The 288,358-nt window shown below is 40.3% G+C and overlaps 1 protein-coding gene across 2 annotated transcripts; it reads right to left on the bottom strand.

Moving 5' to 3' along the window:
- Positions 1-123,752: 123,752 nt before the first annotated feature.
- LOC124615535 lies at positions 123,753-271,018 on the bottom strand. Of its 2 annotated transcripts, XM_047143499.1 has the most exons (12): positions 269,448-271,018; positions 219,906-220,090; positions 219,716-219,805; positions 212,963-213,144; positions 203,546-203,741; positions 187,959-188,139; positions 158,198-158,380; positions 157,980-158,090; positions 145,572-145,670; positions 138,489-138,550; positions 127,162-127,482; positions 123,753-124,200 (listed from the first exon to the last, which is right to left on the bottom strand). In XM_047143499.1, exons 1-12 carry the CDS (start codon positions 270,958-270,960, stop codon positions 124,048-124,050), a joined length of 3,276 nt encoding a protein of 1,091 aa, XP_046999455.1. In that variant the 5' UTR covers positions 270,961-271,018; the 3' UTR covers positions 123,753-124,047. The 2 variants fall into 2 exon arrangements, with proteins under 2 accessions (XP_046999455.1, XP_046999456.1); XM_047143500.1 differs by lacking the exon at positions 127,162-127,482.
- Between the last annotated feature and the right edge of the window lie 17,340 nt (positions 271,019-288,358).

Raw genomic sequence — 288,358 nt, 5'->3', positions numbered from 1 at the left:
TCTTCGCCACAATAATGTGTTCACTATGATGTTTGTAGTAGCTTACCCGCACTCCTATTTTTTTTATTCACTATTAAACCTACTCCTGCATTACCCCCATTTGATTTTGTATTTATAACCCTGTATTCACCTGACCAGAAGTCTTGTTCCTCCTGCCACCGAACTTCACTAATTCCCACTATATCGAACTTTAACCTATTCATTTCCCTTTTTATATTTTCTAACCTACCTGCTCGATTAAGGGATCTGACATTCCACGCTCCGATCCATAGAATGCCAGTTTTCTTTCTCCTGATAACAACGTCCTCTTGAGTAGCTCCCACCCAGAGATCCGAATGGAGGACTATTTTACCTCCAGAATATTTTACCCAAGAGGACGCCATCATCATTTAATCCTACAGTAAAGCTACATGCCCTCGGGAAAAATAACGGCTGTAGGTTCCCATTGCTTTCAGCCGTTCGCAGTACCAGCACAGCAAGGCCGTTTTGGTTAGTGTTACAGATCAGTCAATCGTCCAGACTGTTGCCCCTGCAACTACTGAAAAGGCTGCTGCCCCTCTTCAGGAACCACACATTTGTCTGGCCTCTCAACAGATACCCCTCCATTGTGGTTGCAACTACGGTACGGCCATCTGTATCGTTGAGGCACACAAGCCTCCTCGCCAACGGCAAGATCCATGGTTCTTGGGAGGAGGCCTCAAAATTCAGCCATATCGATATCACTCCAAGGTGCATTTGTTTCACTAAATCCTAGCCCCTAGTCATGTCGCCGACAATAAACTCACACTGGTTTGGTGACGTCGACTCACCTACTGCCGCCATTACCCCTGTGTGGTGCAACTAGGCTCAGCTCGCAATCCCCTTATGTGTATTTTATTCTGACACATGCCACCAACCTTGAGGCTATGAGCATGCAACTGGTAATGCAATACTTCACGGCAGCTTTCTCAGTACTTCTTATCACCTTTTGATAAAAAGTTGGTAGTGGCATCACACGACCCTCCTCCATGGAGAATATCTGGCCTCTTGGGTCTTACTTTGACCAGGTTTCCAGCTACAGTTATTTCCCCCCTTAATCAATAAACAAATGCAATTAACACTAGACTTTTTACTCCTACTTACTATACAGTTACCATATTAATCCTGCTCCTAACGACCTATTTTCCATCCCTCAGTTTGGGAATCCAGCCTATGGACTTGAATCGTCTCTGAATGGCTCATTATCTCAAATATGTAAAGACTAAGCCTACCAAAACCAGAGTCACTGTGGCGCTAGGAATTTGGATACTCAAGGTCATGTTTACTTGCTGTCTGCTATTCCAATATTGTCTTATATGCTGCAACAATTGTTATGCTGTCATTCGCCCCTCCTGTGCAGCTATGATCTGACTCAATGAATGATTCGGGCTGGGTTCCCAGACATTGTTAAGGAAGGTAAGATTTTGTGTGGACAACACATCAAGAGGTTTGTCTGGCCAATATACAGTTGTGGCTGTGTTATATTCAACACAGTAACTCCTGTAATGGTGATTGATAAATGAAACACAAGTCATGTAACATCACACCTTCTGCTTCAACATCTGCAACACCACTATCAGTAACTTCTTTTTGCACTCCCTGTAGTACCTAAAACAACAACACTGACTACAGTTCTACTCTGCAAAATGCAGAAATCACTGGCGTACGCACACCCTGTACATCTGGTCCTGGCTCGCAGCCTTAACACTACATCCATTATAGCAGGAATGTGGATGGGCTGTACCAAAGAGTTTAAGAGTACAATTAGCAATGAAGGGCTTTAATTGCTGTAATAGCTACCCATTAGGGCAGGTATTACAGCAATTAAACCCATTCATTGCTAATCGTACACTTAAACTCTTTGGTACAGCTCATCCACATTCCTGCTACCTCAGACTCCAAAGCTCCAGTAGACATCGGAGAGGGTACTTCTACATCAGTCCCCTTAACTTTCAACATCAGTTATTTTATGCCTTGCCTAAATTCCCTGGAATTTGCATTTTGACACCATGCACAACTGATTCAACCTTCCCAGGACCAACAGGTTCAACTACATTAATAACAGGTTCAACTACATTAGTGGTACTCAGACATCCTGCAGGAACAGAGAAACTATCCACAAGCTTGCTCCTCTCCTTTTCGGGTTCCTCCTCCTCCTTCCTCTCTTTCCCTTCACTGCATAATAAACATATCTCCCACTTCTTGATAATTTTGATCACCTATTCATTCATCAAATGGGGACCTTAGGACAGGGACCATCATCACCTTTCCTCCCTCTGGCACCCCAGTCCAACAATTTGAACAGTCCACCAGAAGGCATGGACACAGATGACAGCCACTCGTGGCTGCCCCTATAACCTACGAGCACTGCTGAGGCTGCCACTGCTGTGAGCAGGCCACACCCGCCTACTGCCATTCACGGGGGCCCTATAAAGCCGGTGGTGCAGGGGCTCAGAAGTCAGTCGTGTCCCGACTGCACTCTTATGTTGTTTATGGTACACATAGTTGTCAGAAGCCGATCCCGCTATATCTAGGCTCTCTATCTGGTTTACTCTTCGGACTTATATAATGCCGTATCTGTTCATGGTGGTTGTTGTTGTCTACAGCTGTCTTTGTCTTTCTGTGGTTTTTGGTGACTCACTGTTGATGCCCCTGGCCATTTTTCCTGCATCTCCCGAGCGTGTCGAATTCTGGTTACTAGACCCCCCTCAGAAGCCTGCAGTCTCCATCAGCACATCTCAATGCACTACAGATTTCTCCTACCCTAATAAAACACATAACCTTATCTGAAACCTAAATTCACAACATCACAATACACATGAATTATTTCTTTGCCATCAATGCATGCTGAATATGAGGTATCTGGACCTCCTCCTCTTGGTCACCTCCTGATTTCTTCTTTCCCAGTTCTTTCCTCAATTTCATTCTCACCTCATGTGGAATCTCTTCTGGTGCATCTTTGAATGGGTGTAAATCGTCAACAAGCACAATTTTTTACCTGGTTGGCAATTGTAGCTTCACATTTACTTGTAAAGTGGTCTCCATCATTTGGTATGGGCTCTGTTAGTAATTTCTTCGTTTTCAGAGTGTATGGACTCAATAAGACCATCCATTGCCCTAACTTGTAAAAAAAAAAGGGTGGGCGGGGGGGGGGGGGGGGGGGGGGGGGCAGGCCAGGAACCAGGAAGGACCAACTGTGCCGACCAGCTGCCATGCTATCCTCATGCTACAGGCATCACTGGGTGCGGATATGGAGGGGCATGTGGTCAGCACAGCACTCTTCCAGCCATATGTCAGTTTACGTGACTGAAGCTGCTGCTTCTCAACCAAGTAGTTCCTCAGTTTGCCTCATGAGGGCTGAGTGCATCCCGCTTACCAACAGTGCTCGGCAGACCGGATGGTTACCCATACAAGTGCTTAAGTGCACTTCACGTAGGAAGGCAGCCCAATATTTAGCCATTCTGCGCACACCTTTCTATAAAGCGCTGGCAGTGAATAAGATTCATTCACCTACAACGTGCTGACATGAGGAAAGTTTCCAACCGATTCCTCATATGCAGACAGCAGTTGACCGGCGTTGCCTGGTGAAACGCTGTTGTGATGCCTCGTGTAAGGAGGAGAAATGTGTACCATCATGTTTCCGACTTTGATAAAGGTCGGATTGTAGCCTATCGTGATTGCAGTTTATCATATCGCGACATTGCTACTCGCGTTGGTCGAGATCCAATGACCGTTAGCAGAATATGGAATCGGTGGGTTCAGGAGGGTAATACGGAACGCCATGCTGGATCCCAATGGCCTCGTATCACTAGCAGTCGAGATGACAGGGATCTTATCCGCATGGCTCTAATGGATTGTGCAGCCACGTCTCGATCCCTGAGTCAACAGATTGGGATGTTTGCAAGACAACAACCATCTGCACGAACAGTTTGACGACGTTTGCAGCAGCGTGGACTATCAGCTTGGAGACCATGGCTGCGGTTACCCTTGACGCTGTATCACAGACAGGATCGCCTCCTGTGATGGTGTACTCAATGATGAACCTGGGTGCACGAATGGCAAAATGTCATTTTTTCGGATGAAACCAGGTTCTGTTTACAGCATCATGATGGTCGCATCCGTGTTTGGCGACAACGTAGTGAACGCACACTGGAAGCATGTATTCCTCAATCACCATACTGGCGTATCAGCCGGCGTGATGGTATGGGGTGCCATTGGTTACACGTCTCGGCCATCTCTTGTTGGCATTGACGGCACTTTGAACAGTGGACGTTACATTTCAGACGTGTTACGACCCGTGGCTCTACCTTTCATTCGATCTCTGTGAAACCCTACATTTCAGCAGGATAATGCACAATAGCATGTTGCAGATCCTGTACGGGCCTTTCTGGATACAGAAAATGTTCGACTGCTGCCCTGGCCAGCACATTCTCCAGATCTCTCACCAATTGAAACGTCTGGTCAATGGTGGCCGAGCTACTGGCTTGTCACAATACGCCAATCACTACTCTTGATGAACTGTGGTATCGTGTTGATGCTACATGGGCAGCTGTACCTGTACACGCCATCCAAGCTCTGTGTGACTCAATGCCCAGGTGTATAAAGACCGTTATTAAGGCCAGAGGTGGTTGTTCTGGGTACTGATTTCTCAGGACCTATGAACCCAAATAACGTGAAAATGTAATCGCATGTCAGTTGTAGTATAATATATTTGTATATGCTAGAAATGTAGGTTTGCCTTTCCTTAATCTTTCTTCTAAGATAAGTCGTAAGGTCAGTATTGCCTCACGTGCGCCAGCGTTTCTACGGAATCCAAACTTATCTTCCCCAAGGTTGGCTTCTACCAGCTTTTCCATTCGTCTGTAAAGAATTCGCGTTAGTATTTTGCAGCTGTGACTTATTAAACTGATAGTTCGGTAATTTTCACATCTGTCAGCACCTGCTTTCTTTGGGATTGGAATTATTATATTCTTCTTGAAGTCTGAGGGTATTTCGCCTGTCTCATACATCTTGCTCACCAGATGGTAGAGTTTTGTCATGACTGGCTCTCCCAAGGCCATCAGTAGTTCTAATGGAATGTTGTCTACTCCTGGGGCCTTGTTTCGACTCAGGTATTCCAGTGCTCTGTCAAACTCTTCATGCAGTATCATATCTCCCATTTCATTTTCATCTATGTCCTCTTCCATTTCCTTAGTATTGCCCTCAAGTACGTCACTCTTGTATAGATTCTCTATATACTCCTTCCACCTTTCTGCCTTCCCTTCTTTGCTTAGAACAGATCTTCCATCTGTGCTCTTGGTATTCATACAAGTGGTTCTCTTTTCTCCAAAGGTCTCTTTAATTTTCTTGTAGGCAGTATCTATCCTACCCCTAGTGTTATATGCCTCTACATCCTAATATTTTTGCTCTAGCCATCCCTGCTTGGCCATTTTGCACTTCCTGTTGACCTCATTTTTGACACATTTGTGTTCCTTTTTGCCTGCTTTATCAATTAAATTCAGTATCTCTTCTGTTACCCAAGGATTTCTACTAGCCCTCTTCTTTTTACCTACTTGATCCTCTACTGCCTTCACTATTTCATCTCTCAAAGCTATCGATTCTTCTTCTATTGTATTTCTTTCTCCTGTTCTTGTCAATCGTTCCCTAATGGCTCTCTCTGAAACTCTCTACAATCTCTGGTTCTTTCAGTTTATCCAGGTCCCATCTCCTTAAAGTCACACCTTTTTGCAGTTTCTTCAGTTTTAATCTACAGTTCATAACCAATTGTAATACGTGACTTATTGTGTGAAACATTTAACTTGTGATTACAGTTCTTAATGAGTAAATTGTGACAGTTTTTAAAATTTGGTCAGTAACTGTATGAAATATTGAAAATAAAATTTTTATTGCCCGTGGAAGCTGTTAGATAGGTAAACTGCAACAGGGTCTGTGCCCCATATGAGCCTTTTAGGAATATAGTTTTCTTTGCATTACATTCCAACGGCTGTATTTCTGTACCCAGTAAAAATTGAACACACATTCCCCGAGTCACACTGTGTGGATATACAGGGTAGAAACAAATTACATTTACAACATTTTAGAGTTTGGAAGAGATAAAAAAGAAACACTTTCTCATGTGACAAAAATGTAATGTGCACCATTTCCCCACTAGAGTTCCAAGCATGTTTTGAAGCTAGTGGTTTTCAGAGATGGTGTTCAAGCTGCTATGTGATGAATGTTGTCCACTGAAAATGTTGTTCTTTTAATTAGTTCTTTCGGTGTCTTGTTCACCAGGCACTTAATCTTCCCCCACAAAAAGAAATCTATGGGAATGACATGAAAAGAATGTGGTGGCCAAGGTACTGGCCCACCACTCCCAACCCCCGCTGTTGCTGGAGCCATAATGGTTACTTGACAGCTAGGACAGTGGCACTGCGGGTTTTTATGTCAATAGGGCCAAAACATTTTCCTCATACATGTGATTTAGAAATTTTGAGGGCATTGTTATCTGTTCATCATTTTCTCCTATCGCTTTCTAAGGCTCCTAGTCAATATTACAAGCATAAACAAGCTAACAGTGTGATTATAGAAAAGATTGTTTTTACATTCTTAGATTTTACATTCTGTCATAAGTCTACTTTGTCATTTAATTGTTTTCATACTAAGAAAAATTTAATATAGACAACATTATGCACTTTGAACCATTACCATAAGCTTCAACATTGGTTTTCAAATCAATTTATGTGGAAACTACATTGTTTTCTCAACTATGCTCTGCCTGTAGAATAACGCAAATATAAATCTGTATGATGTTTCAGAATCCAAACCATTTTAGTTTTGGAAAGAAATATTGAGGGGGCGGGGGGTTTGCCCTCTTAAAGGGAAGTTATGTAATGCAGGAAACAGTTTATTTCAACTTAGCATGATTAGTTTGTACTAATTTTACAAGATTCACACTGACAATTTCTTCTGCACTTCTAATTGTTTTGTTATAATATTGATGAAATTACTTGACTTTCCAACTGCATCTTTATGCATTTTGGCAGATTTGTGAAACTTTGAAAATGGTGAATGGATGGCTTATGAAGGTGGCATGATGACTGTTATGTGTTGTATGTGGCCAAGAAAGCACACATAATTTAAAAAGTGCACCATTAATTACTTAAGAATAAATCAACCATGGATATAATGGCAGCCAGTCAAATCAAAATGCCCTCACAGCCATTGAAATGAAAATGTTCTCATTATGCCATCTACAGGATTCCTGAAATTACAGTTTGTGCATATTACCATAGATTCAGTAAAACCTTATATTTTAGGGACTCATCAATCTCCTTGTCTTCAAAAGAATTTCCAACATTGGAAATAGCAATCAGGAGACTACAACCCTTTTCGACAAAGTACTTGAAGTTCTGGCTTGGTCTGAAATTTCTCTATCAGTGCAATCACTAGAATTTTTAATAGGTGTATTTGAGTTGGATTCATCCCTTTCTTATGATATTTCATTGCTTTCATGAAAGTACTTGATGCCAGAAGTTGGTTGATTAATTTGGGGGAGGGGGCCAAACAGTGAGGTCATCAGTCAAGCCATAAGTTCTGGCCAGGTCTAAATTTTCTCAGTCATTACAACTACTAGAATTTTTAATAGATATATTTGAGTTTGACTCATCCATTTCTTGTGATATTTCATTGTGGGTAGTATATTTTTCAATTCTTTCACTTTCATTTCCAGTTTTCGTTCGGTTATGAAGTATAAAACACTGAACAATATCGGTCATATTTCAGTCTGTTCAATAAGTTTTTACACCTCACAATGCTCCAGATTCTGAGTAAACCACATCTATGCACCATACTCATTTACAATGTATTGTTGACTATGAAAAAATTTAGGGATAACTTCATTAACTGTACTCATTGTTCTCACTCCATACCAATGAGATGAGTTTTGTGACATAGCATAATAGAGATATTCATGCCCAGTTATGGTGCTTATTTGCAGTAGTGGTTGCTCAGTGAGTGCCTCCTAGTGTTGAATTGCATATGTTGGGCTATAGTACCAATGACGACGACTTCCACCTCTAGCAGCAAGCATCAGTCACCAGCCACACAGTGTAAATGAAAGCCCCCCCTCAGCAAATGAAAAGAAATATGACACAATGTGCTACTTTAAAGTAGCATCTAACAGTTGTTAGCTATTATTTGAAGTTTGACAGAGTAGATTTATTTGAGTGTGATTTGATGTGCAGCTGATTTGTTACACTAATAGCCATTTGCAGTTTATGAAGATTGGCACAACTAGTGACATGGTAACTGGGAGGGCGAATTTTTAGGTTGCCTCTGAAGGCAACATTTATGAGAGGGAACGCTCGCCATGGATATCCTTCTAAATGGGAGAAGTAAGTACAGAGTAAATGGTTTAATGGTGGAAAACACCCGCTGTGATTTAATAACAAAATTCAGAAAATGCTCGCTTAAAAAAAAAAAAAAAGGAGTGCAAAAAAGCGACAGCCAAAAGATGGTAGAAGTTAGTGCATTCTCGGTTCAAAAAAAAAAAAAGAGTGCAAAAAAGCGACAGCCAAAAGATGTTAGAAATTAGTGCATCTGCGAAAGATTGATGCATGAAACATACTACTACTTCCACTTTCATTCATGCCGTGTTAATGAAATATCACACTGAGAACCCGGGAAAATTCTGGTCCTATGTAAAATCACTAAGCAGTTTAAAGGCTACTATTCAGACACTCACTGACTACTCTGGTGTGGCAATAGAAGAAAGCATAAGTAAAGATTAAGTTCTAAATTTCACATTCTTCTCATGAAGTACTATTTAGAAAATTTAGAAAAGTGGCACCTTTGGCCGACTGCAGAAAGATTCTACTGCTGTCGACATACGTTTGGCGTAAGGACCATAAGGGCAAGATATGAGAAATTAGGGTTCTCACAGTGACAAATAAATAGGTGTTTTTCTCTCTCTCCATTTGCAAATGGAACAGGACAAAGAATGACTAGGAGCAGTAAACCCCCCCCCCCCCCCCCCACACACACACACACACAAACACCTTATGGTAGCGTACGGAGTATGCACATAGATGTAGTCATGTACATGTGTAGTAGATTCATCACTCAGTCAGTCAGCTGCTTCTTTACATTTTATTATAGTTTACTTGCAACTCCAGGAGTTTGTTGAATGTAGTCTTCCCTTCCTCATGAGCTACGCATTGCTCACAGCTACTAAAACCCTGAATATTGAGGCTATAGAAATGTAATTCTAATTTTGCCTTTTATAGTTTACTTGCAACTCCAGGAGTTTGTTGAATGTAGTCTTCCCTTCCTCATGAGCTACGCATTGCTCACAGCCACTAAAACCCTGAATATTGAGGCTATAGAAATGTAATTCTAATTTTGCCTTTTTGTCATATGGGTACTGTACTTTGTCTAATTTTTCATGGATGACGTCATCTTTAAAGTTTTGCTTCATTTTTTAGATGTTTGTGTTTAACATGCATATATGACACAACAATTCACTTTTTTAATGTTGGCAAGATCAGACAATGCATGTGCCTCCAAGATGCATCAATGTTGCTCAAGAATGATGAAAATAAATTGATGGTTCTTCTGTTTATTGTCATTATCATGTCACTTACTGTTGTTAGCTTGTACCAGGTATGGTACTGAAATAAAAATATTGCTATTTCCTTTTGACATTGTGCCAGACATAATGACCTTTTGTGAAATTTTGATATTAGTTCTTTGATTTTTTAGATTCATTTTTGAATCTAAAGGAAACTATCAAGTGCATGCTACAGCTGTTTCAGCAGATGGTGAAAGATTTTTTAACTACAAGCACATGTTATCTGTCAACAGATGTTCCCTCACTTTTGAGACTTTACGCTGCGATAGTTCTAAGATGGAAGTTCAAGCTATTGTCAGTGATATACTGCTTCACATAGAAAACTGACCTTTGTGTACAAACATTTTATTTTATGTACATTTATAGGTGGCACTGATTGCATATTTGACTCACATAGGTAGTTTTGTACCTGCCACTAGTGCAACAATTGGATGCTTGAGTCATATTTTGACGAGGATACAAACAGTGGAGTCAATAGCTACAAGGTTATCAGCTTTCATGATTGATCTTAAGCAGGTAAGAAAAATACTGAGAATATTGTTTTTCATGGCAAAACTTAGTTGGATATTGCCTTTTTTGATATACTGAAATTACGCTGACCATTTCTATTTATACCATTGTGTAAATTTTTTGACTGCTGTTCATGCTAACTTCATTTCTGTTTGTTTGATAGATGTCAAAGGCACTTTACTGTTCTACACCTTCATCCCTTATCATCATTGATGAATTTGGTAAAGGGACAGTTGAATCAGATGGCTTAGGATTGTTAGTAGGTAGCTTGGAGCAATTTTTAAGTCGTGGTGACAATTGCCCTCATGTGTTTGTATCAACTCATTTTCACCGTGCTGTGCAGTTGCTACCAGAAACACAGTACTTGAATTTTCAGGTAATGTAACGTAATGGAAATCGATACTAAGTTATTGAAGATTTACCATGTAGCGCTATATTGTTGAAAGCTGACATATTGTGAACTGTGGTTGTAGTACAGTTATAATGTTTATAGTTTGAACAGCAAGCAGTCACAGGTATGGTTTAAAAAAAGTTTATTTAGATCAGACTATTGCCAGTACCAGATTTAGTACAAATCCTTCGTCAGATGGCTTTTACAGATTTCCTGCTGGGGCCTTTTTTGTACTCTTTACTAGTTTGATGCCCTAAAGTAAAAAAAAAAAAAAAGAAAAAAGTTTTTCATTGACGTTTAAGTAAAATTACAAAAGATTTGTTTTAAGCTATACAGAAACATTTACGAAATGATTTTGAAGATAGTAAAACATGAAATGAGGCAAAAACTTTCACAGTGCGTATTTCTGTGCAACGAATTTATTCTATATTTTTGCTATGCATTTTGAAGTTAACACATTCTTTACTTGTGCACTATGTGAGTGCTATAAAAATATAAACTTTAAAATGCATAACATAAACACAAGATGAATTCATCACACAGAAATGTACACCTTGTAAGTTTTTGCCAAATTTCATGTTTTATCAAATATAAAATCATGTCATGAATTTTCCAGTGTAAGTCAAAAAGAAAAGGAAAATCTCTTGTAAGTTGACCAAAATATGAACAAGTGCAAAATAAGACCCCTGCCAGGAAAGTAACGAAATCTGTTTGAACCAACTGAAGATGGATTTGTAACAAATCCAAAGAGGTAACAGTCTGATTTAAATAACCTTTTTTAAACCATACTTTTGTGTGGTTGCTGTTTATAAAGTTTATGATTTACAGACCTCTCTCAGTTATTATTATAATCATATAACAAATTTACTTACACAACAGTTTCTACATTTTATTTTGTTAATGTCTAGAATAATAAAGGTATTTGAAAGGTAATTTGTGTTTGTTATGTGTTGTTTTGTCCGCCTCTGTAGTTGAGTGGTCAGTGCGGTTGATTACCTTGCAGAGGACCTGAGTTTGATTCCTGTTACTGGCAGGGATTTTTCCTTGGTGGGAGGATTGGTACATGGTACATTCAGCTTCGTGAGGGTAACTGAGGAGCTGCTTGACCAATTAGGAGCAGTTCCAAGGTCAAGAAACCCAATAATGATGGGGAGAGCAATGTGCTGACCACACGGTCCTCCATACCACATGCAGTAAACCCATTGGAAGAGGATGACACAGCAGTTGGTTGGGCCCAATTGCACCATCTAGTGCCAGAATTTGGAGCTTTACCTAGATGGTATTTTGGTCATCAACCCAACAACTGGTTTTTGCAGCTTTTCATTCCTGTCACTTATCAGCTAATTGCAGCACAATCGTCTCATCTCAAATTATTGATGATATACCTTATGTACTCATATTTACGCTTGCCACTGTGATTCTTTCTGCCCAACATCCCTTCAGCTACTGTTTTCAGGAACTATCAGTGTCATAACATGTGCCCAACCATTCTATCTGTTCATCATATTCCTTAATAGGATATTGTATCTTTCCCCTCCTCATTGCAGAATTTCTTTGTCTTCTTCTTTCCTTACTCATTTAATCCCTCTAATCTGCTAGTGACTCTACATTTCAAATGCTTCTAACAATTTCATTTCTGTCTTTCCAGTTGTCCATGTTTTGCACCTATATAGAGCTGTGCTCCAGACATAACTCTTCATGTGTCTTTTTCTCATTGTAAGTTGTATATTTCTGAATGTTAGTAACTCTTAATTTTTATAGGTGACCCTTTTGCCTTGCACAGGCCTACTAATATGTTTTTCTTGCATCTGTCTATTGAACTTCTGAGGTAGTGAAATTTATTCACCTCGTCAGTTGTTGCCTGTCCAAGTTCAATAAGCAACTTCTAAAATTACCTGCCTTCTTCAAACCTAGTATTTTTTCTGCTCATTTACATAACCTTTTTTAAGACCATTTCATTTGTTTTCCATCCAGTAACTCATTGAAGTGTCATGTGCTTTGCAACATGTTCTTCAAGGTAATATGAATTTGTCGTTCTTTCAACTTGTGTAGATACCAATGCTTCAGTTGCTTTCTTTTTAATGTAATTAATTTAAACTGCCATATTATTAGTGCTAGAGGATGATGATTGACAGTGTCTGCACCTGCACAACTTGAGCAGTCTTCAACTTGATTCTTGAACTCTGTTTTACCAAAAATAGTTTGTTACCTGTAATCTGGTGGCTTCTTCCATATTCATTTCCTTCTCAAATGGTTCTTTGAATGTGCTTTTGCAATGGCTAGTTCATCTATACACATCAAAAAAATTTTTGCCTCACCCTGGGTCCCAGAACTCCTGAAGATAGATGTTGACTGTGGATATTGTACCGCAGACACAGTCCCTTTGACTCTTCAGAGATGTCACTAAACCCGCCCAAAGATGTCAACAACCATGCATGAGAAGTGCCTGTTAGACGGAGGGGGTCCAACAGCCAATCAATTTCACCAGGAAGGAGGTACACGGCTCACGTTGTCTGTAGTTCAACCATTCCTAGACAGTCAATACCGTGCTTCCATCGCATCCGCATTGTTACTTTGTGCCAGGAAGGGCTCTCAACAAGGACATCTTGGAGTGAACCAAAGCAATGTTGTCCAGACATGGAGGGGTTGCAGATAGACAGGAACTGTCAATGACGTGCCTCGCTCAGGCTGCCCAAGGGCTACTACTGCAGTGGATGACTGCTACCTTCGGATTATGACTCAGAGGAAGCCTGACTGCAATGCCACCATGTTGAATAATGCTTTTCGTGCAGCCACAGGACGTCTTGTTAGGACTCAAACTGTGCGCAATAGGCTGCATGATGCGGAACTTCACTCCCGATGTCCATGGCGAGGTCCAGCCACGACACCATGCAGTGCGGCACAGATGGGCCCAACAACATGCTGAATGGACCACTCAGGATTGGCATCATGTTCTCTTCACCGATGAGTGTCGCATATGCCTTCAACCAGACAATCGTCGGAGACATGTTTGGAGGCAACCTGGTCAGGCTGAACACCTTAGACACACTGTCCAGCGAGTGCAGCAAGGTGGAGGTTCCCTGCTGTTTTGGGATGGCATTATGTGGGGGCCGATGTACGCCGCTAGTGGTGACAGAAGGCACCATAATGGCTGTACAATATGTGAATACCATCCTCTGACCAACAGTGCAACCATATCAGCAGCATATTGGCGAGGCATTCGTCTTCACAGATGACAATTCGAACCCCCATTGTGCACATCTTGTGAATGACTTCCTTCATGATAACAACATCGCTTGGCTAGAGTGGCCAGCATGTTCTCCAGACATGAACCCTACCGAACATGCCTGAGATAGATTGAAAAGGGCTGATTATAAATGACATGACCCACCAACCACTCTGAGGAATCTACGCCGAATTGCCGTTGAGGAGTGGGACAATCTGGGCCAACAGTGCCTTGACGAACTTTTGGATAGTATGCAAAGATGAATACAGGCATGCATCAATGGAAGAAGACATGCTACTGGGTATTAGAGGTATCGGTGTGAACAGCAGTCTGGACCACCACCTCTGAAGGTCACAATGTATGGTGATACTACACACAGTATGTGGTTTTCATTAGCAATAAAAAGGGCAGAAATGATGTTTATGTTGATCTCTCGTCCAGTTTTCTGTACAAGTTTCGGAACTCTCAGAATCAGGGTGATGCAGAACTTTTTTTGATGTGTGTATAACAAAGAATTCCTTTAATCTTTGTTCCCTCTCACGTCACTTCCTGGGGCAAATTGTCTCATTATTTTTCATTCTCTAGCTTCACCAATGGCGGCATCCTAGTTTCCCATTATGAATAAACTCTAATTCCCTTTGACATATGTTACAAGTTCTTTAGTATTATCATATATTTATGTAACATTAGTGTAATCCACATCTGTGATTGTCATGTATGTTCATTATTACTGATACTCCTGCTCTACCATCATCTGACCCTGTATGAATAGCCTACAATATCGACAGCAAAAATCCTTTCCATTGCTGTCTTTTGATTTTATAGTTCTGCAGCCTTCACTGTATATATGACAAGAGGGTCTTAGGGGATACCACCTGGACCAGTGCGACCAAGATTTAATATGAAGGTGTTATGATTTGCTTCCTGACAAGGAAATGTAGAAGCATTGCATTTACCAATAATTAGGTGCCCAAGGTAAAGGTAGCAAGAAGCTGACAACAAGTTGAAAAATTCCGAGGGTATAGGAAAGCAGCCTACTTGCACACGTACCAGGGTAATACATTACACTGCAGTGGTCTAATCAACTAGAAAATGTACTCAACTTTTACTTTGTGAGAAGGTGTAGCACTGATGTAAAGTTCTGAAACTAACCTGACACCACACAGTAGATGATTACTAACAAGACTACCTGAAGTTCAGCAGGGACTGAAATTAGAGACGTTTTATAAGTTCAGTCTGCCAGTAGATGCACACTTTGACTAGCACTTCAACAAATCTTTCCACTCGATGTTAACTGTCCAACAACTGTAACTGGTCGGCAATTGATGACAGCACATGAGAGCTATCCAATCACTGCAGGCAACTGGAGCTGGCCAAGTGTTGTCTTGCAGCCATGTAAATATTGCCCGTGGTGTAATAGTGTCCCGCTGTGGTCTATTTGACAGATGTATCAAATAGATCCAGGTGCTCTCTCTGCCAGCAGTCATAACCATTGATGAATGAATGGACTATGGACTACTTGAGTGTCTTGTAGCAAAAGTGTAAAATAGTTCCTGATATGTACATCATCTGTGAGATGGCTAACCATACTTTTTGTGGCATCATGCTGAGACTGCCTGGTGTGTGGTGCACTCTGAAATCTGTTGCATCTGGTGGAAACACAGCAAAAAGCATTACTGTTGTGGCCATGGAAGCTCCAGTCATAGGTAGTCCCTTTCAACAATGGCAGACTTCAGTCAACAAAATTCTAATAGCAGCCAGTACACCTAATTGACTCACTGCTATAAGAGTGGATAAACTGCTGTTCAGCCAAACACTCATGTTTCTAACTCTATGAATGCCATCCAGGGAGTAAAGATCTCAATACAGGGTTTCTCCTGAGAATGCTTACACATTGGGTAAATTAATATAACTTGCACTCAAAGAGTAGAAGAATATTAAGAGTGTTACTTACATATTGGCAGTTTCTCTGTGTTGAATATGAGACTCTTAGCCAACAAGGTCTCATTTCTCTTGCTGGCAGCACTATGAATGAAGCAACAACACCCTGTGCTTTGCGTACACATAAATTTGAGTGCTCCTTGAATCTTGGTTTGTGAGAGCAGCCAGTAGAAAGTACATGGACAAAGAACAGATACAAATTGAGATTTGTGTATCTTGATCTGGTATCATAGACTTTTATAACTGTTTTCATGGAGTCTGTCAGATTACGACCACCAACTTTAAATCATGGCTTGTTTTCCTGTTCTTTTTGTTGTTTATAGAACTTATTTAGGTGAAATATATGTTTTAGAGAATATCATTGCCACAGCTACAAACAGAGATGAAAATACAAACAATACTAAATTGTAGCATCAAAATATTGGACATTCATATTTTTCTAAAAAAACTGAAATGAAATTTATTAAATTATTTCCAGACTACATCTCTCTTTTATAAAGAACCTGTAATCAGAAACAAAATTAATTAATAAATTGTGGGATATAGTTACTGGTCAGTATTTATCTTCTGGATGTGAAGTTTTTAGTACTGCTAGTAGAAACATAGAGAAAAAAATTTACGACATTATCCTAGCTTACAGAACTACAGGGTTGTCAAAGGAAAACTGTTACTTATATGTGTGGCATCTGTTCTTTCGGATACGTTCAAAGGGGCAGACACTACTTTTTGATTCAGCAATGTGGAAAGCATGCTCGGATAGCTGAACCACTAAAGGGAAAGTGGGAAATCCTGTTGTGAGTGTCAGCCCAGCACAAGTTTTAACTTGTCACCATTGGATTTATTTCAGTGCCCAATTGCAGCTGAGATCTGAATTTTTATTATATCATGAATATAAAACTAGCCCATAAAATATTTATTAGACTGACTAGAAATAGAGCCTTGTTACTGATCAGGTGAACTGCCCATCACAGAAAATTCTGCAGACTGTCATTTCAATGCATGAATCATTTGCTGTCACATGCCTGGGCATGCGCATATCCTGCATGATCTGTCCTGATTACTTTGTTGTACCCATAGGAGTGGTGTGTGTTCCTATTTTTTCTTGCTGACGAATGATACTCACGAATGAAAACTATGAAATAAGTTGCCATAGGTAAAAATCACAAATGCTGAGCAGGTTTGTTCTTTTGTGTTAGCAGAAGCCAACACCGTGTTACAAGTGGAGGCCGAAATGCACGTGTTTTAGCTCACGCAGGCTGGCATGAGGAGGGAAGAACTTTACTGATGTGAGGTCTGGAACGTGACAAGGAATGAGAATTCAGAAAGCGGACATAATTAGTTTGATACTTAACTTTAATCCATTAATGATGAACGTCGCTCTTGACGGTATATGATTCACAATATTATCTGTTCAGAATACATTCTTGAAGATAGTTCTTATAGTAACTGAATAGGGCACCTTGCTAGGTCGTAGCAAATGACGTAGCTGAAGGCTATGCTAAACTGCCATCTCTGCAGATGAGAGTGTATGTAGACAGTGAACCATCGCTAACAAATTCGGCTGTACAACCGCGGCGAGTGCTAGGGAGTCTCTCTAAACTAGACCTGCCGTGTGGCGGTGCTCGGTCTGCAATCACTGATAGTGGCGACATGCGGGTCCAACGTATACTAACGGGCCACGGCCGATTTAAAGGCTACCACCTAGCAAGTGTGGTGTCTGGCGGTGACACCACATGTTTTCTTTTATTTGCATGTGTTGAGTCATGCTGAAGGGTGAGACACACATCATCAAGATGGGACAGCAATCAAATCAACTTTTCAAGAGGAGATACTGCTTGGATGTGAACACAGAAGTTCTGGGGATCACCAGCCTGCTTTGGAAAAGCACAGAATTCCTAAGTTGATAAGAGTAATGTATTTGGATAGGTAAAAAATGTACTCACCAAATGGCAGCAGGAGAACACACATAAAAAAGTATTACAGTTTGCAACCTTTTGGAGCCAATGGTTCCTCCTTCTGGCAGAAAGATTGAAGGGGAAAGAAGAGGGGTGAAGGAAAAGGACTGGTGAGGTTTAGGAAAAGAGGTAGAGTTCAGAAAAGACGAGCAGCACCCCGGGGCATATGAGACTTACAGCACCAGAAGGAAAGACTGGCTGTGGAAGTTCCTCCTTGTAAAGGTAGGCCACATTTAGTCACTCTATAGAGACTTCCATGCCTGTCACTATGATCGATCTTGAAAGTGTTCTGTAAGGACCAGTATCTGGTGGGCATAACAATTTGTACATGGTATCATCTCTGAGCCAGACATGAGATCGTGTAAGCAGATCTTTATGATTGGAAACTTTTCTCTGTACATGCTTGACAGGTGGGCCTGCAAGCAAATGTCTCATCAGGGAGATGAACTGTCATGCAAGTTCTGTCATTGTTTCTGGAATGATTGGCTGAACTGGTACTGGTACAATGAGTTCACATGATACATGAAGCTGCTCACCATGGATCAGATGGGCTGGAAACATATTCAGATCCTCCTTTACTGATGTGTGCTGGCAAACAATACCAGCTGCAATGCGGCTGTCCACATTGATGAGTAACACATCCGCACCATCGTTAGTGTTTGCTGCAGCCTCCCCACCATTCCATTACTAGTGGGATGGTGGCTAGTGGAGGGCAAATAGTTGCATCCACGTAATTGAAGAAGCTCATTAAACACCTGTGACTCGAACTGGCATCCACGGTCCATCTTAACAGTTTTAGGAATGCCAAGTCTCAAAAACCATGTAGGCAACAGTACTTTTGCTACTGCCTCAGCAGAGATGTCTGGAATGGGAGTAGCTTTGGGCCACCTCATAAAATGATCCACTACAGTAACTAGATAGCAACAACCGTCTGAATCAGTCAAGGGTCCTCCTTTGTCCACATGAATACATGAAAATCTTGCTTTTAGCATTGGAGAATGTGCAAGTGGTGTGAAGGCACATCAGCCAACACTGCTGCAGTAGCAATGAGGCAGGAAAATACCCATTCTCGGCAGTCCTTCTGGATTCCTGGCCACTCCACCTTGCTTGCCACTAACCTTGCCAATGCCCAGATGAGCAGGGTTATGTAATGCTCAGTAAACTACGTGCCGAAATTCTTTGGGAATGTATGGGTGTCACTTGTCCAGGAATATTCGTGGCACATTATGGAACAGAAATATGATGCAGCTGATGGAACAGAAATATGATGCAGCTGCAGGGCCGTGTGTTCACTTTGGAAGAAGTCATGCAGCAGTGTCCTCTTGTTGCTTGGCTGCTATCCCAGCTCATGGCACTGCCTGTAGGCTGGCACAGTATCGCGACAGGCAGTCTGCGACAATGTTGTTCCTACCTGAAATGTGACATACATAGGTTGTAAATAGGGCTATATATTCTGCTTGTCTACACTGCCGCGGTGAGTCCTGATCCAATGTGCATTGGAAGAAACAAGTTAGTGGCTTGTGGTCAGTAAAAAGTGTAAAACGTCTTCCTCTGTCATCTTTTGACAGAGTTTTGGAGATGTTGTACCTGTCATGCACATTTCGGAGTAGATGCCCATCTGCCAGTTCATCCATGGTTTTACCAAGAAGTTACAGGTTTTTATGTGCACTTGCACCTTGGAAGTCATGGGACATGAAGTATTAGTTTTATACGAGCTGAAGATATACTTCCAGGGTACGAAACTGGTCGTCATACAGGGGAAAATACAATAAAGAGAAATTGCAGATTTGGACTTTCACTTTGTTTAATATAGACTATTTTACCATCTTTGATTTTAAATTGCTTGATTGTCCTCCACATTATGTACAGGTTCTTTAGCTGTATTTGCCCGACCTGAAAGGTTATTTGCATCCACACACTGTTGCAGCAAATTGCCAAGGTGCTCATGTCCACCAATAGAGCCAATGGAGCACTAACGTGCAGGTGAGCCAGCTGTGCCAATATTGCTCTATTTTATGAATCACCTCTTCACTCACTGAAATCCAGGGTATCTCTTGATTACCAGCTGTCAGAGGTAACTGGGCAAAATTGCAGTCTGAATGGCAGCCACGAAACTTCTACAAAGTTGGAAGACATTATTGAAACTGAAAAATAAAATTAAATGTCAAAAAGTTGTTAATATTTTTGTATCTGAGCTAGTGAGCAGATCACTAAAAACTTGTTCCTGTAAAAAATCTTCATCCTATGACTAGTAATGATTGGAGATGGTTATGAAGAGAAGAGATGGTTATGAAGAGAAATAATGTCGAAATGCAAAGCACTGAGTAGAATCTATTTGAGAGAAACTAACAAAGCTGATCAACAGTTTGAAATTTTAATCTAGGATTCTCTTACTGACATCTGACAGGAAATATCAACATACTTATGTGTGAGTTATTACAAACATGTAGGGTAAAACAAATGAGTTCAGATAATTTCAGCCTGGAAATCTCAGAGGTTAGATTCTACATTGCTTTGTTTCTGCTCTTGTGTTGACCACTAAGTTGGGTTGCAATTTTTTTAATCGTATCACTTTTAAATTTATGCTTTTTTAATGGTTGACACAACAGCTGTCTAAACAAGTATCTGGGACAGACTTTTCTTGCAGTGCCAGTAATATTTCTGTTTTGGAACCTCAAGTTTTTATTTCATAAGTCGCATCTGAAGAAAAAGGAAGCTTGTATGCCAATACGGTGGATGGCGGAGGGTACCTCGTACCGCAACTAGCATGTGCCCTCCCTGTTTCACTCCCAAACAGAACGAGGGAAAAATGACTGCCTATATGCCTCTGTACGAGCCCTAATCTCTCTTATCTTGTGGTCTTTCCGCGAAATATAAGTTGGCGACAGTAAAATTGTACTGCAGTCAGCCTCAAATGCTGGTTCTCTAAATTTCCTCAGTAGCAATTCACGAAAAGAACGCCTCCTTTCCTCCAGACTCTCCCACTTGAGTTCCTGAAGCATTTCCGTAATACTCGCGTGATGATCAAACCTACCAGTAATAAATCTAGCAGCCCGCCTCTGAATTGCTTCTATGTCCTCCCTCAATCCGACCTGATAGGGATCCCAAACGCTCGAGCAGTACTCAAGAATAGGTTGTATTAGTGTTTTATAAGTGGACTCCTTTACAGATGAACCACATTTTCCCAAAATTCTACCAATGAACTGAAGACAACCATCCGCCTCCCCCACAACTGCCATTACATGCTTCTCCCACTTCATATCGCTCTGCAATGTTACGCCCAAATATTTAATCGACGTGACTGTGTCAAGCCCTACACTACTAATGGAATATTCAAACATTATGGGGTTCTTTTTCCTATTCATCTGCATTAATTTACATTTATCTATATTTAGAGTTAGCTGCCATTCTTTACACCAATCACAAATCCTGTCCAAGTCATCTTGTATCCTCCTAACAGTCACTCAACCACGACACCTTCCCATAAACCACAGTATCATCAGCAAACAGCCGCACATTGCTATCCACCCTATCCAAAAGATCATTTATGTAGATAGAAAACAACAGCGGACCTACCACACTTCCCTGGAGCACTCCAGATGATACCCTCACCTCCGATGAACACTCACCATTGAGGACAACGTACTGGGTTCTATTGCTTAAGAACTCTTCAAGCCACTCACATATTTGGGAACCACTCCCATATGCTCATACCTTAGCTAGGAATCTGCAGTGGGGTACTGAGTCAAACACTCTCCGGAAGTCAAGGAATATGGCATACGTCTGATACCCTTCATCCATGGTTCGCAAGATATCGTAAAAAAAGGGCGAGTTGCGTTTCGCAGGAGCGATGCTTTCTAAAGCCATGCTGATGCATGGACAGCAACTTCTATGTCTCAAGGAAATTCATTATATTCTAACTAAGAATATGTTCGAGAATCCTGCGACAAACTAATGTTAAGAATATTGGTCTGTAATTTTGAGGATCCGTCCTTCTACCCTTCTTATATACAGGTGTCACCTGTGCTTTTTTCCAGTCGCTCGGGACTTTACGTTGGGCAAGAGATTCGCGATAAATGCAAGCTAAGTAAGGAGCCAATGCAGTAGAGTACTCTCTGTAAAACCGAATTGGAATCCCATCAGGACCTGGCAATTTATTGATTTTCAACCCATTCAGCTGCTTCACAACCCCAGAGATGTCTATCACTATGCCCTCCATATGGGAAACTGCACGAGACTCAAACGGCGGTATGTTTGTACAATCCTCCTGCGTGAAAGATTTCTCAAATGCTAAATTTAAAATTTCAGCTTTCATTTAGCTGCCTTCTGTTGCCAGGCCAGACTGATCAGTGAGTAACTGGATGGAAGCCTTCGACCCACTTACCGATTTTACGTACGACCAGAATTTCCTTGGGTTTTCAGCAAGATCTTTTGCTAAGGTATGACGGTGGTAGTGCTTGTATGCTTCGCGCATCACTATTCTTACAGCAGCACGAATCTCTACTAACTTTTGCCTGTCCTCATTCTCCCGATCTTTCTTGTACCGCGAGTGCAACTGTCTTTGCTTCCTGAGCAGTCTCCGAATTGCACTGTTAAACCACGGTGGGTCTTTTCTGTCCATAACCCACTTTTCCAGCACATACTTCTCCAATGTGTGATTTACAATGTGTTTAAAATTTGCCCATAGTTCTTCCACGTCCATCATACTGGAAGTAAATGAAGTCGATTCATTTACTAAGTGGGATGCTAACAACTGCTTATCTGCTCTTTCTAGTAAGAATACTCTCCTAGCCTTCTTGACTGACTTTTTAACTTTCGTAAACATAGTCATAATGACAACATCATGGTCTCTAATCCCTGTCTCAACACTGACACCGTCGATGAGGTCTGGTCTGTTCGTGGCTACCAGATCTAAAATATTTCCATCACGCATTGGCTGTCAATTTATCTGCTCAAGACAGTTTTCAGACAATGTGTTCAAAAGTAATTCACACGATGGCTTGTCTGTACCACCTGTAATGAATCCATAGACATCCCAGTCTATACTAGGTAGGTTGAAGTTGCCTCCGACTAATATAGCATGATCTGGGTACTTCTGCGATACAGAGTGTAGACTCCCTTTGAATGATTCTAGAACTATCACGGTGGAACCTGGTGGCCGGTAATAACACCCAACAATTACCTTTATTTCTCCTAGCCCTGTTAAACGTGTCCAGATAACTTCACAATCACACTCTACTTCGACCTCAGTAGACACAATATTTTTGTCAACTCCAATGAAGAGACCAACTCCTACGGTGTCTAAGCTGTCTTTCCAATACACGTTCCAACCCTCACTAAATATTTCAGAACGTCCTATCTCAGTGTTTGGGCAGTAAATTCAGGAACTTTATTCTGAACACTGAAAATTTACTGCTAATATCTTAATATCTGAAGTGTCTTTACACTGAGCACGTCCTGATTTCCCTGCCTGCATGTCGACTGGTGAGTGTTCATCAGGACACCTCTCACTACTGCCCAGCCTAAAAAAAACCCCATGTGCACGCCACAAGTACTCTGCTACCCGAGTAGCCGCTTCCTTTGTGTAGTGCACCCCTGACCTATCTAGGGGTGTCCTACAATTCCCCACCCAATAGCGCAAGTCTAGAAATCTGCGAGCAAGACCGTCACAGAGTCGATGAAGCCTCTGGTTGAGAGCCTCCACTCGGCTCCAAACCAAAGGACCTTGATCCACTATGGGAACAATGCTCCAAATAGAGAGCTCTGCTTGCACCCCGCATGCGAGGCCAGCGGTCTTCACCAAATCTGCCAGCCACCTGTACAAACTGAGGATCGCCTCAGAACCCAAGTGACAGGCATCATTGATGCCGAAGTGAGCAACTACTTGAAGACGACTGCACCCTGTATCTTCAATAGCCACAGGCAAGGCCGCCTCCACATCTTGGATGAGGTCCCCCGGCAGACTAACTGAGTGCACGTTGGAATTCTTTCCAGCCCTGTATGCTATTTCCCTAAGGGGCTCCATCACCCGCCTAACTTCAGACATTCTGGGTGATGATTTTTATGAATTATACTAAGATTTTCTTTTAAACAATGACAGTCCTTGTCAACATTTTCATACTAGTTTCCATTTGTTTCCTAAAGAGAATACTGGTCCCTCAAAACTTACTCATTTACTTAAGGATAAGATTTGTATGCAGTTGAGTATCAAAGCACAAAATGTGTCAGGAAGGGGAGTAAATAATTGCATGACTGTTTTTGACATGGCTAGCACAGAAAATATCATACTTATCTTGGTATGTATGGAGAGCCAGAACTCTACTGCAATATGTCTCTGTAAACAACACCCCAAAACTTCTTATTCTGTGTATATGAGGAGATCTCTGGCTGTCAATACAGGCGAGTAGCCGACATAGACCTTCCGAGCAAGAAACTTGTGATACCCAGATGAATATCTGCTACCTTTAATGTTTGTCCGTAACTCTTATTTATAGTGGTCAGGAAGGCCACATTCATTGAGAACTGCAAGCATTTAAACTGGAATGGTACGTTTGTTTGGATGATGGGAATTTGTGGTATGATACGGTCTGTTCCTTGTCTGTGCCAGTGATGATGGAGGCCCACATGATATGCCTTCTCAGGTCTATGACGCATAACCTGGTGCTATTGCACAATCATGGTGCATCCAGCTTATGCATTAGTAAGACAGGCACACCCACCTTCAGCTTCAACTTGTGGGACAGCACCTGAAACAGCTCTAATGAGTTAAGAAACTGTACAGGGTATGAAGTAGTGTCATCTCTTGTCATCACTGTATCAATTGACATACAGGTATCACCTCACCATGTACTTGAGCAATGTTCCCACCGATTCATTGTTCGATTCATTGTTAGGTGCCAAGATAACTCTTTCATAAAACCACTTCCCATTGCTCAAGTTTTCATATAAGCTCAGAAAAACCTTATTAATTAGGCTATCTTACAAGCTTGCAACATTGCATAAGCAGCTTTCAAAGTTTATTAGGTGTTCCGCATCCATTGTGATGCGGCCCTCGCCAATCTCAAGTGGTTATTGAGCAAAGAGCCCAAACTCTTGGTCATTGTGGAGTTGGACTCTCTTATTAGTTGTAAACTTTCTACATGTGCCCACAGTGGTGGGAATTTGAGGCATGCTTTGATTTCATCTGCCGTACTGCCTTGCTCAGTTACTGACAGTGTCTGTTGGAAGTCATCTGTGAGTAGGACAACTACTTCACCCATTAACATTCAGTTACCACTGATACCTTGCAAGCTTCGGTCAAGCGCCTCGATCATATGCTTGTATGAAATCGAGCATTCATCCCACACAAACAATTTGCACTGCTGCAACACAGCGGCACAGCCACTGCTCTTGCTTACATTGCTATTGGTCATTTCCTCACTCGCAAGGTTGAGAGGAAGCTTGAACACTGATTGGCCAATTTTCCTCTGCTGAGCAAGGTCGCATCTATCCCAGGGGATACAACAGCTAGCACAACATTCCCATCCTTGTATATGTGAGCCTGCAGCAAATTCAACAGGAAAGTCTTGCCAATGCCCTCAGATGTATCCAAGAAATGAAGTCTCCATTCCCCATGTGGTTCAAAATTTCATTGAAATGTGCTTTAGTTCTGGTACTAGCAGGGGCTCATTCTGGCCACCTTGGCTTCCAATGGCGCCATGTCGTAACTGAGTTCCCTGAGCAACTCAGTGGACAACCCTGCCACTCAGTGTGGGGTAGTTGTATCAAAGTCAGTCAGTCATTTTCCTACCATCAGGAAACTTTGTCCTCAATAAGCTTCAGCACTTCATTAAGATATATGTCACCACTGACCTGTGCTGTCTCTTGGTACTGATGTGTGATTTCTTCAGATAATGCTGTTCTATACTTATTCCAAAGTGCCATAGGGTTCAGGAGTCCACAGGTCTCAATAACTGCAAACAGCTCTCTCTACTTGATTAATGACTGGCACAGTATGGCATCCTCCATTGTAGCATCCCAGTGGCCATCATCTTCTAAAAGTCCCATTACTTCACATGCTTCCCAGAACATGCCTTTTTCTTCTCTGTCATCTGTTTTCAGGGCCTGAAAATTAATGAGGACCCCAGGCACAGGTCAGAAGCAACCATACACAGTAACACTCAAAGTCTGTGTGTAATATTTTGGCACACTGGTGTACAGCAAAGTTCTGGCAAAGTCATCTATCTGGCACAGACGGAAAAATGTGGTGAGGGTGGTGGTGGCAGTGTTACTATTCAATAATGCAAATTGGCCTCCTTGAAGTACATGCACTCACTGTTGGAAAATTGCAGTGCTAGATGTGTCACTATTGGATGCCTCTCGTGAAGTGGCAAGCCCAATATCCATCACACTGCTTCATTGTTTCTCACATATCAACATGCTTGAAACATCTGCACTTTGTCTTATTGAAAATGTTAGCATAGCCCTGCTGTTGCACAATAAATATCACCTGGTCATGCCTTTGTTTATGTATTTGCAAGTGTCGTACAGCTGTTTGTCTGCATTGGAGTCTGGCAACTCTGCTGATATCACTTCATCGTTTTGGTTAGGCCGCAATTTCTGTTTTAACCACAGCAGCAAGTGCTCATGGAGCAAGCCATCTTTGGCACTCAGTAGAGTACATGAAGCACTGTGCTTCACGAAAAACTTGCCCTTTCGTAAGGTGGGCCACCATCTTTTGCTCTGTAACCTTAAAAAGGCATGCAACAGTGTCATGGTAGTCTGTCAGTTTCTGCCTGACCATCAGTTCTTCCCTGACTTCGGTCCAGGTTGGGTTGCACATGAAGGTGATAAATAAATCTGGCCAACCGTAGTTCCAGATAAAGGAGAACGCATGGGAGGATGGCCATCTGACCTAAGTAATTTGGATTTACAATGCCATATTTTGCAATTGCGTCTTGCAAGTGGACATAATTCTCTGGCGGCAACTTAATTTGATTTAGTGCCATGAATCTTATATACTCACTCTTGAACTCAGTGTACATGTCTACCAAAAATTGTGACAGAAGTGTCCTGCACCACAATGGCAAGATGAAGTTGTGTTCATGACCATCGGGTGAAAGGCATAGAAATCCATGCCTGTCACTTTTTTGTTTGGCTTCAGTCACCAAGTCACCAAGTTTGTTTGAGGAGTACTAAAATGATATCTTTCTTCCCCTTTCCAAAACATAATGGGATACTCTAGAGCATCATAATAGCAGTGCATGTCTGTGATCCTGGTGACAGTCATCGTGCTTGCAGAGAACGATGTCCCTTGGGGTGGTGGCGTCAGTGCCCATGACCATGGCCATGGCCAGTTCATTGTAGCATGTGCTGCCCAGTCAGCAGATGATCTTTATCGATCACTATTTTCCAACTCTTGTCAGGCATGTTCTCCAGAGGCTTAAAGACTTCTGATGTTCTTTCTGGCGTTGATTCACAGTTTGTACTGTTTGTCCACTGTAGCAGCAGCCGCACTGACATGGTATTTTGTACACTCCAGGCATTCTAAGCCCAAGATCATCCTTCACGGGCCTCTTGAGCTGTTGTATTTTTGTTGGTGGCCTGAACAGTGTTGAGATGTCATGTCGCTTCAGGAGCTGGCTAAACTTTCCCAACACTGTGCCATGGAAACGCAAAAATGCAAGTCTCTTGTTCTCTTTTTCAGTGGTGTTTTTCCTGCATGTCTCACCAGAAACAGCCTCTGATACCTGGCAGTGATTGTAGCCATTTTCCTAGAAGACTTTTCAGTGGTGGATTAGTTCTAGTCATAGATTTTCAACATCTGAGATGACTTTGTCACAGTGGACGAGGATGTTCAGAACACCACATTTTTGTGCTGGATGGTGGTGGCTAAGAGCGTGCAGATACTGATTCGTGTGTGTAGGTTTCCTGTACATACTGTGGCTGAGGTATCCATTGGTTTTCCAGTGAATGAGGACATCAAGGAAGGGCAATGCACCACCTATATCCACTTCCACTGTAAACCTAGTGTGGTCATGAATGCTGTACAGGTGGTCTAAGAACTCTCCCAGTTTTTCAGATCCAAGGGGCCAGATGATAAAAGTGTCATCAATGTAATGATAAAAGTAACTTTGCTTATCTGGAGCCATGACCAAAGCAGTGTTTAAATTTCACCATAATGAGGTTGGCTATGGATTGAGCTAATGGACTTCTCATTGCCAGGTCGTCCAGCTGGTGGAAATACGATTATGTCAGTGTGTGCTTAAACAATCCCAAGTTGTACTATCGACTAACTGGGAGAGGAGATCAGTGCAGTCTTTAGCAGCAGCACATGTAAATAGGGAGACCACATCACTCGTGACCATCATATCACTTCACCCAAAACACAGATGTTTAATTCGGTTGATAAAATCATTAGTGTTCTTGATGCGACACACACAACGATCCAGGCTGGGCAGACATTTTCCCAGCACGGCTATGTACCAGCGACATAGCAGTGATTTATCTCTTCACAATGTCCGAAGAGAGCTCTGTCAAAAGCTTGTGAGATTTTGAGCACCTGATGTAGCTGGAAGCCCGAGAAGATTTTATTAATTCATTTCACCTTGAGACCATGCATTCATACACAACTGCTGTATAAGGCATCATCAGTGCATACAAAATTATGCAAATGGTAGACATATATAAATATTATTACATAAATATTGTACATAGATACTGCTTACCCTGTACCCATAATTAAAAAATAGAGAATCACCTTTTTTCATTTTATATAAATTCCTTTATGTTAAAAATGCCTTCTTTTTCAACCATACCTCAACCATTATTTTGAGTTTATTTTCATGTAATGCCCTTGTGCTATGTGGTATATTATTGAAAAATATTTTGCAAGCATGTAGAAAATTATTTTTTCAGGAAATTTCAAATCTGTCAGGGAAGTATTTTTTTTTTAAAAAAAAAAAAAAAAAAAGCTCCAGAAAAAGCTTGGTTTTGTCTCAGTAGATGAAATGGTTTGTTTACTGAGATGTCATGCATTGTTTGTGGCTGGGTGTTGCCACCACTTCTTGCTGCTAAACTGGTAGCTGCTGACAATGTGCGTGAGTTGTGTCTGAGTGATTGTGTTAATGTATGTGTGTTCTCATTTTCTGACAAAGGCTATGGCCGAAAATTTTGTTGTGAGAGTGTGATTGTCTTTCCTACATGCCTGTCTGTGGCTCTGTGATCATCTTTATAGTGAATTGCTACCTGTCCTCATTAATATTGATTCTCAGAGTATTTGCGCAGGCTGTCTGTTGCATGGATTGATCACCATGGTCTCATTTCATCAACATGGTGTGTATCTGTGACACGTGAATATCTGGCCACATGAGTGGATTACCATGATGAAGCTACAGGCCATTTCTGCATCTGAAGCCCATCATTTCTCACTAAATGCGCAGGCCATCGGATCTAGTCCCACTGATCTGCCCACAGGCTGGGTCTTTTTGCATGTGGCATAATGCAGTGGCTTTTCGTGATTTATCCATCACCCAGGACCGAGGTGCTCCTCGGCAGGCCAGAGGCCAAGGTTGATGGATTTCAGGAATTGTGACTCTCTCACCTCATGTACATTGTACAGTGTGACATTTTCTAGACATTTTATTTATTGCAGTACATTTTGGCACTTCAGAAGTAGTTTATATATGAGAAAGTATGGACAATAAGAAGAAAATTGTGGCAGTTGCTGTCAGTTTGTACGCTACATACTCATATATTTCTCCAAAGAAAAATCACACAATACCTGTAAAATAATAGACATAACACAGTGGGTCATAACTGACAATAATGAACATAGTAGAAACAACATTTTGTTGTCAGTCACCTGTAGCTTTGGTTTACACAACTCTTCCTGCCTTATACACTTCTTTCAAGAGGCCTACCTTTTTCTGACATTATTTGTAAAATGAGTGAATGTATTTTAAATCTGGCTTGCGGCTCCAAGGAAATGCGTATGTATGTCACCAGGTGTGTTTTGTATTATTGAAATAAAATAACAACAGTGGTCTTAATGAAACATATATACCATTTGGGTTGCTTTCTCCATCTAAAAGCAGTCCATTACAAAAGATGTTGATGTTAGTACTTAAGATTTTTGTTCACATGGGGGAAAATACAGAAGTCCCTACCATTTTTTGTCAACTTATACCTTTATTTACACTTGAAATCTCAAAATTTGTCAGGAAAAAATGCTAAAAGTTTTCTGGAAATAAGGGAAATATCAAATTTCATTTGGGGGAACTTGTGGCAAACCTGTTTGGATTCCACATGAACAAGTCTGCGGAATATCCGGTAAGTTCCTGTTTCTGGTTTCATATGGGTGCACATCTAATTTACTTTCATACATGTGGATGTTCTGTTTGGCATGCCTAAGTACTTTGAGTATGTATAGAGTGCATACTGTAAGTATTTTTGCTCAATAAATTACTGTCTGCAGGAAGTTTAGTTGCTGAAACCAAAACTGCATCTAATGACTTTTTCTGCTAGCGGAAACCTCTTTTGCTCCAGCTTAGTTTCCATAAAGAAGTGTTGCGTAATGCAAGTGTGTATGAAGAAAAGTATAGAATGCCATGAGCATGAATTCTGTACTCACACAATTTTTCAGTTACCCAAGGAGATGTAAAACCTTTGCCAACTTAAGTACAGAGCATTTCTGTTTGAATGTTCCAGCATAATTTACTATTGAGGTACATGTCTAACAATTTTACAGGGTTCTTTAATTCATTTGATCCATTATTAATGTTTCTAATGGAAAAGAGGACGTGTTACTTAATGTCAACTCATTTTCATAGAACTACTGAGCTTCCTTTTCCATCATGGAGTTGTTCATCTGTTTGACAACATTCACATCATTATGTGATGTGATAAAAGTTGTGTCATCCGTGTACATAATGGATTTATATGATAATAAGTTGGCCAGGTCATTCTCATAAACAATAAATAAAAAAGATTCCAACACAGATTCTTGTGGGACTCAATATTTTACCTTGGGAAGGTCAGATTGTTTTTTTGTTTTTTTGATTTACAACAATCATTTGGTTTCTGTTAGTCAAATACAATTTCAGTAGTGATAGTCTTATTTCAGTTCTTCCATATCTTTCAAGTTTCTTAATTAAAACATTGTGTGAGACAGTGCCAGATGCTATGGTTAGAAGTGTTAGACTGGTATAAGTGTGCTCCCTATTCTCAAAATCATGTAGAACTGATAATACAGCTTCTTGTCAGTTGTTGATTGTGCATTTTAGTAACCATATTGAGACCTCTTAAGTAAATTGTAACACACAAAGAGATCATTTAATTGGTCTTGCGGTAGAGTTTCAATAATATTATATTTAATTGGTAGTATTTTTACACTGCTGCCACGATGTACTCCGTAATGTATAAAAAACAAAAAGTCTACTGTCTTCTTTATCCTATGCTCAACCCACTGCCTAAAGATCTTACTAAAAGGTGCATAATCCCATATTTAGGAAAAGTCTCTCTGTATGTGGCCAGAAAGTTTGGATCCAAGAACCTCAAAACTTCATTTTGTGTGGACAAACTATTGGACACATGTTGCTCAATGGTGAAGACAGCACATCAGCTTTGCAAAAGAGTGGAATATACAGAATCACTGATAATTATGAAAACCTGTATAAGGGGCAGTCTGGCATGGCAATATCCACCCACTTGTAAAACACCATTGAAGAAGGAGAGGGAAAAGGAGACTCTACTTTTCTTCTACCTAAAGAATGCCACATTTACAATGTGCAACATGAATTCTTCCATAACATCCACTAAGGGAGGAAGATGAACTGCCTTGAAATAATGGAAACTGAAGAACATATATCTGCTTTCACAAACATAGCACTGAATGATCACAGTTACCTTACTTGCCACTTCTAATTGCAGAGACTGCTAACAATCACATCCTGACCATAGTGTAAATTGTCCCTCCTACTCATATGCCACATTTTCCTTTATTTTAGTTACTGTATGTACATTTACTATTAAAAGAATCATTTTGGATGATTGTAGATGTTTCACTGCCTTCTTAGTCACACTTGTAATATTTTACCTGTTTGTAATATTCGGCCTGTTGAGTTTATCTTGTTCAATCACCCAAAGTTTACTACATGTTGTTCAACTTATTTCCTTCTCAGGACAATTGTTTTAAATTGTTGTATAGTTCATTATTTAATGTGTCACATATTTTACATAAGCTAAATAGTTTCACACAGCAGCTAAATAGTTTCACGCATTCATCTTACTTTAGTCGTAAGTCAAACCTTAACAATTATCATCTTTAAAAACCAGCTGAGATTTTCTGTATATGCAACAGGTATAAAATCTTTGACACCACAAAAATTTTACAGTTTTGATGAAGGTGTAACTGCCAAAAACCAGTTTGTAAAATAATAAATATTGTGGTATATTACATCAATATTGTGTGGTTTTTTCATTCCTAAAGTACGTTCTATGGATTACTACTAGTTTTGGTTTCACATCATATTAAATTTGGTTAAAACTTTTGCAGAGCTGTCATAAAATTTTGCAGCCACTTCAGAAATGCTTGTTAAATCTTTGGTTATTTTGCTCATGAGCTCAAATTTTGCATGGTTTAGTTTTACTGTTGAGGAGCATCTTTGCAAAATTTCATTGAATTGGAGATGGTCAGGACGGGATCACTGGTCCACATGGTACACAATGACCCTTCAGTTAAATCTTTCTGATAGCAATCCTTCTCCTGGGCTTGTATCTATTATTGGGGTAGAAATCAATATTTATCAGTTTGTATATTTGGTAGCATTCTGTATGTACTGTGTACAAAATGTTTTGTCAATTGTGTCTGTGGAGTGGAACAATTTCTTTTAAAACTGTAAGTCTCTTATATATGTGATTAATACATCTTCCCTTCCTGTGACATTTATATCTAGTTTCACACTTAATTAATTACAAACACGTCTTTGCATAGGCTTTCAGGGTAATGAACTGTCTGGAAAAGCGAGAATTCTCAGGGAAATTAAGTGTACTGGAAGAGTTAGGGAATTTTGAAAAGCATGGAATTATGAGATACTGAACAGTATATGTTTACAAATCACTGCAAGATTCTGATTTGAAACATTGTTTGTGGAGTCGCATAACGTAAGGTGAAGAAGGGGGTTTGGTTACCTCTCGCTGATGTTAAGAATCTATCTTGTTCCAGAATGAAATTTTCACTCTGCAGCAGAGTTTGTGCTGATTTGAAACTTCCTGGCAGATTAAAACTGTGTGCTAGATCGAGACTTGAACTCGGGAGCTCTGTTTTTTGCAGCCAAGTGCTCTACTGACTGAGCTACCCAAGTACAACTATGACCCATCCTCACAACTTTACATTCACCAGTACCTGATCTTGTGCCTTCCAAACTCCACAAAAGTTCTGTGAAACTTGCAAGACTAGCACTGCTGGAAGAAAGGATATTGTGGAGACATAGCTTAGCCACAACCTGGGGGATGTTTTTGCAGAATGAAATTCTCTCTCTGCAATGGAGTGTGGGCTTATATGAAACTTCGTGGCAGATTAAAATTGTGAGGGCGGCGCATGAGTTGTACTTGTGTAGCTCAGTTGTTAGACCACCTGTCTGCGAAAGGCAAAGGTCCCAAGCTCAAGTCTCAGTCTGACATACAGTTTTAATCTGCCAAGAAGTTTCGTATAAGGGCAGACTCTGCTGCAGAGTGAAGATTTCATTTGAAAACTATCTCCAGGCTTTGGTAAATCCATGTTTCTGCAGTAACCTTTCTTCCAGGAGTGCAGGTTTCGCAGGAGAGCTTCTGTGAAGTTTGGAAGGTGGGAGATGGGGTCCTAGCAGAAGTAAAGCTGTGAGGGCGGGTCATGAATCGTGCTTGGGTATCTCAGTCAGTAGAGCGTGTGCCCGAGTTCAAGTCTTAGTCCATCACACAGCTTTAATCTGCAAAGAAGTTTCGTCTTCCTTATTGCCCATTGGTTCTCAGTCTCCAGGTCTGTTTCCCACATCAGGCTTTTTAGAAGTACAGAGTTTAATGTGCACATGAGAATTTTTCACGTAGCTGCGAATTTGTTACTCACCTCAAACCAAAGGCGAATTTTTAACTTTATAAAAAAAATAGATAAATATGGCCTTTATCAGAACATGCTTGTTTGTATATCAGAACTGAATATTCACAGTTAAGTTCTTTTCTACTAATTTCAATACAGAGTAGCAATTTACCAACTTCCTTGCAGTGTCTTGTTTTCAGTCAGTGATGGACATAGTGTGAACAGCATCCCATCCAATGATGACATAGTGCGAAATATTATGTGTTGTTGTTGTCAAAGTCTGCTGATCTAACATTCCAAAGACAACAGTTGTGAGCGTGATCCTTTCAAGGATTCACAATGAGACAACATGGCAGAGAATATTGTTGGATGAAAGTACTGCAGAACAGCTTACAGAACTGTTAATAAAACTGTAAATCCTAGTTGAACTTGCACTAATGAGTGACTCAGGAGCTCAAAAACTTTGATTTGTGGCCATTAAACTAGTAAAGCAAAACATGCTCTCACATAAGACAAATATTAGTTTGGGAATATTTTGAAATTTCAGCTGGTAAGGACCTTGAAATTTCAAGAAAATCTTTTTATTGAACAAATTTTCCAACCAAGGATTTACACATTGGTTTTACTTTTTTAGTTCTTTAAACCATATTCATGACCATAACTACATGTGATAAACTCATTGTGTTATTTTAAACTTTTGGCATCTAAATTTCAGGTGCTGGAGTACACTATTGATAGAGATGACAATATTATTTATTTATATAAATTGAAAGAAGGAAGCACAGAATCAAGTTTTACACTACGAGTTGCACTTTCTCTTGGAGTGAAAGAAACTACTGTAAAAAGGGCACAAAAGGTTTGTTAATATGTAATCAGGTATTCAGTTTAATATTTGTTTCCTTAGATTAAAAGAAATGAACAATTCCAGTTTAGTTTTTGTTCCCCCTTCTTCTGTGTTTTGTATAAATATTACACTATGCAAATGAGTTGTGTATTTCATTTTGACTGTGATACCTTTTATTACACCATCCCATATTTGCTATTAGCTTCTCAGACACACAGCAGAATGAACTCCGTTAAGTGCGCTTAATGAAATGAATGAATATAATAGAGGGAAACATTCCATGTGGGAAAAATATATCTAAAAGCAAAGGTGATGTGACTTACCAAACGAAAGTGCTGGCAGGTCGATAAACACACAAACAAACACAAACATACACACAAAATTCAAGCTTTCGCAACAAATGGTTGCTTCATCAGGAAAGAGGGAAGGAGAGGGAAAGACGAAAGGATGTGGGTTTTAAGGGAGGGGGTAAGGAGTCATTCCAATCCCGGGAGCGGAAAGACGTACCTTAGGGGGAAAAAAGGACAGGTATACACTCGCACACACACACACACATATCCATCCACACATACACAGACACAAGCAGATATGTGTGTGTGTGCGAGTGTATACCTGTCCTTTTTTCCCCCTAAGGTAAGTCTTTCCGCTCCCGGGATTGGAATGTATGAGGGAGTAAACAGGCTATGAGGTTATTGTCAGTATCCCTAACTGTTTGAAGAGCTGTCTACTTGATGTTGTAGAGTGAACACCACATATTATTACACCCTTCTGTGCAACAACTATGAGTTACCCCATAATATGATGTCTCAAGACATTAGTGGATGAAAAAGGAAAAGTAAGTTAAAATCTGATATTATCCCCTATGCAAAACTTGCAGAGCTAAGATGGTTAAGATGACCTGTAACATGTGATTTGCAGTTTATATTCTTAATAATGCAAGGGACATTCAATAATTAACCCACCAGCAGGTGGGCTGGCATATAAAGTACATCAAGCACAAAATAAATTTAATTTTTGCAAGTTTAGATTGATTGTTGGGCCTGGGAAAACAGCTGTTCCTTCACTGCTGCTTCAGCCATGTTGCTGATAAGGTTATGTCCATTGCTGAACACTTGTTGTACATCTGTGGGAAGTTAAAAAGTGAGTGCATCATGTTTGGCATGCAAAATACACTGCACGCTTACTCATGTGAGTAAAATTTCTCCTCTTTGTTTTCTCCCTTCTCTAATATAGTTGTTGTTTTGTGTCTGGTTTTGTATGCAAGTGGTCTACAAAGTACAAAAGACATTTTTGTTGTTCAGGTCACATAAAAAGTCACACTTGACAGTACTCTATGAGCTATCCATTATGAATTCAGATGATGAAATAAAGTATTCAGATGGGGATGATGACAGTTCTGATGAAGAAGAGGAAGTCATTGAAAATAACGAGTGTGAATCACGAAGTGAGCAGGAGTATGATCCAAAATACGATTGTAGTGAAGGTGTAGTAGGCTTGCAAATGAGATGTATTTCACAGGAAGGGGCAAATAGATTAAACAAAAGAAAATCTGGAATTTCAGTTGAAGCCAAAAAAATTGTGAAAATATTTGCTGGGCAAAAATCTGTCACCAAATGTATTACTATTGAATTATCTGCTCTCACAAGCATCATGTCTTTGGATGTCTTTGGTACTGTAATGAAATATACAAGTATTTATATTGAATATGAAAAGGAAACTGTGTAGTATTGGAGAGAAAGAGACATTCATGCGATCTCCAGAACTGAGAAATAACATTTCTAGGATTACTTTACTTCATAGATGTCAAGAAAGAAAACCATACAAATGTCATTCAGAGTTGTCTCTTTCTGCTTAAGTGTTTACAATTTAATTACATGAACACTAGGGATCAAAGAAAAGCAAATGACATACTAACACCCTTCTGTTTAGTTCTGGATGAATTGTGGTTAATTGAAAAAAAAAAGCAACACTCTCTGTGAAATTGTCACCATAGATGAAAAACTGTCAGCTTTCTGTGGGCATTGTAGTTTTATTCAGTATATACCTAACAAGCTGGAAAAATACATAAAAAAAATCATTTTAGCTGATTCCAAAATCTTCCATACTAGTAACATACTGTGGAAAGCAACCTTCAGGCCCAAATAATATTCCGGTGTGCCAACAGAAACTGTCAAGAGATCAGTTACTTGGATCGAGGGTTCCAAAAGAAATATGTCCTTCGGCAATTGATACACAATCTACCCTTTAGCTTTCTTACTAACGAAACAGCGATTGACATGCATAGACACTGAGAAAAAACAAAAATTTGGTTCTCCAAGAATTTCTACCTGCCAAGTCTCAAGGTATATCATCATCTCTCATTGGGTACCAAAAATATATCACTTTGGTCTCCTTTATTCCAGAGAAAAACAAAGCAGTTTTAATGTTACCTGTGATGCATAATGACGAAACAGTAGATGAAGCACTGGGAAACCAGTTATTGTAATGTACTGTAATTAGGGAGAGGAAAAATTCGTTTAAATGATAATGTGACGAATAATGCGAATTTGGTTGTTTTTAAGGAAATAACCCGAATTCAGCAGTTTTTAAGGAAGTAACATGAATTTGGCAGTTTCTCAACAAAATTTCTCAGTGTCCTTGTAACAAGTGACATAAATCTAATGATGTCAGTGATATATTTAATGTTGAAATGTTCCATGTTCAACTGTTGCACTACTTTTTGCAGTCGTGACATCACTAGTGGCCTTTCAACTATCGATCTTTGCGAGCGTGTACAAAGGACCACTGTGTGAATTTCGATTATTTATTTCTTTTGTAGTGTGTGTGTGTGTGTGTGTGTGTGTGTGTTTTTCAAAGCAATGACACAATGAAAATATATCCAGGGCAGGCGCGGCTCGTGGTTTCTATACGGGGGAAGGCTGTGGCATTTATTGATCAGAGCCAACATAGACCTCGGGTTACGCTACAGATTAGTCTGACGTAAACAACTAAGAATTCAGGGGGAGGGGGTGGGCAGATCACGCTCTACCCATAATTTTACGTACTGTATCTTCTATAATCAGGTATTAAATATCATTAGAAGCTAACTTCGTGTTAAAATCTTTGGTTAGTGTTTTTATACGTCATTATTGCATTTTCTGACACTTTGCAGCAAATCATATGAAAAGACGCGTTTCAGAGAGATCTTTAATGCGGGTCTGGAAGCACCAAGTTCTTTCACTTTCATCCTATGGCCGTGTTCCAAGTTTTTACCTATTAATTTGCACACTGAATTCATATTGCGCTTGTTTCACACTCGCGGTATGTTGCAGGTATTCACCAGCAAGTAAAACTCACTAAAATCCTGCAAAATATACTCCGAAAAAGAAACTTGCTAATATCACACGGTATCAACAAAAGCAGTCAGCATCAGTAAGCAAGGAAGGTAAAGTAACGGGACAAATTTCGCGCGTTTTGTCCTCTAACCACTTATGAAACTCTCGCTAGATGGCAGTACTGGTACGTTACTGTAGTGTAGTGCACTCTGGCGGGATATTTGCAAACTTATTCTAAATGTGGATAAAATAGCCAATAGCAGAAACAAAACAACTATGTAAAACATTATCAAAACAATAATACTAAATGTCGATTAATGACGCATCGAAGCGTAGTAGAGATATGCAGAGACAGAGATTGGATAGCGAAGTTTCGGCCACTCTACATTCCTTTATTACATAGATAGTGGAACCTGAAAAATATGTGGTGGTTGGTACGACACCCTTAGGCTGCAAGCTCTGAGCCTTCGGGTCGCCCATAAAGAGCAGTACTTTGTAGAAGCCACGCCCCCAAACCGCTACTACATGCAGCTTACGGACGTTTCAAGGCGCAGCCTAAACACTACTAACCATTCGGAAAACATCTATCGATAAAAACAGTTCCAAAAATGTTGACCGTCGTTATTTTAATCGGAACGGGAAATATGCGAAATTCGTCCTGATAATTTAAATTATGTAATACGTTCTTGCGAAATTTACTTTAACATATATTTTGGGGCGGCTCCGCCTCAGAGCCTTTAATTACGAGCCGCGCCTGATCCAGGGTGTGTACGGGAAAAACCCGGGAATTTTTTCATCCGGGAGAAAACCAGGAGAAACCCGGGAATTGTTTAGAATTCTGGGAATTTTTCATTGTTTTGGTTTTCAGTTAAATTTGTGTGATTTTTGACTGGTAAGAACCAATACTCTAACTAAGGATATTACTTCGTCCCGCGACTGCAGAATAATACTGTAGCAACGGGGGGGGGGGGGGGGGGGGATGGAAATAAAACTGTAGTTGCAAAGGAAGCACCGTATACAACAACAAAACACAGTGCTCATACAAGTGTCTGCCAACAGCACAGTGTGTCGAAGGCTTAGGAAGACTATGCAATGCTTCATAACAACAAATTGCCTCCGATGACGTTACAACTGTTTAAATTAGAGCCGTTTGAATAGTTGCGGGCAGGCTCTTGCACAGTTTAGTCGCGTATGCATAGTACCTTCACCCGCTTCTGGTTACTGAAGTGTGGCTGGGCGCCACTACCTAATATTGCCCCGGTTCGGGAATATAGTAAATCTGGGGCTGATGCACAGAGCAGTCAGAGTTGTGGTGGGGAGGTGGGTCGTTTACACGTGACCCGTCTTTACATTCAGTGACTTTGTCGTTTCGTCTTCGTTTATTGCTCTCACATTAAATGATGGTGAAACGGATTTTTGTCGCCGGAAGCTATCAAATGATTTAAAATACGTTCGCTTAGTAACGGAAGGCAAAAATATGTTATTACTTTCAGATTTTATTTGCACTTTTCTGACAGTCAAGCATTAATCACCTTGCAGAACAATGAAGTAATTTTTGTCGGTTTGCTAAAGAGATTTGACTTTTATTAATCTTTTCTGCTGAGGCAGTCAATTTATTTGAAACGAAGAGTTTAATTTCACACTCTTGGCTGGTTTCAACTGTTCGCTGCATTTCAAGTGCATAATGGCATTATACCATAGTAAAGAACCAAACATGAGATAATACAGCACTGGTACTTCAAGAAAATTTACATCCGAGTATGGACATATGAATATGCACTTTATGCCAAATTATGCATTTTAGTGTGGTTCACGAAATTCCGATGCTCTTGAAGTATCCTATGATGTCTTGTTTCTTTTATGACATAATACAAGATCTTTTATGGTAATGTTTTACACGTACGAACATATGGGCTTCCTGCGTCATCGTAGTTGCGCAAGCGCTGTGACGCCTGTTATCTGGCGCACTCTTGCAACTGCTGAAACGAACCTATTTCTAACAAGTCGCGGGAAAATATAGTGAATGGTGGTTTGAAAAGCATTACATTCAAAGCAAATTTCCTTTTGCGCAAGATGAACTGGGTGCGAGAATGTACGATGAATTTCTTAAATCACAAAGCGTTTGACTCTCATTTAAAAATGAACTCTTTGAGGACGACCATTTAGAAGAATTTCGAGCCCAGATCAGACATTTATGTCGTTATTAAAAATTTTACTGGCACATTTGTGTGATGTATCTTAATTTAAACCATGAACTTTTCTTATTTGTTGTTCGCGCTACTTAAAAGTGATCTTCCTATTGGCTGACTACATCATGTGTCCTATGCTGTCATCAACGGGCGAGATCAAGTCACATAAGCTATGACTCGCTTACAAAAGCGAATCACAATCTCGATTTCAATGCTTCAGAAAGTGGCATGCGGTGTTTGGTGGAATTCAAATTTATACCTTCATAATACGAAAATAATACCCCCTCCCGGGAGTTTCGTTTTCTGTAGTGCCGGGAAATTCTACATCGGTATATAAAACGATAAACATTGCGCTTCCTGTTTTGTCTGCCGCTACCCCGGTCATTTATCCCCCACAGTTTCTGCCTTACGATGAGTCTGTCAAAGATTGGGAAGCCTACAAAAAATGGCATTAGCATTATTTTCACGCATTTGGATTGACTGATTTTACTGTGCTTTCTTTTTGTTGTGGTTACCGCCTTGCATGTATCAGTCCTTTGCCAACTGGCCCCCCTGCAGGATCTGTCTTCACTCTCTTTTGATAACATTTGCGACCTTCTTTCGAAATACTGCTGTAAAAAGATGCACGTCATTGCTGCTTGAGTTGAGTTCTATTGGTGTTGCAAGAAACTGGAACATTCCTAAACGACTTGGGCATCTGAGCTTCACAGTTTGAGCCATCGTTTTCACTTTGTGACTGATGTATGTAAGGTGCCATATGCTGACCAAATGGTTTTGGCCCTTAGTCATGAGGTTCAGCTGTCAATGTGAAAACCAAACCCCTCCCTCTTCAGTGTTCTGACTATTGCACAATTGTTTGAGGTTTCAAGGGCTGTGGGTACTCAAATTCAATTGTGGTGTGAGGTTGCAGAAGTTCACTCTGCTTCCATCCACAGCTTGTCAGACAATTCACAGGGGGACGATATGGTGGCAGCAGAGCAAAATACCACAGTGGCTGGCTACGGCCGCAGGAGCAGCACAGCAAATGTAGGACTCAATGACAACGCAAGTACTCCATGCTTCCCTCTTCTCAATCATGTTTTGTTACTCATGATAGGCCAGATCATCATAAGCAATGGGCTGTTTGCTGTCAGTGCCACAAAATGGGCCTCATTGCTCCTATGTGTAACATAAAATTCCAACAGCCTATTGCAGACACTGACACGGATGCCAGTTGTTTTTCAGCAATATTCGTTGCACCCAGTAACCATTTTTATTGATGTCAAGGTTTATCAGAAGGTTTTCTACATGCAAGTCAGGACACTGGTGCTACCATATCATTACTCAACTTGCAAACATACATGGACTTGGGTTCTCCCCCTTTAGTGCCAGGGTCATGTACATTAGTCGCCTACAATAAACAAAGCATTCCAATATTAGATAATTTCTTGGCCCCAGTCATATATAAATATATGGTTCGCTGCTGACTTCTGGTGGTGATCAATGCACACACCGAAAATTTCTGTGGTGTGGATGTCTTTAACCTTCTCGGGTGTACTATTTCCAATGAAGCTAATCTCGCCTCTAATCAAGTGCCTTATACACAACTCAACTCTTTGTGCCGGAATTTTCCACCCTGTTTTTTGCGGGTTTGGATCGTTTCAATTATATCAGAGCCCACATCGCCATGAGACCTTTGGCCAGAACCCATTTCTTTCTGGCTCATGTGGTGCTGATGGTGCTCTGTGACTAAGTCAGGGTGGAGCTCAACAGTCTCACAGCTTCCGGCACCATCCAACTGATTGCATCCATCAAATTGGCTACCCCCTTAGCCATTGTCAAGACGCTGCCAGGACGGTTACGTCTTTGCAGTGATTTCAAAGTTTCTGTCAATGCTCAGCTTATCACTGACACATATTTCTTGCCATGCCGTGACAAATTTTTTTCTAAGCTTTCTGGCGGTCCATATTTTTCCAACATCGACCTTTACGATGCATATTTGCAACTACCCATTGATGCTGACTCTCAGCGGCTCATGGTCATTAACACGCCTTTTGGCTTGTACAAATGCTTTCAGTTACCATTTGGTGTGGTCATTGTCCCAGTGATTTTTAAGTAGTTTCTCAAACAACTCTGTGCCTGGCTGTGGCAACTATCATGATGGTATTGTGGTCTCCTGCCCCCCACTGCTGAGCATCTCAACAACTGTTCATTGTTACAGGCTGTCAGTTATAATCAAATGGCTCTGAGCACTATGGGACTTAACATCTGAGGTCATCAGTCCCCTAGAACTTAGAACTACTTAAACCTAACTAACCTAAGGACATCACACACATTCATGCCCGAGGCAGTATTTGAACCTGCAACCGTAGCAGTCATGCGGTTCCGGACTGAAGCGACTAGAACCGCTCGGCCACCGAGGCCAGCCGTTTATAATCAGTTTTTGCTGGTGGTGCTACATGCCTTGCTGCATAAGGGGTCATCTTTCCACTGGCCACAGGCACGTGAAATGGCGTTTTCCATTCTTGCCTCATAATCTACTGACCAGGTCAAAATTTAGTGTCAGCATCCCAACATGTGCTGGGGGCTGATTTAGCACATAAATATTCTGATGGCTCTGAGCAGCTTTTTGCATATGCATTGAAGATGCTTAATTTGACTGAGACTAGATATTCACAAAAATGGAAAGAAGCCATCACCATTATTTATGCTGTAAAGAAGTTTCATGTTTTCCTTTAAGATGTAAAATTCCATTTCATCACCGATCACGAGTCAGTAGTTTCACTGCTTAACCCCTCAGCGTTGGGCACTGTTCCTCTCTCGGTATAACTACGAGATTCAGTTTGGCCCAATGACTAAATGTGCAAATGCTGATGCTCTGTCCCATCTTCTGACTGGACTGGACCTAGTTTTTGATCAGGAGGAATTACTTTGCTTCCACGTTGATGAATGCACTCAACAAACTGTCGATGGTTTTCCAATCACTAGCACTTGGGTCGCACAGGCTTGTGCTACTGATTCAATTTTATGAAAAGTGATACATTGTGTACAACGTGACTGGCCTGGGGCACCTTCATGAAAGGCATCTGGCACCCTCTGTAACAACTATGTGTTTCAGCACCATTTCTATCATTAATGGTGTTCTACTCCTTGGTACAGACTATTCAGCTCCTCATGTAGTGGTTCCCTCAGCTCTCCATTTGGAGATCCTGCAATTACTGCATGCTGATCGGGGGAGGGAATGGGGGTGTCACGCATCAAAGTGTTAGCTCACCATAATGTTTTTTGGCCTGGTTTGGATGGCGACATCACTTGTTTGGTTATGGTATGTTCTCAGTGCTCATCGCAGCAAGCTGCCCCGCAGGCAACATTGTCTCCATGGCCACAATCTTTACAGGCCTGGGACTCTCTCCATATTGATTTTAGCAGCCCTTTCCTTAATGCATACTGGCTAATAGTAATTGATGCATTGTCTTCGTTCTCATATGTTATTTGTTGGCCATCAACTTCCGCCTGTGCCACCACAGCAGCCCTGTCAAAAAAATTTTCCTGTGAAAGACTTCTTCAACGTCTCTGATAATGGCCCTCAGTTTGTGTTTTGCCTCCTGCAATGCCACATTGTTACCCTGCCCTTCCATCCACAGTCCCAGCTGGAAATCGAACCTGGGCCCTTAGGATTGACATTCTATCGCGCTGACCAGTCAGCTACCGGGGGTGGACCCTTCAAACATGACCAGAATGTATCGTGTTGAGCTAGTGTATGGACAAATGGCAGTGAGCAGAATTAATTGATACCATTCGTAGTAGTGATATTGAAGCATGTTACATTGTCCAACTGTTTCACACAAGCCTGCAGCTTCCAACTTGCAATACCCAAAACATGATAGCAGTATCCACTCACTTACCAATACATGTGGTCTATTAAATATGTCTCTATGTTTCATGATGCAACCCAAAAGTCTTAGTAGCCACCATATGATGGCCCCTTCAAAGTCCTCACACTAATGATATGCATAGTGTACCTTCTGGTCTTGATCAATAGGTAAAAACCAACATTTAATTAAGAGGAAGCACAGAAAAGAGATTAAGGAGAACAGATAAGACATTGTGACATACAACTTGTGCTTGATCCTGTGAAGAGACCAGTACCACACATTTCTTCATCAGCAGCATCAGAGAATTCCAAAAACTTTCCAGTAAAGACACATTTTGGACATCATACACTTACAGGGTGGGGTGGGGATGAAACTTCATGAGCATTAATCAGTTATGTAAAGAGTCTATCGAATTTGATAGGTGATAGTGAAACGTAACAGTTAATGGTTTCACATTTTCCCCGCAGACCAAGTTCAAAGTAGGCAGAGCTGAACTTTCTGGTTAACTTATCCAAATTTCTGGTGTCACATCAATTTATTATGCATCACAGCTTTTCATGAGTTCTCCAATGCCCTGGATTTATTTCTGTAGCATCATTTGCTAATATGACCTTCTGTTTCCTAATGCTAAGGTGTGATTATCCATGCAAGGGAAGTAAGTTTAACACCATACATTTTAGTTTCTGTAGAAGAATTTTGTGTTCTATGCTATCAGAATCATAGGTAAATTCACAGAAAAGGGCAACAGGGAAACTTTTCCTGTCTAATTCTACCAGAACTGAAATTATGAGGTCATTCTTCTGTAGGGCAGACTTTACAGAAGTCAAACTGTTCTGTTTTAAAAGGTTTCTGTCAGAGAGGTTGCCCAATGTTCCGTTGTAAGCTACATTCTCAAATTGTTTTGGAAGGAGGGAGGTGGGGCTTTAATTAGAGGCTATTGCTTGCCTACATTTTTATAAAAAAACATAACTATTTCATATTTAACCATCCAGAAAATACGTTTAGACTTACCAAATGATTATAAAAGTAACTCAAAGGGGCTGTTACCAAGTCAGAGCAAGATTTTAGTCGTCTGACTGAAATAACATCATAACCAAAAACTTGTCAGTGCCCTAATGATTTTTGTGACCTCATTAACAAGTGATATTTCTGGTGGTGGAGTATGAGAAGTCTGTTTTAAGTAAATCTTATGGATTTGCTTTCAATAGTAAATTTTGTGTATCTGTGTTTTCAGTTACTGTTTGAAAGAATTCATTGAATTTAATGAGGGTTGATTTGAGTTTAACATAATCTGCATTGCTGCTGCTGTCGTCAGGATGTTGAATATCACTTGTATGGCAAGTTTATTTGTTTTGTGGTACACATTCCCTTTGATTTGTTACTGGAATTGTGAAAGGCTATGTGTAGTGTTCTTACATCTTGATTAGAGCTAGACCTCTGCATTAAATAATTTTCTCTCAGTATCATATAATCTATTTAAAAACAAACACTTAAATCAGATAGATCAAAGGGTAGAGTACAGAGCATTGTTTCTTACAAATCTTTTTAGGTTTCATCATTTTATTGTTATGCTTACATCACTAGTGAACAAAAACCTTACAATGAACAGGCATGACTGTTTTATTATCTCCATCTTGTGTCAGTTAATGAAGACAAAAAAAATGAAGCTTAAAATGTGACATCCTTTTCATGTAGCCTAATACAACTGCTAAGACTGATGGCAGCTAAGACTTTCATTCATTATCGTAATAACAATTTCAATGTTTGTGTTTTCCAGGTACTAAATACACTGAAGGCAACAGGTTCACCAAAAGCTGGTCTCATTGCAAGAAATAACTTTATTAAAAAGTAAGCACCTAAATAATACAGACATGTAATGTACACTCATGGTAGCAATTCTAGAAAGTAGTCTAATTCAGTGAAAGGATGCTGTGGAGAGCACTTAATTAATTATTTTTATTCAAAGATTTAATTAAATGTGTTGATATGACATACACTTCCAGGATAATGGGTATCATGTTGTTCTTTTTTGTTATTATCAACAAAGGAAACTTTATTTTTATTTAACTTCACAGTCAGCTAATGTCAGATCACTAGCATATTATCTTGGATCAGCTAATGACTTTCACTTTCTTGGTTTTCTGGGGTTTTGGCTAAGGTTTAAGGCAAATTTTTCTGCCAGACAGAATAGTCAAAACAATACTTATAACTTGAAGACATTCCTCAAAGAAATTCGTACAGCTCAATTTCATAATTTTTCAGGAATTAAAAATAATTGATGTTTTCCCTCATGCCGATGGCCTTGCCGTTATCAAACATTTCCTCTTACAAAGACTTTCTGACTCTCAACACAATGTGCTACCTTCCTGCCCAGATGTCACGTCCAGCTCTCTGATGATTCTGTCCATGCCTCTGTCCACATTAAGCCCACAAACCATCAGCAGCACTTACATTTTGATGGCTGTCACCTCTTCCACATCAAAAAATCACACCCCTATAGTCAGGCTACCTATGGATGACATAAGTGGTCAAAAGTATCCAGACACTTGGCTAAAAATGACTTACAGGTTCATGGTGCCCTCCATTGGTAATGCTGGAATTCAGTATGCTGTTGGCCCACCCTTAGCCTTGATGACAGCTTCCACTCTTGCAGGCATATGCTCAATCAGGTGCTGGAAGGTTTCTTTGGGAATGGCAGCCCATTCTTCATGGAGTGCTGCACTAAGGAGAGGTATCGATGTTGGTCGGTGAGGCCTGGTACAAAGTCGACGTTCCAAAACATACCCAAAGTGTTTTATGGGATTCTGTGCAGGCCAGTCCATTAAAGGGATGTTATTGTTGTGTAACCACTCCGCCACAGGCCGTGCATTATGAACAAGTGGTCGATCATGTTGAAAGATGCAATCGTCATCCTCGAATTGCCCTTCAACAATGGGAATCAAGAAGATGCTTAAAACATCAGTGTAGGCCTGTGCTGCGATAGTGCCATGCAAAATAACAAGGGCTGCAAGCCACCTCCATGAAAAACACGATCACACCATAACACCACTGAATCTAAATTTTACTGTTCTACACATGCTGGCCGATGACGTTCACCAGGCACTTGCCATACCCACATCCTGCCATCGGATTGCCACATTGTGTACCGTGATTCGTCACTCCGCACAAAGTTTTTTCCACTGTTCAGTAGCCCAATGTTTAGGCTCCTTACACCAAGCAAGCCTTTGTTTGGCATTTAACGGTGTGATGGGTGGCTTACGAGCAGCCGCTCGACTATGAAACCCAAGTATTCTCACCTCCCGCCTAACTGTCATAATACTTGCAATGGATCCTGATGCAGTTTGGAATTCCTGTGTGATGGTCTGGATAGATGTCTGCCTATTACACATGGCGACCCTCTTCGACTGTCGGCGGTCTCTGTCAGTCAAAAAATGGGGTTGGGCATGTATGCTTTTGTGCTGTTCGTGTCCCTTCCTTTTTCCACTTTATTATCACATTGGAGATAGTGGACCTAGGGATGTTTAGGAGTGTGGAAATCTCGCATACAGATGTGTGACGCAAGTGAGACCGAATCACATGACCATTTTCGTAGTCCATGAGTTCCACGGAGCACACCATTCTGTTCTCTCACAATGTCTAATGACTACTGAGGTTGCTGATATGGAGTACCTGGCAATAGTTGGCAGCTCAATGCACCTAATATGAAAAATGTATGTTTTTGGGGGTGTCCAGATACTTTTAATCACATAGTGTATCTGCATTGATGCAGATTCCCTTGCCCAATATGCTGAAGGTGTCACAAAGGCCTTCAGAGACAGGCACTATCCCCCAAACCTAGTCTGCAAACAATTTCCCATGCCATATCCTCACACACTCTTTATCCTCCCACATCACCCAAGAATGAGTTGAAAAGGAGCAGATCCTTCATCTCCCAATATTGCATCAAACAGAAGCAACTGAACCACATTCTTTTGCCAGAGCTTTGATTATCTTTTATCATGCCTGGAAATGAGGGACATCCTATTGACAATCCTTTCCATCCCTTCTAAAGTGGTATTTACTGTATTTACTCGAATTTAAGCCACACTCGAATCTAAGCCGCACCTGAAAAATGAGACTCAAAATCGAGAAAAAAATATTTTCCCGAATCTAAGCCGCACCTGAAATCTGAGACTCGAAATCCAAGGGGAGAGAAAAGTTTTAGGCCGCACCTCCAAATCGAAACAAAGTTGGTCCATTGTAATATGAGACACAATATAGGTCGAATGAATGACGATACAGCTGTAGTAGTTTGGTTCGAGTCATAAGTTTAGCAGTTAAGCTTTACCAGGTAGCCATTGCTATGTGTCAGGCGCTCTGTCAGTATTTATACGGGTACCCTTCCTTTTTCATGTGCTTCATCTGGTTTGAATTGATTGCTTATTTTTCTTTGATCTGATAAGTCCCGTTCTCTTTGTTATAGGTGTTTCCGTCACTCAAAGCTGAAAATGCATTACTGTACTGTGTCATGCATTGTTTGTCTCATTCTGATAATGAGGGTTTACGGCCTGTCGCCGCTCGCGGCATGGCTTGCTTTTGTGCACGCTACCGCCGCTTACAATTAAAAAAACAAAGAGAGGAATCATCTCATTAGCGAAACAATGGCAAGAGACTGCTATCTGTTGTTACTTACACTGCTGCTTTCTTCGATAATGATCAACAAGAACCAAATAATAGACTGTGTATGATAGAAGATGTTCTGAACGAGAGTTTAGCGAAAAATTTTTCCGTTTGAAAATCTTTGCAGACGCCTCTTTAGTACATTACATTCTGCACAGAAATTAGAGTCTTCTTAGATTTAAAAATCTAGTCAATTGCCGTGCTTCATTTCTAACTGTATCACTATTAGGCATAAGAATAATATGAATATATACAAGACATGATATGTATATTCTTCTGCGTCTGCTGTTGTCTCACTCTAGTTTCGTAGTTTATTAGGCGGACAGGAGTTAAATGAGATAGCAGCAAACACGAAAGAATACATGGCAAAATGTTTATATACGTATTATTCTTATGGTGAAGAGAATACTGCATGTGATTCACAATTCATAAAAGTTCCTATTAGCAACCATTTCTTCTCACAGGTAGGAAAAAATTCAGAACGTAGAGTTGGCCATGTTGACAAACATCCCAAACAGTCTTGCCAGTCAGATTTTCGTAGTACATTGAAATGCTGCTACATTCGAAGATGAACAATACGGAATTTGTATTTACTTCGTTGGATAATGTATGAAAATGTTGTGGTTGAAACTCGGGGCGGAGAAAAAAAGCTCGTCTTCAACCTCTTTTTTTTTTTTTTTTTTTTTTTTTTTTTTTACTGACGCAGAGGTTTTGGTGCCAGTATTTATCTTTGTGCCTGCGAAGCATGCCTGTGTAGCTACATATATTCGACGACATAAGTTAGTTGTGGCGGTACCTACCAACATTTTTAAGAACTTCTGCTTACTTTGCACTCGATTCTAAGCCACAGGCGGTTTCTTGGATTACAAAAACCGGAAAAAAAGTGCGGCTTAGATTCGAGTAAATACGGTAATTGCCCACCCAACCTACACAACATCATTGCCATCCCTATGCCACAGCCACTCCCTTACCACAAATACCCTATCCCTTTGAAATACCCATGTGCAAGACCCAATTCACCCCTGACCTCTTCTTCCTCCCTCCCACACATCCTACTCCAGTCATGTCAGAGGATTATCCTATCCCTTCAAAGGCAGGGCCGTGTGCAGCCGTGTCATATTCCAGCTCTGCTGCAAGTTCTCTACAGCTTTTATGTGGAAATGACCACCAATGAGCTGTCCACAGAATGAATGGTGACTGCCAAGTAAGAACAGAGTTGAACATCCAGTGGCACAAAATGCTGCTGAGCACAAAATGCCTGAGCTCAGTGGCTTTCTTCTGAAAGCTAGCAAAGTTTCCATTCTTTTTGGCCCCTGTCAATGACACAACACTTCTGATAGTCAGCAAATGGTCTCCTTTGGTCCTAAAAGTATTTACAGGGTGATATAATTAAATTTTTATTCATTTGCAGGCACATGTCTGCAGTTCTGATACACATCAGATTTCCTGCATGACTAAACCATAACACTACTCTTGAGGAGCTAAAACTAAATGGTGCAGCCCACTGATAAAGTGAAGATAGCTTCTCTAGTAGAAAGCAGAAAGTTGTATTATATTTATTAATAATTTACCTCTTTGATACAAAATATTGTGCATTTGCAGGGTGTATACGCCCTGGGACATCCACGAAAAAACCAGAAATTTTTCCATCCAGGAGAAAACTGGGAAAAACTCAGGATTTTTTTAGAATTTCAGGAAGTTTTCATTGTTTTAGTTTTCAGTTATTTTGTACTTTTGACCAGTGAGAACTGATACAGAATTTTACTGTACCCTGCTACATAGAATAATACTGCAGCAGTGAAAAATAAACAAGGGATAGAAAACCAGAATAAAACTTCAGTAATAAAGGAAATGTGCTATTTACTACAACAAAATACAACACACACACACACACACACACACACACACACACACACACACACACACACACAAACTACTGCCAACAGTAAAATGAGTCAAAGGCTTAGGACAAAGACCGTGAATGCTTTATAACAACAAACTGCTTCTGATGAGCATGACGTCACAACATTTTACATTAGGTTCGTTTGAGCAGTTGCCAGTGGGTTCGTGCGCATGCACAGTTGAGTCGCATATGAGCAGTACGTTCTCTCACTTCTTGCTACTAGAAGTACGGCTGTTAGCTGTATCAGCAGTAGCAACAAGCAGCCAGATGCTACCCAGAAAAATTTTTCTGCCATGCCCAAACTGCCGGATTCATGCGTGCCCAGAGCAGTCTGAGTTGTAGTGGGGGAATGGGGGTAGTCTCCATGTGACCCTTGTTTACTTTTAGTGTTTCACTGTTTTCTCTTCTTTTACAGCTCTCACATCTAATGAAAACAAAACAGACTTCTGTGGCTGGGAGCTATCAAGTGAATTAAAATGAATTCACATAATTATGTTATTAGTTTCAGTTTGCTGATTTTATTTTATTTCCAGGGTTTTAGCAGTCAGGCTTTAATTTCCGTGCAGAACAGTGAAGTTATGTTTGTAAGTTTGCCAAAGAAATTGGCTTATATTAATCTTTTCCACAGAGGCAGTCAATTTATTTGAAACACTATTGGCTAACGTCAACTATTTGCTGAATTCAAGTGCACAGTTTTATCTTCTGGCATGCGTGGCATTACGCCATAATAAAGAACCAAACATGAGATAATATGGTACTGGTACTCCAAGAAAATTTGCATCCCGAAAACCACACTGAAAAGCTTAATATCAGGTTGGGGACAATATGCTATGAAACAGTTTGATTTTGAAACGTAATAAAAATATATAATTTAATTTATAATAGATCACATTCAAGGAAGTCTTGTATACTGTAAAAGCGGTGCTTTGTTAGGAGTGCATTTAAGCCTTTTTTTATTTTATTGATTCTTGAATACTTTTTACTTCTTTCAGGAGATGGTTGTAGAGTTTGATTCCAGTACATCTAATGTGAGTCAATGGAAGCATCCAATTCCATTCGTCTGCTTTGACCTGTGACATAACGGTGTTGTGGTGGTTGACACCACTACAGCATGGTAGTTTTGAGTTGGTAGTGTTTGTAGAGATGTCGTGTTATTGTATTTGATGGTGCCCTCTGGTGGAGGATATGGACGTGCTGAGTTTAATGTGTGTTATTGGGTTCATTTGAGTTGCTTTTTAGTTTGGTATGGATGTGACAGTGAAGTTCATGAGCGTGCATTTCAGGAGATTTTTTTGTTCTAAGTTCTCGAGTGGGTGATTTTTTTGGTGTGTGTGTGTGTGTGTGTGTGTGTGTGTGTGTGTGTGTGTGTGTGTGTGTGTGTGGGCGCGTGCGCGCGCCACACGCATGCATGTGTGTGGTGACCAACCTTGGTGGTCTTGCCAGAGGCTTTTGTTGGTAAGCAATTTTTGTGTTGGTTTTATTCTACAGTAATTGTGATATTTTGTTTGTTGTATATTTATGGTAGGTCGGTTGTGTGTTAATTCATGTAGTGAATATGGAATATTTAGGTTTTTGAGTTGTTGAGGTTTTGGTTCTACATCTCGGAGTTGAAGGTGTTGGTTTTTTTGTATTGATAGCTGTGGTCGAACTTTATAGATCAAGGGAAATGTCTGATTCCTGTGGTTTTGTTGGTGTAGTGGATTGCTGTAATTTAAATTTTTTTGGATATTGTTTGTTCAAGGATGGTGCATATATAAACAAAGATGATGTAACTTACCCAACGAAAGCGTTGGTTTGTTGATAGAGGCACTAACAAACACAAACACACACACACAAAATTCAGGCTTTCGCAACCCTCAGTTGGTTCATCAGGAAAGAGGGAAGGAGAGGGAAAGACGAAAAGATGTGGGTTTTAAGGGAGAGGGTAAGGAGTCATTCCAATCCCGGGAGCGGGAAGACTTACCTTAGGGGGAAAAAGGGACAGGTATACACTCACACACACTCACACACCCACACACACACACACACACATATCCATCCACACATATACAGACACAAGCAGACATATGTAAAAGCAAAGAGTTTGGGCAGAGATGTCAGTTGAGGTGGAAGTACAGAGGCAAAAATGTTGTTGAATGACAGGTGAGGTATGAGTGGCGGCAACTTGAAATTAGCGGAGGTTGAGGCCCGGTGGGTAACGGGAAGAGAGGATAGCTTGGCCCCATCATTAACCCACAATTTTCCATGGTTATTCCATTAGTTTCATTTTATTTTTGGAGTGAGTTGTTATTGTGTAACTCTTATTTTTCTTCAAGTTTGTTGGTGTGTGTATGTAGTGACATCATTGTCGCCATATTGTATTCGCCTGAACTAGCTGTTTCTGCCGTATTGATGATGTCATGGGTCAAAGTAGACGAGTGGAATTGGATGCTTCTGTATTGCTATACAGTTTAATAGAAAGGGGAACTAGTCTTAACAATTTTCTGACCTTGTGTCATGTTAGTGACTGTCTAGTTTCATGTGCAACCTATTGAGGTTTCGTTAAATAAAACAGATAAGTCCACATATATATTGGCTAGGGAGAGGCAGTATGTTTGCACATTTCTCTTTGTTTTTAGTTCGTGAAAATTCTGATTGTCTTTTTGTAGTGCTATGATCCCAAAAAATAATTCCATAGTGTAGTACTGAATGGAAAAGAGCATAATATGTTGTTGTTGTTGTGGTCTTCAGTCCTGAGACTGGTTTGATGCAGCTGTCCATGCTACCCTATCCTGTGTAAGTTTCTTCATCTCCTAGTACCTACTGCAACCTACATCCTTCTGAATCTGCTTAGTGTATTCATCTCTTGGTCTCCCTCTACGATTTTTACCCTCCACGCTGCCCTCCAATGCTAAATTTGTGATCCCTTGATGCCTCAGAATATGTCCTACTAACCGGTTCCTTCTTCTCGTCAAGTTCTGCCACAAACTCGTCTTCTCCCCAATTCTATTCAATACTTCCTCATTAGTTATGTGATCTACCCATGTAATCTTCAGCATTCTTCTGTAGCACCACATTTCGAAAGCTTCTATTCTCTTCCTGTCCAAACTATTTATTGTCCATGTTTCACTTCCATACATGGCTACATTCCATACAAATACTTTCAGAAACGACTTCCTGACACTTAAATCTATACTCGATGTTAACAAATTTCTCTTCTTCAGAAACGCTTTCCTTGCCGTTGCCAGTCTACATTTTATATCCTCTCTACTTCGACCATCATCAGTTATTTTGCTCCCTAAATAGCAAAACTCCTTTACTACTTTAAGTGTCTCATTTCCTAATCTAATTCCCTCAGCATCACCCGACTTAATTCGACCACATTCCATTATCCTCGTTTTGCTTTTGTTGATGTTCATCTTATATCCTCCTTTCAAGACACTGTCCATTCCGTTCAACTGCTCTTCTAAGTCCTTTGCTGTCTCTGACAGAATTACAATGTCATCGGTGAACCTCAAAGTTTTTATTTCTTCTCCATGAATTTTAATACCTACTCCTAATTTTTCTTTTGTTTCCTTTACTGCTTGCTCACAATACAGATTGAATAACATTGGGGAGAGGCTACAACCGTGTCTCACTCCCTTCCCAGCCACTGCTTCCCTTTCATGCCCCTCGACTCTTATAACTGCCATCTGGTTTCTGTAAAAATTGTAAATAGCCTTTCGCTCCCTGTATTTTACCCCTTCCACCTTTAGAATTTGAAAGAGAGTATTCCAGTCAACATTGTCAAAAGCTTTCTCTAAGTCTACAAATGCTAGAAACGTAGGTTTGCCTTTCCTTAATCTTTCTTCTAAGATACGTCGTAAGGTCAGTATTGCCTCACGTGTTCCAATATTTCCACGGAATCCAAACTGATCTTCCCCGAGGTCAGCTTCTACCAGTTTTTACATTCGTCTGTAAAGAATTTGCGTTAGTATTTTGCAGCTGTGACTTATTAAACTGATAGTTCAGTAATTTTCACATCTGTCAACACCTGATTTCTTTGGGATTGGAATTATTATATTCTTTTTGAAGTCTGAGGGTACTTCGCCTGTCTCATACATCTTGCTCACCAGATGGCAGAGCCCTGCCAGGACTGGCTCTCCCAAGGCCATCAGTAGTTCTAATGGAATGTTTTCTACTCCCGGGGCCTTGTTGCGGCTCAGGTCTTTCTGTGTTCTGTCAAACTCTTCACGCAGTATTGTATCTCGCATTTCATCTTCATCTACATTCTCTTCCATTTCTATAATATTGTCCTCAAGTACATCCCCCTTGCATAGAGCCTCTATATACTCCTTCCACCTTTCTGCTTTCCCTTCTTTCGTTAGGACTGGGTTTCCATCTGAGCTCTTGATATTCATACAAGTGGTTCTCTTCTTCCCAAAGGTCTCTTTAATTTTTCTGTAGGCAGTATCTATCTTACCCCAAGTAAGATAAGCCTCTACATCCTTGCATTTGTCCTCTAGCCATCCCTGCTTAGCCATTTTGCACTTCCTGTCGATCTCATTTTTGAGACGTTTGTATTCCTTTTTGCTTGCTTCACTTACTGCATTTTTGTATTTTCTCCTTTTATCAATTAAATTCAGTATCTCTTCTGTTACCCAAGGATATCTACTAGCCCTCATCTTTTTACCTGCTTGATCCTCTGCTGCCTTTACTATTTCATTCCTCAAAGCTGCCCATTCTTCTTCTACTGTATTTCTTTCCCCCAGTCCTGTCAATTGTTGCCTTATGCTCTCCCTGAAACTCTGCACAACCTCTGGTTTAGTCAGTTTATCCAGGTCCCATCTCCTTAAGTTCCCACCTTTTTGCAGTTTCTTCAATTTTAATCTGCAGTTCATAACCAATAGATTGTGGTCAGAGTCCACATCTGCCCCTGGAAATGTCTTACAATTTAAAACCTGGTTCCTAAATCTCTGTCTTACCATTATATAATCTATCTGATACTTTTAGTATCTCCAGGGTTCTTCCATGTATATAACCTTCTTTTATGATTCTTGAACCAAGTGTTAGCTATGATTAAGTTATGCTCTGTGCAAAATTCTAACAGACGGCTTCCTCTTTCATTTCTTCCCCCCAATCCATATTCACCTACTATGTTTCCGTCTCTCCCTTTTCCTACACTATGATGTTTGTAGTAGCTTACTCGCACTCCTATTTTTTATTCACTATTAAACCTACTCCTGCATTACCCTCATTTTATTTTGTATTTATAACCCTGTATTCACCTGACCAGAAGTCTTGTTCCTCCTGCCACCGAACTTCACTAACTCCCACTATATCTAACTTTAACCTATTCATTTCCCTTTTTAAGTTTTCTAACCTACCTGCTCGATTAAGGGATCTGACATTCCACGCTCCGATCCGTAGAACGCCAGTTTTCTTTATCCTGATAATAACGTCCTCTTGAGTAGTCCCTGCCCGGAGATCCGAATGGGGGACTATTTTACCTCCAGAATATTGTACCCAAGAGGACGCCACCATCATTTAACCATATAGTAAAGCTGCATGCCCTCAGGAAAAATTATGGCTGTAGTTTCCCCTTGCTTTCAGCCGTTTGCAGTACCAGCACAGCAAGGCCGTTTTGGTTATTGTTACAAGGCCAGATCAGTCAATCATCCAAACTGTTGCCCCTGCAACTACTGAAACTGAAAAGGCTGCTGCCCCTATTCAGGAACCACACGTTTGTCTGGCCTCTCAACAGATACCCCTCCGTTGTGGTTGTACTTACGGTACGGCCGTCTGTATCACTGAGGCACGCAAGCCTCTCCACCAGCGGCAAGGTACATGGTTCATGGCGGGGGGTGGGGGGACATAATATACACACGTCAATGTGCTTGTGCTGGCATGTAGCTCATACCTCACTGATTGGAGCACAAAAAAAACTTTGCTTAGCCTGGAACTAACCATTTCAATGTGGTTTTTCCATCTGAATGTAACAGTGATGTCAATCCCTAAGAATTTTGTTTCATTTACAAATCTACGTTGGTACCACTTAGTGTTTCTGTTTGAACCTAGTTGGTTCTGTTCTGAATGGTGTGGAAGGTTAGTTATACTAACTTTTTTGCATTTAGGAGTAATTCTATGTTGCATGCCATGAGTCTAGTTGGGCTGTATTTCTCTTAACTGCTGATTGAGGAGATTCATCTGTAAGCGATGTAATCAATATAAAGATATTAGTATCATCAACAAAGAGAAATGCCTTACTGATGGGTGGGATGCAAGGGAAGTCATTTATATAAAATAGAAATAACAAGGGACCTAGAACAGAGCCCTGTGGCACACCATGACTTGTGTAGGTGAGTGAGCCCCATTTAGCATTCTTAATTGATTGAATTTATTTATATGAATGTACTGTGCACAGTCTTTGACATAGCTGCTTATGCAGCCATGGGTAGTGCCCCTTGTCTCATAAGAATCCAATTTTTGCAACAGTGTGTTGTCATTTACCCTGTCAAAAGCCTTTGTGAGGTCAATAAAGACACCTATAGCTGGGTATATCTTGTCAACAAGATGTAGAGTAGCATCAAGAAATGTGTGTATTGCATCAGTAGTGGTTTTATTTTCTTGGAAACCATAGTGAGCAGAAGAAAGAATTTTTTCCTAGTAAATGATTTTAATCTGGCAACCATTGCATATTCAAATATTTTGCTGAATGCAGACAGCACTGTGACTGGACGATAGTTGCTAGGATCTTCTTTGTATTTGTTTTTATGTATGGGTATGGCATTTGCTATTTTAAGTTTTCTTGGTAATACTGCATCTGAAAATGAAGCATTTATTACATGAAACAGTGGCTTATTAGTAAGTTTGCTGCAACAGTGGAGAAGGAAGCAAGGAATTATGTCTTCTCCTGCTGATGACTTTTTTCTTTATTTTACTATGAATTATCATTTCTGTCTATGACATGAGCTATGATTGGCTTACAAAAGCACTTTGCAAACTAATGTGCTGTGTTTGGTGTAATCTGAATATATACTTTTGTAATATGAAAATATGCAGTGTATCGTTGTACAAAAATTTGCAGTGCACGTGTTGCTGTACATCAAAGATCTTTCCAAAGCGCATTTGGTTCGTTTTCAAAAGTGCTGGGAAGTTGTACACCAGTGTATAAAACCTTAACTATTCAGTGAACTGAGTTTTACAGTTCCGAGGGAAAATATACTGACACTTAACATGGGAAAAGTGTATTTTCACCTGGGATAAAGTGGAATTTTAACCGGGAAATCTGGGGAAAAATCCAGGATTTCTTTTTTTTTTACTTGCCCACAAATACACTCCGATTTGTCATCTTTGCTGATGACACTATGATACCTATTGATCATATTCGTTAAACAGACTTGAAGTGCCAGTTAACAAGTTTAAGGGGCACTATGGACTGGTTTGACATCAGTGGTCTTTACAATAAAACAAACTTCATTCAGTTTCGCACAACCTCTAAAGGTTGAGAAATTTGATGGAAAACTAAACTGGTCAATCCATACCCTGGATTTGTGCAACAGGCGGATATGGGAATGGCTGAAACAGTTTATTATGGTTATTTTCAAGCCATTATAGCCTGTGGAATCATATTTTGGGAAAATCAGCCACTTGTTAGAAAAATCCTATATGACCAGGAAAGAGCCATAAGAATTGCGAGTGGAGTCCATGCTTAGAGCCACATAAAGAAATCTTTTTAAGGAACTTGAAATCCTCACATCCACTGCACAGTATATTTTTGGTTGTTTCAAAGAGAAAAAAATTCCTTCTTAATCCTAATAGTGTGTATCATAGCCATGGTACTAGAAGAAAAGACTATATACACCATAGGCATACAAATGTGAGTATGGTACAGGAGGAGGTCCATTTCAATGGCTGTAAGCTTTTTAATACCCTCTCTTCACAAATAAAGTGTTTAGTGGTTGATGAGGCACTTTCTACAGCAAGCATTAGTTTACATTACTGAAGAGCTCCTAAACCACAATTTATAGTATCCATGTACTTGTAACACTCAGATACATCCCCAGGTACTTATTTGTGTGAATGTCTTTTTATTATTGTAAATGTTTATTTTTATGTGATAGATTAATTTCTCTAATATTTACTTTCTTGCATACAACTTAAGTTATTTAATATGAAATTGTTTAGTACCATTTACATAACACCATAGAACGTAATCACATCCAACTTGTAAAACTGACACGTTCCATGTCCTGCAGTATATTCACAGCATGGATCACAAGAACACAAAATAAATAAATAGTCAGTCAGGCAGCAGCCACCAGCAGAGCAACTCCAGCAACAGGGTAGTAATGGATTTTGTGACATTTTTCGAGTTCATAACCAGGAGCGAATTACATAGTTTCATCTGTGTGCTTTGGTAGTTATGTTTTTGAATTTCTTTGTGATTATTTAATATTTACTACACACAGTTCTTGCATTTTCATTTAAAGTAACCAATTTTGTGATGTTTTACAAATTCCTAACTAGGAGCAAATTATTTAGTCTCACCTCTGTCTTTGATGGTTTAGTTTTTGAATCTCTGCTTATTAATCTAATGTACTAGCAACATTTCTTGAACTTTCATTAGTGTCTACAGTATATTTCCAGAGCATGTGTCGATAGTCATTTGGTTGTTTGTGTTGTGTAGTTTCCCACCATCTTATTTTGAGTTGATGACACTTCGCTCTCAGCTCCAGGCTGTGTTGGTTTCGGTTACACAGCTTGAGGCTGCAGTGGATGGCCATCACTAGTGGGGACCAGCTGTGGCACCAGACATCCAGCATGACCAACAAATCCACCAATTGGTCCGCATTGGTGGCCAGACCAGTTACTGCTCGCATGGAGTTTGACCCCTCACCTGTGGTCGAGTGGAAGATCACCTTGGGGCATGGCAGGCTGCAAAAGACTTCCTGTGGGGCTGAACATAAGGCTTTCCCAGTTAGTCTGACAAACAGGTTCCAGTTGCTACCTGTTGCTGACAATGTCCCTCAGCCAGATATACACTACTGGCCACTAAAATTGCTACACCAAGAAGAAATGCAGATGATAAACGGGTATTCATTGGACAAATATATTATACTAGAACTGACATGTGATTACATTTTCACTCTATTTGGGTGCATAGATCCTGAGAAATCAGTACCCAGAACAACCACCTCTGGCCATAGTAATGGCCTTGATATGTCTAGGCATTGAGTCAAACAGAGCTTGGATGGTGTGTACAGGTACAGCTGCCCATGCAGCTTCAACACGATACCACAGTTCATCAAGAGTAGTGACTGGCGTATTGTGACGAGCCAGTTGCTCGGCCACCATTGACCAGACGTTTTCAATTGGTGAGAGATCTGGAGAATGTGCTGGCCAGGGCAGCAGTCGAACATTTTCCGTATCCAGACAGGCCCGTACAGGACCTGCAACATGCGGTCGTGTACTATCCTGCTGAAATGAAGGGTTTCGCAGGGATCTAATGAAGGGTAGAGCCACGGGCCATAACACATCTGAAATGTAACATCCACAGTTCAAAGTGCCATAAATGCGAACAAGAGGTGATCGAGACATGTAACCAATGGCACCCCATACCATCACGCCAGGTGATACGACAGTATGGCGATGACGAATACACGCTTACAACGTGCATTTACTGCGATGTCGCCAAACATGGATGCGACCATCATGATGCTGTATGCAGAACCTGGATTCATCTGAAAAAATGACATTTTGCCATTCGTGCACCCAGATTCGTCGTTGAGTACACCATCACAGGCACTCCTGTGTGTGATGCAGCTTCAAGGGTAACCGCAGCTATGGTCTCCGAGCTGATAGTCCATGCTGCTGCAAACGTCGTCGAACTATTCGTGCAGATGGTTGTTGTCTTGCAAACATCCCCATCTGTTGACTCAGGGATCGAGACATGGCTGCACGATCTGTTACAGCCATGTGGATAAGATGCCTGTCATCTCAACTGCTAGTGATACGAGGCCGTTGGGATTCAGCACGGCACTCCGTATTACCCTCCTGAACCTACCGATTCCATATTCTGCTAACAGTTATTGGATCTTGGCCAACGCAAGCAGCAATGCCGCGATACGATAATCCGCAATTGCGATAGGCTAAAATCCGACCCTTATCAAAGTTGGAAACGTGATGGTACACATTTCTATTCCTTACACGAGGCATCACAACATTTCACCAGGCAATGCCGGTCAACTGCTGTTTGTGTATGACAAATCAGTTGGAAACTTTCCTCATGTCAGCACATTGTAGGTGTCGCCACCGGTGCCAACCTTTTGCGAATACTCTGAAAAGCTAATCATTTGCATATCACAGCATCTTCTTCCTGTCGGTTAAATTTCGCATCTGTAGCACGTCATCTTCATTGTGTAGCAATTTTAATGGCCAATAGTGCAGTTGCTTACTCTTTTTTAGCTCAGTGTACAAGATCCAGGCAGTCAGAGAGGGTGAGACTACTGATAGTTGGGAGCTTCAATATTAGGCACGTTATAGGGTCCCTTAGGGACATGGCTGCCAAGGAGGGGAAGGAAGCCAGTGTGTACTCTGTGCATACTAAGTGGAGACAATCCAGACATGGATTGGGTCCTTCTGGATGCCATGAAGAGCACAGGGCGCAGTCAACCATAGGTGGTCACTCACGTCAGTACCAATGACGTATGTCACTTTTAATCAGAAGAGATTCTCCCTACTTTTGAGTGACTATTTGAAGTGGTAAAGTCTGCCAGTCATGCTTGTGAGATGAAAGCAGAGCTCACCATTTGCAGCATAGTCAACAGGACTGATAGCGGACCTCTGGCACAGAGCTCAGTGGAGGGTCTGAAACAGAGGCTCAGATGGCTCTGTTTAGGTAGCAGATCACTTGGCATGTGCCATAGGGTGGTGGGGTTTTGGCTTTCGCTAAATAGGTCAGGAGTTCATTACGTGCAGGAAGCAGCTACGTGGGTAGCGAGGACTGTGTGGCATAGACTGGTCAGTATTTTATGTTAGAAGGTCTTGGGGAAACGCAAAAAGGGCTTCAGTCTCAAAGGTGCAAGTCAAACATAGAAAGACTGTAGATTCAGGAATCATCAGTGAAACGGGTGTAAATTGTTGTAGCTGTGTTGGGAAAGTACTAGTGCTCCAAACACTAATAGAAAGCACTGATGCTCAAATCAGTGAAGGCACTGAAGGCTGGCTAAAGCTGAAGATAAGTTAAGCAAATATTTTTGGGAAGGACCTAATGGTGTTAAGGAAAGGTAGGCTAAATACAGTGAGCTGTGGCATGTTTGCTACTGTTAGAAATAGTTTATCTTGTAGCAAAATTGAAGTAGATAGTTCCTGTGAGTTAGTGTGGGTAAAGGTCATTCTTGCCAACTGGAATAAAATAATAATTGGATCTTTTTATGAACCTCCCAACTCACATGAAAGAATTGCTGAAGGTTTCAAAGAAAACTTGAGTCTGATTTCAAATATATACCCGACTCGTGCAGTTATAGTTGGTGGTGACTTCAATTTACCTTCAGTATGTTAGCAAAAATACATGTTTAAATCCAGAGGTACACATAAATCATGTTCCAAAATTGTGCTAAAAACATTACCTGAAAATTATTTTGAGTAATTAGTTCATGAGCCCAGTAGAATAGTAAACAGTTGTGAAAACACACTTTACCACTTCATAACAAATAATCCGGAGCTAATAACGAGATATGGGGATTAGTGACCAAAGGGTGATCATAGAAAAACTGAATGCCATAACTCCCAAATCTACTAAAAATAAATGAAAAATACATCTATTCAAAAAATCATATAAAAATTCGCTTGACATCTCCCTGAGAGACAATCTCCATGCTTGCCAAATTAACAATGTAAGTGTAAACGAGATGTGGCTGGAATTCAAAGAAATAGTATCAAGAGCAATTGAGAGATTTATACCAAACAAATTAACAAAAGATGGAGCTGATCTTCCATGCTACACTAAAAAGGTCACAACACTGTTGCAGAAACAACGAAAAAGCATGCCAAATTTAAATGAAAGCAAAATCCCCAAGATTGGCGCTCTTTTACAGAAACTCAAAATTTAGCACGGACTTCAATATGAGATGCTTATAACAGTTTCTAAAATGAAACTTTGTCTCAAAACCTGGAGAAAAATCCACAAAGATTCTGGTTGTATGTAGAGTATGCTAGGGTAGGACACAATCAGTGTCTTCTCTGAGTGATAGCAATGGAAATACACATGTTACATTCACCTTGCAATTATAAATAGTACACCAAATGAAAGAGAAACGCAAACAGTTTTTTTTTGCAATTATTCAGTGTGAACACCAATCACATATTGAGTCGATAGGCGAGTTGTTCCAGTACCTTGATCAATGTGTCAGGAGTAACTGTTGCAATAATACTGTTTCTAGAGTTGGATAAATCAGCTGGTATCAGAGGCACATACATATGATCGTGTCAGATTGTGTGTGAATGTGGAGGTCATGCATAAAATGCTGTGTCAACCAGCCCCTTGCGCCCAATCCATCGGTCGGATACAACGTCAGTTAACCAGTTGTGTACTGAGTTATGCCAGTGAGACGGAGTGCCATCTTGCTCCCAAATAAAGATGTGTTGTTCAACTTCTTCCTATTGAGGCATGGGCCATAGCTGTAGTACACCAAGATAAGAAACATAAGTTACAGTTGATTCACCGAAAAAGAAAGGCCATAAATTTTCCATGGGGTTATTTCTTGGGGCTAAACAAGAAAGACTCACACTCATTCAACACACTTTTGAGTCATTCTTTGTCATTCCATACTCTTCCCATTGTGCACAGGTATACAAATGAAGCCATTTGGCCGGCCACGGTGGTCTCGCGGTTCTAGGCGCGCAGTCCGGAGCCACGCGACTGCTCCGGTCGCACGTTCGAATCCTGCCTCGGGCATGGATGTGTGTGATGTCCTTAGGTTTGTTAGGTTTAAGTAGTTCTAAGTTCTAGGGGACTGATGACCACAGCTGTTAAGTCCCATAGTGCTCAGAGCCATTTTAACCATTTGAAACTGTTTGAGTGCTCTTTCATTTGGTGTATTATTTACAATTGTAAGTTGAACTTATGCCACAACACCTTACAACCGGTATGTTCATTTTGAAACACTGTACTATATCGGTGTCAACGCTGTTAAAGCAGAATTACTAAGCACAGCCTTCCGAAATTTCTTCACCAAAGAAGACGAAGTGAATATTCCAGAATTTGAATCAGGGACAGCTGCCAACATGAGCAACTTAGAAGTAGATATCCTCGGAGTAGCAAAGGAACTTAAATCACTTAATAAGAGCAATACTTCTGGTCCAGATCATATACCAGTTAGGTTCCTATCAGAGTATGCTGATGCAATACCTAGATACTTCACAACCATCTAAAACAGCTCGGTTAACAAAAGATCTGTACCCAAAGACTGGAAAGTTGCCCAGGTCACACCAATATTCAAGAAAGGCAATAGAAGTAATCCACTAAACTACAAGCCCATGTCATTAACTTTAAAATGCAGCAGGATTTTGAGCATATCCTGTGTTCGAACATTATGAATTATCTTGAAGAGAACGATCTACTGACACAATGTCTTTACATGTTTAAAAAACATCATTCTCGTGAAACACAAATAGCTCTTTACTCACACAAATTGTTGAGTGCTATCAACAAGGGATTTCAAATTGATATCTGTATGATGCAAAAATTGGCAGTTGACCCTAAATAATGAAAAGTTTGGGGTCATCCTCATGAGTGCTAAAAGAAATCCGTTAAAACTTTGATGACACAATATATCTGAAGGCCATAAATAACTAGAGATTACAGTTATGCACAACTTAAATTGAAGAGAATGCAAAGGAAGTGTGTGAGAGGCGAACAGAAGATGTGTGTTATTGACAGAAGATGCAAAAGTTCTACTAATGAGACTGCCTGCACTGCGCTTGTAGGTGTTCTTTTGAAGTATTGCTCCACAGTTTGGGATCCTTACTAGATAGGATTAATGAAGTATATCAAGAAACTTCAGAGATGAGCAGCATGTTTTGTATTAATGAGAAATAGGGGAGAGAATGTCATGGACACAATAGAAGCTATTCACTGTGAACATGAGGAACCTAACCAGCTTGCTTACCAGTTCATGTCACATCTTAGATATTGCTGATAATTCACTACCACTGCCAAATAAAACAGTGATGTCACTGAGTTTCAGTAATTATCTTTAATGCATCCTGCATGATAAATTCTATATCTACATCTTACAAAGACACAAACTTTATGCTGTGACTACTACAAGTGTCACTACTACAACAGGTCATCTATATCTAAAGGCAAATCATCATTTAATGTTGTTACCAAAAATCTCAGAAAGTATGCGACCAATTTACTTCAGATATTTACCCGAGGTATTTACAGATTTGTTTGGAGGGGAAGGGGGAGGCTATGACTTACGTTTACAATAGCTCAAATTGGAGATTAATTTTATTGATCCATACTAATTTAATGTCCAAAATTATAAAAATAAAGTGTGTCATTGGTTTACATTTGTTTAATTCCAACCTTTATGACATTATGGAAACAATTTATTGAGGTTATGAATTACATCATGAAATCAGTTTTATAGAGTTATGAAGTCTGAACAATATTAATAAAACACAAACCAGTTGCTAACAGGATTTTCACCACCGATTGTATTAATTGCTTATTTTTTTAGTGTAGGTCCATGTTAATGTATTCTGACGTGAATAGAAACTACTTCTGTCTGATACTTTAATACACACAAATAGAACAAATGAATAAACCATTTACTAGAATTTTAAAGTGCAAAGGAAGATGGCAGTCTTGTTTTGCCATATAACTTATCACAGTTTGGACATTAATCCTTTCTTCTCGATGAAATGTCATCATTGTGAGCCCCTTCACACATGCCTTGCTAGGTGTATTGTGTAGATATTTCTTGACTCTCTTAAGGGTGGAGAAACTGTGCTCTTCCATGGCAGTTGTCACTGGTAGAGTTGCCAAGAGCAGTAGCAACTGAGCTACATAAGGACAGATCTGACGGTTGCAGACAGACAAAGCAACCATTGCATTTTGAGGCAACTGCTTCAGTCGACTCAGACATTGATGAAAGAGTTTCTACTCAGCCATTGTCATTGTTAAATCAGTGACTAATGGATCTGAAACATTAAATGAATGGAGTATCATAACTCCATTAATTATACCTATGTCTTCAGTTTTTTGTGATAGAAGACATTCAAAGCAGTTAAAAAGTTTGCAGTGTGTCAAGAACCGATCCTGCAGTGAACCAATGAAGGCATCCAGGAAGGGTATTAACACAGATACTTTGTAGTGACCCTCAACATCATCAATATTCTCATTTGCGCAGCGTGCTTGCTCGTTAGGAATGTGTGGTGGCTTTATTTCAACACCATTGGCTGAAACTAATTCCTTGGCTTCCAAGGAAAGCTGGCTGAAATTATCATCAACATTTTCTCTCATTGCCAGCAGTTTCCTAATGAGATCTGAGGCAGTTTTGATTAACACAGCAAAATCTGTATCTTGGTACTGGAGTTGACGGCAGATGGACTCACCCAGCACAAACAGTTCAGAAAGTATAACCGAGCAAGCGACAAAATCTCCCATGGTGATGGCTGCTAACGGAACCTGGCACCGTGCGATGTGGTCTTGTTGTCAAATTCTTGTATCTTCCCCAGAGCTGAAACAACACAGCCACATATTCCCTTGAAATCTTGTGCGCTGCAAAGATGGTCAATCCATGTAATGAGTATGATAGGTTTCAAACTCCTGACTCGAACACTGGTTAATGATCCAAGGGCATCATTTAAAATTTGCTTCGCTTTGGTGACCCCAAGAAGTTACGTACAATTTTCAGTGTTACCTGTGAATTACTGATAGGTGGAATATTGCATGTGTCGGTGACTGCCAAATTGAAATTATGAGCTGCATAATAAGAACATAAAGCTAAAGGGTAGTCCTGTTGTATGACTGCATGAGCCCCAGAGCCTTTTCCCGACATCGATATAGCACTGTCATAGCCTTGTCCTCATAAAAATGACAAATCAAGATAAAATTTTACCACGTTTTCTATTACAGATTCAGCTAATCCTTTGCCAATCAATCATATAAAAAACTGGAACAAACTGCATGAAATCTTCACGAATCTTGAGATCTGGGGAAACATACAGGGCACAAAAAGAGAGTCGCTCTATTCAGCACTGTTAGCAGTTTCATCCGTAAGAACCAGGAAACCATTGGCATCGTTAATGCTCTATACTATTCTGCCCAAGAGTTGGTTATTCACGCAACTGGTGGATTTTGAATTGGGGCACTAATGTACTTGTTGCATTTACCAGCTCCTTCCAAACTTGCTCGTAGGTTTTCATCAACTTTTGCACATTATTTTACAATAGTATGAAAATTTCCATGTCCTTTTCATCCCGTTTGTCAACTTAAATAAGCCCGAAGTCCCCATGTGTCCTTAATGCAATCTCCTGATGTCCACAGAGAATCACCGCCTTGATGATAGGGACTATGCATTTTCTGTTTTTTCTACATGCTCCATAAGCCTTGGTTCAGACAATGTTTTTTGCCTTTTGTCTTGTTCATCATCATGTGAACGAAATTGTAACCATCAATTGCAGCAGTCTTACATTATGTGTTGCTTCCATGGATGCTTAAATGTTCAGAAGCATGCTTTCACTTTGAAAACTTCAAGGCTAAGGTTACCATGGCTCCTACATTTTCATAACTACCTATAGCCAAACTTGTCTTAGCAAAAAATGCACTGTACTTACAGAAATCAAAAGGCTCTGTCCTCTTTGGGAGAATATACTAACCAAAAATATTTCTCGCTCTGACTTACGCTAAACTTGTGAGATGGGCCACTTCGCAAAGTGACGGAGAATTTGTAAGTTGTGTCGAACACAAAAAAAGTGTTTGAAATGTTGTAACATCATGTGGTTGTCAACTCTTGTGTTATTTGAGGCAAACAATCACTTACACTATGTGATCGAAAGTATCTGGACACCCCAAAAACATACCTTTTTCATATTAGGTGCATTGCGCTGCCACCTACTGCCAGATTCACCATATCAGCGACCTCAGTAGTCATTAGACATCGCAAGAGAGCAGAATGGGTTCACTCCGCAGAACTCACAGACTTTGAACATGGTCAGGTGATTGGGTGTCACTTGTGTCATAAGTATGTACGCGAGGTTTCCACTCTCCTAAACATCCCTAGGGCCACTGTTTTTGATGTGGTAGTGAAGGGGAAACATGAAGGGACACATACAGCACAAAAGCATACAGGCCAACCTTGTCTGTTGACTAACAGAGACTGCTGACTCTTGAAGAGGGTCATAATGTGTAATAGGCAGACATCTATCCAGACCATCACACAGGAATTCCAAACTGCATCAGGATCCACTGCAAGTACTATGACAGTTAGGTGAGAGGTGGGAAAACTTGGATATCGTGGTCGAGCGGCTGCTCATAAAGCACACATCATGCCGGTAAAAGCCAAATGATGGCTCGCTTACTGTAAAAAGCGTAAACATTGGATGAGTGAAGAGTGGAAATGCATTGTGTGGAGTGACGAATCACAGTACACAGTGTGATGATCCGATGGCAGGGTGTGAGTATGGCGAATGCCCGTCGAGCACCATCTGCCAGCGTGTGTGGTGCCAACAGTAAAATTCAGAGGTGGTGGTGTTATGGTGTGGTCGTGTTTTTAATGGAGGGGGCTTGCACCCCTTGTTGTTTGTGTGGCACTATCACAGCATAGGCCTACATTGATGTTTTAAGCACCTTCTTGCATCCTACTGTTGAAGAGCAATTCGGGGATGGTGATTGCACCTTTCAACACGATCAAGCACCTGTTCATAATGTATGGCCTGTGGTTACATGACAATAACATCCCTGTAATGGACTGGCCTGCACAGAGTCCTGACCTGAATCATATAGCACACCTTTGGGATATTTTGAAATGCCAACTTCATGCCAGACCTCACTGGCCGACATCAATACCTCTCCTCAGTGCAGCACTCCCTGAAGAATGGGCTGCCATTCGCCAAGAATCCTTTCAGTACTTGACTGAACCTAAGCCTGCGAGGGTGCAAGCTGTCATCAGGGATAAGGGTGGGCCAACACCATACTGAATTCCAGCATTACCAATGGAGGGCGCCACGAACTTTTAAGTCAATTTCAGCCAGGTATCCAGATACTTTTGATCACATAGTGTATGTCATACATACAGTCCAGTGGTGGATTATCAGAACTTAATATGTCAATGAAAGGTGCTGATTTTGCTTCAGGATACAACAGACGTGATTCTCAATTAGAAAAAGTGCTTCTGTTGTTTGAAAACAGCAGTAGGAGAGACTGTGGTGGACCATCCATTTTCCCACTCTTAAGACGACAGAGTTTCTTATGGGTTGTCTTAGCTCTGGAAATTATGATTTCACTTTCAGCATCAGTAACATTGGTTTTCGCAACACTGTTGTATCAACAATTAAATAACTGGTAATTCAGAGAATCATATACAATAAGAAAATAGAACACTTCCTGGTCAAGCGATTATTCGACAATGTGTCCACCGCCTCTATAATGCACGTTGTTGTTGTTGTTGTTGTTGTTGTGGTATTCAGTCCTGAGACTGGTTTGATGCAGATCTCCATGCTACTCTGTCCTGTGCAAGCTTCTTCATCTCCCAGTACCTACTGCAACCTACATCCTTCTGAATCTGCTCAGTGTATTCATCTCTTGGTCTCCCTCTACGATTTTTACCCTCCACGCTGCCCTCCAATACTAAATTTGTGATCCCTTGATGCCTCAGAACATGTCCTACCAACCGATCCCTTCTTCTAGTCAAGTTCTGCTACAAACTTCTCTTCTCCCCAATCCTATTCAATACCTCCTCATTAGTTATGTGATCTACCCATCTAATCTTCAGCATTCTTCTGTAGCACCACATTTTGAAAGCTTCTATTCTCTTCTTGTCAAAACTATTTATTGTCCATGTTTCACATCCATACATGGCTACACTCCATACAAATACTTTCAGAAACGACTTCCTGGCACTTAAATCTATACTTGATGCTAACAAATTTCTCTTCTTATGAAACGCTTTCCTTGCCATTGCCAGTTTACATTTTATATCCTCTCTACTTCGACCATCATCAGTTATTTTGCTCCCCAAATAGAAAAACTCCTTTACTACTTTAAGTGTCTCATTTCCTAATCTAATTCCCTCAGCATCACCCGACTTAATTTGACTACATTCCATTATCCTCGTTTTGCTTTTGTTGATGTTCATCTTATATCCTCCTTTCAAGACACTATCCATTCCATTCAACTGCTCTTCCAAGTCCTTTGCTGTCTCTGACAGAATTACAATGTCATCGGCGAACCTCAAAGTTTTTATTTCTTCTCCATGGATTTTAATACCTACTCCTAATTTTTCTTTTGTTTCCTTCACTGCTTGCTCAATATACAGATTGAATAACATCGGGGAGAGGCTACAACCGTGTCTCACTCCCTTTCCAACCACTGCTGTCCTTTCATGTCCCTCGACTCTTATAACTGCCATCTGGTTTCGGTACAAATTGTAAATAGCCTTTCGCTCCCTGTATTTTACCCCTGCCACCCTCAGAATTTGAAAGAGAGTATTCCAGTCAACATTGTCAAAAGCTTTCTCTAAGTCTACAAATGCTAGAAATGTAGGTTTGCCTTTCCTTAATCTAGCTTCTAAAATAAGTCATAGGGTCAGTATTGCCTCACGTGTTCCAATATTTCTATGGAATCCAAACTGATCTTCCCCGAGGTCGGCTTCTACTACTTTTTCCATTCGTCTGTAAAGAATTCGCGTTAGTATTTTGCAGCTGTGACTTATTAAACTGATAGTTCGGTAATTTTCACATCTGTCAACACCTGCTTTCTTTGGGATTTGAATTATTACATTCTTCTTGAAGTCTGAGGGTATTTCGCCTGTCTCATACATCTTGCCCACCAGATGGTAGAGTGTTGTCAGGACTGGCTCTCCCAAGGCTGTCAGTAGTTCTAATGCAATGTTGTCTACTCCCGGGGCCTTGTTTCGACTCAGGTCTTTCTGTGCTCTGTCAAACTCTTCACGCAGTATCATATCTCCCATTTCATCTTCATCTACACCCTCTTCCATTTCCATAATATTGTTCTCAAGTACATCGCCCTTGTATAGACCCTCTATATACTCCTTCCACGTTTCTGCTTTCCCTTCTTTGCTTAAAACTGGGTTTCCATCCGAGCTCTTGATATTCATACAAGTGGTTCTCTTCTCTCCAAAGGTCTCTTTAATTTTCCTGTAGGCAGCATCTTTCTTACCCCTAGTGAGATAAGCCTTTACATCCTTACATTTGTCCTTAGCCATTTTGCACTTCCTGTCAATCTCATTTTTGAGACGTTTGTATTCCTTTTTGCCTGTTTCATTTACTGCATTTTTATATTTTCTACTTTCATCAATCAAATTCAATATTTCTTCTGTTACCCAAGGATTTCTACTAGCCCTTGTCTTTTTACCTACTTGATCCTCTGGTGCCTTCACTACTTCATCCCTCAAAGCTACCCATTCTTCTTCTACTGTATTTCTTTCCCCCATTCCTGTCAACCATTCCCTAATGCTCTCCCTGAAGCTCTATATAACCTCTGGTTCTTTCAGTTTATCCAGGTCCCATCTCCTTAAATTGCTACCTTTTTGCAGTCTCTTCAGTTTTAGTCTACAGTTCATAACCAATAGATTGTGGTCAGAGTCCACATCTGCCCCTGGAAATGTCTTATAATTTAAAACCTGGTTCCTAAATCTCTGTCTTACCATTATCTAAGCTATCTGAAACCTGTCAGTATCTCCACGCTTCTTCTGTGTATACAACCTTCTTTTATGATTCTTGAACCAAGTGTTAGCTATGATTAAGTTGTGCTCTGTGCAAAATTCTACCAGGCGGCAATTCTACCAGGCGGTATCTACTTTCATTTCTTACCCCCAATCCATATTCACCTACTATGTTTCCTTCTCTGCCTTTTCCTACTACCGAATTCCAGTCACCCATGACTATTGAATTTTCGTCTCCCTTCACTATCTGGATAATTTCTTTTATTTCATCATACATTTCTTCAATTTCTTCATCATCTGCAGAGCTAGTTGGCATATAAACTTGTACTACTGTAGTAGGCATGGGCTTCGTGTCTATCTTGGCCACAATAATGCGTTCGCTATGCTGTTTGTAGTGGCTTACCGTGACTCCTATTTTTTTATTCATTATTAAACCTACTCCTGCATTACCCCTATTTGATTTTGTATTTATACCCTGTATTCGCCTGACCAAAAGTCTTGTTCCTCCTGCCACCGAACTTCACTAATTCCCACTATATCTAACTTTAACCTATCCATTTTCCTTTTTAAATTTTCTAACCTACCTGCCCGATTAAGGGATCTTATATTCTACGCTCCGATCTGTAGAAGCCAGTTTTCTTTCTCCTAATAACGACGTCCTCTTGAGTAGTCCCCGCCCGGAGATCCGAATGGGTGACTATTTTACCTCCAGAATATTTTACCCAAGAGGACGCCATCATCATTTAACCGTACAGTAAAGCTGCATGCCCTCGGAAAAAATTATGGCTGTAGTTTCCCCTTGCTTTCAGCCATTCGCAGTACCAGCACAGCAAGGCCATTTTGGTTAGTGTTAACAAGGCCATATCAGTCAATCATCCTGACTGTTGCCCCTGCAACTACTGATAAGGCTGCTGCCCCTCTTCAGGAACCACACGTTTGTCTGGCCTCTCAACAGATACCCCTCCATTGTGGTTGCACCTACAGTATGGCTATTTGTATCGCTGAGGCATGCAAGCCTCCACACCAATGGCAAGGTCCTTGGTTAATGGGGGGACTATAATGCACATTGTTTCTGTATTCATTAACACTCATTTATGGGCACTGTAGTACGCTGAGAAGAAGCCCATAATTATGTCTTTAATTCACCATTGATATGTGTTACTAAAACAAAACTGAAAAAATGCAATGCTACTATGTAATGGAGCATGTTGCTTAAGAAGATTAGCATAATGCTTTAAAAAACTTGTATTTGCTGTTAACGAATCACAACATACAGCCATCTCAGTTTTCAGCAACTCTCTTTTGTGCCAAGATTTGTTCGGAAATAGTCTATTGTTTTCCTATCATAGCACTGTACAGCCTTCTTCTTGACATATTGAAGCAGTGATGTTGTTAACCCTTGTTTTCTACTCATAGTATTATGATATTGGGTGCAGGTTTGTAAGAAAAACATGTATATAGTTTCGCATTTTGGGGGGAGGGGAGGGGGTCGCTTAAGCCCCACCCCCTTCCTTAAATATGCTACTGTAAATATACAGGTAATGTATAAAAGAGAAACATTGTTACCAGAAATCTCAAAAAGATAACAAACTGATTTACTTCAAATTTTTACGTGGTACCATAATGAATATTTGGAGAAGCAGGATATATATTTTCAATATAAGAGAGGTAGATGGTCTTAATAACACCATCAAGAAGTTCTTTCCCAATTTACCTCAAATTTTTACACACTGCACTAATAAACACACAAATGGACATACACTATCTATATATTTTTAAACAATAATGTACAGGTTTTTTGTTAAAACCAACTGCGAGATAGAAAATGTTACGTTGTGCCATGAAAACATGTGGTTTCATTTTCTTTCTTGCAATCAGTTTGAAATAGCAATGCCTGTAAACCATTATATAAATTGTATCTCAGATATGTCATCTTCCCCCTTATTTATAATTTCAAACAAAAAAATATATATCTAAAAACAAAGATGATGTGACTTACCAAATGAAAGTGCTGGCAGGTCGACAGACACACAAACAAACACAAACATACACACAAAATTCAAGCTTTCGCAACAAACTGTTGCCTCATCAGGAAAGAGGGAAGGAGAGGGAAAGACGAAAGGATGTGGGTTTTAAGGGAGAGGGTAAGGAGTCATTCCAATCCCGGGAGCGGAAAGACTTACCTTAGGGGGAAAAAAGGACGGGTATACACTCGCACACACACACACATATCCATCCACACATATACAGACACAAGCAGACATATGTGTGGATGGATATGTGTGTGTGTGTGCGAGTGTATACCCGTACTTTTTCCCCCCTAAGGTAAGTCTTTCCGCTCCCGGGATTGGAATGACTCCTTACCCTCTCCCTTAAAACCCACATCCTTTCGTCTTTCCCTCTCCTTCCCTCTTTCCTGATGAGGCAACAGTTTGTTGCGAAAGCTTGAATTTTGTGTGTATGTTTGTGTTTGTTTGTGTGTCTGTCGACCTGCCAGCACTTTCATTTGGTAAGTCACATCATCTTGGTTTTTTATATATATATATATATATATATATATATATATATATATATATATATATATATATATATATATTTTAGAGATGTATATATGTCATATTGGTTTATTATTAGAATACTGCTGTAGAATCTGAATTGTCTGAGTTTTTTGTTATCCTATCCATTTGTAGCTTAAAACTATGTAGGGTAGTGTCATTGAAGTTACTATGCTCACATGTCCTGCAGCTGGAGAGGTCTCTCTCATGCCCCATCTACAACTGATCCCAGCTGATTTACCAATTCATTTTAAGTGACTTCAGTTCCCAATGAAGGTTTCTTTTGTAATAATAATAAACAAGGTTTACGTGAGAGAGAAGAAAAAGGAGGAAGAAAATGGAGATAGAGAGAGGGGGAGGAGAAGATGTAGAGAGGAAGGAGGGATGAGATGATGCACAGAAAGGCAAAGGAGAGGGGCAGGGAGGGGGTGCGAGTTTAGGATGTATGTTAGGAGTTGTACAGTTTTGGGTTCTGAACAGTATGCTTATTTGATTTATTGTACTAAACGTCAAGTTTTTGTTTTACATTGTCAGTGTTTAGGTAATTGTGAAAATAATACGAACACAGAATGTGTTTTATACGATGTTACACCATGTCAACCTACTGTTTATTAATAGATGTGTATAAAGGCTAGCACCAGGTTGGTAGCCACAAAAGATATTTTCGGTGGACGCAGTCACCCATTAATGGTACTCATGAAATAAATTACCAATTACTATGCAATCCATGGTTCCATAATTTAATAATGTGCAACAGATTCTCTACTTTCACACCACCTCCAATGTTTGATAGTGTTCCAATTGGGTGATTAATTTCACATAATCATGAAACCCTGACAGATAGCTGTCTACTAGAACAATCATTATCTTTGAAAAACAGAACTCAATTGGTAGTTCTTATTTTTTACCAACAGTTACAGAATACTGGTTTATTTCAATTTCATGGGTGAATTTTTTCAGTTTGGTTTTCAAATTTGATGTTTCTGTCTGCAGGAAAAATTTATTTCTGTATATTGCTGCATTTAAAGTTGTGATGCAACACCCACTACTACTATAATCACTATCACTTCCTATGTTGTAATATTTTTCCTGAAAATGAAACTCCGCCTTATGCTCCACAAATACAATATTGTCGTCACTGTGCAGGAAATTGTGCACTTTTCCCATTTTCACACTCACCTCTGTCATTACCAGAATTGGGTGTGCAAATCCTCTTCCTTCTTCTGTTTGGAAGAATCCAGTTTTCCAGAAGCTGTATTATAAAAGCATTTTGATTTCAGTAAAATGATATTAAATTTTTTCTCAATTAATTAAGTGCAAAAATTATGATAAAATGTAAATAGAAAATTTATTTGTGTGTTCCTTCTAAGTCTGAAGCTACTTTTGACCTAAAACAAAACTTCATATAAACACAGTACTGTTCTTATTGGCCCTAACATTGAATGACTGCTGGTTCTGCATAATGGTGCAAAGTTCATTTGCTAAATCAGGTAAAGAAAAAATACCTACAGCACATGTGACTTCTCAGAACCCTGAATAACTCTTTTTAACTCTAAGAAAAATAGTGGGAACTATTGGAAGGAGAACCATATTTTCCTGTACTCATTCAAGATATTAGGAATAGCAAGCAACATTTCAAGTAAGAACTGAGAAACCAAGCTTTTAAGATTGTAGTAAGTGTAACAGGCTGAGTTTGAGGTCATTTGTTGAGAGGTGTGCAGTTCCAACTTCCTGTTGTGGTCAGGCATCAACTTCTGGGTTACGTGAAGTGTACAACACTACAATGTGTGGGTTGGGCAAGAGTATAGTGTCTTGGGATAGGTGGGTGCTGAGTTAGCTTGGCTGACACTTGTAGGTTCCAGATGCAGTACTTGGCAGCAGTGGGACAGCCCCTAACTCAAGAACTTTGCATACAAGTGACAGGTAAATGATAAAAGATGGCTGTCCAGCAGATGCTGCAGGGTCCAGCAGCATGGCAGCAGTCAGGTTAAAGCCCCTGTGGCTGAATGGGTGTGTGTAAGTAGTACCTCAGCAATAGTTTGTTTGGCTGTCACCAATGATAGCATCATATAGAGACACTGATGCAGTGCTGATTTGACGTCACACTACACGTCATGGTGCCGCAAGGCTGCCATGGTACAGGCAACCAGCTGCTTCCGTGATGTTGTCAGCTGTGAAGAAACACTTGTGGTAGGCACTGAAAGTGTGCCATATTTCAGTGTCCCAACACTCCTTCTCTGGTAGACTCCTTAACCTCCATCCGTGCTGTCACTGTATAATGCAGAGCATAAATAAATTGTACTTCAAAGTACACTGGGTCCTTACATCTTCATCAATTGAATGCCTTCTGGACAATGCTTTTCTTGTGTATGTCTCAACAGCATGGATATTGCCTAAATCAAAGGTACAACTTCATTGTGTATTTTGGTGGCTGCAGATTTTGTAAATTTATATTTTATGGAATTGCAGAACTATGCACAGACAGGAGAATTTTCCTGTTATGGGCTCCCATTTTGACATTAAACAGTGATTTTTTTTAAATGTCATCCATTGTTTGTGATTAGTATTGTAGTTACCAGAAAGTGTTTTTACATTTTTTTTTGAAATATGGTTCCTTTGATTTGTTACTAAAAAAGATTTTAATCCTTTCACACCCAGTAGCATTTCTGAGTAAGAATACTTTGAGGTGAATTTAATGTGTTTCTCTTCTAGCAATTTTGTCCTTTAAAGACAAGGGTCTTATTTGGGAGGACACTGAAAAAAAGACCAATTTCATTGATATTTAAGGTGTCTTTAGGCTCATATTGGTGCATAATTTCTTTTAATATACATCTGTACCATCCACAGTTTCTGTGTTTAATCTATTTTTTTCACCACAAACAGTTAAGTAAAACACACATTACCACTTATCAAACCCATCAATTGTCCCACCAAATGGGAAGAAATATAGGCTATTTCATGTAATGTCACACATTTGGCTGTCACCAATGATAGCATCATATAGACTAGGTTCTTTGTAATTTCTTCCAGCTCCGTACATTCAAGTAAATAGCAGCTTTCTTCCTTTTGGCATTTGGACCACTTTTCCATTTGGTGTGCAAGATGTATGGGACAAGCAAAACAGCCTTAGACTTCAATCTAATAATTCCACCAAAGAAGGCAGGTGCCAACAGGAGTGAACATTTGTCCTCTGAAACTTCTCAGTAACATGCTTCAATAAAATCTTCTTGATTTACAAACTGCAATACTTCATATAAACTACTGAGGCTTTCGCTAGCTGTCTCCACATTGTTATCAGAAGTTATTCGCTCACTGCTCCACTTATATAAGTGTGATTGCAGCTGAAGTGATTTACGCATGGAAGGCAGGTGGGCAGCTCATAGCACCCCTGTCCCACTATGGGACTGAACAACATCAGGTGGTACGAGTGGCCAGCCCCGTGTTCTAAACTGTCACTCCCACATCCCTACAAGTGTCAAGTATCCATGTTTGCTTTTGCCTGATATCCAAAGATGCCCTCGTCCCCTTCTAAGTATGTAATCTAGCCTCTGTTAAAAGTTGCTGTTTATTCTAATTTTGGCTGCCTCCTTTAAGACATAATCCCAATATGATTATGCATGAGCTAAGAGTCTCACCTTTTTAAATTCCATCTTTTGTCCATTTTCTAGTGTGGTGTGACATGTTGTCCATTCAAAACAACAAAAAAATGGTTCAAATGGCTCTGAGCACTAAGGGACTCAACTGCTGAGGTCATTAGTCCCCTAGAACGTAGAACTAGTTAAACCTAACTAACCTAAGGACATCACACACAGCCATGCCCAAGGCAGGATTCGAACCTGTGACCGTAGCGGTCTCGTGGCTCCAGACTGCAGCGCCAGAACCGCGCGGCCACTTCGGCCGGCCTCAAAACAACAAGTTACACTTTTTCCACTCAAGCTGATGAAAGATGTGCTTGTAAAAATTTTGTTTATATAGTATTTAAGTAGAGAAATTTCCAGTGTGGACAATGTGGTTTGTTCTATGTGCTGACATGGTGAGAGAAGCGTGTGCACAGAACATTGTCGTGGCACAACGGCGGTGGAGCATCTCCACCTTTGGTGGTGGGATCACTTATACTTTGGCACCGTGGATTGACGGTGTCTTGGAAGGCACAGAGCAAAAGATGTTGCTGATAATGATGATGGCTGGGAACAGTTGAAGAAAGCTTATCAAAGACGTTTCGAGATTGTTTGGAAATTATTATATGTAACAATTTACACAAGTTCCGAATTGAAAATAGATCTATCTATCCACAGTTTTAAATGATCTTATACAGTGGATATAAAATACAGTAGAGTTATTGAAAGACATTTACATCATTTAGTAGCTTGTGTAGTGTGGAGCTCTCTTACAGCCCTTGACCCTTTGTGGAAGGTGAAAAAGTAAAAAGGCAAGATTTTGTGGCACTGCACAGCAGCACCACTACATAAAAAAAAACTGTAAAAATATGTTACTCCAGCTACAGAACTTCGCTGTCACACTCCATTTTGTTGCCCTTAAGTGCAGGACTTGAATGAGAGAATGAAGAGAGCTTTATCAAAAATAGAAGCATGTTTAAGAAATAACGGAAGAAAATATGATGTTTCCCAGTAACCTAACAAACAGTGAAGAAGATATAGGCGAGTACACACTGTGCTGTTGCTCAATGTAGTTAAAATGTGTGAGAAGAAGTGATTTTAATTAGTGGAAGCCAAAGAATTTTGAATTCCTACAAGGAATTCAATAGAGGAAAATAGCTGACAGCAGGAATGAGGTCAACAACAAGATGTATTTACATGCAGGATTAAAAACTTCTGGCATCTGACTCAACAAGCATTAAGTTGACAATATAAATGAATTCCAAGTGCTGATTCCAAGGCTACAAGTGCAGCAACAACATTCAACAGAATCTTGGTCTCAGTCAACCAAGCAGCTGGTAAACTGTCTGTGCAACAATTGCACAGTAACTCTTCACTTTACCCATGCATGACACATCAGCAGTCTGGAGCATTTAGCAGTGTGACCTATTAGATGAGTTGTAAATAGCCCAGAACTTAATTTTTTTAGTGGTATAGTATGTAAAATGTTATTGAAAGATATTTCACTAGTTGTGGACAGTGGTGTTCAAACAAGCCATATTACTGAAATGCTATTAAGTGTAAATAATTTTTTCTATTTTTCATGCCAGTTACTACCCACAAAGTGGATAGCAGTATGTCAGAAGTATTAAAAGTAGTAAAGCTTAAGTGCAGAAATTAAATTGAAATGTCTAACAATATTCCTACATTTAAAATCCTAAGGAAGAAATTAAAAAGTAGCTTTTCAGATAGAGAGAACAAGAAAATAAGGTTTCTACAAAATTGGATGCAATTTCTAACATAGAAGAAACCTTAGCAAACTTATCTAAGAAGTTACAAACAGAAATACTTAAGCATTGTGACTTGATCTGGAAAGAAGTTGAAGATAAGTTTAGAGGTGTAAATGTTAAGATGAAACAAACAGAAGAATCTTCAACTAGTAATTGCGAAACTATTAATAATCAAATCTAGGACAGGTGAGGCCGAATAGAAGCATTAGAACACAATAAAGATTTGTTTGATGAAACTAGTGACCCAAATGCTTTGGCTAATTTGGGGAGACATCTACAGGCATCAGCTGAACAAAAGGTACAAGAGACAGTGGAATTTACTGGCGCTGTTGCTAATTCTTTGGACAATATAGTCAAACACCTTCATAAATTTCAGAGGTTACGGCATGTCTTAGAAAGTACCCAACAATAACTAAAAATAAAATGATTATAACTAGTTCTGGGGTGTCAGGTAGTTTAGTAGAGGAATTTCAAATTGGAAATAAAATGAATTTGTCAAAGAAGTTTCCTAAATTTGAGTCAAATGGTGATGTATACATACGACTTTTTTAAGTGTGCTCTCTCAGTATTTACCAAAGAGGGAGGAAGATTCTACACTTACACTTTGTTAACTAGCAGCTGCTGCAGTGGAATGGAGAACTGCTTCTTTAGAAGAATTAAAATTTTGGGATAATTTCCAGGAAAAATTCAAAAGAAAATACTGATCACCTAGTACACATCAGAAATTAACTCTAGAATGACTAACTCCGAAATACTGTAACAATACATGGGATAGTTTCAAGAAATACATTGAATGGCTCTCAACCAGATCGAAACATTTTCATAACCTGGTAAAGAAAACACATTTAATTAAGGTCATTGTTATATTGCCTTACTATGTAAGAGAGGGAATATGGTAAAGGAGGTGGATTACTGTTCACAGTGTGCTAATCTCTATAGAATACCTGGATATGCTTAATAAAGAAAGAGAGGGCTGCACACAGGGAGAAAACCGCAACACAGAGAACACTGAATTCAATTATTGGACATCAAAATTGCAGAAGAGAAAAGAAAATAACTTCCGTCGTGTAGGTAAAAGGCACAACAATAGTGGAAACAAAACCGGAAATGTTCAAAAGAATAATAACTCATTGGTATTTGTACCCATTAACATGAATGCTGTCAATGTTACAGGGTGATGTAGTATGTTTTTTACTAACCAAGTCAGGAGAAATAGTAACTACCCCATTATTACAGGAAATGGGAAACATGCTGGAACATGTAGCCAGCATTAAAGCGTTTAGATATTTACATTGACTAAGATGGTGAGATGTCTTATATTCCAGGATTTTTTGGAGACAATTGGAAGTAAGAGTGCTTGTCCTATGCTACCAGTGACTGTAAATTACACTGTTAGAGTAATAGGAAGTAAAGGAAAGTTAAAGAAGAAACAAGATTGCCCATAGACATAAATAATTTTAAGTTCATGTGAACATTATTAGTAATCTCAAATATAAATTTGCAAATACTACTAGGTATTGACTGGTTAGTGGCATATAAAGTGAAATTAGACTTTGATGCTAAAGTATTGTTGTGGAACAGTGGAGATTTATGTTATGTAGAACCATTTAAGATAAATAATATAGCAAACAGATCAAGTATATTACTAGATAAAATGTGTTTAGTTGCTATTGCTAAGGTAAGAAATTAAATGAACAGATATCGACTAAATCTCACAAATCTAACCATTTAACTGAAGAACAAAGGAATGATTTACATAATACCTTGCAAAAGTATAGTAGTGTATTCTCCAATAAACCTAGTGTGACTGGCAAGTATGTCTGTTAGTTTAAAATAAAAGATGATGTACCATTCTTTTGTAAACAGTATCCTTTTCCACTAAGTTTACAACCTGCAGTAAATGAAGAGGTAAATAAAATTGTAGAAAGTATACTGCTAGTGTCTATATCATCCCTTACTAGTAGCAAGGTGAGATACAAAGGGGGTGGGGAAGGTGCTTGGCATCAGATGCATGAATACTCGGTAAAAATATAAAAACAGAGAGAGATAGACCCATATCTATTGACAAGTTGCTAGCGAAGTTTGAACAAGGGAGATATTTTAGTGCAATAGATTTGACTGCATGGTACTGGCAGGTAAAAATGCATGAGAATTTGTGAAAGTATACTGCATTTTTGTTCAGTGGAAAGTCATATCAGTTTAGGGTATTACCATTTTGATTGAATATCTCAGTGTTCATATGAGCACTGGATGGAGCCATAGGTAAAGTTTTATTGCAAGAAATAATTACTTTTGTAGATGATCTTTTGCTAGTGTCATAGACATTGGAAGAACATTGCATATTGTAAACTAAAACATTACACAAGTTTTATGGAAAATTACCATGATGTTATGAAAACCACATTTTGGAAGAGAAAAACACAGGTTTTTAGGCCTTCTAGTAGGAATAGATGGAATAAGAGTAGATCTGGAAAGAACAATGAGCAGTTAAAAACTGTCTGCAACTGAAAGAATATACGTGAGCTATATACATTGTGAGAAGCATGGGAAAAGGAGCACAAAAGAAGGAGTCAGGAAACATACATTTAAAATAACTGGGTAAAGTTGATATACTACAGAGAAAATATGTCATTGGAAGATATAACGTTAAAATACAGATGCTGGGCACACAGTTAAATTTTGTATCAGAGAGAGGAAGGGTGGGTGAAGCCAAGCAAGGGATAGTCTAATCCGTGGGTAGGTGACTCTATAGAAGGAATGACTTGAACTGTTTTTCTATAGAAGAATTTTAAAAAAGGACACTCACACTGCAAAGGCAACAATGTATTTACACGGTCATTGTCTGGAGGATAAGGTATAAGCATGGCTCTCACAGAGACAGGAAGATAGAAATTGACTATGAGTCAAACTAATGAAGTATTCTCCAAAATAGTTAAAAGTAAATAGAATTATCTGGCAATGATGCATCTTTGAATCTTTGCTTCTGTACCTGTTTGACTAAACACAGGTCAGAGATGTGGAACCATAGAAAGTATAGTAGATTAAAATGTCAACATGTAACTCCTAATGGTAAATAAAGACAAAGTTTTTACATCTCAATAAATTTGATAATCACACTGTTGCAAGCTTTTCAAATGAGTTTACCTTTGAGTAAGAATACTGTAATCATCATACAGGCTGATCAAACAGGATAAATATCTCTGAAGGGTTTTTAAGGTACCGGTACAAGAAACAACCTCAGCTTAAATCAGTATTTGGTAGCAATTTGAACAAGTAATGATGAGAAAGAAATGTGGATATTAAAAAAGAGTGATACTTTTTCTCAAGGAAGTGATAATACTTATCTAAAATGGAAACGCATACTGTTGTATTTACTATTGGTAAACTAAATAATCATTAATTGAAAGAACTGAGATAAGAAGTATGCTTAGAAATGTTTTTTATTGTGGTAAGGGAAAGGAGTTCAGACTTAGGAGACCTTAAGTGTAACATTGATAACAATTTAACAAAAGTTAAAAGGTAACAAAATGATTGCAGTTAGTTAAGTAAGTTGTTTTGCGTAACATCTTTCAAAATGTTGGAAGAGACCAGTTCAACACTGGCCAAACTCAAATCCAGGTGACCAAAGTGATCAAGAACAGGCAAATCCCTGGAGACTGTAAATCGGTTTGTTCGTGACAATCCTGACCTCTTCATTCATAAGTGTACTTCTTTAAGTGTTCATAGATAATCATAGACAAGTTCTGCAAAAAGACATTAAACTGCAGTCTTACAAGATCTAGTTGGTGGAAGAAGTAAGTCTCAGGGTGCCAGACATAGGCTGCAGTTCATTAATTATGTGCCTGAATGACTTTTATTTAACATCTTGTTTTCTGACAAGGCTCATTATTTTCGCCTGAACAGTCACATCAATAAACAAATTTGCCATTACTGGAGAGCAACAAATCCTAAACAGAAGCATGAGATACCATTCTTTCACGAAAATTTGCTTTATGGACTGCAATGCCGGCTTGAGGAGTAATTGGCCAGTTCTTTTTCGAGGATGACAGCGATCATGCAGTTATAGTGAATTCAGAACGTTATGTGATTATGTTCAAAGACTTTTTGGTGCCTGGTTGTACACAAAGAACATGATTTCAGCAAGACGTAGCCATAGCACACACGTCTGATTCATCTACAAGGAGGTAAAAAAAATCAAATAAAAAACGGAATTATTTTTTGAAAGCTATATATTTTCAAATTGTTTATAAAACGACCTTATCCCCTTCAAAATACCCTCCATTACAACTAATACATTTGTCCCACTGGTGCTTCCACTGTTTGACTCATTTTTTGTAGTCATCTTTAGAAAGGGCTGACAGATCCTCCGTCATTTTCTTTCAGGACTTATTCAGTGTTGTCAAATCGGTGCCCTTTCATACCCCATTGCATGCATAGAAATACGAAAAAGTCGTTGCATAGAAATAAGAAAAAGTCGTACGGAGTCAGGTCAGGCGAGTAAGGTGTGTTGGACAGCAGAACCATGCCATTTTTAGCCAAAATCTGTCTAACAGAGATGGCTGTGTGTGTAGGTGCATTGTAGGTGCATCAGTCTCCTGTCTGTCACAAATCTTCTGTTAAAATTAACTCAACCGAGCTCCAAGAAAACCCACTAATCTCTGACAGTTGATACGTTGTCTGTTGACAGTCTGTGAGCACAAACTCTCAGATTTTTTCAATATTTTCATCGATTCAAGCAGTTGATGGATGTCCAGAACAAGGTTTGTCATCAATCGACATGTCGCCATCTTTAAATCAAGCAAACCACTCGTACACTTGAGTTTTTCCCATAGCTTCATCTTGGTAAACTGTTTACAACATAAAACAGTTTCAGCAGCATTTTTATGGAGTAGAAAACAAAATTCCACTGCATCACGTTCTTCATTTAAATTTGCCAATATCAAAAATGAAACGAGAACAAAACAACACTAGCATAAACAATCACTGCAGATGAACAGAAACCAGGCTGACATGCAGGCAGCATTGAACTGGCAATGAGTGGCACTATACACCTAGTGTCAGAAACGCACACTGCAAAAGCTCTACCAGTGGCAATGTTATTCCAGTTTTTTTGGGTACCCCCTTGTATACTGTGAGGCGTAAAATTCTCCCTGGTAAACTGATCGTGAGGAGAGGTGACATATATTTTCCCACAATCAGTACAGATTTTAGCCCCATGGATTTTTTTCTTATGGGGATATGTCATATCGAAAGTGTATGTCAATATCTGTAGCAAAGTGGCAGCCATCCCAGTGTCTACATACTGAGCCGTCATGCAAAATTTTGTTCATCATTTAAATGAGTGCTGTAGGCATGCTCCAATTACATTTAAATGACTTTATTGTTGTTGTTGTTGTTGTGGTCTTCAGTCCTGAGACTGGTTTGATGCAGCTCTCCATGCTACTCTATCCTGTGCAAGCTTCTTCATCTCCCAGTACCTACTGCAACCTACATCCTTCTGAATCTGCTTAGTGTATTCATCTCTTGGTCTCCCTCTACGATTTTTACCCTCCACGCTGCCCTCCAATACTAAATTTGTGATCCCTTGATGCCTCAGAACATGTCCTACCAACCGATCCCTTCTTCTGGTCAAGTTGTGCCACAAACTTCTCTCCTCCCCAATCCTATTCAATACCTCCTCATTAGTTACGTGATCTACCCACCTTATCTTCAGCATTCTTCTGTAGCACCACATTTCGAAAGCTTCTATTCTCTTCTTGTCCAGACTAGTTATCGTCCATGTTTCACTTCCATACATGGCTACACTCCATACAAATATTTTCAGAAACGACTTCCTGACACTTAAATCTATACTCGATGTTAACAAATTTCTCTTCTTCAGAAACGCTTTCCTTGCCATTGCCAGTCTACATTTTATATCCTCTCTACTTCGACCATCATCAGTTATTTTACTCCCTAAATAGCAAAACTCCTTTACTACTTTAAGTGTGTCATTTCCTAATCTAATTCCCTCAGCATCACCCAATTTAATTTGACTACATTCCATTATCCTCATTTTGCTTTTGTTGATGTTCATCTTATATCCTCCTTTCAAGACACTGTCCATTCCGTTCAACTGCTCTTCCAAGTCCTTTGCTGTCTCTGACAGAATTACAATGTCATCGGCGAACCTCAAAGTTTTTACTTCTTCTCCATGAATTTTAATACCTACTCCAAATTTTTCTTTTGTTTCCTTTACTGCTTGCTCAATATACAGATTGAATAACATCGGGGACAGGCTACAACCCTGTCTCACTCCTTTCCCAACCACTGCTTCCCTTTCATGCCCCTCGACTCTTATAACTGCCATCTGGTTTCTGTACAAATTGTAAATAGCCTTTCGCTCCCTGTATTTTACCCCTGCCACCTTCAGAATTTGAAAGAGAGTATTCCAGTTAACATTGTCAAAAGCTTTCTCTAAGTCTACAAATGCTAGAAACGTAGGTTTGCCTTTTCTTAATCTTTCTTCTAAGATAAGTCGTAAGGTTAGTATTGCCTCACATGTTCCAACATTTCTACGGAATCCAAACTGATCTTCCCCGAGGTCCGCTTCTACCAGTTTTTCCATTCGTCTGTAAAGAATTCGCGTTAGTATTTTGCAGCTGTGACTTATTAAACTGATAGTTTGGTAATTTTCACATCTATCAACACCTGCTTTCTTTGGGATTGGAATTATTATATTCTTCTTGAAGTCTGAGGGTATTTTGCCTGTCTCATACATCTTGCTCACCAGATGGTAGAGTTTTGTCATGACTGGCTCTCCCAAGGCCATCAGTAGTTCTAATGGAATGTTGTCTATTCCCGGGGCCTTGTTTCGACTCAGGTCTTTCAGTGCTCTGTCAAACTCTTCACGCAGTATCTTATCTCCCATTTCGTCTTCATCTACATCCTCTTCCATTTCCATAATATTGTCCTCAAGTACATCGCCCTTGTATAAACCCTCTATATACTCCTTCCACCTTTCTGCCTTCCCTTCTCTGCTTGGAACTGGGTTGCCATCTGAGCTCTTGATATTCATACAAGTGGTTCTCTTCTCTCCAAAGGTCTCTTTAATTTTCCTGTAGGCAGTATCTATCTTACCCCTAGTGAGACAAGCCTCTATATCCTTACATTTATCCTCTAGCCATCCCTGCTTAGCCATTTTGTACTTCCTGTCGATCTCATTTTTGAGACGTTTGTATTCCTTTTTGCCTGCTTCATTTACTGCATTTTTATATTTTCTCCTTTCATCAATTAAATTCAATATTTCTTCTGTTACCCAAGGATTTCTATTAGCCCTCGTCTTTTTACCTACTTGATCGTCTGCTGCCTTCACTACTTCATCCCTCAGAGCTACCCATTCTTCTTCTACTGTATTTCTTTCCCCCATTCCTGTCAATTGTTCCCTTATGCTCTCCCTGAAACTCTGTACAACCTCTAGTTCTTTCAGTTTATCCAGGTCCCATCTCCTTAAATTCCCACCTTTTTGCAGTTCCTTCAGTTTCAATCTGCAGTTCATAACCAGTAGATTGTGGTCAGAATCCACATCTGCCCCTGGAAATGTCTTACAATTTAAAACCTGGTTCCTAAATCTCTGTGTTACCATTATATAATCTATCTGATACCTTTTAGTATCTCCAGGATTCTTCCAGGTATACAACCTTCTTTTATGATTCTTGAACCAAGTGTTAGCTATGATTAAGTTATGCTCTGTGCAAAATTCTACAAGGCGGCTTCCTCTTTCATTTCTTCCCCCCAATCCATATTCACCTACTACGTTTCCTTCTCTCCCTTTTCCTACTGACGAATTCCAGTCACCCATGACTATTAAATTTTCGTCTCCCTTCACTACCTGAATAATTTCTTTTATCTCGTCATACATTTCATCTATTTCTTCATCATCTGCAGAGCTAGTTGGCATATAAACTTGTACTACTGTAGTAGGCATTGGCTTTGTGTCTATCTTGTCCACAATAATGCGTTCAGTATGCTGTTTGTAGTAGCTTACCCGCACTCCTATTTTTTTATTCATTATTAAACCTACTCCTGCATTACCCCTATCTGATTTTGTATTTATAACCCTGTAATCACCTGACCAAAAGTCTTGTTCCTCCTGCCACCGAATTTCACTAATTCCCACTATATCTAACTTTAACCTATCCATTTCCCTTTTTAAATTTTCTAACCTACCTGCCCGATTAAGGGATCTGACATTCCACGCTCCGATCCGTAGAACGCCAGTTTTCTTTCTCCTGATAACGACGTCCTCTTGAGTAGTCCCCGCCCGGAGATCCGAATGGGGGACTATTTTACCTCCGGAATATTTTACCCAAGAGGACGCCATCATAATTTAATCATACAGTAAAGCTGCATGTCCTCGGGAAAAATTACGGCTGTAGTTTCCCCTTGCTTTCAGCCGTTCGCAGTACCAGCACAGCAAAGCCGTTTCGGTTAATGTTACAAGGCCAGATCAGTCAATCATCCAGACTGTTGCCCCTGCAACTGCTGAAAAGGCTGCTGCCCCTCTTCAGGAACCACACGTTTGTCTGGCCTCTCAACAGATACCCCTCCGTTGTGGTTGCACTTACGGTACGGCCATCTGTATCACTGAGGCACGCAAGCCTCCCCACCAACGGCAAGGTCCATGGTTCATGGGGGGGACTTTATTGTTAAGAAACAAATTCTTATACCGTATATTTCAATAATAAATAAAGATTTTGTCAATAGAATTTAACCTCTCTATTTTTGTGACACATCAGATACAAACTTTCTCTTGAGAGATTGCCTAATATGTTTTGGAACTGCATGTATGCCCTAATCTTCCCCTCCACCTCCCTCTTTCTCTACACCCATCAACTCTTCCCCCGCCTTTCCTCTGCCCACCTCCTCCTTCCCCCTCTGTCTTTGTTCGTTTCTTCTTTCTCACTTGCCCTTTGTCCATTTCAGCCTTCCCTCACTCTTATGTTCATTTCCTCCCTGCTGTCCGTCATTTCTTTCCCCCTCCCTCTGACCTTGAGCCTTATTTATTGCTAATGCAAACAAAATTTTGATTGTGAATTATACTCGATTAAAATGAATGAGTAAATTGGTTGGGATCATTGGTATAGGGGTATGAGAAACACCTCTGGTTTGTGGGGATAGTAGCTTCAGTCACTGTATATGCATAGATTTAACCTGTTAACAGGTAGGATACGAAGTGACGGACAGTTCAGATGCCATAGCAGTATTCCAATCATAAGCTTATATGTATGTATGAGGGTTGACTGAAAAGTAAAGCCTCCACCTCCATTATTGGGTTATGTATGTATTAAACTGGGGACCTAGAAACGACAGAGAGGCTTGGTACCACCATAGGCCTCAGTGGTGCACAATCCCACAGCAATCCATCCACCCCACCACTGCCCCACACTGAACCCAGGGTTATCGTGCAGTTCGGCCGGGCCCGGATTTAGCGGGCGGGAGAAACCGGTGTATCTGCTCCGGGCGGTAATTTCAGGGGAAGCGCCAAATTCATATTCTTGAGGAAAAAAGCCTTGTTTCACAAATTATTAATATGATTTTGAAATGCATTCCTGTTGGTTTTTGAACATTTTTAACACATTCTAAGTTGATTTCTGAATGAATCGTAAGTTGATTTTTGAATGCGTGCTTAGTGTATGTGATGTTTCTGTCAGGGAAATTCCCGGCGCATCTAGAAATAAACTTCCCTGCAGACAAAAGGGGATTGGGCAATAGGAGCTGAGTGGAATAAAGCCGAACAGGTGAATGCCAATCGCTGTTTGTTTTATGTGGCTGACTGGGATTGGGAATGATCAGCTTTGTTATAATTGCTAGCGAAATCCATAGATTCAGAGTGCCAGAGTGGAAATAAATGACTAACAGGTAAGAGATATTACGTGTATCTTCTCGGTGTATCCAAGAAAATGAAATTTTGACTGAATTTTTGGCTAGACCGCTACACTAGTAAGGGCCAGTTGTACAGTCGACGGCAAGCAGCTGCTTCAGTTCTGTTCTGGGAGTAGCGCGGAACATGCGTTGTACGAACACGTAGTAACGTCTAACCAGAGAATAAATGTGGAATTTCTAAACTGGTGATTGTGGTGGGGTTAGTGAAGTGAACTGGAGAATAAGTTTTGACACCGGGAGGAATAGTTACAGAATTAGTGATGATGAGATTGTTAGAACAAGGAAGGCGAAGAAATGTGGACATCACACAAATTATGGAAGAATATAACGATTCCAAATTTATATAAAAATTTCATACTAGTACTTTTCGATATCATGCTGGAGCGTATGAATAAAATGTGAAAATATTTCCTAACAAAGATTTTTGCTTGTAGTAGGCCTAATAGGCATTTGATATTGGGTCTTTATGAATGATATTCTGTCGTGTTATAAAAACGACCATTTGTGCCAAAATAGTCTCGTTTCTTTGGTGTGTGTTGCAATTGCTGTAATATTAGACAAGTCTATTTCATTTTATCCAGCAGACAGTGACCAAATACACATAACCAGATCGAGAAGCCACACCAGTCTTGGGTACTATTTGTATTAGCTTTTTCAGTATTAGACAGCGACATTTCTTTTTTTTTTCCATGTAGCAAAACATTTGACGGTAATAGATTCTTTCGCAGAAAGGAAAGCACGCCAGGTAAACCTGTAGCAAGATTAGGGAGAAAAAAATGCTAAGACTTAAGGACTGAAGAAATGTATACTATCTTGCTTGTCTCTTTGTCTTTGCTGGTTTTATGTATCCTATATTTAATTTTATGTCAGACAGAACACCAAGTTATTAGCTGATAGCCAGTAAAGAATGGAAATTTTCTGAAGAGTTCTTGTTCTCCTGGTTACAAATAATCCCATCCAGTATTAATTGCAAGTTTATTTTATTTTATTAAGAGGGGCAGGATGTCAAACCGACTGACTGGGAGCAGGAGAGGCACCACGGGACATTTTAATTGCCATTGCTCTGAATATAGTTTGATGGCATCCATTATAAAATATACACGTTTGAATTCCACAGAGCGAAATACAGTGACATGTGATAGAAGAATGCGCGTGAAAAGGCATGGCACTGTACTTAGGCACGACCAAATAACATCTCTATCTAGTATTGCCCCGGTTCGGAAATATCGTAGATCCTGGACTGGTACACAGAGCAGTCTGAGTTGTAATGGGACCTGTGTTTATGTGTAGTGCTTCTGCTGTTTCCTCTTACCTTTTTTTTCCAAATAAAAACAAAATGGATTTGTGTGGCAGGGAGCTATCAAGTGAATTAAAATACATTCACATAATTATGGAAGGCTAAAATATTTTATTAGTTTCAGATTTTATTTTATTGCCACTTTTCTGATAGTTGAGCATTAATTGCCTTGCAGGACAATGAAGTTATTTCTGTTGGTTTGCTAAAGAAATTTGGCTTTTATTGATCTTTTCCACTGAGGTAGTCAATTTATTTGAAACGAAGTGTTTAATTTTACACTATTGGATAGTTTCAGCTGTTCACTGCATTTGAAGTGCATGTTTTCATCTTCTAGCACGTATGGCATTATGCAATAATAAAGAACCAAACATGAGATAATACAGTATTGGTATTCCAAGAAAATTTACATCCGAATCTGGACATACGACTGTGTACTTTAAGACGAATTGTGGATTTTAGTGTGGTTCACAAAATTCCGATGCTGTTGGAGTATCCTCTGATATTTTGTTTCTTTTATGATATAATGTAAGATATTTTAGTGTTTTACATCTACAGACATACAGGCTTCCTGCGTCATCGTAGCTGCGCAAGCGTGGTTACGCCTGTTATCTGGTGCTCTCTGGCAACTGCTGATAAGTACCTGTTTCCACAGTTCGCAGGGCAATATTGTGAATGGTGGTTTGAGGAGTGTTACTTTCAAAGCAAATTTCCTTTTACGCAAGATGAAGTATGCGCGAGAATGTACGATGGATTTCTTAAATCACAGAGTGCTTGACTCTCATCTAACAATCAACTGTTTGAGGACAACCATTTCGAACCCGGATAAGACATTTATATTGTTATTAAAAATTTTACTGGCACATTTGAGTTATGTATCTTAAAGTGTAACATACACAAAAAAGATCAACATTATACGTGAAAGCTTAGATTATCTTGCAGCTTTTTAATCTTAGAGACCAATAATATATGTGAAAGCTTTGCTTTAATTGAAGCAACACTTTTGTATACTAATTTAAACTGTTAACTTTCCCTCTTTGTGTGTTCGCACTACTCAACAGTGATGTTGCTATTGGCTGTACATCAGGTGTCCAATGCTCTGAATATCGGCTGGTGAGATCACGTGACTTGAGCTATGGCTTGCTTACAGAAGCACATCGAAATCTCGATTTCAGTGCTTCGGAAAGTAACGTGCGGTGTTTGGAGGAATTCGAATCTATACCCCCCTCCACGAGTTTCGTTTCCGAAAGTGTCAGGAAATTCTACGCCGGTTTATAAAACCATAATGATTCAAAGGACTGGTAAGTTTTACAGTTCCGGGGAAAAGTATACTGTTACTTAGTATGGAAAAAGTGTATTTTCATTCGGGAGAAAGTGTATTTTTAACCGGGAAAAATCCAGGATTTTTTCCCTTGTCCGCGTGTACACCCTGCCATCTTCTCTTCGGCGTAAAACCATGCTGGCACTATGCAACATCAAACGGTGTGCACGTGTCAGTCTCTCTACCGATAGATGGCGCTACCATACCCACAGTTACGTGGTGCCAGTTTACGTGTAAGGCAAAGGTAGACGCACTGACCGAGTTTCATTTGAAAGAACCTCATAGATAGTAGTTGTTGCATTGATGTGACCACCACCTGTGTTCAACATCAACATGCAGTAATGACTGACAAACAGCAAGTGGCAGCATTAGCAATGGAGGGTGTGTAAAGTGTTTCAGAAGGATGTGGAATATGGTGCAGTTGTCATTGTAATGCGCAAACAGAGCAATTTATCTGATTTCTGCAAGAGATCCGAAGGAATGAGAATACTGAGGTATATGCTTACTACAATCCACTATCCACTTTGTGTGTCCTTCACTGCTATTATGATCATATTCTTGTCACATAGCTGTACCACCTTAGTCGCAGTGAATTTCCTACAGAGACCGACTCATCATGGCCTGTACGTGTTAACATCCTCTGCAGGAAAATGTGGGAGCCTACTGCTCAGAGCACAATCTTGTGTACAGGGTTGTGAAAACTATTGGTATTCCAGTAATGGTCAGTGTGTAGGTTTCTTATGTACTGAATGATGAGGCTGCTTCCTGTTTTCCACTCAAGCATCCGAGAATGGAAGCCTGCCATCACTCTATATCTTTACAGTAATTATAATGTTGAGGTGGACACCATGCTTGTGGCCAATGAACTGCTACAGAGCATTCGCAGCATGAAGATATATCAGGAGGGTGTTGTCAATGTACTGCAAAAAGCAAGATGAACTAGGTCAGCTTGACTATTCAGTGCATGTGAGTGTGTGTGTTTTGTGCCAATGTTATCATATCAGTGCCCTTACAGATATTAAAAGAAACGAATGGATAAAATGTCTAAAATTTCTGTTATACAGTGAGAAGGAAACCTATAAAATGACAGTTATTCACTCACTCCCATCCCACTCACTTTGATCCATATAATCGCTCTATCTCACAGGTCTTAATACAACAGAGAAGGGTGAAAGGTGCTATGCCTGTGATTAGATAGAAGTAAAACCACAGAAGCGCTAAAAGAAAAGCCCAGGGAAATGTGACTGGCTGACCAATTACAAAAAAACATTGGTGAACCAGTCACCCTGTTAACACATTAAGAGCAACTCCCTAAAAATTTGGAGATAAGTTGGAGCCATCACAAAATCTTAAAAACTCTGACCACATTTGTTTTAGTACCACTTAAAAGCGAGGGCATATCTGCCACTGCCCATTGGTCTGAAAATAAAACATAGTCTACTAAAGTGTGGCATACAGTGATCTACACTCCTGGAAATTGAAATAAGAACACCGTGAATTCATTGTCTCAGGAAGGGGAAACTTTATTGACACATTCCTGGGGTCAGATACATCACATGATCACACTGACAGAACCACAGGCACATAGACACAGGCAACAGAGCATGCACAATGTCGGCACTAGTACAGTGTATATCCACCTTTCGCAGCAATGCAGGCTGCTATCCTCTCATGGAGACGATCGTAGAGATGCTGGATGTAGTCCTGTGGAACGGCTTGCCATGCCATTTCCACCTGGCGCCTCAGTTGGACCAGCGTTAGTGCTGGACGTGCAGACCGCGTGAGACGACGCTTCATCCAGTCCCAAACATGCTCAATGGGGGACAGATCCGGAGATCTTGCTGGCCAGGGTAGTTGACTTACACCTTCTAGAGCACGTTGGGTGGCACGGGATACATGCGGACGTGCATTGTCCTGTTGGAACAGCAAGTTCCCTTGCCGGTCTAGGAATGGTAGAACGATGGGTTCGATGACGGTTTGGATGTACCGTGCACTATTCAATGTCCCCTCGATGATCACCAGTGGTGTACGGCCAGTGTAGGAGATCGCTCCCCACACCATGATGCCAGGTGTTGGCCCTGTGTGCCTCGGTCGTATGCAGTCCTGATTGTCTCGCTCACCTGCACGGCGCCAAACACGCATACGACCATCATTGGCACCAAGGCAGAAGCGACTCTCATCGCTGAAGACGACACATCTCCATTCGTCCCTCCATTCACGCCTGTCGCGACACCACTGGAGGCGGGCTGCACGATGTTGGGGCGTGAGCGGAAGACGGCCTAACGGTGTGCGGGACCGTAGCCCAGCTTCATGGAGACGGTTGCGAATGGTCCTCGCCGATACCCCAGGAGCAACAGTGTCCCTAATTTGCTGGGAAGTGGCGGTGCGGTCCCCTACGGCACTGCGTAGGATCCTACGGTCTTGGCGTGCATCCGTGCGTCGCTGCGGTCTGGCCCCAGGTCGCCGGGCACGTGCACCTTCCGCCGACCACTGGCGACAACATCGATGTACTGTGGAGACCTCACGCCCCACGTGTTGAGCAATTCGGCGGTACGTCCACCCGGCCTCCCGCATGCCCACTATACACCCTCGCTCAAAGTCCGTCAACTGCACATACGGTTCACGTCCACGCTGTCGCGGCATGCTACCAGTGTTAAAGACTGCGATGGAGCTCCGTATGCCACGGCAAACTGGCTGACACTGACGGCGGCGGTGCACAAATGCTGCGCAGCTAGCACCATTCGACGGCCAACACCGCGGTTCCTGGTGTGTGCGCTGTGCCGTGCGTGTGATCATTGCTTGTACAGCCCTCTCGCAGTGTCCGGAGCAAGTATGGTGGGTCTGACACACCGGTGTCAATGTGTTCTTTTTTCCATTTCCAGGAGTGTATATGCCACAAGCACCAAACATTGGAGGATCCTCTAACCAGAGCAAGAAGCCACGCATCATAGGACTGTAGCCTAGATGGAGACAAGGAAGTAGGACCTCATCCTGACTTTGGCCGAAAGGAGGCATGCCACAGTCACATAGTGGGCTTTACTAGATGCAGCTGACTATCAGTTGCTTCCAGCCACTTGTCTTCCCATTGGCACATAACTGTGTACCTCAGGAGCAGAAGACTGCGTCCAGGAGGGCATGTTGAACTAACCAAGGATCAAAACACAGCTCCTTGGCTTCTGCATCTGCTTTTTCATTCCCTGGAATACCCATTTACTGTGGCACCTAGCGGAAAGACACCTCCTTTCCCAGCCATTGAAGCCGGAGAAGGGCATCCTGGATATCCTATTTTATCAGTCTGGTACTAGCATTGCGTAGACCAAAGGGCACTCGAGGAAGTCAGAACAGATGAGGAATTTAGCAGGCGTGGCACATCTCATGCTCTCCACCGCCCTCAAGATCACAGATAGTTTGGCCTTAAATACAGTGAACTCAGGAGGCTATCAAATCTTGAGGACACAACCTGGGAAAACAACAAAGCAACCAACAGAGTCTCCCTGTTTCAAACCAGATGTAAAGACATCTATGGAGTTGTGGTGCTCATTTAAAACTTATGCGTGATTGCAATTTCTCCTGTACTGCATCAAATCTAGAATTGTCCTGGACCTCTGCAGTACCCAGGGCGGCAGGTGGTTAAAACCCCGGATTTTGGTTTGTACTTGCTCCACTCCATGACTCCAGAACATGCCACATGCAGATCCCAAGTGCCCTTTCTCTCTTTGGAGAAAATGCATCCCAGAGGCAGAGGAGCAACAATAAGATACACAGGTGAATTCAGATCTGAGAGGAACTTGCACACCTGACACACAATGAGGAATTGCTGTTGGACTGTAAGTGGCGGTTCACCGGTTGCAGTACAGAGACTGGGTATGGGGCTGGTCCTATAAGCACCAAGAGTCAGCTTATTCGCCTCATATAAGAAGGCCTCAGTGATCCATAAACTGAGCATCCGTAGTCCAGCCACGAATGCATGAAAGCTCTATAAAACTGAAGCAGATGTGCTCTGTCCGCGTCCCAAGATCTGTGGCTAAGGCATTTTATAATGTTAAGTGCCATCAGGATTCTGGCTTTCAAACCTTGCAGCTGTGGCAACCACGGAAATCTGGAGTAAAAAATGAGGCCCAGAAACCTCACTGAGTCTCTAAAATGTAGAATGGTGTCCCTCATATGCAAATCATGTAACTTAAAAATACTGTGAGAATGATCAAAATGAATACACACACACACACACACACACACACACACACACACACACACACACACAAATTACCTGCAGAAAACTGAAAACCCCTCCATGCAGCACTCTTCTCTAAACTCCACACTGTAACTTGCAACTGACAGGTTGCTGTTGCAACACTCGAGGAGGAACAGAAAACAGCAAAACCGTCCACAAATAAGGAGCACTTACAGGATTCCATACCATGGACGTGATACTGTGTAAGGTTATGACAAAGACAGTAACACTTAAAACACTGCCCTGAGGAATACAATTCTCCTGCTCAAAATGATCCAACAGCACATCAACAACTCGGAACTTAAAAAAGCACTTAGACGGGAAGGACTGATGGATTTGCTCGAGAATACTGTGTCTCCAAATACTGTAGTACACCTCGCTGGAGTCAAAGAATGTAGTGAACAATTAAGAAAGCCTGCTGAATAGTTACTTCTATGAGGGTAATCTCAAAAGTAAGGCCTCTTATTTTTGTATAAGTACATAGTCCCGTTTATTTCTACAATGGTTTACATCAGTTTACAGCTTGAACATTTAGCTATTTTTCGACATAATCACCATTTCTCTCACTGCATTTTTGTAGATGCTGTGGCAGTTTTTGTATGCCCATGTCATACCAGCTCACCGCTACGCTGTTCAGAAAGCTATGAATCTGTCCTTTCACCTCGTCGTCAGAGCTGAATCGCTTTCCGGCCAAATGTTCTTTTAAGCTAGGGAACAGGCAATAGTCACTGGGCGCCAAGTCAGGACTGCAGGGTGGGTGGGTGGGTGGGTCATTATGTTCCACTGAAACTGTGCAGGAGAGCAACGGTTTGCCGAACAATGTGTGGGCGAGTGTTGTCATAGAGAATGTGTACGCCCTTGCACAATATTGCCCTTCTCCTGTTCTGAATTGTCCGTTTGAGTTTTTTCAGAGTCTCAAAGTACCTGTCAGCGTTAATAGTGGTCCCAGCGATTCAGCTCCGATGACGATGTGAAAGAAGAGGTTCATAACTTTCTGAACAGCATGGCAGAAAGCTGCTATGATATGGGCATACAAAAACTGCCACAGTGTCTACAAAAATGCATCAAGAGAAATGGTGATTGTGTCAAAAAATAGCTAAATGTTCAAGCTGTACCTATATTAAAAAAAAAAGAGATCTTACTTTTGGGATTACCCTCATAGCAGAGTCAGGTTGTTGATACAGTGGACCAAAATCTCCAGGATCCACACTGGGAGCAGCTAAGGAGTTGCTGCTCTCTAACAGCCAGACCAGATGATGGTTAACCATTCACTCCAGGGCCTTTCCTACACAGCTTATTAAGGCCACGCTCTGGTAATTGTTGGGAAACGTGTGATTCTTTCCTAGTTTGAGGAGAGGTATCAGAATAGCCTCTCCATACAAGTTTGGAAACTGGCCTGTCTGCCATATCAAATTAAAACATTCAAGGAGGACTTCTTTTGATGCTGCTGGTAAATGTTGAAGCATGCAGTACTGGTTTTGGTCGTGACCAGATGCAGCATCAAGAGTCTCAGACAGTGCTGATTTTAGCTCCCACATGGAGAAAGGGCAATGGTAGGCCTAGATTTGTGGTACCAGAAGTCCAACTTGGCCCTCTCTGCAGTCGCACAGTAGTGACAAAACACTGGATCCTGGCTGGTGTCGGCAGTAGTCACTGCAAAATGCTCTGCCATCGTCTGAGTGACTCTGGGTGTTGTTTGAAGACAACCCTGTTTCAGTACTGCTACTATCGGTAAACAACTGTGTTTACAAGAAATCCTCTGGATGGCTTTCCATACTTCTGTAGGACAAGTGGAATGCTTGTCGTGACCTTCTTGCTCCCATTAATCACACGCTGAGGCCTGGCTCTCGTGATCTGAAATGTTGTGAGGTTGTCTGGCATTAGCCAGAATTTAAACTGTTGAAGGACTGCACATCTGTCTCAGATTGGTGAGCACACTCACCAGTCCACCAAGGAACAAGTTGCCTCCTAAGATGACGTGAGGGCTTTGGGATGGACAAGTTAGCCATATGATGCACTGCTCGTGTGATGTGGTCCAGCCATTCCTGGACGCTGTTGCAGTGTTCAAACACAGCCAGCTGGCTGAACAGTATCCACATAGCCCTCTGACCATCCATTTCGGCGGCTTCTCTTCAAGTGAACCTCCATCCAGTATGTGGATCCACAGTGGGGAAGTGGTCATTGGAATGAAGGTCATTGGGCACATATCACTGAGCTGAGTCTGCAAGTGCAGGAGAGAAGAAAGAGAGGCTGATGGTGAGGGTAACCCAGTAGCACCCAAAAAATGAGTGGGACTGCCTTTAATGAAAATGCACAGTTCGTAGGACATCATGAGGTTCTCCAAGAATCGACCGCTAGGGCAAGTATAGATCAAACCCCATAATACATTATAAGCACTGAAATCACTCAGTTGGAGAAATGGGCATGGGAGTTGTTCAATAAGGCCTGTAAGAGCCTCAGAGTACATCACATCCTGTGGAGGCTAGTTACAGTGAGCAGTCTGCCCCCACATGAAAGGTAATGACTACTGCTTGTAAGTCAGTAACAAAGAGAGCAGAGGAGTAGCGTGTGTTATTGATAAAAACAGCAGCCCTCTATCAAGGGGTAGCATTTTCATCCTGACTTTCTGGTGTAGAGTGAGCACATAGGTGGTGGAGGCTCAGTCTTGTGGCAAGATAATTGCCTCAGTCTGACATCGAAGTCCATCACCTCTGAAGAAGATTCGAGGGAGGTGTCAGACAGTATGACATCAATATCATTGGACTGTGTACTGCCCGTCTCCATAAATGGGTGACTCTTTGGCTTTGACTTAATTTTTTTTTGTCTGGGCAACATTAGAGACACGACTGTGGAAGTGGTAGTGACAGTGCTGGATGATAGTCAGCACAAGGGGAGCCGTGAGCTCAGACCCCTTTCTGTGAGCCGCATATTAATGGCTCTTGTGGTCATTCAAACACCAGTTACTTGTCAGATTTATGATAGTGATGAATCCAGAGCTCAGAGTGGTTCACTGGTGATTGCTTGGTCCTCACGTTCTGTCATCTCTCTAGGTCAACCGCTTCCATCATGACTGTGTTCAGCCAGTGTTCACCCATTCCTGCTGTACGGTGTATAATAATTATGTGTTACTTATGTCTGTTCAAAGCACAATGACTTATTGTAAAGTAAGTGAACATTTTGAGATTTTGACATGTTAAGCCACAATATTCGGAAACGGCAGCAGTCGAACAAGCAAAGTCGGCACGTGTGTTGACATTGGTCATGTTTCTGCCCAATGTCACAAGTATAGATCAATGACTGAAGAGTCAGTCATCCCCCCTAGAATGTTTGCAACATCAGGGAAAAAAAAAAAAAACCTCCGACAAATGGGCATGACATGGATCGTTGAAGAGGTCCTTCAAGGGGAGAAATAAGACACAAAGAAATTTCGTATGGACTGATGATTAGTCAGTGAGCATCATTCACTACAATGACTTAGCTGCTGTGCTGCTCAACAGAAGGTGATGTTGGAACCACGCCAATAGGTCAACGCAGAAAATGCCATCCCAGATGTTACGAAGGGACTTCGGCCTCACCAAATCAGTCACCTGTGAACTTAGAGGATGATGAACTCCACCAGAAATCGCCGAACCTGGGGGTCATTGGTTCGATTCCAGGATGGAGCACTCTGCACCACCCCATAGCCACTTGTTAATAAAGCAACGAGTGAATTCACGAGGAGAAGGCCGCACCGCCACTGCAGTGGGTCATGGGCACAGTACTGAGTGGAAGAATACGCCATCAGCATGCAGCTGCAACACGAGTCGTCATCACATCAGCTGTCACCGGAATGTGCATGCTAAGACTCCGCCGCCACAAGGATTTGAGTGAGTTAAAACACCATGCATCAGTCTGTTTGTTTAAAGGGTGTTAGGTCTCAATAAATGAGTGTTGGTGGAACCACCAATGTTTCAATAACACCTCACTCACTGAGCCAAAGAAGCCCACTCCACCGCCCACAAAGTGTCGCTTCCTTCCTGCCATCCCTGATAAAATAATGACATTTGCTCCCCTCTGTCACTGTTGCTCAACGTCGCTAAACCCTGATCAGCTACATTTGATGACAGATAACCTTGGCTCTGTTTAGAGGTGTACATGGTAGGGAATTTGTGGTACAAGAAATTCATGACGCATCACCAGTGTCAGGCTGTGACCAACCCGTAGAGAGCAGATGACAATCTGCAGCCAGCGGACAGTATTTCAGTACATTGGTGAGTGCAAATTGGATCCAGATGTTTTTCCTTTTCAAGTAACGCTTTTGCAGTGTAAAAAACAAACCATGTAAGGCTCTTATCCTTTCAAAATTGTAATCAGGTTTCAAATGTTACTTGTTATACAGCTGATTCTATGTTCTTGTGGTCATAGGAAGTATATTTGTGGGAATAACTATTTGTTAAAGAGGAAAGCATTGCAATGACAGACAGCAACACACAAGGAGTTTCCCCCCTCATGGTAATTCAGAGCCTAGTTATTCAGGTAGCCCAACCGAGGACCGACAGTAATGAATTGATTATCCAAGTATAGGCTGACATCTGGTGCAACCCCTCACATACTAACTTCATCAGCAGCCACCCTTGTGACTCCCTTCTCTGGCAAGCTAAGGGAGGATATAGAAGCATTTTTTGCCGATTTGTTAGCATCTGCTAAACTTGGTTTTTGGTGAGTTACAGTTAATCGGGGAAGCTAAGGCCCACGTACTATATCATGAGGAGTTACAAAATGCACTAACTTTTGAAGAATTGAAACAAGGTTTGCTCGAAAGGTTTAAAAAGCAGAACAGTTGTCATTTCTATAGGGAGCAATTGGACACCATGTCTCAAAGGCACAACGAAACATTAGAAAATTTTGTGGACAGAATACGGAAAGTTAATAGCAGCACTTACCAATTGTCAGCCAGTGTTGGAGCCAGTAAGTACATTCTACAAGAAGCTGAGAATAGGGCCTTAGATAGCTTTTCGCAAGGACTGGCACCCGAAACATCGTGCCGTATTAGGGCAGAATTTCCAAAGAATGTAATTGATGCAGCGAACCTTGCTGCAGCATTTGAGCAAATAGACGTTGTGATGAGGTGCAAAGAAAGAAAAAATGTAATTTCCACACAGGTTCGTTGCTTCAGATGCGATTGGCAGGGACACATAGCAAAAACCTGTAACCAACCACAGTGTACAAATTGTCAAAGGGTGGGCCATACATATCTTGAGTGTAGCAGTACTGGGAAATTTGCTAACAGGGGTCCATTAAACAGGAATGGGAACACCGGAATCGCCGCCAGGCATTCCCATTAAAATTCCATGCTATTAGAATACATGCAAAGGCAGAGTGCTGGTTACCAGGCACTATTAATGGTAAAACACATAAATTATTAGTCAACACTGGGGCTCATGTGTCAGTCATAAGTAGACAGTGTACTGAGGTCAGGAGGTATGACCCCCCCCCCCCCCTCCCCCCCTCAAGTTAAGTGGTATAAGCAGAGGTGACATACGTTCAGTAGGCTGGCTGTACGTCACTGATCTGTAAGACTGGAAGTGGAAGTTGTATCAAGGGTAAGAGATGAATATGATGCTATCCTAGGCTTAGATTTCCTGAGTAAACATCAAACAGCGTGTGATTTGCTTACAAGAAGTTTTCAAGCGTCTCAGGGATGCTAAATCAACATTAAATTTGGAAAACTGTCACTTTGGATTAAAGGAAGCGACATATTTAGGCCACGTTATCATGAATACAGAATCAAAACTGATCCACAGCTAATACCACACTCTACCAAAGAAGTGCAGCGATTTCTAGGTGTCTCAAATTATTATCGAAAGTTTTTAAAAGACCATGCAGAAATAACATGACCTCTCACTAAGTTACTGAAAAAAGGTATTAAATTTCAATGGACAACAGAATGCGACACAGCATTTGAAACACTGAAATACAAATTAACACATAGTCATGTATTAACCTATCCAGATTTCAGAAAAGAATTCATCCTGTCCTGTGATGCGTCTGAACATACTATCGGAGAAGTTTTGGATCAAAACATTAATGGTGCACAACTTCCACTCACCTACACATCCAAACAGTTAAATATGGCAGAAAAGAATTATTCAACTGGGGAAGAAACATGCCAACACAGATTGTCTTAGTACAAAGGTAGCAGTATTAGAAGCAGTAGGTCACGATGCAGAAGAATGGCAAAAGACACAGGCTTCAGATGCAGATTGCAAAAGATATTGGACACAATGGCAGTTTTGCCTACAGGATGAGGTCTTTTGTCAAACAACTAGACTCGGCCTGAGAATCATGCTAAAGGCCCATAACCACATTCTTTCAGGTCACAGTGGTCAAAGAACTACTGAAAGACACATTGCTGAGCATTTCTGGTGGGAGGTAAGAAAGCACGATGTAGCACAATACGTGCAAAATTGCATATCGTGCACCCAGCGAGCACACTATTGTCATCAACACATACCGTTACAAAGACTCTTGGAAGCATCACGTCCATTTCAAGTTGCAGGAATGGACATATATGGTCCTTTTAATAAAACACTGGCCGGGAATAGCTATGTACTAACGATGATAGATCATTTTTGAAGATATCTGACCATAGTAAGTCACCCCGATCAACGAGCAAATACCATTGCACAGCCTATGGTCAATCACTAGATTTTAAAATTCAGCACCAGAAGCACTTATAATCAACCAAGGTAGTAACTTTGTGTCTGACCTCATGAAACAACTTTGCCGTTTGCTGAAAGTATGTAAATTACCCACCACCCCATTACACCCACAGGCAAATGGGCAGACAGAAAAGGTCCACTGCACTATTGGGAAAACGTTTAGATGTTTTTTCAGTGGCCAACACAACAATCGGGATATCGTCATTCCATACTGTGTAAGCGCATACAACACCAACACACAAAGAAATGGGCATGTTGCCTTATGAAGTTATTTATGGAAGAAAGATGCCATTGACATTTGATTTTATTAAGCCTAAAGAAAGAAATAATGGAGAAGCAGTTAGGGAATTTGCTCAAATCATTAAGGATGTGTTGAAAAAGATACAGAAAGCAAATACCAGATCATTAGAGTGGCAAAAGAAATTAGGCAACACACACACTAGGTATCTGGAATTCAAAATTGGATAATGTATTTTCCTATCCACTCCCTATGTTGCTAAAGAAAAGACGAAAAAATTTGTCACAAATTACCAGGGTCCTTACCAAGTTGTCGAAATCACGTCACCAGTTAATGTCAAGTTACAGTTACCCACAAAAACAACTATTTCATGCACCCACAAAAACAACTGTTGTTCATGCATGCCGGTTGAAACCATTTAAGGGAGTAACAGATGTGATATCACTGATGGTAGCAAATACTGTTCCGAAGCATGCTGAACCGTGAAAACAGAAGACCACTGATCCTCCAATGCAGAACATGCACTCGGCTCCATATAACCTTCGGCCATGCGCAGTCAATTACCTATCCACAACACAAAATCTACCATTATAAAGCAAATGTAAATAAGCTTTGTACACTACAGATTCTAGTGATAATGTACTAACAGTGAAATCAGGTACAGAAAAGGGAATTAGCAAAATATATAAGGGGAATTCTGAATTCTAAATAATAGGAAGTACCAACATGTGATTAGACACAATGTGCTTAAATAAGTATGAGTCCTTCAGTAGAATGTACTGATAAGGGCATCTATGTCATACAAAGTGCAAAATCATTTTTTGTTCACCATAAAGTCACAATTATGGAAGATGCGCTTAGCAATACTACTTTTCATATTACAGGCACGTTATGTTCTTTCTCAGGCATGAAATTTCACTTACCCACTAATTTACTGGCCAGAAACACCTATGCATCTATTGGCTCCTCAAAATTTGTCTTACTTAAACAACTCCCTAGCTTCTCCCATACTGCAGTCATTAGATGGTCTTATCACTGTACTAGAAGGCAAGATTGATGCCAACAGTATTTTGCAGCACATTGTACAATTGAAAGGTCAACATAAAATGTGAAATGATATTGGGCACAGGTATCTCTGGAACCTTCTTGTTCATAATTATACTTTGTACTGCTTTCCTGCGTATCAGATGAAAACCCAAGACAAAGAATAACAAATAACTACATCAAATTCCAGCTGAATGGCTACAAAAATCCTGAGCATATACATGTACTGCTAAAATATATGTAGAGATAATTGTTGCTTACTACTTCATTGTATTGTTACTGATCATCATTCTACCATATTTCTAACATTACTTTCAAAAGTTTTCTTAATCCTGGTGTATTTCAAGTTTTTACAGAATGAGTGTAAATAACTTTCCTGGCAGACTAAGGTCACCACTATGTTTTTGTTTCTTGTTTGTTAGTCATTTGTAGGAGGACAAAAGAGAAAATTCGAGGACAAAATTTTCAGAATGGGGGAGAATGTAGGATGTATAATAATTATGTTATTATGGTTGTTCAGAGCAGAAAGACTTATTATAGATTAAGTGATCATTTTAGAGACTTTGACATGTTAAGCCACAATATTGGGAAGCGGCAGCAGTCAAACACGACATTGGTCATGTTTCTGTCTAATGGGAAAAGCATAGATCAATGACTGAAGAGTCAGTCACAACCCCCCCCCCTCCCCATAGAAACTTTGCATCATTGGCATAAGAAAAAACCACCAACAAAGGGGCACAAGGTGGACCTTTGAAGAGATCCTTCAAGGGGAGAAAGAAGGCACGAAGAAACCTCGGATGGACTGATGGTTAGTCAGCAAACATCATACTTTGCTACAGTGGTTTAGCTGCTACGTTGCTGGATAGAAGATGATGTGGTACCGTGCCAGTAGGTCAACACAGAAGATGCCGTCCCAGATGTTACCAGAAAGAAGTTTTTGTGGTACTTTCCTAGGTGGCTGGTGAGGATGGAGGGACTGGGGCCTCACCAAATTGGTCACCTGTGAACTTAGAGGCTGATGAACTCTGCCAGAAGACACCAAGCCTGAGGGCTGCTGGTTCAATTCCGGGATGGAGCACTCCACTGCACCCCGCAACGAGCGAATCCACAAGGAGAAGGCCGGCCGCTACCACAGTGAGGTACAGGCAGGCATGCTGCTGCAACATGAGCCACCGCCGCATCAGCTGTCATCGGAATCTGCATGCTACGACTCTGTCGCCACGAGGAATTGAGCAAGTTAAAACACAAGGTATAAGACCGCTTGTTTAAAGGGTATTATGTCTCAATAAATGACTGTTAGTGGAACCACCAATGTTTCACTCACAACTCACCCACTGAGCCAAGGAAAGAGCCCACTCCACCGTCCACAGAGTGATACTTCCTTCCCGCTATCCCTGGGGGAAAAAAAAAAAGAAGAAGAAGAAGAAGAAGAAATTGGCTCCCCTCTCTCACTGATGCTCAATATCTAGAGTCACTAAACTCTAACCCACTCCACTGCCAACATTGTCGAATAGTGGTGTCACTCTTATTCAAATGTCAAGTGATATGCCAATTATTCCAATCAGCTTCTTTAAAGCCCATCATCTGCATATATTGTTCACGCACCTGTCTGCAAGGCATAGTTACTATAGATCAGAAGCAGAGTGAGTATGAGTCTAATGTTCGGGTTGCACACTTTACAAATCAAGACGCTGCTGTTACAATGCGAATGTGCTTCCCTCATTCCCACTGTAGTTCCGCAAATGTGGTAAGTGTGAGAACTGTGGCACTGCAATTGCTTCGTACTCATTGACTGATTCTCTCTTACTGAATTGTGCAGGAGTTATGACTTATTGTTAGCATGGAAAATGAGTATGATCTTGCCTCTGTAAAATAGCACTGGCAGTGAGAAATGACCGATTTTCTTGTTCAGATAGCCTTTAATGAAGCTGATTTTTTGTGAGACTGTACAGGTGGTAAGATGAAAATTAACTCATGAAAGTTCACAATTGTGTGTTCCCTTAGAGGACAAATGATATCTGGAGTAAGTTGCGTGCTATAATCCTTACTTCAGACACAAAACATATAAATTTCATCCAATGAGTACCAAACGGTTGTATTTTTGTTTATTCCCTCTCCACCAAAAGAAAACTTATGTGCTGTGTCAAATAAAATCTGGACACAGAGCTATGTCTCTTTTATATCCCTGAGACAAAAAAGTGTGCTATGTCTGCTTTCATCTGGTCATGGCAACTTGTGTTTATGGGCTAACAGTGAGTTGTGTAGCTTATCATTCATTTCTCAAATTTATTTTTTTAATAATTGATCACCGTTTAGAGAATGCACTTCACCCTCATGTCATGTTTTCCGGTACTGTCATTAAGCACTAGGTACCTAAGAGTGTACATATTAGTGTAATTGTTAGACATTCTCTAATAAACACATTAAATATCAAAATAAATTTACAGTAGCCTTTGAAATGTTTTTATCTTTTTAAATGTATGTTTAAACAGGACAATATTCACTGCTAACTGATCAGTCATTATATTGGTACAGATACTTATTCGGTCACTTAGGCTGGTTAGACATTTTGTGATGTTTCAACTTGCGCTTGAGAATAGCTATAAAGCCAAAATCATGATCGTGACTCACTGGCGAGTTTAAAGCAAGTATGCAGAGCTCATTTCTGATTTCTGATAGTTACTGTCCAACTGAGCATACGGAATGAAATTCGCAAATACTTTATGCTGTGGTATTGACATGTCCCCTATTTACTACCCTTGCCAGCTACCAGGTGAAATTGCACTACAGTGTCAAATATTCAGCTGCCAAAGTTCACAATCTCGAATTTTCCATTGATACATGTATGGATATCAATTTGTGATTTGTTTGCATAACTCCTTTGTGGTGCATCATTTTTCTTGTCTTAGAGTATAAACGTACCTATTATTTTCGTAGACAGCTACAAGAGACATTCGTGAAAAATCCAAAGCGAAGCACAATCAGGGACATGTCTCCCATCATTTCTTCTTCTGAATTTTGTCCCACTAATACAGGATGTGCCTGCCGCTTGTGGTCTTGGGTAGCATTTTCAATTCCCGAGCATGGGGTCTCGGGTTCAATTCCTGGTGGGATCAGGGAGTTTCACCTGCCCCGAGATGACTGGGTGTTGTTGTGCCATCATCATTCATCCTCACTATGATCGAAGGAAGGCAATGGCAAACCACCTCATTAGGGCCTTGCCTAGGACGGTGGTGCAGGTCTCCCGCAACGTTCCCCTACGCTGTGTCAAGATGCATGGGGCTTCATATCCATTCCATTACAGGGTGTACATAAAGTCTGGGAACACTTTCAATTATTTATTGCACAAGAACTAATCATTGTACAGATGTCATACATATTGCATGTATCTCTGAAAGTTTTTTTTTTTACAGACATTCGATATGCAAGTTTTGAGTAACCTGGCAGACGTCAATACGGTAATTAGATTCTTACCATGTCTCTTGTACATGCTCCACATTCACTTCACTCACACAGGGACATCCGCTTCTCTTTGCTGGGCACAAGCAGTCCATCTTAATGGATTTGTTGTGCCAGTGGTAAACTGATCTTCCTTGTTGGTGGCTTTGTACCGTACTTGGTACTAAACATCCACTGAACAGCTATAACACACTTGTTTTTGTCAAACTCCAACACACAGAAAGCTTGCTCCGCACCTGGACTCGCCATGTTTGCGACTAGCGCTGACTATCGGCAAATTACGAAACACTGTGGCGGTATACATGAAAAAAAAAAAAAAAGCTTTCAGGGTTTCTCTTCAAAATGATATATGTATGCTATCTGTACAATGTTTGGTTCTTGTGCAATAAATAATTGAAAATGTTCCCGGACTTTATGTACACCCTGTATTTGTTTATTACAAACCGGTTTTCAGCTTACCTGAAGACAGACTAGTACCCTGAAAACTAGTCGAACAAAATGTTTGTTTTCCAACATATTTACTGAAAATGGTTGGAAGTTGTTGGGATGAACCATAATCACAAGAATTTTGACATACAGTTGTGTCCAAAAATATGTAATTAAAAAAAGGTCTTAAACCAAAGACACATATTTATAAAAGAAGCAAATCAAGAACATTCTTTTCACAATAACAAAACATTTAATAGAAGTAGCTAAAACAGTTGCCACAGATTGTTAACAGTGATACACCGTGCAATCTGTAAGGTGATTACATACATACATTAATCCTTGTTCCAAAGATCATGAATACGACATTTCATAATGATGTGGAATGTGTCACTTTAACATTTCTTTTTTAACTTTTTATCTAAGAATTCATCTACTGAGTAGAAGGAGTTGTCATTCAGAAACAGCTATTAACTCCATTTCTCAAAAGCAATTGTGTTGAGGTTTGTTACAGTCTTTGATGGTAACTGACTGGTTGAAATTCATCTCTCTACACACTCAATATATAATCTGTCACATCCATATCTGGGAATTCAGCTAGTCTATGTAGTGTATCTCCACACATACAGCTCAGTTAGTGTGGGCATTATCAACCATGAAGGAGTAGTATGTACCAACTGGCCTGCTACAGGGTTATGTATTTGGTTCAGTAAACAGGCCCATTTCTGGCTTACCCAGAGGATGACACACACACACACACACACACACACACACACACACACACACACACACACACAGTTGACATATCACGTACAAACGATCTTCAACTCCTGATATTACTATAAGCTGTGCTAAAAACTGCTTTGAAAACATTGTTTGGTTGTGTTATTTACTTAAGGGCATAGCTCAAGTGTGGAGTGATTACTTGGTTACTTTAGGTCTGTAACATAGATTAGATTAGATTAGTTTTTCGTTCCATAGATCCGTGCCGAGGAGATCCTCGTGGATGTGGAACATGTCAATTTATTTATTTATTTATTTTTTTTAAGCTGAAATAACAATACTAATAATATGAATATATACAATACATCATTTGTTTCTATTAAAAAATTCGTCAGTGGAGTAGAAGGAGTTGGCCACTAGCAAGTCTTTCAGGCTCCTTTTAAACTGATCTTTATTTGTAACTAAATTTTTTATGTTTACTGGCAAATTATTGAAGATGTGTGTTCCTGAGTAGTGGACCCCTTTTTGAACTAAAGTAAGTGCTTTTAAGTCCTTGTGCAGATCATTTTTGTTCCTGGTATTGTATGTATGAACTGAGCTGTTTGTTGGAAAAAGAGATATATTATTTAGGACAAATTTCATTTATGAGTAAATATACTGAGAGGCAGTAGTTAGTATACCCAGTTCTTTGAAGAGGTTTCTACAGGACATCCGTGAATTTACTCCACAAATAATACGTATTACACGCTTTTGGACTCGGAAAACTTTTGTTTGACTTGAAGAGTTACCCCAAAAAATTATACCATATGACATTATGGAATGAAAGTAGGCAAAGTATGCAAGCTTTTTCATTTTTATGTCGCCTATGTCTGCTAACACTCGAATTGCAAATACAGATTTGTTAAGGCGTTTCTGCAGTTCTGTGGTGTGCTCTTCCCAACTGAATTTATTATCAAGTTGTAATCCCAGGAATTTAAGACTGTCAACTTCTTCTATCTGCTCTTCTTCGTATTTTATGCATATGCTGGGTGGAAACCTCTTACAGGTTCTGAATTGCATATAGTGAGTCTTTTCGAAGTTTAATGTCAGTGAGTTGGCTTTAAACCATTTATTAATATCCATGAAAATATCGTTAGCAGATCTTTCTAGAAGTACACTTGACATACTATTTATTGCAATACTTGTGTCATCTGCAAACAAAACAAACTCTGCTTCTGGCAGTGTAACTGATGAGAGATCATTAATGTACACAAGAAAAACCAATGGCCCTAAGATGGATCCTTGTGGGACACCACATGTAATTTCTTCCCATTCTGATGATGACCGATTACTTAATTCACTAGTCCCTTGCACTGACACCCTTTGTTTCCTGTTAGTGAGGTATGACTTGAACCATTTTGTAGCACTGCCCGTGACACCATAGAATTCTAATTTACTTAAAAGGATGTCGTGGTTCACACAATCAAATGCCTTTGACAAATCACAGAAAATACCTGCTGCTTGTAATTTGTTATTTAATGAATTAAGTACATTTTCACTGTAGGTGTAAATAGCCTTCTCGATATCAGAACCCTTCAGAAATCCAAACTGTGTTCTTGATAATATGTTATTTGTGGTCAGATGGTTGAGCAGCTGCCTGTACATTACTTTTTCTAAAATTTTTGAGAAGGCTGGCAGAAGTGAAATCTGTCTGTAGTTTGATGGTATCTCTTTATCCCCTATCTTGAATAGAGGCTTAACATCTGCATATTTTAGCCAGTCAGGAAATGTCCCAGTTATAATTGACTGGTTACACAAGTAACTTAGAATTGTACTAAACTCACAAGAACATGCCTTAATTAACTTTGTTGATATTTCATCGTACCCACTAGAATGCTTTGTTTTTAAAGATTTTATTATGGAAGTTATTTCTTTTGGTGAAGTGAGTGATATATTCATGTACTTGAAGCTATTTGTGAAGGCTAGTTCCAGATATTCAAGGGCATTACTTACTGATCCTGAAAGTCCCATTCTATCAGTAACGGATATAAAGTACTTGTTAAATAGATTTGCCACACTATGCCCATCAGTTACTAATGTGTCATCTATCCTTAGTGCTATTTGCTCCTGTTCCTTTCTGGTTCTACCAGTCTGCTCTTTCACTATATCCCATATTGTTTTTATTTTGTTCCCTGACATTGCTATCTTCTTCTCGTAGTGCATTTGTTTAGATGTCTGAATTACTTTTTTTAATGTTTTACAGTATTCCTTGTATTTAGCTAAATCATCAGCATTGGAGCTATTCTTGGTCGACAGATACATTTTCCTTTTTGTCTTACAGGAAATCTTTATTCCTTGTGTAATCCATGGTTTTATTATAGTATGTTTAATTTGAGTAACTTTTAGAGGAAAACAGTTTTCAAACATGGTACTGACATTGTTCATGAATGTGTTATATTTTTCATTCATGTCATGAGCACTATAAACATCTTTCCAGTTCATATCTTTGAGCAGTTTTCTGAAACACTCAATTTTTTGTTGATTGACTACTCTCCTGTACTCAGATTTAGCAGTCTTGATAATCTGCTTAGAATTTACATCTAAAACAAGGAGCTGCATGTCATGATCTGATAGTCCATTTATAACAGGTTTTATGATATGATTTTGTTCCTTTGATTTGTCTATAAAAATGTTATCAATGGCTGCCCTTGAGGATTTAGTGATCCTAGTTGGAAAGTTTACAGTGTGAGTTAGATTGAAAGACAACATTACTAACTGCAGTGAATGTTTACTGGAAGATTGCATTAGAAAATCTGTATTAAAGTCACCAGCAATCAAAATTTCTTTGTTTCTTCCTGTTAAATAACCCAAAAGAGCTTCTAGATGATCTAAGAATAGATTATAATTTCCTGCAGGTGCTCGGTAAATAGTTATTATTATATAGGATCTGTTATGGAACTCTACTTCTGTTGCACATGCTTCTAGATGCTGCTCTAAACAGAATTTATTAATGTCAATGTTCTTGAATTTATGGCAGTTTTTGATAAATGTGGCAACTCCTCCTCCATCCATATCTACACTGCAGAAGTAGGAAGCTAGCTTAAATCCTGAAATGTCGAACATATCTATATCAGTGGTCACGTGATGTTCAGAGAGGCAGATTATGTCAATTTGGTTAGATGAATTCAGTTCATTGATACAAATGAGTAGTTCATCAACTTTATTTCTAAGTCCCGGAATGTTCTGGTGTAATAAAGATAACTGATACTGTATACTAATGAGATTGTAACTGCTTTGGTGAAGATGAACTGGCGGTTTCTGATTACTTTCTGTTAAACACTGTTTAAATGGAGGCTGTATCATAAAATCTGACTCCCGTTCATCTGTTTTCTCAAACTGAGTGTGTCTGCCAATCTCTCTTAAAACTCTTTTTCTTTCCCCCTTCCCTATCCTAAAAAAGCCATCCCTCTGACACCTGTGACCACTGGTATTTACCTCTTGTGACAGTGTCCCCCCTTAAGTTTTCTGCAATCAACCCAGACATTTTTCCCTTCCCTTTCCTATTGAGGTGAAGGCCATGCCTAGTGTAGTCCCACCTATCGATACCATCCACAGGAATCAAACTAATATGGGACCCTATATCCGTCCTAAGCAGCCACTCCAACTCCAAGTTCACCCTCCCTACAGAAGAGTTCAAATGAGGCTGATCATGGCGTCTCAACACAGACACAAATCCCACACTCGTATGCTTCGTTGCTGATGCTATCTTCACCAGGTCACTCTCTATGGAATATTCAGAGTCTCTGTCAATGCTATTTCCCGGACCACCCACTATAACCACGGCATCCTCCTTTGTGAAATCCTTGCATAAAGCACCTACATCCTCTGTTACCTGACACAGATCTGCACTAGGCTTGAAAAAGTTTGTGACCTGGTACTCTGGACCTAGATTTTCCTGCAGTAGTTGGCCAACACCTCTACCATGGGAACTACCTAACAACAGAACTTTCTTTCTCTTTACAAATTTCCCTACCTTTTTCAAGTCCTTGAAAGCTTGTTGTGCCCTTTCTACAGCTTCAGCTACATGAGGCTCATTCGATTCTGACTGAGGCAACACGTCAAATCTATTTTCAAGATTTATGACAAAGCTGTCTGATGCTCTCCTTTGCCTGTTCCCCCTATTACCTGTTGCCACTTCCCACCTCTGTTCACCCTTCTCCCGCTTTAACCTGTCCAGATCCTCCATTGCCTTGTCTAGGTCAGCTTGAAGAGCTGCAATTTTCCCTTCTTGTTCCAGTATTTTCCTATCTCTACTGCAGATCCTACAATACCACTGGTGAGCCTCATTTATGTCCCCATTTCCCACGCCACTACATTCGCCCCAATGAAAGAAACTACAGCACCCATCACACCATACTCCGGAACTAACGATCCTACGGCATGTCACACACTTCTCACTCATGGTAAAAACAGAAATCGTATAAGCTGATTTAAGCAGTGACTAAAACGTAAACAAAGGACCCTAGAAACTATTCAGGCAGATATAAATAAATTGAAAGAGTACTGAATAAAAAAACTGGTGATTACATATAACTCACTGTTTACTTACGATACGCACGCATGAAATTAAGCCTAAAATCCGTGCTATAGGCGCGGGAAGGAAAATAAACTTCTACCCCGTTTAATCTTCTTTAACACTTCACTAACACTTCCACTAATGTAACAACACTTATATTATATTTATAACACCTGTACATGTTTAAAAATAGCTTAATAACAACGCTTTTTATGATTATTTAGTTTAGTAAATACTCGAAGAGTCCGCGTCGGCGCAGTGTTGCCAACCTTACCTCTTCCAGCTTCCACCATCCAGCTCCCTGTGTCCCGTAACAATCACCAAAGCCTTGAAATGATACTTGTGGCACAGTCAATCAGTGGCTGCCCCGTTTCAAGGCATCCATGTCTATCCTGTATAATGAAGTTAGAACTGTAGCTTTGTGGCATTGCCATATAGACTTCACTGGTATGTTCAACTATCTGAATACTTATGGAGTGAGGTTAGTATCCTGTGCATGTCGCCTACATCAAATTTGGGATTGTCACATGGCTGTGGTATAATATTTTGCACTAACAAGGAGAAGTTCCCAGCAGTGGGTTTGACTTCTTCAAACCATCCATATGGTGGTGCATCAAGGTTCTAGGTATCACACCCTGCAACCATTCACCTTGGTAGGCCCTCATTTGCAAGTAATCGATAATGCAAAATTTAGTAATTTCTCATGATGCTCTACAGCTTTAAACAGTGAATGTTGTGCAGACTGGTTGGATAGCATAATGGTCATGGTACATCCCTCACATAAAAAGGGTTGTTGGTTCAAATATCATCAGGTGCTTTGAAGTTTTTTATTTTTGATCCTTATCAAAATGACTTATATTGTCGCAGAAGAATCTGAGTAGCATCATGGTGTAGTGGGTATGATACTAAACTGTTGCATGGAGGGTTGTGAGTTCAAAGCTCACCTGGACTGTACAATTTTAATTTCTATATTCAGTTCGAGTACTTTCTAGAAGTATCCACAAATGTCAAGAAGCATTGTACTGGAATGTTCTGTAGCTGTATATATACTGTATGTGTTCTGGCCGGAGGCAGTTCGCTCCGCGCTCTTGTATGTACAAGTGCTGAATAAACCTTCGTTAAGTGAAGTTAGTGTTCGTCACTCATCTACTTACACCTTCTTCTACGTTACATTATGCTGGTGGAGGCGCTGGGTATTGGCACTTGTGATACTGCACATTATTGACAACACAGTGGCTTCCATCAGGCCATGACACAGCCGCCGTTTATGTGGCGAGAAACCCGAGTTCGAGCCATATTCAACAGATCACAGTCTATCGGAGACAGAAGAAGAAGAAGAGGATGTCATGATGACAGCAACTGTGTGCCACCACGTGAGACATCTTTCCGGGTTCTCTGGTGAGGATGGCCAAGATCCAAACAAGTGGCTGAAGGTATATGAGCGTATGGCCAAATTTAACAAATGGGATGACACTGTATATTTGGCTAACGTATTTTTCTACTTGGAGGGCACTGCCAGGCGATGGTATGAGAACAATGAGGAGAAGTTCACAAGCTGACAAGTATTCCAGGCGGAACTGCACAAGTATTTCGGCGACACACAACAACAGAAGTGCAAGGCTGAAGATAAATTAAAGTGCAGGGCACAGAGTCCAGGAGAAACAACAGCATCTAACAATCAAGATGTCTTGGAGCTGTGTAAAATAGTGGATCCTAGAATGAAGGAGGAAGATAAGGTTGCACATCTCATGAAGGGTGTTGCGGAGGACATGTCTCAAGCCCTATTCCTGAAGGAGATTTTGACAGCAAATAAAATGGTGCCTGTATATTAAGACACTGCATCAAAAAATAATTACATGCAAGAAGTTTGAACAGCTTCCAAACGTATCAATGTCTGTGATGGAGGAAGAAACTGATTTCACAAGTGTTCTTCGTCAGATAGTGAGAAGAAGTTCAGAAGGCACTTGGATTGCACCAGCAAAAAACCGAGACACTTCAAGGGGTCATAAGGGAGGAAGCGGAACAGACATTGAACCCAATCTCTCGTCCTTCATTGCCCTTTAAAACGATAAAGTCGAGACCCAGGCGAAGTGACGTTCCTACAATGCCGCATGAGGAACCTGGTCGGGCACCAAGGAAGATTGACGTCTGGAGAACCCAGGATAACCAACCAGTATGTTTCCATTGCAGATGACCGGGACATGTGGTGCACTAATGTCGAGAGAGGCAGCGGATATTTGATGACGCCCGTGCCAGAAGACAGCAGACCGATCTCAGCCAACGCCAACTCTGGGATGACGAAGATGAACAAGAAGATATGGGTGCAGAATGACGTAGGTCACCATCGCCGCAAGCTAGCTGCTGGAGAGGACGCTCCCCAACACGCTGATCAAGGTCTCCATCACTGTTTAGAAGGTTCAGCTGATCACCTAGTCGCCACAACCTGGAAAACTAAAGGGTGTGACCTTCCTTGGGGGTGAGGCTGCCGAAGAGAAAAATCCTCCACCGTCGATCACTACAAAAATGATAGGTAACTACGTTGATATCCTCATGGATGGCCCAGCCCAATGCCATGCATTAACCCATGGATCTTGTGGTGGAATGTCAGAGAAGCAAACCACTAAAGAATAACTTTGTCATCCCAGTCTCTGTCATCCATAATAAGAATGGATTCAGTGAATTGTGGATAGTTAACTGTCACCGAGAACCGTAGATCCTTCCAAGACGCATGTGCATAGCAAACACTGAGCCGTTAATTGCAGAACAGCTAAGCATAATAGAAACCTCCCATGCCGAGTCTGTGGGCGAAATTAGCACCACCACTATGAGACAAGATCTTCTAGCTCAACTATCACCAGACCTCACTAAGGATCAACAGAAGAAGCTTCTTGCCATTCTTCAAGATTTTTCTGAATGTTTCAATCCACAGGTGAAGAGCAAATTATACAAATCGACAGTGAAGCACAGGATTAGCTCTGGAGACCATCACCCTGTAGCCAGAGAGCATACTGTGTGTCAGCAACAGAATGTCGAATAATTTGCGACAATGTAGAGAAAATGATGAAGAATGACATCATTCACCCTTCGCAGAGCCCACGGTCGTCACCAGTGGTTCTTGTCAGGAAGAAGGGTGGCAGTTGGTGTTTTTGTGTTGATTACAGGAAGCTTAATAAGATAACTAAAAGGACGTTTACCCTCTTCCACGCATTGACAATACACTAGATTGTCTGAAGGGGGCTAAGTTTCTCTTAACCATGGACATGTACTTGAGATACTGGCAAATTGAGGTAGATGAGGCTGATTGTGAGAAAACTGCATTCATCACCCCTGAGGGCCTGTATGAGTTTAAGGCAATGCCATTTGGTTTGTGTAAACCAGCAACTTTTGAATGGATGATGTATAATCTTCTAAGTCACCTGAAGTGGACAATGTGTCTTTGTTATTTAGATGACATTATATTGTTTTCAGAGGCATTTGATGAACACGTAAAAAAGACTGGGGGCCGCTCTTAAGTGTCTCCAACAAGCCGGACTGAAACTTAATACAAGAAAGTGTCTCTTTGGACACCTTGTGTCAAATGAAGGTGTGCGGTCAGACCCAGAAAAGGTGAGATCTAGAACGGAATTTCCTATTCCTAAAAGTATTAGAGACATGAGAAGCTTCCTCGGATTATGTTCTTATTACCTTCATTTTATCGAAGACTTTTGTATCAAAGCCAGGCCAAACGAAGAGTTGTTAAAAGCTGATGCTAGAATTTATCTGGGGTGGTGCTCAACAAGATTCTTTCAATGTGCTGCGAAAAGCTCTGATGACTGACCCTGTACTTTGTCTGTATGATGAGAGAGCACCTACAGAACTACACACAGATGCCAGTGGGTATGGGATCGGTGCTGTTCTGGTGCGGATTTCGGATGGAAAAGAGAAGGTTATAGCCTATGCTTCTAGGACACTTACAGAAACTGAGAGAAACTACTCAACTACAGAAAGAGAATGTCTTGCTGTGATCTGAGCCGTGTGCAAATTTTGGCAGTATCTCTATGGAAGGCCATTCACAGTTGTTACAGACCATCATTCACTTTGTTGGTTGACAGGTCTTAAGGATCCAACAGGACAACTCGCAAGGTGGGCACTATGTCTTCAAGAGTATGACATTACCATAGTGTACAAAAGTGGAAGAAAACACCAAGATGCCAACTGTCTCTCAAGAAATCCTGTGCAAGACCATCAAGACTTTGATGAAGATAGTGACTATCTCGATGCACTCCAGTATCTCTATGCTGAGCAGAAGAAGAGTGCCAAGATATCTCTAATTATGCTTGCCTTAAATCGGTCAGAGGATGTGAAAGGACAATTAAGGTAGCCAATGGATTATTTTGAAAGAAAAACTTTAATCCATTTGGAAAGAGGTGGCTATCAGTGATCCCTAAACACCTGCACTTAGATGGTCTACTGAAATTCCATGACACACCTGAGGCCGGACATTTAGGATTTATTAAGACATACGATAGGATCTGCAAGAGATTTTTCTGGCCACGTTTATTTAGGAGTGTCCATCGCTACGTGCTGCACTGTCGAGAGTGCCAGAGGAGAAAGGCGGTTCCTCAGAAACCACCTGGCCGACTCATACCAATTCCACCAGCCGAAACACCTTTCCAGTATGTTGGGATTGACCTCCTTGGATGATTTCCAATGTCTGCTAGTGGCAATAGATGGATTATTGTTTGCACTGATTATCTGACACGCTATGTCATTACAAAAGCTGTGAAAACAGAGGAAGCATTCAAGGTAGCCAAATTCATCATATAAGACATTGTATTAAAACACGGTGCCCCAAGGTCGTTAATTACAGATCGAGGGAAAGTTTTTCAATCAAATCTTGTGACAGAGATAAACCGTCGGTGCAACATTACTCATTACACGACGACTGCCTGCCATCCGCAAACTAACGGGCTTACTGAACACCGTAATAAGGCCTTGGCCAACACGCTATCAATGTTTGTCAATGTTGAGCAGAGCAACGGGGATGAGGTGCTACCTTTTGTGATGTTTGCCTGAAACACCGCGAAACAAGACACCACAGGATTTACGCTATTTTTCCTGGTGCATGAGCGTGAGGTGGCTACGACGATGGACACTGTGTTTACATCCTGATGATGTGGACGACGACTTCATTGGCCAGGTGTTAACCAGAGCTGAGGAAGCTCGGCAGTTAACTTGACTCCCCACGCTGCAGGCTCAGGAAAATGATCGCCAAAGGTATGATGCGAGCCACCACCCTGTTGTCTACCAGCCTGGTGACCTTGTCTGGATCTTCACTCCTGTTCGGAAGGTTGGTCTCTCTGAGAAGCTCCTCAGGCACTACTCTGGACCTTATGATGTTGTAAAACAGTTGTCTGATGTTACTTATGAAGTTGAAGATTTCGGCCCTGACACAAGACAACAAAAGATCAGAGATATGGTCCATATCCTTCGAATGAGGCCCTATAAGGATCCTGCAACCCAGGGTAAATTTGAAGCTCCAGCGACAGGCAACAAGCGGAAAGGTAACAAAGAGCTTAGCAGCAAAGGAAGTTCTAAGAAGATCACCGCCAGGGCGAACATCAGTCATTGGGAGTCGGAGTATGCAGGACCAATGACTCGTTCTCGGACTAGGACGATTTAACACTGAGATGCTGTTCACTTAAGGAGGGAGCAATGTTGCAGAAAAATCTGAGTAGCACCATGGTGTAGTGGGTATGATACTAAACTGTTGCATTGAGAGCCGTGAGTTCAAAACGCACCTGTACTGTACAATTTTAATTTCTTTATTCAGTTTGAGTACATTCAAGAAGTATCCACAAATGTCAAGAAGCATTTTACTGGAATGTTCTGTAGCTGTATATATACTGTATGTGATCTGGCTAGAGGAAGTTTGCTCCCGGCTCTTGTATGTGCAAGTGCTGAATAAAGCTTCGTTAAGTGAAGTTAGTGTTCGTCATTCATATACTTACACCCTCTTCTACATGACAATGTCATTATTTTTATTCAGGTAATTAGTTTGAATGTAACTTTTTTATTTCTATTCCTTTGACATCTTATTTTAATCATCAAAGCAAGTTTTTCATTTGCTTTCATTTTTCTTCCTATTATTATTTTTTCACTTGGAATTTTTGTTCATGTGAATTTAATTATTTTCATCTATTTATGTTGATTTAGTTTCTTCCATTTTATCATCCTATATTTTTGTCCATGTTATTGCATTTCTCTTTTACATTTAGCTTGAATTTTGTTTTACTTATAGCCCCTTTTTTTGTTAAGCTCTTGATCTGCATTATTTTGTCCGTAGCGCATTAAGAATTTACATTTTAAATGTGTCTACGATGATCACCATCCAAAAATTTACGTACTGTAATGAAAAATACATTTTCTATACCATTGCCCCAATAGATTATTTCATATTTTGTTTTTTAATGGATAGACCATTTGCAGATGTTTAAATATTATGATAGATAAATAAAATAATTAATTCGCATTCCAAATGAAGAATGAATGTCAGCAAGAAAAAAATCAGATCAATTGAAAAAGTTAAAATGATGATTAAAATGATTTTTGAAAGCAGTAGAAATAAAATTACATTTAGACCTTTTAATTGAATAAAAATAGTGATCACCATCATTTTATTAAGATTTAAAAATAAAAATTGTCAAAGCAATTGACAAGATTTGAAATGACAATCCTTTGCATGTGAGGACTGTGTCTCATCCATTACACTATGCAACAAGTCTGTCTAAAATTCCTTTTTTAAAGCTGTAGAGCATCACATGAAATTCCGTGATTCCGTGTTTCTTTTTTACTATCAAACAAGGGCCCACCGGGATGAGTGTGATACCTGTGACGTTAACCTACATCACCATATAAATGGTTTCAGAAAGTCAATTCTAATGCTGGGGACCTCTCCTTGTAAGACTGAAGCTTTAATACGAGATCTAAATGATTAATGGAAAATCTCATATAAAGATGTGAAACAAATACTAACAAAGAGATAGAGGGGCTGGCCAGTACTTACCTCAGCTCAGTACAGCCGATAGATACACAAAACAGAACAGAAAATTTACGTTCCTAGCTTTCGGAACTTTACTTTGTTCCTTCGTCAGGGAGGAGAGGGGGGTGGGGGGAAGAAGGGAAAGTGAATTCAGTTACTCACAACCCAGGTTATGAAGCAACACATAAAGGTAAACAGGGAGGGTAGCAAGGATGGAGGCATTGTTATCAGAGATATTCTACTGTAAGTACTGTGCCAGCTTCAAACCAAAGAGGATGCATACAGAAGTAAAGAGGTATATAGTATAAAGATAAACGCAACTATGTAGGATGAAAAGATGCGTGAACAGCTAAAGAGCAAAGGGAAGAGGAGAAGACTGAGTAAATGGGAGTGAGGTTGGTTAACGTAGGTTCAGTCCAGGGGGATGGCGGCATGAAAGGATGTGTTGGAGTGCAAGTTCCCATCTCCACAGTTCCGAGGGACTGGTGTTGGGTGGGAGAAGCCAAATGGCATGTACGGTGTAGCAGGTTCCTAGGTCCCTAGAATTATGCTGGAGAGCATGCCCTGCTATGGGTATTGGACATATCCTAGGCGGACAGTTCGTCTGCATCCGTTCATGCGCTCAGCCAGTTTAGTTGTCATCATACCGATGTAAAAGGCTGTGCAGTGCAGGCATGTCAGCTGATAAATGACATGTGTTGTTAGCATTGATTCCGTGTTGCTGACGATCTTTTTGTGCCATTGGCTATCTTTCTCTGCCACAGTATCTACCAACAATCACTACCAACAATCTTTTCCGCACCTACCATTATCATCCATTTCCGTCGATTCCGTGTTGCTGGTGATTTTTTTGTGCCATTGGCTATCTTTCTCTGCCACAGTATCTAGTCACCAACTGTGCTAGTTTCATTTCCCTTTATTTAACATTCCATAGTTTTAATGTTCGTTATCAGCTGTTTTCCAGCCAACAATCACTACCAACAATCTTTTCCGCACCTACCGGTATCATACATTTCCATCGATTCTGTGTTGCTGGTGATCTTTTTGTGCCACTGGCTACCTTTCTCTGCCACAGTATCTAGTCACCCCCCTAACCTCCGTAACGTTCTTGTCAAACCCTACAATATTCCCAGACTACCTTCTCTACCCAGTGGTTCCTACCCCTGTAACCGACCCTGATGCAAAACCTTGCGCCATGCATCCCCCCCCACAACCACCTACTCCAGCCCCGCTACTGGTAAAACATATACAATTCAAGGCAGGGCCACATGTGAAAAAACACATGTCATTTATCAGCTGACATGCCTGCACTGCACAGCCTTTTACATCGGTATGATGACAACTAAACTGGCTGAGCGCATGAACGGATGCAGACGAACTGTCCGCCTAGGATATGTCCAATACCCAGTAGCAGAGCATGCCCTCCAGCATAATTCTAGGGACCTAGGAACCTGCTACACCGTACGTGCCATTTGGCTTCTCCCACCCAACACCAGTCCCTCGGAACTGTGGAGATGGGAACTTGCACTCCAACACATCCATTCATCCCGCCATCCCCCAGGACTGAACCTACGTTAACCAACCTCACTCCCATTTACTCAGTCTTCTCCTCCTTCCCTTTGCTCTTTAGCTGTTCACGCATCTTTTCATCCTACATAGTTGCGTTTATCTTTATACTATATACCTCTTTACTTCTGTATGCATCCTCTTTGGTTTGAAGCTGGCACAGTACTTACAGTAGAATATCTTTGTCTTCCCTCTGACAACCATGCCTCCATACTTGCTACCCTCCCTGTTTACCTTTACTTGTTGCTTCATAACCTGGGTTGTGAGTAACTGAATCCACTTTCCATTCTTGCCCCCCCCCCCCCTCCCCCACCCCTCTCCCCTCCCTGACGAAGGAACAAAGTAAAGTTCCGAAAGCTAGGAACGTAAATTTTCTGTTCTGTTTTGTGTATCTATCGGCTGTACTGAGCTGAGGTAAGTACTGGCCAGCCCCTCTATCGCTTTAATATGAGACATATTTACTCAGTTTTTATACATTTATTTATTTGTAACTGCAGTGCTGTATAATTGTTGATGCTATGGATGAAAATCAAAGGAGTATATGTCACTTTTCATTGGAAAGTTCTACAAAGGCATAATTAAAGTTACTGTGCAAGTAAAAGGCACTTTATATGTTGAAAATCAAGAATTAATACCATACGGGTAATTTGTGTGAATGCCTCGACACATATTTGCAAGACAAGCATTACATAAATTCATTAGTGTGTACTTTGTAACCAAGAAACGATCATATGGAACGAAGATTTATGTAGAACTGTCTGAGTAATTACTTCTGTATTATATAGGTTTCCAAATCAATGTACTTATTTTAATGTAATCATAATCAGAATCAGAATCTAAGATACTAATATGGTGTGGAGAATGATTATGTATAAATAATACTTTAGTTTTCTTTTTTCGCATAAAATTAACTCCATAGCATAGTGGATACTCATAAATACAAAGTGCTAAAGAAATATGGTCAAATGCTTTTTTTAAAGCTTGCTTGTTGTAAAGAGAAAATTATACAAAGGAAAGTCAATAAAGGACAATGGACCGATGTAAATTGTTAATCCAAATTCAGTGTTTTTCAGGACACTTACTTTAGCTTCGTAGGAAGCCGTTTCATAATGCCACACTGCATAATTTATTAAGAGAGAGACTCTACAATATGAGCAATTGCAGTACTAAACCTAAAGATAACAGGCGGCTCTTCTCTTCTATTCCCATAAGAAAAAAATAGTGACATGTGCTGTGATACTTGTTGTAAACAAGTGAAATGCCCTTGCAATTATCTCTTCATAGCTTTAAACCAATTTAATTCCAGGTATAAAATGCTATTTGTTAAGGTGACTATCAAACACGAATGCAAAATCCATGGCGCTCTTGATCGGGATCTGTCTATAATAGCAGTGTAATGACATTCAGAATTTGCTGAGTGCTTTTGGGCAAACCGTTACACGATGCCAAGGTCATGGGACTTCGGAGGCAATGAGTGTTGGCAACAAATAATTTGTTCTGCACATCTGAATGCTTACTCTATAGATATTGGTAACCCATGGTATGCTCAGAGTACAAATACTTTCATTCTTACTTCATTTACTGCTATTTATTATTTTTCAATCGTCATTCTATGCAGGCTGTACTTCTTTCCTACAGGTAACACAATTGTAGCTTGTAAGAATATGACATCCATTTACAATGATGCCTCACTTTTCTTCCTATTTTTCTCTACCATGCCATAAAAGTTTATGATGCATGGGGTAACGTCATCATTGAAAAAATGTAACTTGACTCTTTTTCTCTGTCATAATTTTCAGGTGTGAAAACTTGGCTTCATTATTCCTTGGATTGAAGTTCACTGATCGTGCTGATATGGAAGTGTTGTCCAACTACATAAAGGACTTCACAGTGTTTAATAGACTTTGTAAGCAATGTTGAAAAACTCTTCAATTGATATTTATTTTATAATTATATTTTAAGCCCATTTTGCAAACATTGTAGTTGTCAAAGGACATAGAACAGTCGCTTCACATGCATGTATACAAAGGTGGAAAAACAATCAATCATTTCAATATCACTAATACATAGAATAAACACATGAGTATTCAGTGGAAATTGTGTTTAATTAAAGAGAATGTCCATTATCATGTGAATATGTTAGGAAACTAGTAACACATTGCGTTTGTTTTGGTAAACACATTGGTCCCTTTTTGGTTGTATTCAGTACGAATTGATTTCTGCTTAAACTTCTTTGCAGCTGTAGTTTCTTAATTACTATAATTATTGAAGATCTCTCAAATTAATTGTTGATTCTGAAAATTGTTTCACATTACTTTGTTGCTCAAGAATTAGTACTTGATATTCACCGTATGTATCACTTATTGTCATTAGATTATCTTCTTGTGTGTCAACTTGGATATTCAGTGTTTCATCCTGCATAAAATAGAAAACTGTAATTATATATTTGGAAATGTTTTTCTTACTGAGGGACAGCAACACATAGGACTGATTGTATAAACATCACTGACTGGAAGTCAGTTTTGACTGTAGTGCAGAAATTGAACTCTATTCAGGACTCTACTGTACAACTCAAAACTTGGATTCACTGAAGAAGGTTCAGTGATGTTTTGAGCTGCAGTATGGGAGTGGCATAGTCATACATTTACATGTTAATAACAACTCTTTTATTCTTGCAATTTGTATCTGCACAAAACAAAAGTATGGTTCTGTTATGTCACTACATTTTGAACTGACAGTTACATTTGAACCCAAATTTGATCATCGAATTTTCGCGTCAAAGTTTGTTGTACTTCACACTGATATAATCTAGGATAACATTTATACAATACAGACTTCTGAGTTAAGTTTGGTTTGAAGCCATTTTCTGTGTTAATGTACAGTCAAATGTTTATACAATTGGCCCTTGTTGTTTTTATATACAGATTATTAACTGCATGAAGAATGGTAAAACAAACTTGTAAGTACAATTCAGAATGAAGAACATATCAGATATGGTAACAACATTCTAATACCTCAATTACAATACATTTAACACTAATCTCTCTATTACAAAATATGGAAAAGTTGTTTGGATCTGCATTTGCACACAATACAGTTCAGCAAATCTGCATACAAAGCTTTGAAAATAGAAAATTTCAGAGGATGGAGGAAAGTTGTAAGCATTGTACAAAACCTTTTACAAAAATAGTGACTGTGTTGCTGTTGCTGAACAGGAATCCCAATGCCATTTACCCTTAGACAAAATGGTTCTATACTATCGGCACATGCAGTCAGATTATGGGTGAAAAACAGGACGTGCACTTAAGCTGAAATCACCATGAAGGCCCACAAGTTGCTCACAGAAACAAAAAGAGGAGGTCCAAAATGTTATAACCAACCATCAGAAGCATTCTGTGAGACAAATTGCAGCTGTACAGGGTGAAGTATGTGATTATGAAAACCAAATGATTGTTGACTAAAATTAATAACAGTGAAGGCTCTTAACATTGCTATAGATGAGTGACAAGGCACATTTTCATCACAGTGGTTATGTCAGCAAACAAAACTACCATCAACAGGGTGAGGAAAATCCTCACGAAGTCCATCAATGTGTCTTACGCAGACAGAAGATCACAGTGTGATGCATTTTCTCTTCAGTGGGCATAATCGGTCCTTTCTTTCTTTGGGGATGAACATTGTCGAGAGACCACAGTCACATCTAAGCAATATACAGCCATGGTTGATACTTTCCTCACATCTCAATTTAACAGTTTCCTGCAAATGAGTAAGATGGTGGTACAATCTCATTGTACTCAAATTTCAGTGGCAACAGTGCACAGTGTGTTTGGTATCCACATCATTTCAAGGAATGGGGCATTTTATGACCTCCCCAGATCTCAAAATTTATCAGTCTGTGATTACTTCCCTTGGGGGTGTCTACAGAAATTATGACACTGAAAGACACCATTGATTCATAAATCAGAAGCATTCCTATACAGATGATTGAATGTGCTGTGAACGATGTAAACTGCATATTGCCTTTGAGTCTCAATGTAAGAATGATGGCCATCTACAGGATATTGTTTTCATAACATGAACAGTGCATGAAATGGCAATGTGTATGGGTTTTGTCATTGTGATTGAAAATGTTACCTCAGCTTGTTTTGCTGTATCAAAATTGGCCTAGTTTTCTGCCACACCCTGTAAAAGTAATGTACCCAAAGTGGTACTTGGAGCTATGTTTCTGCTGTGGGTAATTATACAAAATGTGTCATTTGCTGTTTCAATTTTTGCAAGAATTCTCTACTTACATCCTGACTAATAAAGAAGATGTTTTAGTTTTCTTTTTAGCTCTTTGGTTATAACCAAAACATCACAATGAGTTTGCTTTTGTGCCCACTAATTAAAAAACTAGAATGATATCTTTTCTGAATGATAAATGAGTGGTATATGATTTTTTACAACTTAGCTGAGTGCTACAACATGAACAGCATATAGTTGGAGACGTTACCAGTTAGGGCTCTCAGGTGATGGAATTAAATACAAATAATGAAAAGAATATAAAGCCAGTTGAGAGTCACATTAACAAAACTGAAATCATTGCTCAGCTTTTAGACAATGTTCCCTTTTAAAGTTAATTAACAAAAACACATGTACATGTACACAGTTTTAGCTGACTACTTCATCCTAGCACTGTAGCCCACCTGGAGTGATTGGGTGTGTAAGGTGTAATGAATGTGATGAAGAGGGAAGGGAGGGAGGGGTGTGTTGAGGGAAGGAAGACATAGTTGAGAGGGAGAGGGAGCAAAGGAATGGGATATGGCACCTAGGAACCCAGCCTGGTGAGAGCAAGGGAAGCTACATGAATCACACAATGAAGTGGTGGAGCGATTTGGGTGAGAAGGAGAAGGAGGGGAGTGGGGTGGAAGGCAGAGACTGTAGAGTGTGTACCGTAGTTGTCAATAGATTAAGTGAAGTAGGAGGCATGAGGACAGGGCTGGAGGTGGGGAGAGGTGTGCTAGCAGAGCTTCAGAGCTGATTGAGGTGAGAAAGAGGAGAGCTAGCAAAGATTGAGGCCACAGAGATGCTTGACCAAATGATGTTCAGTAAGAAGAATTCCAATCTATTTCATTCAAGTTACTGCTGCATGTCAGGATACAGATAGCAAGAGTGCAGCAGCCATTGGTGTCACGCACATTTTGTGCAGCTGCACGTGTTTCCACTGTATGGTCAATCTCACAATTTGGTGCTGGCTGTTATTCCTGGTGGACAATTCATGCAGATGGATTTTCCAGTATAATATCATTTGCTCAATTTTGACTTGTAGTGAAACATATTTCTTAACCCATATTTAAATAAAATTAAGCTAACATAGATCCATTTGTTAGCAATTACCTGAAGAACAATTTGAGACAGTTCTGGATCAGAGGCACACACCTCTGGGTTTAGTGCCTGCTTCAGAGGACTGTCATTGGAGCTGGAAGCTGCATCTTCCTCTAGATTCATGCTCTGCTTCTTCCATGTACATATATCTTCATATGTAAAATCAGTTCGTGCAGATCCTTTGCAGGATTCTTCCTCATGGAATTCTGATGTTACTACTGTTTCCTCTGTCAGTGGCACAGGCATGCTGGCTGCTGTTACTATAAAGCAAGTATCTGATATGACCTCTGTTCCGGAATCATCTTGCACACCCTGAATATTGGTAGCTGTTATCTGTTGGAGCAAAAACACGTTAAAGATGGTACCAAGGCTTCAGTGAGGTTTTTATATTGCACTGATTAATATAGATACATATTCTTTTCAGAGGGTGCTGCTGGCCATTAAAACTAAGCAAGGATAGCAAATAACAGAAGTGTAATTATTGTACATGTGCAGCAAACTAGGAAGAATAGACGATTAAATTATCAGGTGATTTGTGGATGTATAGGGTGTGAAATTTAGTACAGCGTGCTGCCAGCTCTGGCAGCAATATTGGTTTTAACTTGGCTGGGTATCACAGTGACAGATATATTTAAATGATTCCGAGCTGCTTTCAATCTGTGGCAGCAAGTGAGGTGGCACAGCGGCCAGCACACTGGACTTGCATTCAGGAATATGACAGTTGAAATCTGCATCCAAATATCCCATATCCTGATTTATGTTGTTTTCTGTGATTTCCCTAAATCACTCCAGGCAACTGCTGGGATGGTTCTTGTGAAAAGGCATTGCTGATTTCCTTCCCCATCCTTGAAACAATCTGAGCTTGTGCTCCATCTCTAATGATCTGGTTGTTGATGTGACATTAAACAATAACCTACTTCCTTCCTTCTTTTCAAGTCTACATCACAGTTAATGAGTCACAGTGCCAGCTAGTGGTGGTGTGCCAGTCCCTTGGCAACCCATGTCTAGATGTTATCAATGGGTGTTGTTGTTGTTGTTGTTGTTGTTGTGGTCTTCAGTCCTGAGACTGGTTTGATGCAGCTCTCCATGCTACTCTATCCTGTGCAAGCTTCTTCATCTCCCAGTACCTACTGCAACCTACATCCTTCTGAATCTGTTTAGTGTATTCATCTCTCGGTCTCCCTCTACGATTTTTACCCTCCACACTGCCCTCCACTACTAAATTGGTGATCCCTTGATGCCTCAGAACATGTCCTACCAATCGATCCCTTCTTCTAGTCAAGTTGTGCCACAAACTTCTCTTCTCCCCAATCCTATTCAATACCTCCTCATTAGTTACGTGATCTACCCACCTTATCTTCAGCATTCTTCTGTAGCACCACATTTCGAAAGCTTCTATTCTCTTCTTGTCCAAACTAGTTATCGTCCATGTTTCACTTCCATACATGGCTACACTCCATACAAATACTTTCAGAAACGACTTCCTGACACTTAAATCTATACTCGATGTTAACAAATTTCTCTTCTTCAGAAACGCTTTCCTTGCCATTGCCAGTCTACATTTTATATCCTCTCTACTTCGACCATCATCAGTTATTTTACTCCCTAAATAGCAAAACTCCTTTACTACTTTAAGTGTCTCATTTCCTAATCTAATTCCCTCAGCATCACTCGATTTAATTTGACTACATTCCATTATCCTGGTTTTGCTTTTGTTGATGTTCATCTTATATCCTCCTTTCAAGACACTGTCCATTCCGTTCAACTGCTCTTCCAAGTCCTTTGCTGCCTCTGACAGAATTACAAAGTTTTTACTTCTTCTCCATGAATTTTAATACCTACTCCGAATTTTTCTTTTGTTTCCTTTACTGCTTGCTCAATATACAGATTGAATAACATCGGGGAGAGGCTACAACCCTGTCTCACTCCTTTCCCAACCATTGCTTCCCTTTCATGCCCCTCGACTCTTATAACTGCCATCTGATTTCTGTACAAATTGTAAATAGCCTTTCGCTCCCTGTATTTTATACCTGCCACGTTCAGAATTTGAAAGAGAGTATTCCAGTTAACATTGTCAAAAGTTTTCTCTAAGTCTACAAATGCTAGAAACGTAGGTTTGCCTTTCCTTAATCTTTCTTCTAAGATAAGTCGTAAGGTTAGTATTGCCACACGTGTTCCAACATTTCTACGGAATCCAAACTGATCTTCCCCGAGGTCCGCTTCTACCAGTTTTTCCATTCGTCTGTAAAGAATTCGTGTTAGTATTTTGCAGCTGTGACTTATTAAACTGATAGTTCGGTAATTTTCACATCTGTCAACACCTGCTTTCTTGGGATTGGAATTATTATATTCTTCTTGAAGTCTGAGGGTATTTTTCGCCTGTCTCATACATCTTGCTCACCAGATGGTAGAGTTCTGTCATGACTGGCTCTCGCAAGGCCATCAGTAGTTCTAATGGAATGTTGTCTACTCCCGGGGCCTTGTTTCGACTCGTGTCTTTCAGAGCTCTGTCAAACTCTTCACGCAGTATCTTATCTCCCATTTCGTCTTCATCTACATCCTCTTCCATTTCCATAATATTGTCCTCAAGTACATCGCCCTTGTATAAACCCTCTAAATACTCCTTCCACCTTTCTGCCTTCCCTTCTTTGCTTAGAACTGGGTTGCCATCTGAGCTCTTGATATTCATACAAGTGGTTCTCTTCTCTCCAAAGGTCTCTTTAATTTTCCTGTAGGCAGTATCTATCTTACCCCTAGTGAGACAAGCCTCTACATCCTTACATTTGTCCTCTAGCCATCCCTGCTTAGCCATTTTGCACTTCCTGTCGATCTCATTTTTGAGACGTTTGTATCCCTTTTTCCTGCTTCATTTACTGCATTTTTATATTTTCTCCTTTCATCAATTAAATTCAATATTTCTTCTGTTACCCAAGGATTTCTATTAGCCCTCGCCTTTTTACCTACTTGATCGTCTGCTGCCTTCACTACTTCTTCTCTCAGAGCTACCCATTCTTCTTCTACTGTATTTCTTTCCCCCATTCCTGTCAATTGTTCCCTTATGCTCTCCCTAAAACTCTCTACAACCTCTGGTTCTTTCAGTTTATCCAGGTCCCATCTCCTTAGATTCCCACCTTTTTGCAGTTTCTTCAGTTTCAATCTGCAGTTCATAACCAATAGATTGTGGTCAGAATCCACATCTGCCTCTGGAAATGTCTTACAATGTAAAACCTGGTTCCTAAATCTCTGTCTTACCATAATATATAATCTATCTGATACCTTTTAGTATCTCCAGGATTCTTCCAGGTATACAACCTTCTTTTATGATTCTTGAACCAAGTGTTAGCTATGATTAAGTTATGCTCTGTGCAAAATTCTACAAGGCGGCTTCCTCTTTCTTTTCTTCCCCCCAACCCATATTCACCTACTATGTTTCCTTCTCTCCCTTTTCCTACTGACGAATTCCAGTCACCCATGACTATTAAATTTTCGTCTCCCTTCACTACCTGAATAATTTCTTTTATCTAGTCATACATTTCATCTATTTCTTCATCATCTGCAATGGGTGATAGATCTGACGAATGTGCTGGCTAGGGCAAGTCAAACACACTTTTTATCAAAGTAGGTCAGAACAGCAAAGGCAACATGCAGCCTTGCATTATGTTGTTGTAAGAGAATGCCACAAGAATCTTGAATATATGGCACAGCTGCCAACCTCAACAACCCGTAAATGTAATATCGGCTGTCCAAATTACTGTCTGTGCAAAACACAAGTGAATGTTTCTGAGTCTAGCAGACCCACACATTCCTAGATCACTACGGCCATCTGCTAAGACAGGCAGCATTTTTTCCTTTGCATATGACTTCTGCCACAAGCTATCGATTCTGCCACACGACTGGATACCAGGATACTATAGTCACTGGTTGTCGGTTCAAAGAAGGTAGCTCAGGCTACTAGCAATGCTTCCACCAACCCGGCTTTGCTCCCAGTCTGGCTCTTCTCCTTGTGGTATCACCATATGTTCAGCTCCATGCTCTCTGCATGATCGACACACCATTTGGTGACAAGTTTGGTGTCGAAACCTCACTGTTGAATTTAAAGATATGCCTGCACCACACCAACTATGGAGACCAGTGAGTAATTATAAGTTTGTGCCATAAACATTCCGATCAGCCTGTGTTCTGCACCCACATGCATACCATCTGAGTCTGCCCATCATGCCATGTAACCTTCACTCCTGATCTGCCCCATCAATATTTCCTGCAAGAGACAATTAGTAGTCTGCCCATCATGTCGTATAACCTTCGCTCTTGATCTGCCCCATCAATGTTTCCTGCAAGAGACAATTTATCCACCAAGAAACTGTTGATCTTTGAGACTAACTCATGCCCCTTCTAACCATGTGTAGATACTGTTCTTTATACATCATCCATCAAGTCCCATTTCACTACCTTATATTCAATATAGCAAATTAGGTATGGAAAACTTCCCACACTGGTGACCTGATGATAAAATTTGACGACTTAATTTTCAAATTTGGCATGTTGTTGGCTCGTCTCATTAGGCATGCAGACCCACTCCCACCAACTTGTAAACCACACCAACAACTTCTGTTAGCATGTTCCTGCTCCATCGTCTCACAATATCATCATCAACCTGGCCATGCACCTTGCAGAGCTGGAATGCTGCAACACTGAGCTGCATGCAGATCTTGTGGTGACATGTCCACCAGCAGCCCAAATCCTGGTGCCAGCCTCAGCATCTGCCGCCGCCACCACTGTTCCTATTGGCCCCGACGCGTTGATGTCCAATCCCCTGCCTGCTGGTGCCACTCCATCTGCTAGTGCAGCAGCCTGCACACCACTCTTCAATCCCCAAGACCCAAGACTGTGGTTTTTCTCTGTGGACACCATCTTTGCCGGCTGTGGAATCACCTAAGATGCCACCAAGTTTGATATGGTGATTGAGCCAACATATGTAATGGAGATCGGCAACATCATCTTATCACACCCTGCCACCGACTGCTATGAGACATTCCAGCGTCACCACCTATTACAACTCACATGGTTGTAGATGCAGCATGTCTGGGTCCTCCTTTCCACTGAGTGGTGGGGAGACTGGCAACTCTTGTAATTCCTGCATTACCTCGAAAGTCAGATGGAGCCACATGTGGTTTCTAATGGTCCCCTGTACAGCATCTTGCTGGCTCACCTCTCGGTCCTGATACAAACAGATGTGGCTTCACACCAACCTCTCCCTCACTGACGCTGCCAGCCTCACTGACAGGTGCTGGTCTCCCTGGCGGCCACCACCATTGCCATGCTGGCTGCTGTGGACGAGCGGTTCTAGGCGCTTAAGTCTGGAACCGCGCGACTTCTACAGTAACAGGTTCGAATGCTGTCTCGGGCATGGATGTGTGTGATTCCTTAGGTTAGCTAGGTTTAAGTAGTTCTAAGTTCTTGGGGACTGATGACCTCAGATGTTAAGTCCCATAGTGCACAGAGCCATTTGAACCATCTGAACCATTGCCATGGGCTAACACCCCCCCCCCCCCCCCACCTGGTGCATTCAGCTCTGACCATCACGCCACCCTCCCTGCCATGAACTCATTCGCGTCACTGCTCAGTTTGCTGCTAATGACATCACCAGCCACTACCCCATCCTCTGGCCTAGCCAACACGGCAATACTGCAGGCAACCGTGGGCCGCCGTGATTCCAATTGCCACCTTTCCCGCCGCAGCACTAACTGTCTGTGCAACGACAGCTACTGCCACCACAACTCCAGCCACCTGCTGACACCTTTTGCTCTGCTGGTACCACAACCATTTCAGCCTGGACACACCGAACTTCAAGCAGCTATGCTCTTGTCACCCAAACACAAACAACTAGCAGGATTAGACACACCCGGCTGCTCATCAGTCTCGCAGCACCTGTTCGTCTGACATGCTCACTCCGCCACACCTTTCCTGAGCAACATGGCTACGAGTTGTCTATCTTTCCAAGGCATCTTGTAGGTGACCCTTGCATCACCTCAGCCATAATCCTGATAGCAGTGAATAAGTCTACCATCACTAGCTATGGCATACATTATTGCGTCCTTGACCTCAGCTTGCAATGGACCGCTCCTGAACATTCACCATCGCTGATGTTACTGACCCCATTATCAGAGCAGACTTTGTCGGCTATTAGCACCTGTTTCCTGAAGTTGCCAACCAGCACCTCATTGATATCAGTACTGGAAAATCAATGAAGTGCACAACTTGTTTCACTGTTTTCTTTGATTTAAAGCAGGTGGCACATTTCGGCCCATATACCAACCTCGTGACCAAAAATCTTGCTCTCACACATCCACTGAGTGCACTTCAGGTGGTCTGCTGGCCACAGCCCCTATGACCACACAAACTCAAGATTGCCAAGGGCAAGTTTGATGAGCTGTTCGTTGTCAGCATGCTACATCCTTCAAAGAGCCTGTTGGCATCCACCCTTCCAGTTGCCAAGAAGAAGGATGGCTTCTGGTGCCCAAGTGGAAATTACCAGAAGCTGAAAGCACATACCTTCCTGGAACGGTACTTGGTGTTGCTCACACACAGCTATGTGTTGGTTGAAGCTACAATTTTCTGCATCAAAGCTTATCCAAAAGATTGCCATCATCACCCCATATGGGCTCCACAAGAGTTCCTTCACTACATTTGGCCTCCATAATGATGCCCAAATGTGGCAGTGATCCTTGGACGGCATCTTGGACAACATGCTCTTTCTTCCATGATGCCCAAGGAACACCGTGAGTACTTATGCAGTATTTTTTAATGCCTCCGTGAGCACCTATACAGTATTTTTTAATGCCTCCATGATACCGGCATCGTCATCAATATGGCAAAGTGCATTCTTGGTGCCAGTGAGGTGGATCCTGGGTCACATCATCTCTGCTGCTCGTTCATGTACCCTGCCCAACAAGGTGGAGGCTGTCTTCGAATTCCTGTCCCCAGAGACATTCAAGGACCTCTGCAGCTCCCTCAGCATGTTAAACTTCTTCCATCACTATCTGAGGAACCACTGCTATACAGAAGCCACTCATAATGTACATTTATGGCCCTGAAAACAAAGGGCAACAAGCCGGTGCTGTGGATGCCAAAAATAAAAGACAACTTCTCTGCCACAAAGGATGACTTGGCTGCTACCCTGCTTGCCAACCTTCATCCTACCACCCCAGCTTGCCATTGGGGTTGACACCAGTGAGACAGCCATTGGTGCTGCCCTGTAGCAGCATACTAGAAATACCTGGCAGCAACTTCTTTCTTCACCAGCAAGCTCTCAGCACTCACTGGCACTAGAGCACATACGACAGAGAGCTCCATATCATCTACAAGGTAATCAAATACTTTCAGCCATTGGTGGAGGCCCAGCACGTAATCACATCACGGTCTTCACCAATCACATGCTTGTAACATCTTTGCAAAATCAATTTGACTAGTGTTCCCCATCAATTCCGGCAGCTGTCCTTCATCTCCGAATTTGCTACTGACATACATCAAGTCACTGAAACTGACGTCATTGCTGATTGCCTCACCCACATCTGCACCGTTGCCTCTTCCCTGGATTGTCAGTCACTTAGGACCATGCAGAAGGATGACACAGAACTCTCCCAGCCACACCTGGATGCTGCTTCCGGACTCTGCCTTCAACATACGTCAGATCTCGACTCAAAAAGCAGTATTTGATATATGCTCATTCCTGCTTACTGCCTTCTGGAAGGCCACTCTTGGCTGGTTGCCCAACATGGCACACACCAGTACGGGTATGTCTACTGCTCTGATGATGCAGCATTTCCTGTGGCTGGGTGTTCAGAGGGACTTCAGGATCTTGGTCTGCACATGTCTTGCCTGTCAGCGCACCAAGGTTGGTAAATGCTCCCTGTCACTGCATTCCCAGACATCCAGCATTGCTTCAATCACATTCACATGGACATTGTTAGCCCTCGGCCTTCCTCTGACAGCTGCTTAGCACTGTAAAAATTAGCAAGTGCCCCTCTACAAGAATCTTTGAGACTAATTCATGTTCCTTGTATCAGTTCAGCATCTAGAAAAGTATTATTTTCTTCTAATCATGTTTAGACACTGTTCTTTATACATGTTCTATCATGGCTCGTTTCACTACTTTGTATTCAGTTTAGTAAACTACTAGAGAAATCTTCCCACAGTACCATCCCTTAACACCAAGTGAGGTGCTGGGCCACGATGACGATGAATGCAATCTGGCAATGTTGGTTCTCCTCAGAGGCTCAAGATACATGTAGTGGCTATAACAGTTCCACAAGACCAAGTGAACAGTCTGTCCCCTTCGGTGCTAGTCGTGTGAGGCCTCTGAGGTCCTGCATGAGATTAAATATGTTGTTCGTGAACCAATTGCTTCCATATTCAATAGGAACCCATCGATTCCACATTCACTAGTAGTTGTGGAATCACAATCAATGAGAGCGGCAATATTGCATAATGATTGACCATTATCTTCATAGTCCACAGTCCTGCTGCTGTTGAATTCAGATATATGTTACTCAAAGCTTAACAATTTCTTCACAAACAACCAAAATACAAATGTGATTTCTGAATGTGAAACCTGCAACATAATATTTCCTTGCATACAGAATGAAGATTGCATTGCCCACAACTCATCACCAGTAATGATTTCTTTCAGAAAATCATGCTCTTTTGAAGCGTAGTGCATTAAGTGATCCAAACTTGTCCTTATTCACTGACCCTTGTGGTTGTCTGTCAAATTTTTGGGCACCCAGCAGCGAGCATTTAATTTTGTTAAATTTCAGCGTGTTATGGACAGTATCGTACACTGCATCCCAGGAAATGTTGCGCTGCTGCTATGTGTGTTACTTTCCAATCTTCCCTCGTAATTTCAGTTTATTTAAAGGTGCATTTATAAAAGCATGATCTATTATTATTTCTGAAGATTTAGTGCTCCTTGTTGGGCTATTTACATGCAGATTCATATTATATGTGCTTACAACATCATGAAAAGATTTTATACAGCTGTTCTGTTTCAATGTACTTATATTTAGGTCACCAGTTACTATTAAGTATGGGAATTCTTTAGTAGCATTGCCAAGCAGTACTTCAAGTTCTATTAGGAAATATTTTATCATTGAGTTTGGAGAACAAATTATATCTAATATTAGACATTTGTCGCCGTGAAAATTTGTTTGAATTGCAGCTGCTTCAAAACACATTCCTACAGTTTGTAACTGGCCATGGAACACATTTACTCATACTCCTCTGCACATACAATGCTACTGCCAAAGGATGACACACTATTTATAACCCTGTAAATGGTACATTTTTATTTCATTTTAAGTCAGTCCATGCTCAACTGTTATGAAGATATTTGGTACCTCTGCAACAAGCAGAACTTGTACCTTCTCTGCTTTTTTAATAGCACATTGAACATTTTGATGGAATATTTATAGCGCATAATTAGTTTAAATTTCTATTCTATGTTCTATTTTGTTTTGTTTTAACTGTGGATATCAGAATTCCTGGTCTTTCAGTAGTGCAGCTCACTCCCTTTAAACTTAAATGCCCTTGGTGACTTTGTCAAAGAAGGGTCTGGAATAAAAACACTTTATCACAATATTTCTGAGCCATATAGTGTTATCCATTACTTTCTCTCTGAGCTCAAAGTCAACATTAACTTTGAAACTGTTATTAAGCCCTTTTGTTTTAAAGCTTTTAAGAACAGTCTTTTGCAGGAAGCTAATGATATTTTCAGGAGTTGTGCCTCTTTTGACACGGCTCAGGTGTAGCCATGCTCTTTTTCTCACCATACAGCATTTCTTGTTCATCTCCCGTGCCAACTGTTGTCTTGATACTGGTTCAGATTCATCATTTTTAGATGCAAAGGAATTCTGGGGTAGTGAGTCCACATTTTGTTTGGTGCTCGATAGTGCATTTTTGTATGAATGATTGTGTTCTTCAGTCACAGTCTCAACACACTTTTTCCCTTCAGTACCCACAAAGATTTTTGCTGCATTCATTGTCAAAATATACATTTCTTCTCTTTTTCCTGTGTACTTCCTGGAAACGTGCATCTTCATTTTTGCAGAATTTCTGTCTGTGGAATTTGTAAGATTGTTGGGACTATTTAGATCATAAAACTGATTTGTTTCAGTTTCATTTGATTGTTTTCTGTTTACATTTGGAGTGTGTGTGACTTAACAGCGTGCTTTTGTTTATTAATTTTGTTGGATTGTTTTCTACTTACATGTGAACCACATCCGTCTGTAGTGTTGCATTGCTGGCTCTCAGCTAAATGTTTGGGGAAATCATATGCAATACATAACGAACTGTTTTCTGCAGTTTGTCGAAATCTTGAGAGCTCTGACCTGATGCACAACACTTTATATATTTACTGTTTACACTTTGGTTCTACAAGAGTTCATGTCATTATCTTGCGTGGAATCATACCACACTAGAATCACTACCCACACACCGCATGCTGTTTTCAGGGGTTTCTTAACTTCATTTTTCAAAGTACTTAGATGACCACGATAAATATTTTTCTAATCTTGCATTTGAATTGAGAATTGTGACTAGCTTTGCATTTATTGAGTTATCATTTGATAGTACGAAATCTTGTCGAATTAACAAGTGAACGAACTCCAATAAGTTGGCCCACTTGTTAACACCATTTCCTAATGTTTTAGGTTCCTGTCTTCCTTTTTCTCCAAAACGTTCAAGGACTAATCTCTTCTCACAGGCTTTACAATGAAACTTAATTCTCTCTTTAATACATCACAACATGGGCTTCAGTGTTACTGACGCCTAAACAATCATCGTTAAAGGATTTTCTGTGCCACAATCCACACAGCACAACTGTCGCATTTGGCCAGTGCAAACATACTGCCAGGAGGTGAACATCTCAGAACCACAGATAGAAATTCAAATACTGTCTATTTCTAGCTTTCAGAATTCTAGCTTCCTTTTTCAAGGTAAAATAGAGGAAATATTGGGGTGTAACAGGAAAGACAAGTCACACAGAAGCCACTCTTAACCCACATTGTCTGAGGAGGAAAAAAGTAGGTAGCAGTATAAAACAAGGAAGGGGGTCACAGATTGAACATCACCAGAATTGATTTTTATGCCCCTTCACCAGAAATGAAGGTGTTTGGGGCTTCCAACTTCATTAAAATTGTTATCAGAGTAACTTAAAGAATGATTTCAGTATTCAAATCATACGAAATGGATGGAAAGTGAATTCAGTTTAATATTTTATTGTAAAATTAGTTCTGCCATTGTAAAACATATTCAGCCTATTCTAAATGAAAAGTCATACTTGCCTCCGTTTCTGTTGGTGCCAGTAAAAATTGTGTCATGGTTTCCCCTGCTTTGGACCCAAAATCTATATTGAAATAAGAAAAAAATGTCATCAGCATATTACAGAACTGTCAATAAAAACTAAAATTAAGAAAGTAAGTTGGAAACCTGTTGTGTTGGCAGAAGAGCCAACACTGTGTTACTAGAGGAGGCTGAAATGCACGCATTTTAGCTCACACAGGCTGGCGTGAGGAGGGATGAACTATACTGACGTGAGGTCTGGAACATGACAAGGAATGAGTATTCAGAAAGCGGACGTAATTAGTTTCATACTTACCTTTAATCCATTAATGATGAATGTCGCTCTTGACGGTACATGATTCACAATATTATCTGTTCAGATTATAGTAATTGAATATGGCGCCTTGTTAGGTAGTAGAAAATGATGTAGCTGAAAGCTATGCTAAACTGTCGTCTCGGCAAATGAGAGCGTATGTAGACAGTGAACCATCGCTAGCAAAGTCGGCTGTACAACTGGAGCGAGTGCTAGGGAGTCTCTCTAGACTAGACCTGCCGTGTGGCAGCGCTCGGTCTGCAATCACTGATAGTGGCGGCACGTGGGTCCGACGTATACTAATGGACCGTGGCCCATTTAAAGGCTACCACCTAGCAAGTGTGGTGTCTGGCGGTGACACCACAAAACCAATTCAAATTTGGCAGCTGAAGCATGCCAGAAATGCAAATGCAAAACTTATTGAACATTGACCTACTGTGGGGAGGGGGAGGGGGGGGGGTGGCTCTGAGTTTTAAGGGACTTTTCCCTCTTCTTTGTCTTCCTTTAAATTGAGTTTTGTTTCCAAGAAAATAACTCCATAGTTTCACAGCTTGAGATTCAGTAACTTCCAGTTCTGATTTTGTATTACTCCTCTTCACAAATAATTGATGGTTACGATGTGTTCATGGTGTATGTCTTAACAAGCATTGAGTCTACAGTTAATTCTTCATTCATTCTAAATTCTTGTTAAAAAAAACTGTTAACTGGTGATTTGTAAAATGTAAGTACACTACATACCTTATTTCTTTTGGTTTCACTTCTTACGCTCAGTAAGCAAAGGTCAGAAGGTCAGTAACTGTTTCTTGGGGCTAAGCATATGGTACTGCCATTCTGGCTTGGACAACAATTGTCCATGTCAGATAATATGTATATCGTATGAAGCATAAAAAATTGGGTACTGTTTCTGTCTTGGGCAGCCAACATTACAGAAGCGAGAATGAGCTTACTATCTCGCACTGCACCCGTTTCCTTGTGCTCTTGCAGCTTCCACCATTCACCATACCTCGCACTATCCCCGCTTACTATCTCGCACTGCAGCCATTTCCTTGTGCTCTTGCTGCTTCCACCATTCACCATTCCCCGCACTAACCCTAAAAATAGCAAAGGAGACGTGTTTGCATATATAAAGCTAGCTCTCACTTTCCCAATTGCTCTATTATGGTACTAAAATGAAATGCATTTTCAACTCAATACTTATTAATCTCTATGGCTTGGTACTATAATTTTTTGTACTTACAAACGTTTCCCCTTTTCTTTCAACAGGTTCATAATATTACACTTGTTTTATATCCATCCAGCTATACTAGTTGTTTTGTCACTGATGGTCTGACAGACCTAACACACCTGCAAATATTTCAGTTGTGTTCTCACTTCTGTTTGTAAGTATTAGCGGAGGTCAGGCAATACTGGCCAGCAGTCATGTAATGTTTCCCAAAATGATGAGAGATTGCAGCACAAACATACTTTCTATCATTGTTTGCTCTCAACAATTAACCATTGAAGTAATGAAAGGTTATTTCCAGTATAATAATAAAATACATGTCACCATCTACTCTTTGGGAATAGTAATGACTACACCTGCCCAATTTATTATGAGTTTCTAAGCATACAATGAATTAGGGTTGGTAAACATTCACACCAGTGAATCAGGAGCACAAAAGAATTATACCCAGCAATTACATATATGTACTAGGGCATTTAAAGCATTGATTTTTGGAAATAGTGTCAAAAGTTAAGTCACATCATAAACCAGAGAGTAGATTGAAGATAATCTCTCTTGCAAATAATTTGTCAATTATATGAAAGCGTGATGTCTGTTCTTTCAGACATGTCCGAAAGAATGGACACCACGCAGGATCTGCAGCTTTGATACATTATATGTAAATTGAAGTTGGAGAAGGGAGAAAGGAAGAGAAAGAAAAGGAAAAGAAAAGAAAGGAAAGGGATTACTGACGTCAGCTGCATCAGGATGTTATGCGGAATCAGTGGCGACGAGTGAAAACGTGTACTGGACTGGGATTTGAACCCAGGATCTGCTGAACAGACACTGCACATTCATTTAAGTGATTCACCTAGATCAGCAATGGAACCATCTTCTTCAGTGCAGGTGCTCAAATATGTTCGCCCTTCTGCAGGAATCTCAGAGTAGCAACAGTGGAGGAAACGGACACGGTGTGCGGATAGATGACGCTTTTTGGGAATGTAGATGGGCCATGAGGCACGCCAAGCTAGTTCACGTGGATGCGCTAACGCTGTGTCCTGGATGGCGCAGTGATTAATGCACCTGCCAGACATTCCAGGTTCAAATCCCAATCTGGTACCCATTTTTACTTGTCGCCGCTGATTCCATGTAACCTTACAGTGCAGCTGACATCAGTAATCTATTCCCTTTCTCGTCCCTCCACCTTCAATTTACATGTTATTTGTGTCAATTTAAAAAAAGTTATTAGAGCAGGAGCTATTCTGTAATTACTTTTATAAGCACAGTTTTGTTCCCTACAGCTACACTATATTGCATATTTTACAGTATGATTCATTCATAAATATCCTGAAGTTTTACAAGATTCACATTTTAGTGGTTTGGTGGATGTCTGGCAGTTTTATGTACAAAGATTTATTCAATCTTACCTCGTTAACCTATAATTAAAATGTCAACTTTCAACATAACTTAGACCTCTGGCTATGCTAAGATTTTGTATTTACATTTGTTGGCTTTGCTAACTCTCATCCAAACTGTCGCCTTTGAGTCTAAACTATACCTCCGGATATGCTACAGATCAGTCTGTCAGCACAAAATACATTTCAAAATACAATATAGACACAACAAAATAATGTGTTCTGCTCTGTGGTTTTAATTCACAAATTTAAGGTAGGTACTATTTAATGATGTTGGGATTATTACTCCGAGATCACAATAAACTTATTAGTTAACTCATCGTGAGTTGTAAGGGAAGACCTGTAATAATTACTTGAGAGAAGGTGACCTCCTTAGCCAAGATTGCCTGTAAATAATCTTTATGGTCGATTATCGATTTCAGTAAGCATGATTACCACCTTCAGATCTGTGAGTACATTCATACAACATGAAAATATGCAGTCATAAAATGCAGACATAAAAATAGGAGGTGCATTTTAATAGCAAAAAGGTTATTGCATGTCTCCTATACCAGCCGTGCAAGTGCTCTTTCTAAAACATTGCCAGGTGTGTAAGGGACAAGATGAACGATGCAGCAGCAAATCAGGGTCAAAAGCAAAATTTATAGAATAATTCACCAAATGCTCATGTCTAATACCACACACTACCGTGTAATTCATTGTAGTCATGGCACCGGTAGACTGGCAGGAAAATTGACAGCTAGCACTGATAAAGTGTCACTAGTATATCATGTACTTCTTACTTAAAATTATTTATGCATTTTACTTAGAGCACCATCCCTGTTACATGTCAACAAAAGATTCCTAAATACCTTTTTAAAAGTTATTGTAAAGTACTTACTAAAACTGATACTAAAAATTATTCTTATAATTTTCTGAAAGAATACAGTTGTATCTGATTGTATGTTACCTGTGTACAAGAACATTGTACTCAATAATAGCATGTAATAATATGCCATCTAGCACAGTACAAAGCAAAATACATTAATTAGTGAGCAAGGTGGCGCACTGGTTAGCACACTGGACTCACATTCAGGAGGATGACGGTTCAGTCCCGCGTCTGGCCATCCTGATTTAGGTTTTCTATGATTTCCATAAATCGCTCCAGGTAAATACCGCGATGGTTCCTTCCCCATCCTCCCCTAATCTGATGAGACCTATGACCTCGCTGTCTGGTCTTGTCCCCCAAAAACAACCCAACCCCCAACATTAATGGTCTAAGATCATTGTACTCGATAATACTGTGAAAGCTAAAATCTAGATTGAACACAGGAAATTTACAGAAATGCACAGTCAAATGGCAGTGTATTCCTCTTGCCTCACAAGCCAGATGGCGGGGTAGGGTTGGGAGTACACCGTCCTCCACAGCTACGCCCAACGTCGTGTGCCTCCCTTCCCATTGTCCTTCGCAGCCTCACTACACAACAACAGTGTGGCATTTCGGGGTGGGAGGGGGTGGGGGGGAGAATATGCTGGTGTAAGCTGTCGCCAGCACAGCAGGTGGCAGAGACGTTGCGAGAAAATCGATAGCAGGCGCAAACAATGCACCTATCAGGAGCGAGGACAAAATACAGAGTCGCAGGCAACATGCCACAAACATCCTCTCGACTGTCAGTCCGCCACTTACTGGAAGCCTCAGTCTAGTTACACCCAGTCAGTCATCCAGTGAGTCACCAAGTCTAGGCATCGGTCGCAGAGAGAGTCAGTCAGTCACTAAAGACCAGAACAGTATATCGTATCTACTCGAATAATCCGCGCATGTTTTTTCCCGAATTTTAGGACGAAAAACTGTGGTGCACAGATTATTCGAAATATTGTTGGTACTGCTCTGTCTCAAACAATACATCCCATTATACTATTGCATTGTTGCGGCCTCAGTCTGCGACGCATCAGTAGCACGTTAGAAGTGAAGTATTAACGTCTTCAGACTTGTTAATTATGGCTACAAGTTCTCGTTATCGCTTGTACACTGCTAAAGAAAAAGTGAAAATTATTGAAGAAGCCGAGAATATTGGAAACCGTGCAGCAGGAAGAAAGTACGACGTGAGTGAGAGTTGTATTCGCGACTGGCGAAAAAATAAAACGCAGCTTCAAGAAACTAATAGTAACTGCCAGGCATTTCGCGGCCAAAAAATGAAGCATCCGGACCTCGAGAAAAGGCTCTGTGGTTATGTAGATGAGAAGCGACAATACGGATGCGCAGTGACGAGTGAAATGTGCCAACTTAAAGCATTGTCTTCAGCCAAAGAAATAGGCATTACCAGTTTCAAAGCTAGCTGGGGCTGACTATCAAGATTTTTCAGCTGAAATGGTTTAGGATTCCAGAGGAAAACTATTATCGCTTAGCGGCTTCCGGGCAATTACGAGGAAAAAATAGTGAATTTTCATCATTATGTGATAAATCTGTGCCGTAAACAGTCGTATATATTATCGCCAATTGGTAATGCGGATAAAAACCAGTCATTTTGAGATGCCGCTCGACAACACAGTGAACAGGAAAGGAGAATCCAGCATCATGATACGGACTGGTGGCAGTGAGAAACAAAGATGTACAGTGATGTTGTGTGTAACTGGCAATGGACAAAAGCTACCACCTTACGTGATATTGAAAAGGAAAGCTATTCCGAAAATATCATTACAAGGCATACCGGTATTAATGAGAGTGAATCCGAAAGGGTGGATGGACAATGAACTTATAATTGACTGGGTGACACATGTTTGGAACGTCGTCCTGGTGCATTACTGAATTTATGCAATATGCTGGCCCTGGACAGCTTCCGCGGACATACAACTAAGGGAGTGAAAGACAAATTACAAAAAGGGAAAACTGACTTGGTCACTATCCCTGGAGGCCTAACATCCATCCTACAACCACTAGATGTGTGTATAAATCAGCCATTCAAAGCTGCACTTAAACAGCGATATATGCAATGGATGGTTGATGAAAACTATAAGTTCACACCTAGTGGAAAAATCAAATGGCCGGACTTGTCCCAGATTTGTGAATGGGTGAAAAGTGCATGGAACTCCATTCCGCAACCACTGGTGGAGAAATCCTTCAAAAAATGTGGAATCTCACAAATTCACTGGATGGAACTGAGGATGATCCTCTATGGGAAGATGGTGAAGACGACAATGATTCTCCCGCTAGTGATGACGACAAAAGTGATGAATAGAGCAGTAAGAGAGGAAACGTACCAGTATTGACTAAAATATTTTATTGCACATACCGTATTAACAAATTCTTGAACAAGATAATTCACATTTCTTGTTTTGCTATTGTAGGTACGCGTAGATCCCAGCTGGTGGTGATAATGTTCCCCAGCCGCCTGCCTGTCTAATGGGCCAGCCAGCCAGCTGCATGCCGCTGGCCAACCGCCTTCCGGCTGGCCAGCTGCATGCCGCTGAATCGACTGCGTTTTAATGATGTATCAACATGTACAGCAGCGATGCTTCAAACCAGTAGTTATTATATATACTTTTGAACACATCATAACATTGGAACAATTTATTTTTGTAAATAAAACAAATTTTAAAAAATAATTTTTTTCCCCTTGCTCAATATTGGGGTGCGCGGATTATTCGAGGGCGTGGATTATTTGAGTATATACGGTACTTAGCGGGACTTTTACTTCACCAGCAGTGAGGCTAACGTGGACTACTACAGGTGATCTTGTACCAGCACACTTGGACTATCTTAAGGTAAGTAACTTCTTGTTCTGGTTAATAAAGAACCCTGTTAATATAAGAATGCAGTCGTGTTATAGAAAGAGGATACTGGCCATCAACAACATCCTCTCCTTGATTCTCATGGTGCAAGCCTACAGTGACAACGAGGTGACACAAAACTTTTGCTAGAGAAAGAGCAAGAGCTCAAAAGCTAGTGAAAATAATGTATTCTGTTGAATGTTTCTAAGTGCCACACATAAGTCAGTTATAGGTGAATGACTGCCTTTCCTTCATTTTATGTATTATTCCATCCTGGAATTTCCATTGTTGTTTGAAAAGTAAATAGTTTTACGAACATAGAAATTGTTTTACTACAATCACTACAGTCCCAGACTATTTTATCATTTTATTTACATGTAACCTATTTTTTACAAAGTAAAATTTCTACCTTTGTTCATGAGATCATTTATGTCCGACCGTCCTTCAGCAGTTATAAGGGATGATGGAGGTGGTAAAATGTTCATTCCTTTTGCTGATGTGTTTCCACCTGCAAGTGAAGTTCCATATGAATGCGAATTACAATAAAACCGAAATTCACTTGAAAAGAATGACAAACATGGAAAAAGAAATATTGAATAGTACTTACATTCAGGAGTTGAAATTCCAAGTACTAATAGTACACACACATAGAAGTAGAAAGGAAAAAGTCTATCCTAGCATTCAAAATAGCCTCATCCTCAGGGTGGAGAGGAGAGTTTGGAAGGTTAGAAATGACTGGCACATTACTTACACCCTAGGTAATTTAGAACTGTTCATTAACTCTGTTTTTGTATAAGTTTATTCACAAATTAAACAAAGTAGCTCTATAGTTCAATTTCTGCATTCCTCAAACCAAATTCAAATAGCAAAATAAGATATATGTATAGTGCGTTCAGATTTGAAGTGAACCCGTTCCATCAAAGGAAATTTTGAGAGAAAGGTAAGAGGTACTGCACACAAGTAAATAGAAAGGGGCTTTTAAAAAAGAGCAGTAGAAATACTTGACAAGCAACTAGGAGAGTATCAGGCTGGATTTAGGAAGGGAAGGTCATGTGCAGAACAAATATTAAACTTAATGAACATAATAGAAATGAGGAATATCAGGAACTTAAAATATGTAATTACTTTTGTGGATTTTGAAAAAGCCCACAATTCAATTGACAGAAATACACTGCTTGATATCTTAAAAGAATTGGAACTTGATACTAAAGCAACTGAAATAATTAAAGCAACTTTGACACATACAGAATTGAAAGTAAAATTTAAGGGAAAGCTCTCAAAATCGTTTGACATAAAGTCAGGTGTCTGACAGGGAGATGGTTTGTCATCTCCACTTTTCAATTGTGTGTTAGAGAAAGTAGTTCGAGAATTGAGGAAGGCTATCAATACTAAAGGGATTCAACTAGGAAGAAATCTAAACAAGATCACTGTCGACTGTTTAGCCTTTGCAGGTGACATGGCATTGATTACAGATTTGCTAGATATTGCCCAAGAACAAATAAGAGAACTGCAAAAACAAGCAGCCAAAGTAGGACTACAAATATCCTTTGAAGAAAAAAAAAAGTTCATGACAAACATCAGTGACTCTCCTCAAAATATTTCAGTTGACAACAATACAATACACAAAACATATTCCTATAAATACCTAGGAGAGTGCATTACATACAATGCAAAAGAAAAGACAGCTATATAAACTAGAGTGCACAAAATTGAAAGAGTGTTTCATATGACCAAAAATGTTTATAACAAAAAATCCTTGTCCTGGAACATGAAATTAAGACACTATCAAACAGTGGCCAGACCTGAAGCTCTGTATGCGGCAGAAACACTTAAACTAACAAGAAATGGAGATCTTGAGAGACTAGAGAAGGTCAAAAGAAGAGTTTTAAGGAAAATACGGAGAGCTTAAGAAACGATAATGCTGAATACAGGATAAGACCAAACAGAGAGCTATACTTGTAAACTGAAAAACTAACTAATGTAATGAGGAAGAGAAGACTACAGCTTTTTGGACATATATTCAGAATGGATAACAACAGACTAACCAAGCAGATACTCACATTACTCAATAGCTACAAATCCAAGCCAGCATGGTTCACAGAGGATGAAAACGACATGGAAAATGCTGGAATTAAAATAGACACAATAGAAAACAGAACACATTTCAGAAAGGCAGTTCAAAATGCAGAATTTCAGGAGAGAAAGAAAACAATTAGACAAAAGTGGACTCAAGAAGAAAGGGGACACCACTCTAAAAGGATGAAGGAAATTCAGAAACTAAGGAAATCTAATACAATGAAGAGCAGCCAAAGTTGATTCATCGTACCTACCAAAAGGGTTATTCAAAAGAAAAAGAAGAAGAAGAAGAAGAAGAAGAAGAAGAAGAAGAAAGAAAGAAAGACCTATTTTTGAAGAAAATCAGGATTGCAGAACAATCACCGGAAGCAGTTAAAACACAGTATATAAGGGAGGGGGCAGTTGATTGAGCTACAGAATAAGAATACTGAACCTGTAAAAGTAGTTCTAGAGTGTTGGCTGACAAGTGCTGGAAATCTTAAAATATTGGAAATGTTACTCGGATCATAGGGAAATGGATCACAAGATATATCATGAATGCTAGAGCAAATCTAAAAGATTCACATGAAAGGTATAGGAAACAGCCAAAATCAAACAATGGAAAACCCAGGATGGAATGTAACAATACACTCACTAACAAAGGGCGAGGTCAGGAGGGTTACGAGAATGTAGGGAGAGTTGCAGAGAGAGTTCCCACCTGCACAATTCAGAAAAGCTGGTATTGGTGGGATGGATCCAGGCTATCAAGCAGCCACTGAAATGAAGAATGTCATACTGGGTGACATGGTCAGCAATGGGGTGGTCCAGCTGTTTCTTGGCCACAGTTGTCAGGGGCCATTCATGTAGACAGATAGCTTGTTGTTTGTCATGCCCACATAGAATGTAGCACAGTGGTTGCAGCTTAGCCTGTAGATCACATGCCCAGTTTCACAGGCAGCCCTGGCTTTGATGGTATAGGTGATGCTGGTGACTGGACTGAAGAAGGTGGTGGTGGTGGGAGGACGTAATGGACAGGTCTTGCATCTAGGTCTATTACAGGTCATGAGCCTTGAAACAAGGGGTTTGCAGCGGAGGTTGTATAGGGATGGATGAGGATATTGCGAAAGTTTGGTGGGTGTCAGAATACCACTGTGTGAGGGGTGGGAAGGATAGTGGGTAGGACATTCCTCCCACTGCCCACCGAACTTACACAATATCCTCATCAATTCTTGCACAACCACTGCTCCCAACCCCTTGCCTCTAGGCTCGTATCCCTTTAATACACCTAGATGCAGCAAGACCAATCCCATACATCCTTCCACCACCACCTATTCCATTCTGGTTAAAAGCATCACCTATCTTGTCAAGGACAAGTCTACCTGTGAAACCAGTCATGTGATGTACAAGCTAATCTGCAACCACTTTACTGCATTCTACATGGGCTTGATAACCAACAAGGTGGGAACTCTTCCTGCAATATATTCTACCTTCCCATAATCCTCCTGACCTCAACCCTCGTTAGTCATTGCCTACCCGTCTAGCCCCTTCCCTGTTCCCATTCCAGCACTGCACAGCCCTCTGTTCCATCAATGCACCCACAGTCTTTCTACTTCTCTTTTCTTCCACTACCTCCTCTCCCCCTTTCTCTCCACCTAACCTCCCGACTGCACCTAGCTGCTCTACCCTCTCTCCACCTTATCCCTGTATGCTTCCAGAAGCAGCACTTTACCATCCCCCACCCCCACCCTACTATCTCTCCCCCTCCCCACCCCACCCTCCTCCTCACCCCCATAAGTGGAAAGCTCACTTTCTGACAGTCTTTTTGTTGTGCCTCTCTGTGACTGAGCATCTCCACTATAGGGTGCGTAGCAACTATGCTTTTCATAAAAATGTAGTAGCCAAGGAGACTGAGAAATGTACAGCCCTAAGAAGAAAGAATACATCAAGATGATAAGGCAGCTCGTATAAACTGCAGTACAAATTGTAATGGGACATCCTCCTCTAGCATTACTTTACCTCAACAGTAGTTGACGATATCAATATTATTATTATTATTATTATTATTTTCCGAATTTAGGACAGGTCAATATCATCTCAGTTGCTTTTTTGAAAACCTTCATATAATTTTATACACATTATGTTATATTTCAACCAAAAATTTATGAAAAGGAATTACTTTATAAAATATTTTAGTTTCGATGTTATAATCGATAAATACTAGTTCTGAATGTACAGTTAAATTTTTTTTTTTTTTTTTTTTTTAAACATTTGAAATTATGAATTATTTCCAAACTTAACAATAGAGCAGGCGTGCTGCGCGCCATTTTTCATAACATGAGCGGGCGCGCAGCACACTTTGTACACATTAAAAGAATAGGTTTTCTTATGTTACCAAGGTAAGTCAAGTATGATCAAAATTACAGTTTAATCTTAGTTTATTTAAACAAGGAGAAAATAAACTTCCATAATATGAGCTAAACTACTGTTTTATTAATAAATAACGTAATAAATTTTCACTATAACTCTATGTTGCCATGGACAGGTGTTAAAGAGACAGTACTGACGCATTCAAAGCATTAAGCAGAGAAGTTGCATCAGGTCTCTGTCATCTGCTTATTCAGTCACTAATTATCTCATAGACAACTGCCTCGATGTGGGATTATGTTGCTAGTTCATAACTAGAGTAATTTTTTTGAACTGATGGTAAATTTTTTCTCGCCAAGCACGCTTTGTGTTTTATATTACTGCTGCTCACTTGGTCATATGACAACACAATTTATCGCTGTGTTACCTGAAGAAATACTGAAGGAACAGGTATAGGCTTGCATTTGTGAAACAAAAATGGAACCACACAAAATCATTTTATTTTTGGTTGGCATACTTTGTACACAGGCACGCTCGCTCGAGCGTCAAAATTTCTATTATTAATTACGCAATCCTGTACTCTTTACTATGTTTATTTCTGTATCCATTTATGAAATAATAATTGAAATTGATAATGTGCCAAAAACTTGTAGGAATTCATTTCTTAAAAAAAAATTGTAAACCCTTGGGCACACTGTTACTTCCATAGAATGAGGGAGTTGTAAGTTTGCCTCTGATGTTATTGGATGTATTTTTGTGTAGTAGGTGTGAACAACGTAATTTCGGATTTGTTAATGTAAAAAATTGAAATACTGTGTGATATACTGAAATGGGAGAAAATCAGTGGAAAATACATTCACATAAAAAACTTCTGCAACAACAATCTTCCAATTTATGTAATACAAACCACCCATGAGGCCCTTATGTTAGATTTTCAGCTTGAAAAATCAGATCCTTAACCAAGAAGAACTGGAGACATCTCAACATGACAAGCTAAGTAAACTTGAAAGTTTATTGTAATCTCCACTCCTCTCAAATCTTCATAAAATATTTTGCTTATTAATTACTTGGGCTGGGCATTGTTTAATGTGGGCAATAGATGGAAGAAGGGAGGAGGGGGGAGATAACAAGATACATCAGAATATGCTAGAAGCAATGACATCAACTCCAATGAACAGAAGATAAACAGAAACAGCATTGCGGAATAACAAGTCCTTAAGTCCAGACCAAAAATCCAAGACATAGCAAATTCAGAACCAAGCCATACAATAACACAGAGAAATCACAACTGACTGTGGAGCTATTTTGCTTCTGGGTTTAAAGGGCACAATCAGTGACCACACACACTTGGAAGCCTGCCCCTTACCACAGAAACAGGTCCTCTTCACAAAGCTTTGTGGAAGTGACTGTCTTTCTTAAGATAGATCTTGCTGATGTATATTCGCTGATCTCACTAGATGACGAATCGTTATGTATTATGGTCATCAGCTGTCGCTTTGGCTTATACAAATACAAGCACTTGCCCCATTGATCTCTTCCACGCCGGTAATCTTCCAGACATATCTGGAACAGTTAACCATGTCCATCTCTGCTTGTACTATCTCAGTGACTTAATTGTCAAGGCACTATGTGTCACAACCATGTGGGCAATCTTTCTACCCTCTTTACTACATTACATGATGCAGGCCTCAAGTGTCGCACGCACACACGGCAGTTTTTCCAGGAGCAAGTGGACACTTGGTCAACAAACAAGGGGGCCAGTCCACTGACCACAACTTCCTGCCATTGACACTCTACCCTATCCCAAAAACTCTCATGAGCTGCAAGCTTTTTTGGGAAAGGTGAATTATTTTTCTATGTTTGTTCCACATACAGCCCACATTATGCATCTGCTCAACTAGTTGTGAAGGAAGGACATTTAGCACAGGTGGACAGCTACTTGTGAGCTTGCTTTCACAACTTGTTTTACATTGTTAGCTATAAAAGAGCCATAGTAGATTTTTGTTTCTTACAAGTGCTCTATAGATGTTGAGCAATATTCTAGAGTGCCCTACGACACACAACATAATGCTCTAATTACTTTTAGAGCTTTCTCACAGTGCTGTTGTTTATGACTAGAATGTTAAGAATATTTTAATATGCAATTGTGACAATTTGTACCACTTCTATGAAAAATGAAAGAGGAAGTTCTGTGTGTTAACATTATAAGAAACACATTTGTAAATTTTGTGATATAAAACCAATATTGATAATAAATCTTATGACACACACTTTCTTTACAGCTTCCTAGTAGAAGTGAACTAAGTTCAGTACATAGTTAAATTTCATCCTCTGAAACACTAACTGTAATGAGTCAGAGGATATAATATTGCATAACAGTCGATTTAAGCACTTACTCATTTAGTACACACAAAAGCATCATGAAGATACTCTGCGACTCTAGTGGCAGATGCTGCAAGAGAGGCTTCTGCATCAAGGTCTACTTTACTTTTAAAATTCTGAGAGCATACGTTCTTAGAAGAGGCAAACAATTTATTGCTTTCTCCTACGTACATCTTGTGAAACAACCATGAAGGCAAAATCAGAGATTAAAACCCACTTGAAGGCTTCCCAGCAGTCGCTCTTCCCACTGACCATTTGTGACTGGAAGAAGGAAAATGATAAATACTCTCTGCCAAACACCCTATGTTGGCTTGCAGAGTATAGATGCAGATGTAGGTAGGTTCTATTGAGAAAAAGCCAGACATGCTGCACTGCTGTTGAAACTGCTCGTCATTGTATAAAGTTTTAGTCTTCAGTTTCTTATTTTAAGGTTTATTTGTGTTAATATTTGCTGTAAAAGTAACTTATTAGTGACTTTTCATTCATCTCAGTCTTTGCTTCTGTGTTATTGACTCTAGTGGTTGTTATTCACGGGTGTGCTTACATCGTTCATCCAAGTGTCACACCTCAGTAGTGTGTTTAAATTTTGTGGTATGCGGTTGCATCTGTAGCGGTTATAAAGCTAAGTACTGTCAAAGTTGTTTGTGCACTGTATTAGAAAATTAAACTTAGTAGTTTTCAATTGTTCATCCAAATATTAGCAGCGTTTTTACAAGAGTTTTCTGTGCGTCAAAGTTATTTAGTAAATTTTGTGCAATAGTTTTCAGCTGACATTTCTTAATTGTTTCTAGTGAAATATTTCAGTAAAATTTTCATTCGCTGTTTTAAGTTAGTTGAGTGTTCCAGTGGCCACTTGAATTTTTGGTTTTAGCTAATAAATTTTGTGAAGTTTTGTTAGTTTGGTATTAGTAGTTGTTTATTAGTATTGATAAAAGTTATTGCTTTCTTATTAGACAGAGAATTTCAAGATCACTATTGTTAGTTCTGTAAATAGTTCTACTGGTGTAATTTAACTTAAGTAATGTAGATGTTTAGTTTTTTTTTTAGTAACTGTAAAATTTTATCACAAGTGAGAAGCGTGGGCTTTGTCGTAGGTTTGTGAGTAGTGGGTTATGGTTTGGGATTTGTTCAAAGTATTTTCATTGGGGGAAATGCAGTGGGAAAGCCAGTTGGCATTCTAGTGAGATTCTCTCCTGGGAATGCAGAATCTGAAGTAGAATTAAACTGATAGAGGAGCAGGAGAGTAAGATCGGTGCCTCTTCAGGTGCAGTTACAATACGCAAAGGAGGGGCTAGGTAGGTTGAGGAAAGTGAAGGGTGCTGGGTAATGGGAACTGGCAGTTGGCAAGAACGCAGTTAGGAGGAGGACGTGGAAGTGGTGGTATTCAGACAGTTGTATTTTGCATTTATGCAATAGGTTTGGCCAACTGTCAGAGATGAGTGGAGAGTAGCCTCTTGAAGGTGTAGATGTAGGTGTAGGAAACGTGCAGCAGTCCTCAGCAGTTAGGAGGTCTAAGTCAGTTGCAAAGTCTAACAGAAAGAAGAAGGCTCTGCTGCTAGGTAGTTCGCACAGTAGAGCCAGCAGTTAGAGGAAGTGTTGGAGAGTGAGTACCAGGTCATCAGCATTGTGAAGCCTAGTGCAGGTGACTGACAGAATAGGGGAGTTACGTAGGAATTTTACAACAGAGGATCAGGTAGTGGCTGTGGGTGGAGTGGGGATTAGTCTTGATAGGGACTGGGAATATGATGATGGTGATGATGTGGTAAAGATAGCAACTCAAACTGGTGCGACTAAACTGTTTCAGTGTCATGATCAGCCTCATCTTAATGCCTGTTAGGCTTGTTAACATGGGACTGGAGAAGACACTGATGGCAGAGGCATGGGTCACATTGCAGTGGTGTCAGTTGAGACTATCAGTTGACTGGGTTTCACTAGGCATGGCCTGCACCTCAATAGGTATAGGAAGGGGAGGCTGGCAAAGCTTATAGGTGACAGTGTAGTGGGTGGTGGTGGGATCACTCATGGAAAAATTCCTGTAGTAGTTGGTGTTAGAGCTGCACCTTTTTTAGATTGAAGTCAGCTGATATGTATAACTAACTAAGGAATCACCTTAAGTGGATGTCAGGTTCCCAAGTAGAGAAGGAATCAGCAGATTTCATCCAAATATAAGAGGTACTACAGGTAAATTTAGTGAACTGCTTACAGATGTTGACTCGGAAATTATTGGTATATCGGAGCACCACTTAAATAATTTGACAATTCAGAGGTTTCCTTTACCAGGATACAGATTAGCAGGCTGTTTTTCAAGGAGTTTCTTGTGGGGTGGGGGAGTGGCTATGTACGTAAAAAACAGTACTCCATTTGAGATGTATCACGGCACAGCACTGAACAGATATTTGAATGTTATGCAGGGGCAGTTGAATTTATGGAAACTAAACTTCTAATTGTTGTTGTTTATAGATCCCCCAACTGTGACTTCAGAGCATTTCTGCTCAAGCTAGAGAGGGGTCTTGGTTCACATTATAGGAACTTTCAAAAATTAGTTACATGTGGTGACTTCAGTATTAATTTTTTATATGATTGTGCACGAAAAAGGATGTTGGTAGATCTCCTAAACTCATGTGATCTGATGCAGACTGTTTTTTCCAACTATGGTGCAGGGGAACAGTAGCACAGCCATAAACAATATTTTTATTCTTTCTTCATTACTAGATGGGCATTCTGTTAGTAAAAGGGTGAATGGCCTTTCAGTCCATGATGCACAAATTTTAACACTAAAAGGGTTTTGTACTCAAACAAATGTCACATATAATTAGAAACTATGTAGGAAAGCTAATCCAACAGCAATAGAGAGTTTTTTAAACTTCATTAAGGAACAAGAGTGGCAGGACGTTTATAGTGCCAATAACATAGATGACAAATATAATGCTTTCCTTGACATATTTCTCATGCTCTTTGAGGGTTGCTTTCCATTAGAACATTCTAAATGGGGTACTAGCAGTAAAACACAGCCTGGGTCGCTGACTAGTGGGATAAGGATATCATGTAGAACAAAGCGGGAATTATATCAAAATATTAGAAGTAGGCTAGTCACAATTGAGCTACAGTAGCCCATTACGAACATTACTGTAAGGTGCTTAAAAATTTTATTAGGAAAGCAAAGAGTATGTGGTATGCAAATAGAATAGCTAATTCACAGGATAAAATTAAAACCGTATGGTCAGTTGTGAAGGAAGTGTCTGGTCAGCAGCACAAGGTCGACGATATTAAGTCAGTTTTCAGTAAAAATATTTCTGTTACTGATAAGTCAGATATACGTAAAGCATTTAACAATCATTTTCTGAGCACTGCTGGTGAATTAAATAAAAAATTAGTTTCTACAAGGAATCAAATAACTCTCTTGGCAAATGCCATTCCGAGATTGATGTCCGAAATACTTGTCTGTGATTCTGACAAGGGGGACACTGAGTCAATAATTAAATCACTGAAGACAGGACTCTCATGGATATGATGGAGTGCCTAGCAGATTATTAAAGTACTGTGCTGCACATGTTAGCCCTGTATTTAGCTATATTTGTAATTTTTCCTTTAGGATGGTCAGTTTCCTGAACGATTAAAGTACTCAGTTGTGAAGCTGCTTTAAAAAAAAAGGGAGAAAGGGATAAAGTAGACAATTTTAGAACTATTTCTATGCCATCAGTGTTTACTAAAGTTATTGAAAAGGCTGTGTGTGCAAGGATAACTAATCATTTTATATCACATAATTTGCTACTGAATGTACAGTTCGGCTTTAGAAGTCATTTAACAACTGAAAATAGCATATTTTCTTTTCTTTGTGAGGTACTGGATGGATTAAACAAAAGGTTTCAAATGCTAGGCATATTTTTTTATTTAACTAAGGGCTTTGATTGTGTTGATCATGATATAATGCTCCAGAAGTTGAAGAATTACAAAATATGGGGAGCAGCCCAAATCACCACCTACTTCAACAACAGACAGCAAAAGGTCATTATTCTCACTGTTGAGAATGACTGTGATGTGGGGTCTGAGTGGGGTACTGTCAATTGGGGGTGCCCAGGGATTGGTGGTGGGGCCACTCCTGTTTCTTATCTATATGAATGATATGCCCTCTACTATTACATGTAATTGTAAACTATTTCTGTTAGCTGATGACACTAGCTTGGTAGTAAAGGACGTTGCGTGCGACATTGGCTCGATTTCAAATACTGCAGTTCATGACAAAAGTTCATGGGCTGTAGAAAATAAACTAACGCTAAATCTCAGTAAGATTCAGTTTTTACAGTTTCTAACACACAATGGAATTTAGTCGAATTAAGTCGGGTGATGCTCAGGGAATTAGATTAGGAAATGACACACTTAAAGTAGTAAAGGAGTTTTGCTATTTGAGGAGCAAAATAACTGATGATGGTCGAAGTAGAGACGATATAAAATGTAGACTGGCAATGGCAAGGAAAGTGTTTCTGAAGAAGAAAAATTTGTTAACATCGAGTATAGATTTAAGTGTCAGGAAGTCGTTTCTGAAAGTGTGTGTATGGAGTGTGGCCATGTATGGAAGTGAAACATGGACGATAAATAGCTTAGACAAGAAGCTTTTGAAATGTGGTGCTACAGAAGAATGCTGAAGATTGGATGGGTTGATCACATAACTAATGAGGAGGTATTGAATAGAATTGGGGAGAAGAGGAGCTTGTGGCACAACTTGACTAGAAGAAGGGATTGGTTGGTAGGACATGTTCTGAGGCATCAAGGGATCACCAATTTAGTATTGGAGGGCAGTGTGGAGGGTAAAAATCGTAGAGGGAGACCAAGAGATGAATACACTAAGCAGATTCAGAAGGATGTAGGCTGCAGTAGGTACTGGGAGATGAAGAAGCTTGCACAGGATAGAGTAGCATGGAGAGTTGCATCAAACCAGTCTCAGGACTGAAGACGACAACAACAACAACAACAACAACAACAACAACAACAACACCACACAATTCAACAGAACCCGATGTTAATTTCACAGAATGATTAGTGAAACTGAACAGTTCAGCTTGTTCAAAGACTTAATGTTGCCATTTTTAGTATTCGAACGGTATCTGAAGTAAGTGATCGTTCGACATGAAAATTAGTCTACTTTGCTTATTTTCATTCACTTATGTCATACGGTATTATATTTTGGGGTAACTTTGCCCATTCTAAAAGGACATTTCTGGCTCAGGAATGGGCAGTTCGGGCAATAAGTTGTGTAAGTTCACGAACCTCTTGTCGACCCCTTTTGACTAGTCTCACTATTTTGACATTGGCCTCTCAATATATGTATTCTTTACTGTCGTTTCTTGTTAACAATATTAGCTTATTCCCAAGAATTAACAGCTTTCACTCAGTTAATACACAGCAGAAATCCAATCTGCATTTGGATTGCACTTCCTTAACTTTTGTGCTGAGAGATGTGCAGTATACTGCTGCTTCCATTTTCAATAAGCTACCAGAAGAATTCAAAAATCTTGGCAGTAATCCAAGCGCTTTCAAATCTAAACTGAAGAATTTGCTCATGGGTCACTCATTCTATTCTGTTGAGGAGTTCCTTGAAAAATCAACCTGATTCTTATGTTATATTGTTGATTGTGTTTACTTAAACTTATGATTTGACTTTTTTTGGGTTCATAAACATTTTATTTTTTATTGGTTATTACTTTTATGTTGCAATTTCATGCAGTGACATGTTCTATGGCCTTTGAGATTTGCTCCTCAATTTGATCCTAAGGAACCAGACATGTAAATAAAAAATAAATAAAAATAAACATAGACTTGGTTCACGTTAATGCTGAATCCTCCACATATTTCTCCATGGTTAAGGAACACAGTTTTTGAAAAAAACACGTTCTACCATGTATATTTTATGTATTAATCATTTCATTTACAAGATGATTCATCACTCCCACAGCTGTAACAAGTGTCCTGTCCAGTACCTTATAAATAACATAAATAAAAAGTAATTTAATTAAATTACCAGGTGACGTAAGCTGTCCATCTTCAGAGAGCATTTCGAGACCTTCTAATGAGCCACTGTCATCATTTGATGTTAATAACGTTATGTACTCTAGCTGGGTGGTATCTTCTGCTGTCATATATATGAAAAAATGATACTTTCAGTTATGTTCACTGACAAAATACCATAGATACTGAACATGCAGTTAAAAATACTTAATAATAGCCATATATACTTACCCAAAACTGGTGTATGGATTTTCAGCATATGTTGCCTTAAACTAGATTTCATTGAATAACTGCGATTACACTTTTCAATGGGGCAACAAAAAGTTGCTTTTGCTTGCTGGTCACCTTTTGAAGCATTATGTTTTTTAGCGTGAACATACAAACTACTCTTTGCTGAAAATTTCTGGCCACAATCTGGAAGCAGTAAATTCTGTACATGAATAAATGAACTGCATAAATCACAAAGTTTTTTAAAAAAAAATGTATATGCATCATGATGTTGTGTAATGTTGACATTTAATTGCAGAGGTCAGCTTTTACTAAAAAGCAATGTATTAAAATGCATGATAAAAAATGCATTAAATTTGTAAATAAATTTACCAGTTAATCCACTAGGAACAAATTTCTGTTGTTTGTTAATGTTGAAATCCATCCTCATGCACCACCAAGGTTATAACTGCTCTGCTGTTTCAGTTACTGTTGAACAATGTGATCTCACTGGCTTGTTTGACGACAGGACTGCATTTGGTTGGTGCATGGGACAAGATCTTTATTTCTGTCATACAATAACTTACAATTGGTTCATTACAAGCAGTGTTAGTCTTAATTTTACAAAACTGTGTTCTAGCCTATTCTAAACTAATAATGGAGAATCCAGAATGGAATAATGATAATATTATGAAAAGGATAGATTGCTACTCAACATATAGTGGAAACGTCGAGTCGCAAATAGGCACAACAACAGGGTCTGGTCTCGGCGGCCAGAAGATAGTAGTTATATGTGTATGAGTTGCATTTGCATGAATGTGTGTGTGTGTTTATGTTGAATAACTTGGAAGAAGGATATCTGGCTAAAAGCTTAGTTGTTTGACAGTCTTTCTGTTGTGCCTATTGGCAATTCGACATATTCGCTACATGGTGAGTAAGAATCTATCCTTTTCATAATACTGTCAAACTAATATTAATACACTACTGGCCATTAAAATTGCTACACCAAGAAGAAATGCAGATGATAAATGGGTATTCATTGGACAAATATATTATACAAGAACTGATGTGTGATTACATTTTCACGCAATTTGGGTGCATAGATCCCGAGAATTCAGTACCCAGAACAACCACCTCTGGCCGTAATAAGAGCCTTGATACGCCTGGGCATTGAGTCAAACAGAGCTTGGATGGCGTGTACAGGTACAGCTGCCCATGCAGCTTCAACACGATATCACAGTTCATCAAGAGTAGTGACTGGCGTATTGTGACGAGCCAGTTGCTCGGGCATCATTGACCAGACGTTTTCAATTGGTGAGAGATCTGGGAATGTGCTGGCCAGGGCAGCAGTCGAACATTTTCTGTATCCAGAAAGCCCCGTACAGCACCTGCAACATGCGGTCGTGCATTGTCCTGCTGAAATGTAGGGTTTCGCAGGAATCGAATGAAGGTTAGAGCCACGGATATGGCGATGACAAATACACGTTTCCAACGTGCGTTCACTGCGATGTCACCAAACATGGATGCAACCATCATGATGCTGTAAACAGAACCTGGATTCATCCGAAAAAATGACATTTTGCCATTCGTGCACCCAGGTTCGTCGTTGAGTACACCATCGCAGGCACTCCTATCTTTGATGTAGCTTCAAGGGTAACTGCAGCCATGGTCTCCAAGCTGATAGTCCATGCTGCTGCAAAAGTCATCAAACTCTTCGTGCAGATGGTTGTTGTCTTGCAAACATGCCCATCAGTTGACTCAGGGATCGAGATGTGGCTGCACGATCCGTTACAGCCATGCGGATAAGAAGCCTGTCAACTCGACTGCTAGTGATACAAGGCATTTGGGATCCAGCACGGCATTCTGTATTACCCTCCTGCCCCCACCGATTCCATATTCTGCTAACAGTCATTGGATCTCGACCAACACGAGCAGCAATGTTGCGTTACGATAAATTGCAATCGCGATAGGCTACAATCCGACCTTTATCAAAGTCGGAAACGTGATGGTACGCATTTCTCCTCCGTACACGAGGCATCACAACAACGTTTTACCAGGCAACATTGGTCAACTGCTGTTTGTGTATGAGGAATCGGTTGGAAGCTTTCCTCATGTCAGCACGTTGTAGGTGTCGCCACCGGCGCCAACCTTGTGTGAACCGGCGCCAACCTTGTGTGAATGCTCTGAAAAGCTAATCATTTGCATATCACAGCATCTTCTTCCTGTCAGTTAAATTTTTCATCTGTAGCACGTCATCGTCGTGGTGTAGCAATTTTAATGGCCAGTAGTGTATTTATAATATGGATGGAGAAAATCTATCAAGGTAGAAGGAAAATTGTTTGGCGTTCCTGCTTCTGACAAAAGGGAGGAAAAAACTGGAGTATAGGAGACTGCTAAGGCTTTTTGATACTGTAAATGCCCCCAAATTATAAGAGACATACCAGACGGGAAGATGGAGGTAAATGGACCATTTCATCCCATTAATCCTTTTGACCCTTAGACAAAAATGATAGCACATTTTCCGTATGTTGCTTCCCTTTTATGGATAATCCTCTGGTGAAATGGAGATATTGTAATGCTGTGTATGGTAAAAAAATAAACATCCACTTTAAAATACACGTGATACAAATGGTTATTATAAAAGATATGCAAAAATAATTTGCATATGGCTTGACTGCTAATGATAAATGTTTAGAAAGACAAGCTTCAGACAAGAAACAAACACAGGTGTTATTCAGGGTAGTGTATTTGTTCCAGTTCTGTTCTCTAAGTATGCCAATGACTTTCCAGGCAGTATAAGATATGTAGAAAAAGTTTACTTTGCTGACAACAGAAACTTCAGTCACTGATAAGACAGCAGAGCTCCTATTACAGAAAGCAAATGAAATCCTCAAGCATCTTTATGAATGGACACTATACAGTAAATAATCAATGAAGAAAAAGTAACCAACTAGTATGCACTTTAGGATAAAGAGTGAAAACAATTCTGTTACATTAAGCATAGATAACACATCTTCAGACTGTGTAACAAACATGAAGTTTTAATGGGAGGTAACGATTGTCAATTAACATGGAATGATCGCACAAAGACATGGGGGAAAAGCATGTTATGGGTACCGTATTTACTCGAATCTAAGCCGCACCTGAAAAATGAGACTCGAAATAAAGGAAAAAAAAATTTCCCAAATCTAAGCCGCACCTGAAATCTGAGACTCGAAATTCAAGGGGAGAGAAAAGTTTTAGGCCGCACCTCCAAATCGAAACAAAGTTGGTCCATTCTAATTGAGACACAATTTAGGTATAATGAATGACGATACAGCTACAGTAGTTTGGTTCGAGTTGTAAGCTTAGCAGTTAAACTTTACCACGTAGCCATTGCTATGCGTCAGGCGCTCCGTCCGTATTTATACGGGTACCCTTCCTTTTTCACGTGCTTCGTTTGGTTTGGATCGATTGCTTATTTTGCTTTGATCTGATAAGTGCCGTTTTCTTTGTTATAGGTGTTTACGTCACTCCAAGCTGAAAATGCGTTACTGTGCTGTGTCATACATTGTTTGTCGCATTCTGATAGTGCGTGTTTACGGCCTGTCGCCGCTCGCGGCATGGCTTGCTTTTGTGCGCGCTACCGCCGCTTACAATTAAAAAGCAAGAGAGAGGAATCATCTCATTAGCGAAACAATGGCAAAAGACTGCTATTTGTTGTTACTTACATTGCTGCTTTCTTTGATAATGATCAACAAGAACCAAATAATAGACTGCGTATGATAGAACATGTTCTGAACGAGAGTTAGGCGAAAATTTTTCCCCGTTTGAAAATCTTTGCGGCCGCTTCTTTAGTACGTCAAATTCTGCACAGAAATTAGAGTCGTCTTAGATTTAAAAATCTAGTCAGTTGCCGTGCTTCATTTCTGACTGTGTCACTATTAGGCATAAGAATAATATATAAACATGACACGATACGTATATTCTTCCGCGTTTGCTGTTGTCTGTAGTTTCGTAGTTTATTAGGCAGACAGGATTTAAATGAGATAGCAGGAAACACGAAAGAATACATGGTAAAATGTTTATATTCGTATTACTCTTATGGTGAAGAGAATACTGCATGTGATTCACATTTCATCAGGTTCCTATTAGCAACCATCTCTTCTCACAGGTAGGAAAAAATTCAGAACTTAAGAGTTGGCCATATTGACAAACATCTCAAACAGTCTTGCCAGTCGGATTTTCGTAGTACATTGAAATTCTGCTGCATTCGAAGATGAACAATTCGGAATTTGTATTATTTCATTGGATAATGTATGAAATGCAGTGGTCGAAACTCGGGGCGGAGAAAAAAAGCTCGTCTTCCATTTTTTTTTTTTTTTTTTTTTAATTTATTTACTGACGCATTGGTTTTGGCGCCAGTATTTATCTTTGTGCCTACAAAGCATGCCTGTGTAGCGCTACATATATTCGACGGCAGAAGTTAGTTGTGGTGGCACCTACCAACATTTTTCAGAACTTCCGCTTGCTTTGCACTCGATTCTAAGCCGCAGGCGGTTTTTGGATTACAAAAACCGGAAAAAAAGTGCGGCTTAGATTCGAGTAAATACGGTAGTCTCGGATTTTATCATCAGTTTATAACAGTGAATGTCTTGTGTTGGCATTCTATTCCTACATACAATCAGTTCTTAGCTATGGGATTCATTTCTGGGGATCGAAGGCACAATACATGGACAGTTTTTAAACTGGAGTAATGGGCTGTAAGAATAATAACTAGTAGTAGTAATCAGGTTCACTGTGAAGAACTCTTTAAAAAACTGGCATCAGTGCTGCACCAAGTGAGTTCATCTACCAATCTTTGGTTCCTTCATGGAAAACCTAATTAAGTTTTTTTTGTTGTAAAAATAAGACTGCACCACTTGTACTTTTCTTTGTAGTTTAAAGACCATTATCTAGATGTAGACATACACATGTCAGGATGCCTGAAGTATGCCACTAGATAATGGTGTTGTGGGCCAAAATTGTGTCTGCGAATGGGGAACAACAAATAACAGCAGACATTAGTTGACAACAAGTTTATTCCGCAACAAGGGAAAAGCTGAAAGCTGAATAATACAATACTACAAAGACTGAGCTAGAGCAACCCTTGGGATTGCAGTCGGCACAGTCCGTGTATGACAAGTCGGCAGAATCCGTGTATGACACCAAAGCTGGAGTGCAGTAAAGCAGAATCCCTGAATAGTACGGTACCAGAGTGCCAAATGGTGTAGCATTGCTTTATTAGCAGTATTGCAGTCCAATGTGAGACTGCTGGAGTGAGATGCTGCATACACTTACGATGCCCCAGGTAACATAGGGAAATATGTGACGTCGAGGAGTTGACTGCAGCACAGTACAGCGTGATAGGTGCAGTACAGTCTTACAGCTATTTCATGTAGGTACAATAGCCAGGAACTGCTATGTTACTGTGGAGACAGCTATGTGTATGGGCTGTGCCCGCCTGTCCAAGTGGCCAGTACTGCACCTGCACTAAGAAAAGATGGACTTGGATTGTATGATGTGACCTGTGACCTGTGGCCGTGAGGCAGCTTGCACCATGGTGTAGACATTGATGATACCACAGAAATCAGTCATGGCTTTAATTAAAAATGAAAGTGCAACTGGTGGCAAAATTTTCTCCAAAACAGTTACCACAGTTGTGGAACTGTCACCAAGATGTTCCAAATGCCGGACAAGAAACTATTAAGTATTTCACTACTAGTTCTAAATGTAATCGAGGAACAAGAGCCAGTTTTGATTTACATTTACCAAGGAAAAACAAAAAACAAAAATCTCAGAACTTTTTCTATCAGGGAAGATGACTGTAAAATAAATTGCCCAATGAGATAACAAATATTACTAAAATATAGGCTGACCCTTTCAGACCTCCCACATTTTGAAGGCCCACAGGAAAAAAAAAGTAGTAGATATGATGAAATCGCACCATTTACTAGAGCATTTCAAAGAATCTATACTCGAATGCCAGGCATGCCAACTGTTGCTCCCAAAATGCAGCACAAGTGAAAATGGCAATTCCACAGCAGTGTGCACAAGCAGTGGTATGGTTGGTGTAGTTAGCTGACACAAAATTGCCAACTGCTGTACAAAGAAATTGCCATATGTAGGTAGTAAGGATGTGATTCGTCTGATGTGAAAATGATTAAGGAATGCTATTGTTAAGTTTCTGGCAATTGGAAGTGTTCTGGAACATTCTGGCGGTGCATGTCTTAGTGTTTCGGAAGAGACAGTGGACGACACAATACAAGTGTTTCTCAGAAGCCTGTGTAACTCAATTCTGCAGGCATCTAGGCAACTTAATGTACCCTGAGCAACACTGCATCATGTAGTATACCAGCATCTTTATTTGTATGCTTACAAAGTGCAGTTTCTGCAACACCTGATGCTGAACATCAAACAGTGCTGACAAAAATTTGCTATGGATATTCTGCAGCCAGCTTCCTGGAAAGATGTTTATTTTCAGGTGAGGCAACCTTTTACGTACCAGAAATTGTTAATCAGCATAATGTTCAGATTTGGGCCTTGCAATATCTGCTTGCTATCAATGAACATGTTCATGATAAGTCTAACTGAATGTTTGGTGTGGGCAATGCATGACAGGATTCTTGGACCATTCTTCGCAGAAAACACAGTGAATGGGTCAGCACATTGGCCATGGAGGACATACTGCCTGGTCACCACCTTTCCCCAATGTTACCTTGCTCGATTTCTTCTTGTGCGGGTTCATGAAGGATCACATGTATGCGACCAAAGTGGATGATATTCCTTTCTCAAGACATCATATCACTGATGTGATTACAACAGTGACAGATGACATTTTACAAATAACATGGCAAGAAACTGAATACAGACTCGATATTCTTCATGCTATAAATGGTTTACATTTAGAGGTTTGCTGACAATTGTTAAATAAATTATTTGGGATGCTTTAGCATATGGAGCAATTTCATTATTATATCTACTGTATGTTTCCTCCCCATTGCAGTCACACAAGAAACAATGAACAACTGGTGTCATATTTTACATGTCTCAACAATAAGACTGTTAATATTTTTAAAAATATCGGCAATCCGATACATTGATATTTTAAAAAAATATAATTATTGGCTCTTGATATATCCAAAAAATGTATCAATAAATTTTACTGCTGGTTTTAGAGCTGTACATTTAAATATTGATTTTTGCAAATCAACAAGCTAGCAGCCTGCCTGTCCACCTTAGAGCAGGAATTGAAATGAAAATGATGTGTGCATTCACACTTGGCAATAACCACTTTGTTAACAATGTTAACTGCAGGAAAGTAGCACAATAAAAGGCGTCTGATGGGTCCGTCATTCAGTTTCGTCACATTTCGGGTTTGTCTGGAACACTACATATCGATTTCTCTGTGGTTTTATTTCTGCAAACGTCAGCGATCTAGCAGCTGTAGAGTCAAAATTGCATGGTGTAACTAAGCGTTACAGTTTCTGTTGGTAGCACTGAGTGCCAATTACGTCAGAATTGTCCCTCACATGTCTCTGCCTACTGCAATGACCAATCTTGTCATTTACACTTTTCTTCAGCACTTTCAACAAATGTTTTTGAAGAATGTCGATGTGAAGAAATGGTGCACTAGGTATGTTAAATTTTTTTTTTACATGCAACTGGTGTGCTGTTTCTTCACATTGGAAATCTTGTTATTCCATTCGCACCGCCACCCTCAGTGCAACTGGAGTTGTTCTTTTATGCCACATATACTTGCTTCACACAGTCAAAGAGAAAGACTGGATGTGATGAAAGCTCAAAAAGTAGTAAGACTCCTCAACACAGTGAAAGTACAGTGCATGGTGACTTAACCAATGTACTTTGCAGTAATATATAAATTCTCCACACTCTTTGCTCAATTCTATTGAAAACAGTTGCAACTGATAATGTAATGCTACATGTGACTTCAGCAAATTCACTATTTGTACCACCAAATTCATCACGTGCTCCAAGCCTGGGAATTTAGCACAAAATGCTTCTTGGTGTATAAAACAATGAATCCCATATAAATCATTTGTTGACAGTTGTAATTTTTTACTCTTTCATCATTAACTTAATCTTCAGATTCTTTCTCCATGGTGTTGTAATGTTGCTTCACAGCAGATTTGTGGTACCCTTTGACTGTGCAACTGTGTAGTAGGTCAAGAATCAGGGTGCCTACTCAAAGTTGGAAAAAAATTCCCTGAGGATTCCAGGTGTGAGGAGGAAGGTTGTGTCACAATGATGGTATAATATTGTCGTGTAGAAGAAGGTGTGAGTAGATGAATGACGAACACTAACTTCATTTAACGAAGGTTTATTCAGCAATTGCACATACAAGAGTGCAGAGTGAACTGCCTCCAGCCAGAACACATACAGTATATATACAGCTACAGAACATTCCAGTACAATGATTCTTGACATTTGTGGATACTTCTGGAATGTACTCAACCCAAATAAAGAAATTAAAATTGTAGAGTCCAGGTGAGTTTTGAGCTCATGACCCTCCATGCAACAGTTAAGTATCATAACCACTATACCAAGGTGCTACTCAGCTTCTTCTGCAACAATATTTGCATAATTAACACCCTTTGAAATACTAAGTATTTTAAAATTTGTGATTTATAAAACTCAATAAAATTCAATTACAATGCTAGGTTAAAAGTGCAGACTTCGCTGAAATTTTATGAAATTCCTGAAATTCCCTGAGATTTCTCTGATTTTTTTCAGGTAAAATGTAATTCTCTGAGAGTTCCAGGCTTTCCAGAAGAATCACCGCCCTGTGGACTTCTCACCCTTCTCGTATGTCATTCCCATTCATTTTTAAAGACTTGTGGTGATAGATTGTTAGCTGCCTCTTTCTGTGCAAATAGCCACTGGATCTATGACCTTCCTTTGTACCATTAACATATAATGAAGGATAAACAGCACTAACACAATGATTCTGCAGAACTTAAGAAAGTCGTGCCCACTGAAAAATGCTGCACTGCACTGCTAAATGAAACGTCGCATTGCACCAAGTACTTCCAAGAAGGACCGAGCAAAGCCAAAATGTACCAAATAGTGCCAAGAAAGTCTTAGCATCAGATCACATGCTTGCAGCACATCATGCACGTGTGCAGCTTTGCATGCTGTGGCCAAACCTGCTCCAAAAAAAACTTTAACCAAATTAAAGGCATACAGTCTGACTGCTGCTCCTATCAGTTACCTAAATATTTGGATTCTGGGTCTGCAAATCTCTCCTATGAGAGAGCCATATATAAACAGTAATATATTAACAGTACCATAACAGTGGAAGTGAAATGAAGAAGTAGTGTTTTGAGGGTTATGTACCTCAATTGGTAAAATCAGAACACATATAGGATTACTCTGTTGTCCAACTGTCTGAAACCCTGTATCCCAGGAATGGGTTGATGTGTCCAGTTGAAATTTATGTCAAATATTAATGAGTACGGTTTCTTGTCAATGTAAAAAAGTGAAGCATCTAAGTCAATGCAATCAAAAGACACAGCTATTTATATCACATATTTTGATACTTGCAAACTCATCAAAACCTACAGGGTACTTCTTGTTGACCTAGTATCATAAAATTTGGCAATAAGTGAGGTTTCATACTGCAACCAAAGGAAAGAAACCATAAAAGTGTTAATTTATAATTATAACACACAGAAAAAAAATTGTTAGCGGATATTGTCTGTCAGTCCATCTGTTAATCTGTTAAGTCTCCTTTTTCTCAGGAACAGGTAGACACATCAAGTTGAAATTCATGTCACATACTGAGGTCTCTAGTCCTTTGGTGGTGTAAAAATGTGAAGCTTCTAAGTAAGTGCAATCAAAACATACTATCATATATGTCACGTAGTTTGATACCTGCAAACTCACTCATTAAAACGTATGAGATATTTCCCCTTGACATAGAATCATGAAATTTGGCAAGAAGAAAGGTTTCACAGCACAAGTAAAGGAAAAGTCAGAAAATAGTTAATTTTATCGCATGAAAAAAATATTTCTGTTTTCATGTATTATTGCACTTCAAACTTAAAATTAAAACATTCTTGAAAGTCTTGGAATCTGTGGGACTGACGACTTGACAGTATCAATGTTCATAACAGGTAAAAATCATCATGACTGATTCCCAGAATGAATGAACTATCTAAATACATAATTAAGTTTGTACGGAACCTTCAGGGTGCAAGTCCTACTCGCACCTGGCCAATTTTCATAGCAATTCTTTCTTGCTTTTTCTTGTGCATATACAAAGCCAATTATCTGGATAAAGAGAATATTACAGTGAGCTCCAATAAATATTAAGATAACATAGTGCAATCCAAAATAAAGGACTTAGTCGAAGGGAGTTTAATATGTATATAGGGGCAAAAAGTATCATAAAAATAAACAAACAGAAAAAATGTGGAAAGGAGTGTGCTTACAAACTAAATCAAACAAAATTAAATACCTGGGCTCACCAGTCCTTTTCCTTCACCCTTCTTCCTTCCACTTCATCCCCTCTGCCAGAAGGAGGAGCAATTGACTCCAAAAGCTTGCAAACTGTAATACCTTTTTATATGTGTGTTCTCCTACCACCGCTTGGAGGTGGAGGTAGGAGAATCTCTCCAATTAGTTGTGTGTGTGTGTGTGTGTGTGTGTGTGTGTGTGTGTGTGTGTGTGTGTGTGTGTGTGTGTGTGTGTGCATGTGTGTGTGGTCAACCATCAAAGGTTGTGTGCAGTGAGTACAAAGTGGTGGGGAGCACCACTTAACAAATGGCAATGGCTAAAAAGACAGTGCCCAAAACACAACCTAGCTAAAATGATCTCCTCATGGCAAGAGGGCTGAGAGGAGGTCGTTCAGGCTGCTGGGAGAGGTTTAGTTTCCTGGAGCTAGTTCCCATGAAGGGAGGACCAGTGGTGATGCCTAAGTGGCATCACCTGCTGACAAACAGCAACACAAAGATCATCAGAGGGAATGGTGGAACTTCAGAGGGAATGGTGGAACTAGTGGGCTGAGATACAGGGATTGCAGCCTTGGCAGCAGCAGCAGCAGCTGCCTCGTTTCCCGATCGACACAAGCAGGAACCCACATAAACATCACAGTGACTCCATTAAGAGTGAGCAAGTGACAGTTTTCATGGACCCGTTGCACTAAGGGAGGGATGGCGTACAGTACACAGAAGCTCTGAAGGGCACTGAGAGAGTCAGAGCAGATGATGCAATGGAAAAGCATGTGTCTCTGGATGTACTGTGTGGCCTGATACAGGGGCAAAGAGCTCTGCTGTAAATACTGAGTAGCATTCCGAAAGCCGATGCTGAAGGCACACCCGACACCACGGCCAGCCCGAGAGCCATCAGTGTACACAAAGGTACTATCACGAAGGTCATGAAACTTACAGTGATAGAGCGAGGCTAGAGTAGCGCCCTTAGGAAGCGAATGAAGACCAAAGTGAACATGGGTTGCTGCACAAAGCCAAGGTGGTGAAGGGTTCACACCCACCGGGAAAGTGGCAAGTAGCATGAAGTAAAGCTGCTGGAACAAGGGCTGGGGATAAAAGAAATGAGTAAGCAGAAAGTAGAGTATGATGCCTAGGTTAAATGAAGTCAGGAATGTCATCTAGTGATAACTGTAACTGGTTTAGAAGGGCTATGAATTTGATATGGATTGCTAGAATAGGATTGCGAGGGCTTTTTTTTTTTATTTGATACCTCAATATAGTTGCACAGGCTTTCTGTGCCATTCTCATTACAATTCAGCACTGGTGTGGCTTCTGTCAGATGACAGGGTAATAATGGAGTGAACACTTTTCTGTGCACAAATGGTCCGAGACAACAAATTTTGTGCCCTTGGTGCTCTACAGTTTCTAAGTATTTGAAAAAGATAAACATGCCTATCAAAAAGCTGCAATATGATGTTATTTATTTAACAACTACACTTGAGAACAAAAGTAACTTTTGTGTGATGTGTCACTGCCAAGTAGCTCACCTCCCTATACTTGGACACACCTACGCAGATCTACTACAGTATAATACAGAAGGTAACAGAAAGAAATACAAAAGGATGTACAGAAAGGACACTTTTATTCAAATACAATAATTGCACTTAACTCACCATGATTCCTGATGGTTCCTTCAACATGACAAAAGGGAACATTGGTTTGTAATAGGATGTGTGATGACTTCACACTGCATGCTCTCCAATGTGCTCCCATACTGTACACAAGGTTGGCAAGGAGTTCTTGCGGCAGGACTTTTATCCAACATATCATCACATATTCACCAAAGAAAATTTCCAGCCTTTGACTGTTCTAGACCATAACAACAGTTTTAACAATGAATTCACCATTGAAGCTGTACGTCTCAAAAGCCCAATTTCACAGGCATCTAAAAACAAACGACATCTAGGAACAAGTATCCCCATTTCCCCAAAACAATAAAACCTTTGAAAATAATAAAAGAGCTCCAAAAAACAGTAAAATTGAAGTAAAAATAGTATCTGGGACCCAATTCAGGAAACAAATATAATCACATTTACGAGAATAAAAAAAGAGAAAAAAACAACAAAGAAACTAATTCTGGTCATTAAGAAAGCAAAGCAAAACTCAAATATGTTGACAGGAAATATAGCAATGAAAATGTGTGCTGGACAGTATGAAATTGGTCCACTCCTCCTTATCACATAGAGGCAGTAAAGATTGGAAGCCAGGCGTGTTGGAGAACAACTGATAGGTATTATCTTTCAGACTAGGTCATTCTAATGTAACTGGATAGATAAAAAGATCTGCTCACCAAGTCGTGTCAGGAGAACGCACACACACACACACACACACACACACACACACACACACACACACAAAAAGGTTTTACTTTGGAAGGTTCTGGGGACAGTGGCTCCTCCTTCCGGCAGAAGGGTTGATTGGGAAGGAGGAACCCTTCTGCCAGAAGAACGAGCCACTGACTCTGAAGGCTTACAAAGTAAAACCTTCTTTCACGTATGTTCTCCTGCTGCTGCTTGGTGAGTAGATTTTTTTTTATCTATCCAATTACTACATATTGTCAAACATTGATAATTTTTGTTGTTATGAGGGAATTGAGCTGGTACGGCTCGCTATTTAAATTTTTTTTGTCTTTCAAAGCCACCCGCCTTCTCAGTACTCGCTGCGATGTCAATATCGAGATCGGATTGGAGTCTCTGGTCACCGCATATCTTTGGCGAGTTGGCTTTCCGTGCACCGTGAGGCAGACAGAATGAGGAAGAAGGGGCTTGTTGGGAATTAGTGCTGGACTGTGCGTGAGGAGCAATGTCGGTGTCGGAGGTCAAGCCCACTTGGTCGGTGGGCCCTGCAGAAGCAGTTGGTTGGGATGGAACACCGTGCGCTCGAAGATCCTAGTGTGTAGGGCCGGTATTGTCCCAAGGACGATCATTGTATGGTCATTTAAGAGCTGAGAAGTGACTTCTTGGTTCTGTCCTTGGATTCCGACGAAGAATTACAGCAACTTTGGTGCATGAGGTGAACACAAGAATTCTAAAAAGGTGCACGTTGGTGATGCGTATACCAGACTTGCGAATAGTGTAAGCTTTACTTTGGTACTACAGTCTCCAGGTAGAGCACTGCTTGGGAGGAGAGCATTGATATCAGCATTGTCATCTATTTAGCTGCTTTAAAGTAAATGACTGTTGTGGATCGAAGGTGGATCCAAGTGAGGCACCGAATCATTGCTTGTCTTATTAAGAACCCTAAGTCAGCTCCAGTGTGTTCAACTGTTATCTACAGTTATAAAAAGTAATTTGACACTCTCATAGTGTCCACAAGTGAACCTTGGAGTTAATGTTACCTGTTTGTAGTAAGGGAAAGGTTGACTGGAGCTTTTCAGTCAGATGCTTGTGAATCATGTTAATTACAGTTCACTTCTTGTGGTATTTTACGGTTCTACTTGTCATGGTGAAACCGCTGATAATATTTTCATAACTTAGCTTGGGACATCATTCTGTGGTTTGGTGTGGCCCTCCCTAGAGTTTAAAGCCCCAAATATTTTCTTACTGACTTTTCTGCAGTTGCTTTGCAACAGTTGTTCATTTGTCTCTTGTCTACCCCACCGTACTGCTGTTTGGTGTGATGCGGTATAGTCGGAATGTTCAGTAGTACCGCATCTACTCCCTCGCCCGTTTTAAGATTTGCGAGCTGCATTCGCGTCAACATATAATCTTAGTATGCAAGTTGTGCAATTTGGTTGTGCCCTGTTTACATTTTATCCATCATGGAAAATCTTTCCCGTGCCGCATGTGATTCTAAAGGACAGCACAGCGCACAACAGTGCATGACCACGATGAAATGAAAAGACATGTATTGTATATTTTTTTAACGGATGTAACCACTGAACTTAAGAGTTGATTTGTGTTTTCTGATTTTGAAAGGAACAGTTTTACATACCTGGTTAATTATAACATTTGTGCTTAATTATTTGTCATAATTAGTTATCAGGAGAAAGAAAACTGGCGTTCTACGGATCGGAGCGTGGAATGTCAGATCCCTTAATCGGGCAGGTAGGTTAGAAAATTTAAAAAGGGAAATGGATAGGTTGAAGTTAGATATAGTGGGAATTAGTGAAGTTCGGTGGCAGGAGGAACAAGACTTCTGGTCAGGTGACTACAGGGTTATAAACACAAAATCAAATAGGGGTAATGCAGGAGTAGGTTTAATAATGAATAGGAAAATAGGAATGCGGGTAAGCTACTACAAACAGCATAGTGAACGCATTATTGTGGCCAAGATAGATACGAAGCCCACACCTACTACAGTAGTACAAGTTTATATGCCAACTAGCTCTGCAGATGACGAAGAAATTGAAGAAATGTATGATGAAATAAAAGAAATTATTCAGATTGTGAAGGGAGACGAAAATTTAATAGTCATGGGTGACTGGAATTCGAGTGTAGGAAAAGGGAGAGAAGGAAACATAGTAGGTGAATATCGATTGGGGGACAGAAATGAAAGAGGAAGCCGCCTGGTAGAATTTTGCACAGACCACAACATAATCATAACTAACACTTGGTTTTAGAATCATGAAAGAAGGTTGTATACATGGAAGAACCCTGGAGATACTAAAAGGTATCAGATAGATTATATAATGGTAAGACAGAGATTTAGGAACCAGGTTTTAAATTGTAAGACATTTCCAGGGGCAGATGTGGACTCTGACCACAATCTATTGGTTATGACCTGTAGATTAAAACTGAAGAAACTGCAAAAATGTGGGAATTTAAGGAGATGGGACCTGGATAAACTAAAAGAACCAGAGGTTGTACAGAGATTCAGGGAGAGCATAAGGGAGCAATTGACAGGAATGGGGGAAATAAATACAGTAGAAGAAGAATGGGTAGCTTTGAGGGATGAAGTAGTGAAGGCAGCAGGGGATCAAGTAGGTAAAAAGACGAGGGCTAGTAGAAATCCTTGGGTAACAGAAGAAATATTGAATTTAATTGATGAAAGGAGAAAATATAAAAATGCAGTAAGTGAAACAGGCAAAAAGGAATACAAACGTCTCAAAAATGAGATCGACAGGAAGTGCAAAATGGCTAAGCAGGGATGGCTAGAGGACAAATGTAAGGATGTAGAGGCCTATCTCACTAGGGGTAAGATAGATACCGCCTACAGGAAAATTAAAGAGACCTTTGGAGATAAGAGAACGACTTGTATGAATATCAAGAGCTCAGATGGAAACCCAGTTCTAAGCAAAGAAGGGAAAGCAGAAAGGTGGCAGGAGTATATAGAGGGTCTATACAAGGGCGATGTACTTGAGGACAATATTATGGAAATGGAAGAGGATGTAGATGAAGATGAAATGGGAGATACGATACTGCGTGAAGAGTATGACAGAGCACTGAAAGACCTGAGTCGAAACAAGGCCCCCGGAGTAGACAATATTCCATTGGAACTACTGACAGCTGTGGGAGAGCCAGTCCTGACAAAACTCTACCATCTGGTGGGCAAGATGTATGAAACAGGCGAAATACCCTCAGACTTCAAGAAGAATATAATAATTCCAATCCCAAAGAAAGCAGGTGTTGACAGATGTGAAAATTACCGAACTATCAGCTTAATAAGTCACAGCTGCAAAATACTAACACGAATTCTTTACAGACGAATGGAAAAACTAGTAGAAGCCAACCTCGGGGAAGATCAGTTTGGATTCCGTAGAAACACTGGAACACGTGAGGCAATACTGACCTTACGACTTATCTTAGAAGAAAGATTAAGGAAAGGCAAACCTACGTTTCTAGCATTTGTAGACTTAGAGAAAGCTCTTGACAATGTTGACTGGAATACGCTGTTTCAAATTCTAAAGGTGGCAGGGGTAAAATACAGGGAGCGAAAGGCTATTTACAATTTGTACAGAAACCAAATGGCAGTTATAAGAGTCGAGGGACATGAAAGGGAAGCAGTGGTTGGGAAGGGAGTAAGACAGGGTTGTAGCCTCTCCCCGATGTTGTTCAATCTGTATATTGAGCAAGCAGTAAAGGAAACAAAAGAAAAATTCGGGGTAGGTATTAAAATTCATGGAGAAGAAATAAAAACTTTGAGGTTCGCCGATGACATTGTAATTCTGTCAGAGACAGCAAAGGACTTGGAAGAGCAGTTGAATGGAATGGACAGTGTCTTGAAAGGAGGATATAAGATGAACATCAACAAAAGCAAAACAAGGATAATGGAATGTAGTCGAATTAAGTCGGGTGATGCTGAGGGAATTAGATTAGGAAATGAGGCACTTAAAGTAGTAAAGGAGTTTTGCTATTTGGGGAGCAAAATAACTGATGATGGTCGAAGTAGAGAGGATATAAAATGTAGGCTGGCAATGGCAAGGAAAGCGTTTCTGAAGAAGAGAAATTTGTTAACATCCAGTATCGATTTAAGTGTCAGGAAGTTATTTCTGAAAGTATTCGTATGGAGTGTAGCCATGTATGGAAGTGAAATATGGACGATAAATAGTTTGGACAAGAAGAGAATAGAAGCTTTAGAAATGTGGTGCTACAGAAGAATGCTGAAGATTAGATGGGTAGATCACATAACTAATGAGGAGGTATTGAATAGGATTGGGGAGGAGAGAAGTTTGTGGCACAACTTGACCAGAAGAAGGGATCGGTTGGTAGGACATGTTCTGAGGCATCAAGGGATCACCAATTTAGTATTGGAGGGCAGCGTGGAGGGTAAAAATCGTAGAGGGAGACCAAGAGATGAATACACTAAGCAGATTCAGAAGGATGTAGGTTGCAGTAGGTACTGGGAGATGAAAAAGCTTGCACAGGATAGAGTAGCATGGAGAGCTGCATCAAACCAATCTCAGGACTGAAGACAACAACAACAACAATTAGTTGGCAGTGGTATGCATCACATGTAAGGATGTTTATGATGTAAAATGTTTAAAAGGAAGGAAAATATACTACTGGCCACTAAAATTACTACACCACGAAGATGGCATGCTTCAGATGCGAAATTAAACAGACAAGAAGAAGATGCTGTGATATGCAAATGATTAGCTTTTAAGAGCATTCACACAAGGTTGGCGCCGGTGGCAACACCTACAACGTGCTGACATGAGGAAAGCTTCCAACCAATTTCTCATACACAAACAGCAGTTGACCAGTGTTACCTGGTGAAACATTGTTGTGATGCCTCGAGTAAGGAGAAATGCGTACCATCTTGTTTCCGACTTTGATAAAGGTCGGATTGTAGCCTATCGTGATTGCGGTTTATTGTATCGCAACAATGCTGCTCGCGTTGGTTGAGATCCAATGACTGTTAGCAGAATATGGAATCGGTGGGGGCAGGCGGGTAATACAGAATGCCGTGCTGGATCCCAATGGCCTCGTATCACTAGTAGTCGAGATGAAAGGCTTCTTATCCGCATGGCTGTAATGGATCGTGTAGCCATGTCTCGATCCCTGAGTCAACAAATGGGGACGTTTCCAAGACAACAACCATCTGCATGAACAGTTTGACGATGGTTGCAGCAGCATGGACTATCAGTTCTGAGACCATGGCTGTGGTTACCCTTGATACCGCATCACAGACAGGAGCGCCTGTGATGGTGTACTCAACCACGAACCTGGGTGCATGAATGGCAAAACATCATTTTTTCGGATGAATCTAGGTTCGGTTTACAGCATCATGATGGTCGCATCCGTGTTTGGCGACATCGTGGTGAACACATATTGGAAGCGTGTATTCGTCATCGCCATACTGGCGTATCACCAGGCATGATGGTATGGGGTGCCATTGGTTACACATCTTGGTCACATCTCGTTCGCATTGACGGCACTTTGAACAGTGGACGTTACATTTCAGATGTGTTACAACCTGTGGCTCTACCCTTCATTCGATCCCTGTGAAACCCTACATTTCAGCAGGACAATGCACGACCGCATGTTGGAGGTCCTATACGGGCCTTTCTGGATACAGAAAATATTCAACTGCTGCCCTGGCCAGCACATTCTCCAGATCTCTCACCAATTGAAAACGTCTGGTCAATGGTGGCCAAGCAACTGGCTTTTCACAATATGCCAGTCACTACTCTTGATGAACTGTGGTATCGTGTTGAAGCTGCATGAGCAGCTGTACCTGTACACGCCATCCAAGCTCTGTTTGACTCAATGCCTAGGCGTATCAAGGCTGTTATTACGGCCAGAGGTGGTTGTTCTGGGTACTGATCTCTCAGGATCTGTGCACTCAAATTGCGTGAAAATGTAATCACATGTCAGTTCTAGTATAATATATTTGTCCAATGAATACCCCTTTATCATCTGCATTTCTTCTTGGTGTAGCAATTTTAATGGCCAGTAGTGTATTTTGTGATACGGTGCACATCGTAGAGGCTACGGAGTTTGAGAGTACGTTGATAGTAATCAGATTTTATTTCATTTAAGTTGTTTGAATTAAAAATTTTGTGATCAATATTTTATTGCCTTTAGAGGTCACAGGCCATATCTACGAAAATTTTGGTATTGCCATGTTGCGTTAGAATCTTTAATTAACCTTGCATTAAGCAATTTGTATTTTTAACCTCTGCTTGAAAAGGGATTTTGAGTTTTGTGTGTTGTAAATTGATTCTGAGAGCTGTTCTTTGATCTGTTAAAATACTTCAGGAACTTTAATTAACAAACTGTATTGAGGATCTTGTTGTTCATGATAACGAAACACTATTACCACTATTAGAGAAATTGTGCCTGCCCGTACTCCTTGAGTTGGTATGTATGTCTTGTGCGAATGCAGTCGGCCATCATTTTCAAACAAACAGTACCTTGATATGTCCAAACACACTATCTGATGCCATTCCTGTCTGTAGAGAAGTCATTCGATACACCATTGAAGAGGTGGGCAGAGAAGAGGATCATGCGCACGAAACCCATGCCTCAATAAAAGGCAATGGACTGTCACGCCTGATAGTATAGGATGTGTTCCACTGTTGCACCAGAGCTGAGGATGATGCAGATCTGTCCTACAATGTCATTCAGATAGGTGGGGTGGTGTAACCTGACCCATTTTCTCATGTTCTATGGCCATCCATGAACCATTCTGCACACACTCATTGACCTGTCAAAACAATTTGTCCCACACAAGTGAAACAATTTGTCCCACACAATCAGCAATTTCCTGGACAGAAGCATTACATTCTCTCATGCCAATAATGTGCCCTCTTTAAAACTAACTGATCTGATGGTATGGTTGTCGCATATCTATGTGAGGCATCCTGCACGTCTGTTCAAGTCACACTGATCTGTTACCTTAAGTTTATGGCGACAGAGAGTCGCAGGCACATATTACCGGTACATGGTGTTGCGCCACAACATCGATATTGGTCCTGAACACACAAACAGAAATGGTTCAAAAGTTAATCATTTCTGCAGAACATACTAATGAATAAGAACATCCTATCTCTAGTCACTAGACTTGGAAGAGCAGTTGAATGGAATGGACAGTGTCTTGAAAGGAGGATATAAGATGAACATCAACAAAAGCAAAACAAGGATAATGGAATGTAGTCGAATTAAGTCGGGTGATGCTGAGGGAATTAGATTAGGAAATGAGGCACTTAAAGTAGTAAAGGAGTTTTGCTATTTGGGGAGCAAAATAACTGATGATGGTCGAAGTAGAGAGGATATAAAATGTAGGCTGGCAATGGCAAGGAAAGCGTTTCTGAAGAAGAGAAATTTGTTAACATCGAGTATAGATTTAAGTGTCAGGAAGTCATTTCTGAAAGTATTCGTATGGAGTGTAGCCATGTATGGAAGTGAAACATGGACGATAAATAGTTTGGACAAGAAGAGAATAGAAGCTTTCGAAATGTGGTGCTACAGAAGAATGCTGAAGATTAGATGGGTAGATCACATAACTAATGAGGAAGTATTGAATAGGATTGGGGAGAAGAGAAGTTTGTGGCACAACTTGACCAGAAGAAGGGATCGGTTGGTAGGACATGTTCTGAGGCATCAAGGGATCACCAATTTAGTATTGGAGGGCAGCGTGGAGGGTAAAAATCGTAGAGGGAGACCAAGAGATGAATACACTAAGCAGATTCAGAAGGATGTAGGTTGCAGTAGGTACTGGGAGATGAAAAAGCTTGCACAGGATAGAGTAGCATGGAGAGCTGCATCAAACCAGTCTCAGGACTGAAGACCACAACAACAACAACATCTCTAGTCACAGACAGGCACAGCAAAAAGATTCTCACAATTAAAGTTTTTGACCGTTAAGGCCCTCGTCAACAATGGATACACGCACGCTTGCGCGCCCACACACACACACACACACACACACACACACACGCCCACACACACACACACACACACACACACACACACACACACACAAACTGTGCAGTCTCAGGCAACTGAAACCACACCGCAAGCAGCAGCACCACTGCATGATGGGAATGGCGACTGGTTTGGGGTAAGGAGGAGGCTGGGGCAGGGAGGACGAGGGATAGTATGGTGGGGATGGCAGACAGTGAAGTGCTGCAGGGGGAGGGGGGGGGGGAGGGGGGAGGAGTAGAAGTAGTGGAAAAGGAGAGAAATAAAAAGACTGGGTGTGATGGTGGATGATGGCTGTGTATTGCTAGAATGGGAACAGAGAAGACGGGAAGAGTAGGATGTATTGCAGTGAAAGTTCCCATCTGCGCAAATCAGAAAAGCTGGTGTTGGTAGGAAGGATCTATACAGCACAGGTTGTGAAGCAGTCATTGAAATGAAGGATATCATGTTTGGCAGGGTGTTCAGCAACAGGGTGGTCCACTTGTTTCTTGGCCACAGTTTGTCGGTGGCCATGCAAGCGAATAGACAGCTTGTTGGTTGTCAAGTCTACGTAGAATGCAGCACAGTGGATGCAGCTTAGCTTGTAGATGACATGACTTGTTTCACAGGCTGTCCTGCCTTTGATGGGATAGGTGATGTTAGTAACTGGAATGGAGTAGCTGGTGGTGGGAGGATGTATGGGGCAGGTCTTGCATCTTGGTCTATTATAGAGGTATGAGCAATTAGGCAAAGGATTGGGAGCAGGGGTTGTGTAAGGATGGACAAGTATATTGTGTGGGTTCAGTGGATGGCGGATTACCACTGTGGGAGGAGTGGTAAGAATAGTGGGCAGGACATTTCTCATTTCAGGGCGCTACGAGAGGTAATCGACACCCTGGCTGAGAATGTAATTCAGTTGCTCCAGTCCTGGGTGGTGCCGAGTTATGAGGGTAATGCTCATCTGTTGCCAGACGGTGGTACTTTGGAAGGTGGTGGGAGACTAGAAAGATAAGGCATGGGAGATTTGTTTCTGTACAAGGTTGGGATGATAATTACAGTCAGTGAAGGCTTCAGTGAGACCCTTGGTATATTTCGAGAGGGACTGCTCGTCACTGTAGATGTGACGATTACTGGTGGCTAGGCTGTACAGAAGGGACTTCTTGGTATGCAACAGATGGCAGCTGTCAAAGTGGAGGTATTGCTGGTAGTTAGTAGGTTTGATACGAGGTACTGATGTAGCCATCTTTGAAGTGGAGGTTAACACCTAGGAAGGTGGCTTGTTGGGGTGAGTAGGACCAGGTGGAGAAAATGAGAGAGAAGTTGAGGGTCTGGAGGAATGTGGATAGGATATCCTCACCTTCGTTCCAGATAGCAAAGATGTCACCAATGAATCTGAACCAGGTGAGTGGTTTAGGATTCTGGGTTTTTAGAAAGGATTCCTCTAGATGGCCCATGAATGGGTTGGCATATGATGGTGCCATATGGGTGCCCATGGCCATACCACGAATTTGTTTGTAGGTAATGCCTTCAAATGAGAAGTAATTGTGGGTGAGGATATACTTGGTCATGGCGACTAGGAAGGAGGTTGTTGGTTTGGAATCCTTCGGGTGTCGGGAAATAGCAGTAAGGCCATGGGCATTAGGAATGTTAAGTGTACAGGGAGGTGGCATCAATAATGATGAAGAGGGCATTGTGTGGTGCCCTTGCAGTTCAAAACTGTGGTGGAGCCTTTGTCAAAAAAATGGTTCAAATGGCTCTGAGCACTATGGGACTCAACTGCTGAGGTCATTAGCCCCTAGAACTTAGAACTAGTTAAACCTAACTAACCTATGGACATCATAAACATCCATGCCCGAGGCAGGATTCGAACCTGCGACCGTAGCGGTCTTGCGGTTCCAGACTGCAGCGCCTTTAACCGCACGGCCACTTCGGCCGGCCCGCCTTTGTCCAGAGGTACGATTATAAGGTCAGGATAAGTTTATGGACGGTGGACTGCAGTTCTTTCTGCAGATGTAAAATTAGTTTACATGTTGAGGGATGTGGGAAATTATGGGGTGGCAAGGTTCAAGGTTAAGAAATTCTGGATAGTTAACAGTTGGTGCGTAGCGATTCCATGTGTTTTATTTATCTCTTTGTTTGTTGTCCTTGGTGTCGATGTACTGCGTTGCTACACTGGCTGAAAAATGGGGTTTGTAATTTGGACACTGACTTCAGCAAATAATGTAGCCGACAGATGCACAGTTGCGTTTCACAGTACTTTAATTTCACTTTTTCACAACACCCCACTAATACACAGTTATATGTGTATGGCCAGTGCACTATTGTTTAAACTTTCCACAAGCCTCATTAATAGTTTGCAGGCAAACATTCACACACTGCTACAATAGTTTACTGTTGGACATCTACGAGCAGAAAAAGCCTAACCACAAAGTTCACAATTCTTGAAGAATAAAAAGGTATGTATGGAGCAGACACTGTCAGTGTTTTAACACACGGTGGCCTATTGGTGTTATTCCACAGTTAATTTGAAGCATTGTTGTTGTTCTAACCAGCACAGGTTACTTGTCAAACTCGTGACCAAAAATTGGGCCCTTATGTACCATCACAAAATAGGTGCTGAAACTAAACATTTTTCGAAGTTAAATTTACAGAAATTACAGTTAAAACTTAACTCATTAAATTCACTGAATACATCAAAAAATTGCATCTTTTTAACAGTTTCTTCTACTACGAGGGTTAAGCCGTATTATTTGTTTAAATCATGAAATTAACAAATATAAGTAGGCAAACAATACTTTAGACAAAACTGTTAATTACTTTGGAATTAATTAAGGGCTGGCTTTGCTAACATGTTTTCTAATAGAGCCAAATACATCCTTTAAGATAACTATTAGTTGTTTCTCCAAATGTTTATAATTAGTACAGAATTTATATTTGTTTACATGTCAACAATAGAATTTAATTACTAATTTCACCCTATAACAAAAGATACTAACTAGTAATAGTCAAAATAAATAAGAAATTTCCTTGGACCTGTAAAACTTATCAGTTCCTTGAATTTTGACATATGTCTGCTTGTGTCTGTATGTGTGGATGGATATGTGCGTGTGTGCGAGTGTATACCTGTCCTTTTTTCCCCCTAAGGTAAGTCTTTCCGCTCCCGGGATTGGAATGACTCCTTACCCTCTCCCTTAAAACCCACTTCCTTTCGTCTTCCCCCCTCCTTCCCTCTTTCCTGATGAGGCAACAGTTTGTTGCGAAAGCTTGAATTTTGTGTGTATGTTTGTGTTTGTTTGTGTGTCTATCGACCTGCCAGCGCTTTCGTTCGGTAAGTCACCTCATCTTTGTTTTTATATATAATTGTTCCCACGTGGAATATTTCCTTCTATTATATTGATATCATTAATGGTTTAAATTGATATACATACAGTGTAGCTACAAGAAAAGCTAAGCTTTCATGTATAATATTGGTCTATTTTAGTTTGTGTTACCGTTTAACATGTATCAAACACAAATATAAAAGTAAAATTTTAAATAATGGCATGTATGATTGTTCTTCTGGACTCTAAGTGGGTGGTCCTAAAAGTGTTAATTTTGAATGAGAGTCAAATGCTATGTGATTTAAGAAATTTATCGCACATTCTCACATTTAACATAGTTCATTTTGCATAAAAGGAAATTTACTTTGAAAGTAACACTTCTCAAACCACCGTTCACAATATTTCCCTTTGACCTCTTAGAAATGTAGACAGTTGTAATGTAATCGAAAGCAGTTTGTTGTATTGCATAATCTTCATCCTAACGCTGTCAGTAGACGCTTGTGTGTGCTATGTTTTGTTGTTGTAAAAGGCACATTTTCTTTGCAAGTAAAGTTTTATTTTGGTGTTATTCTCTTGTTATCTTTTTTTCTGCAGTAGCGGGCTAAGTAATATTCTTTGTTAGAGTATCAGCTCTTACCAGCCAAATTGCAAAAATTTAACTGAAAACTAAAACAATGAAAAATTCAAGGTGTTCTAAAAAAATTCCTGTTTTTTTTCCAGATGAAAAAATTCCCACATTTTCTCATATCTCCCAGTTGTCCCAGGGCATATAAATCCTGTAGGAAGGATAATTTTGGTCTGTGATAGATTCAATGTGACCCTTGGTATATTTGGAGATGTGTCTGCTCTGCTCGCTGTTATCATCGTGATGACCACAGATCACTATGCTATAATGAAGGGATGTCTGGGTGTGGAATGGATGCCAGCTGTTGAAGTTAAGGTATTAACAGTGGGTGGTAGGTTTGGTGGGTATGAAGGTACCGATGTACCCAACCTTGAGAGGAAATCAAACAATGGAAAATCCAGGATGGAATGTAGTAGTATTATGAAAATGACAATAGTGTATCACCGTATAGCGGAGATGCTGAGTAGTAGACAGGAACAACAAAAAGACTGGCTTCAGCTGCCAGAGACAGTTGTCATGTGTATGTGAGCTGCATTTGTGTGTGTGTGTGTGTGTGTGTGTGTGTGTGTGTGTGTGTGTGTGTGTGTCGAAGGTCATGTTCTTGTTGGCTGAAAGCTCACTTTCCGACAGTCTTTTTGTTGTGCCTATGACTCAGCATCTCTGCTACATGGTGAGTAGCAACTATCCTCTTTTGTAATATTGTTACATTCAAACCTTGAGGAGACACTGACATCAAGGAAAGTGGCCTGCTGAGCTGAGGAGGAGGAGTAGGTGAAATTAATGTTACTGTAATAAAATGAGTCTATGAATGGATCACTTAACTAACAGAAACTAATACAATAAGGATTGAGAAGAGGGGAAGAGGAGGAGGAAAAACTGAATTACATGAGTAACCAGTAGTATACGATATATTATCTACATGTATGATCAAGAGCTGCACTGAAACAGAAAGAATAATTCTGCAAACATTCTTCTTAGATATATATAGTACTGGAAATATATATGTATGGTAATAATATAACGTCATGTGCCGAGGACCTCCCGTGGGGTAGACTGTTTGCCGGGTGCAAGTCTTTTGATTTGACGCCACTTCGGTGACTTGCGCATCGATGAGGATGAAATAATGATGATTAGGACAACACAACACCCAGTCCCTGAGCAGAGAAAACCTCCAACCAAGCCAGGAATCGAACCCGGGCCCTTAGGATTGACAGTCTGTCGCCCTGACCATTCAGCTACCGGAGGTGGATTATATGTATGGTAAACCTGTGCTAAAACAACAATTATCTCTGAGAGCACTTCCCATCCTTACAAAAAACAATATGGATATTATTAACAAAGTTATACTATTGGATGACATGTACCCAGTTAAGTATATCATCATTAACATACAGTCTAGCTTCCATTTCTGATATTTTTCATGAGAAATTCTCCTTTTTTGAGAATAGTTTACTATGTATCTATAACAATATACTGTGCCTTCACTCTTAAAATATTTATGTAAACATAGTTTATTAAGTCACTAATGCTACACACTGATCCGGATGGCCATGCACGTTACAACACTGCTTCCGAGATAGGGTAGTGTGCCGGCCCCAGATTGAATCTGTCCAGTGGATTAATGGTGAGAGTCGACACGCTGGCCAGCCTGAATGTGTTTTTTAGGCAGTTTCCACATCCAACTAGGTGAATACTGGGGTGGTACCAAAGTACTGCCTCAGTTACAATATTGGCAAACATTTAGAAAACCTTCACTCACTTTCACATGAATAACACGACATGCAGACAGTTGGGGTACACACATTCTGTCTGGGTGGTAACAGAGTGGGAACAGGAAGGGCATCCAGCCACGCCTTAAATTAACCATGCTGACCCTGCACCATTGTGGGATAAAGACCCAAGAAAAGATTCACTGATGATACAACTGATATCTGTTTTTCTTGGTCACAAGTGTAGAGGACAATATATTTAACAACTGGGTAGATGTCTTTGTATTGTGTTTTTACCTCCTCTCTTCTTTCTCCTAAATCTTCATTCCTTCTTCCACATGTCCTCCAATTACTTGTTGCAACAAGTCTCGTGCCCCCATTCAACACTCATTGCCATTCCTTCTTGACTCCACATCAAACTCCCCTTCTCCCTCCTCCTCCTCCTCCTCCTCCTATTTTGTTCCTCAACATGTGCCTCATTATGTACTGAGAGTATATATACAAATGCAGCATTGGATTATATCTTCATTTGTCCTTAGATTACATTTAAATCTTTTGCTGTATGTGACCAATGTCAAGTGACAGTGTAGAAATATTACTACTCAGGGTAATTTATTCAGCAAATATTCCCTTTTACCTTTTGTTCAGTGATAATAGAAACGATATATATACAACTTTTTGGAAATCTCACACACACACACACACACACACACACACACACACACACACACACAAAAACAAACAAAAAAAGCACTGTCACTGCTCCCCCCTCTGTGAATGACAAAGACAGTGAGGCATACAATACAGAAGTGGAGGAGGAAACGAAATTAAATTTTTTGGGTAGGTTGAGAGGGTACGTAATTTATTTCAGTTATCACAAAATTCAGTTAAATTTACAAAAGAATTGGCATTATAAGCCCACTTGTCAGTATGATATGATTTTGCACCCCCCCCCCCCCCCTCTCTCTCTGGCATGGATGCGTGCACTGACTGGTTGGGAAGTTGGGAAGGTTGTCATAATCCCCAGGCAAGTTTTCCCATGTATGTTGTAACTGGCCCTTGATATACTGGATGTGAAATGGAGCTGACATCCAAGCTGATCCCACATGTTCTATCAAGGAGAGGTGTGAGGTTCTTGCTGCTCTTGGGAGTACTTCAAAGCCACATGTTCATAGACACACAAGCTATGTGTGTGGATGAGCACTGTCCTGTTGAAAAATACATGACATGATAGGTAACTCATGAGGACGCAGGATAGCTGTGACGTATTGTTGTGCGATTACAGTTCTCTCAATCCCTGCCAGCCGTGATCTGAAGTCATACTCATTGGCTTCCCACACCATGACGCCAGAAAAACATTGGAATAATAGTATATCTCCTCAGGTTACAGCCATACTCACCCACAATGGTCATCCATGGTAGTGCATAACCACAATTCACAGCTGAACACACAATGCCAGTCATCAGCAGTCCGTGTTTCCCAGTCTTGGCACCACTCCAAACACAGCAGTTTGTGTTGCGGTATTAACAGCAGCCTACATGTAGGATGATAATTTCCTAGTCTAGCTGGTGCTAGCCAGTGAGCAATGGTGTGGGATGATGCTGAATGTTGCAGTCTTTTACATTCTCAGATGGAAGGTGCAGACTGAAAGGGTTACAGTGTGCTTGATGCACAATATGGTGAGCCTGCCTTGTAGTGGTCAGTCTTAAATGGAAGCTTGACCATGAGTACACTTGCCCTTCCCATGCAGTCCATTGTCAGTCCAGTGTCACATAAGCGCGCCACAGATCTGAACACTGCACAATTTGACCATCCAGCCAAATGGATAGGCCCCTTTCAAATTGTCAGATGCTGATAATGCCACTTCAAACGCATACGTAGCAGCATCACTAAGTCCTTCAAAGTGATCACTCAACATTTGATACTATTCATGCTCCTTATATACCCTACCAGGCCTGGTAACAACACTAAAGATGATCAACGCTAACACACTATGGTGGCAATTTTACTGTTTTCAGGGAATTGGAAGGCTTAATCATTTACACATCCATCGATGGTTTTTACCATGTTCTTTGGCCTCTGCCATTTTGGCAGGTTGAACAACATTCACTTTGCACCATATGGCAGTTGTATGTGTGTTTATAAAAATCTATCTTCATCTTTTAATGAAGAACTTTCTTATTGTGGATTTCATAAACTTCATGTTACCAGTGGTCTATGTAAATTACAAAAGAAAATGTGGGGCACATGGTATTATTTATACATTTCATGTACTAATATAAAGATGTCTTTCATGTGCTACATTATTAAGCTGCATTGTTTATGTATGTAGGAACATTTATAAACACTTCTTCAATACTTAATGCTTCAGGGCATTTGACAACAGCAGCTTGTCCTAGCCACCTAATATGACTGACTGTAAATTCTACTATCTAATTTCTATGTGCCTTTAAATATTGTCAAATGCATGATTTTGGTACACTTTTTTGATCAAGTAGCTGAGTTAGTGGGCTTGTCCAAAGGATGAAAATGCTGTCAAATCTAGTCATTGAATACATTAAGTCACAATGCAGCTTTTTGGTGGAACTATATTTCTTTTTTGTAGCCCAGCTTTCAGCAAAACTCGAATTCAAATTAGGATAGAAGCTGAGAAAGGAAGGACTGGCACATGTGGAGCTACTGAAGTTTGTCACAGTATAGTTCAGAGATTCACACTTCGATGGTGGATAAAATTGTTCATAACACAATTATGTACCCTATTTTGGTTCATATTGTGTATGTGTATGAAAAAATTTATATTGACATATAATTTTCAAAACCAAATATTATTAACAAAGTCAAAACAATTGAACAGAAGAGTATTTTAGCAGGTAAAGTCTTTGGACAAGACTGGAAGCTCACTGGGGGACAGTGTCCTCAAGTAAACTTTGGCAACTGTTTTCATGTTTTACTGACTAGTACAGCTTACTACAGTACTGTACAGCACGAGTATTTGTACACTTTTACTTTTAAGTATTTTGCTGCTTGTCTCCTAAATTCAGAGTTTGGAATGCCTCATCATTTTGAAAACATCTGCAGCACTCTTTCTATTTTTGCTAGGTAGCTCTATGCTATGGAGGAATTTTAAAAAATTCTGAAAGGGTGAAAGTACTGTATTTTAGAAATATATGTCAGCTCTACTCTAGTTATTTCTCATTTGGTGATAAGTAATTTGCTACTTCTCTGCCACTATAAATACCGTGAGTAGTTTTTTTAAAGCTATGTCCGTGAGATGTCTCATCTAATAACACTTATTTGTCTTTGTGAAATACTTACTTTCAACAGGGCATTTGAAAGTTCTTTCTGGCATGTGTGTTAGTGTGTGTTCCTTTAAGTGTTCTGATCGTAAGAAAGACTTGCCACATCCATCCATCATACAGTGGTATTTCCTTTCATTAGTATGCTTATATTGATGGCGCTTCAGTTTGCTTGCACTTTCAAATGCCCAGGTGCAGTCCTGGTGGGAAGAGAGAACATTGGGTAAAAACAAATCTAATGGAGTTTAGTTTAGTTAATTTAATTGTGTTTTCGACTGGTTACTGCAAGGACATAGCCTATGAGTGGGTCCCGACCCCCTCTGCCACATAAATGAAGTTATGTGTGACCTAGCTGCCATATAGTGAAACTGAAAGATATTTTGATTTTCAATAATATGGCAAAAAGAGATACATACTACCAACAGTCAACAAGGCCATAGATAGATTCAAACTATTGCTATATCGACAGCATTATCAGCTGCTACACATACATATTTTAGCCAAGACGAAGTACTGTACATTGAGGGCCTTATTTGAGCTGAGTAGTCTTAATTTCAATACAGCAGTCTCTTACTTTTACAGCTTGTGATGTCTTAAATGTCATGGCAAGAGAAAGGAAACAAAGATTTTTACTATAGTTGTCAAGTCCATTTCTGTGGTACTTCTAAGAGCATATAAACAAATTTAATGTAACTTAAGAAAATTTGTAATAAATTTCAATTACATTGAACATATTTTTAAATAATTAACTGTCTAAGAAGTATATCATTAATGTAAAACAATTTTTTTTTATTTGACAGACCTATCTAACCTTCAATCAAGATTCTGACTATATATAACATGGATAGTGTAAGGAAACAACACTTTCATTTTGTTGTACTACATTAAAATATTTTTAGTCAAAATGGTTAACTCAGTTTATAACTTGGCTGTTGCTATCATCTAAAAATAGTTCATACACAAAAAATTCACGTAATGATTTGTGTGACTGAACTATGGATTAAATATTGCTTTAATCGATTTATTCAAATTACTTGTTTTTACTCACATTCTTTTGTTTTGTAGTTTTTATTTTTTCAGATGTTCTGTCATTACCTTCAGACTGTAATGTTTACAAGTTGTAGGAAAAATAATGCAAAAAATAATTTTTTCATTCTTTTTGTAACAATACTTATCTCGATTTGGAGAATACTAACCTATTTCTCTGGCAGACAGTATTTAATTTTAATGGTGGTTTATGTAACACTTCAACAATATGCATATTTCTGCAATATTTACATTGGGAGGCAGCTATTGATTGATTTTTTTGTACTATGTGCCTGTGCATAAAGATGGTTCACTTCTGGAATGGCGATATGCCATGTCTTCAAGTTTTACTAGAAGAATGATATTCTACTGCGAAATATCTTATTCGTAATGTCCTTAGAACACTAAGTCCAACCATCACAACTCTAATGTATTTGTAAATAAACATCATATTAACAACAAAATATGTTGTACATCACAGTAGAGCTTATTGGCATCAAAGACTTTATAATCATATTGTTATGGATAAATACAAACTCATTTATGAGGTCACGTATGCTAAAAGTCTAGTTGAAATCAATGTGTGAATCAGTGTTAAGATCACAAAATTGTAGCTCATTGTATTTTTGTGTTCCGTTTTGTTTTACAAATAAATCTGGCTGCTTTAGTTTCTAGCTGACTGTTGAAATAGTAATTTTGAGAAAGTTCTTCATCACTTCAGGAAATTGAAGCATTTTGGGTACTTCCTAGAAGATTAAAACTGTGTGCCAGACCAAATGGCAAAGATCCCGAGTTCTAGTCTCGGTCTGGCACACAGTTATAATCTGCCAGGAAGCTTCATATCAGCACACACTCTGCTGCAGAGTGAAAATTTCATTCTGTAAATTAAAGATTTTAAAAAAATTCCGAAACTGAATTTAGGAACTTGGGATGCTTTGATATGCTGAAGGAGTCCGAACCTGGCTTCAGATAAGTTTTGTTTCAGATCTAACTACAATATTCTAGTAGGAGAAAATAGCTATTGTCAAAATAGATTTGAGTCCATTTAACTTTATAAGTTATTCAACCCAACATTAAGATTCTTTTGCTCTGCAGGAGTGAACCTTAAATTAGAAGACAGATCTGTGTTTTGTAAGCAAAGGGCCAATACATTGTATTACAATTCATTTGGCAGGAGAGTGAATTTATCATTTTGCCAAATATAGAAATATTTAATTGTGCTTTAGGGTATTTATATAAATGTTTCATAATAAACGAAAAACATGAGCCTTTTTAGGTCCTCTTTAACATATCGGACCCCCCCCCCCCCCTTTTTGATGACAAAATCCTGGCTAAAGCCTTAGTCACTATAATGATACAGAACAAGTTTTTACATACTGTTTAATGGGTGATTTCATTTCAAATCATACAGGTCAAGACTGAATGTGTCACATCACTATTTCAAAGTTTTCTGAAAGAAATAAAGGTTGAAGTTCGACAAGAAACCTGTCAAAAACTAAAATATTTCGATTTTCTGATGATTTGGTTAAACATTATAAACCTCTTTAAATGAGAGTATCTGTGAAAATGTCGTAACGAAAGAAAAAAGAAAAAAATTGCAAATAAAAACTACAAGTGATAGATATCTGAAATTATGTTTAATACAAATCTTGTTCACAATACTATTAGACATGATTAACACATACATACTTCTGAGATTTTTTCAGTTTTAATTTGGAAAAATAAACTATGAAAATTTGTAACTTGTAGCAAACTTCAAAATTATGTTTTGAAAATACTAACAGACACAAGATGTTAACTGCCTTGAGAAATGATAAAGTGGAAAGACTGCTAACTATCAGCTATGACATTAATGCCTGAAATTCTTAAACTATGAAAATATTTCAACATAAAGACAAGAGAATCTGAAATTTTTTGAATCTTTATAAATTCTTCTCTCTAAAATACCCACTCTGAATATTCTAAAAATTGCATTTATGTTAGTTGTTCATTGTACTTATGGAATGTACAATCAGGGCAGGCAATATTTTACAGTGCAAAATTTTTATTTTAGAGCTAGCTACTCTCAAGATAAAAAAAATTCTAGACACTTAAAAATTTAAATTGAGTGCTGAACTCAAGTAAATGTAATGCAAAACTAGCATATCTCACTCAAAATTATTTAAGTGAGTGGGGAAACAACCGTTCATTTTGTTCAAATATTTTGTAAAAAGTTACATATAAAAACTAATAACAATATTATGAAAAGGATGGTTGCTACTAACCATGTAGTGTAGATGCTGAGTCACAGATAGGCATTACGAAAAGACTGTCAGCAAGTTAGCAGAGAGAGAGAGAGAGAGAGAGAGAGAGAGAGAGAGAGAGAGAGAGAGAGAGAGAGAGAGAGAGAGAGAGAGGGGGGGGGGGGGGAGGTAGGGAGGGGAAGCTGGGGCAAGGATAGGGAGGGATGGCAGGGTAGAGATGGGAGACGAAGTATTGCTGTGGGAGCATACAGGGATAAGTTGGGGAAAGCATAGGGCAGCTGGGTGCAGTTGGGAGGTTAGGTCAGGACAGGGGGGAGGGGGGGGGCAGCAGAAAAGGAGAGAAGAAGAAAGACTGTGGGTGTGTTGATGTAATAGAGGTTAAGCTAGGGCAGAGGGGGGGGGGGGGGGAGGGGCCAGCAGAAAAGGAGAGAAGAAGAAAGATTATGGGTGTGTTGATTTAATAGAGGGCTGTCTAGTCTGAAATGGGAACAGGAAAGGGCTAGGTGGGTAAGGACAAAAACTAACGAAGGTTGAGTCCATTAAGGGTATGGGAATGTAGGATATACTATAGGGAGAGTTCCCACCTGTGCAATTGAGAAAATCCAGTGTTAGTGGAAAGGATCCAGATGGCACAGGCTGTGAAGCACTCATTGAAATGAATAATGCGTTGTTGGGCAGCATGCTCAGCAACTGGTTGGTCAGCTGTTGCCTGGCCGCAGTTTGTCAGTGGCCATTCATAAGGACAGACAGCTTGTTGGTTGCCACCACAAAGAATGCAGCAGAGTGGTTGCAGCTTAGTAGCTTGTAGATTACATGGTTGGTTTCACAGGTAGTCTTCCTTTGATTGGATAGGTTACGCTTGTGACTGGACTGAAGTAGGTGGTGGTGGGAGGATGTAAGGGACAGGTCTTCCATCAAGGTCTATTACAGGTATATGAGTCATGAGAAAAGGGGTTGGGAGCAGGGTTGTGTAGGGATGGATGAAGAAATTGTGTTGATTTGGTGGGTGGCGGAGTACCAATGTGGAGGGGTTGATGGGTTAGTAGGTAGGACATTCCTCATTTCAGGGCATGATGGAGAGTGTGATTCACTTGCTCCAGCCCTGGGAGCTACTGAGTCATGAGGGGAATGCTCCTCTGTGGCCAGACAGTGGGTCTTTGGGAAGTTGTGGGTGACTGGAGACATAAGCCATAGGAGATCTGTTTTTGTACAAGGTTATGAGGGTAATTACAGTATGTGAAGGGTTCAGTGAGACCCTTGGTATTTTTCAAGAGGGACTGCTTGTCACTACAGATGCGACGGTGACAGGTGCGACGCTGTATGGAACGGACTTCTTGGTATTGAATGGGTGGCAGCTGTCAAAGTGGAGGTATTACTGGTGGTTGGTAGGTACTGATGTAGCCATCTGTAAGGTGGAGGTCAACACTGAGGAAGTTGGCTTGTTGGGTTGATGAGGACCAGTGAAGCATATTGGGGAAAAGGTGCTGAGATTCTGGAGGAATGTTGATAGGGTGTCCTTACCGTCAATCCAGATCACAAAGATGTCATCAATGAATCTGAATTTGGGATTCTGGGTGTTTGGAAGGATTCCTCTAGATAGCCCATGAATATGTTGGCGTAAGTTGGTGCCAACTATAGCCATATGAATCTTTAGACCATTAGGCCCATCCCAGAACCTCTCCCCAGAGTCCATCTCTTTCCTCACCCCTACCATTCCCCACACTCCTACCCTTCACATGCTTCCTGAAGTCCATAAATCCACCCACCTGGGACACCTCATTGTGGCTGGTTACTGTGCCCCCACTAAAAGACACTCTGCTCTCGTACACCAACACCTTCAGCCTATTACCCACAACCTTATCTCCTGTATAAAAGATACTAATCATTTCCTCCACCAACTTTCCACAGTTTCTTTTCCTTTACAATATGGTGCCCTGCCACCACTATTGATGCTACCTCCCATTCCTTACACAGACACTCCTAATTTCCATGGCTTTACTGCTATTGAACACTACCTTTCTAAATGCTCAATGACCTCCAAACCCACAACCTCCTTCTTGGTCACCATGACCAACTATATCCTCACTGAAAATTACTTCTCCTTTGAAGGCATCACCTACAAACCAATCCGAGTTACGGCTATGGACACCAGCATGGTACCAACCTGTGCCAACCTATTCATGGGTTATGTACAGGAATCCTTCCAAATACCCAGAATTCCAAATTCCTCACCTGATTCAAATTCATTGATGATATCTTCATGATCTGGATCATGGTGAGGAAACGCTGTCCACACTCCTCCGTAACCACAACACCTTCTCCCCCATTTGCTTCATCTGATCCTTCTCAGCTCAACAAGGCACTTTCCTCGATAGTGACCTCCACCTCAAAGACGGTTACATCAGTACCACCATCCATACCAAACCAACCAACCTCCAGTAATACCTGGACTTCAACAGCTGCCACCTACTGCATACAAAGAAATCCCTTCCATACAGCCTAGCCACCGATGGCCATTGCATCTGTAGTGATGAGGAGTCCCTCTTGAAATATACCAAGGGTCTCACTGAGGCCTTCACAGACTGTAATTACCCTCCCAAGCCTGTACAAAAACAGATGTCCTGTGCCTTATGTCTCCAGTCACCCACCACCTCACAAAGTCCCACCATCTGGCCACAGAGGAGCATTCCCCTTGTGATTCAGTAGCACTGACTGGAGCAACTGAATCATGTTCTGTGTCAGTGTTTCGACTACCTCTCATAGTCCCATCCCTCCCAAGTAGTATTCTGCTGCCCACTGAACCCACATAATATCCTTGTCCATGCCTACACAGCCCCTGCTCCCATTCCTTGCCTCATGACTCCTATCCCTGTAATAGTCCTAGATGCAGGACCTGTCCCATACATTCTCCCATCACCACCTACTCCAGTCCAGTCACAAGCATCACCTAACCAACCAGAGTTAGGACTACCTGTGAAACCAGTCATGTGATCTACAAGCTAAGCTGTAACCACTCTGCTGCATTCTTTGTGGTATCAACCAACAAGCTGTCTGTCTACATGAATGGCCACTGACAAACTGTGGTCAAGAAACAGCTGACCACTCAGTTGCTGAGCACGCTACCCAACATGGCATTCATCATTCCAATAACTGCTTCACAACCTATGCCACCTGGATCCTTCACATGAACACCAGCTTTTCTCAACTGCACAGGTGGGAGCTCTCCCTGCAATATATCCTACATTCCCATAACCCTACTGGCCTCAGTCTTAATTAGTCATTGTCCTTACCCACCTAGCCGCTTTCCTGTTCCAATTTCAGACTAGACATCCCTCTATTCGACCAGTTCACCCACAGTCTTTTTACCTCTATCCTTTTCCACTACCCCCTCCCCCCTGTACCCAATGTCTAACCTCCTGACTTCACATTTCTTAAACCTCGCCATCTCGTGTTGTTTCCATAGTCTGTATTCCCTCACAAACATTGTATCTAACAAAAAGTTGAGATCAAACACAAAACTCTATGTAGGATGATTCATGTGCAAGTTCTCACTTGTTTCTCAAAAACAGAAGAGAGCTGGAAACAGAGTTGTCAACAGGAAACAGAGTTGCCAACATGCACATTTTACACTAGAAATTCAATGATGCAAAATATGCAGAATGTTGGACAATTTCTCATACTTTACACAGAAAAATATTGCACAATTTGATTGCAGTAACTACTAATACATTGATCAAACAATATTTGTCCATTTTCATAAATTTTGTGAGGGGATTTTTGAGTAAATAATTCATAAAAATTCATAAAAATGTGTTTTTTTAAATTTTCAGTAATAAATAGTTATTTTCAAAATATGCATTGTTCCAGTTGTAAAAATGAAGATGAAATTAAAATATTTTATTTCCTAACACACATGATGTAGAGGTAAAATGTGTATTTTTTTCAGAGATCATGAATTGACATGTTCTGTACGATTTGAGATGAGACTGCCCTAATGGGATTTGCATTTAAATATGGTCACAATCTAATTGTTTACACACAAGTTTATACAACAGTACAAAAATAACTTTTCAGGAAGTGAAATTAGAGTACTGGCAATGGGCAGATTAAAGGTAGAGAAAACTATTCCTTGCTTTCAAGAACTGTGAGTTACTTCTTCAAGGATGAAAGATATATAGGTTTTAGAAGGCTGGAAATGAGGGATAAGCAGTCAAACCCCTGGCTGACAGAAGCCTACCTGATGTGAGAAAGAAAGGAGAAGAAGGCTAACAATAGTTTTTTCTGCTTTTAAATGTGGGTACTGGCTGTATCATCTCAAGGTAAGTATCGGCCAGGCATTTTAGACTTTTCTCCGGTGCATTCTCCTTTTGATAAAAAAATTATTGTATGTAAGTTGTGCTTCTTACAGTATAGAATATTCAAATAACTTGTGGGAATGTGGCCAGGCAACAACTGCATCTATTTTTGGCAAGTGAACAGCCCATCATTCTCACGGCATAAATGAAATGAAAGAATCCTGAAAATGGCATTTTAAACCTTTGGTCGGCAAGGGCACACTAACCAGTAGACTAAAAGGAGACCATAAACAAGTAGTGTCACCACACAAACAAAGGTGACCAATGCCAAATATTAGCGACGGTGAAATATTAATCAACAATTGATGAGTAAGTATCACAAACGCTGACCCATTATTGCTCGGCTGTTACAAGTCTGCGTAATGCTTATGCTTTATACTCTGGTCTCCATGGTTCTGATGATGAGTTCATATATTCTGTCAAACAGGATGTTTTTAAACTACCTTTTACTTTTACTATTTGATTTTACTTATACTATCTGATCCTGTTTATAGCAGATTTAGTACTGACCCAACAAAAAGGTTTGTGAGTAAATTTCCTTGATGCAAGATACCTTCAAATGACTTCACTCTGACAGTGCTGTCACCCCTACATTACACAGTCTTACAAAGAAGGAAGGGATTCATCTACGGCCTATTCTCAATAACACAGGTCCTCCAATGTAATGTATACTAAACACTTAGCTATTGTGTTGAACATGTCATGTTAGGAATTTGGCACATTTCACACATCAATTAGACAGTTTGTATCTGAATGACTGGTATTTTAGTAAGTTTTAATATTGTCTGTCTCCTAACTTGTGTTCTTCTGTTTAATTCATTAAGGCTAGATTTCATGTTAGATAACCAACCTGTTTTGACACATGTTTGACTTCCCCTGCTACACCTACATCTACATGACCACTCCATAATTCACAGTTAAGTGCATGGTGTAGTAGCCACCAGAAAGATCGCGGGAGGCGCACATTGGCACGGCGCGTCACGGACGGTAGTTGCCGCAAGTAGAGTCCCGTCCACCAGAGGGCACGCGAGAATTCGGACGCGACCTCTGCCGGCATGACAACAACAACAACAACAACAACAACTCCGGCAGCACGGGCCGTGCCCAGTCAGTTAACATCGGGCATGCCTAGGACACAGTCCCGGTCTACGCTAAGTGAAGTGCAACGTAAACGTGAACAGTGTTGCTACACAATTGGCGATGAGTAGGGTCGTTCTTTCGCGTGTTGTGTCATTGTTCCGGTTTCGCAGCTTCTCCACGGCATGGAGGATTTGGTGCAAGTTTTGGTTGTGCAGCAGACGGAGCTCATGGCCACCATGAAACAAGTGCTTCCGGCGTTGCTCTCCATGCCGTCTGCTCCAGCGCCGTTCCCTCCTCCCTTTCCCCCGTATGACGAGATGGCGGAGGATTGGGACGCATATGAACATCGCCTTCGGCAGCATTTCCAGGCGTTTCATGTTGCCGATGCGGAGGTATGTCGCGCTCTCTTCTTGTCTTGGATATCTCCCTCGCTGCTCGCTGTATCAAGTTTTGCGGCAGCTAGCGCCGTTGCAGGAACCCTCGTCCTTGTCTTTTGACGCATTGTGTTCCTTGCTGTCTTCATATTATCGCCGCCGCACGCATGTTGTGGTTGCTAGGGTCGAGTTCTATCAATGCAAGAAACAGCCCCATCAGTCTTACCGGGCGTGGGCCGCTACCCTGCACGGTCTTAGTCGCAAGTGTCATTTTGTCACGGAGCAGTCGCGAGAGTCGTACGCCCACGTTATGGTACGTGACGTCATTGTTCGTTCGGCCCCTGATAGGGAGGTCCGGCAATGGCCCCTGCAGTTAGAAAACCCTTCCCTCGAGGAAGTCCTGTCCATTGCTCAATCGTATAAAGTCTCTCACGCAGCAGGTCAACAGCTGGAAGCGTGGTGCGACGTCGCGGCGGTTCAGGGCGGCGCGGCCGCGTCCACTGTGTCAGGGGTGGACGACGTGCGAGCGGTAAAATCCGGCCATTACGGCCGCTCCCGCACGGCGCGTAAACAGAATTCCGGCCGCCGGCCCCTGTTGCCGTCCTGTGCGTCATGCTATATACATCATGATCGGTCAGAGTGCCCCCAGCGTTGGGCTGTTTGTCGCAAATGTAATAGAAAAGGTCACATTGCTAAAGTTTGCCGCTCAGCCTCAAAAGAATCGAAGGAAGCAGGTACAGAGGACATGGACGTTGACATTCAGGAAGTTTCATCGGGCCAGGCTCCCGACGCATTGGCACGCAAACTCTTTATCGAGGTGTTGGTTCGGTCGCGCCGTTTACAACTGCAATTCGATACGGGCGCGGCAGTTTCGTTGTTGAATGCACAAACTTATTCCGACCTTGGATCGCCCCCGTTGGCGCCAGTTTACCGGCGTCTATGCGGTTATGGTAAACAGTTCATTCCCCTACTGGGTCAATTCACTACCTACGTGACTTACAAATCAGTCACTCGGCCTATTACTTTTATTGTTGTCAGTGATGCGAGCTCAGCTAACCTTTTTGGCCTGGATGCCTTTCAAGCTTTCGGTTTTTCTATCGCTGACACCATACAGTTGGTCTCCAAAGACATTCCCTATCAATCATTGGAATCTTTGATCTCTGAGTTTCCAGATATTTTTGAGGAGGGCCTGGGGCGTGTTTCAGATTTTGAAGCGAGGCAGATCCCCTTGGCTCTCCGCCCTCAGGTAAAGGAAGAGCTAGACCGGCTGACAGCCCTAGGGGTCGTTCTTCCCATTTCTTCCAGTGAGTGGGCTTCGCCCCTCGTTATTGTAAGGAAGCCCTTGGGAAAATTACGTCTTTGTGGCGATTTCAAGGCCACCATTAATTCCCAATTGGTGGTGGACACCTATCCTTTGCCTCGTGCTGATGAATTGTTCTCCTCCGTGGCGGGAGGCCAATATTTTTCGAAAATCGATCTGTCGGAGGCTTATCATCAGATACCACTTGATGAGGACTCCAAACGGTTGGCGGTTGTCAACACCCCGTTTGGCCTTTACCAATACCAGCGGTTGGCCATTGGAATATCCAGTGCCCCGGCGATATTCCAGCGTTATCTTGAGCATGTTACGTCGACAATTCCTCATTGTATTAATTACCTGGATGACATAATTGTCACAGGCCGCAGCACGAAGGAACACTTGCACAACCTTCGCACCCTCTTTCTCAAATTCAGGTCTGTGGGCTTGCGTTGCAACCTGCATAAGTCAACCTTCTTTCAACCATCCATTGAGTATGTGGGCTACACCATCTCTCGGCACAGTATCCAGCCACTAGGAAGTTTGGTCCAAGGTATCGTCAACCTTCCTCGGCCCGCTTCGCTGAAAGAGTTACAAGCTTTTTTAGGCAAGATAGCCTATTACCACCGGTTCATTCCCAGGGCTTCCACTATAGCCCACCCCCTGTACTGCCTTCTGCGCAAGGGTGTTCCTTTTGATTGGTCGCCTGCATGTGAGTGAGCGTTCACCTCGTTGAAGGGCCTCCTCACGTCAGCCCCTTGTTTGGCTACTTTTGATCCTCATAAGCCGTTGGTCCTGGCTACAGATGCTTCGCAGTATGGGGTGGGGGCGGTCCTGGCCCATCGCAACGCAGATGGTTCCAAGCAACCACTGGCGTTTACGTCTAAAATGCTTAGTCCCGCGCAGGCCCGTTACTTCCAGGTGAAAAAGAGGCTTTGGCCATTGTCTACGCTGTTACCAAGTTTCACCCTTTCTTGTATGGCACGAAGTTTCAGTTAATCACTGACCATAAGCCGTTAATATCGTTATTTGGCCCCGCCTCTCAGATTCCGGATAGGGCGGCCCACAGACTACAGCGCTGGGCCTTGTTCCTCTCTAAGTACCATTATGACATTCATTTTCACCCTACAGGACAGCATGCCAACGCCGACGCTCTTTCCCGTCTTCCGGTGGGCCCGGATCCTACGTTCGATCGAGAGGAGATTATGTGTTTTCATTTGGATGTGGCGTCCTGCCAAGCAGTTGATGGCTTCCCAATCACTAGTTCTCGAGTCGCCAGGGAAACGGCAGCTGACCCGGTTCTCCGGCAAGTAGTTCGCCTCATTCAGCAGGGGTGGTCATCCCGCCCTCCGGGCCGGGCCTCGGACCCTCTTCGTAATTATTTTCTTCTACGGGACCGCCTCTCGGTCTTGGAAGGCGTTCTCCTTCTGGCTACCGATGATACAGCTCCTCGCGTGGTTGTTCCTGCAAGTTTACGACGGGAGGTCCTCACGTTATTACATGCGGGGCACTGGGGTGTTTCCCGTACTAAAACCTTGGCTCGCAGACATGTGTACTGGCCCGGTATTGACAGAGAAATTGAGCACTTGGTGGCCGCCTGTTCCCAGTGTGCGAGCCGACAAGCATCTCCCAGGGCAGCGTTCTCTCCATGGCCGCCGGCAACCCGAGCATGGGAACGTGTTCACATCGATTTTGCGGGCCCGTTTCTCAACGGTTTTTGGCTCATTGTCATTGATGCTTATTCCCGATTCCCATATGTGGTTCGCTGCTCCTCAACCACTTCAGAAGTTGCAATCCAGGCACTAGCAAAAATCTTTTCTGTGGAAGGTCTGTCAATCACCCTGGTCTCGGACAATGGACCGCAGTTTATTTCGCAGACCTTCCAGGATTTTTGTAGGCGCTTCGGTATTTGGCACATTTGCTCTCCCCCCTTCCATCCACAATCGAATGGGGAAGCCGAGCGCATGGTGCGCACATTTAAGACGCAGATGAAAAAGTATGTGCACGAATTTCCTGCGGAGGAAGCAGTGACGTTTTTCTTGACAGCATACCGGACCACACCAATGGGAGAACGCAGCCCTGCAGAGCTCCTCCATGGGCGTCAACCTAGGACTCTGCTGCACCTCCTCCGGCCTGGTCCTCGCCAGTCTTCACAAAATGGAGTAGCTGGCTTTCCACTGGGTATGTCGGTCTGGGCCCGTGGGTTTGGCCGCAATTCACGTTGGATACCAGCGGTGGTCCTGCGCCGAAATGGCCGCCGGCTCTATACCTTGCAGGCAGGGGACCGTGTGGTACATCGTCACCAAAATCAGCTATGTCCACGTTCGGGCACCCACCCTCCGCCCTCTCGGACACCGGCTTCCCCATTGCCGGCACCTGTGTTGGTTTCACAGGGGACGTTGCCTCCTCTCCCCGCTGTGCCTCTGCCGCACTGCGATGGTTCTCAGTGTTGGCAGCCTCCAGTAGCTCCAGCACCGGCATCGCCATCGTTCGAGATGCCCCAGCGAGAGCCGGCCCCCTAGCAGGCCCGGTTTCTCAGGAGGTTGGTTCACCTGTGGTCGTCCCTTCCCCTTCGTCCCCGCCACTGGGTCTTGCCCCTCCCGGGGTGGAGCAGGATCCGGAGTTCGACAGCTTGTCGCCCGTTCTGTCCCGGGCTCCGGTTGTGGGACGACGGGGGCCTCTTCGTGTGGGTCACTTCCAGCCGTATTCGAAGGTTCCGGCTCCAGGGTTGGCGGATCCCCTCGACTCCGGCCATCCAATGGATGTGGAGGTCATCGCTCCTGCCCGACGCTCCACTTTCCGACGCAGTGGATCACAGTGGCTTCACCCCCCGAAGGAGGAGGAGTGTAGTAGCCACCAGAAAGATCGCGGGAGGCGCACATTGGTACGGCGCGTCACGGACGGTAGTTGCCGCAAGTAGAGTCCCGTCCACCAGAGGGCACGCGAGAATTCGGACGTGACCTCTGCCAGCATGACAACAACAACAACAACAACAACAATTCCGGCAGCACGGGCCGTGCCCAGTCAGTTAACATCGGGCATGCCTAGAACACAGTCCCGGTCTACGCTAAGTGAAGTGCGACGTAAACGTGAACAGTGTTACTACACATGGCAGAGGGTTCACTGAACCATTTTCACACTATTTCTCTAACGTTTCACTCTCAGACAGAGCATAGGAAAAATTAACACTTAAATCTTTCCTGGTGGGCTCTGATTTCTCTTATTTTATTACAATAATCTTTCTCCCTATGTATGTCGGCATCAACAAAATATTTTCGCATTTGAAGGAGAAAGTTAAAGTTTTGTGAAAAGATCTTGCCACAATGAAGAATGCCTCCGACTCGTGTCATCTGTGACAATCTCTCCCGTATTTTGCGATAATACAAAAAGAACTGTCCTCTTTTGAACTTTTTCGATGTCCTCCAACAATCCTATTTGGTAAGGATTTCATACCATACAGCAATACTCTAGCAGAGGACAGACAAGCGTAGGCTAGACAATCTCTTTAGCAGATTTATTGCATCTTCTAACTGTGAATAGAACACCATCTCTATTTGGCTTCCCCACAGTATTATCTATGTGACTGTTACATTTAAGTTGCTCATAATTGTTATCCCGAGGCATTTAGTTGAATTGACACCCATTAGATTTGTGTGATTTACTGTGTAACAGAAATTTAACTGATTCCTTTTAGTACTCATGTGGATGACCTCACACTTTTCATTATTTAGGGTCAATTGCCATTTTTCACACCATACAGACATTTTGTTTAAATCATTTTGCAGTTGATTTTGACGATAGTCTCACATGCAAACAATCTAAGAGGGCTGCTCAGATTGTTACCTAAATAATGTATATAGATTAGGAACAGCAGAGGGCATGCAACACTTCTTTGGGGAATGCCAGATATCACTTATGTTTCTTTCTGTTTTCTACTGAGTGATCAGTTCTATGGGCAGATGGATGAGATTGTATCAGGGGGTACTTTATTAACTATTTTGCCAATTTTTTGATATAAAATTTCATGTATGTGCCCTGGAGTCATCAGCACTGAAACTTCCATTCTTTTTTACATACATAGATGACACTATTGTTATTTGGCTTCATGGAAGAGAGAATTTGCACAGTTTTTTTAGAAAATATTTGTTTCACTATGGAGGTGGAAAAGGATGGCTGCCTCCCCCTTCCTTGAAGTATTGGTCAGGAGGAAGTATTGTGGTTTGTTTGGATGTGCTATTTATGGGAAGCAACTCGTACTGATTTGTATCTTAGGCTGACAGTTGTCACCAACCAGCTCAGTATGAAGTGGTACTTTGACCTTAGTTCACATGGCCCATGTCATTCCATATTCTGAAAGTTTGTCAGAAGATTTAGCTGCAATCTCTTGCATCATTCATGCCGGTCAAAATATTGGTGGTTGTCTTGAGTTTTGAACAGCCACATTCCCATGAATTACTTGGAAGAAAAAAATGTTAGGTTAATACGAGAATTGTGCAACTCTTTTGCATTACTTAAGCTATGTATATGAAAAAGATTTTACGTCTGCAAGCTCTCTGAACCAGTGGCTCTGAAAGCGTGCACACATAAAAGCTTCTCTATACGTGTGTTCTCCTGCCACCATTTGGTAAGCAGATTTTTTATCTATCCAATTACATTAAATAGTGTGAAAGCTGTGACTTTATGACCTGTATAGCAAGAAAAGTTGTCACTGAAGAACATATTCTGTTGGACCTTGTGCAAACTTAGACAGAGGAAACTGCTAAGAGCATGATAAAATCTATTTTGATAACATATAACATCATTATTGTTTCTTGTAGTGTGGGAGTATGATTTATTTTTGAGACACTCTGGCACAGCATGCCACAAGGGGTCACCTTGCATCAGCTAGGAAACTTTTTTTGACAGTTTACCTGAAGAGGAGTGTGACTAATCCACATTGTCCAGAAACATTATATTTGCAACTCTTACAAACCAAGATCACTACAACTATCACCCTACATACTGAAATAAATGTGATAAAACATACAGGTGGCTGTAATGCCCCAGAATCGCAGAAGGTTTTTGCTTTGCACAGACTTTTCTCTCAGTATCACTCACACTGAACTATATAGTTCATAGAAGAAATCAAAATTTAATTCACACAAGTAGCAAATTGTGACTTACCAGTGATACCATTGCAGGACCAGTAGAGAGGTATGGTAAGATACAAAATATTCTGTGGAACTGGTTACCTTAAATGTGCATTTATATGGCTTGACACCAGTGTGTATCCTCATATGAGCTTTTAGTCTACAAGGTTGATCAAATAGCTTTCCACAACCTTCCCATGGGCAGCGCAGTTCTTCTTCTTTATGCAGATGAACACGAGAATGAGAGTGAAGGCAATTTGATGAATAATATAGCTTGCCACAACCTTCAAATGGGCACCTAAAATGTGAAAGTCAATCTCAGTTGAATATCAGAAATTGTAAATGGAGACACTAAGCACAGAATAAGATAAACAGAACTGCATTAAAAATGTGTATCACTTTTCACAGTATACAACAAGTCATAAATACGACTAATAGAGCTCACAGTAACTTACGTTTCTGACACATAGCTTTTAGTGGGAAGCACACACATTCATTTACTACTGCACACTTATTATATAAATCTTCTATCTTACATGAAAGCATTGTTAAATGAAACAGTAACATAATTATCAAAGTGTTAATTATTACTACATTTCATGATGAAAGGAACTGTCCAAGAAAGGATTTACAACAAAAGAACCAATAAGATGAGAATTGCAAAAAACTAAATGCCAAGAGTGAAAAAACAAAGAAGACGTGCTTAATTTAGTAGGCTAATCAGGGATTTAACAAAAGTGCGAGTAGGACTTACGTTGTTGTGATACGCACATAGCAGCTCCTCCTCCTCCTCCTCCTCCTCCTCCTCCTCCTCCCCATCCTCATCACCATCACCATCACCATCACCATCACCATCACCATCACCATCATTTTTTTCATGTGGTTCAATGGCCTGGTGCACCATCTTCACTTTGACAGCTTGTATGTCCTTAACCTATCCCAGTTATCCAACTGGTGAAAGGGGACTTAATGTTTAACATTGAATCTGAACCATGCATTGTTTCTGGTTACTCCTTACACTGCTGAGAGGTGAAAGCCGGCAGGCAGGCAGGCAGTCTGATGCTGAGTCCGATTCCAAGTAAAACAATAAGTCTCCAATACAGCACTATAGGGCCAGACAACACCAGTGCAACCACCAATTATTACCGTGACCGATTCCAATTAACAGAATAACCCAGGTGACAGATTGTGTGATTTCTTTTGCACCTTTGTAAAACTATATTCAATGAGTGACATTTCTTTAATTGATCAAGAAAATCTCTTACACTCATTTCACTGAGAATCTGTTTTTCAATATTTTTTTCTTTTTATAGAAATAAATTTCAATGGCTCAGTGCTACCTGAGCAGTTCATTTTCTGTGTGCACCATCTCACAACTGGGTACTTTATCCCCCTTATAAATAAATGATCTTATGGACAGAATGAGCAGCAATTTGCACCTGTTTGCTGATGACACTATGGTGTAAGGGAAGCTGTCATCCTTGACTGACTGTACGAGGATACAGGATGACAGAGAGAATTTATTTGGTGCAATGAGTGGCAGCTTCAGCTTTCTCTAAATGTAGAAAAATGTAAGTTAATATGGATGAGTAGGAAAAACAATCCTGTAATGTTTGAATACACCATTAGTAGCATGCTGCTTCACACAGTCATATCAACTAAACATCTAGGCATAATGTTACAAAGTTGACACTGAATACGAAATGGAATGAGCACATCTGGTTGGTAGAAGGGAAGGCGAATGGTCGACTCTATATTATTGGAATGATTCTGGAAAAGTGTAGCTCATTTATGAATGAGATGCTGCATAGAACAGTAGCGTGACCCATTCTTGAGTACTGTTCTAGTGTCTGGCATCCCCCGTAGGCCATATTAAAGGAAGACATCAAAGAAATTTAGAGGCAAGTTGCTAGATTTATTACCGGTAGGTTCGAGTAGCACGAAGGTATTATGGAGATGCTTTGTGAAGTCAAATAGGAATCCCTAGAGGCAAGACAATATTCTTTTCATGAGACACTACGGAGGAAATTTAGAGAATCGGCATTTCAGGCTACTGCAGAATGATACTACTGCCACCAAAATATATTTTATGTAAAGACGAGAAAGATAAGATGAGAGGAATCAGGGCTATTACTGAGGCTTATAGACAATCTTTTTTCCCCTGCTCTATTTATGAGTGGAACAGGAAAGGAAATGCCTAGTGGTGGTACATGGTATCCACCGTCATATGCCATACAATGGCTTGTGGAGTATGTATGTAGATGTAGGCAAACGGATTTTCTTAGGCTACAGCTTACCAATGACATACTACAGTTTGCAGTTGATGAAATGAATGACAATGCAGGGGTACATATCTGAGTGAAAATGTGATGGACACATCTATGATTTGTGACTGGAAAACTTGTCTTCTTACGAATTTCATTACATGTGAGCAATATAAAATCTTCTAACAACAAGACAACCTTGTTGTTGTTTGGAAATAAAGATACATGACCAGAGACAAATATGTGATCATCTTACACTTGTTAAATTTTGCTAATAAACCACACCCAGATATGTGAAATCAGATGACCAGTTATACAAGAAATGACCTATGACAAATTATTTCAACAGCAGAATAGATTATATCCACTGTGGTATGTGTGAAGAGATGTATCATTATATGTATCAATTATCTGGGAGGGAGGAGGGGGATGCTGTTTAGACAATATACACAAAATAAAAGGCATCCATGTGGCATCAAATTGTACATGCTGAGTATGTCCACAAGGTTTTATAAGGGGTAGTTGCATGAAAACGAGACGGATGGAAAAAAGTAAATAAACTATTTATTATTTTGAAAGTAATAACAGTAACTGTTAATACAGTTGTCCCATTGTGAGACAAGAAAGTCAAGTCAATGCCTTGATGGAAAAAGTTTGCAGTTGTCTACAGAATCATAATTGTACCCAGGCATGCACCTCTTATCTGAAACAAATCGGTGGCCATGAATGTCTTTCATCACAACTTCACAAATTTGGATATTGCATAGGGAGAGACTGTGACTGTAGGGAGCATGTGTAAGGGCTTCCCAGCGAAATTTCTGCAGCATAGTGAAAACATTCTTGGTAACATGTGGGCTGGCATTATCCTCCAACAGAATGATGAAATCTGTTAACATTCCTGGGTGTTTGGATTTGATGACACACTCCAACTTTTGCAAAGTGTCCATGTTCTGCTGTATGTTAATTGTGGCACTGTGTTCCAGAAAATCAATGAGCAGCGGGGACGTGCAGTGTAAAAAACGGAGGAGGAGGAGGAGGAGGAGGAGGAGGTCGTCATGACTTTCCCAGAGCTGGCACATCCTCGGCTTTGGACTTCTTTGGTTGGAGGTGAAGCCCACTGCCGACTGTGATACTTGCTCTTCAGCTCAAAATGATGACTCCTAGTTTCATCTCCCTCTATGGGACAGAAAACAATATTCTTCATTTCAATACCGTTCCAGGTGCTGCAGTGATGTTGGCATTATGTTCAACTTCTGCTGCTCCATCAGGCTTTGGGAATCAAATGTACATACATTTTCAAGAGCTCCAGCTGTTCTGTCATGATGGTGTGACACCCAACATGAGGTGAATGTTTCCAACATCTATTGTCAGTAATTTCTGATGGCAGCATTCACTGCAGCAATGACAGAAGGGGTAATGACATGATGAATCTGTCCTGGCCAACTTCTGTCTTTCAATGACATCTGACATTCTAGAAATCATTTCTCGCACATAAACATACATGCCCATGACATAGTGTGTTCACCATACACAGCAGACACTCCTACATGAATTTCACTTCCTGACATCCTTCCAGAGTCAAAAAACGCATTACATCTTGCTGTTCCTCTTTTCTAGTTTCCATAGTAAAAAGTAACACACAAATACAACTCACAGTCCTTGCATCGAGCATGCCTAACAAATAGCACAGCAGGTTGTTTAGATATGCTGAAGAAGTTTCGCTGGGAAGCCCTTATACGTCCTCCACAGTCCTGATTTCTTCTCAAGCTATTTCAAAAGTTTTGGAGCCCTGAACAAAGACATTTGTGGCCGTTGATTTGCTTCAGATTAAGCAAAGATGGGTATAATCATGGTTACACAAGCAACTGCAAACATCTTTACATGATGGCAGTGACTATCTGTTTTTTCTCTCCATGGGATAAATGTATTAATAGTTATCAATGTACTAATAGTAATCAACAGTTAACTTACTTTTCTTCTTTTTTTCCCACCTGTCTCATTTTCATTTGACTTCCCAGTATGTAACAGCACTATTTACATGAGGCATTAGGATTCTTGCAGATATGATGGGGCCAGAAGAATGAGGGTTGTTGTTGTTGTTGTTGGTGTTGATGGTGATGGTGGCGGTCTTTTTGCTTGCTTTGGAAGAGCTGCTGGAATTAAGCTGGCCGAACCTGTCAGTCCACTGTCTCCACTCACCAATGACCAACTCCCACAGCTGGCCCGGCCACCCCAGCCTCCGACCCGGCAAACTCCCGCCCCCGTCCTGGCCACTTCCCAAGTCACTGCCCCACTTTTCTGACTCGTCTTTTTCATACTTTTCTCAGCATTCCTCTACTTTGTCCTTTATTACTGCTGAAATTCCCAACCTCTATGTCAGTCCTTTGGCCTCGTGAACACACTCATAGCTCACTGTGTTTACCATTCAGTTCAAGGCTTATGCTGGCCATTCCTGTGGCTCAATTCTCAGAGCTTCCATTGGCAGATTTGTTCCAGCTGCCTAATTTGCTGGACTGGCTCCCATCAATTGCTTACCCCCATCACCCCACAGGCATCATCAACCTTGCAGTTACACCGTCATTGTTCGGCTTGCCGACATTGGTTGAGCCCTGTTCTCATCAGCTGCTGATGCCCAACACCCTGCAGGCACTGTTGTCTGTAGGTCATGTTGGGCTCTCACCAAACACTATCTGGGCCATTTCCTGGGGTCCCAGCTTTCCATCCTCACACCTCTGTCTCCTGTAGGGAGTGCAGTGTTGGCCGAGCATTTACATCTCATGTCTCATTTACAGGAAGTGTTTTCAGGGAGAGGACTTCGTATGATGCAGACCACCATCCACTTATCTCCATCCAGCAACACTTCTACATAGTTGCCCTCTCAGGGGGACCCTGCAGCTATTATTTACATGGCCCATCACACTTCAATAGGCTATCGGAAACATCGTGTCTGGACGGCCGCCACTGGTTGAGCAGCATCTCTCATCAGGCACCGATGCCACTTATGGCTCATCGTCTTATCTGCATCAGAGTCATGTCACAGACCTTGCCTTTGGGGTGCGCCCCTCACCTCCAATGTTCAAAATCTTTAGACGGCTCCACCATCTCTTCCTAAAGAGGGGAGACGTACTGCATCTATATGCAGTATGTTCCTGGTAACTTGGCTGTATCATTATACAATTAGATTAAAGGCAACATTCTTGTCACAAAGCAACTGCCACTAATAAACAACTGAGCAGTGGAAGACTCCACATAGCATCCACTGCTGATAAACAAACACATTTAACACCAAACAAAAATTGAACAATGGAAAATCCAGGATGCTACTCGCCATATAGCAGAGATGCTGAGTCGCGATAGGCAAAACAAAAAGATTCACACAATTATAGCTTTCGGTCATTAAGGCCTTTGTCAGCAGTAGACACACACACACACACACACACACACACGCACACACACACACACACACACACGCACACACACACACACACACACACACACACACACACACACACACACACACACGTCTGCGAGCAGCAGCACCAGTGCATGATGGGAGTGGTGACTTGGTGGGGGTAAGGAGGAGGCTGGGGCAGGGAGGGGGAGGGATAGTATGGTGGGAGTGTTGGACAGTGAAGTGTTACAGTTTAGACGGAGGGCAGGAAAGAAGGTGCGGAGGGGGGATAGAAATAAAAAGAAATTAAAAGACTGGGTGTGGCAGTGGAATGATGGCTGTGTAGTTCTGGAATGTGAACAGGGAGGGGGCTGGAGGATGGGGACAGTGACTAACGAAGGTTGAGGCCAGGAGGGTTACAGGAATGTAGGATGTACTGCAGGGAAAGTTCCCACCTGCGCAATTCAGAAAAGTTGGTGTTGGTGGGAAGGATCCATATGGCACAGGTTGTGGAGCTGTCATTGAGATGAGGGATATCATCTTTGGGAGCGTGCTCAGCAACAGGGTGGTCCACTTGTTTTTTGGCCACGGTTTGTCGGTGGCCATTCATGCAGACAGCTTGTTGGTTGTCATGCCTACATAGAATGCAGCACAGTGGTTGCAGCTTAGCTTGTAAATCAAATGACTGGTTTCACAGGTAGCCCTGCCTTGGATGGGATAGGTGATGTTAGTGACTGGACTGGAGTAGGTGGTGGTAGGAGGATGTATGGGACAGGTCTTGCATCTAGGTCTATTACAGGGGTATGAGCCATGAGGTAAGGGATTGGGAGCAGAGGTTGTGTAAGGATGGACAAGTATATTGTGTTGTTGTTGTGGTCTTCAGTCCTGAGACTGGTTTGATGCAGCTCTCCATGCTACTCTATCCTGTGCAAGCCTCTTCATCTCCCAGTACCTACTGCAACCTACATCCTTCTGAATCTGTTTAGTGTATTCATCTCTTGGTCTCCCTCTATGATTTTTACCCTCCACGCTGCCCTCCAATACTAAATTGGTGATCCCTTGATGCCTCAGAACATGTCCTACCAACCGATCCCTTCTTCTGGTCAAGTTGTGCCACAAACTTCTCTTCTCCCCAATTCTATTCAATACTTCCTCATTAGTTATGTGGTCTACCCATCTAATCTTCAGCATTCTTCTGTAGCACCACATTTCGAAAGCTTCTATTCTCTTCTTGTCCAAACTATTTATCGTCCAAGTTTCACTTCCATACATGGCTACACTCCATACAAATACTTTCAGAAATGACTTCCTGACACTTAAATCTATACTCGATGTTAACAAATTTCTCTTCTTCAGAAAAGCTTTCCTTGCCATTGCCAGTCTACATTTTATATCCTCTCTACTCCGACCATCATCAGTTATTTTGCTCCCCAAATAGCAAAACTCCTTTACTACTTTAAGTGTCTCATTTCCTAATCTAATTCCCTCAGCATCACTCGATTTAATTTGACTACATTCCATTATCCTGGTTTTGCTTTTGTTGATGTTCATCTTATATCCTCCTTTCAAGACACTGTCCATTCCATTCAACTGCTCTTCCAAGTCCTTTGCTGTCTCTGACAGAATTACAATGTCATCGGCGAACCTCAAAGTTTTTATTTCTTCTCCATGGATTTTAATACCTACTCCGAATTTTTCTTTTGTTTCCTTTACTGCTTGCTCAGTATACAGATTGAATAACATCGGGGAGAGACTACAACCCTGTCTTACTCCCTTCCCAACCACAGCTTCCCTTTCATGTCCCTCGACTCTTATAACTGCCATCTGCTTTCTGTACAAATTGTAAATAGCCTGCCGCTCCCTGTATTTTTCCCCTGCCACCTTTAGAGTTTGAAAGAGAGTATTCCAGTCAACATTGTCAAAAGCTTTCTCTAAGTCTACAAATGCTAGAAATGTAGGTTTGCCTTTCCTTAATCTTTCTTCTAAGATAAGACGTAAGGTCAGTATTGCTTCACGTGTTCCAGTGTTTCTACAGAATCCAAACTGATCTTCCCCGAGGTCGGCTTCTACTAGTTTTTCCATTTGTCTGTAAAGAATTCGTGTTAGTATTTTGCAGCTGTGGCTTATTAAACTGATTGTTCGGTAATTTTCACATCTGTCAACACCTGCTTTCTTTGGGATTGGAATTATTATATTCTTCTTGAAGTGTGAGGGTATTTCGCCTGTTTCATACATCTTGCTCACCAGATGGTAGAGTTTTGTCAGGACTGGCTCTCCCAAGGGCGTCAGTAGTTCCAATGGAATGTTGTCTACTCCCGGGGCCTTGTTTCGACTTGTGTCTTTCAGAGCTCTGTCAAACTCTTCACGCAGTATCGTATCTCCCATTTCATCTTCATCTACGTCCTGTTCCATTTCAATAATATTGTTTTCAAGTACATCGCCCTTGTATAGACCCTCTATATACTCCTTCCACCTTTCTGCTTTCCCTTCTTTGCTTAGAACTGGGTTTCCATCTGAGCTCTTGATATTCATACAAGTCGTTCTCTTATCTCCAAAGGTCTCTTTAATTTTCCTGTAGGCAGTATCTATCTTACCCCTAGTGAGGTAAGTCTCTACATCCTTACATTTGTCCGCTAGCCATCCCTGCTTAGCCATTTTGCACTTCCTGTTGATCTCATTTTTGAGACGTTTGTATTCCTTTTTGCCTGCTTCATTTACTGCATTTTTATATTTTCTCCTTTCATCAATTAAATTCAATATTTCTTCTGTTACCCAAGGATTTCTACTAGGCCTCGTCTTTTTACCTACTTGATCCTCTGCTGCCTTCACTACTTCATCCCTCAAAGCTACCCATTCTTCTTCTACTGTATTTCTTTCCCCCATTCCTGTCAATTGTTCCCTTATGCTCTCCCTGAAACTCTGTACAACCTCTGGTTCTTTCAGTTTATCCAGGTCCCATCTCCTTAAATTCCCACCTTTTTGCAGTTTCTTCAGTTTTAATCTACAGGTCATAACCAATAGATTGTGGTCAGAGTCCACATCTGCCCCTGGAAATGTCTTACAATTTAAAACCTGGTTCCTAAATCTCTTTCTTACCATTATATAATCTATCCGATACCTTTTAGTATCTCCAGGGTTCTTCCATGTATACAACCTTCTTTCATGGTTCTTAAACCAAGTGTTAGCTATGATTATGTTGTGCTCTGTGCAAAATTCTACCAGGCAGCTTCCTCTTTCATATATTGTGTAGGTTCTTTTTATTTTTATTTCTCTCCTTTCCGTTACTTACCCCCGTCCCCCCTCCGCACCTTCTCTCCTGCCCTCCGTCTAAACTGCAACACTTTACTGTCTGCCACTCCCATCATACTATCCCTCCCCCTCCCCACCCCAGCTTCCTCCTAACCCCCACCTAGTCACCGCTCCCATCATGCTTTGGTGCTGCGGCTTGCAGTGTAGTTTCAGCTCTCTGAGACTGCAGACGTGTGTGCAAGTTGTGTTTGCATATATGTGTGTGTGTGTGTGTGTGTGTGTGTGTGTGTGTGTGTGTGTACTGCTGACATTTAGCATCAGGTTTACAGGAATCTCTGCAACGCACTGAGGCACCAAATTCACCTCAGGTGGCACCACTATTTTCCTGCTCTCACTCACATGGTGACCTGTCATCAAGCAGTGGCTCTGATTTTGTTTTGTGGACATGTGTCCAATTTACCTGTTGTTCTTGTCCAATGACTTTAATAAAGGCATTCTTCATTGCTACCAGTGAAGTGTCAGAGTGCATTGTGCCCTTGAATTCACAGACATGAAGGTAATCTACCTACATAACTCTCATCATGCAATTTCAGTGTTACTACTCTGGGCACTTACTTGTATGGAGCATGAAGACTATCATGAGTTCTCATATGAACTTCCATGCTTCTTTTTGTTTGAAATCTTGCACCACAGGATTCAACAGGACAAACCATTACTGCGGGACGCTCATGTAATTTTACATGTGTATTCAAGTTGTAAATAGTAGTAAAACATCGTCCACAACCATCCACTGGACACTGAAAAGAATTTAACACAATCATGTTCCAATACATATTTTGCATCAGATCTTCAGTACATCAAATATATAAGTAGTTATACTGTATCAAAAACTAATGTGACATGGACAGAATGTAATTTTGCAATAGAATGTGGAATGCCACGTTTTCAGAGTGAAGTGGTGGAAATTAATAATAAATAGTATCCTCTTCAATAAATATACATGGATAGTATTTTGATGTTTAAGATATAGTTACATTGACTTTATGGTTATAATTTCATGTTTGCTGTTTTTTTCCCTAAAGGCTATATTTATCATACAAAAGCAATTTTTTTTTTAATCTGTAAAATATATTCCAATAAATTTCAAGAGAAGCTTTAAACATAATAAAGGACAAACAAACCTCCATGAACCATACATTTTTTTTTCAAAGAGTGACATATTATGTAGGAGTCTACAGACTACACAAAATTGTAACCAAAACATTTATCATCTTAAGCCATTTAACATTCACTTCTGGATAAAGACCTCATCTACACTTTACCTTTCATTCAGCCTTCACATATATGCACACGTGATACTTTTCCACATTTTCTAATATCATCTATCTATTACAATACCAGCAGCAAGGGAGTAAGGCTACATGTCCTGCCCACTTTGTGGAAACAGTACAAAAATTTGCATATTCAAATTTTGTCACAAATGCACTAACAACTTCTGCAAGTGAGCATAATTGAGTGAAGACTCTTCCTACATGAAGGAAAATGTGTCGTTATAGGTGTGTATACAGGGCGTTTGGAAATTCCAGTTACAAACTTCTAGGACTTGTCGAGGAGAGTGAGTAGATAAATGAATTGGAACTCATGTTTGGAAATGTACCATTTCTGTGCTACAACCATTTAAAACACGTTATAAATGCATAACTAATTAGGCATGACCCAGTACATCACATCTCTTACAATTTCACTCATTACTCTTGTACTCATTAACAGGTTCTCTTCAATGTGATGCAGTAATGCCTCTTTCAATTCTGGTGTGCAGCGTCTCCTTGGAGCACCACAGTCATGCCTGCTGATGGTGAAGGTACCCTTTCTTGAAGCAGTTGCGTAATTGTGGCAAAAATGTTATGCGATGAAGTCGTATGTTGTGCAGCACAATCTTGATAAAGGCAATGAGCAGCTCTTCCGTTACTGTGAGCTTCACCATTCACAAAGGTCATGTTGGTGTACCCTGCAAATGTGTACCCAATCACGGTGCAACGCGCCCCCCCCCCCCCCCCCCCCACACACACACATATACACACACAGACGAGGCTCCAACCATGTCAGAGAGGTGCGATAGGTGTCAAACGACATCAGCCAATCCAATGTGACCACCCACACCACGACTACCTTGTTGCATACCTACCTAGCAAACATGTTTTCAAACAACTGTAGCACAAAAACAGCATGTTCCCTGACATGGATCTCTGTTCAAAATGTTATGTACTCACTTCCACTATAATTCCTAGAAGTTTGTAATGGGAATTTCCGAACAACCTGTATGTTGTTTGTGACAGTTGGTACCCAATACTACTAAGTTTTTTTTCAGAGGGTTCTTGATAGTGGATGGCACTGATATGTAATTTGGAGAAGGCGCTGGTTGCAAGGTAAAAAACAATGACAAGCTTTAGTTTGGTTATCACTGAACTGCATTCATAAGATTTGCTGTCAACCACCATGGAAATCTGTCTGGCCTATTAGTTCTTTGAACACTGTCTCTATATAAGTCAAGTATAAAATTTCCAATTTCCAATTGTTTGCTTGTCTGTAATAATAACAAGAAAAAAGTGAATGTAACATGCAAATGGAAAGTTTACGAATATCAACAGAAGACAGGTTAAGAAAATTGTGAGAAAGTTGATTTTAGTAGCTAGAGAAGTGACTGTTCACAGAAGAAATTGCAGTAAATAGTAAGTTCAGGGGCAGAATTATCTGATCTACAATGAAAACCTAATGTTGTTCTATAACATGAGTGCACCATGACTGACTTAACATTTTGAAACCATCTATCTAGAGATGTAGGTGAAGATTCCAGCTACTCACTCTGGTGAGCCCTCATTTGCAAGTAATTGATGAGTAAAAAATTGGAGTTTTATGTAAACTTAATAGCTTTAAAAGAGAATATTTATGTAGACTGGTTATGTGGTGTAATGGTTACACTAAGACCTTCACATGCTGAAGGTCATGGGCTCGAATTTCATCAAATGTTTTAATTTTTTTTATATTTAAGTCTTTACCAAAATGATTTTGATCATCAATTTTATCCAATTAATTGATTTAATTGTAATTTTTTTATTTGTATTCCTTTGCCACATACAAATTACAGTATGAAATTTTTTCACTTGTTCTCATTTTTTCTTTACATCATTCTTTTTCCACTTGGAATTTTTGTGAATTTGAATTTAATTATATTTATCTGTTATACTATTTAAATATTTGTGAATGCCAATATATCAGTTAAAAAACAAAATACAAAATAATCTAGTTATTTTGACTGTGAAATAATGTCAAAAATGTATTTTTCATTACAAGATTACTTTTTTGGATGGTAATCATTGTACAAACATTTAAAACACATAGCCTAAATTCCTATGGCACTATGAAGAAAATAATGGAGATGAAGATTTAAATGAAAATTGAGGAACAGATATAATGACTGCAATAACATGAACGAAAAATAGGATGATGAAAGAAATTAAATCAAAATTAATACATAAAATTAATTAAAATTACGTGAACAAAGATTCAAGTGGAAAAAGAATGACAGGAAAAAATTGAGAGAAATTAAGAAGCTGAAATGATGATGAAAATGATGTGATAAAGGAACACAAACAAAGGTACCGTACATTTAAACCAATTAATTGAATAAAAATAATGATCAAAATAATATTGATAAAAATTTAAAAATAAAAGATTAAAGCATCTGACAAGATTTGAACCCATGACCTTGACCATGTCAGGGCTTTATCCCATCCATTACTCCAAGCAACCAGCCAATGTGAAGGTACTAAATTAATGATATTGACCGTCATGCAAAATTCCCAATTTTTTTTCATCAGTAACTCACCTATGATAACTTACCAGGATGAATGGCTGCATAGTGTGATAGGGGGGATATTAATCTACATCACAGTATACACAATTTCAAAAAGTCAGTCCCACCACTGGGGACCTCTCCCTGTACATTGCTACCAATATGTAGTACTGTAAGAACAACTGAGTAAGAATGGATAAAATTAAAAGAAATAATCTCAAACTGGACTAACTACTACATTTTCCTCAATAAAAAGACAGTAAGAATACTGAACTAACTTGAAGACAGAAGTAGCATATTTCTCAAGTGAAAAATGTAGAAGAAAATTTTTAAACTTTGAGAACAATGTTAAAGAAGTGCCCTTTCATGATAAAGTAGCTCATCAGAGGAGCAATGCCATCTCGTGAAACTAAAGGAAAGTATCACGAGAAGGATGTGAGAGAAAAAATGTTTCTGAAGAGGTGGTGATGTTGATAAACAATGTACTGCAGCAGGATATTACTTGGTTACAAGCAATGGCTTGAAACTATTGTAGAAGCCTATGTTTCTTGATTGCAACTGATCATTTAAAAGAAGGTCATCTTTCCTTATTGTGCGTCTAAGAAATTCTAATTCTTTCAACATAAACAACCTCCACCCTTTCTTTTGTTTATGCACAATCTCAATTTCTTCTACTCTTTTTCAGATTGTGGCCCAATGTTAAGAAGTGTTCTGTGAACATAGCACTATGGACTTGGAATCTTTTTTACCTAAATATTATTCTTTGTATCTAACATTAAAAACATGCCCAGTTTGTCCAATAGAAAATACTGGAGATGAATCACATGTAATCTTGTAGACACTTTAACTGCATAAGGGTTCATTAGCAGTTTTAATATTATGGATTAAAATTTTTCTGTAGGTTGTTATCAGTGGAGAAAGCTACTTTGCAACCTTATTTTTTAAGTCAACAAACAGATAACACTGTACGACATTTTGCCTATGAAAGAAACTGAAATATACCTTTTATTTTCACTTTTCTCATTTTTACAGTCACCTAAGGTAATAATTCTATTTCTTGCTTCTTTCTCAAAAATTTTGTGTCCTATAGATGGATCATATCTATTATCATAAGCTACAGTTTTAATTGAATTCAACTCTCTCTCTATTTCTTCTCTGTTTACTATTGCATGGCTTATGTCTGAGTGAAAAAGGCCATCTTATGTGATTGAGGATGTGTTGAGTCAGAAGGTATAATCTATTCTGTACTAATTGGTTTGCAGCAACTCGATGTGGCATGGACTCCATAAATTGTTGGAAATTCTCTGCGCAAACATGGAGCCATACTGCCCCCTATAGCCATCCATAATTGTGAAAGTGTTGCCAGTGTAGAGCTCTTTTGCATGAACTGACATCTCGATTACATCCCATAAATGTTCGATGGGATTCATGTCAGGCAATCTTGGCGGCAAAATTATTTACTCAAATTCTCCAGAATGTTTTTCAAACCAATTGCAAACAACTTTGGCCGGTGACATGATACATTGACATCCATAAAAATTCCATCATATTTTGGGAACATGAAGTCCATGACTGACTGCAAATGGTCTTCAAGTAGCCGAACAAAACCATTTCCAGTCAATGATCAGTTCAGTTGGACCAGAGGATCCACTCTATTCTATGTAAACAAAGCCCATACTATTATGGAGCCACTACCAGCTGGCACAGTGCCTTATCGATAACTTGGGTCCATTCGTCCAAGGAGTCTGCAACACACTCCAACCCTACTGTCAGCTCTTACCAACTGGAATCAAGACTCATATGACCATGCCATGGTTTTCCAGCTATCTAGGGCCCAACCAATAGGGTCATGAGGCCAGTAGAGGAGAGGAGCAGGTGATGTCATACTGTGAGCAAAAGTGCTCACATTGGCTGTCTGCTGCCATAGCCCATTAACATCAAATTTCACTGCACTATTCTGATGGATACATCTGTCACACATCCCCCACTGATTTCTGTGGTCATTTTAAACAGTGTTGCTTGTCTGTTAGCACTGAAACTCTAAGCAAACACTGCTGTTCTCAGTCATTAAGTGAAGCCAGTCAGCCGCAGCATTACCCACAGTGACAGTCTTCTTTAATGGTTTCAAGCCATTGCTATGGTACCTTGTTTATCAACATCACCTCCTCTTCACAAGCATTTTTTCCCCTCACATACATCTCATGATGCTTTCCTTTAGTTTCACGAAATGGCATTGTTTCTCTGATGAGCTAGTTTATTATAAGGGGACACTTCCTGCAACATTGTTCTCAAAACTTAAAAATTTTCTTCTGCATTTTTCACTATAGAAATGTGCTACTTATGTCTCCATGTTAATACAGTTTTTTTCTGCATTTACACTGTGGAAAAATGTAGTAGTTAGTCCAATCTGAGATTATGTAGTACTTTTTTATTCCTTGTAATTTTATCTGTTTTTACTCAGTTGCTATTATACTATTTCATATTGGTAGCAACTTAGATTACTAATTTATATGTTACAATGGCATGTCACTGCAGGAAAAGTTAAATATTATATAGCTGAGTATATGTTTCTGGAATCAGCCCGAAATGTGTGGCGTGCCCTATGCTAGTCTACGTAAGCCCTCCAGCTAGTCTGACATTTGCCTGTTCAGTAGCTATACACATTTTAATTTTACATTTTTATGGGCATTTCATTCACATTGTCTGCCTGTGACCTCAGCTCTTAGTGGGTGTAATATGTATTATGCAATGTTTTACGTAATGTAACCCAAGTAAGTAACAGATTTATTTACAGATTAGGATTTTTACTTGCTTTATATTCATAACTGGTAGCCACATACCAGTTCCTGTTGTCAAACATTTTTTAGGTAAATCATTGTTGTTCTTTAGAAGGTACTCTCAGCAGTATCAAAATCTGAGGGAAGTCTAAAAATAAATAAATTCTGGCAACTAATTGGCTGAGTACTTTATTAACTGGATCTGTACAGAAACCATAGAAATAATGTTGTCTTCAGGAAATTTCAAAAGACTGTGGAACAAGTCCTGAAAACTTGCACGTAAAATAAATTATCCATAGCACTTCAGTAAACTGAGCCTTTTTGCTGTTGTAATGTATTCACTTTTATGATCAGACCTTTGTCCCCATAACCTAGGGGTCACATGAACACAATTATTTCTATACCATTTTGTTCTTATTGTATGAAGATTAAAGCTGGCTTATTAACAAAACAACAGATTCATATTATTGTTTCCAGTTCTGTTGGAAGAAACAACTTCCAGCTCCAAAACTCAGGGTCTGACATCTTTTTAATGCTCAAGCTATGAATTCTGCTACCTTAAGGTAGATTATTTTACCAGTGAGGTAAATCTTCACAAGAGTTTCTTCAGTACTCAGACAAGTAGCTAAATTTAAGAACTCCAATAAGCAATTTATGTTATATATTACAACTAATAAATGTCAAACAGGAAAGCTGGATTTTCTTTTAAATATGCAGATTTTATTCATTGTAACTTACCATGTAGTCCTTTTTCTTTAAGTGAGTTTCTTTATGTCTCTTTAATTTGAAATAAGTGTAAAATGACCATTCACACCCCTGATAGTCACACTGAAAAATAATGTTTCATAAATAGTAGTGGCAATAACAGTGGAAAAAAATAATTTGATTGAATCAGCAGTGCTATCTGCCTTATTCAGATGGATTTTACCTTGTATGGCCTTATTCCGTAATGGCAGAGAATGTGGATGCGGAGCATACACAATCTGGGAAATATCTTGTTGCATGATTTGACAGGACATACCCATAACTTTTGATCGTTCTCCGTAGTGATAGGAGACAAATCCTCTGCTGAAATCCCGATTTCTGCCAAAGCTTGCTCAACTACATGGTCACCTGAAAGAGCACAAAAACTCAATGTTCTCCAACTTTTAAGTACAGATTAACTGTCAATACTGTGTTACATGAATCATGAATAAAAGCGTAACTAATTCAAGCAAAATTCAGAAATTTCTTTTAGATAAGTAATGTAAAGATAAATTATTTCAGTAACATGTATCAGACATACATGATCTGGGAAAAATATGGAAACAGCAAAAGCATAACGCACTACCATGGCTAATATGGTGTACAAAACATGCTGACATTCAAAGCAGCTTCCAGTCATACCAGTAAGGATAAATAAAGATCTGAAGGCTAATATTGAGATCTGGTGACTGTCGTGGCCAAGAGAGAGGTGACAACTCATCCTTGCGCTGACAAAACCCATTATGGATGATGTGAGCTATGTGAATAGCCCTGTCATCTTGGAACACAAAATGACCATCAGGGAGCAAACACTATACCATGGGATGGATCTCATCAGACAACACAAAATGACGACCAGGGAGCAAACACTGTACCATGGGATGGATCTCATCAGACAAAATGGTCACATAATCCTTGGTAATAATGTGACCTTGCAGACTACCATAGCGGCCTCTGGAATATCATGATATGACTGCCCATATCATCACCGAACCCACACCATGTTTCATTCTCAGGATGCAACACGGCCAGAACTTGGGAACAGTGTAACGCAATACTCACCTGACCAAATGACTTTCTTCCACTGCTCCACAGTCCAGGTCTATACCTTCAGATGCATCTTTTCCTGTTATGGACATTTGTATCACTGATGAATGGTTTCAAAATTCCAGTTCACTCTGTGGTTCCCTGCTTATGGAACTCCCTGTGTGTTGTATTGGTGTTCACAGGGATTGAGGTGCAGCGTTCAGATCTGCAGGTACTTTTGCAGCTACTGTCGTCTTATTTTCTGTCACAATACTATTCACTGAGAGTCTGTGACAATCACTCAACCCACACTTTTGTCCCTGTTTGACTTAGTGACAATGTTTTTCCACTTTCCCTGTATGTGCTATAAATCTTTGATATAGTGCCTCTTGAAACACCAAATAGTTTGGATCCCTTGGTTATGGAAGCATCCACCATATAACCACCAACACCTTACCCATGTTTGAATTCACTTAGCTCTGACATAATGCACTCTCAATTACAAAGAACTCTGTTCTCACCAAGATTGACACCTGCAATGTGTTAAGGACACCGCGTGGGTGGCCTTTGTGGTTAAATACAATAGCGCAACCCACATGTTTGTTTAGCATCTGCATTTATGTTCAAACATGTGTTTCCCCACAGCGTTTCAATAGTTTTTCCAACCCCTGTAATTTAGAATTTAAAGCACTCTTTACGTCAGTTCTGTAGCCCCATCGGATATGCAAACGGAAGATACAGTCGTACCACGCAAATCCAGTGAGGCTGCCTCCAGTAGGGAAGCCACCTATATCACAAGCTGGTTGCTGAAATTCCATAGTGGCCCAATACAAGGCCATCCAGCAGTTGGGTTGCTCCCAGTTTTCCTTTGCTAGCTGCCGTTATCCAACTCTGCCTCTAAGAAGCGAACTGCAGCCACTGTTGTTGTTAATCAGGACTAGACTTGTGTTTGGATAGTGGCTGCAGTGCTTTTTGACTGACTGACTGACTGACTGACTGTCTGACTAGAGAGACAGGTCTATCATCTGTATTACAAGGGCTGATGTAAAATTTGCATACAGTGCTTCTATTTGATGAGTGTGAGATTTCCAATATCATAAGAGTAATTTTAAACTGTGTGCAGTTGTGCTTGGACTTACATTAATTTAAATCAGGAACTATTATTGGTTTTTGTTGACTAATGGACAATTTAATGTTTCTTGACCCTAAATAAGGGTTACAATAGTCAAATAAAGCTTCTTGATGAATATTAACAATTCTACAGGTAATTTAACATTAATTAATTAATTAATTCTATTTTGTCTAAACTGACATGGTGAGACAGTGGCTGTGTACAATTAATGTAGGTTAATTCTTTGTAAGAATTAACCTACATTAATTAATTAATTTGCTGTGTTCTATGAATGCCATCAAGAAGGAGAACTATCAGAGACGTGAAATGAGCCAAAGTATACATTAACAAAGGACAAATATGCTGCAAAATCTTAATCTATATTCTGTGTTAACAGTAACTATCATAAATGTGGCACTTGGTCAAACTAAACTGTTTTTTTCATGAAATAATGGAGTATTGCTGTACCGCTTAGGGTTGTTATGCTTCTTGTTGTCTTCAGTCCAAAAACTCGTTTCACTCAGCTCTCCATGACTATCCTTTGCAAGCCTCTTCATCCATGAATAACTAATGCAACCTACATCCTTCTGAAGCTGCTAACTGTATTTATCTCTTGGTCTCCCTCTATGATTTTTACCCCCCACATTTACCTCCAATATTAAATTGGTGATCCTTTGAAGTCTCAGAATATGTCCTACCAACAGAGTCCTCCTTTTGGTCAAGTTGTGCCACAAATTTCTTGTCTCCCCAATTGTTTTCAGTACCTCCTCATTAGTCACATGGTTGACCCTTCTAATCTTCTGTAGCACCACATTTCAGAAGCTTGTATTCTCTTTTTGTGTAAACTGTTTACCATCCACATTTCATTTCCATACACTACACTACATTTCATTTCCATGCATAGTTACACTACAGACAAATACCTTCACAAAAGACTTCAAAACATTTAAATCTATATTTGATATTAACAAATTTCTCTTCTTCAGAGATACTTTTCTTGCCATTACCAGTACATTTTATATCATCTCTACTTCAACCATACTCAGTCATTTTACTACCCAAATAGCAAAACTCATCTATTAATTTAAGTGTCTTGTTCCCTGGTCTAATTCCCTTAACATTATGTGATTTAATTAGACTACATTTCATTATCCTTGTTTTTCTCTTCTTGATGTTCATCTTATGTCCTCCATTCAACTGCTCTTCCAAGTCCTTTGCTGTGTGACAGAGTTACAATGTGACTGGCAAACCTCAAGGTTTTTATTTCTTTTCCCTTAACTTTAATTCCTACTCCAAATTTTTCTTTGGTTTCCTTTACTGCTTGTTCAGCGTACAAATTGAAAAACCTCAGGGATAGGCCACAACCTGGTCTCACTCCATTTTCAGCCACAGCCTCCCTTTATGCCCCTAGACTCCTAACTGTGTCTGGTTTCTGTACAAGTTGTAAATAGCCTTTTGCTCCCTATATTTTACCTCTGCTGCCTTCACAATTTCAAAGAGAATATTCCAGTGACCATTGAAAAATCTTTCTTTAAGCCTACAAATGCTTTAAACACAGGTTTGCCTTTCTTTAACCTATCCTCCAGAGTAAGTCATAGGGTCAGTATTGCTTCGCATGTTCCTACATTTCTCATAAATCCAAGCTGGTCTTCTCCGAGGTCAGCTTCTACCAGTTTTTCCATTCTTCTGTAAAGAATTCTTGTTAGTATTTTGCAGCCATGACTTATTAAACTGACAGTTCAGTAATTTTCACATTTATCAACAACTACTTTCTTTGTAATTGGAATTACTACATTCAGCTTTAAGTCTGAGGGTATTTCGCCTGACTCGTACATCTTGCACACCAGATGGAAGAGTTTTGTCATGGCTGGCTCTCCCAAGACTATTAGTAGTTCTGACAGAATGTCATCTACTCCTGGGGCCTTGTTGTGGCTTAGATCTTTGAGGGCTCTGTCAAATTCTTTTTGCAGTATCATTCCTCCCATCTCATCTTCATCTACGTCCTCTTCCTTTTCTATAATCCTGTCTTCAAGTTTATCTCCCTTGTGTAGGCTCTTCACACACTCCTTCCACCTTTCAGCTTTCCCTTCTTTGCATAGGACTGCTTTTCATTTGAGCTTGTTTCTCTTCTCCCCAGAGGCCTCTTTAATCTTCCTGTAGGTGGTGTATCTTTCTCCAACAGAAATATGCTTCTAAATCCTTACATTTGTCCTCTAGCTATTCCTCCTTAGCCATTTTGCACTTCCCGTCAATCTCATTTTTTGACATTTGTATTCCCTTTCACCTGCTTCATTTACTGTGGTTTTAAATTTTCTGCTTTCACCAGTTAAATTCAATATCTTTTGTCTTATCCAAGGATTTCTACTAGGCCTTGTCTTTTTACCTATTTGATCCTCTGCTGCATTCACTATTTCATCTCTTTAAGCTACCCAATCACCATCTACTGTACTCCTTTCCCCTGTTTTAGTCAGTCGTTGACTTATGCTCCCTCTAAAACTCTCAACAACCTTTGGCTCTTTCAACTTATCCAGGTCCCCTATCCTTAATTCCCTAGCTTTTTGCAGTTTCTTCAGTTTTAATCTACAGTTCATACCCAATAACTTGTGTTCAGAATCCACATCTACCCCTGAATTTCAGAATCCACATCTACCCCTGAAAATGTCTTCAAAATTAAAATCTGGTTCCTATATCTCTGTCTAACCATTATTTAATCAATCTGGAACCTTCCGGTATCTAAAGGTCTCCTCCACACATGTAGCCTTCTTTTACAATTCTTAAATCAAGTGTTAGCAAGGATTAAATTGTGCTTTGTGCAAAGTTGTACCAGGTGGCTTCCTCTTTCATCCGTTTGCCCCAGTTCACATTCACTTATTATTTTCCCCTCTCTTCCTTTTCCTACTGTTGAATTCCAGTTCCCTATCACAATTAAATTCCCATCTCCTTTAACTATCTGAATGATTTCCTTCATCTCATCTCAGGCATTTCGTCAATCTCTTCCCATCTGTGGAGCTAGCTGGCATATAAACTTGTACTACTGTGGTAGGCATGGGCTTTGTGTATCTTGGCTATGATAACGTGTTCACTAAGCATTCCTACTTTCTTATTCATTTTTTAAACCCGCCCCTACATTATCCCTATTCTACTTTGCATTGATAACCCTGTAATCACGCAACCAGAAGTCCTGCTCCTCCTGCCACCAAACTTCACTAATTCCCATTATATCTAACTTCAGCCCATTCATTTTGCTTTTTAAATTTTATAACCTAACTGCCTAATTAATGGATCTAGCATTCTACACTCTGATCTGGTGAAAGCCAGTTTTGTTTCTCCTGATGACACCCCTCTGAGTAGTCCCCACCCAGAGATCTAAATGGAAGGGCTATTTTACATCCTAAATATTTTACCCAATGGCAATCCAACGTCATTTGGCCATACAGTAGAGCACATGCCCTCAGGGAAAAATTATGTTTTCAGTTTCCACCTAATTTCTGCTGTTCGCAGTACCAGCACAGCAAGGCCATTCTGGTTGATGTTACAAGGCCAGATCAGTCACGACTATTGCCCCTGAAACTAATAAAAAGGCTGCTGCTCCTCTTCAGGAACCACAAGTTTGTCTGGCCTCGCGACAGATAACCCTCCACGGTGGTTGCACCTACAATACGGCTATCTGTATCACTGAGGCATGCAAGCCATCCCCCCCTCCCCCCCCCCTCCCCCCCCCCCCCCCCCCCCCCCCCCCCGATGGTAAGGTCCATGGTTAATGGTAGATGGTCCAGTTATGCTAATGTTAGCTCAATTTAATAAGACAACGGAAAATCCAGGATGGAATAATGACTATGAAAAGGACAGATTGCTACTCACAACATAGTGAAGATGTTGAGCTGCAGACAGCCACAACAAAAAGACTACTAAGCAAGTATGCATTCGGACAAAAGGTGGTCTTCTGAATTAGACCAGCCGCCCCCGCCCCCCTTCCCACCAACCACGCAAACACAAACAAACAAAAACACACTCATGCAAACACAACTCATACACACGACTACTGTCGCTGCCTGCCAAGACCATACTGCGAGCAGCAGCATATGATGGGAAAAGCAATCTGGGTGGTTGGAGTAAGGAGGAAGCTGGGGCAGGGACGGGAAGTGATAGCAGGATAGGGGTGGGGGACAGTAAAGTGCTGCTTTCGGGAGCATACAGGGATGAGGTGAAAAGAGAGTAGGGCAGCTAGCTGCATTCGTGAGGTTAGATGATGGGGGGAGGGGCAGCAAAGGAGAGGAGTAAAAAGACCGTAGGTGTGTTGGTGAAACAGAACGCTCTGTAGTGATGGAGTAGGAACAGGGAAGGGGGCAGGTGAACGGAGGACGGTGACTAATGAAGGTTGAGGCCAAGAGGGTTACAAGAATGTAGGATATACTGCGGGGAGAGTTCTCACCCGTGCAGTAAAGAAAACTGGTGTTTCAGGAAGGATCCAGATGGCACATGCTGTGAAGAACTTACTAAAGTGAAGAACGTTTTGGGCAGTGGGCTCAGCAACTAGGTGGCTGTTTCTTGGCTACAGTTTGTCAGTGATCATTCATGTGGAGAGAGTGTTTGTTGGTTTCATGCCCATGTAGAACACATAACAGTCTAACTTCACAACTGCACCTAGTTGTCCTACCCTCTCCCCAGCTCATCCCTGTATGCTTCCACAAGCAGCACTTTATCATCCCTCACCCCTACCACGCTATCCCTCCCCCTCTGCCACAGCCCCCACCCCATCCAAACCGCTTCTCTTATCATGCCAGTCTGGCCTAGGCAGCCAGAGACTGTGTGTGTGTGTGTGTGTGTGTGTGTGTGTGTGTGTGTGTGTGTGTGTGTGTGTGTGTAATTCAGAAGAAAGCCTTTCGAAGCTTACTTGTTCAGCAGTTCTTTTGTTGTGCCCGTCTGTGACTCAACAACTCCATTACACAGTAAGGTGAGTAGCAATCTATCCTTTTCACTATATACTTTTGTCTATATCTAATAAGGTAATTTAGAAAGAAAGCTGCTACTTTGAGAAAAGCTGTTGTCTGTTTAGTAATACTAAATAGCTGCTGTTTATCTGCTATTGAAAGTTGAATATTTACTTGATAACACTGGCAGTTTTTAAAGAAAAAATTGATAATCATGGTTCCTGTTTACAGTATATTACTATTAGTCATGCAACTTCCCAATGAATACTGTTACTTGCCATATAGCTGACAGCAGTTTTCCATTCTTAAATCTACACGATTCCTTTTGGATGGGCACCACAGCAATGAGAATTTTTAAGATCATCATCATTTTTAGTTACAACTTTATTTAGCATTGGTAGTTATGTGCATGCCAAGTGATACAGGCTTTATACTACTTAGGTGGCTTGTGTATTCACTTCTATTGCACACTTTAGGATGAGCACACACTCGTGACTAGCTAGTAGTGCTAATTCCAAGTAACAAGCTTAACGGAAACAAAGTCGTTCTAGATATTTATTTAATTTGCAGAAAGAATGAGTTTTGAATATGTATGGAGTTCCAATTTCTTGCTTTATATTAGTAAGGAGCTTGTTGAATGTCTGTTGGTGTAAATAAATCTACTCAGAACCATAGAGGTGGCAGCAAAAACTACATGAAAATTATTTTTCTATCCTGTATTGTGACTATAAATAACTGTTTGTCTGAAACTGAATTTTATTGTCAACAATAGAAATCATTAAGGTGCTCCTGTATTGGGAAGTGATCTTTAAAAAGGCTTCTGCAAGATACATGGTTATCTACTTCATACAGTATGCTTATTGCATATTTTTGTTCAATAAACAGTTTATTTATTTTGGGTGCACTTCCCTGGAAGATAATAATGTAAGACAACAAGGAGCAAAACATATCCTAAACAAGCTGACACACTTGTCTTTAGGTCAGCACTTTATTATCCATCTGAACACACTTGAAATTTTACAAAGGGTGTTTCATTTAGTGTAGGATCATTTAAATGTCCACTTGTCATGCTAAAAAGTCATTAATTTTTGTTTGAAATCTGAGGTGGCAAAAGTCATGGGACAGCGATATGTACATATCCGGATGGCAATAGTATGGCTTTCACAAGGTATAAAAGAACAGTGCATTGCTGGAACTGTCATTTGTACTCAGATGGTTCATGTGAAACAGTTTCCAATGAGATTATGGCTGCACACTGGGAATTAACAGACTTTGGATGCGGAATAGTAGTTGCTACTAGACACATGGGACACCCCATTTTGGAAATCATTAGGGAATTCAATATTCAGAGGCCTAAAGTGTCAAGAGTATGTCAAGAATACCAGATTTCAGGCATTACCTCTCACCATGGACAATGCAGTAGCTGACGGTCTTCATTCAACGACCGAGAGTAGTGGCATTAGCATAGAGTTGTCAGTGCTGACAGACATGCAACACTGCATGACGTAGCTGCAGAAATGAATGTGGGAAGTATGACAAACATATACATTAAGACAGTGCGGCGAAATCTGGTGTTACTGGGATGTGGCAGCAGATAGCCAATGCAAATGTCTTTGTTAACAGCATATCACCTGCAGCACCTGTCCTGGACTCGTGGCTGTATCAGTTAGACCCCTGATGACTGAAAAACGATATCCTGGTCACATGAGTCCTGATTTCAGTTGGCAAGAGCTGATGGCAGGGTTTGAATGTGGCACTTGAATGTGGCACAGATTACATGAAGCCAGGGACCCAAGTTGTGAACAAGACACTGTGCAAGTTGGTGGTGGCTCCATAATGGCGTGGGCTGTGTTTACACGGAATGGGCTGGGTTCTCTGGGCTAACTGAACCAATCACTGATTGGAAATGGTCATGTTTGGCTACTTGAAAAGACCATCTACAGCCATTCATGGACTTCATGTTCCCATAAAAACAATGATGGAATTGTCACCAGGCCACAATTGTTCACAACTGGTTTGAAGAACATTCTGGATAGTTGAAGCGAATGATCTGGCCATCCAGATCGCCCGACATGAATCTCATCAAACATTTATATGGGACATCATCAAGAAATCATTTCATACACAAAATCCTGCACCACTTTCACAATTATGGATGGTTATACAGTCAACATGGTTCAAAATTTTTGCACGGGACTTCCAGCAACTTATTGAGTACATGTTACTTCAATTGCTGCAGTACACAGAGCAAAAGGAGGTCCGACACACTATTATGAAGTATCCCATGACTTTTGTCACCTCAGTGTAATACGAGTCTTTGTGATTCAAAACACTACTAGCTCTGAACAATGCTAGGCCTGGTTAAGAACAACAGTTGAACCCATACCAGATGTTATGGTAAACTACACCTTATGTTTCCCCACTCTGAGATTAATTTCATGCTTGTGACACACACTGTTATTTCTTTATGAAGGTAAGATTCCATTCATGCAAGAGGGATGACACTAATGCTGCAGCACTTTAGTTTCCTGATTGGAATTTTATAATCCACACAAATCATAGGATTTGGCAACATCAAAAAATATACCAAAATGATACATTTTCTTGTTGAGCCTCCCACAACTTTATATGTCAGTTCTTGTATTACTTTCTCTCAATAGTCCTTTACAAAAGCCAAACTGAGAGGCAGTTAACAAATACTTTTAAGTAAGTCAGCATTCCATAACAGGCCAGTTTCTCAGTATCTTTTGGAAAGACTGGATGGAAGCCTGTGCACCAAAGAAGGCTAAGTAAATACTCCAGACTTTGAATCAAGAACAGCTGCCTACATGAGTAACTTAGAAGAAGATATCTTTGTAGTAGTTAAACAGCTTAAATCACTTAATAAAGGCAAGTGTTCCAGTCCAGATACTGTATACCAAATGGTTCCTTTCAGAGTATGCTGGTGCAATAGCTCCATACTTAATAACCGTATACAACCACTGGCTCAACAAGAGATCCATGCCCAAAGACTGGAAGATTGCACAGGTCACGCCAGCATTCAAGAACGCCAATAGGAGTAATTCACTAAATGAAAGGTCCATATCATGAATGTTGATATGCAGCAGTATTTTGGAACATGAATTTCCTCAAAGAGAATGGTCTCTTGACACACAGTCAACACAGATTTGGAAAACGTCATTCTTGTGAAATACAACTAGCTCTTTACTCACACACAGAGTTGAGTGCTATCAACAAGGGATTTCAAATTGATTCCGTATTTCTTGATTTACAGATGGCTTTTGACACTATATCTCACAAGCAGCTTGAACAAATTTCATGCTTATGGAATATTCTCTACGTTATGTGACTGGATTTGTGATTTCCTGTCAGAGAGGTTGCAGTTTGTAGTAACTGACAAAGTTGTGGAATAAAACAGAAGTGATTTCTGGTGTTCCCCAAGGTAGAGTTATAGGCCCTCTGCTGATCCCGATCTATATTAATGGTTTAGGAGACAGTCTGAGCATTGGTCTTAGGTTGTTTGCAGATGATACTGTCATTTACTGTCCAGTAAAGTCATCAGAAGATCAAAACAAATTGCAAAAATATTTAGAAAAGCTATCCAAATGGTGTGAAAACTGGCAATTGACCCTAAATAATGAAAAGTATGAGGTCATCCACATGCGTGCTAAAGGAAATCCATTAAACTTCAGTTACATGATAAATCAATCAAATCTAAATGCCATAAATTCAACCAAATACCTGTGAATTACAATTAAAAACAACTTAAATTGGAAACATTGTGGGGAAGGTGAAACAACAACTGTGTTTTATTGACAGAACACTTAGAAGCTGTAACAGACCTACTGCCTACACCATGCTTGTCTGTCATCTTTTGATTTACTGCAGTATGGTGTGGGATTCTTACCAGGTAGGATTAACAGAGTACTTCAAGACATTTCAAAGAAATGCAGCATGTTTTGCATTATCGAGAAACAGTGGAGCGTGTGTCATGGATATGATACATGATTTGGGGTGGACATCATTAAAACAAAGGCATTTCTCATTGCAGTGGGATCTTCTCATGAAATTTCAGTCTCTGACTTTCAATCGCCAACTTTCTCCTATAAATGCAAAAATTTTTTGTTGATATCAACCTTCACAGGGAGAAACGATGAACACAATAAAATAAGGGAATCAGAGCTCACACAGAAAGACATAGGTGTTTCTTTTTTCCACATGCTGTTCGAGAATGGAATAACAGAATTATTTTGAAGGTGGTTCAATGAACACTCTGCCAGTCACTTAAGCCTGATTTGCAAAGTATCCATGTATATGTAGTTGTAGAAATGTAACCAACAAGATATGGGTCAAAATTCTAAGACGGTAACTGATTCAATGAGTATGATTTGATCTCAAGAATTAAATTTGACATAAATTTCACTTCTTGTATCTCAAATGATTAATATGCGTATAATAAATATTTCCTTACAGGAGAATTACTTTGGTACCTAAATGGCAAGCATGTTTATTATATACTAAGTTCATATTTCTATATGATTAATATCTATAGGAATGCCATCTTTTTTAGCTGATGAACTGAGAAAACATTCTGATGATAAAATCTAAGGTATTCCAATTCGTTATTTACAAAAATTATTTTTATTCTGAAACCAATAACTTAAAATTAAAATCTAATACAGAAACAAACTGGAATGTTAAGAAAATCCTGCAACACAGCAACAAATGTAACCAGGAAAAAAAAAGTCGTACATTTATCCTCCTCAAATTGTACAAACAGGATACAAACATTATTCACTGATGAAATCTTCTTGGGTTATCAGCTGAGTTGAGGTGATGGTGATACAATGTTTTGACATGTTTCCTAATCATCTTCAGGGGAAGTGTCAGATTCATGTCCTGCTCATTCCTTTATAGCTGCTGGATGATGATGATTGGTTTGTGGGGCACTCAACTGCGTGGTTATCAGCACCCATGCAAATTCCAATTTTTACACAGCACAATTTTTTTTCACATTCAAATCTAGCCATTATCATGAATGATGATGATGATGATGATGAGAACATGAGGACAACACAAACACCCAGTCCTCGGGCTGAGAAAATCCCCAACCCGGCCGGGAATCGAACCCGGGGACCCCGTGATCCAGAGGCAGCAACAATAGCCACTAGACCACGAGCTGCAGACATAGCTGCTGGATCACAGTCTCCTCTGCTGAGGGCCCAATGGATGGTCCAATCAAAAGCCTCCACAAGAGATGATGTGCCTTGTGATGGTGCAGACCCTCCTGGGATGGAGAGGGCTCTGAGTGCCAAGTCCTGGCACTGCCTGCTGTAGTGTTTTGAGAATTCCCACGTAAATTCTAAAACCACTCAGCCTTCTACCATCTCAAACATGATATTTTAAATATAAGAGAGTGTTAAAAGAAAAGAAAAAATTCCTTGACGTCTCTATTTATGTGCTGCTCCATGACTCTGCTGTCAATATCTTTATTCTTGGCTTGTGTGTAACTTCTGTGTATTTTCTTACAGTAAATGTGTTTTTTTTTCGTATCCAGGGTGTAATTACAAAGTTAATAAAATGTTTTCTTGCCTTCAAATAATATTTTTCATCAGGTTATGGGCCCAGTACACGTGTAAAGGCAAACAACACAGTTTCATTAAAACAATATTTGAAATGAGCGTATGTCTGTAAAGAAACATGACTGCTAGCGGCGATTATAAGGTCAGCATTGATAAGCTTGAAGGACCTGACGACTGGGCCAAATGGAAGCGGCATATTTCTATGGTGCTACGTTCATATGGACTAGAAGACATTATTAACGGTACACGTGAACGTGTAGAGTTGCCGCAAGATGCGACAAGTGAACAAAAAGAAGCGTACGTGGAATGGCACAAGGACGACGCAAAGGCAGCAAGTCTTATAGCAAGTGCGCTAAGTAAACCTGTTGCAGAACTCGTCTTAACGTGCAAGAATGCTAAAGAAACCTGGGAAAAATTACGCGCCCGATTTGAACGTAGCAGTACTCAGCGTTTGAATATGTTGATTGAAACATTTTTCCGTGTTAAACGTGATGAATCGGAAGATATTAGTGCACATGTGGCCAAACTGCAAAAGTTATTTGTGGACCTGAACGATGAATTATCAAAACATGAAGAAAATACGCTATCTGAAAGAATCTTAAATGGTCGAATTTTGTCTACACTGGGAAAAGACTACGACAATTTTAAGGATCTCTGGGATACGATACCGACAGAAAAGCAAAGCTTGAATTTATTGATTGAAAAACTCTGTACTATTGAACTGCGTGAACAAGACGTTAATGGAAGTGCAGCTTTTGTCGTTTCTAAAACAAGAAAACGGCAAACAAGTAATCAGCAAGTAAAGATGACGAAGTCACAATTAAAACAGAAGTTTCAGTGTAATAAATGCAAACAATTAGGTCACTGGGCAGCAGAGTGTCCACAGAACACTCGTGAAAGCAATAAAAGAAAAGAGAAGAAGCGAGACAGTGAACACGCTGCATTTACTTCATACGCTATGGGTGTGTGTACCAGTAATCACAGTGACCCAAATAAATGGTATTGCAACAGTGGCGCTACAAATCATATCACTCCCAACAAACAGTATTTTGTTTCGTATAGTGAATTTCACGTTCCTCAAGTAATTTCGTTGGGAAAACAAAATGTGAAAATGTGTGCGTACGGTCAAGGAACAGTTTACATCCAAATCCGACGAAACAATAAATGGTACAATGCTAGAATGGACAATGTTTTATACGTCCCTGATGCAAGTGCTAATCTGTTCTCTGTGAGAGCCATTGCCTGCAGAGGCTACAGTACTAATTTTAGTTATAATAATGTCTGTGTTCGAAAACAAGTCAGTGGCAATATTGTTATGACAGGTTATGTGAAACATGAACTTTATGTGTTGAACATGCGTGTTGTTAGAAATGCAAAAATGAATCGTATGAGCTTGATGACTTCATCCGAAACATTGCAAGTGTACCATGAAAGGTTTGGTCATCAGAATAAACAACATGTGAAGAATATTTTAAAAGGAATGAACATTAATGTGGAAGATGCCAAGAGTGAATTTTGTGACGGCTGTGCGGTTGGAAAGATGCATAGGCTGCCATTCAAAGCACGAACAATACGCGCTACCAGTACTGGTGAATTAATCCACGCGGATGTAAATGGACCAATGAGCACGAAATCTTTTGGAGGCAAGCATTATTATGTATGTTTCAAAGACGATTTTAGTAAATTTCGTCGAATTTTCTTTTTAAGACACAAAAGTGAAGTGTGTACTGTGCTTAAGCAGTTTTTAAATGAAGCACGAACTAATGGACACGTTGTCAAAGAATTTAGATGTGATGGTGGCAAAGAATTTAACAATAAGAATGTCAGTGAACTGCTTGCAGACAGGGGAATAGAGCTACTGATTCCTCCTCCTCACACTCCTGAACAAAATGGTGTGGCTGAACGGGAAAATAGGACCATTGTTGAAGCTGCCCGGTCAATGCTAAATCCGAGTAAATTACCTAAAGGGTTGTGGGCAGAGGCATGTAACACAGCAGTCTACCTAATAAATCGTACTGGAAAATCTTCAGTTGAAAATAAAACCCCTTATGAACTATGGTTTAATCGACCAGTAGTACGACTTGATCATCTCAGAATTTTTGGTACAGGCTGTTATGTTCACATTAACAAACAATTCCGTTCCAAGTTCGATGATAAGGCAGTTTTTGGACGACTTGTTAGATATGTTAATGACAAAGATGGGTTCAGAGTTTGGATTCCATCTAAAAGAAAAGTGGTGTTGAGTCACGATGTAAAATTTAAGCCAGAAATTGTTTGTGATTTACATAGTGATCATGTTGAATTTGAAGTCCCTCGGGAAGAATTTAATGATCCGAATTCATCTAAAGATGACCAATGTAAATCTCCTAGGCTGTACACTTCACTTCAGGAGGAAGCCAAATTCAAGAAAAAATTGGCACTCTCGATTCTAGAGAAAGTCAAGAGTCGAGTGAATCTGAAGAAAATAAAGAATTAACAGAATTTCTAAAAGCAGAAGCTGTTGAATCTTCTAATGAAGAGAAACAGAAGAATAAAAGACAACGAAGAAAACCAACCTGGATGGAAAGTGGTGAATTTTGTATGGCAACAAAAGTTGATGCACTTGGATACAAAGATCCAAACTGTTTTTCAGAAATATTGCAGTCAAACGAGAAGGAAGAATGGATGGAAGCTATTAGTGAAGAACTTCAATCACTTAAGGAAAACAATACCTGGGTGCTGGTTGACCGTCCGAAGAATGCCAAAGTATTGCAAAACCGCTGGGTTCTACGGCGAAAGGTCGCAGTCAATGGAGGTACTCGCTTTAAAGCCAGATTGGTTGCAAAAGGCTGTATTCAGAAAGCAGGAATTGATTATGACGACGCCTTTAGCCCTGTGGCACGTTATGACACCATACGAACTCTGTTGGCTGTAGCTGCTTCAAAGAAAATGCTGCTAGAACAATTCGATGTAAAGACAGCTTTTTTTGAATGGAATACTTGAAGATGAAGTATATATGGAACAACCAGAAGGTTTCGAAGATGGTACAGGCCGAGTATGTTTCTTAAAAAAAGGTCTTTATGGGTTGAAGCAAGCGCCACGTTGCTGGAACAAACGTTTTGTTGAGTTCATGAAGAAAGCTGGTTTTTCAAACAGTGATGCAGACCCATGCCTATTTTATCGTAGACAAAATGGAAATAGCCTTTATGTGGTAATCTACGTTGATGATGGCCTGATTGTCGGCAGTAACAAGAAAGAAATTGCTGTTTTTATGGATGTTTTACAACATGAATTCGAAATAACAACTGGCAGTCTTGACAATTTTCTTGGCATAAAAATAAAGCAATATGAAGATGGAGCAATAATGATAAGTCAAGAGAAATACACAGAAGAAATTCTGCAAAGATTTCGAATGGCAGAATGCAATACAATCTCAACTCCTATTGGACGTGAGGACAATAATCAAAACGAAGAAGTTTCGTCATCTGTACCCTACTGTGAAGCAATTGGTTGTCTCATGTACCTTTCAACAGTAACTCGTCCAGACATCACTTTTGCAGTCAATAAAGCTGCTCGAGCTATGGAGAAACCAACCACTGAAGACTGGAATAGAGTAAAGCGCATTTTCCGGTATTTGAAAGGGACCTTAAATTTTGGAATTGTATATAATAAAAAAGAAGAGTTAAAGATTTACGCTGATGCAGATTTCGCAGGTGATAACCGGACAAGGCGCTCAACAACTGGAATTCTTGCAAAGTACTCAGGTGGTGCAGTGTCATGGACAAGTCAGTTGCAGAAAGTAGTGGCCACATCCACAACCGAGGCGGAAATAATTGCAGCTAGTGAAGGAGCAAAAGAGTTAGTTTGGTTACGTCGTCTGCTATCAGAATTAGTGGAAATGTCGGGGCAGCCTCCAGTTCTTTACATTGACAATGCTAGTGCATTGAAGTTGGCAAAAAATCCAGAATATCATCGACGTTCTAAACATATAGAGGTCCGACATTTCTATGTTCGTGAAAGATATCTGAACGGTGAGATTTTCTTGGAACACATTGATGGACACAATCAGTTGGCAGATATTTTGACGAAACCTCTTGAACGAGTTCGATTTAATTTTCTATGTTCAGAAATTGGCATGCAAGAGACAAAGCAATAATTTCATGATTTTTTCTTTTGGAGGAAGTGTTAAAAGAAAAGAAAAAATTCCTTGACGTCTCTATTTATGTGCTGCTCCATGACTCTGCTGTCAATATCTTTATTCTTGGCTTGTGTGTAACTTCTGTGTATTTTCTTACAGTAAATGTGTTTCTTTTTCGTATCCAGGGTGTAATTACAAAGTTAATAAAAAGTTTTCATGCCTTTAAATAATATTTTTCATCAGAGCCTATTTACTGCACATCACCTTTCTGTGTGTGCAGATTTAGAGTTTATCGTGAGAAAACTCGGCAGTTGAATGGCACCGGCAAGTGTTTGCCGTTCGCGCCATGGAAGCCTTAGTGAAAGAACAAGGAATGTTTATGTATTCAGTGCTATTCTGTAACTTTGATGATTGTAGTGACAAAAGAACAATGGAGTTGGAAAAAGACTTTTTATTAATGTACGCTTTGGACTTGGAGAGGATAAGATATGAGTTCAGATTCAAAGTGAGAAGAGGAATGATTATTAAACTAACTCTCTCATAAATGTTATTTAATTGGTCTCTGGAAGTTATATATTTAAGTGAACATGAAGAATTCAGATCAACTACATCGTTAATGGGCAAGGAAGTTGACAGTATAGTTTTTGTATGCATGATCAGATTACGGAAATAAGAAAATATTTTTTTGCCTCACATGTCGCAAAGCGTTAGAACATGGCGACCTGTGTGAAAGGATGGAAGAAAACAGGAATTTTGAGATGAAAATGGGATAAGAAGATAGTGTGTGTTGCCACAGCAATCGAGCATAACAAGACAAAAGAACCATTACATGGAATTGGATTCTGCCTCTAATACCTGATGGACATAATTAGCAAATGCAACAAAAGGGAAGACATAAGAAAGTCATAACATTAAAGGGATGGAGAGAAGATCTTGACGTATTAGACTAAGAAGAAATCATCCAAGAACAATTTGACTAAGAAGATCTGGTGTGAGGAGTATACAGCTCTCACACATTGTGGGTACGCAGACACAGAAACCAGCATCCGATGCTGCTGGCACCAGTTGCTGTTCACTGGTACTGATCTAATTCACTCACCGATGCCTACGTGGAAACCAACAACTGATGACACCAGCACCAGTTGCTGTTCACTTGGTGCTGATTACACATCCGCTCATCGACACAACCAAAATTCTATGCCGGGTGAGCGTAAAACAGAACTTTATTGTATTAATACAACGTGGTATCAGCACTTGAATGTAGTTATTATAATCAAGAGTTGAATTTTTTTAATGATTACTAGGTCTAAAGTTAATAAGAATATGGATAACTTAGGACAAATGCAAAAAAACTCAATAACTAGCTAAGGCATGAGAGTCAGTAGAGAAATGCCAGACTGGTCCAAGTTGGTAAACCTAATCAAAGCTCAAAATGTTAAATTAGATGCACAGAGTGCAGAGTCAGCGGCTTTAAGAAAGGAACTAAATGAAGCTTCTAATGCTCAGAATGAAACTCTAAAGAAAGAGCTACGCTCAGTAAATTCTCGATTAAATTTGCTAAATGCCAAAGTAGAATCACAAAGAAAAGAATTTAGTTGTTTATGCGAAAGCATGGAGGCTTTAAAGACTGAATTTGATGATTTAAATATTAAAGTAGAGGATTTGAAATTAGAATTAAAGAATAAAGTAACTAACTATTTAAACCTCCAAGTAAATCAACTGTTCACCGACTTTAGTTAGAAACAGAATGATCAAATCCAGGGTTTGACAAAGAAATTAGAATTTGATATTAAGGAAAAATGTAATATGGTTGAATCTGAAATTAATGTAAAGTAAGAATCATTTGAAAATGTATGTAATGTTAAGTTTGATGCTGTAAAGCAGGGGTTGCATACTTTAAAAGAGTGTGTCGACAAGGAAGATAAGTTAATGCCAATAATCTAATCGCAAATTACAGGCACTAGTACATGAGTTGTCACTCCATGAGTAGATAATGTAGACAGAATTTCAAAGAGAATATATCCAGCTTTGATACTATAAATGTGTGTAGTTTGGCAGAACCATGTGAACAAATTATAGATCGAAAATTACCAAGAGTATAACCTCCGGAAACGTTTCGACTATGGCTTCTTCCAAACTTAGTGCTACTAGCAAGGTTACAGCAACTTGTGGAAAGGATTCAAACTTACCCAGGATAGAGTAGAACATAGAATAATTTTACCTAATGTGGTGTTACCTAGTGAAGTGGTGATTGTTTTGCAATGGGAAAAATGTCCAAAGAAATGGAAAGAGAAGTATTGGTCTGCACTTGCTCAAGTGAAGTTAATATCAGATCCATGGGATCCGGGCGGAGTCATATATCCCCCAGGGATGTTAACATTCTTAGTTAACGGGCAGAGTGATGACCATCGGATCCCGAATTGTTTTCGGTGTTTCTTCTGTAATAACTTTCCTGCAACGAATTCCCCTAAACTCAAACTATTCTATCATCCCACACTTAGGGGTACTGGAAAAACTATACCAGTGAGAATTTGTGATTACATCATCCAAAATTGCTCCTGGTAAGAGATTTTCTTGTTCTAGTCAGTTAGGTGTCCCGATTTTGCTCGGCTGCAGCATGAGGCGGAAATTTGTACACATGTTGTCTCTGATCTCAGCCATTTGGCACAGCCTTGGGACAGGGAATATTAGGTGCCTGGTCAGTTCTTATCTCCGTCAGTCTCGGGAATACTATTCTCAGACTGAGTGTAATGCAGTCAAGCCAGCTTTTGCATTTTTTGCTCTTCACAAGGTTTACGTCCTCGCTGAACTGGCCTTAGGACAACTGTGTTATTCTTTGACAGATGTACCATCATAGTCGGGCCAGAGTTCAAATTTATATTTCCTAATTCATATTTGTCTTAATGAACGGAAGTGAATATTATGTTAGCAGAACACATAATATTGGATGACTAATTAAATGATGATGATACTATAGCAAATAATTTTCTACTTTGTATCTTTTATGAGATGCGATGTAGATGGGAGGGTTTGTATCAGTTTTGAAAGGGGTGGGTATTTTAGATAAAACCACAATTTACACCAACAGATAATCATGAGTGACACAAAATGGACACAACATCATACCTTTCAAACAACCCACATGAACAAGTGTGACTGATTCTTCATCACTTACCATTTCCATAGGGTTGCTAATATTTCCTTCAGGGACCTCAAGGGTGAAGCTGGGAATGTCCATTCTGTAGGAGGTGATTTAACACCAAACCTCCTTCGGTTTCTCGCACAAGAGCCTGCGAGGTAGGGATCCTGGGGAAGGGGGGTGGGAAGGGTTTCCTGTCTTTGGGGCTATCTTCTTTCCCTTCTTTGATATTAGCAACCATTTCTATTTATTTCCTTTCTCACTTCTCATTTGAGGACCTATCTACTTTTTCCCTCTTTCCATATTCATCTACTTCTATCACAGAAGTCCTTCCTAGTTCCGTGGTTTCCAATAACTTACATCTTATCTTCAGATAAGAAGGCCGAAGAATCAGACTACACGAACACACATCCGCAAATACGCACGGAAAGACGGATACACAAACAATGAGGTAACAGATTAGAAAGATGAGACAACCACCAAGTGTTGTAGGGGGAAAGATATGTGTACATCGTGAAATATGCACACATCGTTTTTTTATTATGATGGTTCTACTTCACCTATTTATATAAAGACTGTTTGTTGTTGTGGTCTTCAGTCCTGAGACTGGTTTGATGCAGCTCTCCATGCTACTCTATCCTGTGCAAGCTTCTTCATCTCCCAGTACTTACTGCAACCTACGTCCTTCTGAATCTGCTTAGTGTATTCATCTCTCGGTCTCCCTCTATGATTTTTACCCCCCACACTGCCCTCCAATGCTAAATTTGTGATCCCTTGATGCCTCAGAACATGTCCTACCAACCGGTCCCTTCTTCTTGTCAACATATAAAGACTATCACATCATTTTTTTATTATGACAGATCTACATCACCTATTTATATAAAGACTATCACATACATATAAACATATAAGAACTATGATGATTCTACATAGAGCGTACATAAGAAAGAGGCATGAGTAATGAAAGAGAACATAAGCCAGAGAATTGTAGGATAGTGGGACTTGTGTAGCCTAAGTAAGCATGTTATCTACTGAATAGTATATAGACATGGAATCTATTAAGAGTGCAGAAGCTGAAAAGTAGAGGAGGACTCCAGGTATTAGATGAAGTATTAAGAAATAAATACAAAGTGTAGAATAGATTTTCTATTTTACCAGAAAATATTTAATTATAGTATACACAGGAATGTATACTGGGGGTAAAGAACCATGAGGCCTACTCAGAAAGAATAAGGGGGCGTACCCAGCATTTGCTAAATATATAGGGCAGGCGTATCTATATGGAGATAGGACAACCTGTGGCCTGAAAAATAGGGATGTTTTATAAAGGGGTGTACTTACCAGAATGGAAAGAGGAAGTGCACTCATATGGTCAATCCACAAGTAAGGTACAGGTACTGATCCTAGCAGGAGGGGACAATATTGTGACAGAAATCACATGTTTTATAAAATTATTCTGCTAAGTTTGAATTCTATGTAACACTAACATTTTCATGTTTTAGGTAAGTTTAAAAGTGTCAAAAGGAACACTTTCATTTTGCCTAGAGTTCCTCCAAACTACAGTCTATAAATTATGAGACTATTACACACTAAAGAAGTAGTATAAAGATTTAGAATAAAGAACTCAAGTGTCATGAACATCTCAAGTTTTCCAATGGATTTAAAGAAAGAGTCCTCGCAATTCCTAAGTAATATTAATGTGGAATTAAATCACAAATAAATGCTTATGTCCTAAAAAACAAGGTAGAGTAAGGAATCAGTAGAAAGACAACAAGCATAAGCTTGCTCTATAGAGTATATAAATCTATGTAATAAATGAGTACTTTTAAAATGTGAATTGTTATTGTGTATGATATTAACGTACATAATGATTATATATAAAATACCGCATGTTCGATCTGAGGAGGGGATATGTAGTGTTTCAAGAATTTCTGCATAAATTCTAGAACCACTCAGCCTTCTACCGTATTGAACACATGATATTTTAAATTTAAGTGTGAGAGAGCCTATTTACTGTGCATCACCTGTCTGTATGTGCAGGTTTGAAGTTTATTGTGAGAAAACTGTAGACATGGTGGTCGAATGACACCGACAAGTGTGTGCCAATCGTGTCATGGACGCCATAGTGGAAGAACAAGAAATGTTTATGAGTTCAGTGCTATTCTGTACCTTTGACAATTGTAGTGACAAAAGAACAATGGAGTTGGAAAAAGCCTTTTAATTAATGGTCGCTTTGGACTTGGAGAGGATAAGACGTGTGTTCAGATTCAGAATGGGAATGGACTTGGGTTTTAAGCCAACCTTTTCTTATGTGTAAATGAACTCCATTTCTAACCTTTGGACATGCGAAGAGACTTACTTGATAGTATTTGTTTATGTGAAGAATGATATTTTTAAAAGTTTGATGTTCAAATATACACCGTGAAGTGAAGCAAAAGAAATTGCGTATGTCTGCTTAATTTTATAAGTAGAAAGAGCCTTGAGAAATTCCTGTTTCTAGCAAATATACTTCGGAGAAGAAGAGAAAAGGAGGTTGCAGCAGCAAGCTAACCAGCAAGGAAAGTCAGCTAACAATCTCGAGTAAGTCGTATTGTTAAAGAAGTGGGAGTTTACACACATACTTCACCACTTTAAGTTGTCCAGAGTGTTAGACTGCCTATTCTGCCCTCTGCCTCCACTGCTTTCACATCAGCACTTCCAGACATAGTTTTGATAACGTGACATCCCACGCAGAGCTGAGCTGGAAACCACTTTCCCAGTTGACAGTATCATCATGTACCCTGTTTCCACTGCCTCTTAGATGACCTAGTACCAGAAACCATTGGCACGAGACATCATCTTCATCTATTCAAAAAACAAATGAGTCCTTCAACGATGCTGTGGTCAGCCACTGCAGACTTGTCATTTTGACCAAGGGCAATGCTCCTCACATGTTCAGGACAGAGCTGCTAGATACATCATTGCATCTGGCCAATGTACTGTCTGCCACACTTGCAACTGATGCTGTAGGTGTCAGATGCCAAAACTCTAGTTGGTCTTTGACTGACCCAAGCATATTCTTAATTTTAACCACTGAGCCAAAAATGCTTCTCCATTGTGAATCTTGGTTGTTGGTGGCCGTGCATAAGGAAGGAATGCCAGACTCTTGGGTTCTTCTTATATATTATTTTCTTTCTTCTTCTTTTTTCACTGCAGAGCCATTTTATTTGTCTCTCTGAGTAACAGTTCTTGCAAAAGGTTTTGCACAGATGATGTAACTCAGTAGCAGACTTTCCTTGTTGCATGTGGCTTGCTGTCTGTGTACCAGGATGGCAACCACAGATTTGCATTGCATTAAATAGTGGCAGGTATTGGTATTTAGATACATTTGTGTGTCTTTTTTCTGTACACAGAATGTTCCAGCATTGCATTAGGGTTCTTCTCTACCAGAATGTCTACTAATAGTAGGCATCTGTTTTCTTTCACCTCCATGATGAACCTGCCATTGTTGGGTATGCTGTTAAGGGTTTCTTGACCATGTGGCCAAACCACAAGTATGTTGTCCACATGTCTGTACAATGTCTTTGGTTTGTGCACACAGTTTTGAGATCTGCCTCCTCGAAGTGTTCCTTATACAGGTTAGTAATGCCTGGCTTTAGACTGGAACCCATGGCAACGCAATATCTGTTCATAGGACTTCCCACAAAAGTGGAAGTAGATGGTGGAGAGCACACATCTAAACAGTTTCACCAGGTTGCTGTCGAAGTGGCTCTAGTAATAACATGGAATCTTTTAGTAGTACCTGTGTGAAGAGAGATGTGATGTTGAAGTTGACTATGAGACTACCCTCACCCAGATGTATCTCTTGACACACTTTCACAAACTCTATCGACTTGTTGGTATGGTGTGGACAGTGACCCACAATTTACAATGTACACTGTCAGACATAACAGAATTTCCTCTCATGTATTTTCAGGAATACATGACAGTCCTGTCAACTGGGACAGCAATTTCCAACTGACTTCTGCATAGAATATGGAATTAGTACAGATACGCCAGGAACATTCTGATGTGAAAGTGGGACAGATAGCAGGTGGAATAGACAGGCAGCACCAGGACTCACTGTCCAGACCCCCTCCATGCCACTGCCCTCAACAGTGTCTGTGACATACACAAACATATGTCTGATTCACCCATTGGGCCCCACAGAGGAGTCTGTGGTCCAGGAATTATAAGGAATGAACTGGACATGAACCTAGCACTTTGCCTGAAGATGACATGTAGGAAACTCATCAAAGGAAGAAGAAAGGAAGGAAGGAAGATTAGAATTTGACGTCCCATCAACAGTGAAACTTGTTGAAACATTATGACAATGTGACGCCATGACTTAGATGATAGCCTGAGGGAATTTCATCAATGAAATTTGTTGAGAAAGGCTGCATTCCGATATAAACTTCATTCAACTGTGGCACCATCTAAAACAATTTTCTGACAAAACTTCATATTTGACCAAGTTAATGGACTTTTTGCATTATTGCAATGACCTCATGTTATTAGGTTGGTGCACAAGTTTGTGGCATTCTTGTTTTGTATGTTTATGTTGGTATTCTGATTGCTGTGGGTATATTTATCAACTGCCATTTTTTATTTGTAGCTCCCTGCTGCTATTTGAGTTTACATAATGTCACTTTGTCATTTGAAGGCAGTGAGTGGAGCTGTGGACGCTAGAAAATGGAGTGTCAAGTGGAGAAATTGGAACATTTCTGACATATTCTTCTGTTTGAATTTGACAGAGGAGTTGCAGAAGTGGAGAGAGCCAGAAACATTTGTACCTTTTATGGGGATAGTGCCATTGGACAGAGCACAGCAAGAAAATGTTTTTCTCATTTTAATGAGACATTAATGACTCTCCACATTCAGAACAACCTTGGGGGTTGATGTAGATTGTTTAAACGCATTAAGCCACAATGATCCATATCAGTGTACTGGCAGGTGTCATGAACTGTGATCATTCCATCATCATGCAACTTCTGAATGGTTGAGCCCAAACAAAGTAGCAACTTCCCATATAAAGACCAGCAAGCATCCACAAGAGATAATGTTATCTACTTGTTGGAACAGCAACAGTGCGGTGTACTATGAATTGGTTCCCCAAGGTGTAATTATCGCTGTTAACATTTATTGTCAACGATTAAGATGTCTTGGAGACACCATCCAATAACAGCAAACCAGGAAGACTGTGTGAAGTAATGCTACTCCACGATAACACCCACTCACATTCTGCTAGAGTGACAAAAAATACTACATAGTAGTTTATTTGGGAAGTCATCCCACTCCCACCTCCTTCAACTGAACTTGCACCCTCATATTTCCACCTTTGCCACCCTTTATCAAACAATCTTCAAGGAACTTCTTTCCATATGAACCTGAACATGGCTCAGTGAATTCTTTGCCTCAAAACCACTTTATTTCTACAGTCATAGAATCAAAAGGTTACCTCAGTGCTGGCAGACTTGTAAATAGCGAAGGAGAATATGTTGTTGATGGCTAAAAGTCTCTGTTACATGTAACTGTTTTGTTTATTAAACTTATGGAAAAACATTATGAATTTGTGCACTAACCCAATATGTATTGATGACTAGCGTAATTAGATTAATAAAATCTGTCTGCAAATCTACACATTTTGTGTTGTTTAGGTAAACCGTAACCCAGGACTAGCATTCAACAGTACAAGCAAGTCAAATTTCCCAAAACTACCTGGAAACTGGCTGGTGGAATAGACTCTAAACAGTTTATTATTGAACCGAGGCAATCCTGGTCTATCAGATCGACACAGTATAGGACAACAATGCCAACTGAACTGCTGAATTCATAACTCTGTGGACTTTTTTTATCTTGAATATTCACATTTTTACTTTTTTCTCCTCTTCTTGACAGATGCATATGGTTCCACAGATGTACCGATGAGCACATTTATAGCACTTTAAGACTGTGTTCAACAGTCTATTAAAGCTGTGACTAAATTGTGCACCAAGAGGAAGATGTCACCTTGTGGGAATTGGAGACAGATATAGGATAGGTACACTGCAGCCATGCTTATACCATGTTGCAATATTATGAGAAGGAAAGTTGCTACTCACCATATAGCAGAGATGCTGAGTCACAGATAGGCACAACAAAACTATTTTTGCACTTAAAGCTTTCGGCCAGTGGCATCTGTCAACAATATACACACACACACACACACACACACACACACACACACACACACACACACACACACACGACTGCAGTCCTAGCAACCGAAACCACACTGCGAGCAGCAGCACCAGTGCATGATGGGAGTGGCGACTGGATGGAGAAAAGGAGGAGGCTGGGGTGGGGAAGGGGAGGGATAGTATGGTGGGGATGGCGGACAGTGGAGAGGTGGCGGCAGGGGAGCGGGGGGGGGGGGGGGGGGGGGGGGGAGTAGCGGAAAAGGAGAAACATAGAGAGAAATAGGGAAAAATAATAAATAAAAAAAGGGGCTGGGTGTGGTGGTGGAATGATGCCTGTGCAGTGCTGGAATGGGAGCAGGGAAGGGGCTGGGTGGATGAGGACAGCAACTAATGAAGGTTGAGGCCTTTTCATAATATTGTTGCATTTCATCCTGGATGTTCCATTGTCTGATTTATACTATGTTGGGAATTTTCACCATGACCTGCATGCCAGGGTGTTGGGCTGGTCCTTTTCTGTACCTTGATAAGGGCTGTATGAGGACTGACTGACTACTTTGGTTCTATTTTATAAAGGTTCAGATTCATCTTAATTGCAGGAAAGCAGTGAAACTATTGGCACATCACTGAAACGGTATAATGTCTCTTCGACAGCATGAAAACCAAGCAAATTCCAGTTAGGTAGTAACTGCTAAAGCCACAGCATTTTCTGTTGTACTTGGCAATTGTAGATCTGCAGTTTCAAAGAATCACAAATAATCACTGGTAAAAATGCTTGAGAAGTTATTAATGAATAAACAGTATATAGTCCCCCTTGCAAATAATTATGAGAAGAAGTGAATGGGTCTGTAATTAGAAGTGGTTTGCTTATCTTCAGTTCCATAAATGGGTGTTATCGCAGCATATTTGCAGCTGCCTGGGTATATATTAGTTATTGATTTATCACAAAGATAGCATAGGGGTAATGCTATAAAGTCAGTACAAGATTTTAATATTCTGCTAGACACTATCATAACCAGCAGACTTATTACTTTTTAGTGACCTGAGGAATTTTGTAAGCTCCTTAGGAGTTGTATTTTAGAAACTAATGTCTGCTGGTGATGCAAGCAATGTTTTCTGTCACTGTGCATAAATAATCATTGACTTTGGTGGCCAACAATTTAAAAATGTCCCTATTCCTGTCAGACATTTTCTGGGGGCACAGTTTCATTTAAGTCAATATTTTTATTTATTTCTTGTTTAATTAGTTAGGTTCATGTTCATAGGTCATTTTGCATGATAAATCATAATGATGTGGAACAAGTCATTTTACATTCATATTGCAAATTAATTTGATGATGATTTGAGGTGAGGAGTGCTCAACTTCGTGGTCATCAGCATCCTGACAAAAAGTCAGCATGCCAATCTCATGGGTGGGAACAAAGGCTGTCCCTACACGCGAAGCAGTTTATAACGTATTCAAGTCTGCCTCCCTTTGCCACCTATTTAGGGATAAGGCCTAATAGTTCACAAAGTTTCACCACTCTTAACACTGGAATCAGTATCGGCAACAATGGTGGGCTGATCTCCATCCAGACTGAGGGCTTCCCTAATATCAGTATATAGGAGACACATTGCCAAAATGTGCTGAACTGAAAATGGCACACTACAAACTTCACAGAGTGGTGGATCCTACCACCGGAGGAGGAAGCCATGTGTTTAAGGGCTACGTCCAATACACAGTCTGGTAAGCACAAACTCCTTCCAGTACTGAGGCTGACATGAAGTCCACTGCGCCTCTGTGGTCGACTTCAGCAACTGCAGTTTGTTTTCTGTAACCTGCAACCTTTCAGTCTCCGACTGATGCGTGATGCATCTATCAAAAAATGAAATGATGCCATGCAACAGATGGGACATTGACAGACAGCACCATCCCAACATGTTCCCTTGGCAGCTTTGTCGGTCATGTTGTTTCCCTATATTCCGGTGTGGCCAGGAACCCAGCAAAAGATCACCTCCTCACCATGGTGTTTGAGCTGCTGAAAGGACTTATGGATGAATTACTTTTGAATACATTGTGGGAGTGAACAGTGATCAATGTGTTACAAATATTTGCTATCAAAAACAGTCTTGATCACAATTTATTTATTACGGTGATCGGTTTAGACCACTACTGTGGTCATCTTCAGACCTACAAGTCATATACAAAGCTTTAATTAGAGGGCTACATACATTAAAGAAAATACATAACGTTATAAAGCTATAAAACAATGAATTACCAACGAGTAAGAACCTCCTCCTGCTGGGGAAACCAGTGCACGTCTTACTATATATAATGGAGGCTCCACCTACTTCTGACAGAATGATGTCATTACTAACCAATAGGTTATAGGTCGAATAAAAATGTAAAATTTCTTAGTTAAAAGAACATTGTCAAGAAAGGAAAATAAACACACACTAAACTTAGCTTCTTTAACAGCTATTGTCAATTAACAAGTGTTAAAAATATTTAAACATGTAGGATAAATTAACTTCATTTTAGCAGTACATGGGTTGCACTCTCAAGGACTGTTAGTGAACCATTTGGAGCCACTGGTTGCCATGGTGAAGTTGGACGCTGTTCCAAAGATGCAGCAGGCTTCTTTCCACTGAAGATGTTGTAAAGTCAATAGGCAAACTAGTGGTTGCCATGGTGAGGATAAACGCCAGTGCAAAGATGTGGCAGCAGACTTCTTTCTAACGAAGTTGTTGCAAAAGTGGAATGGCAAATACTCTCCGTCAGACAATATACTATTGAGCAGCAACATGTCTTTATTGAAACGATTTTCAATGAGTAGGCTGCAATAATCGTTAACTGACATGTATAATATATGCTGCACAGATACGATTTACTGGTGTAATAAGAGACTTCCATTTACATAGATTACATAATTCTTATAGATCAATACTAAGAGAAAAAAAAATCAAGAGGGCACAGTAGTTGTGCATATTAATGAAATATTGTCTATGAAGTTCATATGTAGATTCCATTTTTTTTCTGATATTTTTTTATATGTGACAAATTCAAAAGGCATTGCTATGTCTTATGTTGCATGCCAGTCTTATAAACAAATAAAAATAATAAAAATGGAAGGAATTTAAAATTATAATACTATGAGCCGTAGAGTCAAAAATAAAGGGATGTGAATTAGCAATATGCAGTCTTAAAGCATATAAGTGAACATTCTAAAAACAGGTAGTCATAAAAAATGTTTGGCGAAATAAAATTTCAAAGTAAAGATAAAATATTTCCAAAAGGTCTTAATAATTTTAAAAACGAAGGACAAAAGAGTGAACATTCTAAAGCAGATCGTCGAAAAGCTCAAAGAAATGTTTGTCTTTGAATTCAAATTGTTCGTTTAAAGCAGATAATGGATTACTTTTGTGAAGTGAATAAATCTGAATTTCTTCTAAAGTATTTAGCAGTAGTGCTTTTGGAGCAGTATGTAATATTTTCAAATTGTTAGAAATGCAACTCTCAGAATGATTGTATCCATCAAGATGTTGACCAAATATTGATTTGGTACATGCAGTACCAGTAGTATGTTCCTTAAAACGTGTTAGAAAGTTACAGCCAGTTTCGCCAATATACTGTTTCTCACAGTCATTACACAGTATTTTGTAAACACCTGAATTTGGTATATATTTGATTCCCCAACTGTGGGTTTCAGTTTCATCTGTAGTGGGTTATTGGTTTTGAATGCTATTGTCACACTTGTATTCTTAAAAAATTTATTTATTTTATCAGAAATAGGTCCCATGCATGCCATTTTTGTAAATCTCTTCTTGGAATTTATATCAGCATCATTTGTTTCTTGTAATTTTTGATATAACAGATCAACCTGAAGGGAATTATAATTGTTAGCAACTGCTATCTGTTTTAAGGTATCAATTTCCTTCTGGATTGCATCAGGTTGAAGAGGTAATTTCAATATCCTATGTATCATTGTTTTAAGAAATGCCATTTTGTATCTTAATGGATGGCATGATGTAGCATTTATTATTACGTCAGTTGATGTGGGTTTTCTATAAATAGAAATATTATGTTTTCCATTCCTGTATCTGTGCAGCATGTACTATACATGTCAGTTAATGATTATTGCAGCCCACTCATTGAAAATCGTTTCAATAAAGACATGTTGCTGCTCAACATTATATTGTCTGACGTGACAGTCTTTGCCATTCCACTTTTGCAACAACTTCGTTAGAAAGAAGCCTGCTGTCACATCTTTGCACTGGTGTTTATCCTCACCATGGCAACCACTAGTTTGCCTATCGACTTTACAACAACTTCAGTGGAAAGAAGCCTGCTGCATCTTTGGAACGGCGTCCAACTTCGCCATGGCAACCAGTGGTTCCAAATGGTTCACTAACAGGCCTTGAGAGGGCAACCCATGTATTGTTAAAATGAAGTTCATTTATCCTACATGTTTAAATATTTTTAACACCTGTTAATTGACAATAGCTGTTAAATAAGCTAAGTTTAGTGTGTGTTTATTTTCCTTTCTTGACAATCTTCTGTTAACTAAGAAATTTTACATTGTTATATGACCTATAACCTATTGGTCAGTAATGACATCATTCCGTCAGAAGTAGGTGGAGCCTCCATTACTATATAGTAAGATGTGCACTGGTTTTTCCAGTAGTGATTCTCCAGCAGGAGCAGGTTCTTACTCGTTGCTAATTCACCATTTTATAGCTTGATAACTTTATGTATTTTCTTCAATGTCTGTAGCCCTCTAATTAAAGCTTTGTATATGACTTGTAGGTCTGAAGATGACCACAGTAGCGGTCGAAGCTGGTCACCGTAATAAATAAATTGTGATCAAGACTGTTTTTGATAGTAAATACCAGTAGTTATGGATGAGCTGAGTCAAATGCTCTACTGGATACATTTGGTCAAGTGCTTGTAGTGCACTAAGTTAGTCAGAACAGACAAGAAACCTTGTACGATGATGTCTGAATCCTCTCCAGTGCCATCAGAATGCAGTATAACTATGCGTCATAATTTGTGAACTGTTCCAGAAGACGCACTTTGAAAACCCTATCAGGGAAAACAGCAAAACAACCAAGGGAATTCTCCTGCTGGGGTCCATCTGTATAAACAACTATAAAACTGTGGAACATACTTAAAATGAACAAAAACAAAGTTGCAAAAACATAATTGGAAGTACACGTTTTCTTGTACTGTGTCAAGCTTAAAATCACTTTGGGTCTCTGAAGACACCAATGTGGCAATGCGTTCAGTCCCTGGCTGTGTATTTGGAGATCCAATACATACAGATCTTTGAGACAGTCAGTAGCATGTACCCCAAATGGCTTGGTCACATGGGGCCTATTCTTGAACATCCATTCAAAGGTGGGGCAGACCACTGCACTAAATGCCAATGACTGAGGTGACGCTGAGATATTCAGTGCCTGGAGCCAACAGGATACAACACCAAATCCAGAGTTGTGGTTCACCAGTCTCTGAACTGGGCTGATGCTAAAAGCTCTAGTCGATATCCGAATGTCCTCATGGTGGACAGCTTCTAACATCTCAAGGTAGGAAGTACAGGCTGATCCATAGATCATGCTGCCATAATCTAAACTGACTGAACAGATGCCCTATAAAACTGCAGAAGGCGGAACCTGTAGCTCCCCATGTTTTTCTGCTAAGAAATTTCAAAATATTGAATGACTGGGAAGTCCTTTGTTCGTAGGTCTTTCAGGTGTGGGAGCCAAGTTAATTTTGAGCCAAACAATAATCTCACAAAATGCACAGTTTCTTGGAAACGTAAAATATTTTCCCCTTGTGAGCACTGGTTGGTTAAAACTTCAACGAGCAAGGTTAAAACTTACACATGCAGTCTTCTCCAGTGATAACTGAAAACCAGTTGTCCTGGCCCAGGTTTCCAGCCTCCTAATGGCCAGCTGTAGTTGCATCATCAGAGGAAGAGTAGAAGATTGCAAAGTCATCCACAAACACAGAGCGTTCGATAGGACTCCTGACTACTGGGGAAATGCCATTGATAGCGATGGCAAACAATGTGACACTCAGTACACTATCTTGGGGACCCCATTCTCTTGAACATAGCAGTCAGACAAGGCATCACCAATGTGATATTGAAAATGCCAGTCCTCAAGAAAGGGTGGATAAGAAGTGGCAGCTGACCACATAGTCCCCCCTTCATGAAGTTCGCAAAGGGTGTTGTACCTCCAAATAGTGTCTCAGAGGTCAAAAAACACAAAAACCAAATGGTTTTGGCATAAGAGGGGCTCCTAGATCGTCATCTCCAGTACAATTAAGTTGTCAAGGGTGGAATAGTAGCACCTGAAATTGCACTGGGAGCGGCTCAGCTGACCTCGGGATTCAAGCAGCCAGACGAGGCGATGGATGAAAATGCATTCAAGTCTTACCCACACAACTGGTAAGAGCTACACTCAGTGATCTGCTGGGGCACTACGGTCCTTACCTGGTTTTTAGAATGGAATTAATATTGCCTCCTTCCAAGTTGTGGAGTACTGTCCATCAAACCAGATCTGATTGAAATAAGAGAGGAGCTGTATTTTTGCTTCAGGGTACAGGTAATGAAGCATGGCATAATGGATCTCATCAGGTCCTGGAACAGTGTCTCTGGCCACAGACAGAGCTGATTCCAGTTCCCACATGGAGAACGGAAAGTTGTAGGCTTCCTTATCATGTGAGAAGAAATGGAGCTTCCTCATCTCCACAGTCTTATGGAAAAAGTGAAATGCAGGAGCTTGTCTGGATGATGTAGTGGCAGTAAAAAAACTGTTCAACTAAAACCTGAGCCATGTCCACCAAGACCCCATTACTTGACAAGGTCATAAGGGGATGTGTGCTGCCCTTGCCTAATATCTGCCTTATTGAGTCCCAAACTTGCACAGTGGAAATGGACCAATTAATGGAAGTCTTGAATTCCTTCCTGGAAGCCCTCTTCCATTCTTTCCTCACAAATCTCACACGTTTTCTCGCAGACTTGAAGGCATGGAGGTTTTCTGTAGTCGAATGGTGTTTCAGGTTGTGCAAGCTGTTCGTCTGGGCCTGATTACCAATCAACAATCATCATTCCACCAAGGTACACACCGTCATCTGAGGTGGTTACTGGACCAGGGGATGGACTCTGTGGCAGCCCATTGGATCTCACAAGTAATATGGACCACTGTCTCCTGTGCACAATTCTTCTGTCAAAAATAGCCTTTCAACTGCACTGCAGCAACCAATTTGCCCTTTGTATCACCCATCTTCATGGCCTCCTGTCAGCCACCATCCAATCCAGATGGATCCATACAGGGAGGTGGTCACTAGAATGCAAATCTGTAGCCACTTCCCTCTGTACTGAGCCTGCAACAGCTGCAGAACAAAATCAAAGGTGAGCGACCAATAAAAGACCCTATAGCTGTGGATAAGTGTGTCATCTGACCTGAGTTTAAAAGGCAGATATTCTCAGAATGGACGAGTCGCTTGATCATCCAAATCCTGGAGCAAGTGGCAGCCAAGCCCCACAGCACATTGTGGGCACTGAAGTCCCCTACACAGAGGAATTGGTGTGGGAGTGCCCATAAGGGTTCTGTCATGCATCTGCATCCAAGCACCATTAGGCAGAAGAAAGAAAGAACACACTGTGATCTTAAGGGGTGCTAGAACTTTCACAGCAATTTCTCGTCTGGTCATGGTAAGAGGGACAGGAGAAGAGTGGCATCTGTCATCAATGAAAATAGCCGCTTCACCTTTAGCACTGTCTCTGGTAATATTGTCCTTCCTGTACCTGTAGAGGTGGTAACCACATAATGCAGCTGTGTTGATGACTTTAAGATTAGTTTCTAGTAAGCAGATGCAGAATGGTTTTTCTTGGACCAGGAGCTGTAATTCTTTCAAATGTGAGCTGTATCCATTTACATTCCACTGGAACACAGAAGTCCCTGTGGGAGCCATTGTGTAGCTATGGTTGGTCTTTTCTTTCTCTCTCGGAGGCAGTGTTTTACCAGGGGGGTCAGAGGAAACGTTAGGCAATTCCTGGCTCTGAGGTTCCTCCGAATGGAAGTCCATATCCTGAAGAGCATAGTCCCCATCTGAGAGGGAGACAGCTTGTTGATCCAAAGGTTTAACTGCCACTTTCTTTGACTTGGAACTACTTTTTGAAGGATGTTTTTCCTTACTTATGTGAAGATTTGGTTGCTTGGGTTGAGGGAACGGCTTTTGATGGTGGACAGTGGTATGTGGCTTAGGTGGGAAGCCCAGCACCAACAACTTCCGAATGATTCTGTTTCTAGTGTAGCATTTTCCCCACAGGTAAACTTACAAGTGCATGTGCTCATACTTGAACCTGTGGTCTGGGTTTGTGCAGAGGCATCACACTTGGCGATTGGATGATGCAAAAGAAGTAGCAAAAACAGGAGGTTGCATAGCTTTGAAATCTTTTTTAGCTTCACCGTAGGGTATGCATCTCTTGACTTCCAACTTCTGAATTTTGCTTTCCTTGTTGTAAACCTCATGCTTTCTGCTCCACACTGAGTGATTCCCAGAGCAGTTTACACATTTCGGAGGAAGTGTACAAGAATCTCCTGATTCGTGAGCTTAGCCTACACAATTGCCACATGTAGCCCTCCCATTACAGCGCATAGTGTTATGGCCAAATCTTTGACATTTGAAGCTTTGCATTGGGTTATGAACAAACAGGCAAAACTTAAGATGGATATAGTCTGCAAGGATATGTTCAGGTAATTCCGGAGAACTAAATGTTAGAAGAAATGTTGCAGATTTTTCCAATTTGCCATTGACTCTCCTCATATAGTTCTGCACTTACGTGCCATCCATATTTTTCCACTCGTCACATAAATCCATGGGATCCACCTCCATTACATCGTGGCAGGTAATCAAGCCCTTACTAAAGATAATGGTGTTAGGCAACTCAGTCTCGACGGGGTAGTCACCTAGTGCCTTACATCACAGAAGCTTGGATACTTGGTTTGAATTAGCAGTTTCAACTAGAAGTGTTCCATTACAAAGTCATTTGATCCTTTTTAGGAACCCAGCAGTACCTTCCTATGCCTTGTGAATACAGAAAGGGGGACCTTATCAAAAGTCCCTCATGTTCTCTCGATTACAATGAAAGTATTATGGCACACTAATGCCCTGTTCCTATGATCCTGAGACTCCTTTTTGGGAGGATTAAACCAACCAAGCTCTATTTGATGAGTGGGTGCAGGTACTACCTGACCGTTCCATAGGGATCCCACGAGACGCTAGGGAAACAACTATCAATGCAGGCAGAGCTCTGCATACCTGAGCAAGCCTCATACAATTTGGGGTGGCAGGTGACCCAGAGGTTGCCCACTAGAAACTGTTTTACCTCAACTGCCATTCATCTCATCAGCACATGGCACACCTTGAGGTTGAGGTTTTTATGGAGGTGTGTAGCTTTCTCACAGTTCAGGTGGTGAAACCAAGGCTCCCATTCTCTGAAACACACAACATTCCACTGCTGCATCACACAGTGGCACACAGCATTGACATATGCTGTGCATCTCAATGGGGGCATACTGAACACCTATGAAAAGGTATCAAAAAAACTTCTTGAGTTTCCCAATCATCAAAAAACAAAATTAATTTTATACATTTATTAGTTTCAGATACAAATGTGCCACACCAGACGATTCTTTTTGATACATCCTGTATTTGTCACAAATGTCATGAGAGATATTCCATACATTATAGTGGTATGTGACATTAACGTTTTAAAGGAAAATTTTTATACAACGCAATGTGTGATCTAATTCAGCAGTCTCAACTTAATAAAAAAAGGTAAACAGCTCTACAAGATTCAGTAACATTTCCAAGTCGTTGGTTGATATTATTACGAACATTTACAAACATAATACACAATATAGTGAATCTACAAGTTATATACATTGCAGTATCAGACCATTATTTATTTATTTGGGAGGGAGGTGTGTGTGTGCAAAAACGGCTAAGGTCACAATTGACCATGTCATAACCTTGCAACATTAATAAATAGAAGAAGTTAAAGCCAACTAAACGTTTAGCCCAATCGACAGAAGGAAAGAGACACAACGACAAGGACTTCCCCTTGGAGAAACGACCACAAAATACATCATGGAGACAGCAGAGGTCCCAAACCAATGATTAAATGCCCTTTGCCATATTTCTAAAATGGACAAAAAGTAAAATGTGGTTGACAGCCTACGCGTCATTCACTAAAACAGTCGATAATTCAGATGGCAAACACATTGGAATGTAAGTGGTTAAAAAAGGGCATCTGGTCAGGAAAAGGTGAACTATCAAAGGCTGATGACAATGAGCATAAAGTAGTGGGGGATGACCACTTAAAAAATGGCAATGGTTAGAAAGACAGTGTCCAATACGTAACCAAGCTGAGTGATCTCCTCATTATGAGAGGGCTGAGAGGAGGTCAAATAGGCTACTGGGAAAGGTTTAATTCCCCAGAGTTTGTTCCCACGAAGAAAAGACCAGTGGTGATGCCAAGGAGACACCAGAGGCTGACAGGCGGCAACATGGAGATCATCTGAAAGAATGTAAGAGCTAGCAGGCTTAGGTAGGATGGCTGCAGCCTTGGCAACAGTGTCAGTAGCCTCATTTCCCATCAGACCGATTTGATAAGGAACCCACAAAAACATCAAGGTCGCTCCCTCAACAGCGAGCAAGTGGACCTGTTGCACTAAGGGATGGACTATGCACAGCACACAGAGGTTCTGAAGGTGCAATGATAGAATCGGAGCATATGACACAATTACAAAGCCTGTGCCATCAGATTTACTGGGTGGGCTGACAGAGGGCAGACAGCTCTGCTGTAAAAACCGATCATTGTTCTGGAAACCAATACCAAAAATAGTCAGTGCCAATGACAAAAGCACACCCAACATCACGGTCAGTCTTAGGGCCATCAGTGCACGTGAAAATGCTATCACTAAGTTGTGTGCTGAGTACGAGAAACTTACTGTGATAGATCAAATCCGGAGTAGTGCCCTATGGAAGCAAATGAAGTCCAAGATGAAAATGGGCCACCGCACAAAGCCAAGGTGGTGAAGGATTTACACACATTGGGAAAGTGGCAAGTAGCATGAACTTCATCCACTGGAGCAGTAGCCGAATGCAAACTCTGGGAGGTAGCAGAGAAGAAAGTCTTGCTCCATACCAGCGGTCAAGGGAGTCATCGAAAAAGAGGGCATAGCATGAGTGGCCAGGCATGGCAGACAAATGGCATGTGTATCCGCTGGGGAGGACATCATCCTGGTATACAGCAGCAGTTCAGCAGCTTCTGCAGAGAGACTCTCAATGGGGCTAGTGTAAAAGGCACCAGCAGCCAAACATATTCCACAATGGTAGATTGTGTAAGGTGGACGGACGTTCAGAGGAATATACGAAACACACACAGTCCAATTTTGAAGGGACAAGAGAGGAGGGTGGTCCGATCCACTCCCCCGGATGTACCACTTAGGACACGTAGAACATTAACGGACCTGGTACAGCGTGCAGCTAAGTAAGACACATGGGAGGACCAAGAAAGTTTCCTAACAAGCATGATCCCCAGGAATTTCATAGTTTCAGTGAACAGGAGAGCAAAAGACCCAAGATGTAAAGACAGTGGAAGAAACCCATTGTGCTGCCAGAAATTCATGCAAAGTTTTGTCAATGGAAAAGTGAAAGCCATTATCAATGTTCCACGAGTTAAGGCAATCAAGACATTGTTGAGGACACCACTCAAAGACACAAGTCCTCCGAGAACAGCAACAGATTTCAAAGCCATCTATGGAAAGGGAGCCAGAGATACCTGGCGGGAAACAGTCCATAATAGTGTTAATGGCTATAGGAAAGAGAATGACGACCAGGACAGAGGCTTGAAATGCTGTTCTCAAGGATAAAGGTGTCCAACAAGGCTTGAAAACTCTTGTTTTTTAAAAATTCCTGAAGGAAATGGGGCAGCCAGAAGTCCCATATGTACAGAGTACGGAGGATACCAGTCCTCCATTAGGTGTCCTGACTTTCTCCAAATATAGGTATCATTCATAAAATGGTTTGACAAAGTGACGAAATGGTCAACTGCTGAATGGTTTGCTCCAAATTCACATTGTGCAGTGGTTTGTAGTCTGCAAGACTCAAGCCAGCATACCAGTCAGCCATGAATCAAAAGTTTCATCATCTTGCAAACACAGTAAGTTCCATCACATTGCAAACACAGTGGTGAGAGAAATAGGGCAGTAGCTAGAAGGAAGATGTTTGTGCTTACCGGGCTTAGGTATGGATGTGACTGGGGCTTCACACCAACATATGGGAAATATGTCATTTGCCCAAATGCAACTCTGCGTACAAAGGAGAAAGTGCTTGCCCACAAGAGAAAGGTGCTGCAACATCTGAATGTGAACATCGTCTGACCATGGGACAGAAATCAGGATGAAGAGAGAGCATGATCAAGTAAGCCTGCTCTGGTGACCGCGAATGATGCAGGGGTGTAGACATTAGAAACAAAAAGGTGAAATGAGGAAGGTGACATTGTTATATTCACGATTCTGAAAGGAGGGGGATATCCCCTGGGCTGTCTCCACTCCTTTCCTAAGGAGGGAGGCAGGGTGATAGAGGGTGGAGCTCAAAATCTCAGAAAATAGTAGCACAAGTGTTGGAGATAGAAATAGGGTCCACAATGACATCATCTGTTACAGTCAAGCTGGAAATTGGGGAATTGATCTTGATCCCAGAGAGCAAACGGAGGCTGCCTCACACAACAGAAGAGGGAGTGAAATTGTTAAAAGAACTAATAAATGAAATCCAGATAGCTTTTCTGCTATCCTGAAGAATGTGACGACACTGTGCATGCAACTGTTTATAACAAATATAGTCCCCCATCATAAGATGACAGTTAAAAATGCAGATAGCATCTCCACGTCTCAGTCGCATTATGGCATGCCTCAGTCCACCAGTGGACAAGGACACGAAGTGGTAAAGATGAAGTGCAAGGTATGGAACATTTCATGGTGGCAAGGATAACGTTTGTAAGGTACTCCACCTGGTCATCACAACTGGGGAAACGTTGTTTGTCTAAGGTTACCAGGGAGGAGTTAAGCCTCCACTTGGCATTAGAAAGCTGTCAATTGGGTTTACACTCAGGTGGGGTAGGAGCCACATTGACACTTATGGTGACAAAAAACAATGACAATGGATCTAGGACTTACTCACGAAATGTCATGGACATTTAATACTGCCAAAGTTGGCAACCCTACACTTGGTGCAGACTTTGTGAAGTGCTGCCTGATCAAGGTGCTGGTAGGTGGATAGGCAAATGAAACTGGATGGTGTGACAAGAACATCTTCCAGTCAACAGAAACAGTCACAGCAATTTGGTATAGCATTTCTTCGATTGGCTGCTATGAGAGTTTCCTTCACTTACCCATCAGGCCACCATTGACAAGAAGAGATACCACATGACAGTGCACCACATTCACACTACACTGGGACAACCCATGGTTGCTCAGCCAAGGAGGCTTCTGCCATATGAGCTCCAGGCAACACAAGCAGCTTTCAATGAGATGCTGAATGCAGGTATTGTAAACAGATCTAATGGTTCGTGGGCACCTCCAATCCACATGGTGTGCAAAAAATAAGGATCTTGGCAATTTTGCAGAGATTACAGGACACTTAATGCCCTTACAATTGCTGATTACTACCCCATACTTCTCTCGACAGATTTTAACTACATCATTGCTCGAGCTCAGGTATTTAGTGCAGTTGTCTGTAAAAAGCCTTATTTACAATTTCCAGTAGCACCAGAAGGTGCAGCACAGGAAACCAAGGTAATAACTTTTGGCCTTTTTGAATACAACATGTGGTCTGCCTGGTCTTATTGTAGCAGTGGTTGTTCCCGCTTTACGGTCACATAACAAACAGTGCATGTGGTGCACAGTTTGACATTTCTGTTTTCTTATGTAGATAACCACACTCCTATTTCCTTTATTGTGGAAGAACATGTCTCACACTGAAGGCAACCTTTTCAGCACCTATAAGAGTATGGTATAGCTATTATTGCAGTTACTACTGGTGATACATTCCTAGACTACTGCTTAAGGTACTGCTTCCAGGCAAGGAAAGTGACTTGTACCCTGACTAGTGAAGAGGTGTTTCACAAAGTCAAACAAGGTTTAGCCCAAGCGGCATGGTTGGCTCATCCACAAATTAATGCACCACTATCTCTCAGTGGTCAGAGCAGACCAATCCACAATTGGAGCAGCATTGAGACAGAAGGTAGATGGCCATTGGCAACAATCTTGTTTTATTCACAAAATCTTATGCCACTAAAAAGAAACTAGAGTGCTACTGATCGAGAGTTGCTGGTGATTTAAGAAACAGTCAAGCATTTTTGGTCATCAGTGGAAGGCAGACATTTTACAGTCAATACCGATCGCAAATCTTTTACTAGTTTCTTCCAATGTAAAACAGATCATGGATCACTGCATCAGTGAAGACAAGCACAATTTACAAGGCAGTTATAATGTTGTCACAGAGGGCTTGTTGTGAAATTGTGCCAGTCCACAGGCAGTGAGTGCCATGCAATGACTAGCAGCAAAACAACAGGAGAACACAACACTACAAGACCAGCTCAGGTGTGAACACACAGCTTTGCAAATGAATCAGCTTCCAGTGTCATACTGTATGATGGTTGGTTGACATGCAACAGCACATAACAAGCAATACCCGCACATACTCTGAGAATATCAACATTTAGTATTTCAAGTGTTACATAATCCTGGCTCATGAAAGTGTCAGGGCAATGGCCAAATTAGTAGCAAACAAGCTGGTGTAGCCATGAACACAGAAGGACTGTAAACAGTGGCACGCTCTTGTCTGGAATGTCAGCACAGCACAGTCAGCCGACATGCTTTCCCTCCAATGGCAAAATTCCCAGCACCCACAATAAGATTTTCACATGTACATGTTGACATTGTCGGGTCATTACCCTACTCGGACAGTCACCTCTCTTTACTCATAGCAGTTGATCGTGAGGTGGCCTGCAGTTATTTCCATACCAGGCATCTCCACAGAGACTGTGGCAAAGGCTTTGTCACTCACACACTTTTCGAGGTTTGGCATCCTTCGACCATAACAACTGATCATGGACAACAGTTCGAGTCGCAGCTACTTCGGGAACTACTTCGGCTACGCAGTTACCACCACCTTTGCACCACCAGCTACCTCCCAACAAGTAATGGGATGCAGGAGAGGCTACACCACAAACTACAGGTGGCACTAATGTGCTTCTTGTCAAAATAGATGGACACTCTATCACTTGTATACCGGGCCTGTGAACAGTTGTAAAGGAAAGCTTTTAGTATTCACCAACCCAACTGGTCTTTGGAGAGCAGATAGGGTTACCAGGAGAACTTATTGTACTTGCAATATTTCAACCAATTCAGCAGAAGTGAGTTCACCTGGCAGTTGAGCTCACGCATGTCATGACTGCATACGGCACCACTCATTAGGCATAATGCAAGAAAGTCTTGATTCACAGAGATCTGGACATTGATGCATATATGGCTCAAAGACAAAACCGTATGACTGCCATCACTGTTGCCTTCGACAGTTTCACTGATGAACTTGGTAAATGGTCAATGAAAGCAGTAACACACCAGCATCTGAAGAAATTGCAACACATTGTAGAAGTGAAAGGGTGTGTACAGGCTGAAGAACTATGTTTAGTACTTCAGTCGGATTTTGCTGATAACTGGTCCATAATTCTTCCACAAGAAGTACAAGGGTATCATTGGATTAATGACCAGGTTTCAATTGTTACAGGAGTGACATATTTTCAAAACAGGACCACAAGTGTTGCAGTTATAAGTGATGACACAGGACTTCACTCAGCGCATGCTTTGCTAGCAATGTGCAAAATTCTTCAACTGCAAACAGGGGCAGAGAAGATCATCATTATTTCTGATACTGCTCCTAGTCATTTTAAAAATTGTTACCAGCTGTTTGGATTGAGTAAGTCACTTGTGCTGACTGATTGGGTATACAGTGCTACTGGTCATGGGGAGGGCCCTTGTGATGGTGTAGGAGGCCTGCTGAAGCACTACAGTACAAAACAATCTTTCCAGACCAAATACATCTGCGATTCAGAAAGCTTAGGATTTTATGAAAGTCATGAAATCTTACACACCCACAGCCCTCATTCTTTTGTCCAAGAGGAAGTCATAGAATTCTGTGAGCAGAAAAAAATAAGAATGGTCCAAACAAACTACTCCTGTGAAAGGAATTCAGAAGACACATTTTTGGACTCAAAGTGATGGGCAAACTCATATTGCACACACTTTAAAGAGGCAGAAAGAAGAAATTTCGTTCATTCGGTCAACACCTCAGAAACAGCAGGATAATATTCAGATTCATAACCTGAGAAGGGGGATGTTTGTGGCTTGTGTGTATGACTGTGTGACTGGTAGATTGCAGAGTCTTACTCATCTTTCAAAACTAAAATTATGTTAAACAAGGTTAGGTTTTCATTTTTATGAGCCTTTTATGTGATCATGTGGTAATAAAACAGGTTTTATCTATGGCAAAAATTTCAATTGTTTATAAAATCCATTCAGCCTAAAAGTGGTAGCTCTCCTTTTCAGTGAATGTAGAAGTATATGGTGCTATACAACAGAAAAAAAATCAAAATTTTGTGGATTGGCATTTTTGGAAAAAAAGAAACCAAAACCTTTTCCATAAATTATAAAAAAAGTTCAAAACGCTATGAAAGAACTTTGACAGGTAAGTCCAAATGGAGGACTTCTTTGTAATCATAAAGCAATTATCTTTCAAATAATAAAAACAACAACAACAAAATATCTAGATCTGTTCTCGTGATACACCGGTTATCTTTGGAGGGCTGTATCTCGGAGCACAAATTTTTTTGGAGAAAACAAAAAATACATGTTCCTTACTTAGTTCTTCATTTTAACACATGCAAAATTCAATAACTTCCAAGACTATGAAGGTAAGATTTTTTCCTAGCCTGCCTGAATTGATATGGACTATTCCGGTAGCATGTAGAGCTGCATCAAACCAGTCTTTGGACTGAAGACTACAACAATATACAACTCAGTATTTAATGTATCATTTATTCATATATTGTGCCTTACAGTTGTCCAAGAATATGAGGTTATTACAGTCACATTTGCATATTCTAGTAAACATCTGCACCTAGGGCCACTTTGAAACACTGTACCTAGAGCCATAAGTTTAGGTCGTAGACCACAGTAGAACTTATTGAGAAAGTACATAATCTTCATCAGCAATTAAGAAGCATGGAAATGAACTTTCAGTTGATATGAAATTTTAGCTTAAAAATCTGGTTAGGTCTCAAATGCTTAAAAAAATTAATGGTATTTACAGTTCTCGTGGTAGGCATGTTGGTACACCAGTCTATCTATGATATTGAAGAGAACTTTGGCAGAGTTTATTTGAAGGCCTTTATACCAACTGTAATTTCAAAAGACAAGATGAACTATTCCATTACTAATCTCAAAAATAACTCCGACAATATAAACAATCAGGCATACAGCAATGAGGAAACAGAAATCAGGATGTACTAACTGATACTACGAATCATATTGAGTTACAAAGTATACCCAAAAATTAAGGACTCACAGAAATGGGTTTAATGAAGATTCACAGCTATCTCGTCCACCAGTCTGAAGTCGGCAAATTAACGATTTTATTGTGTTGTTTGGAGGAGCAAGTGATGTATTTAAAAATGAAACTCCAACAGCTACTGATGAATTAAAGAAGTGTTTAGGACACTTGACTCATACAAATGTCCTGTTAATGACTATTCTATACCGATACAACCTACCGCCGTGGTCGTGTGCAAACAGAGAGATAAGTGTTGCAAGCTTGTTACTCTCGAAAATATGCACACGATATGAAAACACAGAAGCCATTGATCTGAGTGGTATAGGGTGTAGATTCTACACTAGACATGGACTACACCTAAATGAGCTAGGGAAGCAGCTTGTTGTGGGAAAAATAAACATATGTGTTGTCAAGAAATCGGAGATAAGACATACAGTATCAAAGAAAACGGATACATCATCACATCTCCGTGTGCCAAAACAGCAATCATTTCTCTGTTATGCAGAAGTGGTGCACAGCACATTCGAAGAAAAGAAGCAGACTCCATCAATGTAGAAGAAGACTCCAGGCTCCCACACCGATAATTTTTTATAGACAGATCCTTACCAAGTAAGAATGAGGTCAGTGATATAGTAAAAATGCCCTTACGAATCTCAATTATATTAATGTAAATCCCAGAACTGGTAATCAAATAAATTACAGCAACAAACATCTTTCTGTTTGCCATCAAAATATTCAGTCAATAACAAACAAAGTTTTGGATATAGAGAGCTTACTAAATACAGAACTTAACTGTATTAATGCTCTGTGCATTACAGAATACTGGCTAAATAATGACCAAATTGACTCTTTTGCTATACCAGGATACACGCTAGAAAATTATTTCTGTAGAAACAGCTATAAAAATGGAGGTACCACAATTTTCATCAAGCATGAGTTAAAATATAAATCAATCAATAAGTTTTAACATCTCAGTGCAGAAAGAGACTTTGACCTGGCACTCATTGAAGTCAGTGAGGCAAATACAGTTGTAGCATGTATTTATGGCTCCCCAAATGGAAATTTTGACTCATTTCTAAATAAGCTTGAATATGTGCTAAACAGGTTTCATCTAGATAAAAAGTCAATAGTGCTTTGTGGGGGCTTCAACATTGATTTTCTTGGAACCAGCAAAAGGAAAGAACTATTACTCAACCTCACAGACACTTCCAACTTAAAACAGACTATAACAATCCCAACAAGAATAAAAAAAACTACTGCTACTGCCTTGGATCACATATTTGTGAATATAAATTGTACTGCAAAATGTATAAGTATTACTCATGCAAACAAAGTTGACACTCGGCGCAGTGGCCGATGGCTGCGACTGTAAATGGAAAATGCCTTTACAGTCGCTCCCAGCAGCCACAGTGCCAAGTGTCAACTTTGTTTTCACATGTAATACAAGCCTTAGTGATTACGAAGCTCAAGTTATCAACATCCGAAGTCACTTACTTCCCAACCAGAAGGAAATACGGAAGCGTCCGATCCCGCCCGTCTGCTTTGACCCATTATGTCACAAATATTGCGGAAACGACCATAAACCACGATTCCAATATGGCGCACATAAAGTCGGTACGTACACATTACAAGAACAAAAATACATCGAAAAACAAACACACACACTTTCCACAAAAAGCCTAATGACACTAATGGGACAAGTGCGGGAAATGGGGTGGTTTTGGGTGGGGGGCAAACTAAATATAAACAAATTTAGACACCCATCCCCATACAAACCACACAAAACGACAAAAAAAACCATCATCACAAAACTCCACAAATACCACTAAACACATTATCATCTGGAATCGGACACTTCCCTTGACCTATATAGCTTAACAGCAGCTCCCGATCCCATAAGTTAGGATCAAACACTTCCCTTGGCCTATATATCTCAAAAGCATCTCTCGATACCAATATCAACATACACAGCCACACATTGGGATCGAACACTTCCCTTGACCTGTGCACTGTTAATTTTATCCGTCATATCCATTCGTGAACATAAACAACAACAGATTAATTTCACTAAAATTACCACACAATGTACAGCGAACAACACTAAATTAACCTTCACACAAAGTCGTTAACTCACTGAAATGAATTACACTACAAACACAGCCGACACTCTAACAATTCTGGATAATGAGCAAAAGCAAACTGAGCCCATTACACCACACAAACGAAAACCCTGAACATACCACCAGAGAGCACAACAAACCACAACATGATGACATCTACAAACACGCCACACTCACAAACCCAACTCCGGCTGTCATGACATCACACACGACAACACCTTTGCGTCACGGGTCAAAGCAGACGCGTAGGATCGTGCGCTTCTGTCGACCCCAACCAGAATTATAAAAGAACTATAACAGCAAGACAGTTTTGTACAAACAATAAGAAACATTCAACTACCTGTTATCAGAAGAAAGGTGGGAAGATGTTTTGCAAATAGATGACACCAGCAAAAAGTTTGAGAAATTCTCTACCATCTTCATTGATTACATTGAAATTGCATTCCCTCTCAAAACACAAGAAATGAGAGGCACAACTAAAAAAGCAAGGCTATGGATAACAACATGGATCAAAATATCAAGCGTGAGGAAAAGAGAATTACTCAAATACAGGAAAAACACTAACATACCCCCTCTTCTAAACAGTTACATACAGGAGTACATCCAAATCTACAGAAGAGTGATACAACAGGCAAAAAATGGCCAATGATAAGTTCATAACAGAATTAGCAAATAAAAGCCAAGCAGTATGGACAGTAATAAAGACAGAAGCAAATAAAGTGTCCCATAAAATGGCAAATGTCACTCTCAACCATGAGAACAAGTGTATAACTGATTCCCAACACATCACAAATCTTTTTAAATGTTGCTTTGCAGAGATCACAAATAATTTAATAGTCATTGATAAAAGATACTAGAAAGAAACAGAAAAACAAAGTGCACTCATGTTCCTCTTCTGTTCCTCTTCAATCTACATTGATGGAACAACCCCAGATGAAATCATCAGTGTGGCATCAGCTCACGCAAAAATGTCATCAGGGATTGATGGTATTCCTGATTACATCATAAAGCAATGTATTAAAAACATTTCACTTCCTCTTACAGACATAGTAAATTCATCTTTTCTGACAGCCACATTTCCAGACAGTTTAAAAATTGCTAAAGTGGTCCCCATCCGCAAGAAAGGAGACGAAACAAATATAGAAAACTATAGACCAGTTTCATTACTACCAGGCTTTAGTAAAATCATAGAAAAAGTAATGTATAATAGGTTAATGAAATTTTTAAAGAAAGACAAAATTCTTGCTGATTCTCAGCATGGATTCAGGAAAAATAAATCAACAACCAGTGCAATCTATGATTTTGTAGAAAATGCCCTGCAAGCAATAGATAAAAAATAAAGAGCCACTGGCATTTTTTTAGACTTAAGTAAAGCCTTTGACATACTGGACCACAACATACTGTTGGAGAATCTCCAAGTATATGGCGTTAGAGGCACTGTACTAAAATGGTTCATTTTGTACTTGACGAACAGGAAACAAAAAATACAAATAAAACATGATCTAAAGGAAAACACCAGGATATGAGTCTCAGATGCAGAAGTTCTAAATGAAGGAGTCCTTCCGGGATCCATTCTTGGGCCAATCCTCTTTCCCCTGTATATAAATGATCTAGACCTGAACATTGAGTCACAAACAAACATTATTTTTTGCAGATGAGATAAGCATCCTAATGACAGGAAATACCTCAAGTCAGCTTCAAACAGCTGTTAATAAGACTACAGAACAGCTAAACAGATGGTTTGAAGAGAATAAACTTATGATAAACGGCCAAAAAACAACATTTCTAAATTTCTTTTAAAAGGTGATGCATGCTGCACCAGTTTGACAAGAAACTCCGATAAAATTTCATCTTTTCTAGAAACAAAGTTTTTAGGCTTAATGCTTCAAAAGGCACACACATATGAACAAAATTAAATGAACACTAAATAAAATGTGTTACAGTCTGTGTTTACACTCTGTCAAAGCAAGTTATAGCTCTGTCCGAACTGCCTACTGTGCCCAATTCCACAGCATCCTACTGTACAGAATTATATTCTGGGGTAATACACCACCTAGTTCAGTCATCATCTTAACTCAAAAAAGAACTGTAACAGCAATGCAACATGCTTGACAAACAGATTCTTGCAAACCCCTCTTTCAAAAGTCATCAATTCTCCCTCTTCCCTGTATGTATATACTAGAAATCTGTAAATATATTAAAAAGAATTTAAAAGCTGTAAATGAAAATTTTAATGTCCATGAAAATGATACAAGACAAAAGGAAAAGTTTCACATCCAGTCGATAAGGAAATCAACCTATAAAACCTCCACAGTAAACAGCGCTATACAAATTTACCAGTCTTCCGTAAAACGTAAAAGACATATCATCATTCTTACTCTTTTGAAAACCCAGAGAGACTCTTATTGGATCATTGCTTCTATTCAGTAGCAGAATTTCTAGATCATTTAAGATACAAAAGACTTGAAACAAGACAGTGCAGCTACTGCAAAAACCTTTGTTAATAAAGCTAAAATTCATGTATCTGTGTGTATGTGTATGTATGTTCTGTATCCCACATTCTGGAAAGATTTTTAGGGTGAATCAATAAATCAACCGGCATCTGGTCAATTGGTGATATATATATATCATTAAATTTTATGGTGAACCTTCCGCTCTCCTTTATTTTGCACAATTCTCCTCACTTCTAGTTTCTGTCAAATGACCATTATCAAGCATAAGCTGATATAAACAGCTGGAAAGTTATACCATAATAAGAGTAATCTGCTCTTTTGAGCCTATCACAGCAGTAAAAAGTTTTTTACAATAATGACTGTGTATGAGAGCGAAGCCTGCATCATTCCCAACTGTTTATGCCAGCTTATGCTTGATAATGGTCATTTGACCAAAACTAGTAGCAAAGCTGAATGTTCACCTCCAATTTTAACAATTATTTGGCAGCTGAATGTCCCCACCTGCAAACATACATGATATAAATATATTTTCCAGTGTTTATGCTTAACATTTGGAGTAAATCTATCAAATTTTAATATTAAATATAATGTAAAATTGATTACTGGACTTCACCGAATCAACTTCACTACAGTACGAGGTGCACATTTTAAATTTATATCCATAAGGTATAACACAGAATTAATGATGTCTCAGTTCTTTTCTTTTTTTGTGGTTCAATTGTGCTAAGATAACTTTCAGAAGCTGCACTAACAAGTGATCTTTTAAATTTTTGTTATAAATAAATTTTGTTTCAGTAGTAACTTTATTACATTTTGCCTTTGCCTAAATGTATAAAAATAATAATTAAAGTAAAAATTGAACTATGGTTCTAGGTACAGGGTTGTGGCCTTAGGTACAAATATGTAAGGCCCTTGGTACAATCCACCTTGAACCTTGGCCTACATGCAAGGAAATGGGCGACTTTTTTTAAAAAGAGACATTTTAGTTAAGTAAAAATTTTTAAATCTGTACAGAAAAACCACTGAAGTAGTACGCTGTCTATTTTTTGTAACCGATCATAAAACGTTGGCCCTGGTCTCCCATACTTGATTTTTTTTCCAAAATTAATTCTAAATTAACTAACATAATAATATCTACCTAGAGAAAGTTTATCAATGATCTTCTAACCATTTCAGTTTAAAATGGTTCCTTTGTTGACACAACCTTGCAGGACACTGTAGTGACAATCAGCCCCCTCCCCTCCCAAATCCCACCTATTCCTCTTAATTCAGCTTTCCCATTGGAACTTCAAAGGTAGTATACCTTTGGAATAATATTTCCGTACAAAGTGTTTCTGTTGTGTCAGCTGCTGTCCCATAACAATGAAAAATAAGTTTTTAAGACTCACCAGGTTTTGAATCTTCACTATGTGCAGATTTGCTGTAGGTCTTCAACACACCACTACTACTACTGCTTCTTTCTACTTCTGTGGGAAGCTGTACAGGATATTCGTCATTTGGAGCGTGTCCTGTATTACTTCCTTTGAGCGGTACAGAACTATTTGCTTTTTCGGTATTCCACAGTGAGACAACGTCTAATAACTTCGCTGATTTTCCTGTAAAAACTTGTCCCTCACAAGAAGTGTCAATAACTACCGGAATGTTTGCAGTATTTTTGGTGTTATCTGTAGAAATTGTAACTACTGTCTTCTTGCTGGGAAAACGTACATTTTCTGATAGCATTCTCTGTGATGAAATAGTGGCTTGCTTATGCGATTTTCGCTCCCGAGACGCTTGAGCTGTCGTACTAAAGGCAACAAAGTTCTCTTCACCTTCGACGGTGTCCAAATTCTTCGCGTGCTTTTCCCGCGTATTGGAAATTTCATTACTTGACAATGAGGATGTGAGTATTGTAATCGGTTGCGCCTCACACGTTTCAGTTACTTCTGTTTCGACTTTCTCTAATGTTATGTTTTCATCTTCCTCGTGATCAGATGAAACGTGCAAATTGTTAACGTCATCATTAGCATCAATCTGAAATACTGAATCGACAGGAAACGTAAACAAATTAAATTCCGACAAATCTTCTATATCTTTAGAAGTATCAAATTCTGTTCCGTATTTCCTGCAAACAGGGCCATTTTGGCATTCGAGTTTGTCCTTCAACACGTCCTGGAATGCAATTTTACAATTCAAGTCTTTAACTATGCTTTTCTCTTTCGCATAAGATTCCTCTGAACATTCGCTTCCTGTATCGGATAATGAAAGGGCAACAATCTGCACAGATGAATTATCTAAGTCGCTTCTACGCTTTTTTCTGTCCGGTACTGCCAGGCTTCCCTGCTCCAAGTCATCGCCTCTTTCCAATAATGTCGTAACCGAGCCTGCATCATCTTCAGGTGAAGTCAAAATTCTATCACTGTTGCTTTGACTATTGCTAGGAGTTTCTGTATTTTCTGGTAAATCTGCAAGCAGATCGAATGACAAAAGTCCATCTGATGAGGTCGTGACAACATACTTTTTACGAGTAAGGTCTGCATGAACAGCATTATTACTCTCTGCGCTTAATCTACAGCCGGTTTCTGTAGATTCACTCCTCAGAAGACAGTCAATATCATTCGCCACGTTCGATTTCAACCATACATCGCCAGAACAACTACCGGTATCCTGAACCAGTAATTCGGCGGTTTTACAATCAGAATTTTCCTGCTCAGGCGAATTTGTCGGAATTAAACGCACATTCTGTATATTGATGAGTGGAGACGAGACATCTTGGTTATTAAAATCAACGTCCTGGCAAATATCTGCACACTTGTAATTCAAGTTTATTTGAAAGTATGCTTCACTGTCTTCTGTCTTTGCATTGGCGTCTTCAATTTGCCCGCTGTCTTTCTGAGACTGAATAATTCCTTCACACGACATTTGTTAGCCCCGTGTTGAAGGGGTCTACACAAGCACAACCACGAGAAGCAGACTTGCAGCCGACGTTGCAACTACTACGTCAAAGGTCTAGTGGAGGGAGAAATACCAATCGTGCGCGCGAGAGTGTCTTGTTTACGCTTTGACATAACAACAAAAATTAAAAAGAGTTGGTTTTTAATTAACAGGTGGTTTTTTGGTATCTACTAAGCAAAGAAAAAACGATTTTATGTGCATGCTTGTTGCTTATTGTGTCTCGTGCCTGACCCCCACACTCGACCAGCCGATTAGTTTGCAATTTGCATAATATGTTATTGATAGCAGACGTAAATCAGCATGGATTCATATAAAGTAAAACGGACGCATTTGCTTCTAGAAAACAATACTTCCAAGTAAAATCGTGATCATAATGATTATTACTGTATTTCAATTAGGGATGTTATTAATTATTACAACGGTGTAACGTTAGTAATTTTTAGGTTAAGATAAGGAATAATGACACCGAAGTCGTAACATAGGATGACAGTTGCATAGTTTACCCCTCTGATTTTTTTCGAACCGCTGTTTTGTGTACGATATATGTAAATAATATTCATCAAAGTACTTTCCAAGATGTGTGTGTAGAATTTCCGTTGCAGTTTTACTTTTTATGAAGAATGAACGTAAACACAGGCTGCGCTATTGGTCAATCTTTTACCACAACATTAATTTGTCATTCACATTTGTTTGTTTTTCAACTCACACCAAGACTATCACCATATACATCGGCATCCACATTCTACACTCAGCAGACCATTGTGAAGCGCGTGTTGTAGGTGTATTAACCCAAACCTCGTGCTACAGCACATACCAGTCTGCCACTGTAACTCAGATTTCAAGGAGGCGGCCGATACCATACTCTAGCTAGTAACAAACCGCCTCCTGTAACGAAGTTAATTTTATATCAAATCACAACTGACGAACCAAAACTCCCATCTCAAAGATAACAAATTGAAGCTGATGTACCACTAAAACTTGAATATAATATTGGAGAATTGACTTTTAACCACAATACATGTAGAAACAGTAAATAAATATTGGATAAAGATAGTTTGTAATGATTAAATACTGTAGTTATTAAATATTATGTGAAGCTCACTGTGTTAGTGAGTTTAGCTGATGTGGATAATTTAATTTTAAACGTTTTGCTTCATCTTCCAATAGCATTTTACCTTCTGGTTTTCTTCTCATCATATTTTGCATGAGTTTTTGAATTAAAGAAGCAGGAAAAAAGCTCATCAACAAATCCTTTTTTTTCTGGAAACTATTAAGCTTAAGTATAGAGACTAACGTGGATTAATATTTAAAAGTCTCTGTATATTTCCCCTGCTTTGTTTTATATCATACTGGCCTCATTAATTGTAACAACACATCGTACTTGAAAGAGATGCCAAAGTTACACATGTTTAATGTGAAATTGAAACAGTGCTTGCTTGACCACTGCTGTTCTGTTACTGTAGAAGTAGACTGTATGATGCAGCATTCCCCTCATTCACACAATTGCATAGCTGTAGTAGGCAGATCTGTATTCAAATTATTGGACAAATACTTTTCAAATGGTGTATTTCTCTGAAATGCATTTCATTTTAAGTCATGCTAAAGCAATGTACAAATTATATTACAACATCTTATATATTACAGTGTAAAATTTATTATTATTATATTAATTTTTTTATATATTTGACTTATTATTTTTTTAATGTTTCATCACAGATGTGACACATTAAAATTGGAAGATGCCTAGCTATATTTCAGGAGGAGGAGGGGAGGGGGGGGGGGAGCAGGGGAGTGCAGAGACAGTGAGATAGTAACAAACCTTAGATCCATGCTTGCATGTATGTTAGTGAAGAAGTACTTCAGCAAAGAGAGAAGATTATGTATCTCAGTACACTCATAGCCAGGTGTTAGAGTGAGGAGGATGCAAGTGGTGTAATGGGTGAAAAAGTCGCTATTGAGGAAAGAAGTAAAGCAGATGAGGAGTTGGCAGCAGTAAGTGAAGACACAGTTAGGTGGGTAAAGTGGTGATGTAAGACCAAGCTCTTAGCGGTCGTACACCCCTGCCCATCTCCCCAGTCCCTTATCCTCCTTGTGAAGCCAATTTTTCATGTATCCATGCCACAGAGAAACACACCAACTGATTGTGGTGTGTCACAATTCACAATGGTGGGCCACACACAACATATGCAAGATGTGTTGACTTTTATATAACTGATATTTCATCCAGAACTACCAAGAGATTAGTTAGGAGAGTGGAGGCCTCCAAGAGCATCCCACAGAAGAGGAAAAACAGCAAAATTTCAGCCCCTGCCTCCTCTCCAGTCTCAGTGTTGAATCACTAAGGAACACCTAGTGAGTAGAAGGGAAGGCAGATAGATAACAATGATGCACATGCACCTACCCATATACACATTGGCCTTGTAAGTTTGTTAATGCTCATTCCTGCAGAGTCGCCAAAATCAGCCATCGAGTTTGATGTTTGCTGTTTAAAATTGACATTTGGAACTGAAACTGATGGCAAAGCATGGTCCTACTAATTCGACTGGGAGACTAATTAGAAATCTTAGGATTTGGTCTTTCTCACTGTTGCACCCTCATCAGAGGTGAAGAGAAGAATTAATGGTCCAAAGAAAGATGTTTTTCCTCTTAATTACAAGTGAGTAATTGCACATGAAGAAGGAAGAGTGGTTATCACAAATTGGTACAGGCTTCCATAAAATTCTTAAAAAAACTGAAGGAAATTGATTGAAGTTAGGTGTGTATGGGATCTTGTTTCGTCAGGATAACAGTTGCAGCCACAGAACAGTCAAACTACTAGTGTCCTTGTCTTGAAGCAAAATATGTCTACCTCCCAGCTGAGATGTGATTTGTGAAACATATTATCCACATGCATTGTTTTGATTTTCTGACAGTAATTTTATCTGCCTGCAAACTGTTCTTGCAGAATGTTCACAAAGCAGTGTATCCTGGAGTCTTCATTTGCAGGTTTGAGAGGACGCATTTTGAATATCAAAGATTGTGCTTCAGTAAAGAGCTGCCCAAAGTTTCTCATTACAGACAATACTGTAAGACTGTACAAAATATTCTTAGACGAAGAAAGATAATTATGTATGCCAATAGGGAACATAATTCTCAAAACAGATTCAAAGTAATATTGGGCATAGTGTATCCCTTTTCAAGCAGACATAAAAGAGTGAGATATTGTCTCACTGAAATGAGAGAACAAGGATGTCAGTTAAATTTCAGGAATATCTAAAGTCATTAGCATTAATTTTTTACCAAATCAAATTTTTACTCACATTTTATATAGTAGGCATTTATTGCTGCACTCTGCAAGTTGCTTTAGGTGTGTGCTGGAGAGTACGTGTGTACCACAATCACTTCTCCCTTTCGTGTTCCAGCCACGAATAGTTCAACGAATAACAATTGTCTGTAAGTCTTTGAGTGAATTTGACTCTCTCCAATCTTGCCTACATGGTCTTTTTCCAAAATTATATAGGAGGAAGAAGGATGTTAGTTGACTCTTCTAAGAACATACATTCTTGGAATTTTAACCGTAAACTATGCAGTGATGCACACAGTGTCTGGCTGCTTGCTATAAAATGATCAAGTCACAACTGTTTATATAATGAACACAATACAATATTAGTCAGCTAGATACCTATTCACATTTATTGCCACTAATAATATTATTATGATCAGATTGTATTCATGGATTTATGTAGTTTATAGGCCACAGATCAGCATATCTTTTATACTGTGACTTGACAGAGTGGCAACATATTTGCATTACACTTTCGCTATTGAGTTTTACCTGACAAATAACACGATGTTGATTTTGTTTACATAGTCACTGTGTATAGTAATTTTTTAAATTTGTGTTATGGACTGATTATATAATGTAAATGAAATAAATGACACAGAGATGTTCACTTTTTGGATGACCTGCTGACTGACTGATAACAACAAGCAAATATTAATTTTATTAATGGCTACTGCAAACTTATAACATGTACTTTTTGACAACTGACCAAGGACTGCTTTTGGGATTGTGCATCACACACCTTTGTAAACATGTAAGAATAAACAATAAAATTTGTTAAGCTTGCCCATTACGGATGTTTATTAACCTGTGACTCTTTATTCATGATAAATACATAACACTACAACAAGTTACTTTTTTGAAATAGTTATTTATTTCATGAACCAGTTGTTGAACCTTTTCGGGATCATCTTCAACGGTGTGCAGGATGTTGCTTAGCTATTTCAGAGTGTAATGCTGGGTGCTGACTCTGTGACAAGAAGATGGAACATGTTCCATCTCCTTGTTTCATCTTCTTGCCACAAAGCCAGCTCCCAGAATCACGATTTGAAACAGCTATGTAACTTCCCATCCACTACCTGAAGATGAGCCTGAAAAGGTCTGAAAACTGGTTCGTGGAATAAACAACTATTTCAAAAAAAATGACTGGTTGCAGTTTTATGTATTTACATAACATTTGTCATTATATTTTAATTATTAACACAAAGGATACCATAATCAAGAGTACAAAAATTATAATGGACAAAAGAGAAAGCTATGTTGTAAGTATGAGCTGGATAACAAGAAAATTGACAAAACTATAGGAAGTATCTTGTGAAACCAATTTCTACTTCACTGGGGTTTCACATAGTCCACCAAAACTTGTTAAAAATTGAAATTTTTCAAATTGAATAATTAGGAAACTAACAGATTCTTCTTTTAGAAGTGGGTATTTTTGGTACCAGAAAAAAATCAGGATTAGAAAACTAACGGACTGAATTTTGGGAACAATGACAAGTTAAGACCAGAACATTCTCGAATATAAGAACTTTGATTACAAATAATTTTTTAACAGGAAGTTATTGGAAAAAGATAAGATTCTTATGGAGAAGAGGAGAATTAGGACTTTTAAACAAACAGTTTTGATTTATGAGGGTGGTTTGAAAAGTTCTCTGAATGGAATAGAAAAAAAAGTACTTACATCACTTACTTACGGCACTTGGTCCAACGATGTTCCAGTGCCTTGATCCCACCTCAAAAATTAGTTTCCTCCAGCCCTGCAAAATAGTTGTCAACTCCGACTATCAATTCTTCATTTGAAGTGAATCTTTGCCCACCAAGGAAAATTTTCAGTTTTGGGAAGAGATGGAAGTCTGATGGAGCCATATCAGGTGACTAAGGTGGGTGTGGCAACAATTCATACCTAAGTTCATGTAATTTTGCCATGGGGATGGCACTTGTGTGCAGGCACACATTGTCTTGATGGAAAATGACTTTCTTCCTTGCTAAACCTGGTCTTTTTTCGTGCATTACACCCAAGTTTCGTATGTGGTCACAAACCGGCACAATAAATCTTGTTCATTTCTCCTAAAATGGGCCAAACATTGTCCCGATATGTCCATTCTCATGTGTTATTGATCCAGTGTCAAGAGTCGTGGCACCCATCTTGCAGATAATTTTTTTCATGTCTAGTTCTTCAATTAAAATGTGATATACCCTTTCAGATGACATCTGGCAAGCATGAGCAATTTCATACACTTTCAGTTGGTGATCCTCCATAACCATTTTGTGCACTTTTGCAATGATAAGCTCTCTTGACCAAATTTAAATTCATTTGTGCACTGGGCAACAGTTGAATATGAAGGAGCAGAGTCCCCCAGTGTATTCTGGAAATTGGCATGAATGGCCTTTGATTTCATACCTTTCTTTACAAAGTAATTAATCACTCCTCGAATCTCGATTTTTTTTCCATCTTTGCAAATCACTACACAGGAACAGCAACAGAGACATGTCACCGCTACAGCTCTCTTTCAAGAGCTCTGATGTAACATGTTTACAGGCAACAGTCCAATGAATATCATATGAACAACTCATTGCGCTAGCGCTGATCTTTCGTGGTCTGAGGAATATTTTTGTGGCATTTCCTGGGTGTTGTCATCGTTCTGGAAGGCACAGTGGATCAACACAAGGATGCATTTGTCCTTGGCAACCATGTCCACTCTTGCATGTAGTTTATTTTAATTGGATAGATGAAAAATCTACTCACCAAGCAACGACAGAACACACACATAAAAGATATTCCCAATTAGGCAAGCTTTCGGAGCCAGTGGCTTCTTCTTCAGGCAGAAGGGTTGAAGGAGAAGGAAGAGGGGTGAAGGAAAAGTACTGAAGAGGTTTAGGAAAAGGGGCTGATTTCGGGAAAGTCACACAGAACTGCGGGTCGGGGGTCTTACCACATGGAATGAGAAGGCGAGACTGATTGTTGGGGACTGTATTGAATGAGCTTTGAAAAGCTGAGAGCTTGGAGGTGGAAGACAGGGTAACATGCAGGACAGAGATTATCATGCATGTGTTAATAAGAGTGAAAAGCTAAGTGCATTATACATAACAGAGGTGGGAGGGGGGGCGGTGAAAAATAGCTTGGTAAGACTATGAAAGGTATAGAAAACTAAAACAGAGTGAAGAAAAGAGTAGTTACTGTGAAGAAATGCTGAGACAGAAGAAATTAACATAAAGTAAGGTCATGTGGGTGGCGAGAACCAAGGACATGCTGTAACGGTTGTTCTCACCTGCAGAGTGCTGAGAAACTGGTGTCTGTAGGAAGAATCCAGATGGCACGTGTGGTGAAACAGGTGCTGAAGTCACAATTGTAGAGCATGCTCTGCAACAGGATATTGCATGTTGCCAGTATACGCCCTCTGTGTATACCAATTCATTTTCATTGTTATATTAGCCTATATGAATTTTGTTTTTCCTTGGCACAGTGGCATCTTCCTGCAGTACCATACAATATGTGACACAGTTCACAATGCATGTGCATGGTTTGAAGAGTTTGCTGCACTGCTTTGGCCTCCATACTCCCTCAATTTAAACCCAACTGAGAATCTGTGGGGCCACCTCGATCAGGCTGTTCATGCCTTGGATCTCAGCCAAGAAACCTAGCACAGCAGGCCATGGCACTGGAGTCAGCATGGCCCCACATTCCTGTCGGTGCTTTCCATAACCTCTCTTCCTGCCTCTCCACATTGCGAAAGGTCATTATTCAGGCTTTTGACAGCAGACCACTTTAATGTGACTAGACTGTGCATCTAACATCAGTTAGAAGGGAAGTTGCTGTTTTGAAAATTGTAGCTGTGAGAGTTACATAACATACAATCTTTACATGATCTGTAAGTTTCTTGGAAAAGATATTCAATTTTGAACCATATAGTGTAGCAATTTAGAATTCTAGCCAGTAGTCGTTTCCCATATTACACTTTAACACATAATACAGGGTCAAGCTGATCTTCATCCTACAAGACAGAACTTAAAAAGTAATTAAAAATACATGTTATTTAGTTGTAGAAAGAAATTTAAATTTTTAAACCATTTTAATAATATGAGAGATTTACTTTTGATCCTGAAACGCCTTTCATTGAGAAATTTAAACCAGTATTATACAGTCCCTATCTGTCACGAGAAAAGACAATGCATCCTTTATTTATTTTTCACTCACTATACCTGTCTTCAGAAGTTCCAACTACCATTGTCCACAAGCTCTGGGTATAGCTCCCACTGCCCGGAATCCACTGTTCCATAGAACACCTTACATTTGTAGGTGTACACATATTTCAACTACCATCCCAATCATTTTCTCTTGCATTTTAGTTGTTCATGTTACATTACAATTGAGCAAATATTTTGCATAAAGTATATTAAAGCAAAATTGCATTCTCAATGTAAATTGCTTTTTATTAAAAAAGAAAATTAAACATACTTTTCATGTAATTAAATGTTTGTTATAAAATTTCATTAGTGTTTCTTGTCTAATCAGTCCATGTTCTTTCAGTGCTGTTTACAAGGGACTGTTTAAGGGAAAAAATCTCAAATATTTCATAAAACATACATATAGAATACCCTAATACTCAAATTGCAAAGTTAATTATGTTTGTGGCATGCCATTATTCTGATAGAAACACATATTATTAACATCAATGAAAGAAAGTTAGTCATATCAAATAAATCCATAATACAAAACCTCCTAAAAGAAATCCTTGCATTACAAAGTGCTACAAACAGACCATGTTCTCCAAATCAGGTTGGTTCAAATGGCTCTGAGCACTATGGACTTAACTGCTGAGGTCATCAGTCCCCTAGAACTTAGAACTACTTAAACCAAACAAACCTAAGGACATCACACACATCCATGCCCGAGGCGGGATTCGAACCTGCGACTGTAGTGGTTCCAAATCAGGTCTCATCACAATATTATGGAAAGGATAGTTGCTGTTGCTGCTCACCATTAGTGGAGATGCTGAGTCACAGAAAGGCACAACAAAAAGACTGTCACAGAATAAGCTTCCAGCCAACAAGGCCATTGTCAAAAATAGATCTCTCTCTCTCTCTCTCTCTCTCTCTCTCTCTCTCTCTCTCTCCTACACACACGCGCGCGCGCGCGCGCGCACACACACACACACACACACACACACACACACACACACACACACACACAAATGTAACTCATACACGCATGACCGCAGTCTCTGGCAGCTGAAGCCACGGAAGCCACACGACGAGCAGCAGCAGCATTGCATAATGGGAGACGCAACTGTACGGGGGTGAGAATGAGTCTGGCATGAGGGAGGGGGGGGGGGGAGAGGGATAGCAGGGTAGGGGTAGAGGACGGTGATGTGCTGCTTGGGAGCTTGCAGGGAAAAGGTGGGGAGAGGGCGGGGCAGCTAGATGCAGTTGGGAGGCTAGACAGAGGGCAGGGAAGGGGTGGGCAGGGGGGGGGGGGGCAAGCGAAAAGGAGAGAAGTAAATATACTGGATTTGTTGGTGGAATAGGGCTGTGTAATGCTGGAATGGGAACAGGGAAGAGGCTAGATGGGTGAGGACAATAACTAAAAATGGTTGAGGCCAGAAGGGCTACAGCTATGTAATATACATTGCAGGGAGAGTTCCCACCTACGCAATTCAGAAAAGCTGGTGTTGGTGGGAAAGATCTATATGGCACAGGCTGTGAAGCAGTCATTGAAATGAAGAATGTTATGTTGGGTGGGATGCTCAGCAACAGCCTGCTCCAGTTGTTTCTTGGCCACAGTTTGTTGGTGGCCATTCATGCGGACAGACAGCTTGTTGGTTGTCATACACACATAGAATGCACCACAGTGGCTGCAACTTGGCCTGTAGATCATATGACTGGTTTCACAGGTAGCCCTGCCTTTGATGGGGTAGATGATGCTTGTGACCAGACTGGAGTAGGTGGTGGTGATAGGACGTGTGGGACAGGTCTTGCATCTAGATCTATTACAGGGATATGAGCCATGAGGTAAGTTGTTGGGAGTAGGGATTGTCGATGGATGGACGAGTATATTGTGTAGGTTCGGTGGATGATGGAATACCTTTGTGGGAGGGGTTGGAAGAATAGTGGGCAGGACATTTTCCACTTCAGGGCACGACGAGAGGTAGTCGAAACCCTGGCGGAGAATGTAATTCAGTTGCTCCAGTCCTGGGTGGTACTGAGTTACGAGGTAATGCTCCTCTGTGGCTGGACAGTGAGACTTTGGGTGGTGGTGGGTGACTGGAAAGATAAGGCATGGGAGATGTGTTTTTGTACAAGGTTGGCTACACTGTATGGAAGGGACTTCTTGGTATGGAATGGTTGGCAGCTGTCGAAGTAGAGATACTGTTCGTGGTTAGTAGGTTTGATATGAATAGAGGTAGTGATGTAGCCATCATTGAGGTGAAGATCAACATCTAGGAAGGTGGCTTGTTGGGTTGAGTAGGACCAGGTGAAGTGAATGGAGGAGAAACTGTTGAGGTTCTGTAGGAATGTGGATAGGTTGTCCTCAGCCTCGATCCAGATCAGAAAGATGTCATCAGTGAATCTGAACCAGGTAAGGGGTTTAGCATTCTGGGTATTTAGGAAGGATTTCTCTAGATTGTCCATGAATTGGTTGGCGTAGTATGATGCCATGCGGGTGCACATAGCCGTAACCAAGATTTGTTTGTAGGTAGTGCCTTCAAAGAAGAAGTAATTGTGGGTGAAGATATAATTGGTCACAGCGACTAGGAAGGAGATTGTTGTTTTGGAATCCATTGGGCTTGGGAAAGGTAGTGGTCACTAGCATTAAGGCCTTGGGCATTAGAGATGTTAGTGTAAAGGGAAGTGGCACCAATAGCGACGAGCAGGGCACCATGTGGTAAAGGGACAGGAACTGTGGAGAGACAGTGGAGGAAATTGTTGGTATCTTTTATAAAGAAGGGTAGGTTGCAGATAATAGGCTGAAGGTGTTGGTCTACGAAAGCAGAGATTCTCTCTGTGGGGGTTACAATAACTGTCCACAATGGTGTGTCCTGAGTGGTTGGATTTATGGACCTTAGAAAGCATGTAGAAGTTCGGAGTGTGGGGAGTGGTAGGGGTGAGGAGAGAGATGGACTCTGTGGAGAGGTTCTGGAATGGACTTATAGGTATGAGGAGAGACTGGAGATCCTAATGGATTTCTGGAATGGGGTCATTGTGGCAAGGTTTGTAGGTGGATGTACATGACAGCTGGCGGAGTCCTTCTGCCAGGTAATCCTTGCAGTTCAAAACAACAGTGGTGGAGCCTTTGTCTGCAGGTATGATTATAAATTTGGGATCAGTTGTTAGATGGCAGACTGTGGTTCTTTCTATAAAGGTTAGTTTGCATGTTGAGGTATTTAGCGATCGATGGTGAGGCAAGGTTCGAGGTTAAGAAACTCTGGAAAGTTAACAGGGGCTGACTTGTGGACAGTGGGGGTGGATCTCAATTGGGTGGTGGAGTGAACTGAGTCAGGCATGGAAGAAGAGAGAGGCTGAGGGACATTGGGTATAGTAATGCATTAGAAAATAGTTATTTTGTGACAGGCTTTTGTTGTCCCTACCTGCAGCTCAGCATCTCCGCTGTATCATGACAGCAACTATCCTTTTCATAATATTGTTACATTCCATCTTTGATATTCCATTGTTTGATTCTGCCTGGTGGCATTTCTTCCATCCAAACCCAGTGCTGCTTTCCTTTGTTATTATTTTCTAGCACATTACTATACTCAATGTCCATCCTTCTTTCTCTTCTCTCATGTGTTTTTCTTGTTGTCTTACAAACTGCATTGCATGCTCTACTTACGTGCCACACTATATCAGATGGCTACAAGATCACACTAATTGTTGGTGCAGCATCTTATATACCACATTTATCCTGCCGATATCATTAATCCTAGACCTTAAAATTGATCACTCTCCCGTATTTTTGCATGTCATTTCCTGCACCATTCCGGTGCTACACAATCTTGTATCTCCCTCTACCAACCCCTCCCCATTGCCCACTCTTTCTCCATTCTGTCCGAGTTCTCATCTACTAATTGCATCTCATCCTATCACATCTGCTGCCCCCCTTCTTCACACTTATCCACCATCAGACCTGCAACCCACAGTAAAATAATTTTTTTTCATTTATATCTTTTCTTTTATCTCATTGTAACTTCCTCAGATTTCGTCTTGTTTCCCCTTTTTCCTCCATTTCATCCTTTTTGTAATGTTTCCCATGTATTTGCATGTATTTTTCCGGATGTAATTCTACGTTACTTACGTATTTTTTCGCATTTTTTCCACCACGGTGAATACTTGCTCCTCCCATCTGTGTCGATATAGAAAAGTTTCCTTATTCCTAGCCACAACCCAGTCCCACATACTGTTCCTGAGTTGTTGCTTGGCTCATAGAATCCCCCCAAATGGCCTTTCCATCAAATTACCCATCTCTGACTGCCACCTTTCCTTCCAAATGACCCCCATCCGTTCAGATTCTTCCAATCCTTAGCCCTCACCTACATAGTCCTGCAAAACCATATCAATCAAGCCCAAAGCTCCTTGCAATACCTTCTCTCCATCCATAAAATTCTCCTGCTATGCAATCCCAAATTCCTGGAACCCATAACACACATTGAAACTCTTGTGCTCCAGGAATTAGACCAACATGCACAATGCCACCTCAAAAGCTCTCCACCTTGCTACCCCCGCCTTGGAGTACCAATGTCCACCACCTCAAAAACAACCCCCAAACCTCTGTCATGTCCCCTTATAGCTGACAAACACTGTCTTGCAGACCTACTACATTAACCCAACCCTCCAAAACTCCCTCCCAGCACCACACAGAATCCAGAACCTAAACAGATCCAAAACATAGTCATGAACCTTCCCTCCAAAAGCCTTAGCCCTGCAAAAAATCAGTGCTTTCCAAAGGCCTCGCCTTTTGCCCCACTCCAAAATTCAATCATGTTATAGACCTTCTCTCCTTCTCCCAGTCCCTACAGCACAAAAAAAAAGAAACACTTTTTTGCCAGCAGCCCTAGCAATCAGACTCAACCAAATACCAATGTTGGACCGTGCCTGGCTCATTTCACTTCTCCATCCAATTGTGACCCAGTCACAATGTCTACAAATCATCCCTCATTAACATTCTAGAATTTCTTTACCTCAAACCTTGCCTCACCATCATTCCCCAAATCCCTCAACATACAAACTAACCTTACAGAAAGAAATGCAGTCTACCATCTAAAAAATTATCCCAAATTTATAATCATACCTGCAGACAAAGGCTCCACCACTGCTGTTTTGAACTGCAAGGATTACCTGGCAGAAGGACTGTGCAGCTGTCATATACATCCATCTACAAACATTGCCACAATGACCCCATTCCAGGTATCCATTAGAATCTCCAGTATCTTCTCATATCCATAAGTCCATTCCAGAACCTCTCCCTAGAGTCCATCTCCCTCCTCACCCCTACCACTCCCGCCACTCCTACCTTCTACATGCTTCCTAAGGTCCATAAATCCAACCACTCAGGACACACCATTGTGGGCAGTTATTGTAACCCCACAGAGAGAATCTCTGCTTTCGTAGACCAACACCTTCAGCCTATTATCTGGAACCTACCTTTCTTTACAAAAGATACCAACAATTTCCTCCACTGACTCTCCACAGTTCCGCCCCTGTACCACACGGTGCCCTGTTCGTCGCTATTGGTGCCAGTTCCCTTTACACTAACATCTCTAAAGCCCAAGGCCTTAATGCTAGTGACCACTACCTTTCCCAAGCCCAATGGATTCCAAAACAACAATTTTCTTCCTAGTTACTGTGACCAACTATATCTTCACACACATTTACTTCTCCTTTGAAGGCATTACCTACAAACAAATCTGGGTTATGCTGTGGGCACCTGCGTGGCACCATACAATGCCAACCTATTCATGGACATCTAGAGGAACGATTCCTAAACACCCAAAATGTTAAACCCCTCACCTGGTTCAGACTCATTGATGACATCTTTACGATCTGGGCCTAGGCTGAGGACACTCTATCCACATTCCTCCAGAACTTCAACAGCTTCTCCTCCTGGTCCTACTCAACCCAACAAGCCACCTTCCTAGATGTTTTTTCATTTTGAGAAGTGCACAGTTTTATATTTCTGAACATTTAAAGTTTCTGGTCTTTGCACCACTTTGAAATATTTTCAAGAACTGACTAAATATTTGTGCTGATTGTTTTCAGACAGTAATGCATTATAGATAACTGCATCATCTGCAAAAATTCTGAGGTTACTATTAATATTGTCTGCAAGGTCATTAATATATATTATGAACAGCAGGAGTCCCAACACACCTCCATGATACTTCTACGTCTGTTGTGGCTCTCCATCCAACATAACATGCTGCATCCTCCATAACACGAGACTCCCAACTGAGTCCCAAATTTTGCTTCATACCCCTGATGATCATACTTTCATAAAAAGCATAGGTGTGATAGTGAGTAAATGCTTTTCACAAATCAAGAAATACTGCATGTACCTGACTGACTTAATCCATGGCTTTTAGGATGCCATTTGAGGCACGCGTGAGTTGGGTTTCACATGATCAATGTTTTCAGAATCCATGTTAGTTGGCGTGGAGGATGTCATTCTGTATGAGACACCTCACTACAATTGAACTCAGAATGCACTCTAAGATTCTACAACAAATGGACATCAAGGATGTGAAATTTTTTTGTTCAGAAGATCTACAGTAGATTATGGTTTAAAGAGGTGTTAACCAGGCCACAAATTTGGTATAGCATCTGACAGAGACTCCACTAGGCCTTGAGCTTTTTCCAGTTTTACTTATTTCAGCTGTTTCTCAGCAGCACTGAGACAAATATTTATATCACCCATATTTGTAATGGCATGAGAATTAAATTTGGACAATATTCTGGGATTTTGCTTTTTAAAGAAACATTTGAAAATGAAGTAAACATTTCTGCTTTTGCTTTGCTACCATCAATTTCAGCTTCTGTCTGATCTAAGAGAGTCCAGACACTAATTTTTCATGCCACCAACGGCCTTTACATCTTTACAAATGAACAAATGCAGTTGTTTACAAAATTGTGGTACTGTTGAGTTTCATAAAAAATCACTATATTTTAAACTTGAAATCCAGTACAGTTTAGTTTTTTTGTAGAAATAAAGTATAATGCCAATATTCCAAAACTTCAGGCATACAAAGCACTGTATCAGGACATGTGATTAGTTTAGAAAGAAGAAAATATCATGTTATCCAAGACAAATATCTGTGACATTTTGCTGTCCCTAAAGAGGGGTTGAAGACACAGGAACATTTTGTTAAAAATCATGACTGTCCTGGAAAAATCAGGACAAATGAGAACTCCAATATGTGAATGCCTCTTTATCTAGCTTAACGAATGTGCAAATCTTTCTGCTTGCTTTAGTTTTCTGTTGTTCTTGTTAATGCTACCTCTTAGTCACTGATACTAGTTTCAAAATGGACATCTCCACAGAGGTCTGAACTGTTTGTTGCCATTGGATGTATCATATTTCATCATGAACTAGCCTACATGCTATTTATTCCATGTGGTTTTCAGAGAAAGAGTTTAATATATTTTCTCATGAAGTTTTATTTCACATTACTCTTACAAAACTGTAACTACCTCAAGCAATTGTTGGATGATTTAATGTCTCATCCAATGATGACAGTATGATTGGAGGAAAATATATGTTAGCGAGCTGAGGTTTCCTCTAATGTTTTTTGACTGCAATTTGAGGTGAATCTAGTGGTTGATAAAAGGATAAAATTATAAGTTTATGACCAGTCTTGATACTGTTTCTTGTCCAGATAATCTTACACACAGCCTTAATTTAAATCCCTGTACCCTTTGACAAATGTGTCCATCTTCTCATTACCCTATACTTCTGGTATACACTTAGACCTAGCCCAAACATCTCACTGCTGTTAATTTTGGGTTTTAGTTAGCTTTCTGTACATAGTATTGTAGGATATAGCTTACTTTGTGCATTAGTACACAGTTGTAAATACATGTTACATAAAAGTAACAGTGATCAATAACACAAATAAGTTTAAGCACATAATACAGTACAGTAAATCATTGAAACATGGTACATTAAAAATAGTTTAAATTCATCTACAGTGTGATAACACATGTCTTGCAAATATGTTTTTAGAGCCACTTTGAATTTTTGTATTTCTTCTATTATCTTGATTGGATGGGGAAATTTATTGTAAGGTGTTTTGTCAGTTTACTGTGGTCGATTTTGTCTGAGAGTTGTGCATGCATACTCAGTGTGAAGGTCCGATTCTTGCCTGGTGTGCTGCGCGGGGTAGCTGCGCAGTCTGAGGAGCCTTGTCATGGCCCGTGCGGCTCCCCCCCCCCCCCGTCGGAGGTTTGAGTCCTCCCTCAGGCATGGGTGTGTGTGTTGTCCATAGTGTAAGTTAGTTTAAGCTAGATTAGGTAGTGTGTAGGCTTAGGGACCAAGGACCTTAGCAGTTTGGTCCCATAAGACACTACCACAAATTTCCAAATTTGCCTGGTGTTGTGTGTGTGGAGTGCTTGATTTGTACATACTCCATTGTTTTTAGTCTCTGAAATTTTCTTTATGTTGGTAATTATGTTAAGAATTTGTGGGAATGGCAGTGGTAGCATCTGGAATGCTTTATAAAGGAGTTTGCAAGAGTTTCCAGGTGTGGTACTTTCAGTTACCCTAATGATCCCCTTCTGTGCTATAAAACAGCTTTTGCTTCTTGGTGAATTTGCCAAAAAATTATCCCATATCACAGTAGTGATTCTACTTGGGCACAATACACATTTTTTATGTTTCTTTTGTTTTCACCTAGCAAGTATTTTTATGCCATAGCATATCATGCAGAGCTTCTTGCTGATGTAGTAGCACTTCATGTTGTCCTGAATCCATATTCTGAGAAATTTTGTTGAGTTTACAGTTTCTAATTGTTTATTAAACAATGGAAAATCCAGGATGGAATGTAACAATATTATGAGAAGGAAAGTTGCTAATCACCATATAGCAGAGATGCACTCACGCAGACGCAACTCACACACGCAACTGCAGTCTCAGGCAACTGAAACCACACTGCCCGTGTGGTTTCAGTTGCCTGAGACTGCTGTCATGTGTGTGAGTTGCATTTGAGTGAGTGTGTGTATGTATGCGTATGTGTGTCTATTGTTGATGAATGCCAATGGCTGAAAGCCTTAATTGTGAGAGCCTTTTTGTTGTGTCTATCTGCAACTCAGCATCTGCGCAATATAGTGAGTACAAACTTTCCTTCTCATAATATAATTGTTTATTAAATAGATTTATGGTGGTGGTTAAAGGAAGTTTATTTTGTGGGATATGAAGGTTCATTGCAACAGGTTTCTGTGTGTCAACAACAAGATTGTTAGCGGTGAACCATTTTGCAATGTGTGTGGTACAGTTCTGTGACTCATATTAAAGCTCTGCAGCAGTTTTGCCTTTTATCAATATATTTGTGTCATCTGCAAATTTTATATGTTTTTGGGAGTTACTGGATGACTTTAGGTCATTGATAAATATCAAGAACAGCACTGGGCCCAAGATAGGACCTTGGGGTGCACGATACTTACTTTCTTTTCTTTTAGATTGGTTGATGTATACAATGTTTTCTTCCTGATGCACAATTTCTACCATCTGCTCTATTCTTTTCAGGTATGATTCACTCATTCATGTGCCAAGCCCCTAAGTCTTACGTATCCCAATTTTTGAAGCAGTAAGTTGTGACCTATCACATAAAAATCTTCTGTGAGGTCCAGAATATTGCCGATAACATGTTCTTTCTGGACTATTGCAGCCAAGGCTTCATTACCAAAATCAAAAATGGCAGTTTCTGTCAACTTGAGTTTTCTGAATCCATGTTGGGTGGCTGATGCAAAATTATTTTGTTCTATGAATGAAATAAGCCATTGTAAAATATTTTTCCCAGTATTTTAGAAAACCCAGACAGCAAAGATATTGGTCTGCAG

The sequence above is a fragment of the Schistocerca americana genome, chromosome 5 (assembly GCF_021461395.2).
Source record: "Schistocerca americana isolate TAMUIC-IGC-003095 chromosome 5, iqSchAmer2.1, whole genome shotgun sequence".
Lineage (NCBI taxonomy): Eukaryota > Metazoa > Arthropoda > Insecta > Orthoptera > Acrididae > Schistocerca > Schistocerca americana.
Note: the sequence above shows the minus strand (reverse complement) of the source record. Positions and strands in the feature narration are given on the sequence as shown.

Excerpts from the sequence above, each read along its gene's own strand:
- LOC124615535 (XM_047143499.1), bottom strand. The coding sequence starts at position 270,960 with ATGTCGTGTGAAGGAATTATTCAGTCTCAGAAAGACAGCGGGCAAATT. Across the intron at positions 203,742-212,962 it reads AGTCTTCATGCTCCATACAA|GTGCCCATTTGAAGGTTGTG; the intron begins GTAAGTGCCCAG and ends TTCACATTTTAG. Across the intron at positions 124,201-127,161 it reads TGTCTCAAATTGTTCTTCAG|GATGAAACACTGAATATCCA; the intron begins GTAATTGCTAAC and ends TATTTTATGCAG.